General features: G+C 43.6%; 1 protein-coding gene, 1 long non-coding RNA gene and 1 pseudogene across 5 annotated transcripts; 1 reads left to right on the top strand and 2 right to left on the bottom strand.

Annotated features, from left to right (window-relative positions):
* The first annotated feature begins 1,460 nt into the window (after nt 1-1,460).
* zzef1 (zinc finger, ZZ-type with EF hand domain 1) lies at nt 1,461-213,542 on the top strand. 4 transcript variants are annotated; one of them, XM_068007936.1, is made up of 57 exons: nt 1,461-2,089; nt 17,682-17,826; nt 19,668-19,862; nt 32,968-33,151; nt 34,927-35,126; nt 39,117-39,327; nt 39,509-39,625; nt 43,342-43,520; nt 45,978-46,079; nt 46,442-46,533; nt 48,791-48,939; nt 50,150-50,261; nt 51,155-51,361; nt 53,300-53,400; nt 56,939-57,120; nt 57,414-57,547; nt 57,655-57,725; nt 61,861-61,975; nt 78,744-78,903; nt 83,116-83,237; nt 87,137-87,259; nt 87,402-87,571; nt 89,022-89,103; nt 90,689-90,890; nt 93,403-93,557; nt 94,963-95,206; nt 98,727-98,806; nt 100,855-100,939; nt 104,838-105,348; nt 106,850-107,014; nt 110,063-110,182; nt 117,040-117,201; nt 119,163-119,295; nt 119,761-119,899; nt 126,105-126,270; nt 127,106-127,368; nt 128,993-129,165; nt 129,945-130,046; nt 131,167-131,752; nt 132,220-132,392; nt 134,038-134,315; nt 134,971-135,142; nt 136,092-136,224; nt 144,598-144,794; nt 148,942-149,061; nt 149,526-149,717; nt 151,488-151,588; nt 154,990-155,125; nt 160,262-160,291; nt 163,220-163,579; nt 165,197-165,340; nt 166,671-166,839; nt 169,301-169,399; nt 170,170-170,335; nt 197,878-198,028; nt 202,627-202,698; nt 212,293-213,542. In XM_068007936.1, exons 1-57 carry the CDS (start codon nt 1,640-1,642, stop codon nt 212,392-212,394), a joined length of 9,684 nt encoding a protein of 3,227 aa, XP_067864037.1. In that variant the 5' UTR covers nt 1,461-1,639; the 3' UTR covers nt 212,395-213,542. The 4 variants fall into 4 exon arrangements, with proteins under 4 accessions (XP_067864037.1, XP_067864036.1, XP_067864038.1 ...); XM_068007935.1 differs by having other exon boundaries at nt 134,968-135,142; XM_068007937.1 differs by lacking the exon at nt 160,262-160,291 and having other exon boundaries at nt 134,968-135,142.
* Nucleotides 19,570-68,291, bottom strand: LOC137344786 (uncharacterized). The gene is made up of 3 exons (XR_010968460.1): nt 66,923-68,291; nt 50,698-50,816; nt 19,570-19,843 (listed from the first exon to the last, which is right to left on the bottom strand). It is a non-coding gene; the product is annotated as an uncharacterized lncRNA (long non-coding RNA).
* Nucleotides 150,380-150,551, bottom strand: LOC137299313 (U2 spliceosomal RNA; annotated as a pseudogene).
* Nucleotides 213,543-238,220: the final 24,678 nt, after the last annotated feature.

Genomic DNA, 238,220 nt, shown 5'->3' with positions numbered 1-238,220 from the left:
ACTTGGGTATAGAGGGTATAATTTCAAAGTTTGCAGATGACACACATCTCGGAAATGTAGCAAACAATATGGAAGATAGTAACGGACTTCAGGAGGACATAGACAGAGTGGTGAAATGGACAGACACATGGCAGATGAAATTTAATGCAGAGACGTGATACATTTTGGCAGGAAAAATGAGGAGAGGCAATATAAACAAAATGATACAATTTTAAAGGGGGTGCAGGAACAGAGGTGCACATACACAAATCTTTCAAGGTGGCAGGACAAGTTGAGAAGGCTGTTTAAAAAGCATACGGGATCCTGCGCTTTATAAACAGAGGCATAGAGTACAAAAGCAAGGAAGTTATGCTAAACCTTTATAAAACACTGGCTAAGCATCACGAACAAATGAAGCTTCTGGTCATTAACTTTTTTTTATTCGTTCATGGGACGTGGGTGTCGCTGACGAGGTCGGCATTTATTGCCCATCCCTAATTGCCCTTGAGAAGGTGGTGGTGAGCCGCCTTCTTGAACCGCTGCAGTCCGTGTGGTGAAGGTTCTCCCACAGTGCTGTTAGGAAGGGAGTTCCACGATTTTGACCCAGCGACGATGAAGGAACGGCGATATATTTACAAGTCGGGATGGTGTGTGACTTGGAGGGGAACGTGTAGGTGGTGGTGTTCCCATGCGCCTGCTGCTCTTGTCCTTCTAGGTGGTAGAGGTCGCGGGTTTGGGAGGTGCTGTCGAAGAAGCCTTGGCGAGTTGCTGCAGTGCATCCTGTGGATGGTACACACTGCAGCCATGGTGCGCCGGTGGTGAAGGGAGTGAATGTTTAGGGTGGTGGATGAGGTGCCAATCAAGCAGGCTGCTTTATCCTGGATGGTGTCGAGCTTGTTGAGTGTTGTTGGAGCTGCACTCATCCAGGCAAGTGGAGAGTATTCCATCACACTCCTGACTTGTGCCTTGTAGATGGTGGAAAGGCTTTGGGGAGTCAGGAGGTGAGTCACTCGCCGCAGAATACCCAGCCTCTGACCTGCTCTCGTAGCCACAGTATTTATGTGGCTGGTCCAGTTAAGTTTCTGGTCAATGGTGACCCCCAGGATGTTGATGGTGGGGGATTCGGCGATGGTAATGCCGTTGAATGTCAAGGGGAGGTGGTTAGACTCTCTCTTGTTGGAGATGGTCATTGCCTGGCACTTATCTGGCGCGGATGTTACTGCCACTTATGAGCCCAAGCCTGGATGTTGTCCAGGTCTTGCTGCATGCAGGCTCGGACTGCTTCATTATCTGAGGGGTTGTGAATAGAACTGAACACTGTGCAGTCATCAGCGAACTTCAACATGAGTGTCCCTTTAAGGAGCTCGGATTTTACCTTTTGGTGCCACGGCCCGTATTTCGTACTGTCGCAAAGCGAGAGCAACAGGATTGCGGCAGTGTGTCGAGCGGGGTCGTGAGGCGACACGGAAGCCGGCAGTGTGTCGAACCCGGTAGTGGTGGTGGTGGTGTTGGGTTTGCGGAGGGGGCACCGAGGCCGAGGCCGAGTCCGGGTCCGAGCGGCCGCACGTTTAATAAAGTCCCCGGGGCGGCGGTTGCTAAGGCCGAGAGAGCGCGAGCGGAGCGGCGAGGCGAAGGCTCAGGCCGGGTCGGTCAGGCCGGGATGGGCAACACCGACAGCGCCGGGGCCGAGCAGCCCGACTGCGCCGAGGAGGAGGACGAGGAGGAGGAGGAGGAGGAAGAAGAGGGCCAGGACACCGAGCGAGGCTCCGCCAAGGCCGGCTTTCCGGCTCCGGGCTCGGGTCCAGGGGCCGGCGGAGGCCCGGAGTGCGCGGAGGGAGGAGGCCCCGGGTCCGGGTCCGGCCCCGGCCTGAGCCTCAGCCTCAGCCTGAACTGCGGGCCGAGCCCCGAGGTCTTGTTCCAGCATCACCGGCTGCGGGAGGCGGCGGCCAAGGTGCGAGACGAGGTGGCGGAGAATGTGGTCCAGCAGCACCACAGCCACCTGATCCGCTGGCTGGAGGAGCGCCTGGCCCGCGGGGAGGAGACCATCAGGATGGCCCAGTTCTGCGACCTGCTCGCCACTAGGTTCGCCATCAAGGAGGAGTGCGAGGAGGTGAGGCGGCAGCGGGGGGAGAGGGTCACCCTCCCCGGGGGGCGGAAAGAGAGTGTCACCCCCTCCAGGGGGCGAGGGTGTGGGGGGGGGGAAGAGAGAGTCACCCCCAGGGGGGCGAGGGTGTGGGGGGGGAGAGAGAGTCACCCCCTCCAGGGGGCGAGGGTGTGGGGGGGGAGAGAGAGAGAGTCACCCCCAGGGGGGCGAGGGTGTGGGGGGGAGAGAGAGAGAGTCACCCCCAGGGGGGCGAGGGTGTGGGGGGGGAGAGAGAGAGAGTCACCCCCAGGGGGGCGAGGGTGTGGGGGGGGAGAGAGAGTCACCCCCAGGGGGGCGAGGGTGTGGGGGGGGGAGAGAGAGTCACCCCCAGGGGGGCGAGGGTGTGGGGGGGGGAGAGAGAGTCACCCCCAGGGGGGCGAGGGTGTGGGGGGGGGAGAGAGAGTCACCCCCAGGGGGGCGAGGGTGTGGGGGGGGAGAGAGAGTCACCCCCAGGGGGGCGAGGGTGTGGGGGGGGGGGGGAGAGAGTCACCCCCAGGGGGGCGAGGGGTGTGGGGGGGGGGGAGAGAGAGTCACCCCCAGGGGGGCGAGGGTGTGGGGGGGGGGGGGGGGAGAGAGTCACCCCCAGGGGGGTGAGGGTGTGGGGGGGGGGGGAAGAGAGTCACCCCCAGAAGGGCGTGGGGTGTGGGGGGGGGAGAGAGAGTCACCCCCAGGGGGGCGAGGGTGTGGGGGGGGGGGGGGAGGGAGAGTCACCCCCAGGGGGGCGAGGGTGTGGGGGGGGGGGGGGGGAGAGTCACCCCCAGGGGGGCGTGGGTGTGGGGGGGGGGCGGGGGGAGAGAGAGAGAGAGAGAGAGAGAGAGTCACCCCCAGGTGGGTGTGTGGGGGGGGAGAGAGAGTCACCCCCAGGGGGGCGAGGGTGTGGGGGGGGAGGGAGAGTCACCCCCAGGGGGGGGCGAGGGTGTGGGGGGGGGAGAGAGAGTCACCCCCAGGGGGGCGAGGGTATGGGGGGGGGAGGGAGAGTCACCCCCAGGGGGGCGAGGGTGTGGGGGGGGGGAGGGAGAGAGAGTCACCCCCAGGGGGGCGAGGGTGTGGGTGTGGGGGGGAGAAAGAGTCACCCCAGGGGGGCGAGGGTGTGGGGGGGGGAGAGAGAGTCACCCCCAGGGGGGCGAGGGTGTGGGGGGGGGAGAGAGAGTCACCCCCAGGGGGGGCGAGGGTGTGGGGGGGGGGAGAGTCACCCCCAGGGGGGGCGAGGGTGTGGGGGGGGAGAGAGAGTCACCCCCAGGGGGGCGAGGGTGTGGGGGGGGAGAGAGAGTCACCCCCAGGGGGGCGAGGGTGTGGGGGGGGAGAGAGAGAGTCACCCCCAGGGGGGGCGAGGGTGTGGGGGGGGGAGAGAGAGTCACCCCCAGGGGGGGCGAGGGTGTGGGGGGGGAGAGAGAGTCACCCCCCAGGGGGGGCGAGGGGTGTGGGGGGGGGGGGGGGGGAGAGAGTCACCCCCAGGGGGGCGAGGGTGTTGGGGGGGGGGGGAAAGAGAGTCACCCCCAGGGGGGCGAGGGTGTGGGGGGGGGGGGGAAGAGAGTCACCCCCAGGGGGGCGAGGGTGTGGGTGTGGGGGGGGGGGGAGAGAGAGAGAGAGAGAGAGTCACCCCCAGAAGGGCGTGGGTGTGGGGGGGGAGAGAGAGTCACCCCCAGGGGGGGCGAGGGTGTGGGGGGGGGAGAGAGAGTCACCCCCAGGGGGGCGTGGGTGTGGGGGGGGGGGGGGAGAGAGAGAGAGAGAGAGAGAGAGTCACCCCCAGGTGGGTGTGGGGGGGGGAGAGAGAGTCACCCCCCAGGGGGGCGCGAGGGTGTGGGGGGGGAGGGAGAGTCACCCCCAGGGGGGCGAGTGGTGGTGGGGGGGGAGAGAGAGTCACCCCCAGGGGGGGCGAGGGTGTGGGGGGGGGAGAGAGAGTCACCCCCAGGGGGGCGAGGGGTGTGGGGGGGGGAGGGAGAGTCACCCCCAGGGGGGGCGAGGGTGTGGGGGGGGAGGGAGAGTCACCCCCAGGGGGGGTGAGGGTGTGGGGGGGGAGGGAGAGTCACCCCCAGAAGGGCGTGGGTGTGGGGGGGGGGGAGAGAGAGTCACCCCCAGAAGGGCGTGGGTGTGGGGGGGGGGGGGGGGGGAGAGAGATTCACCCCCCCCGGGGGGCGAGGGTGGGGGGGGGGGGGGAGGGGAGCGAAGGGATGGAGAGTAACCCCCACCCCAGGGCAGGGCAGTGGAGGGCTGAGCACCAACATACTTTCAGCCAATACATTTAGAGACTGGATGATCCAACAAACCTTGGGACCAGCACACCCATAAAGTGGGACTGTACACCCACTACACCCTGATATCGCTGCAGGTGTCCTCAGTATTGTGTTTGAGTGCACTGAATTGGGAAACACTGCCCAGTTTCAACTTCCAGTGTGCTGTGAATGCAAAGTTGCTTAATTCAAATTAGTGGATGATTGAATATTTTTCTAGTTCAAAAAAATGACGTGCAATAATCAGGAGTAGAGAATCTTGATTAATTTATATCATAGCTAGCACAATGAAATCTAATGCCATTGCAAAACTGCTTCAAGTGCCCTACTTTGTACAAGTGGTCGGTACAACAGTGAAAACAACTGCAAGTGTGATGTTTTGGGATCTTTGCTGGTCATTGCTGCCTTTTCTCGGTTCTTGGAAATGTATCCATCCCCTCCTGGTGATAGCACAACCCCTTTACTTTTGCTCACCTGTCCTTATGTGGCTCAGTGTCAAAATTTGTTTGATAATGCTTCTGTGAAGCACTTTTAACGTAGTAAAACGACCAAAGGGTGCTATATAAATGCACGTTCTTGTTGTTAAGAGGCAAAATAACTTTTATTGTAGGTTTGGTACAATGCAGAACAAAAACACACTGTTAATTGGCCAGCAATCATTTAAAATGTGTTTGAGTTCCACAGTATAGAACCTGCTTATGTCCTGTTAAAGATTAGATACAGTCTGAGGTGCCATTTCGAAAGGCACTAGCACAGTCGAACATAAAAATGGAAGTGCAGGAAAGTTGCAACAGGTCAGTAGGCATTTGTAGAAAGACAAGTTATTGATATTGAGTATGCATCCCTTCATCAGTAACACTATTGAGTTCAGATGATCACTGTTTACTCCCACTGATCATTGATCCACAAGTCCTGGAACAGCCTTGATTCTCACTCCCACATATTTACCTATTTTGATACTTGGCAGTTTTCATAACGGTTAGTGCTAGAATTCTGCCACTGGGAGACTGTTGAGACTCCTGTCCAATTCTGGATTCAGGCAATAGAAATGGAGGAAAGCATTTGTGTATTTGCAATGACTTGTGATTGGGTGTTTAGAACTATGGTTGTGTTATTAAAGGCTGACTGAAAATATCCTGTACCTGAATGTCCATACAAGTACTGCACCAGTCTGTTGGTACCTTTTCTATAGTTGGAAGTACAACTGTTGAATGCTTGGTCCTGTAACTAGATTTTCGCAACATAAAATTTGTCAATTCAATAGGAAAATGTTTTTCATAAATTTTGATTTATTGTATTGGGTGAAAGGAAGATTTAGTGACCGTGCTGTCCGAATGTCTTTGATAAATTGTGAAGGAAGGCTACAATCAACAGGAATTCTAGTTGAAGTCTCCTGAGGACTTTGACCACCCTATTGTAGGTTGATTACAACGAAAAGAGCCAAAGTTCATTGGTGCCTTATTTTATTGCGGTTATTTTGCCCTCTGAGGCCCGGATAATTGTGAACTCTGGTCATTATCGGTGATTGACTGAAAAGAATTCCTCCGAGAACAAACTTTCCAGTTTCTTATTAAAGTTGTTATTCTTGCATGATATCATATCCTGTGGATAGACTGTCACTTGTACAATAGATCTATTATGTTACCAATTATTAGATTTCAGTTCTTAAGCTGGCATTATTTTGGCCAGTGGGTAAGATGAGATGATTAGAGTTGGGCAGCTGATCCACTGTTCCATGACACACTTCTGAATCTATAGGAATGGGAAGATGGTACATAATAAATATATACTCACCTTTACAAGTCTTGTTTTGATTAGCCTTTTAAAGCTGATTCAAGTCGGAGGAGTCAGTAATAGTGCCACTCTTTCTCTCCATTGGTACTTTACCACGTGTAATGATGTTTTAAGTTCTTTATAAAGTGACCTTAGTTCTTATTGAAAAAGGTATATGCTAAATTCAGATCAATAAAACTTTGACTTATGTAGTCCAGGTGAGAATTTTTCTTTACTTACAGTACTTTTTAAAAAGAAGTCTCGCTCAACATTTCCAGGATTACAACTTTGGATTCTGTATTTTTTTTAAATTTCATTCTGGGGATATGGGTGTCACTGGCAAGGCCGGCATTTATTGCCCATCCCCTAGTTGCTCTCCGAAGGCAGTGGTGGGCCTTTGCTGCTGGTAACGATTTCATACTGATTGACTTGCTAGGCCACTTCAGAGTGCCGTTATGAGTCAAGCACGTTACAATTAGTAAAGACTAAGTTTGCCAAAGTTATCATTCTAACGTGGTCTGTTTAATAAATTAAAGTTTTAGTGATCTGAGTTTCATATAGTCGAGAAGAACAAGATCACTTTGGAAAGGATTAAAATAACATTGCTAAACAACATTTTTCTGATCTGTATATCACTTGCACTATTGCCTATCTGCCACGTTTATTTACCAAGACACTCTGAACTGTCAACTTCATTCTTTGCTCCCTGTGTCACTTAGATGGCCCCATCATGATAGTATTAAATTTCCATGTATTGTTTTAATAAAATATCACTTACTACAGTGCTGGTGTACAATCTGATCCTAACATGCTGCTCTTAGGAGTCAGTCATTACTGTCTTGGCTGGTGATGGTTTTGAGAAAAGGGGAGGGACAAAGAAACATTCTTAAAAAAAAAACACACACAAAATATAAACCTTTCTTTAATTCTCTTGCTAAAAAGTACCACTGAGCATTTCAGTGCTCTCATTAGAGCCTAGTTTTGCCAGAGTCTTCACTCAAAGTTCCCCTGTCCTTTGGATGCTATTGGACCTGCTGTGTTTTTGCAGCAATTTCTGTATTTATTTAAGATGTTTCCATGTACTGTACAAAATATTTAAGCAGTTATAAAGCTGGTATTTCCCCCAGTGCTGGTATGATGTATATTATACAAGTATACAGACAGAATCCTGTTATAGGAAATTGAAGAATGTTTGTGGAGATATTGCACAAAAATTTTTTTATCTCAATTTTCTCCCTCTCTTTTGCTCCTGAAGACAGTTCCTTAGGTACAGTTCCACAGGTCCAGGAACTCAACAGTACCTTGTCTTCATGTGTGACCTTAGCTAGTGAGTGTTGCCAGGCAGTTCCCCATGGGAGCAAATTGTGAATTTTACATCTCTCTCCTCACTGTCTCTCGCTCCCCGAGACAATTAAACTTGACACACACAATTTACCTTTAATAAATCAATGCTGGATGTCTCTGGTTGTCCCGTGCAGTTCTAAATGCTGACTAATTTGATCATTGAATTATGGATTTGAAGAGTTTGCACACAACTGATGCTAGACTAACTGGTCTATAGGTTCCTCCTTTTATACTTCTCTCCTTTCTTGAACAGATTTCAGTGAAATAAAGGGTGTTGATTTTCCAGCACTTTGTCACTTCTTCTCCATAGTGCCTCCCACCCATCCTTCATACAGTTTACATGGTTTTGCAGAAGGTGTTTGATAAGGTGCTGCATAAGAGACGTGTTATGAAAATGAAGGCACTTGGAATGTAGCCATATGGATAGAGACCTGGTTAAGGGACAGAAAGGCAAGAATAGGGATAACTAAATGTTTTTCAGGTTGGCAGAATGTGGCTAGTGTTGCACCCTAAGGATCTTTGCTGGGACTTCTTTTGTTTTCCATTATCTAAATGACCTTGACATGGAAAGAACTTGCATTTATATAATGCCTTTCATGGTCTCAGAACGTCCCAAAGCACTTTACAGCTAACAAAGTACTTTTGAAGTGTAGTCACTATTGTAATGTCGGGAAACGCAGCAGCCAATTTGTACACAGCAAGATCCCACGAATGGAAATGAAATAAATTACCAGATAATCTGTTTTTGGTGATGTTGGCCAGAATACCAGGAGAACTCCCTGCTTTTCTTTGACTACTGCTTTTACATCCACCTGAGAGGGCAGACGGATCCTCGGTTTAACCCCTCATCGGAAAGGTGGCCCCTTCAACAGTGCAGCACTCCCTCGATACTGAACTGAAGTTGCAGCCTAGATTGTGTGCTCAAGTCCCTGGAGCAGCAGAAGAATAATAATATTGAAGTTTGCTGCTGATACCAAATTAAGAGGCTTGGAAGAATGCACAAGGTTGCAGATAGATGTAAACTGATTAGCGTGGGTAGAGAGATGGCAAACTCTGAGATATGGAGTAATATATTTTAGACAAAGAACGGAGAAAGGTAGTATGTCCTTAATGGTAAAGCTCTTGGTACAAGTGGAGGAACTTAGAGACCTAGGGTGCAGGTAGATATTTTTAAAGGTTATAAAAGTTATAAAGTAGAACAAAAATGACACATGGTTATTCTGGCTTATTTACACAGAAGCATTGAATATAAAAGCAAGGGAGTGATGTTGAATTTGTACAATCTATTGGTTAGGCCAGAGTTTGAAACTTACATGCAGTTCTGGGTATCCTATTGTGTCAAGAACCATGGAATGGGAATAGCAAAGATTCACTAGAATGATATCAGGAATGGGAGATTGTGATCAGGCTCAAAAAATTAGAGCATTTTCACTGTGCTGTAATTTCTGGGGCATAAATGGGAGACTGCTATTGACAAATGAGCTTCTAACACATGAACTACAGTACCAGTCGGATTGTGGTCCCCCCCCCACCCCCCTCCAAAAAAAGACTGTGGATGCCGGGTCAGTTGGAATTTTCAAAACTGAGATTGACCGATTTTTGTTTGCTAAGGGTATCAAGGGACAGGGAGAGAAAGTGAGTTATTTGAGTTGAGCTACTGATCAACCATGATCTATTGGAATGGAAGAACGTGCTCGAGGGACTGAATGGCCTACTCCTGTTGTGTTCAATTTATAACGGAATGCATATCCAATAATGGCTCAAAATGATTTCCATATAGAGCATTATCAGACTAACACCGAGTTATTCATAGGAACATATATCGTAGAAAGGTTACAGCACGGAAGGAGGCTATTTGGTCCATTCAGTCCATGCCGACTCTATGCAATAGTAGTCCAGCTAGCCCCACTCCCCTGCCCTATCCCTGTAGCCCTGCAGTTTTTTTCCTTTCAATTCCCTTTTGAAAGCCATGATTGAATCTGCCTCCACCATCCCCTCCAGCAGTGCATTCCAGATCCTAACTTTAAAAAAAAAAGTTTTTCTTCATGTCACCTTTGGTTCTTTTGCCAATCACCTTTATTCTATGTCTTCTGGTTCTTGACCCTTCCGCCAATGGGAACAGTTTCTCTCTATCTACTCTGTCTAGACCCTTCATGATTTTGAATACCTCTATCAAATTTCCTCTCAAGCTTCTCTGTTCCAAGGAGAACAACCCCAGCTTCTCCAGTCTATCCATGTCGTCCCTGGAATCATTCTAGTAAATCTTTTCTGCACCCTCCCTAAGGCCTTCACATCTTTCCTAAAGTGCGGTGCCCAGAACTGGACACAATACTCCAGTTGTGGCCGAACCAGTGTTTTATAAAGGTTCATCATGACTTCCTTGCTTTTGTACTCTATGCTTTCATTTATAAAGCCCAGGATCCTGTATGCTTTTTTTTAAACTGCTTTCTCAACCTGCCCTGCCACTTTCGATGATTTGTCCACATATACCCGCAGATCTCTGTTCTTGTACCCCTTTGAGAATTGCATCCTCTAGTTTATATTGCCTCTCCTCGTTCTTCCTACTGAAATGATCACTTCGCATTTTTCTGCGTTGAATTTCATCTGCCACGTGTCCGCCCATTTCACCAGCCTGTCTATATCCTCTTGAAGTCTATCACTATCCTCCTCACTGTTCACTACCCTTCCAAGTTTTGTGTCATCTGCAAATTTTGAAATTGTGCTCTGTACACCCAAGTCCATCATTACTTTATATCTAGAAATTACTTTATATCTAAAACAGTTGGACTATAACCTGGTGTTGTAAGATTCCTTACATTTGTCAACCCCAGTCCATCACCGGCATCTCCACATTATATCTAGAAAAGCAGTGGTCCCAGTACAGAGATAGATAGATAACTTGCATTTATATAGCACCTTTCACAACTTCGGGATGTCCCAAAGTGCTTTGCAGCCATTGAAGTAGATTTTGAAGTGCGGTCACTGTAATGTAGGAAACGCAGCAGCCAATTTGCACACAGCAACGTCCCAGAAACATCAATGTGATAATGACCAGATCATCTGTTTTTAGGTGTTGGTTGAGGAATAAATATTGGTCGGGACACCAGGACAACTCTCCTGCTCCTCTATTAGTGCCTTGGGTTCTTTTATGTCCACCTTACTGTTTAACGCCTCAGCTGAAAGACGACACCTTTGACAGTGCAGCACTCCCTCAGTACTGCACTTTTTTTTTATTATTCGTTCACGGGATGTGGGCGTCGCTGGCGAGGCCAGCATTTATTGCCCATCCCCAATTGCCCTCGAGAAGGTGGTGGTGAGCCGCCTTCTTGAACCGCTGCAGTCCGTGTGGTGACTGTTCTCCCACAGTGCTGTTAGGAAGGGAGTTCCAGGACTTTGACCGAAGTCTCAGCCTGGATTATGTGCTCAAGTCTCTGGAGTGGGGCTGGAGTCCAAGCCCTACTGACTCAGGTGAGTGCCACCCACTGAACCAAGGCTGATGCCAAAAAGATAAACGGCCAGGTATCTCTACGTTGACATACTATAAATAGAATTTCAGGTTTGGGCAGGTAATCGCTCAGCCTTTTGTATGTGGTGCAGTCCCTTCATTTTATTTTGAGCTCTTTGTCCTGCGACATTGCTTATGGACAGAGGAGGGGGTTGGGCTATGACTGGTGGGGTTGGCAGTGAGGGAGATAGTTCTGGGGGAGTCCAGCGCTTCGGGTCAAGGTAGATGCTGGTTTGAGGTTCGGCACGTGAGGGTAGCAGGGCAGGATGTTGGGGGTGGGTGGGGTGGGGGTTTACGGTGATTTACAAGCGATAAAGGTTTAAATACAAAGAAAGTTAACCTGGAGCCTGGGAGCGGAGCACTGATGGAGATGGGTGGGACGTGGGCCTGTGAACCCAGAGACATGTCGAGGCCCAGGTATCTCTATTTTGACATGTTATCAATAGAGTTGTGACACACTCACCTCAGAATTCACAGCATTTAAAGCAGCGCTCTTTTCAAAAGCTTTCCTTGGGGAGGGTCCTGTGGTGTCAGCTGTAACTCGAGGTGTGATTGGGTGGAATCTTTTTGGTGGTATCTGGGGAGGAAATGCTTTGTGTAATATGATTGGTGAATAATGAAAGTAGAGTGTGCATGTGTGTCTATAAAGTATATGTGTGTGTATGTATATATATATATATAAAGTGCCCCTGCCACAGCACTGAAATGGCCCTTATCAAAGTCACAAATGACATCCTATGTTACTGTTACCATGGTAAACTATCCCTCCTCATCCTTCTCGACTTGTCTGTAGCCTTTGATACGGTTGACCACACCATCCTCCTCCATCGCCTCTCCTCCGTCGTCCAGCTGGGTGGGCTGCTCTTGCCTGGTTCCATTCTTATTTATCCAGTTGCAGCCAGAGAATCACCTGCAATGGCTTCTCTTTCTGCTTCTGCACCGTTACCTCTGGAGTCCTCCAAGGATTGATCCTTGGCCTTCTTCTTTTTCTCATCTACATGCTGCCCCTCATCATCCGAAAACACAACATCAGATTCCACAGATAACACCCAGCTCTACCTCACCACCACATCTCCCGATCCCTCCACTTTCATTTGTCACACTGCTTGTCCGACATAGAGTGCTGGATGAGCAAAAATTTCCTCCAAGTATTGGGAAGATCGAAGCCATTGTCTTTGGTCCCCGCTGCAAACTCCGTTCCCTAGCCAACGACTCCATCCCTCTCCCTACCCACTGTCTGAGGCTGAACCGGACCGTTCGCAACCTTGGTGTCCCATTTGACCCTGAGATGAGCTTCCGACCACATATCCGCTCCATCACAAAGACCGCCTACTTCTACCTCCATAACATCACCCGTCTCAGCCCAATTGCTGCTGAAACCCTCATCCATGCCTTTGTTACCTCCAGACTTGACTTTTCTAATGCTCTCCTGGCCGGCCTCCCATCTTCCACCCTCCATAAACTTGAGCTCATCCAAAACTCTGCTGCCTGTGTCCTAACTCGCACCAATCACCCCTGTGCTCGCTGGCTTACGTTGGCTCCTAGCCCGGGAACGCCTCGATTTAAAAAAAAAAAAAAAAAAATTTCTCATCCTTGTTTTCAATTCCCTCCATGGTCTCGCCCCTCCCTATCTCTGTAACCTCTTACAACCCTCCGAGAACTCTGCGCTCCTCCAATTCTTGCCCCTTGCGCATCCCCAATTTTCATCGCTCTCCACCATTGGTGGCCGTGCCTTCAGCTGCCTAGGCCCTAAGCTCTGGAATTCCCTCCCTAAACCTCTCCGCCTTGCTACCTCTCTCCTGCTTTAAGGAGCTCCTTAAAACCTATCTCTTTGACCAAGCTTTTGGTTACCTGTTCTAATATCTCCTTATGTGTCTCGGTGTCAAATTTTGTTTTAATATTGTTCCTGTGAAGCTCCTTGGGACATTTTACTACATTAAAGACACATTATAAATGCAAGTTGTATTGTGTGTGTGTATAAAGCACGTACGTGTGTGGGGGAATCGAGCATGGAAGGACTCCAATAGGAAACATTGGAGTGTGGAAGAGGTCACAAATAAGAAATATCAGTCCTGCTGTGGCAGCTCTTTATGGGTGTCATATTCTGTGTCTGTTCTCAGGTCATGTGTGCCACCTCCTGGGGAGTGCACCCTGGGGTGTCAAACGGCAGAACCTGCCTCATTCAGCTGCACCTCCACTTTGCTAGGCTTGGAGGCTACACCACTTCATCACTTGTCCACAGACTCTCTGCCTCCACATTAACTTTGCCTCCCCTTCTGTTTTTGCTAGCCATTTCCTTTGTCCCATACAGCGCTTATTCTAGCCTTCAGACAGGTTGAAACAATCTTTTTAAACCTGAATGCGGTCATTTGCCTTTAAGTTTTGACTGTAGCAATAGTGTATATTCTTCAACTGAAGTTGAGCAGTGTTACAGCAGGTACACTGGTTTCTTACCCACAGTAGTGCATATACATGTTATGAACTAATATATCTTCTGCTGTTTCATCAGTGATCTTCCCTCCATCATAAGGTCAGAAGAGGGACTGTTTGCTGATTGCACAATGTTCAACTCCATTTCTAATTAGCAATCTACGCCCGCATGTAGCCAGACCTGGACAAATCCAGGCTTGGACTGATAAATGGCAAGTAACATTCTTGCCACTCTAGTGCCAGGCAATGACCATCTCCAATAAGAGAAGGCCTAACCACCTCCCCTTGATATTCAATTGCATTACCATCACCGTATCCCCCACTGTCAACGTTCTGGGGCTCATCATTGACTAGAAACTCAACTGGAGCCACATAAATGCCGTGGCTACTAGAGCAGGGGTCAGAGGCTGGGTATTCTGTGGCGAGTGGCTCACCTTCTGATCCCTAAAGTGTCTCCACCACCTACAAGGCACAAGTCAGGAGTGTGATGGAATACCCTCCACTTCTTGGATGGGTGCAGCTGCAACAACACTCAAGAAGCTCGACACCTTCCACTGGCTTAAACATCTATTCCCTCCACCACTGGCGCAGTGTGTACTATCCACAGGATGCACTGCAACACCTCCAAAACCCGTGACCTCCACCACCTAGAAGGACAGGGGCAGCAGGTGCATGGGACCACCATCCTGACTTAAACATATCATCGTTCCTTCATCATCGCTGGGTTAAAATCCTGGAACTCTGTACCTAACAATGTTGAAGGAGTACTGTCACCACACGGACTGCAACGATTCAAGGAGAAGGCCCACCGCCACTTTCTCAAGGACAGCTAGGGATGGGCAATAAATGTGCCCTTACCAGCAATGCCCATATCCTGACAATGACTAATAAAACACATTACAGGTTAATTCAGATTTTTTTCAAGCAAAAAAAGACTCAGGATAAGGGTTGGCCATTTGGGACTGAGATGAGAAATTTCTTCACTGAGGTTTGTGAATCTTTGGAATTCTCTACCCCAGAGGGCGGTGGATGCTCAGTCTTTGAGTATATTCAAGGCTTAGATCGATAGATTTTTGGACCCTAGGGAAATCTAGGCTTATGGGGATCAGACGGGAAAGTGGAGTTGAGGTTGAAGCTTGGCCATGATCTGATTGAATGGTGGAGCAGGCTAGAGGGGCCGTATGGCCTACTCCTCCTATTTCTTATGTTACGGGGTAGTACAGTGTTATTTTTGTACATTCACTCAAGTCCTTTTCTGTAAAAGATCAATGACATGAGATAACTTGAAAACTGAAGTGTGTTTAGTGATAGTGTGCAGTGCATGTAACCTACAATGAGGTCTGTTTCTCTGTGTTACACTTCAGAGAAAGAATTGCAGCGGTTGTGATTTGTTCAGCACCCACTTTCCTTGCTACATAATACAGTCGCTGTGCTTGATACCCCAGGTAGCATGACTACTGAATGTTAAATCCGCAAGAGTAAAGCTTGGGCACTTTATAAATGGAATTGTTTGATTGAATAGACTGGCTATTTATATTGTAGATGATTACTGAAAATATAATTGAGAAAGTGAGTTTGTTCTGCTTATAAACACAAGCTGAGTTAACTGGAAAGCTGTACTGTTTCTGATGTCGATGGGTGTTAATTATTTGAATAATGTATAGGATGTTCAAAATCTAAAATTGGTTGGCAAGGCTGTAACAGGTGAACAAACTGAGAATTATGTGGCATTCAGATTGGTTCAGTGTGTAATGCATCAGGAACATTTTGTACTCCTTCCTGTCAGCAATCCCGTTTACAGGAGCTTTGTAAAGTCTGTACAGTGAAACATAAAAGCATCTTTTTAAATAGTTTTTCAGACAGCTATCTTCTGTGTATCTATTTCCTGTCTCACTGCAGCCTCTATGATGATCTCCTGCAAATAAAATCAAATCATCTAAAGATCCATGTAATCAGCCCCTGTTGTCTGAATCTTTGATATGTGTACATTTGTGATTGATTTTTTTAATTTGCACGTTCAGAGAATTGAGAGTAACCTTGTATGGCTGCATACTGAAGTAGCCAGATACAGAATTCTTTTTTGTTCTAAACTGAATGAGCTGATGCAGTAAAATGTTCAGTGCATGTCCTGCGATGGACCTGTGGGAATCCATATTAAGCTTAGATACAAATGGAATGGGAACTAGGGAAGGTGTCTCAAGTAGCCATTTTGTGGTTATGCATCGAGAAACGCTATGAATGCACTTACCACTTCCTTGAGCCAGTACCTTGCCAAGCAAATAAACTGCCGTGTTCACGGCCAAGTATTAAGTGAACCAGGATTAATTAATGCCCAAGTAATGTGAAGCTGCAAGTGTCATATTTGTACTGTGTACGCTTTACATCTTCCTTTCATTGTTTTTTTTAAGGTGCTATATCACACTATTAAAAAGCTTTTATTAATTATTGAGTAGGCATATTAATGGTAATCATTGAAAGAGTTCCCGGCTGGTGTCAGTGCAGGATAGATGGAAATGGTGACTTCCCTCCCTCTTTCCTGCCACCCCCCCTCCCTCAAAATTGGAGAGAAACACTGGGGAAATCAATGTGAGCTCTGATTAAAACTATCCAAAGCAAATGGGTGATTTGATGTAAGTTTGCTTGTGTGCTTTTTTTTCCAATTTGTGCATAATATATAATTTCCTATTCAGAATTTGTGTATTTGCATTTTATTTTTTGTGCCATCTCTCAATTCCACTAAATTCCTTATTGGATAGGGGGTATCCTGTATAAAACAATACCACCACACCATTAAACTGGTTGTAGTTGTAAAGCATGCCTACTTTTGATGAAGCACCACCCAAAGTGCAAACTGTGAAATATCCTCAGTAATACACTAATGGTGCATTAGTCATTTATAATTGTATATTAGTTCCAACAGAAAGCCTTGTTTGTCATAAACCTGTGTACTACACCATCCTGAACTAAGAGATTAGTCCACTCTATGTTCTGAAGATACAAGTGATCTGTCTCTTTCTTTAAAAAAAGCTGTGAAACAGACTTTTATAGATCAGATGATCAACTATCTCAAAGTTGCTCACTTTCACTGCGTGCACTTTATATAATTTTAGGTATCACACCTTGCCATTCCCCACTTTAAGTTTAATTATCAATCCAAAAATCTCTTTATATTAATGAAGTGTAGTGTCAGAAATGAAGGAGAAGTAGAGAAAGGGAAATATAGGAACAAATGAATTGCTAGATGAAAAAAGACCAAGGTCCATCTAGTTCGCCTTCTACCACCCTGGTAGTCATATACAATGATAATGGAGTTGTTGACTAATCCACAGCAATCAATCTCTATCAATTAGCCTAAAACTGACCCAGACATGACTGAAGGAGAACCCCTGTGGTGGAAAGCTTTGGGAACCAAATGTCCAAAGTCACCTGTTCCTCCCAAGCAATCAAGAAGGTGGATGAAACTCCTACTTATTTTTAAGAGATTATCCACCCTTCTGGAGAAACTATTGTTTTAAGAAACCTTGAGAGATCTTATAAATGGAGTACAGCAAGTTTTAAATCAGATTTTAAGTGAAGAAAGAAAGAACTTGCATTTATATAGCGCCTTTCACGACCTCAGGATGTCCCAAAGCGCTTTACAGACAATGAAGTACTTTTGAAGTGTTGTCACTGTTGTAATGTAGGAAATGCGGCAGCCACTTTGCACACAGCAAGGTCCCACAAACAGCAATGAAATAAATGACCACACCATCTGTTTTTTAGGTGTGTGTTGAAGAAATATGTTGGCCAGGATACTGGAAGAACTCCCCTGCTCTTCGAATAGTGCTGAGGTATCTTTTGCGTCCACCTGAAATTGTAAACTTTGGTTAACGTCTCATCTGAAAGACAGCACTACTGACATTGCAGTACTCCCCTCGATACGGCACTGCAGTGTCAGCCTATGTTATGTGCTCAAGTCTATAGAGTGAGACTTGAAGCCACAACCTTCTGACTCAGATGAGAATGTTACCACTGAGACAAGACTGACACCTCAGTATTAGAATTCTGCATTTCTGTGCCTGCAGACTTGACTGGACCCTCTAATGCGATGGGTGTTCTGTGAGGAAATACCAATTCAGTGCTGCAAAAACAAACTTTATTTCTACAGTGGGCACAGTTGAGAGAATGCATAACCCAGTCCTGTTAGCAATTGCCACTTTTCAATATTTCTCCAGTCATTCCACTTGCAGCTTAGGGAATGTCCGTGCTGTATCACTTTTAACTGCTTTCTTGCCAGGCATTCGCTCAGTTTGACGCAGAGGGAGATGGCACAGTTGCTGTGGAGAACATGCTCGAGTCATTGAAAACTTCTGGTGGTGCCAATCTGCAGGGAGAATTGAGTCATGTGATTCGGCAACTGCAGGGATGCTCCCTAACTCCAGGTGACGAGATCCTGATTAATACTGAATTGCAATAATTACAAGCTGGTGAATTTTCTGATAATTCATAGTCATTAAAAATTAAAATTTCCTGATATTATTGCTGGCTAAGTGTCGTAAAGTTAGTTACCCCCCTGTGTCCTGTGGTTCCATCTTCATATCAATAGCTATTTATTTTTATTTTATTTTTCTCTCTGCTTGCTGAGGCATGGGTTCGTGAATGGTGGCAGGCATCACAACCAAACCTGATCCCTTCCACGCACACGTACTTGCCGTTAAAGGTCACTGGAATGCGGGAACTCTGGCTGGTTTTTGTTTTTCCTTAGCCCGGTGGCGTTTAGGCCCACTGTCCCAGCTAAGTTTAGCAACCCCAGCACAGACTGGGAACTCAATTCGGGGTTGAGATGAATGAGAGATTCATTCCAATGCTTTTAATAAAAAAAATACTGTTCTTAGTTTTGGAATTGCTCCATCTACCAGTTCTGTACTACAGAAGGCAGCGAACGGTTGTGTATGATGTGAGATTTACAGAGGGGGTTTGTGACATTGCTACAGATTTAATAATCTTTCAGTAGATTGCAAGGAAGTTCGAAGCTCAAACTATCATAAAGATGTGTGATCTAAGCATTATTCGTTCCATGATGATCTGTCCATCAATGTCGATGGTGACAGCCCATGATTCATCTCCAATTTAATACAGGTTGTGGGTTCTTGTACGACTGTGAGGTCTGATTTTGAGAGGAATGTTTTCCCACACAGGACATCGGATGTCAGATTGACCTGAGGACTGATCTTTCCTTGATTTCCCTTGGGCTCCCATCTCTTCGGCTACCTGGATCCGACTTGCTTCAAGCTTTGTTGTTACGTCGTGAATCACCTTTTGCCACTTTTCCTGTCGCAAGCATCATGCTCTCTTGTCAGATGCCACATTTTTTTAGATTGGTCTTGAGGCAATCCTTATATTTTTTGAACTAACTACGAGAGCGTTTACTAAACTTCAATTCTTCGTAGAATACCTTCTTGGGTAGTCTAGAATCAGGCATTCGGACTAGGTTACCAGCCCACCTTTGCTGCGCCTTTACTGTCATTGCCTCTATACCTGGCATATTTGTTCTTCTGAGGACCTCAGTGTCCAGATTCTTGTGCCACCATCAAATTTTCATGAGCTTTCCGAGGTAACCTAGGTGGAAATGATTGAGTTTTCGGATGTGATGACTGTAAGTGGTCCAGCTATTGCACACGTCCAGTAAGGATGTTATAATTATTCATTCCAAACCAGAAAGTTGAAATGAAAACCATTTTCAGTGAATACTGATTTTATTCTGCTATGTCTGATCTGTAGCTTCCGTTAACTAGATTCTGTTGTGAGTTATAAATGTCAACTAATGATCTTCAAAGCAAATGTAAAATATTGGAGACTGGCCTCTAATTTGAATGAGGCTAGCTAGGCAAAGCGGGCATCTCCACATGTGCTTGCTTGCGTGTACAGGGCTGTACTCTCTGGTCTCTAATTGTTACATTTTTAGCATTAGTGAAGAACTGACTGGGAGAGTTGGTTATTTGCTAATGTTTGAAAAAGTTAAAAATGAAGTTTAAAAACTTCCTAGATGATCTAACCGGTGACCTGTGAATTTAAAAAATGTTTTTTTTCGCTGCTTGGAATTGTACTACAGCTGTTGTGAGACTCTTTGTCAGCACTTGATCCAGCTAACTTTGTTCCCAAGTTATACTGTGCATTGATGGGAAGTGGTTTTTGGCTTCACAAATTGTGTAGCATAACTGTTCTTAATTAATTGCATGTTTGCTTTAATCCCTATTTATTTCTCTCTCATTTCTTCTTCTAGGGTTTGTTGACATCTTTTCAAAAAATAAGGATCGCATGGGTGTTCATGCTGCAAAAATCTTGCGTTTCCTCCACAGGAACCGGATTCCAAGTAATGCAATTCCATTCCCCATGATGGACAGTTATAATAATATATGTGCCATGCGTTCCTCAGTTCTGAAGGATTGCCTAAAGCAGCTGTTAGAAAAAAAGAATGGTAAGATGCTAGGTCTTTATGTGGAATGATACAGTATAAGTGGCACTAATAAGGTTTTTTACAATTATTAAACTGGTCAACATGATTTTTAAAAGAATAAGGATGGCAGACGTTTCAAACTTGTTTTTGTGTGATGCTGCTTGTGAGGATAAAACATGTGTGCCTGTTTAAGCATTAGTAGCCTTTTCCTTGCTCTTCTCTTTCAAAGGTGCCGGGGATCTGGCTCCATGGCTACTGGAAACTCGTTACCTTGCTTAAGTGGCAGTAAAGGTTAGCCCGACTGAGCATAGCATGGGCATTTAATTCTTATTTACAAAGTATCCAATGGCACTTAAGGGAGAGCTACAAGCAACTCGCACAACACGCTTGGAATAATAGAAATCTTTTAAAATCATTTTGTCCACATAGGGAACTCAAAGTAAATGTGTCATAATTCTTGAAGCTGGCCATTTTCTGCTGTAGACAGAGACAGTAAGGGGGCAGCAATTACCAGACTTAGTTGCACTGCTTTTAGTCCTGATTGGGTCACGTTTGTTAGGGAAACTATAAATGTCCACACAGGACTTGTTGAAATTGGATTTCGAAAAAGCTGCTTGTTGCTGTTTTAAGTGGAAGAGAAGTTTTGGTAACTTTGACCTGAAGGCTGATGAATAAAATTAACTTGAAAATACCCATAGTTGTGATATTTCCATGTAATACATCAAGCTGAGAGTTGACAAAACCTCTCTGCAACAATCAGTGGTTGTTGTCAGTGGAAAAAGATCTTGCTTTTCCTGTGTGCATTAAATAAGTTATTTAGAGGCTTTTTTTCCTTGTTAACATTGTATATTTTGGCATGGATTGCATTTTTCTAGCAGACTCTTGGGTGTTGCTGTAACTTAATGCAGTCATCCCTGCTAGAGAAACTTGTGGAGAACAATAGTCTGTCATTAAGTGCGTGATATCTGGTCACAGGTACTGTTTTTGGCTTAGCTGCCACTTGGGTATCAAATATCTACGGTCAAGTTTGTAATCTGGCTTAAGAGAATCTGTAATAATGAGACCATTTTCTATTTGTTTTAAATCTTTGCAGTGAAAAAACATGGTGATCCTTGCCTAATTTTACTGTCTGAACAATTTTCCCTTTTTTGAAATTTATATCCCAACAGTCTACATTATTTTGTGTTTCGGCTTTGTATGTTAGTGTTTTTCCATATTTGATTTATTTTTTTAAAAAAAGCCTAATCCACATTCTGAGACATTGTTTGGGGCTGAACGAACCAGGGTAAGTGAGTGCTTATATGCAGAAGGTGCCAACGGGCAAAATAATCGGAAATTTATACGGAGAAGGAAATGAAAGAACAGGCAAGGAAGAAAGGGATTTAAAAACAAATGTGAGCATTCATGTGCATAAGGTTGCGCTGAATTGTGCACATGTGACTGAGGCTGACCGTAAAGCAAAGAAATGGGGAGCGAGGCCAGGGGGAGAAATTAAGTTGCAGATAAAGAGGCAAAGTGAGTTCCAGGCCATTGAGACACAGCTTGGACTTTGAAAAGAAACGGGAATGTAGGAATACCACTGAGGCAAATGTAGGAATAACTCATGATTGTAGGGGAAATTATAACACTTCCATGGGTTCGCTAATCCAATAAATTGATCACACATTCAGCTGGGTCAGAAATCAAAGTGGTGCCAGGAATCACTTTTTAAAAAAAAATGCAGCTTTGTGATTGAAATTGCAACCTTCAAAGTGGTCAGTTTGTGGAATCTTTGATCCATATTTCAGCAAATCAGCATGCTTAAGCTGTTTATTTGAGCCTGAGGTGTGACTCTTGATTTCCTCCCTCCCCCCCCCCCCCCCCCCCCCCCCCCTCTAGAGACATAGCTAATTTGCCACCGTACAAATTTAATGTGTGGTATGCTATAAACGAAATGTAATTATAAAGCTAGGTGTGACAGGATCAGGCTTAGCTGTGATTCTCTATGTGGCTGAATAGCCAACTGACACACATTGTCCAGACTCGAGCATGTTGTATTATCAGTTGTCAAATTAGCACCTGATAGCTGCTCTACAAAAATATATTTCTGCTAAGGAAGTTGGGGGAAGTTGCTTTCAAGCCCAGTGATGTCTCTGAAATTAATTTTGTTAATTTCAACTTTTAACTAAGTGAGTTTAAAATTCATTCATGGCTGATGGTTTACATCTTGAAATTAACTGACCAAGGTGTACTTTTACATCCAAATGTAGTTCATAGGATCAGAGCCATGAATAGTGAAGAGTTTCTGATGTCTGCTAAAAGTATTAAAACTATATTTTGGTCAGTAAATATAGTACAGCTGTTCCAGTGCAGCTACAACACTGGCATCCACCCGACAATGTGGAAAATTGCCCAGGTATGTCCTGTTCACAAAAAGCAGGACAAATCCAATCCGGCCAATTACCGCCCCATCAGTCTACTCTCAATCATCAGCAAAGTGATGGAAGGTGTCGTCGACAGTGCTATCAAGTGGCACTTACTCACCAATGACCTGCTCACCGATGCTCAGTTTGGGTTCCGCCAGGACCACTTGGCTCCAGACCTCATTACAGCCTTGGTCCAAACATGGACAAAAGAGCTGAATTCCAGAGGTGAGGTGAGAGTGACTGCTCTTGACATCAAGGCAGCATTTGACCGAGTGTGGCACCAAGGAGCCCTAGTAAAATTGAAGTCAATGGGAATCAGGGGGAAAACTCTCCAGTGGCTGGAGTCATACCTAGCACAAAGGAAGATGGTAGTGGTTGTTGGAGGCCAATCATCTCAGCCCCAGGACATTGCTGCAGGAGTTCCTCAGGGCAGTGTCCTAGGCCCAACCATCTTCAGCTGCTTCACCAATGATCTTCCCTCCATCATAAGGTCAGAAATGGGGATGTTCGCTGATGATTACGCAGTGTTCAGTTCCATTTGCAACCCGTCAGATAATGAAGCAGTCTGAGCCTGCATGCAGCAAGACCTGGACAACATCCAGGCTTGGGCTGATAAGTGGCAAGTAACATTCGTGCCAGGCAATGATCATCTCCAACAAGACAGAGTCTAACCACCTCCCTTTGACATTCAATGGCATTACCATCGCCGAATCCTCCACCATCAACATCCTGGGGGTCACCATTGACCAGAAACTTAACTGGACCAGCCATATAAATACTGTGGCTACAAGAGCAGGTCAGAGGCTGGGTATTCTGCGGCGAGTGACTCACCTCCTGACTCCACAAAGCCTTTCAACCATCTACAAGGCTCAAGTCAGGAGTGTGATGGAATAGCCTCCACTTGCCTGGATGAGTACAGCTCCAACAACACTCAAGAAGCTCGACACCGTCCAGGACAAAGCGGCCCGCTTGATTGGCACCCCATCCGCCACCCTAAACATTCACTCCCTTTACCACCGGCGCACAGTGGCTGCAGTATGTACCATCCACAGGATGCACTGCAGCAACTCGCCAAGGCTTCGACAGCACCTCCCAAACCCGCGACCTCTACCACCTAGAAGGACAAGGGCAGCAGGCACATGGGAACAATACCACCTGCACGTTCTCCTCCAAGTCACACACCATCCCGACTTGGAAATATATCGCCGTTCCTTCATCGTTGCTGGGTCAAAATCCTGGAACTCCCTTCCTAACAGCACTGTGGGAGAACCTTCACCACATGGACTGCAGCGGTTCAAGGTGGCGGCTCACCACCACCTTCTCAAGGGCAATTAGGGATGGGCAATAAATGCTGGCCTCGCCAGCGACGCCCACATCCCATGAACGAATAAAAAAAAGAAATTGGTTTTATTATTTACCCTGTTACAGTTCTAAAAGTAGCAAGAAAAGTATTCCTTCTATCCTGTGATGTAATGGTACCCCTAGGGAAACTAGATAACTACATGAGGGAGAAAGAATATGCTGATAGGGTTAGATGAAGTAAGGTGGGCTAGATCTGGCATAGATCAGTTAGGCTTAATGGCCTGTTTCTGTGCTGTAAATTCCTTGGGTCAGATTTTGCTGTAGCAGGATATCTAATGGCATCTGCTGTTAGCTAGACTTGCCCCTGCACCCTCCAGCTCAAAACATTTTTGCCCACTAGGTTGCTGAAAGTGCGAGCTGATAACGGGGCAGCGAGGGAAACAGGGCATCTGGGACTTGAGTCAACAGGGCAAGCAACTGGGTATCTCCTTAAACAATCAGATGGAAAGATTGGAAAATAAAGAGCGCAAGGACTGAGAAGGAAACTAAAAGGGGTGAATTCATCGTTAAATCAGATGCGGAAAGAAATAGAGAGGGGGAAGAAAGATTGGATTGAGAGAGAAAAAAGAGATAAAGGAAAAGTTTAAAATAAAATTTAAATTTGACATTTTTAAAATCTCTATCAACAGTTAATACCTGAAGGAATGAGATTCCACACTTGTAATAGTTAATTTTCAGTGCCAGAGAGGTTGATTGGCATTAATTGACAATTATCATGTTAAAAGGGGACGCACACTTAACTTTCTGTGGTGAGTTTAGTTCATATGTACCACACAAATACAGCAACTTCACACCATTCAATGCATGTCAATGGTGAGGCAGACAGCAAAATGCCGTTTCGCGAAGCTAACGAGGGAGCAGTACATCTCGGGTATTGGCATTTAACCGTGCATCTGCTCCTTGCCTGAAGTTGCTGTACCATTTACGCATAAATAATGGCTAGCGCTATTAGCCTGCCGGTTATTTTGACCGCAAAATCTGGCCCAATGTAATTCTATGCTTTGTTATCTAGACCAGCACAAAACTTTTTAGTTTCTCCAAAATAAACTGTAGGGCCCAAACCATGTCAGCTTTGAACTTGCGGATAGTTGAAATGAGACGTGGTGGGATTGGTGAGATGTTCAGATAATTGAGATTGTTGGAAGGAAAAATAATCTCTGCTATTCTGTTTGAGCTGCTTCCGGGGAAGGAGCAGTGCTCGCTGGGGTATTTGTTTATTAGTGTGCTTTGTTTTCCTCCTCTTTCCTTCAGTTCCTTTTTCCACTAAGTTACTCAAGTTTCTTTCCTTCTCCCAACACCACTATATCTGTTACCCGTTAGATTCTTGGCCATGACTGTTTCGTGATGATGTGGAGATGCCGGTGATGGACTGGGGTTGACAATTGTAAACAATTTTACAACACCAAGTTATAGTCCAGCAATTTTATTTTAAATTCACAAGCTTTCGGAGATTTTCTCCTTCCTCAGGCAAATGTTTGAGATTTTCTCCTTCCTCATTTGCCTGAGGAAGGAGAAAATCTCCGAAAGCTTGTGAATTTAAAATAAAATTGCTGGACTATAACTTGGTGTTGTAAAATTGTTTACAATTGTTTCGTGATGTACATTGATGGTATTGTGTTTCTGCTTCTCCACATACTGTGATTTGGGTTTTCTTATTGGCTCACCTTTAACTCTATAAAACCAGCGTGTTGGCTCAGGATCTATTGTTATGTAATTAAATCAAGAGGGAGTTCAGATAAATGTCACCCTACTCTCGTGCGCTCCAACCATTAGCCAGTAGCAGTGTGTGTAGTGATGTTTGTAACATCAGTCTGCAATGATAGACATCATACTCTGAGCTCGTATAAACTTGCTAATGTAAATTGTTAGTACTATAAAAACTATATTAAAGACAATCGTAGAAGGCCTAAGACATTATTTTTCCAGTTCCAGGCTCAAAACCAGTATCCATGTCCTCGAACTATAGAAATTTGCAGCACGAAAGGCAGCCATTTGGCCCATCATGTTTGCGCCAGCTCTTTGTTAGAGCAATCCAAAACTAATCTCATCACCTGATGGTTTCCCATAGTACTGTATCTTTCTTTACTTCAAATATTTATTTATATTTTTTAACAGACATGATGGCTTTTGTCTCAACCATTCCCTGTGGCAAAGCATTCCATACTCCAACAACCCTCTGCGTAAAGAAATTTCTCCTAACCTTGCATCACTTTTCTCGTACAATGCCTAGAAGTAGCTGAATGTTTGTTTTGTTCCAGGCAAACAAATATCTCTAAGCTTTTTGTTTTAAAAGGTTTTGGAATAATTCGGTAAACTTTGATGCACATGTGTCAAATTCTGACATCATGGGCTCAATTTTCAAAGTGAAAAACGGGTGGATTGGGTGCAGGGGAGGTGGGGGGGGGGGCATTGAAAATTGCCACCATTTCAGACCCGCCTCCCACCCGCCCATTTCCGGTTTTCACTGGGGTGGGTGATCAACCCGCTCCCAGGAGGCGGTTGGGCCTTCAAACCTTTCAAGGAGGCTTCGGGCCTCCATTTTTCTGGACTTCCCGATTTCAACCCTGGGGGGCCAGGGTTCCGGGCTTTCTGTTTTACACCTCGTGAAAGGAGGCGAGAAGGCCCGAGACTAACAGGCAAGCGCCGAGAAAGGCACAGCTTGTGGGTCCAGAACAGCAGGAGCGCTTCGTCCAGGCTCAACAAGCCTACGTGTACCAACCCCCCCCCCCCCAACAATTTCTGATCCCCGATCCTTTCCTTCCCTCCCCCCCCCCCCCCCCCCCACTCCGATCCTCTGACCCCCAATCCTCCCCCTCACGATCACGACCCCCATATGACCCCTGATCCCGATGTTCCCCCCCCCGACTGACCCCCGATCTCATCCCCATGACTCATGACTACCGTGCCAATCTATGTAACCATTTTATGAGTGCATGCAATGAAGGACAGCGACTGAACTTGAGAGAATTTGATTTTTCTAACATAGCAGAGATTTGCAACAAATTTAGGTGTTTTTCTTTTTTTTCAAACCTTACCAGGTGCACTTTCAATAGCTGAAGCCCAAATTATTCACACAAAAATGGTGAATACAGTAAAGTTTGAGGGTCCTATAATCTGATGTTTTATTACAGAAAGGCTGCCTGTGATATTGAAATGCTGTTTTCCAAACAGTTCACCTTAATTCTAAAAACTTGCCAGTTCGTTAAAGTTGCTGAATAAATTTGTTTTTTTTTTGTCTTCATGAATCTCATCAATGGATAACTAACAATACTAGATAGATAGGAATAATGCAGAGAACGAAGCAAGGTAAATTCTACACACTGTCAAAAAAAAATTATGCAATTGAAAAGCTCTGGTTTTGGATGACGCCAGTAAAGAAATAAAAGACTGACTCGTATTTATATGTAAGGAATCTTACAACACCAGGTTATAGTCCAACAAATTTATTTTAAAATAAATTTGTTGGACTATAACCTGGTGTTGTAAGATTCCTTACATTTGTCCACCCCAGTCCATCATCTCCACATCATCGTATTTATATGGCATCTTTTAAGATCTTGGGACATCCCAAAGTACTTTGGAAGTGTAGTCACTGTTGTAATGTAGGACGTAGTGTGCTTTGGGGTTTCTTTATCCTTTTTTAGTTTCCTTGTTTCAGACTACCCCCAGAGAGAGTTTTTTTTAACTTGCTCCGATGTCTAGGCAAATCTGTAACTTATCCAGGGGATGAACAATGAACCACCTTCAGTTTATTTTAGCTGCTGGGTTTTATCACACACTTTATCACGTCTTTGGAAGGTGGTAGAATAATACTAGACTTGAACTGCCAAACAAATGTGTTTAACAGTAAAAGAGCAAGTGAGTAGTGACATTAATGCAACATATTTTATAGTAGCTAAGCTTGGTTAGCTCCTTGACTAGTAGAAAATAGTTTTCAATTGCTGTGTTAAACTATGATTTAAGTAATATTCTTATGTAGTGGTTCTTTTCCCTCACAGTCAATGGAAGCTATCCATTTCTATTTGATAGCTATAGACAGACTCCCTGATTTGAAAAAGACAGGCTGGTAAATACTTCCCAAAAAAAAGCGACAGGGTTGGGCCAAGCCATTCAATTCATTTAAGGGTTGTTCAAATATAGGTGTGTTTTGCAGTTCTTCTTTAAATTTAAGTGTTATTTAAATTGATGGCTTGGCCCCCTCCCTTGGACATCTGTCTCAGACAAACCAACTAATTGTTGCAACAATCGAATCCAAGTAAGCTGGGAAATGATTTCTGAGAGTTAAGATAGTTTTTTAACTCATACCATGTTGGAATTCAAGAAGTCAAAACCAAGGGAAGTAAGCATGAAAATTGCGGAGGTACTGGCCACAATCTTCCAATCCTCCTTAGATATAGGTAGTGCCGGAGGACTGGAGAATTGCAAATGTTATACCCTTGTACAAAAGATGTAAAGATAAACCCAGCAACTACAGGCCAGTCAGTTTAACCTCGGTGGCAGGGAAGCTTTTAGAAACAACAATCTGCGACAAAAATAATAGTCACTTGGACAAGTGTGGATTAATAAAGGAAAGCCAGCACGGATTTGTTAAAGGCAAATCGTGTTTGACTAACCTGATAGAGTTTTTTTGATGAGGTAACAGAGAGGTTGAATGAGGGCAATGCGGTTGATGTGGTATATATGAACTTCCAAAAGGCGTTTGATAAAGTGCCGCATAATAGGCTTGTCAATAAAATTGAAGCCCATGGAATAAAAGGGGCAGTGGTAACATGCATACAAAATTGGCTAAGTAATAGAAAGCAGTGGAGAACAGTTGTTTTTCAGACTGGAGGAAGGTATGCAGTGGTGTTCCCCAGGGGTCAGTACTGGGACCTTGGCTTTTCTTGATATATATTAATGACTTGGACTTGGGTGTACAGGGCGCAATTTCAAAATTTGCAGATGACACAAAACTTGGAAGGGTAGTGAACAGTGAGGAGGATAGTGACAGACTTCAAGAGGACATAGAATGGTGGAATGGGTGGACACGTGGCTGATGAAATTTAACGCTGAGAAGTGAGGTGATACATTTTGGTAGGAAGAATTAGGAGAGGCAAATAAACTAAAGGGGGTGCAGGAACAGAGAGACCTGGGGGCATATGTAAACAGGTCGTTGAAGGTGGCAGGGCAAGTTGAGAAAGCAGTTAAGAAAACATTCGGGATCCTGGGCTTTATAAATAGATGCATGGAGTACATAAGTGAGGATGTTATGTTGACCCTTCATAAAACACTGGTTCGGTCACAATTGGAGTATTGTATCCAATTCTGGGCATCCCACTTTAGGAAGGATGTGAAGGCCTTAGGGTGCAGAAAAGATTTACTAGAATGGTTCCAGGGGTGAGGGTCCTCAGTTATGTGGATAGACTGGAAAAGCTGGGATAGTTCTCCTTAGAGCAGAGAAGGTTAAGGGGAGATTTAATAGAAATGTTCAAAATCATGAAGGGTCTAGACAAAGTAAATAAAGAAAAACTGTTCCCATTGGTGGAAGGGTCAAGGACCAGAGGACACAGGTTTAAGGTGATTGGCAAAAGACGACATGAGGGAAAACTTTTTTACGCAGCTAGTGGTTAGGATCTGGACTGCACCGCTCGAGGGGGTGGTGGAAGCAGGCTTTCAAAAAGTAATTAGATACGTACCTGAAGGAGAAAAATTTGTAGGACTACAGGGAAAGATCAGGGGAGTGGGAATGGCTGGATTGCTCTTGCAGAGAGCTGACGCAGGCTCAACGGACCATTCTATGATTCTAAGTTAAATCTTAGATAAAGAAAGTCATAATCATAGAATCATAGAATCATAGAATCATAGAAGTTACAACATGGAAACAGGCCCTTCGGCCCAACATGTCCATGTCGCCCAGTTTATACCACTAAGCTAGTCCCAATTGCCTGCACTTGGCCCATATCCCTCGATACCCATCTTCCCCATGTAACTGTCCAAATGCTTTTTAAAAGACAAAATTGTACCCGCCTCTACTACTGCCTCTGGCAGCTCGTTCCAGACACTCACCACCCTTTGAGTGAAAAAATTGCCCCTCTGGATCCTTTTGTATCTCTCCCCTCTCACCTTAAATCTGTGCCCCCTCGTTATAGACTCCCCTACCTTTGGGAAAAGATTTTGACTATCGACCTTATCTATGCCCCTCATTATTTTATAGACTTCTATAAGATCACCCCTTAACCTCCTACTCTCCAGGGAATAAAGTCCCAGTCTGTCTAACCTCTCCCTGTAAGTCAAACCATCAAGTCCCGGTAGCATCCTAGTAAATCTTTTCTGCACTCTTTCTAGTTTAATAATATCCTTTCTATAATAGGGTGACCAGAACTGTACACAGTACTCCAAGTGTGGCCTCACCAATGCCCTGTACAACTTCAACAAGACATCCCAACTCCTGCATTCAATGTTCTGACCAATGAAACCAAGCATGCTGAATGCCTTCTTCACCACCCTATCCACCTGTGACTCCACTTTCAAGGAGCTATGAATCTGTACTCCTAGATCTCTTTGTTCTATAACTCTCCCCAACGCCCTACCATTAACGGAGTAGGTCCTGGCCCGATTCGATCTACCAAAATGCAGCACCTCACATTTATCTAAATTAAACTCCATCTGCCATTCATCGGCCCACTGGCCCAATTTATCAAGATCCCGTTGCAATCCTAGATAACCTTCTTCACTGTCCACAATGCCACCAATCTTGGTGTCATCTGCAAACTTACTAACCATGCCTCCTAAATTCTCATCCAAATCATTAATATAAATAACAAATAACAGCGGACCCAGCACCGATCCCTGAGGCACACCGCTGGACACAGGCATCCAGTTTGAAAAACAACCCTCGACAACCACCCTCTGTCTTCTGTCGTCAAGCCAATTTTGTATCCAATTGGCTACCTCACCTTGGATCCCATGAGATTTAACCTTATGTAACAACCTACCATGCGGTACCTTGTCAAATGCTTTGCTGAAGTCCATGTAGACCACGTCTACTGCACAGCCCTCATCTATCTTCTTGGTTACCCCTTCAAAAAACTCAATCAAATTCGTGAGACATGATTTTCCTCTCACAAAACCATGCTGACTGTTCCTAATTAGTCCCTGCCTCTCCAAATGCCTGTAGATCCTGTCCCTCAGAATACCCTCTAACAACTTACCCACTACAGATGTCAGGCTCACTGGTCTGTAGTTCCCAGGCTTTTCCCTGCCGCCCTTCTTAAACAAAGGCACAACATTTGCTACCCTCCAATCTTCAGGCACCTCACCTGTAGCGGTGGATGATTCAAATATCTCTGCTAGGGGACCCGCAATTTCCTCCCTAACCTCCCATAACGTCCTGGGATACATTTCATCAGGTCCCGGAGATTTATCTACCTTGATGCGCGTTAAGACTTCCAGCACCTCCCTCTCTGTAATATGTACACTCCTCAAGACATCACTATTTATTTCCCCAAGTTCCCTAACATCCATGCCTTTCTCAACCGTAAATACCGATGTGAAATATTCATTCAGGATCTCACCCATCTCTTGTGGTTCCGCACATAGATGACCTTGTTGATCCTTAAGAGGCCCTACTCTCTCCCTAGTTACCCTTTTGCCCTTTATGTATTTGTAGAAGCTCTTTGGATTCACCTTTGCCTGATCTGCCAAAGCAATCTCATATCCCCTTTTTGCCCTCCTGATTTCTCTCTTAACTCTACTCCGGCAATCTCTATACTCTTCAAGGGATCCACTTGATCCCAGCTGCCTATGCATGTCATATGCCTCCTTCTTCTTTTTGACGAGGGCCTCAATCTCCCGAGTCATCCAAGGTTCCCTACTTCTACCAGCCTTGCCCTTCACTTTATAAGGAATGTGCTTACACTGAACCCTGGTTAACACACTTTTGAAAGCCTCCCACTTACCAGACGTCCCTTTGCCTGCCAACAGACTCTCCCAATCAACTTCTGAAAGTTCCTGTCTAATACCATCAAAATTGGCCTTTCCCCAATTTAGAATTTTAACTTTTGGGCCAGACCTATCCTTCTCCATAGCTATCTTAAAACTAATGGAATTATGATCACTGGTCCCAAAGTGATCCCTCACTAACACTTCTGTCACCTGCCCTTCCTTATTTCCCAAGAGGAGGTCAAGTTTTGCCCCCTCTCTAGTCGGGCCATCCACATACTGAATGAGAAATTCCTCCTGAATACACTCAACAAATTTCTCTCCATCCAAGCCCCTAATGCTATGGCTGTCCCAGTCAATGTTGGGAAAGTTAAAGTCCCCTACTATTACCACCCTATTTTTCTTGCAGCTGTCTGTAATCTCCTTACATATTTGCTCCTCAATTTCCCGTTGACTATTTGGGGGTCTGTAGTACAATCCTATCAAAGTGATCTCTCCCTTCTTATTTTTCAGTTCTACCCATATGGACTCAGTGGGCGAACCCTCGGATATATCCCCTCTCACTACTGCCGTGATGTTCTCCCTAATCAAGAACGCAACTCCCCCTCCTCTCTTACCTCCTGCTCTATCTTTCCTATAGCATCTGTACCCTGGAACATTGAGCTGCCAGTCCTGCCCCTCCCTTAGCCATGTTTCAGTAATAGCTATAACATCCCAGTCCCATGTACCCATCCATGCCCTGAGTTCATCTGCCTTGCCCATCAGACTTCTTGCATTGAAATAAATGCAGTTTAATCTAGTCTTCTCTTGGTCTTTGCCCTGCTTTCTCAGACCATCTGTCCGGTCATGTTCTGTGCACTCTCCCTTACTGCCTTTTGTTTCTGTCACCACTTTATTTCCCACTGACTTCCTGCATCGGTTCCCATCCCCCTGCCACATTAGTTTAAACCCTCCCCAACAGCACTAGCAAACACTCCCCCTAGGACATTGGTTCCAGTCCTGCCCAGATGCAGACCGTCCAATTTGTACTGGTCCCACCTCCCCCAGAACCGGTTCCAATGGCCCAGGAATTTGAATCCCTCCCTCTTGCACCATCTCTCAAGCCACGTATTCATCTTAGCTATCCTGTCATTCCTACTCTGACTAGCCCGTGGCACTGGTAGCAATCCTGAGATTACTACCTTTGAGGTCCTACTCTTTAGTTTAACTCCTAACTCCCTAAATTCAGCTTGTAGGACCTCATCCTGTTTTTTACCTATATCGTTGGTGCCTATATGCACCACGACAACTGGCTGTTCACCCTCCCCCTCCAGAATGTCCTGCAGCCGCTCCGAGACATCCTTGACCCTTGCACCAGGGAGGCAATCGGTACCTTTTTTAGTTATTTGACCTGTGTGTACTATCATAATTTTAGTAATGTATATCTTAATTCCTTACAGAGCAAACTATTCAGTGTCCCACAGATATGAATAGTGATCGAGAGTTGGATAAGTTGAAGATAGTAACCAAGTGCTATACCACCATAGAAGCTTCCTCAAACTCTACCGATATCGACAAGATGACCAATGGAGAAACTACTTCCTACTGGCAATCAGACGGGAGTTCGTGCTCGCACTGGATCAGGTGAGAAGACTGGTGGTGACAGAAGTGTATATATATGCAACATAGAAAAGAAAATTTAGTTCTCAGACTAAATTGAGTTCAATTCACTAAGTTTGAAGCAACTTAATCATTTGCACCATTTTTGAGGAGAATGTACAAATAAAATTAGAAAGTTTTGTGAAATATGTAAGACACTAAATGAAATAAAAACAAGTTAATCTATAACTCGCTTTCGGGACCAGAGTTATAAGGAAGGCAAGAGCAACCTGGGCAGTATTTTGTCATACTGAGAAGATTTGAGGGTTCACTTGATAGATGGGATAGACAAGATAAACAATGACTCTTTCCATTGGTAAATAGATCATAGAATCTTACAGCACAGGAGGAGGCCATTCGGCCCATCATGGCTGTGCCAGCTTTCTGGAAGAGCTACCCGCTCATTCCCCTGCCTTTTCCCCATACTGTCAAACTTTTTTCTTATTGATCCGCTTCCCTTTAAAAAGCTGTTGTGGATTCTTCTTCTACTACTGTTTCTGTTGGGCATTCCACATTCTAACAACACCAAGTTAAAATAGAAAATTCTCTTACCTTCTTTTGATGACCTTAAGTTTATGTCCTCTAGTTACCGACTCACTGACCAGTGGAAATGTTCTTTTCCAGATTCAACTTTCTGAAACCTCTCAATTTCGAACTTCATCAGATCTCCTCTTAACCTTTTTTGCTCTAATGAAAAAGGCCCAGTTTCTCTCGTCTCTCCTCATAACCCAAGCCTCTCATCCCTGTTCTCACCTTAGTGAATCTCTACACCCTCTCCATCCTTCCTAAAGTAAGGTATCCAAAACCGGCCATAGTATTTTAGCTGCAGCCTAGCCAATGATTTCAATAGGTCTAGCATGACTTTAATGCTGTTATATTTTTATGGCCCTTTTTATATAACTGAGGATTAAATTGAAGTCAAGAGGCCATGTCATCAAGTTAAGCACTAAGTTATGAAGGGAGAGATTAGAAGAATCTTTTTCTTGCACAATGTTTTTGGAATATGGAATGCCATCCCACAATGCATTCAAAAAGGTCCTTTTATAATTGAGATTTAAGAAGAATCTAAGAGTATGGGGAGAAAGCAAGGAAATGGGATTAGTTTGGGGTGACAGCAGGAAAATGTGAGAGATCGGTCTCTGAGGGCCTGGGTTCAGTGCCTGCCTTGCTAAAATTGATTTCCTTGGTGCTGTGCATTTATAACTATTACTTATATCTATTTTATTTCCATCTTAATTGCATCATTCCTCAAGAGAAGGTTGGGTAGAATGTTTGCCAGTTCAACTGTATGACTATTGAGCTTTCACGAAGGGTCCACACCAGAAATGTTAAATTGTCTGTTCTCCCCACAGATACTGACTGACTTGAGCCTTTCCACCATTTTCTGATTTTGTTTGATTTCCAGCATCTGCACTTTTTGTTGCTCTTTGTTCACCTGTTGTCAAAGGATGTGTGAGTGTGGTCCACATTGATTCCTATCTTTTTCATTTCTCTCCCTCTCTCACTCCCCACACTGCTCAGAGAAAAAAAAAATTGCCCCAACTGAGATCAGGAGCTTCTTGATGAATTGTTAACTTCTGGGCTGAGGGGGAGGGGGAGAGGGAGAGGTGGAGGAAGAGGAAAGAAACTGCTATCCTGCCGCTGTGTGGCGTATGTGCTTTGTTCACCAGTGTGTGCTGTCATAGGGCTACTACATTTATTTTTGTCCATTTTTAAAAACAACTGGTTGAGGAATAATTGATTTGCTCTTTATTTTGCAGGTTACGGTTAAAGCCTGACGTCGTACTGAAGCACTTATCAGTGGCAGTGTCAGCTAGTGATCAAAGTTACATGCCACAGCAGGTGACTGTATCCTTGGGAAGGAATCCCAGTAATCTGCAGGAAATCCGTGATGTCCGTATTCCCAGTAACATGACTGGATATGTTACTCTACTGGAAAATGCAAGCATCAGCCACCCATGTAATTGTGCAGAGTTTTTTCTGTTTGGTTCAGATATGGATATAAGCTAATATCAGTTTAATCATACCTCACATTAAGCAAGCAGTTAATTAACTGATGACCCAGTACTTATATTTAAATGGTTCTCAGCATTGGTCCAGATCAGATTTCACTAACCTGAAGATTAATTTTTATGTGATTGGTGATGCAAACTGTATTATAAAATTCTAAATCACCATGTTTCGCTCATGCACAGGATTACATAGTAAGATGATTTTTTTTTGCAATTATGGATAACACATTCTGTTTAGTTGGACAAAGTTGTTTTCAAACCCAACTTGTAGCAGGATGAAGGAAAGTAGTGATCTTGGAGTTGATTACAGTGTCTGAGCGTTATTTAGATACCGTACTATCCATCTTTTTTGGTCTATTAATACAAACAGACTTAGAATAGATGTGGTCTATACTGAAACTCATGTGAAATCCTGCATTATCATCCTTTCAAAAGGGAATTTGATATATACGTAAAAAGGAAAAAGAGCAGGGGAGTGGGACTAATTGGATAGCTCTTTCAAAAAGCCGGCACAGGCCCAATCGGCAGAATAGCCTCCTTCTGTGCTGTATGACTGATTCTTTTAGCATATCTACACAACATACAAGATTAAAATCTTTGCTTTTCTGTGATGGGTCATTACTTTATAATCTGCACCAGAAATGTGTACAGCAATATATATACATTTTATATATCAATAAAAAAAATCATACGCCATGCACTTCCTATACACATTAACCTTACTTTCTGTGTAATGCTTTTCTAATGGACACCCCGCATGTTAACATGTCAGTGATAAAATCCAATGTTGACATTTTATAATGGGAAACCGTAGGTCAACTTTTCACCATGATGGTTTGTTGATGAACCAGTCAAATCACTCAATGCATTTTGTAGAACATTTCGGTGGTTATTTTTCTGAATGACTGAAACTTCTAATGTCCATAATTAGCCTGGGCTTTGAGTAGATATTTTTACCTCAAAAGTTGGAGATGCCATCTGTGCATCAACAAGAGTTGAAAGATGACATTTGTGACCCTATATCTTGTGAAGATCGAAGAGCATCTTTGTTTTTTCCAAACTATTTCGAAAGAGATTGGAGATTGAATACTCATTGCTTTATTTTAGGCAAGCCTGGTATTGAATTTGCTGTTTTCTGTTATGAACTGCTCAGTCAGATAGAACATGTGAACAGCAGCACTTGTGATGGTGGTTTCTTTGACTGAAAACTTTTTTTTAACCGTTTGCCTCTATTTTGGTTGCTTAAAACACACATCTCTCATGAACCATTTTAGAGGCTTAAAGAAACTTTTTGTAAACTTTAACAGCACATTGTGAGGTAGCATTTATTTATACGAACATGCAAAATTGACGGGCAGGAAAAGATCACCTGGTCCATCAAGTCTACCCCGCACCATAATGGCCGGACCACCATGAGTAAACACTTCATCTCTGCACCCAACCAGGCAGCGATAACACCTGGGAGATGCGAAAAAATCCAGGGCCAATAAGGGAAAAAATTCCTCTCCGACCCCCTCAGGCAATCGAAACCAGTCCAGGAGATGACGTGGACCAAGTGTAATCTATAAGAACACTTACCTTCTGTATGATGTGATTTCTGCCCCAGTCAGGAACCGGTCCAGCTCCCTCTTGAAGGCAGAAAGTCAGCACCCACCACACCAGCTGGCAACACATTCCAGAGGCGCTCAATTCTTTGGGAAAAGAACCACCGCCCAACATCCAGTCTATTCCTACTCTTCCATAGTTTAAACTCGCGTCCCCTGGTCCGCTTTAATCTGTTAAACTGGAATAATCTTTCGATAGGGACGCTATCCAGGCCTTTAATTATTTTATAGACCTCTATCAGGGCACCTCTAGGTCTACGCTGCTCTATAGACCAAGGTCCTTAAGCCAGTCTGAGTCGCTGAGGATCTTTAAGCTACGAATCATTCTTGTAGCTCTCTGGACCTTTTCGAAAGCCGCTATATCACCCACCATGTGGGAGGACCAAAGCTGGATTCAGTACTCTAGATGCATCTGACTAGCGACCTGTATAGTGTCGAAATGGTGTCCTTTGATTTATACAACCCAATACCTTGTTAGCTTTAGCTACAGTTTTCCTACGTTGGTCATGAATTTTTAGTGATCTGTGCATAATATCATCAAGATCTTTTACTTGCTCAACCTCTTTCAGTACTGTAAATTAAATGCCATTTGCCAATGTGTGGCCCACTCCCCTAGCACATCTAAATCGTTTTGGATTTGATTGCACTCCTCTACCATCTTAACCCTTGCACAGATTTTGGTGTCATCTGCATACTCACTGACCATATCCCAACACCACTGTCCAGATCATTACTAAAGACTGTGAAGAGTAGCGGGCCCAGGACCGATACCTGGGAGACACCACTAGTAACATGTCTCCAGGCTGAACCACATTCGTTAACTCCAACTTTTTGGCTGCAGGATTAGAGCCAATTCCGAATCCAGCTTGTCAAATTTCTACTGATACCACAAGATTTGATGGAAACTTGTGTTTCTTAAAGATTGAATTGTTATAGAATAGGTAAATGTTTGTGTTCTTGCTTCTGATTTATTCCTCCAATCAATAGGTTTTGCAACATTGAATGTCAGATATTACAGATTTATTAAGCATACAATGATTAAACATATACTTAACAGCAGTACTTATGACAAAAGCTTGCGCGTTTTAGCCGGAGAATTCAAACGCGTTACAGTTCTGAGCTCGGCATACAGGTTGATCAGACCTTAATCGAGTTCTAAAATATCTGTTCCAACACTCATTTTTTACACCATTTTCGTACCTCTTCTACATGACAATCTGCATGTTTCATAGTTGTATCTTCGATTATGTATCATTCAACACTGATTTAATTATGGTCCTGTCCTTGCAACTACAGATCTGTAAACATCTCCGTTTCTAATTCCCTTTCCTTGACCAGAAGAATCTCACTCCCTTATATTCTAGGCTATAGCCTAAATCTTTCTCAGGCAGGTGCTTATCAAGTAAGGCTTCAATGCCTCCCTTCTAATGATGTGGAGATGACGGTGATGGACTGGGGTTGACAATTGTAAACAATTTTACAACACCAAGTTATAGTCCAGCAATTTTATTTTAAATTCACAAGCTTTCGGAGGCTACCTCCTTCGTCAGGTGAACGATGTGGAAATCTAATGAATGAACAAAGGGAGCTTCTCTGCCTGTCCCCTGTCTGTGCTGCTGAAGTTAGAACCCTTTCCTACCCATGACTCCTATTAACTTTTCTTATTAAGCCCATGTTCTCGCCTTAGAATTGCTGTATACTTATAACTATTTTAAGATACTGTAATTTAAGAATCATACTTCTCTACTTAACAAACAAAGGCTAAAAGCTAACATTACTACAATATAAAGATTAGCACACTTAAAGTCAGTTTGATTAATCCTTTCCTTACAGTATAAATCAGGTGACTCTGCACTAAAGGAGATATCTCCCACTTGTATAAGCCAGGAAATTGCTCACTTCCAGTCCATGAGGTTCTGTCCATTAATTTTAAGAAAGGGAAAATTTATGCTTGAATAATTTAAGATAAGAACATGAAGACAAGAACATAAAGACAGACTGACCATAGGGAAAGTGGTGGGGGGTTGTCGAGGGTCTGGGAAGGAGCGCATGGGCATGAATATGGTGGGTGGTTGGGGCCTAAAGGGTCAGAAACGTGTACTCGCATTAGTCTTCCTACATGTTTGACGAAACATGATCGGCTTTAGCCCACATACTTAGAATGATGTGCAGGACACATTTTAATATGTAAAGTTAAGATTTCTTAATTTATTAGCCCATGCATTTCATAAAATTAAGAGTTTATAAGTTAGGTAAAAATTATTTTAAAATTAGTTATAACAAAGTAGGAACAAGGGCAACGAGACAGAGTGACACTTTTTTCTTTTTTCTAAGTTGTACAGATAAATATTAAACGTTGTCATGGTGATGGCTGTGACACAAGGATTCATGGACTTAAGACTATGGGATACCAGGTTGTGAAGAAACCCGGAGTATCGGTGTCTGACGCTTCAGCAATTTGGTACTTGACCTTATTAACAACATTGGTGACTGCTTCCATAGAAACTAACCCTGACCTGGCGCAAAACGTCCTACGAATCACACAGTGAGTAGCTTTAATTCCAACGTTCAAATTTCTCCAATTGAGTCAGGGATGGATGATTCCCAATCTCACTGCCAAGCAGTACGTGTTGATAGAGTAATTTTTTTTTCTCCCAGCGGTCAGTTGTTGGTGCCAATAGCACCGATTTCAGAAGAATAACTTGCTGCTCTTCCTTTTTTTTCAGAAAAGCACTGCAGCACATGCCACCCCTGTCCCTCACCGCAGGATCCACAGAGCTGCCCAGCTTCATGTCGTCAAACGTTCTAGAGAAAGTGGACACTTTCCTCATCAGGATTGCAGGGTAAATTTGGTGTCATAGTTTGAAGTGATGAATAGATCCTGGGGTGAGGGGGTTATCTTATGACGAACGGTTGGACAGGTTGGGCCTGTATACATTGGAGTTTAGATGAATGAGAGGTGACCTTATTGAAACGTATAAGATCCTGAGGGGTAGATGCTGAGAGGATGTTTCTCCTTGTGGGAGAGACTAGAACTAGGGGCCACAGTTTTAAAAATAAGGGGTCTCCCATTTAAGACGGAGATGAGAAATTTTTTCCTCTGAGGGTTGTGAGTCTATGGAACTCCCTTTCCCAGAGAGCGGTGGAGGCAGGGTCATTGAATATTTTTAAAGCTGAGTTAGATAAATTCCTGATTAACAAGGGAGTCAAAGGTTATAGTAGGTAGATGGGAAAGTAGGGTTGAGGTCACAATCAGATCAGCCACGATCGTATCAAATGGCAGAGCAGACTCGAGGGGCCGAATGGCCTACTCCTGCTCTTAATTCGTATGTTCGTATTTTGAATGCAATGCAATGCTAATAACTGCCATCTCTGTGTGATAGTACTGGTCCTTTTAAAAAGTAAAGTGTAGACCTCAGTGGATACCACATAGAAGATTTTTATTTGAGAATCTCAAGGCAGGTGCCCAATGGGTTTGTAGTTAAGAGCACCCAATGATGTGTTGCTGAGTCAGGAGGGTCCGAGGTTTGATCCCTGGTCTGTTATCTTACCGTGGGGAGGGAGGGTACAAAAATGTACCTCCATCTTTCTGGATTAGAGAGGGGAAAATTGACCATGTTCCTGATTGCAATCCAGTAACCCCCGCCCCCCCCCCCCCAACCTTGCTGGAAGAAGTCTGGCTCTGTCAAATAACCCTCTGACACTCCATGTCCAGGCTGAGCGTGAAGAATTGCTACAAGGGTGAGGACTGGTGGCAGGTGTAGAAACGTAGCCCAGAACAAGTCACTGCCTCCTGGAATGGTACCTTTTTTTTTATCAAGGTCTATGGAACAGTTGAAAAAAATACATAACATCATCTCTGCTTGTTTCTTTTAATACCTGGATTTATTGTACCAGCTGCTGCAGTAACTAATGCCGGGTGGGATGATGCAGGTTTGATATCTTAATTCTGCTCAGCTAATGAATTGAACCATATGGTACAAAAAGATGCCAAGTGGAAACCTATCATTTCACTGGAGGAGGAGGAAGGATGAGGAAGGGGTTCCTTCACTGGACCTCCCGGAAGGCCGAGTAGTGGTGGTGGTCGCCTAGAGCAGATTGGTTGTCCTGTTGGCAGGAGAGGGTTGTAGCATTGAAAGGATGTATGAAGGGAAGAATTTACCTGAGGAAGGAGGAAGCCTCCGAAAGCTTGTAGATTTCAAATAAAAATTGTTGGACTATAACTTGGTGTTGTAAAATTGTTTACAGAAGGGAAGAAGACAGTGTATGTGTCCTTGGAAGGGAAATGCTCTTCTCTAACCCCACCATTAAAATGTATCCAAGTCCATTGTTTTTTGTGTTTCTCTCATCTAACGTCGTAAGGTGCTGACTGCAGCATTTTTCCATATTTCTAGGGCACACTTTTGTGCGAAAAGGTAGCCCAGTAATAGCAACCATGTCTTACTGTTGGCTTCACACATGAAAACAAGATATCTCGACAAATTAAAAAGTTACTTTTATAGGAATATGTAACTGAGGAAATTAAGGACCTCTTTCCAGAACAATTTGGCACAACCTTTTCTAACTAAATGGATACCGTCTTTACACTCATTTGACAAAATCCATTAAAGAAAAATTGAACCAATTTAATATGTTTTGAGCTGGATACTAACTTTGATCCTAGAAGAAAATGCCACTAGATCTGGAGTCTTCCAATTGTACACTTAAATTAGCACTACACAGCAACCTAGCAATCTGAGAAAACAGGTTTAGTTTTCGATATAGTTCATACATTTGAAAGCAACACGCTTACTGTTTCTATTAAAGGTAACTAGTGTCCTGGAATTTATCGAATTGCCCCACTCTACTGGAGAGCAAGAGGTTGAAAATGAGAGTCATGATGTGGAGATGCCGGTGATGGACTGGGGTTGACAATTGTAAACAATTTTACAACACCAAGTTATAGTCCAGCAATTTTATTTTAAATTCACAAGCTTTCGGAGATTTCCTCAGGAAGGAGGAAATCTCCGAAAGCTTGTGAATTTAAAATAAAATTGCTGGACTATAACTTGGTGTTGTAAAATTGTTTACAATTGAAAATGAGAGACCTTGATTTAGGACCTGATTATTTTTTTCCTGGGCCTGCGTATACTATCATGTAAAATAATGGGATTACATGTAGCATATTATAATGCTGTGGTACCCATTTTCAGATACCGAAGAAACATCAGCATTTTCACCGCTTGCTTTCCACTTCTGCCCATTTTGCTGAGTAGGCTTGTGCTCATACAATGTTTTTATTTTCTGTAACCTCTTTTACAAAGTTATGTGAAAGATGACAGTAGTAGTTGGTGTTTATTGTGCCAACAAAAACTTGAATTATTCTGAAACTTTTCGCTCTGTTAAGGCTACATGTTTTTTGAGCTATGTACATTTTTAAAAATTATTCATTCTCTAGATATGGGCAGCACTGGCAAGGCTGATGTTTAGTGGTGGGCTGCCTTCTTGAACTACTTGAATAGCAGTTTGTATACAACTGGGTGGCAGTTAAGAGTTACATATAGCCCAGACCGGGTAAGGGCGGTAGGGTTCCTTCTCTAAAGGACATTAGTGAGCCAGTTGGGCTTTCACGACAATCTGACACTTTTACTGGTACCAGCTTTTTGTTTCCTGATTTTTTTTATATACTGAATTCAAATTTTCAAACTGCCATGGTGGGATTTGAACTCATGTTCTCTAGGTTGTTAGTCTCGGCCTTAGGATTACTAGTTCAGTAACGTAACCAGTACACTACCGCACCCTAATTGAATACCATATTGAATATTACAGTGCAGTTAGGATTTTATGATTGGGTTGAGGATGTGTTTGGAGTCGATTTATGGAGGGGTTGAAAGTATAAATAGCTGTGCCAAATGCTCTTGGATTAGCCATGAGTCAGCTGCCGTACAAAATGTCTCAGAAGAAGATGACCCCCTTTACACCAGTAAGGCAATTCCATTACCCAAACACAGAATATAAAATTAGTGCCTGATTCAGGAGAGTTTTGTACCATAGCAAATTGATCCAATTTTGATACATCATGGCCATTTGAGATAAATTGGACCTTTATTAGCTGAATCTAAATGCATATGATACAAGTGTATTAAAAGAATACCTCTCTCCCACTAGCACACTTGGGTTTTGTTCATTAATGTCATAGAATTTGTAAAAAGTGCATACAAAACTTTCTGAATATTTGAAGAGTGCAAAATGTTTTATTTTTATTAATGTAGAAATAATTGGTCGCATTGAGCAATCTGAAAAGTGGAGATGCATTTCATGGCTGTCATGTTTATGATGTTATCTGAAGTCCGTCATCCCCCTCCCACTCCACCATATCCTAAATTACTGTTAAGCCTTATGCGTAGGAACAGAAATAGGCCATTCAGCCCCTCAAGCTTGTTCTGCCATTCAGTTAGATCATGGCTGATCTGCACCTCAACTCAATTTTATTGCTCTTGCTCCATATCCCTTTATACCTTTGCCTAACACAAATCTATCAATCTCGGTCTTGAATGCTCCATTACATTTACCCTTTCAGTTGCTGCGCTAGTCCTGAAGCAGAGTTGACTCTCCTGGCTTTTGCTTTGGCCAGAGGAAGCATTGCCAAAGTGATGACGTTACTTTTGACGATCAGTGATCACCTAGACGTACAGTACGAGGCATCCCCACTCCTCACTGCAATGGCATCTGTACGACTAAGCCAGCTTCAGAAATATGGTAAGTGTTACTGTGCATTTTGTTCAATAAAATACTCTTCATACAGTGAAAAGGTATGGGGAGGGTCTTTCATTGAGATTGTCCCATTGAGCCTGCTACACTGAACTGATCATTAAAGCTGGCGTGCCCATCTCTCTCACTGCCATTCACATTATTCTTCGTATAGTATAGTGTTTGTTCCCTCCCGCGCATTTGAAAATATAATCTTTAGAAGCTGCCAGAACAGCTATTCTTACAGTAGTAATCACTGAATTGGTAAAGGTCTACCTTTTTTCATGTGTCAGCCGTGGGTCAGTGGGCAGCACTCTCGCCTCTGAGTCAGAAGGTTGTGGGTTCAAGCCCCACTCCAGGGTCTTGAGCACAAAATCTAGATTGACACTTTAGTGCAGTACTGAGGGAATGCTGCACTGTTGGAAGTGTCGTCTTTTGGATGAGACATTAAATCGAGGCCCTGTCTGCCCCCTCAGGCGGGTATAAAAGATCCCATGGCACTATTCGAAGCCGAATAGGGGAGTTCTCCCCGCGTCCTTGCTAATGTTTGTCCCTCAACCAATATCACTAAAACAGATTATCTGGTCTTATCTCACTGCTGTTTGTGAGACATTGCTGTGTGCAAATTGGCTGCTTTGTCTCCTACATTACAACAGTGACTGCACTTCAAAAGTACTTAATTGGCTGTGAAGCGCTTTGAGACGTCCTGAGGTCTTGAAAGGTGCTATAGAATGCCAGTGTGTGAATATGTGTGTGTGTGTATATATATATATATACATCTATCTCTGTAAAGGTGCTCAAATATAAAAGGTGCTTTGCTATCTCTACTAGTGGTTATAACATTGTGACCTGCGTCGGATTAATCACTGAGTGGAGAAAATACAGTGACCATATCCATCCTCGGTCGAGAAGTTGTTCGTGTTGCACAGGCCTGTGAATGTAATACTTAACCTTCATTTAGGAGATTTTCTTTTGAAGAGGATTGAGAGCCAGGAACATGTGGCTGGATGGTAATTGAAAAGCTTTTTATGATCTGCACTGAAGCTTTAATTAAAAGAAGGTACAATGTGTGAATTGAGTAATGTGAAATTGAAATATTTGTGATCGATTGTTCATTATTCATACTTCACTGTGTAATGTAAATTTCAATAGCTTTCTCCTTGTAACTACTGGTACCATCCATGGCCTTAATGCCATTCAAGTTCTGCTTTCTGCATTCATAGAATGGTTACAGCACGGAAGGAGGCCATTTGGCCTGTTGAGTCCATGATGCTCTCTACAAGAGCATTCCAGCTAGTCCCACTCCCCCGACCTTTCCCCGTAGCCCCTCCATGCATTATGGAAGTATGGTCTGGTTTAATAGATTTAGGGAAAACCATGTGCTTAACATGGAACTATCTTAATGTTGTAGACAGCAGTGTCATATTTGGTCTACTCCCACCCACATTGTATCCAGCCCCAGCACCTGAAGTCAACAGCCTGTGTAAATGAGCGAGCTAGATTATCAGGAGAATATTAGAGCATCAAAGCTTAATTTTAGATTATGGGCTCAAATCTCTGGAGTGGGACTTGAACCCACAACCTTCTGACTCAGAGGTGCGAGTGCTCCCACTGAGCCAAAGCTGACACCTGGATAGTCAAGACAAAGCGTAAATATTCACCTGAGGATCATTTGAGAAGCTTCACAAACTAGAACCCAACAAAGTATCGTTAAACTAGTTCAGTTTTTAATTCTCAGCCCTTCACTGTAGATGGATATGGCCATTTTCTTTGGGAGTTCGTTACTTTAAGGAGGGAGATCAGAGAAAACAGGATAATCCTTGCCATGGACAACAAGCTAGGGAATTTCAGCACGATGCATGACCAAATTTCAATTTGGCAAAGTTGATGAGTCATTAGTTATGACTGTCATTTTGCATATAGCAAGATCCCACATGAGATTTTTGACCATTTAATCTGTGTTTGTTTGGCAGTGTTGGCTGAGAGGAAGATGTTATATTATGAGGGAGTAAGAGATCACAATCAGCATCGCCTATCTTGTGTGTGTGCTCGATGTTTGGCTTCCCCAGAGCCTATTGAGCTAAGTACTTCCCCTTTAGCATGTGGAGGATGCATGTCACTTGAAGAATGAAGACAGCCCAATCAGATAGACAGTCTATCTTAGTGATCTCTAGAGGTGTGAAGGCTTTTAGTGAATTGACTTGCATATTTGGTGCTTTGGAAACCTTTGACAAAACTCTTGCTGGGACCAATTATTTTATTGAGCACTTATCAAACAGTTGGACAAAATCTGATTGATATTAGACGAATGCTATTACTCAGTTCACATTAAAGCAATCTCGACTGCAGAGTGGTTTGAGTCAAGTGGTTAGGAATTTCTCAGTAGCTCTGCTGGTGGCCCTCTTTTTGTTTGGGGTGTTTTTGAAGCATCCCGCTAAAGATTTGGTTTTGCATTTCTCTTTGCAGGGAAACCGCTGCAGTTGACTGTGGAGGCGTGTGACGCCAAAGAATTAAAAGAAAAGGGATTTGGTCCTGCTGCTGTGCTCTATGAATCGCTGCTGGGAGATGGTAAACTTTATAAATGTAGTTCCTCAGGGTGCTGATACAATGGAGGGGAAGGGACAAAAGGGAGGGAGGGTGACAGGGCAATGGGGGTCAACATTTGCCCCTCGGGATAGGGGCTTCTTTCCGTAAGGGATAGCGGGGATGGATTTTTATCTCGGCGGGAGGGTATCCATGGATTTTTTTTCTTGTTTGTGGGGGGTGGTGCAGAGTTGGAGAGGGTTTTTTATCTGCTGCTGGGGGATGCCTTTGGTGGATTTTAATGTCTGTGGGAGGGGGGCGGAGGTTGCTGGTGAATAGTTTCTAACTCATAGGAGGTATAGTTCTGATCAGCACTAATGTAACTTATTTCCCTTGATCTATTGCAGGATTTCTGTCAGAGGCTGGCCATACACGAGCCAGCTTCATTCTGTCAACAAGAACAAAATTAACCATCCAGGTGTCTCAGATTAGGGTTAAGGTAAGGATGTGTGTGGGCACAGATACAGGTTCAACTGCCTCCGATCCTGCCTAGCCATCACTGAAACTCTTATCCACATTTCCATCACCCAATTTCTAGCCGTCCTCACAGCCTTTAACCTCCAGAAACTCCAACTTGTCCAAAGGCCCTGCTGCTTGCATCCTGCCCTGCTCAAAGTCCCACTCATCCATCAACCTCCCCCCGCACCCCCCCCCCCACCCCACCCTGTCCTCACTGACTCACAGTCCCACCCCGTATCACAGTTCATTGAGTTTAAAATCCTCGGCATTCTCTTCGAATTCCTCCATAACTCTGCCCAACCCGACCTCTACAACCTCCGTCTGCCTTAAGTCAATTCCTGTGCCAATTGGTCCTATGACTTTTCTCAGCCTTAAAAAGACCTTCGTTTCAAACAAGATTTTTGCCATCTCTCCTCGTGGCCCCTCTCCCTCCCCCCTCGCTCTCTCTCTCCTTCCCTCCCCCTTTCTCATCTCTGTCCTCTCCTTTCTCTACCCCCCCCCCCCCCGTGTTCTCCCCCACCCCCCCCCCCGTGTTCTCCCCCACCCCCCCCCCCCCCGTGTTCTCCCCCACCCCCCCCCCCCGTGTTCTCCCCCACCCCCCCCCCCCCCGTGTTCTCCCCCACCCCCCCCCCCCGTGTTCTCCCCCACCCCCCCCCCCGTGTTCTCCCCAACCCCCCCCCCCCCCGTGTTCTCCCCCACCCCCCCCCCCGTGTTCTCCCCCCCCCCCCCCCGTGTTCTCCCCCTCCCCCCCCCCCCCCCCCGTGTTCTCCCCCTCCCCCCCCCCCCCCCCCGTGTTCTCCCCCTCCCCCCCCCCCCCCCCCCGTGTTCTCCCCCTCCCCCCCCCCCCCCGTGTTCTCCCCCCCCCCCCCCCGTGTTCTCCCCCCCCCCCCCCCCCCGTGTTCTCCCCCCCCCCCCCCGTGTTCTCCCCCCCCCCCGTGTTCTCCCCCTCCCCCCCCCCCGTGTTCTCCCCCCCCCCCCCCCGTGTTCTCCCCCCCCCCCCCCCCCGTGTTCTCCCCCCCCCCCCCCCCCGTGTTCTCCTCCCCCCCCCCCCCCCCCCCGTGTTCTCCTCCCCCCCCCCCCCCCCCCGTGTTCTCCCCCTCCCCCCCCCCCCCCGTGTTCTCCCCCCCCCCGTGTTCTCCTCCCCCCCCCCCCCCCCGTGTTCTCCTCCCCCCCCCCCCCCCCCCCCCGTGTTCTCCCCCCCCCCCCGTGTTCCCCCCCCCCCCCCCCCCCCCCCCCCCGCGTTCTCCCCCCCCCCCCCGCGTTCTCCCCCCCCCCCCCCGTGTTCTCCTCCCCCCCCCCCCGTGTTCTCCTCCCCCCCCCCCCCCCCCGTGTTCTCCCCCTCCCCCCCCCCCCCCCCCGTGTTCTCCCCCCCCCCCCCGCGTTCTCCCCCCCCCCCCCCGTGTTCTCCTCCCCCCCCCCCCGTGTTCTCCTCCCCCCCCCCCCCCCCCCGTGTTCTCCCCCTCCCCCCCCCCCCCCCGTGTTCTCCCCCCCCCCGTGTTCTCCTCCCCCCCCCCCCCCCCGTGTTCTCCTCCCCCCCCCCCCCCCCCCCCGTGTTCTCCCCCCCCCCCCCCCCGTGTTCTCCCCCACCCCCCCCCCCCGTGTTCTCTCCCCCCCCCCCCCCCCCCCCCCCCGTGTTCTCTCCCCCCCCCCCCGTGTTCTCTCCCCCCCCCCCGTGTTCTCTCCCCCCCCCCGTGTTCTCTCCCCCCCCCCCGTGTTCTTTCCCCCACCCCCCGTGTTCTTTCCCCCACCCCCCGTGTTCTCTCCCCCCACCCCCCCGTGTTCTCTCCCCCCACCCCCCCGTGTTCTCTCCCCCCACCCCCCCGTGTTCTCTCCCCCCACCCCCCCCCGTGTTCTCTCCCCCCACCCCCCCGTGTTCTCTCCCCCCACCCCCCCGTGTTCTCTCCCCCCACCCCCCCGTGTTCTCTCCCCCCACCCCCCCGTGTCCTCTCCCCCCACCCCCCCGTGTCCCCTTCCCCCGCCCCCCCCCGTGTCCCCTTCCCCCGCCCCCCCCCCGTGTCCCCTTCCCCCGCCCCCCCCCGTGTCCCCTTCCCCCGCCCCCCCCCCCTCACTCCTCTCTTGTCTTCCCCCCACCCCAATGCACCACTGGAGATTTTTCCATATTAAAGGCACGATATGTGACTCATCATTACCGGGTATGTGTCGGAAATCTTACTGATCAAGGAGAAGTATATTCAGCTGATCTGTTCATGTCAACTTTTCTGTGCTTTATCCCTTAGGTCCATAATGGTGCAAAAGGAGCCAAATGTGGCTTAATCTTTGCTTATAACGACGATTCAGAAACCTTTGATGCAGAAAAACATTTCAAGAGGTTTGAAAGGTACAATAAATGGAAGCTGCCAGAATTTCGACAGTTTGTGAAGGAAAGGTGAGACCAGCGTCAAATTCTACGTAACATTTTCCATTTGGCTAACTTGTACCAACTTTATGTTTTTATATAATTGTATCTGTTGTAATTTACTATTTGTCGGGGCCATTTTGTTTGTACAAACTAATTTAGATCATGGACTGTTTCCACAGTATGTAAAACTGAGTAGTTACAAGTACACATTGGATAAAAGGTACCAAAGTGATTGTATGTGGTGCACATCAGATACATCTACAGTATGTGTTTTGAGAGTGTCTGTACTGTTGCACAAACTAGGTACAGTAATGGAACTAATTGATTTAAAGGCTGTGTTGGTGATGGATGAGTCCGTAGTTGTCAGTCTGGAATCTCTGATGGCTAAAGCAATTGTACAGATAGAACAGGAACTGTGCACTTTGTTCGATATACTAGTGATGCTATATATGTGTACTCTAGATTATTTGAAGCAGTTCATTTTCAGTAGTTACTTTGTCTGCAGTGCACAATCTGCATCAAAGCCCAATTACAAAATTGGTGCCGAGAAAATGTCCTGTTATGTCTTGTATGTGGTGATTTAAACTTTGGAGCAGCAAGGCACTTAATCACGAGATTGTTATGGAATAGTTTAAATTGCTGCAGTGTTAGTTCTATGCTTGTACGCTAACGTGGATTAACGTGGAATGGGATGTCTAAAGTTGTTGTGAAGTGGATTAGCATGAATGGGTTCATGCCCATGATTCCCACATAACAAGTTCCTGATCCGGGCAGGATGGAGAGCAACTATTCCGCTCTTTTTGGTGTGACAGGGTGAGAGAGAAGAAGAGTTCTCCATTGAAACAATTTGGGGGCTTGTATGTGGTGTGAGGAGAGAGGCCTAAAAACAACTTTTTGTATAGAAAACCACCTCCATATCCAAATAGATTTTCATGTTGAATACAATTTCCTATGACCAGAATCTTTTAGAACTCATTGAATGTTTGATAATTCCCCCCCCCCCCCACCCCAAAATGCTCAGGAGCATAACATTTAGAAATTATGCTAGAAGCTCATTTATTTTTCAGTCAAATTTTTAGGTGAGAATTGATCAAAATCTTAGCATGTCTGTTAATGTAATTGATTATTATAAGAAAATGTTTGCCTCGTCATCTGGGAGCAACTACTATCGCTGTTGTCCTGCAAACGACACTTTATTTGGATGTAATTGATGGTTTCTCACCTCTCTCTAAAACAGACACAGCGGCCAGAATGCTGACTTGGATGGAGATGATCCTGTTGGCTGGTTTGAGCTGGAGGATGAATGGAATGAGACTGAAGTAAAATTACAGATCTGTCGAATCAGCAAGGTAAGAAAGCACCAATAATGTCACTTCCATCAGTGTCTGTCATTAGACAGGCAGCTTCCGATTGACTGGTGTTTCTTGTATAGTTTAGATTCATTGCTCGAGTTGTTGAGAGGCGAGTAACTGATCCAGTGAACCGAATTGTCATCTGCATGTTTGATACTGTTTTTTTATTTTCCTGATATATATTGCATAGCTTTATGACTTCCACTTGTGTCAAATAAAACTGGGTGAAAAGTCTGCTCTAAAGATGTTGAGAGTCCCTGCAATTGTTGAATATGGCAGTGGGTTTCTTGTGAACAATAAACCGCATTCAAGTAACCTGGTGAGATTTTTGATACTGGCACTGGTTGTTCCAGTTTGTGCCAGTAGGTGGTGCCTATGTATTGGTTATTTCCACATATTACATGCAGATTTGACTTGCTCTCAGTAACCTGACCTGATTGCTTGTTCTTCGTTTGCAAACGTCTTCCAGGTGATTAGGCAGTAGGGTTGGATTTCCAACTTCCATTCTGTGTCACAATGACCATTCAAATGCGGCTTGAATTTGAACAAATACTGTTGAGAGGAACGCACAATGGAATGTTTTAATAAATATGATCTAGCTTCTCCTCTTTCTTGTACACTGTCACATAGACTGAATGAGTGAAATGTTGCACTGGTGACACTCACTCAGTAAAAATAATCTATGTGGTACTGTTTGGGATATATGTTCACTTTGCATTAAATAGTTTAAACTTATTTGTTTTTCCATTTTTTTTGTTAATATGGCTGAAATGGGTTTATAGATTTGGTATCTTCATTTATTTATGGTTATTATACAACTGTGTAATGGGACCAGACTTCCGAGCTGCACTTGTGGGATGACTGAGCTCTAACTTGATTTGTCTCCCCAGTATCTGATGGTGAAGTTTCTTTGCCCCCGTCAAGAAGATGAGAATAACGTGCGTATTGGCATCAAGCATCTAACTATTCGTGGTTACTTGAGACCATCCAATCAAGAGTGTGTCTCTCTCTCTGATACAGCATCAAGTGGTCTTGTTACCGGGCAAACTCTCCTGTTGAAGACACTCTACTTTATCCAGCAACTGGCACAGGATGCAGTATGTTGAAAATTATTTTTTAAATCCATATATAAAATATTCAAGGATGCTGTACTTAAAATGAAACTTTTCCTCCAATTTTCTCCACTCTTGCCTAAGAGTGCCTTTTGCTGGGGTCCGTTTCCACAAGCATCAGCAGCCCTCTAGTACCTCATGCAAGTGACTTCTTTGCATGTTGGTCCTGATGGTGCCTGTCCATTTGGTTATAGCCTATTGCAGCCAAACTGATTCCTCTCTTAACCTGACATCCGCGCACACATGCTTTCCAGGATGGATCATTGGACAATGATCCAGAGCAGAGGCCCCGAGTATGGTCAGCTAACTCAGTATAGATCGTGGCTCAAACCTAGGACCTTCCTGGTCTTCATGGCTTGATATCTTGCCATGTGATGCAGTTACCCTCAAAGCCATTAGGATGAGGAACTTGAAACCAGTTTGCTGGGGCACAGATGGCCAGTGGAGCTTGGTGAGGTTGGTGGTGACAGGAGTGCAGGACATTTGAGTGGTTTATGAGCCTGAACTCTTGTAGAGCAGTTGTTCCCAATTATTTGCTTCGCCCTCTCTGGGGTATGTTCTCCAGCCGCACATTGCAACCTGTAACCTTCATTTGTCTGGGTTAGCTCCTCATCCAATTCCTCATTCAGTGCCACTTTGGGGGTGTGTGTGACTGATTTTTTTTCCAAGTTTTTGGAGTGGATCACTTGAAGAAACCTCTAGATATCCGAAGTTTTTAATTATCCGGAATAGTGGGACCTATTAGGGGCAAAGAGGGAAATCTTTTTGTGGAGGCAGAAGGCATGACTGAGGTACTGAATGAATACTTTACATCTGTCTTCACAAAAGAAGAGGATGAAGTTTAAGTCGCAGTAGAGGAGGAGGGAGTAGAGATATTGGATAGGATAAAAATAGATAAAAAGGAGGTGCTAAATAGGTTGGCATCACTCAAAGTTAACAAGTTACCCGGTCCAGATGGGATGCATCCTAAGTTGCTTAGGGAAGCACGGATGGAAATAGCAGAAGCTCTGACCACAATCTTTGGATATGGGAGTGGTGCAAGAGGACTGGAGGATTGCAAATGTTACACCCCTATTCAAAAAAGGGGAGAGGGATAAACCTGGTAAGTACAGGCCAATCAGTCTAATGTCAGTGTTGGGAAAACTACTAGAGACCATTTTCAAGGACAAAATTAATTCTCACTTCTGATAAAACTTGAGTACTGTGACTGAATTAAAGGAGCTTATTGGATCTGATAATATTCCTCAACGTAGGATGAATTGGTCTGATGGGGCCCATCATGGATTCCTCATGGAAATTCCATGCAGATGCTGAATGGGCAGCAATCTGTAAATAGAAAGAACTCTCAGCCTCCTAAATGGAAATAAGAGATTGAATGAGTATGTGAGGGTGGACTTTCAGGGCACTATATAATTGAGGATGGTGACAAACCAAGGCATACTGACTGAGTCATTATTTGCTGCCACAATTGTCCAAGTCCCTTTAAGATACACTTCTCTTGATGGTTAATGACTGCAGTGATTCAGTCTTCCCACTCGATGTGGGAGGTTGGCCTGCATGTACTGCTCTATCACTCCCAGGTATTTTCTTTCTATAAACTCACTGCCAGCAATTTGTTGGCTATGTAATTTAGTCTATCTTTTTATTTTTGAATTAGTTGTGAGCAGGCTGAACTGGACAATGACAGAATGACTTGGGTGAAAGGGTAATAAAGGTTGTGACTGAGGACTTTGACCTTGTGACTGGCACTGCATAATTTTTTGTTCATCAAAATAATAATAACAGCGTTCCCAACAAGGACCTATGTGAAACAACTACTACATAACAGGCCATAGTTGGCTCAGAGTGGTCTGTATTGTGTTTTTTAAAATTTGTGTTACCCGCTGGTATGATGATTAATCGATGTGCTTTCTTTACCTGTAGGCAGAATTGAGAGAGCGGAGGTTAAAGCAGAAACCTTTTCTGGACTTTTCAGACCTTAACCTACAGCTCTTCTGGAACTTCTACAAAAAATTCAGACAAAAGTAAGCCTGTATTTTGTTTTCTTCCCACTGACTTTATTCCCATTACTTGACTTCTGCTGGAGGCAGCAATTCATGTTGGTGTAGGTTCTTTAGGTGAAGATGCTGGCACCTGCATCTTACCCAAGTGGCCGTTCTTCATGTGTGATCCTGGACAGGAACTGGTGGAATGCTGTTTGCTCGAAGGTGGGTCAGAGTCTGTGTCCCAGCAGAAAGAAAGAAGAAAGACTTGCATGACCCCAGGACACCCCAAAGTGCTTTACAGCCATTGAAGTATTTTTGAAGCATAGTCACTGTTATAATGTAGGAAATGTGGCAGCCAATTTGTGCACAGCAACGTCTCTCAAACAGCAATGTGATAATGACCAGATAATGTGCTTTAGTGGTGTTGCTTGAGGGATAAATATTGACCAGGTCACCAGGGGATCTCCCCTCCTTTTCTTCGAAAGGTGCCATGGGATCTTTTACATCCACTTGATAGGGCAGACAGGGCCTCAGTTTAATGCCTTATCCGAAAGACGGCACCTCCGACTACAGCGCTCCCTTAGTATTGCACTGGAGGGTCAGCCTAGATTTTGTGCTGAAGTTTCTGGAGTGGGACTTGAACCCATGACCTTTTGACTCAGAGGCGAGAGTGCTACTGCCGAGCCATGGCTGACACAGCAGAGCCCAACTCTGTTGAGGGAGAGCTGTGTGTGAGAGAGTCTCCCCCTTCTTACTAGCCTAGGGGGACTGAGACCAAATGTGTACATTCTCTCCAGACTGGATATTGAATCTGGGACCGCCCTACTTTTCATGGCTCAGTGCAGCCCTGTGCATGATCCACACACTATTCTGATCCAGCATGCTGTGAAAACCAGGGCAATGGAATTAAAATCACTTGAAGCTGTTCTGATAAAATGTTCCCGTTTCTTTAAGGTGGGACATTTTTTAATAGTGTTTGGTTGTCTATGCTTCTGATTATTTTATATATTTTATGGGAATTTTGATAAACCAGCTTTTGGTGAAATGCTTTGTAGGAGTTGTAAGTTGTTTTTCAGGGGGTGGTGAATGAGTGTTCAATTTAGCATAAATGAAATAAATAGGTGTATAGAAAAGATTTGATTGGAAACAAAATACAAGCAGAATATTAAGCCATGAAATTCAATTGATTCTTGGCTCATTTAATTTGTAAACACGTCCACCTTAGCACAAGGAATGTGCAGGTCATTCTTCAGTGTAGTTGAAATCCTTAAAGTTGTGAAATATTTTAAACAGTAGTGTTGAGGATTTGCCATCAGTCTGTTTTCATTGGTTGCTATGGATACAGAAGGTTTAATAGTCTAGAGATGGCAGGCAGCATGGTGGCACAGGGGTGAGTTTTCCAACATGGTGTGAAACGGACTCCTGCTTGTGCACCCCCAGACTCAGGACTCTGTGGTAGTAGTGGGGGAAAGAGGAGGAAGCACTGATGGGAAAAGAAATCGATGGCTGAAATAGCCAGACTTTCCTCCTATGCTTCCTTGAAGGTTATTTGGTCATGCTAAGCTGCATATTAGGATGCATAATTGTTGTACCATGCTGTTAGCGATTAAGATTGAGAAATAGTTAAAACATCCATTTTACACGAAAGGAATCACTTACGTTGGGTTCCATTTTAATTCTGTTGTTAAAACTTAGAATGCAAGATTGCAAAAGCAACTAACAGTACAATGTCTGCACAAAGGGTAACAGCATCAAAAGGAAAATACTGCGAATGCTGGAAATCGGAAATAAAAACAGAAAATGCTGGGAATACTCAGCAAGTCAGGCAGCATCTGCCTGAAACAAAAGATGGGTCTAGAGGAGCTGTAAATGGGCAACAGCAGAACTATTACCAGCACCCGATGTCCGAAAAAATGGGAACGGTGATTATGATCTGAAATTATTGAAATCAGTGTTGAGTCTGGAAGGTTGTAAAGTGCCTAATCGAAAGATGAGGTGCTGTTCCTCGAGCTTCCGTTGAGCTTCATCGGAACAGTGTTGGAGGCCGAGGACAGGGAGGTCAGAGTGGGCCGGGGAATTAAAATGGCAAGTGACCGGCAGGTTAGGGTCACACTTGCGGACTGAGCGGAGGTGTTCAGCAAAGCGATCACCCAATCTGCGTTTGATCTCCCCACTGTAGAGGAGACTGCACTGTGAGCAGCAAATACGGTATACTAAATTGAAAGAATTACAAGTAAATCACTGCTTCACCTGGAAGGAGTGTTTGGAGCCCTGGATGGTGGGAAGGGAGGAGGTGAAAGTGCAGGTGTTGCATCTCCTGCAGGGAAGGTGCCCTGGGAAGGAGAGCGGATGTTGGGGGTGATGGAAGAGTGGACCTGCGTGTAGCGGAGGGAACGGTCCCTTTGGAATGCTGGGAGGGGAGGGGACGATGCGTTTGGTGGTGGGATGGTCACTGGAGGTGGCGGAAATGGCAGAGGCTGATATGTTGAATGTGGAGGCTGGTGAGGACAAGGGGGACTCTACCTTAATTCTGGGAATTGTAAACAATTTTACAACACCAAGTTATAGTCCAACAAATTTATTTTAAATTCCACAAGCTTTCGGAGGCTTCCTCCTTCGTCAGGTGAACGGTGTGGAAAGCCGTTCACCTGACGAAGGAGGAAGCCTCTGAAAACTTGTGGAATTTAAAATAAATTTGTTGGACTATAACTTGGTGTTGTAAAATTGTTTACAATTGTCAACCCCAGTCCATCACCGGCATCTCCACATCTTAATTCTGGGAGGGGAGGGAAGGGAAGGGGTGAGGGCAGAAGTGCGGGAAATGGGATGAACACGGTCGAAGGCCCTGTCGACTACAGTGGAGGGGAGTCCTTGGTTGAGGAAAAAGGAAGACATATCTGGTAACTGCAGCCTACTTCTGGGCCAGCTTTATCACAATCAGAGACTCCATTCTCTTTTCAGGCCTTCCTAACCCAAACAATAATATTTAACAGGCCTAGGAACATCTCGATAGGGACTGGTACCGAAAGTGGGTAGAGGATTGGGGAATGGAGTGGTGCAGCTAGAAACAGTATAAATGGGGTAACATCATAGCAATAGGTCGGCAGAAGAAGAATGGAGACATCTGGAGGGTTGAGCTGCAATGTGTGTATCTTCTGAGGCGAAGCATCTTTTGTGATCTCTGTGTCGGTCGTGGGTATTTAACGTTTAATCTTTAATAAACAGCAAGTGTTTGACTCCAAGAATTCATCCTTGGTTTGTAGGCACAGGACTGCAACAGTAGTCTATATTATAACAAAAATAGACATCCTAACAATATGACTACCAGGATGGTAGAAGACGAACTAGGTGGACCTTGGTCTTTTATTCACCTAATAACTCCTATGAGAGGTGATAACTCTGTCTCTTCCCCATGCCCTTAGCTATAAAAAGAAAAGGGAATTTGGAGGAAAAGAGCTCAAATAAAAATGGCAAAACATTAGCTCTCGTGATAGATTGTGTGCAAACTTTCAGGAAAACAATCTTAGCTCAGTAACGAGCAATATAGGAAATGTAACTTTTTTTTTTCTCCCTACAGCCGAGAATTAGATTGTCTCCTGGCACAGACTCTTTTATTGCAACTGCTTCAGAATTGCTTGGTATTACTGTCTGGATCTCATCAACCTGCAAAAGCACAGAGCACAGAACAGCCTGGCGCTGAGAGCAAGCAACCTATCGATGCAGAATCTGCTCGGGATCTCTACGTGTATCTTTGTAAAGGTAATGAGTGAGGATGATCTGGTGGCGTCATTAGGTGTTTGAGTTTCGTGTATTTCGCGTTGGGCTTAAAAGAAGTGTTTTGATAAGTGTAAGGTGAATGTCGGTGATGTATTTTCCTCTGTGTACACCTATTGGGGACATGAGAGGTTAACTTTCACTCCGTAGAGATGTACACGCAGTAGCATTCTGCTGTGCACATAGTGGGATATTGAAGCCCCAGTATTCGGCACTGCTGGGTTTGTAGAGTTGCTGCTAATCTGTGCACCTTTTAATATCGCCTCTTCTCCAAGCAGTGGTGGACGATGCGGAATATGACACAGTTTCCGGGACGATGCTGAGGAAGGAAGCTGTAAATACCATCCTTAGTGGAGCTGCCATCTTTTTTCCAGATGTACAGACCCGGCGCAATCAGCTTTTTAAAATGATGGTAAGATTCAGTGTCCCAGTCAGGCTTTCCTTTCTCTTGGTTAAAGTGAAACTTACGTAGCCGATTGTACGCCCGTTCCCCACCTTGTGTTCTTTTAACTTTTGCAGGAAACAATCACTGAACCGTCTCAACCTCAGTCTGCTACAATTACGTTCCAGTCCCTGTGTCATTACTTCAGGTGAGTCAGAGGTGCATGGGACTTTAAAAACAAGTAAGTATGGTGACTAGAAAGAAGAATGAAAGGACTTGAATTTATATCGCGCCTTTCATGACTCTAGGCCGTCCCAAAGCACTTCACAGCTAATGAAGTGTAGTCACTGTTGTGATGTAGGGAAACCAGGCAGTCATTGGCACACAGCATGGTTCCACAAACAGATTTAAGATATGACCATATAATGTTTTTAGTGATGGTTAAATATTGCCCAGACACCAGGAGAACTCCCGTGCTGTTCGAATAACGCCATGGGATTTTTTACATCCTGAAAGGGCAGGTGGGACCTCGGTTTAATGTCTCAGCTGAAAGCCGGCACTCCTGACAATGCAGCACTCCCTCAGTACTGCAGTGGGGTGTCAGCCTGGATTATGTCCTCAAGTCTCGAGGGGGCTTGAACTCACAACCATTTGACATAGAGGCATGAGTCCAAGGTTGACGGTGCAAAATGTGCAGAGTACAAAATGTAACAGTTCTGAAGTTTTATCTGTTAATAGTATATTGAAGGATCTACTGGTAAGTGAGAATAATGCTTAATTGCATTTTTGTAACATTGTAGTATGAAAGTGTCAGGAAACAAAATATGGGTTTGCATCCAGAGTTCCCAGAGAGAGTTCGAGTTCCTGATTTGAGCTGTGTTAATGCTGTTCATCTGCCTCGGGAAAATGTCTGAATTGGTTTACTTCCTCCTGTCGGCAGGTTATCGAAACTGTGAAGGCCAGAACTATTAGTGGGCTGAACTGGAGGAGGATTTGTAATTGTGGGAGGCTGCTGCTAGGGAACTAAATTAGGTTTGTGGTGGGGTGGGAAGTTGGGAGGGAATTTTGTTTATGTAAAGAAACGTTAGGGGAAAAAATTAAATTGTAATGCACCAAATACCGAAGGATGATTTTCGATAAATTGCCCCCCTGCTTATTTATCCAAAACCTAGCTGTTAGTTTATGCAGCTCCATAAGTTTAATTTAAATATTTGGGAAATAATTTATCAAGCATGGGTTACGGGCAGCGTCTCCTTCATTTTTCCAAAGCCTCCCTCCTGGGCTTTGCCTTTCAACATCAGCCCTGTTCAAACTGCAATGGTGACGTGGCCCTGATCTCCAAATCGCACCACGGCCTCTTCCCAACTCAGCCAGCATCATCTCCTCCTTTGCGCTGCTCTCCCTATTCCACTCTTCGTGTCCTTTATTTAATATCCTTGCCTCTTGTTGCCACATTTCCCCATCCTCCCTAAGCTGTCCATCTGCCGCTGCACTAAACAACTCCTCATCCTCGGTGACGTTAATCTTCACCTTAACTCCCCTCCTTTTGAATTCACCACCCTCCTGTCCTTTCTCAATCTCTTTCCTATAAACTCCTCTACCAATAATCCTTGGCCACCTTCCTGAACCTCGCCATATCATGTGGCCTCTCTGTACTCATGGTCTCAATCTCTGATGAGGCTTCCTCTGACAACTTCGTCATCTTCGCTCACCACACATGTTATGTCACCCTCCAACACACACTATTTTCATCATCTGCCCATCAAAAAAGAACTCTTCTGGAGCGCTCTCACTCTCAATTCCCAAATTCTCCGCCTCTGGTCCCCACTCATGGCAACCTCTTGGTTGCTGTCAGTTTGCTTAGCCCTCTCATCTCGAGTAAAACTATCACTGCCTCCTATCACTGCTGTTCTCCGATGCACCCCCCCCTGCCATTTTCGTTTCCAAGTCTGAGGGGCACAAATTCGCGTGTACCTGACGTACAACTGAATGAGCCATCCATTGCCAGATCTATTTTGATCCCAATAGGGGCACTATTTTTCTTGGCTCTCGTCATCCAACGCCACACACCATTCCAAGGTCACCCTGGAACAGGGATAATCCAAGGCTCCTATTCTCTACAATCAACTGTTTCCTTAAACCCCGTTTCTCCATCCCCTCCACCAGCACCAAGTACCGAGTGTGAGGAACCCGAGAAAGAGACTGTCAGTGCAGCTGTCTCTGCTGTGTCTTCCCTCGCGCCCCCGCGCCCCATCGATCAGAGTCCTCCAAATATCTATCTTTACCCCCTCTTGTTCATTAACAGGCAGCCCCTCGGTGACATCAGCCACAGACACGGGGTCAGCTTCCTTCTGTGCCGATGACATCTGGCTCTACTTCTTCTTCGCCACTTCCCTTGACTCCTCAACTGCGTACGTACTGTCAGACTTGTCCGATATCTGGTTTTGGAAGGTTTCCATCAGCTCAGCACTGGGAAGACTAAAGCTGTTGTCTTCGGCTCCCGCCACAAACTCTGATTCCTCGTCACCGATTCCTTCCCCCTCCCCGGCTGCTGTCTCGGGCTCAACCAGACTGAGTTTTGGTTCAGATTTCATATCTTCTTCACTACAAAAATAGTTTACTTCCACCTCCACAATATTGGCCACCTCTGCCTGTTCACTTCTGAAACGCTTGAGCATGCTTCGTCACCTCTAGACTGAACTACTCTAATGCCCTCCTTGATAACTCACTTCCACCCTCCATAAACTCCAAGTTGTGCAAATCACTGCTGCACATATCCTGTCCCACTCGCCCATTGCCCTGTACTCCATTTACAGAGTGTTCTAACTGCAATGCTGAATATATTAGAGTTGCTCTGTTGTTGATATGGGCTTGGACTGCTGTTGCTTAACTGGGGCTGGAGCAGGTTGCATAGATCTGGTGGGGTGAGGTCATTTAAAGTTTAGACTGAGGATTTTAAATTTAATGCAATGGAAGTAATTCCCTAAATCTCTCCACCTCTCCTCTTGTCAAAACCATCTCTTTGCCCAAGCCTTCTAATCTCCCCCTTGGCTTGGTGTCCACTTTCCTTATGCCTATCTGTGAAATGCCTTGGGGTGTTCTTTACGTCAATATAAATTGACGCTATATAAATTGTGTCGTCATTGCACAAGTTACTGACATTCATTTCATATTCAAGATGTAGATTCGTCCTCAATATCATACTGTGGCTTTGAGATGTTCAGGCACCACTTTGTCACATAAACATATTTCTGTGTAGCACTTCTTTTAAAAAAAAAACCAAAGCTAGCCAGTTCCTGCTGGTTTCTTCTGACCTTGGGAATAAGCAGGGCATTTGTGAGCATGTTCCAATCTGTAGAGAAACTTCTGCAGTAATAGAAAATACCCTCTAACTGACCTCAGAAGCTGCCTATAACCAGTTAGCTTCTAACTGACATCACATTTTTGCCCTTAATTGGACACACCAGTTACACCTCAGTCCACCATAGCAGAATAATACGCTGTATTATTGTATACATAGTATGATGCTCCCGTCCTTATAGGACAGCATATCCTCCAATTTACCATGAGCAATGCCATGAGAGATCTGCTAGTTAATCTAAAATAAAACCCCAAGCATATATTACTAATACATTTTTATCTATAAATGGATCCATAAAGAATTTTTCTAGAGCTCTTTCCTAATGGCTACGTAACACTTTTTTTATTGGCTGCCTTCCATTCCTGAAAAATGGAACATTACTCACTCTATCCAACATAATCCTTTTTAGGATTGTCGGTAATAAAACCTCATGCTCAGTTTTTAAATAAAAAATCCCAGAAACCACATTGTGATTTAATGTACTCCGGGGACAGTGTGTCCTGATCGCGATGCATTGGAGTTGGTCTGTTGTAGATATGGCCTTGAATTGCTATTGTTTAACTGCGGCTCCAGAATTCCAGTGGCGTTCTTCCTGTTCCACCCTTCTAAACCTGTTTTCCCCCCTCCCCCACCAACTCCTACTCAACATTGGAAAGTAATTAATTAATGTTCTGGTGGGATCCATGCAGGAACTGAGTCTCTTACATTATTTATCCATAATACTTAGCAGGAGAAAGATGCTATGGCAGCCTGGATGAGTCTTTGAGTCAGCAGAGTCCTTTGACCAAAGGCATAAGAAACAACTAAAACTGAGTGTGTACAGTGCCTCCAAATGGATTTTATTTTCTCCATTTTTTTTTTAGGTGTCCTATATAGTATTTTTTTGATGCCCATTTGTACATTATAATTACAGATTTAAGTTGTTTTGCAAGCCTAGACGAGTCCTACAGTTTTGATTATTGTTCTTTGTTTTCTGGTATAGCAATCGGGATCCAAGTGGGCTGCTTCAGTTGCCGCAGAAGGGGGTTCCTGCAGAGTTTGACATTAACCCAGTAATGATGGTCATGGATACCTTGCTGTTAGTAGCAACACGAGAGGTAAGAAGTTCATTGTCTGTGCTCCCAAACTGAGTGAACGAATGAATTATTTGCTGATTTTGATCACCTGGACCCAATAATAGAGTTTTAGGGAGAGGCTAGTAATTTATAACATGAAGCTGCCATCATTTTAGTCTGATTGTTGTATAGAAATGGTAATTGCTTTCCTAACTTGAGATCAGTCCTTAATGAAAGCAGAAATTTGCCTGTATTTAAAAAGTCTTATTAGTCAAGCTTAAAAAAAAATTGGAATAGGGCAAATAGTACATTGGCCTTTACTTATTTGTGTAATTTATAGTCTCTGTCTATGATCTTGATGTTCTACCTCTCCTCCTCCCCACCAAAATAGTAAATTGTTGATTGCGATAGTTGCATCATGCTCAAATAAGTAGTAACTGATATTGAAATAATCCCTTCATACTGTGGACCTGTTATCCTGCAGTCGCCATGTACTAATCGGGTATTTTGTGCTGCCCACTAATCACATCTGATGGCAGCTTATGTCTGTCGCGGCTGCACACTTACATTCCAAGCGACCGGGTATTGGTAACTGAAATGCAGTATGTTGCAGCGTAACTTACTGAGCGGTCCAACCCTCACCTTCTGAAGCAGATTTTAGAGTAACTCCTGATTTTACATGGATTCAATCTAATTTGGAGCAACCAGCCTGACCGGGATTCTATTTCCGTTGCCATCCTATGAGACAGCAATCTGGTTAGTGCATAATTTGTCTGATTGAGTGTAATTCCTCTGCTCCTGCAGTCTGGCTTAGTGATATCGGAGAGGCCTGGAATAGGTTCACATGCTCACAGCCCATCGACTGCAGATTAGAGTTCAAATTCCTAGCTAGCCTCCCGGTGTCCCCAGGCCAAGCATCATCTGTAGTCAAGAGTCGGCCAGTTATTGCGTTTAAGCCTTAAATCAGAAGACGTCAGAAACCAGATTCCATTCCACAGAATGTATTTGTCATCAATACATATATTCTCTTTTAACTACTCGTGAATTCCATTGGCTTCAACATTTGAAGTGCGACTTTTTCGTAGAAACTTTGAATTGTGCTGTAATCAGCTAGTTTAAGGACCCTAGTTAAGTGCCTCACGCATGATTGTTCATCTGGCCAGGGTGGTACAGATGAATGTCTTACTCTGCATGTTATCCACTGTCCAGAGAAACCGCCATAGACCAACATATCACCCTCCAATGATGGTGTTACTGTGCTAGTGTGTTAACTAGCCAGTGGAGATGACTACAGACACAGTCACTAGCTTTCATCTCCAGGATAGGGTGTGGGGTCCTCCATATGACTCAGCGTTGTGGTTAGCCTTGAGCCATTTCAAAGGCTGTATTCACAACAGTGCTACCAAGGTGTAGAGTGACAGAACCATGGAATTGGCATATCTGCCCAACATTGAAGGGTGTTGGGCAGGGAGGCATTAGGAACATAGGAACAGGAGTAGGCTATTCAGCCCCTCGTGCCTGTTCCGCCATTTGATAAGATCATGGCTAATCTGTGATCTAACTCCATGTACCTGCCTTTGGCCCATATCCCTTAATACCTTTGGTTGCCAAAAAGCTATCTATCTCAGATTTAAATTTAGCAATTGAGCTAGTATCAATTGCCGTTTGCGGAAGAGAGTTCCAAACTTCTACAACCCTTTGTGTGTAGAAATGTTTTCTAATCTCGCTCCTGAAAGGTCTGGCTCTAATTTTTAGACTCTGCCCCCTACTCCTAAAATCCCCAACCAGCGGAAATAGTTTCTCTCTATCCACCCTATCTGTTCCCCTTAATATCTTATAAACTTCAATCAGATCACCCCTTAACCTTCGAAACTCCAGAGAATACAACCCCAATTTGTGTAATCTCTCCTCGTAACTTAACCCTTGAAGTCCGGGTATCATTCTAGTAAACCTACGCTGCACTCCCTCCAAGGCCAATATGTCCTTCCGAAGGTGCGGTGCCCAGAACTGCTCACAGTACTCCAGGTGCGGTCTAACCAGGATTTTGTATAGCTGCAGCATAACTTCTGCCCCCTTGTACTCCAGTCCTCTAGATATAAAGGCCAACATTCCATTTGCCTTCTTGATTATTTTCTGCACCTGTTCATGACACTTCAACGATCTATGTACCTGAACCCCTAAGTCCCTTTGGACATCCACTGTTTTTAACTTTTTACCATTTAGAAAGTACCCTGTTCTATCCTTTTTTGATCCAAAGTGGATGACCTCACATTTGTCTACAATGAATTCCATTTGCCACAGTTTTGCCCATTCACCTAATCTATCAATATCCCATTGTAATTTTATGTTTTCATCTACACTGCTTACAATGCCACCAATCTTTGTGTCATCGGCAAACTTAGATATGAGACTTTCTATGCCTTCATCTAAGTCGTTAATAAATATTGTGAATAATTGAGGCCCCAAGACAGATCCCTGCGGGACTCCACTAGTCACATCCTGCCAATGTGAGTACCTTCCCATTATCCCTACTCTCTGTCGCCTTTCGCTCAGCCAACTTCCTAACCAAGTCTGTACTTTTCCCTCTATTCCATGGGCTTCTATCTTAGCTAACAGTCTCTTATGTGGGACCCTATCAAATGCCTTCTGGAAGTCCATATAAATAACATCCATTGACATTCCCTTGTCCACTACTTTAGTCACCTCTTCAAAAAATTCAATCAGGTTTGTCAGGCACGACCTACCTTTCACAAATCCATGCTGGCTCTCTCTGATTAACTGAAAATTCTCGAGGTGTTCAGTCACCCTATCCTTAATTATAGACTCCATTAGAATGAATGAGTCACACAAATGCGCTTCCACTTGTAGGCAATCAGTTCCTGCGGACAACAAATGGAACTATCTGGAGGCGGGGTTCGAGGGCACGATCTGAAGACCTGAGAGTCCACCTTGCTGCTATCTTTATCACCTGGCTGGGAATAACAGTGAGGGGGGTAGGTGGGGGTGGTGGGGTGAGGGGTTCCCCATGGTGTGTCCTGGTTTATGAAGGGCACCCGCAAATTGCATTCTTGCATTCCTGAGGCTGTTCATAGGTGACACTTGAATCTGCTTCTCTAAAAGGTTAATGTTAGAATCTTCAGAATTAATGTGTTGCTGGGAGCTTAGTTTTTTTTCACCTTGCTACCTCTCATCTCAGTGCAAAGAACTAGTGAACTGCATTGGTAATAGATGAAAGGCATTGGTATCTGATTTGATAGGGCAGTTCTTCCCTTATCCTTCCTTTTTGACTAAGATTGTTTGAAGTTTCACTTATCTTAGGAAATTATATCTGCCACCTTTGAAAAGAAGTGTCACTTAGTTGACGTGCATAGGGCACTAGGCTTTTACAGGATGAAAGAGTTTAGTCAATCTAGGCAAATTTGTGTAGTTTCCTTTGGGATTTCGACTTTGGTTAAATCCATTGCTTTTTTGAAGTTTGCATATTGAATGGTGAATCATGGAATTCACGAGTAGCTAATATAATCTATGTTAATAAATATATTCTGTAGTCATGCAGGAGTTCTGCACTGGAATGGAATCGGGTTTCTGATGTGTTATGTTTAAGTCTTCTGATTTTAGGCTTGAACCCAATAACTGGTCCACAAAAGATGGCCGACTCTGTACCTCTGCTAATCTCTGAACACATCAGGGAAAGTTAGAAACGATTGCACTAATGTAGTGAGCACCTCTTGGGTCAACATGTAGAGGATTGCTCGTGGCCATCTGCAAGCCATCCCGGACTGGTATGCATGCTATTGCCTTATCTTCGCCGCTCAGAATGGATACTTTTGGCATTGCTTTGCTGCAAACTTACTGTTCTCAGAATCTCCCAGTTTTTGTACCAATTTTGTTTTCTATTTGTGTGTGAGAGGTTCTTCCACGTGCATTCACCCAACATTTAGAGAACCTATGGGGAGTCTCTGCTATCACAGGATCTTCTGAGTAGATGGACTGAAATGGACTGTGGTTTCTGGCATTGAGGAACTGCACCTGATTTAATTTTAAAGTGACTTAAGGAAAATGTTCTTTTGAAAGGATATTGTAATCTTTTTCCAGAACGGTGTGTACTTGGCATGTTCCATGTTCCACTTCCAACGCCTCAATATTTTAGTCATGGTTTATTCTTGAAGATTTGTGTCATCACAGATATCGATAGAACTAGTTCACAATTACCACTTTTATTAATTATACTGATAGTTTTAAAAAAATACATTCCACTCGATCCCCAATTTGATGCAGGAATACAGATATCAAAAATTCCACTATATGAACAATACAGGAATACAGATCACAAAAAAACCACTAACTAAACAGTACATGACTTTTTAAATCTTCTAAAATATTCAAAGCTTGAACCCCGTTATTTATCCCAGTTCTCTAATAGAAGGTGCAAGGTTCCACTACAAAATGTAAAAGCAAATCAAAATTCCCAGGTTGTGTTATTGTGACGACCATCAATGATTCATTAGTTTGCAATGGCAAAATGTGTAATGAACCAAGTTACGAAACAGTTTATATAATGTGTGAAATCTGTCCTGACGTTTTTCGAGGAGGTGGTTGTGGTAGCAAAAAGGGGCGAGGATGAAGAAGTGAACTTCACGCCCACCAGAAGTGTGGGAAGTTGTGGGACAGCTTGGGTGAGTGCTGTGAAATCAGTGACTGATCGCTTCGCAGCGTGTAGTTTTTAAATCACTTTTTAACATAGTGAAATAATGAAAACTTCCAGTACCCAATTATTTTTTGCTCTAAGCTTATTTTTTTAATTACAAATATGTAAAATTATATTACCCAAGTACTTCAGAACTGAGATGGTAGGTAGTAGTGAAAAGAGAGGTGGCTGTCTCGTCCCTTTTGAAATATTTATAACCAGACGAGACGTGGAAAATATTCCTTTGTTTTCATTAAATTTTGCATTTTCACACACGGTATAAACTTAGAAACAAAGCCTACCTGTTAACCATTAGGGCACCCAGTTCAACGTCAGCACACAGTGAGTAAATGAGAAATTAAACAATTCTTTTGCTTCTTATTACACAATAGTTAAAGATTAATACAAATAGCTAACTTGACAGTATTCCAGATGTGCCAAAGTTAAACCTCTCCACTTTTACATTGTTATTAGTTGTGACTGAAAGAGGAGAAAATAGAGTTGAGTGGCCGCAGCCTCCTCTGTGTTTTTGGTACTGGAAGAGTGTTTTGCATGTTTGAAAATACGTCTAATGCCCACAATTAATTGACAACCTCCAGTTGGTAATTTCATTATCCTTCCCCCACCCCCACCCCCTGCCAATCCCGCAAGTTTCAATCCCACTGCTGTCAAAATCCATATTATGAGCAAGTCTGCTGGAAAATAATTCTGCTGAAAAGTAATCCAGTTGTGAATATCGAAGCTCATTCAGGAGAATATCTTGAGCTGTCTAATTTCCTTTACTTAAGGAATCCATGTGGATACAGATAAACAGTTTCCTTTATTTTCATCATAGGTTTAAGCTTTCTACGTGGTGTCTCCGTTCCTTGTGCATCTTGGTTTGAAGCTGCATTTGAGGGACCAGCCATGGCATACTTTAGGCCAAGTGTTTGTTGGCAGCTCCTTTGTTCATATTGCGAGTTAATGTGTTCCATTACTGCTTTAACTATCAATCTTTTACTCACTGACTTATTTGGTGCCACCTTTGCATCTATCAGATAATCATTCAAGATGCTAATGGTTACGAACTTCTTATTTAGGAGCCAGCTTACATGTGGAATCTGTCGCAATAAAGTCATTTTCACATCCATTTGATCCTTTGTTATATGTAAATCTGCGCATAGTTTTGAGATTGATTCTTTAGGAAGGAGCTCCAATATTTTTTTGCATTCTCTCCTTTCATGGTCCTGAAGTCTTGGTAATTCATTTGTCTGACTTGTAGCCCAATTTTTTTGTATGATGGTCACAAGTTCTTTTCTTTGCATTTTCCAATCAACAGTAACACCATTATTTCTCAAATACTTGTACAACAGATTTTTTGACAGAGCCTTGTAGGATAGCAATTGCTTGGTGGAGATGGTGTTCTCGATGATCTTGTTGATCAGCTCTATTTGGCTGTATTTCGGGCCGCCCTCTTTGTATTCCTTGTCTACTCTTTGACAGATCTTTCTCAGTTCCTGTTCACTGCATTTGATGAGAAGACTTTTCCAAGTGCTCATCCTCATACCGGTCCGGGGCATTGTCTCACTTGTATGGCGGAACCGTAGCTGCAGGTATTCAGTGCAGTTAATCTGAGGTTCTTAAGTGGAACTGCAGGTAAAAGACTTCAGTGTTCTATAATGTCACCAACAGAACTCTCAGAAAAATAAGGGATGGGTTTGTACTATCAGTAGAATGACTCATCCTTTCTGTTGAATTAATTCCAACCAGGTATTACAAAACCAAATGTTTAACCCGTGTCGATGATTATTATACTTAGTCACCCAAATTGCAAGGCCAACCTGTGTCAGTGTTTGTTTGGATTTCAGTGTGACTCAGAAACAGACGGTGACAGAATTTGTAATTCACCTAGTTTCTAAGTTTGTTCATTTTAATGAATTTAGCATAACATTGCATATGACCTTCCACTTGTTTTCCTCCGAGAACCTGTGTCCTTCCACCTGAAAGGTCTGGCGGCCTTTTTTAACCCCGATGATGGTGGGGGATTTGGTGATGGTGATGCTGTTGAATGTCATGGGTGGTGGTTAGACATAGAAACACAGAAAATAGGAGCAGGAGTAGGCCATTCGGCCCTTCGAGCCTGCTCCGCCATTCAATATGATCATGGCTGATCCTCTATCTTAACACCATATTCCCGCTTTCTCTTGTTGGAGATTGTCATTGCCTGACACTTGTGTGTCGTGAATGTTACTTCTCACATATCAGCCCAAGCCTGGATGTTGTCCAGGTCTTGCTGCATGCGGGCACGGACTGCTTCATTATCTGAGGGGTTGCGAATGGAGCTGAACACTGCAAACATTCCCACTTCTGACCTTATGATGGAGGGAAGGTCATTGATGAAACAGCTGAAGGAGATAGATATATTGAAGGATATTCAAGAAGGAGATGGATATATTTCTTAATGCTAAAGGGATCCAGGGATATGGGGAAAAAGCAGGAACAGGGTACTGAGTTAGACGATCAGCCATGATCATTTTGAATGGTGGAGCAGGGCCGAATGGCCTACTCTTGCTCCTATTTTCAATGTTTCTATGTTAAGATGGTTGGGCCTAGGACATTGCCCTGATGAACTCCTACTGTGATGTCCTGGGGCTGAGATGATTGGCCTCCAACAACCACTACCATCTTCCTTTGTGCTAGCTATGATTTCTGCCACTGGAGAGCTTTCCCCCTGATTCCCAATGACTTCAATTTTACTAGGGCTCCTTGATGCCACACTCGGTCAAATGCTGCCTTGATGTCAAGGGCAGTCACTCTCCCCTCTTTTGTCCATGTTTGTACCAAGGCTGTAATGAGGTCTGGAGCCGAGTGGTCTTGGCAGAACCCAAACTGAGCATTGGTGAGCAGGTTATTGGTGAGTAAGTGCCGCTTGGTAGCACTGTCGACATCTTCCATCACTTTGCTGATGATTGAGAGCAGACTGATGGGGCGGTAATTGGCTGGATTGGATTTGTCCTGCTTTTTGTGGACAGGACGTACGTGGGCAATTTTCCATTTTGTCGGGTAGATGACAGTGTTGTAGCTGTACTGAAACAGCTTGGCTAGAGGCGTGGCTAGTTCTGGAGCACAAGTCTTCACCACTGTTGTCGGGGCCCACAGCTTTTGCTGTATCCAGTGCACTCAGCATGTAATGGCTATTGCACAACATTTTGAGACAACTAAAACTTTGAATTGGATCCAGACCTTGTTTTTGGCAAACACACACAAGCTTGTATGGTTTGTAAAAATACAGTATGGTAAGATAATATTTTGAAGCTGTGTTTGCATTGGATATTGAAAAACTGAATGGGTAAACCAGTTTTGAGTCATTATGCAATCAACAGTTAGTGTTGTGGCATAGTGAGAATACAAACCTGCATAATTCTGCAGAAGAAATGTGAAATAAAAACAGAAATGTGAGTCGGCTGAGTCACGACTCAGAAATATATCTGTCTGAGCTTGTTTGGTACTGTCGTTATACCCTTTTCATAATAAAGCCAAATCAATGTTTGTTCCCTCCAATCTTTTGAGGGGATTGAACATTTTTTTAATGCACAAAAAAAATTCTCCTTCACTTTCTATAATCATCACTGTGTTCATCAGTCCGTGAAGTTGGTGAAGCCCAAAGTGAAAGCATATTTTGGATCAGTTTTAAATTTTCTTCTCTTAGACATAGCCATGAGTAATTCTACTGATACTTTATGATAAGCCCATCCCTTATGATGTCAAGAGTTTTATTTTTGTTGGTGTTAGTTTGATTCTCATTACAATGTTACAGGTAGAAACTGATGTTTCCCATTCCACAAGCTACCAGTTGAATAAATGTTAATAGCAAAGCGATGTCATTTCTTTTAGCATGCTCAGTCTAGGCGCTCTCAAATTGTGTTGACTATATATTTAAAAATCAAAATAGAACCAAGAGATTTTGATTATGCACTCCAGGAAATTGCAACACTGGACCAGGACATCTCTCCTCACTGCAGAGAGAGCCTGGCCCTTTCTGAAACCTTGACCATTGGGTCATTGCCTCTACCTAGCATTGGGTGAAGTGGGCGCTGACTGACTCTTCATAGGGCTTGCGAATTGTCCTCAAAGCCCAATTCTGCTTATTTTAAGGAAAAGCTTGTGCTCATAATATGGGAAGAGGAGTCTATCATTTAGTGGACGTGCTTCAGGTCATCTATACCTCTGCATCAGTGAAGATTCTGATTTATAGGGAATCAAGGGATATGGGGATCGGGTGGGAAAGTGGAGTTGAGGTCAAAGATCAGCCATGATCTGATTGAATGGCGGAGCAGGCACAAGGTGCCGTATGGCCTACTCCTGTTCCTATTTCTTATATCCACTGTTGAAAGTGTGCTCACAGTATACTGTCTAATGGCGGCAATGTGCAATTGTGTTGGCGGTTGAAGAACAAAGGAAATGGATATCCCTCACTTGCTTGATGTTGGTCATTGAAACAGGGTGGTTTTTCTTCTGCGAAAAGCCAGCGTGCTTTTTGAGCTGTCAGTAAAGCAAAGTAGGTCCAATTTAATGAAGCTCATCGTCCATTAAGGCTGTTTCAAATTGCTTTATTGATTTGTGTCGTTAGATCCCAGAAGTGGCAATGTTCAAAGAATTAAAAAGGGCTTCTGTCATTCTTTGGTACTCCCTGTACTATATTGGTAGGCATGAGCTAGCAGAGATGGAAATAAATCAGGAGAAGGAAGTCCACCAAAACCAGGTGCAAGACTGCTCCATCCTTCCTGATGACACAATGCTTAACTCAATGCATGAGTTAATGCATGTGGGGAGGCAAGGGAATAGGTTCTGAGTACAACGACTTCAAATAGGAAAAGTGTGTACTGTACTTCATTTTCAAGGGTTTCCTTTGATAGACATATGATTCTGGTTGACTTGAATATACTTCAGCAAGAGGCTTTATAAAGGAGGTAGTCATTTCATTACCAGATCCCAAACAGTTTACTAATGCACATTTGCCTTTCATTCCTGAATTAAGGCATTGCAATGCTCCAAAACAAGGTTAAGTTTAGACTCTTCAATCAGCGTCTGATGGGCCCTGAGGTAAAGCTAAACTTTTTGTGAGGAAAATTAGGCATGTTTGATAAATTTCTGATTACTATGTTCAATTTTATTTTAAATCTTAAAGCTTTGAAAGATGAGTTTTGAGTGCATGTGTGTAAACATAGTGTGGTAAATAAGGTTGGTGAGCTGCAGGCTCATGTCCCCAATTGGGACTATGATATAGTGGCAATAACAGAGACGTGGCTCAAAAAAGGGGAGGAATGGGTACTTAATATTCCTGGCTACCAGGTATTCAGGAAAGATAGGGAAGGAAAAAATGGAGGGTGGGGGGTGTGTTGCGGTGGTGGCAGTATTGATCAAAGAAACCATTTTAGCACTGCAAAGGGATGATGTAGTTGAGGGGTTAAAGATAGAATCTATTTGGTTAGAATTGAGGAACAATAGAGGAGCTATTGTGCTGCTGGGTGTGTACTATAGGTCACTAAATAGTGGGAAGGAGATAGAGGAGCAAATTTGCAGGCAAATTACAGAAAGATGCAAGAACTTTCGAGTAGTGATAATGGGGGACTTCGGTTATCCCTATGTAGGCTGGGACAGTAACAGTGTAAAAGGCAAAGAGGGGGAGGAATTCCTGAAATGTGTTTGAGAACTTTCTGGAACATTTATGTTTCCAGCCCAATGAGAAAGGAAACAGTGCTGGATCTAGTTCTGGGGAATGAAGTAGGGGCAAGTGGAGCATGTTTCAGTGGGGGAGTATTGGGGGAACAGTGATCAAAATATCATCAGGTTTAGAATAGTTATGGAAAAGGCCTAGGAACAATCAAATGTGAAAATACTTAACTGGAGGAGGGTTAATTTCAGTTGAGTTTAAAAAAGTGTCCTGCCCAGGTGGATTGGAATCAAAAATTGGTGGACAAAATAGTAATTGAACAATGGGAGGCCTTCAAGGAGGAGTTGGTTCGGGTACAGAGTAGACACATTCCTATGTGGGGGAAAAGGAAAGGCATCCAAAGCTGGAGCTTCCTGGATGACTAAGGGTATAAGAGAGTAAATTGAAACAGAAAAAGGAGGCATATAATGAATGTAAGGTTCATAATACAGTAGAGAACTGCCTGAATAAAGAAAATACAGAGGTGATCTTAAAAAAAAAAAGGAGTAAGAGGGGCAAAGGAAGAGTATGAGACTAGATTAGCAGCTAAAATAAAAGTCTTTTATTTCAAAGACCGATAAGGGACAAAAAAAAAATCATCTTGTGGAGACAGAGGGCATGGCTGAGGTACTAAATGATCACTTTGCATCCATCTTCACTGGAGAAGAGGATGCTGCCATTGTAGCAGTAAAGGAGGAGGTAGTAGCGATATTGGATAGGATAAAAATAGATAAAGAGGAGGTACTTAAAAGATTGGCAGTACTCAAAGTAGAAAAGTCACCCAGTCCGGATGGGATGCATCCTCGGTTACTGAGGGAAGTAAGGGTGGAAATTGCGGAGGCTCTGGCCACAATCTTCCAATCCTCCTTAGATATGGGGGTGGTGCCGGAGGACTAGAGGATTGCAAATGTTACACCCCTGTTCAAAAAAGGGGGAGAGGGATAAACCTGGCAATTACAGGCCAGTCAGCCTAATGGTGGTGGGGAAACTTTTAGAGACAATAATCTGGGACAAAATAAATTGGTACTTGGAAAATGATGGGCTAATAAATGAAAGTCAGCACGGATTTGTTAATGGAAAATTGTGTTTGACTAACTTGATTGAGTTCTTTGATGAAGTAACGGAGAGGGTGGATGAGGGTAGTGCGGTTGATATTGTGTATGTGGACTTTCAAAAGGCATTTGATAAGACTTGTTAGCAAAATTAAAACCCATGGGATTAAAGGGACAGTGGTAGCGTGGATACAAAATTGATTTAACGGACAGAAAGCAGAGAGTAGTGGTAAACGGTTGTTTTTCAGACTGGAGGGAAGTATACAGTGATGTTCCCCAGGGGTCAACATTAGGACACTGCTCTATTTGATATATAATAATTACCTGGACTTGGGTATAGAGGGTACAATTTCAAAGTTTGCAGATGACATGAAACTCTGAAATGTAGTAAACAATGTGGAGGATAGTAACAAACTTCAGAAGGACATAGACAGACTGGTGAAATGGGCGGACACATGGCAGATGAAATTTAATGCAGAGAAGTGTGAAGTGATACCTTTTGGTGGTAAGAATGAGGAGAGGCAATATAAACTAAAGGTACAATTTTAAAGAGTGTGCAGGAACAGAGAGACCTGGGGGTGTCTGTGCACAAATCTTTCAAGGTAGCTGGACAAGTTGAAAAGGCTTTTAAGAAAGCAGATGGGATCCTGCGCTTTATTAATAGAGGCATAAGAGTACAAAAGCAAGGAATTTATGCTAAACCTTTATAAAACACTGGTCTAAACCTCAGCTGGAGTATTGTGTTCAATTCTGGGCAACACAATTTAGGAAGGATGACAAGGCCTTAGAGAGGGTGCAGATGAGGGATGAGGGACTTCAGTTATGTGGAGAGACTGGAGAAGCTGAGGTTGGGGGCACTCGATAAAGTGCCACACAAGCAGTTGTTGCACAAGATTAAGGCTGATGGGATTGGGGATAATATATTTGCATGGATTGGGGATTTGTTAATAGATAGAAAAGAGAGAGTAGGAATAAACGGGCCGTTTTCAGGTTGGCAGGCTGTAACTAGTGGGGTGCCGCAAGGCTTGAGCCTCAGCTGTTTACAATCTATATTAATGACTTAGATGACGGGACCGAGTATAATGTATCTAAGTTTGCTGACGCTACAAAGCTAGGTGGGAAAATAAGCTGTGAGGAGGATGCAAAGAGGCTGTAAAGGGATATAGACAGGTTCAGTGAGTGAGTGAGAAGGTGGCAGATGGAGTATAATGTGGGGAAATGTGAAATTATCCACTTTGGTAGGAATAGAATAGAAAAGCAGAATTTTTTTTTTTAAAAAGGTGAGAGACTAAGAAATGTTGGTAGTCAGAGGGATTTGGCTGTCTTTGTATATGAATCACAGAAAGTTAACATGCAGGTACAGCAAGCAATTAGGAAGGCAAATGGTGTGCCCGCAAGGGGGTTGGTGTATAAGCCTAAGGAGGTCTTGCTGCAATTATATAGGGCTCTGGTGAGACCACACCTGGAGCACTGTGTACAGTTTTGGTCTCTTTACCTAAGGCAGGATATACTTGCCTTAGAGGGGTTGCAACAAAGCTTCACTAGATTGATTCCTGGAATATGAGAAGAGATTGAGTAGAATGGGTCTATATTCTCGAGTTTAGAAGAATGAGTGGTGATTTCATTGAAACGTATAAAATCCTTAGCAGGCTTGACAGGGGAGAGGCTGTTTCCCCGGGCTGGAGGGTCTAGAACTAGGGGACATCGTCTTAAGATAAGGGGTCGGCCATTTAGGACCGAGATGAGGAAAATTTTCTTCACTGAGGGTTGTGAATCTTTGGAATTCTCTACCCCGGAGGGTTGTGGATGCTCAGTGGCTGAGTATATTCAAGACAGATCGATAGATTTTTGGACACTAAGGGAATCAAGGGACATGGGGATAGGGCGGGAAAGTGGAATTGAGGTAGAAGATCGGCCATGATCTTATTGAATGGTGGAGCAGGCTCAAGGGGCTGTATGGCCTACTCCTGCTCCTATTTCTTATGTTATTATGGCCTCTTTAGAACAGAGAAGGGTTAAGGGGAAACTTGCGAGAGGTGTTCAAAATCATGAACGGTTTTGACAGGATAAATAAGGAGAAATTGTTTCCAGTGGCAGAAGGGTCGGCAACCAGAGGACACAGAATTAAGGTGATCGGCAGAGCCAGAGGCGACAAGAGGAAACGTTTATTTACGCAGCGAGTTGTAATGATCTGGAATGCGCTGCCTCAAAGGGTGGTGGAAGCAGATTCAGTAGTAAATTTCAAAAGGAAATTGGTAAAATACTTGATGGGGTTAACATTTACAGGGCCATGGGGAAAGAACAGGGGAATGGGACTAATTGGATCGCTCTTTCAAAGATCCAGCACAGGCATGATGGGCCGAATTGCCTCCTCTTGTGCTGTGCCTACTATGACACTATAAAATAAGGCTTTATTTTAAGAAGAACTCCCTAAAATAAAATTTTGCATGAAAGCTGCTTTAAAATGTGCAGTAATTAGTAGCAACAAAACTTTCTATTTAAATGCCAAACCTAATGTGCGATTGCAACATAAGCAGTTCTCTGGTAGGTGGTAGTATTTTTGGTACCCTGTGGATAAAACATTATTTAAAACATTTTTATTTGGAGAGATTATATTTTTTCATACAGCCCTTTTGAAAGGCAGGCTCCAGTGTATTAATTTGTTTAAATGGTTTTGTTGATTAGTACTGGATATTGACGGGGTCAGATTTTGCTGTCAGAGTAACGGTGAGGCTAATGATGCTCACCGTTATTCATACATAAACGGTACAGCAACTTCAGGCAAGGAGTAGATGCGTGGTTAAATGCCAATATCCAAAAGTTGCTGTCCGAATTGTGCCACTCCCTCGTTAGCGTCTCGAAAACGGCATCTTGCTGTCTGCCTCACCATTGACGGGCATGGAATGGTGTGAAGCTGCAGTATTTGCACAGTACATACGAATTAAACTGGCCACTGAAAGTTAAGACTTGTCATTTCAAGCGCAAGTGCCCTTTTAACGATGTGATGATTGTTAATTACTGCCAATCAACCTCTTTGGCACTGAAAATTAACTATTACAATTGTGGAGTCTCATTCTTTCAGGTTTTAATTGTTGGAGATTTAATAAATGTCAAATTTAAAATATTTACACCTTTTTTACTTCTGTCATTTTTTTCTCTCTTAATCCAATCTTTCTTTCCCTTTCTTTATTTCTCTTTCTGTACCTGATTTGACATTGAATTCACCCACTCTAATTTACACTTCCTTCTCAGTCCTTCTGCAGTTTATTTCCCAATCCTTCAATCTGATTGTTTAAGGAGATACCCAGTTGCTTGCCCCGTTCACTCAGGTCCCAGATGCCCTGTTTCCCTCGCTGCCCTATTATCAGCTCACACTTTCAGCAGCTTAGTGGGCAAAAATGTTTTGAGCTGAAGGGTGCGGGGGCAAGTCTAACTAACGGCAGATGCTGTTAAATGCCCTGCTAAAGCAAAATCTGGCTCATGGTGCATTCTCCTTTTGGGCAGGTTTTTCTTTGCGTTATTTCCGTATCTGATTTTGTATTGGATAGAGTTCAACTCTGAGTTTCTCCATAAAAGGAAAAATTGCTGCTCTGCCATAATTCCATCATGGGAAGATTTGCTGATGGGATCTGGGGTCGTATTCATAGAATCATAGAAGTTTACAACATGGAAACAGGCCCTTCGGCCCAACATGTCCATGTCGCCCAGTTTATACCACTAAGCTAGTCCCAGTTGCCTGCACTTGGCCCATATCCCTCTATACCCATCTTACCCATGTAACTGTCCAAATGTTTTTTAAAAGACAAAATTGTACCCGCCTCTACTACTGCCTCTGGCAGCTCGTTCCAGACACTCAACACCCTTCGAGTGAAAAAATTGCCCCTCTGGACCCTTTTGTATCTCTCCCCTCTCACCTTAAATCTATGCCCCCTCGTTATAGACTCCCCTACCTTTGGGAAAAGATTTTGACTATCTACCTTACCTATGCCCCTCATTATTTTATAGACTTCTATAAGATCACCCCTTAACCTCCTACTCTCCAGGGGAAAAAGCCTCAGTCTATCCAACCTCTCCCTATAAGTCAAACCATCAAGTCCCGGTAGCACCCTAGTAAATCTTTTCTGCACTCTTTCTAGTTTAATAATATCCTTTCTATAATAGGGTGACCAGAACTGTACACAGTACTCCAAGTGTGGCCTTACTAATGTCTTGTACAACTTCAATAAGACATCCCAACTCCTGTATTCAATGTTCTGACCAATGAAACCAAGCATGCTGAATGCCTTCTTCACCACCCTATTCACCTGTGACTCCACTTTCAAGGAGCTATGAACCTGTACTCCTAGATCTCTTTGTTCTATAACTCTCCCCAACGCCCTACCATTAACGGAGTAGGTCCTGGCCCGATTCGATCTACCAAAATGCATCACCTCACATTTATCTAAATTAAACTCCATCTGCCATTCATCGGCCCACTGGCCCAATTTATCAAGATCCCGTTGCAATCCTAGATAACCTTCTTCACTGTCCACAATGCCACCAACCTTGGTGTCATCTGCAAACTTACTAACCATGCCTCCTAAATTCTCATCCAAATCATTAATATAAATAACAAATAACAGCGGACCCAGCACCGATCCCTGAGGCACACCGCTGGTCACAGGCCTCCAGTTTGAAACACAACCCTACAACCACCCTCTATCTTCTGTCGTCAATCCAATTTTGTATTCAGGAAGATGAATGCACCATAATTTCATATGTAGTTTAATTTGTTTGTGTATGTGTACTCAAAAGGTGTACATTCACACTTGTAGCTGCATCATGAAAAAGTGTCTATAATTTCAGAAAAGCATCAGGCATGAAGAACTATCTGTAAAGCTGTAGTTGGTGCCATGCAAACCTGAATGATTGATTTAATGAGGAACAGGGTCATGTTGCTTTTTAAATTTGATTAGACTCCAGGCTCCTTTCAGAAATGGGGTGGGTTGCAAATATTATAGTGCAAATTGCTTTAATTATTTACAGAACACCTCTGAAGTTTATGAAAGTTTTGCATGAGTGGTCAGAATTTCTGTACTTTGTTTTGTTGTCCCACTCTTGCTGTTTTTATGAGACTAAGGCCCTTGCAATTGGCGCCTGCTCCCGGGGCCTTGCTGCCAGGAATTGCTCAGGCCAGCAACGGGGAAAACCCATTTCTACTGGGTCTCCCCGGCCACCAGCCTCAGCAAGTTCTGGTATGTTTACTTCCAGGTTGCAGTTGGCTGCTGAGACCCTTTCATCAGGAGTTGGTGCTACTGGGGTGAGTCTTGGTGCAATATGGAAGCAGCTTGGTTTAAAATGCACACGAGCTGAAGGTTTTTTTGTGCTTGTTGCTTTCAGTGCGAGTTGATGGTTGCAAACAGCTCGATTGGGAAGAATGAAGCAGTTCTCGTCAATCTGCTCTGGGCGTTGCAGGGGCACCTCCTTTCCTGGTGTTACCTGCAGCTGAAGGGGAACGATGTCTTGTCTCTCCGTCATGCAAGAGAAATACTCCTTAACTGTATGTACCACAGGTTTACTCTCTTAACTACTCTTTATCATTCACTTAGGCCTAAGTTGAAATGGAAATGGCATTAAAAAAACTATACAAGGACAAAGAGATCACCATCCAATTGATTGCCTACTGTAAATTTGAACTAGATATGTACATATTACAAGTTCTTTGAGCAGTGTTTGTGAAATTGCCTGTACATTGTGGCTATCTATGATATTTCTTGATTTGAATGTACTAGAGTTGATAGTTAACTTCAGATGCAGTGAAAAAGTTGGTCTTTGGTCCCAAATGTAGAGTAAAAATTTCAATTCAATAAACATCACTAAAATCATTAACTACTAGCATATTTTGATCAGTCAATCTGGGCTTACTTACAGTAACACTTTACCCTCACCACAAACCCTATCATAGCTCTTTTGTTAGATTTTACAATTGTAAACAATTTTACAACACCAAGTTATAGTCCAGCAATTTTATTTTAAATTCACAAGCTTTCGGAGGCTTCCTCCTTCCTCAGGTGAACGAAATGAAATCCTCGAAATGAAATCGCATTTATAATTCACAGAACAATGCTTGGTGATTACAGACAGTTTTTTCAACTGCCCGTTGCCAAGGCAATCAGTGTGCAGACAGACAGGTGTTACCTGCAAGGTCTCAGAATATACAAATCACCAAAAAAAAAACAACAAACAAAAAAAAAGAGATAGAGAGGTAGAAACATAGAAAAGACAGCAACTGACCCGTTATATTAAAAACAGATAACATTTGTTCGCTGGTGGGGTAACGTGTAGCGTGACATGAACCCAAGATCCCGGTTGAGGCCGTCCTCATGGGTGCGGAACTTGGCTATCAATTTCTGCTCGACGATTTTGCGTTGTCGTGTGTCTCGAAGGCCGCCTTGGAGTACGCTTACCCGAAGGTCGGTGGATGAATGTCCATGACTGCTGAAGTGTTCCCCGACTGGGAGGGAACCCTCCTGTTTGGCGATTGTTGCGCGGTGTCCGTTCATCCGTTGTCGCAGCGTCTGCATGGTCTCGCCAATGTACCATGCTCTGGGGCATCCTTTCCTGCAACGTATGAGGTAGACAACGTTGGCCGAGTCACAGGAGTATGAACCATGCACCTGGTGGGTGGTGTCCTCTCGTGTGATGGTGGTATCTGTGTCGATGATCTGGCATGTCTTGCAGAGGTTACCGTGGCAGGGTTGTGTGGTGTCGTGGACGCTGTTCTCTTGAAAGCTAGGTAATTTGCTGTGAACGATGGTCTGTTTGAGGTTGGGTGGCTGTTTAAAGGCGAGTAGTGGAGGTGTGGGGATGGCCATAGCGAGGTGTTCGTCGTCATTGATGACATGTTGAAGGCTGCGGAGAACATGGCGTAGTTTCTCCTCTCCGGGGAAGTACTGGACGACAAAGGATACTCTGTTGGTTGCGTCCCGTGTTAGTCTCCTGAGGAGGTCTATGCGATTTTTTGCTGTGGCCCGTCGGAACTGTCAATCGATGAGTCGAGCGTCATATCCCGTTCTTACTAGGGCGTCTTTCAGCGTCTGTAGGTGTCCATCACGTTCCTCCTCGTCTGAGCAGACCCTGTGTATTCGCAGGGCCTGTCCATAGGGGATGGCCTCTTTGACGTGGTTAGGGTGGAAGCTGGAAAAGTGGAGCATCGTGAGGTTGTCTGTGGGCTTGCGGTAGAGTGAGGTGCTGAGGTGCCAGTCTTTGATGGAGATTCGTGTGTCCAAGAAAGAAACTGATTCTGAGCTCACCATGGACTACTCCTCAGAATCAGACGCTGCGACAACGGATGAACGGACACCGCGCAACAATCGCCAAACAGGAGGGTTCCCTCCCAGTCGGGGAACACTTCAGCAGTCATGGACATTCATCCACCGACCTTCGGGTAAGCGTACTCCAAGGCGGCCTTCGAGACACACGACAACGCAAAATCGTCGAGCAGAAATTGATAGCCAAGTTCCGCACCCATGAGGACGGCCTCAACCGGGATCTTGGGTTCATGTCACGCTACACGTTACCCCACCAGCGAACAAATGTTATCTGTTTTTAATATAACGGGTCAGTTGTTGTCTTTTCTATGTTTCTACCTCTCTATCTCTTTTTTTGTTTGTTGTTTTTTTTTGGTGATTTGTATATTCTGAGACCTTGCAGGTAACACCTGTCTGTCTGCACACTGATTGCCTTGGCAACGGGCAGTTGAAAAAACTGTCTGTAATCACCAAGCATTGTTCTGTGAATTATAAATGCGATTTCATTTCGAGGATTTCATTTCGTTCACCTGAGGAAGGAGGAAGCCTCCGAAAGCTTGTGAATTTAAAATAAAATTGCTGGACTATAACTTGGTGTTGTAAAATTGTTTACAATTGTCAACCCCAGTCCATCACCGGCATCTCCACATCATGGTTAGATTTTACAGCAGAATCAACTTTCGTTAAGAAGAAAGAACGAGCTTGTATTATAAAGCACTTTTTCTGACCTCAGGATGTCCCAAAGTGGTTTACAGCCAAGTGTAGTCACTGTTGTAATGTAGGGAAACATGGCAGTCAATTTGTGCACAATATGGCCCCACAAACAGCAATGAGATAAATGACCAGATAATCTGTTGTAGTGATGTTGGTTGAGGTATAAATATTGGCCACAACACTGGGAGAACTCCCCTGTTTTTCTTCGAAATAGTGCCATGGGATCTTTTACGTTCACCTGAGAAGGCAGACGGGGCCTTGGTTTAACGTCTCATCTGAAAGACGGCACCTCTAACATTAAGAGAATTTTCAGTTGGATTCTAGCGTTCGAAGCTTCACTTAATTGAGTCTCTATTCAGATCTAGTGAATTGGTAAATTAATGTTGAAGACTCAACTTGGCTCAGTGAGTAGCACCCTTACCAGTAAGTCAGGAGGTTGTGGGTTCAAGCCCCACTCCAGGACTTGAGCAAGTAATCTAGGCTGGCACTTCAGTGCAGTACTGAGGGAGCGCTGCACTGTCAGAATTGCTAAATTTTGTATGAGCTCTTTTGGTGATTCTGGCAGATGTAAATTATCCCATGGCACTTCTTGAAGAAGAGTGGGGAGTTCCCCTGGGGCCCTGACCAACCAACTTCAGCAAAAATCGTTGAACTGGCCATTCACTTCATGCACACCCTGGAATCTGGCACTGTAACTGCACTTCAAAAATAATGAATTGATCTGAAGCACCTTGCAATGTCTCGAGGATATGACGAGGCCTGCCTTCCTTCCTTCCTTCCTTCCATAAATGCAAGTTCTTTCTAATTGAGAAAAGGAAATACTGTGTACTATGAATTTCAGCATTATTTAGATCCGTTGATTAAAACGTCCGGTAGCATCTACTTCTTACCTAATTTGCCATCTTTATTGGATTCAGTTGGGTGATTCACTCCTATTTACAGCTTTTTTATGGGTGGGATGAACATCTTTTTATTTGTAAATAATTATGTTGACTGTTCAGTGCTACTAAACTCTTCAGTGTAAGTACTAGTTATCAATAAATTACTCTATTTTCTGATTAGTAATGTAACTTTATTGATGTTATTTCAGCAAGAAGGAAAAAAATCTACCGACAAAGTGGACGGTTTTGAAGAATGAGCTGTGATGTTAATGTATGCAATGTTTTAAAGCAGTTCAGTGAATATTACTACGAATATAACCATTAACACATTTAATCATGGGATGTGTCGCTTTTCAGACTAATGTGCTAAGTAGTATTACATTACTCAGGCGTTCTGTATTGGACAGGTTAGGCTTTTACCAAGCTTGCATGATCTTCGTGGAACTGACTTTACTGCTGAAACTTTCACCTGCATTCTAGAGAATGCCCCAGACTGGAAGTGGATAGGGAGGACCTAACAGAGGGGTCAGTCACCAGGGGGCATAGATTTCAAGTAATTAGTGGAAGGATTAGAGGGGAGCTGAGGAGAAATTTTTTCACCCAGAGGGTGATGGGGTCTGGAACTCACTGCCCGAAACGGTGGTAGAGGCGGAAACTGTCAACTAATTTAAAAAGTACTTGGATGTACACTTGAAGTGCCGTAACCTACAGGGCTATGGACCAGGACTATGGAAAGTGGGATTAAGCTGGATAGTTCTTTTTCGGCCGGCACAGACACGATGGGCCGAATGGCGGCCTCCTGTGCCGTAACTTTCTATGATGACTGATTAGCATTTCTTTATTATTGACCATAATATTGCTCAACAGATGTCAAACGCCACATCTCCAGTGCGTCTAATGTCCTGGATTTCCTGTTGTTGAAATGTAGTGGGAATAAGATCATGGCAAGCCTGAATGACTCCTTTCTTGCGATGGCAACTAGACAACTGGTACGTAAGTCAAAGAACACAATGTTTGTTCCTTTTAAAAACACATTTTAATGAAATGCTTTTTTAACAATTTGAAAATACTGATATGCTAACACTACAAGAAAATATTTGTTGCAAAATTATTTCTGTACCACTTGTGTGAATTTATAAAGTGCAAAAGATGGATTAATGGACCTTCTGTGAGTTTCCAGCATTTTCTGTCTTTTTTTTTCCATTTCCAGCATTTGCAGTTTGTTTTTAACTGGACTGGAGTTATAGGTTAATTTATTTAACAGTGTACCATTGGTGGTTTTATATTGTACATGAAAGAAAAATTATTATGCGCACACAAGCTCGCTGATATCTACAATTCATTAGCAAAATGCATTAAGTCTCAACATTAAGATTAAATGAGAATTTGGTTAGATATATAAACATCAAGGAAAAATTTACAGGGCTATAGGGAAAGATCAGGAGAGTGGGACTATTTGGATCGCTCTTTCAAAGAGCCGGCACAGGCACGAGACACGCACAAGAAATAACTTCCAATTTTAGAATCAACCTATGGAATAGATTCTCACCTAGTATAGCAAAATACTGCCACTATATCATAGTCCCAATTGAGCCTGAGGCTCACCAACCTTATTTGCCACACTATGTGCATTTACACACATGCACTCAAAACTCATCTTTCAAAGCTTTAAGATTTAAAATAAAATTGAACATAGTAATCAGAAATTTATCAAACATGCCTAATTTTCCTCACAAAAAGTTTAGCTTTACCTCAGGGCCCATCAGACGCTGATTGAAGAGTCTAAACTTAACCTTGTTTTGGAGCATTGCAATGCCTTAATTCAGGAATGAAAGGCAAATGTGCATTGGTAAACTGTTTGGGATCTGGATATGTTGGAATACGTCTTCATATTCACATTACCACTCCCTTAATTATTTTAAATATTTCAATTGTTTCTGAACCCAATCACATTTCTTTTTTCTCCTAACATTGATGTTATTAAGTAGATGTGAAATTGTTAATAATAGTTATCATTGTATGCTTAATTTCTATGAAAGCCAATAAATGCCTTTGAATCCCATTATCTTGGGGAATTACATGTAAACTTATAAGTAAGAACAACAACAATAATTTGCATTTATATAGTGCCTTTAATGTGGTAAAATTGGCCACTGTCTAAGGCTGAACCAGACCGTTCGCAGTTGATGTTAGGACAGGTGACCAAAAGCTTGGTTGAAGAGGTAGATTTTAAGGAGCGTCTTAAAGGAGGAGACAGAGGTAGAGAGGAGGAGTGGTTTAGGGAGGGAATTCCAAAGCTTAGGGCCTAGCCAGCTGAATGCATGGCCCCCAGTGGTGGAGTGATAAAATTCAGGGATGTGTAAAAGGGCAGAATTGTAGGAGTACAGAGATCTCGGAGGTTGTTGGGCTGGATAAGGTTACAGAGAATGGGAGGGGTGAGGCCATGGAGAGATTTGAAAACAAGGTTGAGAATTTTAAAATCGAGGCGTTACCGGACTGGGAGCCAATGTAGGTCAGCGAGAACAGAGCTAAAGGGTGAACGGGATTCGGTGCGAGTTAGATACGGACAGCAGAGTTTTGGATGAGCTCAAGTTTATGGAGGGTACAAGGTGGGTGGCCAGCCAGGAGAGCATTGGAATAGTCAAGTCTAGAGGTGACAGATGTGTGGATGAGGGTTTTAGCAGCATATGAGCTGAGGCAGGGGCGGAGATGGGTGATGTCACGTAGGTGGAAGTAGGTGTTCACTGTGATGGAGAGGATGTGGGGTCGGAAGCTCAGCTCAGGGTCAAATAGGACACCAAGATTGCGTACGGTCTGGTTCAACCTTACAGTGGCCAGGGAGAGGGATGGAGTTGGTGGCTGGGGAACAGAGTTTTGGCCGGGGATGAAGACAATGGCTTCAGCCTTCCCAATATTTAGTTTGGGGAAATTTCTGCTCCTCCTATACTGGATGTCTGACCAGCAGTGTGACAAATTAGAGGCAGTTAAGGGATCGAGAGAGGTGGTGGTGAGATCGAGCTGGGTGTCAGCAGCGGACATGTAGAACCAGATGTGCTTTCGGATTATGTTGCCAAGGGGCAGCATGTAGCAGCCATGTAATCTCCTGGGAGAGGCAAAAAAACCAGGGCCAATAAGGGCACAAATACTCTGTAAAATTCCTCTCTGACCCCTTCAGGCGATCAAAACCAGTCCAGGAGATCACACAGACCGAGTATTATTTATAAAGACACTTACCTTCTATATGATGCGATCTCCGTCCCAGTCAGGAACTAATCCAGCTCACTCTTGAAGGCAGAGAGTCAGTACCCACCATACCTGCCGACAACACATTCCAGAGGCTCACTACTGTCTGGGAAAAGAAGAACCACCCAACATCCAGTCTATTCCTACTCTTCCATAGTTTAAACCCGTGTCCCCTGGTCCTCCCCAACCTGTAAACTGGAATAATCTATCGGTACGGACCCTATCCAGCCCTTTAATTATTTTATAGACCTCTATCAGCTCACTTCTAATTCTACACTGCTCTAAAGTAAATAGACCAATGTCCTTAAGCCAATCTGAGTAGCTGAGGATCTTTAAGCTGGGAATCATTCTTGTAGCTCTCCTCTGGAAGTTTTCCAAGGCTACTGAATCACCCACCATGTGGGAGGGCCAAAACGGGGCACAGTGTTCTAGATGTGGTCTGACCAGCGATTTGTACAGTGTCAAAATGGTGTCCTTTATTTTATACAATCCAATACCTTGTTATCTTTAGCTACCATTTCTCTACTTTGGTCATGAAGCTTTAGTAATCTGTGCACAATAACACCAAGATCTTTTTGTCGCTCAACCTCTTTTAATATTGTTCCCTGTAAATGATGCGTGTATTCTGTGTTAGTCCTACCAATATGCATGACACTACATTTATCTAAATTAAATGCCATTTGCCAATGTGTGGCCCACTCCCCAAGCACATCCTAAATCTTTTTGGATTTGATTGCACTCCTCTACCATCTTAACCCTTGATTACTTTGATTTGTATTTTATGGATCGGCTCATCCATCCCAATATTATATTTTTGGAACTGCTAATCATAGAATCATAGAAAATTTATGGCACAGCAGGAGGCCATTCGGCCCATCGTGTCCGCGCCGACTGAAAATGTGCCTAATCCCACTTTCCAGCACTTGGTCCATAGCCTTGTAGGTCACAGCACTTCAGGTACACATCCAGGTACTTCTTGAAGTATGTGCTGATTTGCACTCTGTTGATACTTTCAATGTTTAGGCAACTATTACATCTAGATTCTATGATTTTGGTCAAGATTTACCTTATGTTGTATACTTTTAGCTTTGTAATTTTACCTTTAGAAGCAATGCATGTGTTGCCTGACATCTTTCAGTATGAAATATAGTTTCTGATTCCTCTACCCAGTTGCTAGGAGTTCGGATTTTATTTGTCTTTTAAGGCACATTATTAAATGTGCCCTGAGAGTCCAGATATCTGACCCTCCATTATTTTACCCTGACTCTTATTGAACAAGTCCAATAAATGTTATTGGGTATGACCAAGCCTATGTTGCCTTTTGTTCTTAAATGGTCTTGAACAGCTACCTGTGTAATAGACTCTCCTGTTTCTCTTCACTGTGGGTCTTAAGCTGGCAGGTTAGGTGTTCCAGTATAATGCTCTGTCTTATTTTAAAAGCTGCAACATTTTCCCAGCGTTCAGTGAGCTCTAAACAATTCAAGCCACAGCTTCCCTTACTTTTAAAATTTCCTTTAATCGTCCTATTCCAGCAAATATAATGACTGTGGCCTGTGTCCTTTTAAATCTATTGTGTTCCAGCTCATGAATTTAGATTGCATATGCATCATCATTCAATAATGTTTCATCCAATTTTTTGTTGTAGGTAATCTTCCTTTTGGAGCTTTCTAGTTTGGACATCCCTCACTGTGCCCTGCTACAAGCCTTCGCTCCACTGGCTAAAACATTGAAGATCCTCTGTTGTGAAACTGGTGATGACTTTATCAAGGTAGTAGCCAGTATCTGATAAGTTTTTGAAACTTTCCAGTGTGTATCCGCATTTTGACCTGTCGGCTTATGCCACGTAGAGGTGCTTGTTGGGGTTGCGAAGAGCCCCTGCTTTAGTAAATTGTTTCAATTCTGATTAATAGCTTGATGGTGAGAACTTGGAGAAATCGGAGGAGCCAGTGTTTCTCAGGATGTGGAGCATGGAGTCTACACACAACTATGAAAACAATAGTCATGAGACGACGGTCTTTGTTTGTCCAGGTGCAACATTCTTTGAAGTGGAGTTTGATGAAAAATGTGAAACAGAAAAAAGGTATAGTCCAATTTCAAGCAAAAATCTCCTGGGAGATCTTAACTGTAATACAAACATACGTACATACATACGAACATATGAATTAAGAGCAGGAGTAGGCCATTCGGCCCCTCGAGCCTGATCTGCCATTTGATAAGATCATGGCTGATTTGATTGTGACCTCAACCCTACTTTCCTATCTACCTACTATAACCTTTGACTCCCTTGTTTATCAGGAATCTATCTAACTCAGCCTTAAAAATATTCAATGACCCTGCCTCCACCGCTCTCTGGGGAAGGGAGTTTCACAGACTCACGATCCTCTGAGAGAAAAAATTTCTCCTCATCTCCGTCTTAAATGGGAGACCCCTTATTTTTAAACTGTATCCCCTAGTTCTAGTCTCTCCCACAAGGGGAAACGTCCTCTCAGTATCTATCCCTTCAAATCCCCTCAGGATTTTATATGTTTCAATAAGATCACCTCTCATTCTTCTAAACTCCAGTGTATACAGGCCCAACTTGTCCAACCTTTCCTCAGAAGATAACCCCCTCATCCGAGGAATCAGTCCAGTGAACCTTCTCTGAACCGCCTCCAAAGCAATTATGTCCTTTCTTAAATAAGGAGACCAGATCTGCACACAATATTCTAGATGTGGTCTCACCAATGCCCTGTACAACTGTAGCAAAACATCTCTACTTTTATATTCCATTCCCCTTGCAATAAATGACCACATTCCATTTGCCTTCCTAATCACTTGCTGTACCTGCAGAATAGATCGAAGTGATTTATTTTGGGAGAAAAAGAGGAAAACTGGCACATAAGTGTCATTCAGTGTTCCTTCAATCCTCTTTTACAATAGAACAGAGAGGTTTTAGTAAGGGGAATAGAAAGACTATTAGGAAAAAGGCTGATTCCTTTCTGGTCTCCATTCTGCTTTACTTGCCTCCTCACCTCGTCCCTCAATCCCATCTCTCCCCAGAAATTTAGTTTCCTTTTGAACCCAGTTGTATCCTCTGCTTCAATGACCTTCTCTCTGTGTAATAATTATTCTGCCCGATTTACTCTCATTTTAATTTTTAACTGCATCCCCTTCTATTAACTGTTCACCACAATGAATTAATCTCTTAGGATCAACTTTGTCAATCGCCTTTATAATTTTGAAAGCCTCAGTTGGGGCACCTCAAAGTCTCCAGAGAGCCGAACTTCCTTGACTTTTCATCAGATCTTTGATTCCCGATTCTGGAATCATCATGGTCACTTGCCTCTGTCCTCTTAAGGGCAGTGATATCCGCCTTTTATCCTCATAATTTCCTTCTCATAATCCAAATCAGAAGTTTATTCAAATGAGTGGTATAAATTATGTGGAATGCCTGGATAATTATCGAATACCAAGCAGTACTATATATATAAAAAAAAATGATTTGAAGACTGCAGTTCCCAAAGAGCTCACTTGTTAATTTTTTTTCAAAGGTACGATTACTTGGAATTTACAGACTCTAGAGGAGTGAAAGTCCGTTACGATGGGAAGGTTGGGACAGAGAAATGGCCTACGGTAAGATATTTGGCAACAGGTTTTGTTTCTCTATAACCCTATTGTATATCTGCACTCTGTCCTCTGGGTCAGAACGTGGGACAGACTGGGACATTAGCACATAATCTAGAACGGGACTTTGTGTAGTAGTGAAAAAGTTCTTTATTGTCAGAGAAACCAATGGTTGGATGAGATGCTAAACCTGTGTCCTATCAGCCTGGTAAGGGTGGATGTTAAAGATCCCTTAGCACTTAGTTGGAAAAAGAGTATGGAGTGTTCTCGATGTTCTGCCTGACATTCATCTCTCAACCAACATCACCAAAAAAATAACTGGTGTTCATTTGTTGTTTGTGGGATACTGCTGGCACAGACTGGCTGCCACCTTTGCCTACACGAATGATTGCACATCAAAATGATTCATTGTTTGAAGAGCGTTGATGTGATAAGGTGCTATTATAAATGCGAGTTTTTAAATCTGGCAGAATGCTATAGAACGTAAAAAAATATTTCATAACACCGTGGGGTTTTTTTTTGTACGTTGAAGGTGCGACATAAATGCAAGTTGTTGACTTCCACATAATTCATGGGACCCATGTCAAACATGGGATCTTTGTATTCTGTACTCGCCATGTATTCTGATTGTGGCAGCTGGTTCAGATCCTTTCCCCGTCCCATCACTGAATTAAAGCAGTATCTAACAGTCTTGTGATTCAGGTAGATATCTGCCATTGCTATCATGGTTCAGTAGAGTCCAAGTATTCACTCAACGTTATTCGGCAATTTATTGTCTCTTGAGACTTCGAATATAAATGGTCCTGAGATTGCTTTCATCCATTAATATTTGGAGATGACGAAAGTTGATTGTTCAAGATCCTGGTGCTCTGTCATTCAGTGCTATAGCATACAGTCTGAGACTCTCATCACACACTGCCTGGGAGTGTAAATTCTCTGCATAACACATCCCCTACAAACCACTTGTAATTTCAAATTTATCTTCCTTCAATCCAGTTGGGTTCTCGCAATGTGTCACTTCAGCACTTGTATTAGGAAGGAGAAAGAAAGGGTTAAAAACTCAACATGATGCTTAGTTAGGATTTTTGTCTGGGAATCACAATGAGATTTGGGCATGTTTCAATACTGATGGGTGTTCTGGGGCTCTGAGCTGCACTGCTATGACTGAAGTTTGTTTTGGGCATTAGTGTAGGCGTAGGATGGAACTGCTAATAATAATCACAAATATGACTAGTACCTGAGGAAAGTAGCCTAAAGCAAGGCTGTTCCGTCAAAGCAGGAGTTCTTGCCAAACAGCTGTCCTGAGATGGATTCTAGATCACTCTTGGAACTTTTTATCACCAGGCCTATGCTTTTAAAAAATATAATATTTGGTTTGTTTAAAAAAAATATGGTTCATTCAGTTCAGATTTTTCATGACTGTAATTGATGGATTTCTTGGAATTTGCCATAAGAGCAAACTTTTCATTTGAAAATCCTACTCATTGCCAAGAATCAATCTGCCTTCAATAGTGAAAACAGGAGCTCCGTGATAGAGGTTAATGAAACTAGCACTGGTTGTGTGTAAAATTCTTGCTTACGTTTTTGTTTGCAGGTAGTGACATTTAAATCTGGTCCAAGGCTTCAGTTTCTCTTCCACTCTGACAACTGTAACAATGAGTGGGGATACAAGTTCATGGTCAAAGCATATGGCCTGCCTGATGTGAGAGTACCTTGGGTTGCAGACCTACAGCTTCTCGTGTCTCGACTAATGGGTTGCCTCGCCTCCCGGGCACTGTCTTTAAACTCGGCCTACGGTAAGATTCTTTTTTCCATTTATAGCAGCTGAGTGAGAATGATCTCAAAATTAGCATATTCACGAGAGCTTAGACGCCGCCTATGGATAGTTTTACACTGTTATTTGGTCACCCGGGAGTATGATGCAAGAAAACACATCCGGTAATTAAACTTTAAATTCTTCCTCAGTTAGGTGAGTTTTGTTGAGCTTTCGAAGGAACATTTTCCAATAATTTGCGGCAGGGGGAGGGTATGGGGAAGAAGAGAGGAAATGATGAGAAGGAAGATGGGAGAACTTCTCGAGGAAAAGGATATGTCTTCTCTACTGATGGGAGTAGAGTGGAGCAGGTGAGAAAGTCTGCATCTAACAGAGACCCTGATAATCTGCAGGCCGAGCGGGACACTCTGGGCATACGTCAGCCAAGGGTGGATTGGAATGGAGGGGGTGAGAAATCGGCCGGGACCCGATGACACGCTGCAAGACTTGGACAACATCCAGGCTTGGGCTGAGTGGCAAGTAACATTCGCGCCAGACAAGTGCCAGGCAATGACCATCTCCAACAAGAGAGAGTCTAACCACCTCCCCTTGACATTCAACGGCATTACCATCGCTGAATCCCCCACCACCAACATCCTGGGGGTCACCATTGACCAGAAACTTAACTGGACCAGCCTTATAAATACTGTGGCTACGAGAGCAGGTCAGAGGCTGGGTATTCTGCGGCGAGTGACTCACTTCCTCACTCCCCAAAGCCTTTCCACCATCTACAAGGCACAAGTCAGGAGTGTGATGGAATACTCTCCACTTGCCTGGATGAGTGCAGCTCCAACAACACTCAAGAAGCTCAACACCATCCAGGACAAAGCAGCCCGCTTGATTGGCACCCCAATCACCACCCTAAACATTCACTCCCTTCACCAACGGCGCACAGTGGCTGCAGTGTGTCCCATCCACAGGATGCACTGCAGCAACTCGCCAAGGCTTCTTCGACAGCCCCTCCCAAACCCGCGACCTCTACCACCTAGAAGGACAAGAGGAGCAGGCACATGGGAACAACACCACCTGCACGTTCCCCTCCAAGTCACATACCATCCTGGCTTGGAAATATATCGCCGTTCCTTCATCGTTGCTGGGTCAAAATCCTGAAACTCCCTTTCTAACAGCACTGTGGGAGAACCTTCACCACACAGACTGCAGCGGTTCAAGAAGGCAGCTCACCACCACCTTCTCAAGGGCAATTAGGAATGGGCAATAAATGCCGGCCTCGCCAGCAATGCCCACATCCCATGAACGAATTTAAAAAAAATCAGAGTGGGAGGGAATTTCCATCCTTGGAATTTCATTGCCCCACCCCACTTTTTTCTCAGCAACCTAGGTACTGGGATGAACCTAGCACACAGGTGGGGCCCACCTGGGGGTCCGGGCCGGAGCCCACCTAGGGGTCTGGGCCTGGACCCCCATTGAAACCTGGCAGCGGGTAGTCTCGGCTCCTTTATATGGAGGCCTGTGGGAGCAGTCAAATGACCGATTGTGCTGGCTGGCGAGTGGGCAGCTGGCCAGCGCCATTACCCTCACCCCCTTCCTCCGGTGGATGCCTGTGTTGCGTGCACAGTGCCGCAGATGTCCGCCATTGTGATTTAAATGAGGTGTCCTCCCCTGATCCCAGAGAATCCGGCAGGGTTAGGAGAAGAGGTCGACGGCACCCAGACTGCTGGACTCCTGCCGGCGGAGCGGGCCTGCGGATTTTCAGGGCCTTTGTGCCTTTCTGGCTCAAGCAGGAAACATAGCAAAGGATAGACGAAGCAATGAGGACTTTTTGGGGGGTGGGGGGAACAAGGATTAGAAGAATTGTAACTTTTTTTTCAACGGTGTAACAATGGTTATTAGAAATGATGCTCTACCTCTTTATAAGTCAGTCTGAATTATACATGGAAATCTTTTAGTAAGTTTTTTGATAAACTTCTGATAAACTTGTGCAGGAAGCTGTACAGGTGTCAGCCAAGGCTGAGTGGTAGCACTCTTGCATCCGAGACAGAAGGCTGTGGGTTCAAGTCCCACTTCACGCATTTGAGTGCATAATTTAGGCTGACACTTCAGTGCTGTACTGTCAGAGGTGCCGTCTTTCAGATGAGACGTTAAACCGAGGCCCCGTCCGGCCCTCTCAGGTGGACCTAAAAGATCCCACAGCACTGTTTAAAGAAGAACAGGGGAGTTCTTCCGGAGTCCTCACCAACATTTATCCCTCAGCCAGCACCTAAAACAGATGGCCAGCCAGTTATTTCATTGCTGTTTGTGGGACCTTGCTGTGCACAAATTGGCTGTCATGTTTCCTACATTACAACAGTGACTACACTTCAAAAGTATTTAATTGGCTGTAAAGTGCTTTGGGATGGCCTGAGGTTATGAAAGGCATTATATAAATGCAAGTCTTTCTTTCTTTACGTCCTTTGATAATTGAGTCACTTCACGTAGCAATTAAGTATTCAACGTTGATAAATATATTTTTATCTTTCAAATCTTTCTTTGTAAAGGATTGCTCCCTACTGTTGAATTACCCGTGGAGAAGGTTACTTCTGTTGTGGAATCTCAGCTCTGGAAACCCATCTTAAGACATGGAACCTGTGCGGGAATAAGTCCATGTCCAGCGGGTACATTTGACAGCACACCGCCACCAGACACTGAGCTGGTAAATTTATATTTAAAGTACTATAGCTGGTCTGCAAGTGAACAGGCATCTGGGCTGAAGTAGGGTTTTGTTGAAAGTGAGAATCTGAATTTTTAGCCGCAGTCCTACAAACAAATTTTAGACTGCTGCTCTTACTGAACTTGTCTTGATAGTTCAATATTTATACAACTTCTTGTCCTTTAATTATATTTTTTTCATTCTTGGATTTTGTCGACACTGGCAAGACAGTATTTATTGCCCATCCCTAATTGCTTTGAGGGCATTAAGAGTCAACCTCATTGTGTGGGACTGGAGTCACATAGGCCAGAACAAGTAGGGTTGGCATTCCACAAATTACTAGATTTATTGAGCTCAATTTGACAATTGCTATGGTGAGATTTCAATTTGCGTCCCTTGGGTTGCTTGTCCACTGCCATAACCATTAGTCTACTGTACCCCTTATTATGGAATACAGTGATTTAAATGTGCAGGTCACCCAGTTAACTAGTCTAATGAAACTGACATCTGTTGGAGATGTTTAGATAGAATCAGATGCACCTTTCCCTTCAAGCCCTGCTTAAAGGTCTATTTAGCAATGTTAATGACTGTAAAGAGGATGGGGGGAGTAATTGCCATTGCCACAGAGAATGTCTTTTGTGACTTTGGTTAGGGGTATCTCATCCCTCCCACAGGACTGGAACCACCTTGGAGAGATTCAAACAGTTGCAGGTGGGACGGGCATGGAGCTGATAGATGACAACATGTTGAAGAACATTGGAGAGGAAAGAGGGGTTGGAAACTCGGCTGTAGTTAGTGAGGACTTAGGAGTTGAGGTGTTTTCTGAAGAGGGGAATCTAGCGGCTTTGTAAGGGAGGAGTTGGTGCCTGAGGAGAGGGAACTGTTCCTCATGTCAGCTCGCATGAGGGTCAAGAAGGGAAGTTGGGTGGTTGTGAGTTTAGTAGGAAGTGGGTCGACGGAGCAGAAGGTAGGTTTCATGGCCGAAACGAGCTTGGAGAGGGTGGGGAGGAACAGAGAGAAACCAAACAGTGATGAGGGTTCAGGGTAGATTAGCAGCAAGTGGAAAGCAGTTAGCTTAGGCGGCAAGGCAAAGTGGGGTAGCAATGGAGATAGCTGAATCTATCTTGGTGATGAATGAATCCATGAGCTGCAGCACTTGTTAGAGGTGAGGGTGGAGTGGCAGTGGAGGAGGTGTTTAAGAAGCTGGTTGGTAGTGGAGAAAAGAAGCTCAAAGTTATTCTTCTGGTTAAATATTTTTGACTGAATGAAAACTTAATTTAGATTTCTTAAAGTAGGAAGTAATTTTAGTTTTTTTCCTGCAACCCACATCAGTCAAGGAAAGTGGTGTTTCTGTGATCAGAATATAAAGAAAATAACCCTTTTGCTCTTTGCCTATTGTGTGTTGCAGGACAAGAATGATGTTCATAAGTTCCTGATTCAGGTTGCTCTCTGGGATGCTTCACAAGAGGATTCTTCTGACTCTCAGTCCGAACTAATTAAGAAATTTATAAGCCTATGCAAGAAACAGTCGCCAAAGTCGGAAGCAGTTAGTGGATTTGGTCTTGGGTCAAAAATTGACCAAGCTGTGAACTCTGTCTTTGCTGCCATGATGTGCCACAGTCCTGATCTTCACAGTGCACTGAGAACTTACGGTAAATTATACTTTTTGGAGAACACAAATCCTTAGAAATAGTCATTATAAATTGTGCCCAGTACTTGAAGGAGAAGGGGAATCCAGCAGGTAGTACTTTCAGTTTAAACTGCTCCTCTTGTAACTTTCACACTTGTCACTAGGATTTCAGTGAAACATAATAACAGATGTCAACAAATTGCGAGAAATGCTTAGAAATTTTACAGTTATGCACAATTACGTTTCTCTTCCTGCCAAATTTGGGTTATGTCTGGAAGTAGTCTTTCCTTATGACTCAAACCCCTGACACTAGGAATCCACCTCATGATTCTTCTCTGCACTGCCTCCAAGACTTAAATGTCTCCCATGTTTTTTGGTGACACTGTTCTCGAGGTTTGATCTGACCGGAGCTCTGTCCAGTTTGCTCATGACTTCCTCTGACTTGTACTTTACTGTTTTGGCCATGTTGTTGAACATCCCATTGGCTTTGCAGATTGCTGCATTGTAATGATGGACATGTTGTCTACAAAGACCCCTATGTCTCTATCAACTTCATCCTTAGCTATTGCAACACCATTTGTGAAGTATATATGTTGCTCACTTTTCCTTCCCATGTGCAATAATTGACACAATTTCAACAATTTAATTGTTCTACCCAATTGCAAATTTTGTTCTGCTCATTCTGTAATTTCTGGGCTGCCTTCTTCGATCCCACTTCCCCTCTGAGTTTGGTATCGTCTACAAATTTGACTTAAATGAGTTTCTGAATCTAAATCAGAAAAATAATTAAAAACAGTTGTGGTCCCAACACTGAGCCCTGGGGCACCCATTCTGTTCTCCCTCTTTCTCCCCCCATTCTGATATTACCCCTCTAACCAGCACCTATTATTCTCTACCCTTCAACCCATTTCTTATCCGTAACCAAGTTTTCCTCAGAACCCTCACAGCTTTGAACATAATTAGTAACTTTTTTTGTGGAACTTTATTAAATGCCTTTTGGAAGTCTTGAGTACATAAGGTGTCATAAGCCTTGGCCCAGTGGCAACACTCTTGCCTCTGAGTCAGAAGGTCTTAGGTTCAATTCCAATTCCAGAGACTTGAGCTGACACTTTGGTGCATTGCTGAGGGAGTGCTGCACTGTTGGAGGTGCCGTCTTTCGGATGAGAATTTAAGCTGTGGCCCCATCTGCCCTCTCAGGTAGACGTAAAAGATCCCAGGGCATTATTCAAAGAGCAGGGGAGTTTTCTCAGTGTCCTGGCCAATATTTATCCCATCACCAACATCACTAAAACAGATAATCTGATCATTATCCCATTGCTGTTTGTGGGATCTTGCTGTGTGATTGTATGGCTGCCATGTTACCCTGCATTACAGCAGTGACTACGCTTCAAAAGTACTTCGTTGGCTGTAAAGCGCTTTGGGACGTCTGAGGATGCTGTTGTACAGATAAACAAGTTTACTTCCAATAATCAATTCCATTATTTTACATGTAAGGCAGATTCATGCTGATTCTCTTTGATCAGCTGTTACTTGTTCATACTTGGAACATAGAGCGCAGAGACCATTGCATCTTTTAATGGGAAAATTGGAAACTATCTGATGCAGGGCTATGGGGACAGAGCAGGGCAGTGCGATTAGTTTCGATTACTTTTGGCACAGACAAAGTGGGCCGAGAGGCCCTCCCTGTGTGCTGTAAACCTCTCTGGTTCTACAAGATCTCAAATGGCAGGTTTCTGAGGGTGAAATGAATTATAAAAACAAAGCTGACCGTCTCCCATGAGGTGGAAGATAGTAGATTTTGTTTTGTTATAACTACCCAAATGAAGAAGTTCTTTATACTATAAGAACTTTGATGTTGCCCTTTCACATTCCTTCTCTTTTCTAAAAAAAACAAAGGTGTGACAGAAAACTATGATGGCATTTGCTACTAATGGAGGTGCAGGTTTGTGCCTGCCTTGATGTGGGTAGTGCGTTTGATTTACATTGGCACAGGTTTCACATGCTGTGGAAAGTACAACAAATTTCCCCTTGAGGAAAACTCAAAAGCCAAACTTTTATTTATAAACTAAACGTACAACTTGAAGCCAACCAACTGGTCCTCTGGTATGTGACGTTCTTCCCTCTCGATGCCTCCAGTGACCTGCGGAATATTTCTTATTTTCCATTTGCTTTAACTGTGCTGTATAAAGGGAAGTTGAATTTTTTAAGAATCGGAACCATCGGATTGGGGAAGGAAATTTATTTACAGTATTTTTTAAAGTTGTTTTACTGTTAGTTGCAATCTTGATTCCTGTGCTCTTCCTGCTCATAATCCACTGAGCAGGTGCGAGGAAAGGCCTACTTTATAGAGCTGCTGCCTTTCTCCTCCCCTCATCCATTGAGTGTGGCAAACTGCAGAATCGATGATGCTCTATCATTTACTGGGATGCATGGGGTGAAATCCTATCCCAATTTTCACTCTTTTCTCGGGAAGTCCCGAGCCTTTGCTTGCCACCTAGTACCAGTGCCACAGTGAAGAGTAATCAATCTCCTCCATGCCAATATCTACCTTTTTGACAAAATTGAGTTATTTGGACCAGTTTTTATGCTTGCCACTTTTTTGACAAAGACTGGCTGACTCGTCAGTTGATCAATGTGTTCTAAACTAGGGTTCCATTAACCAGTCATGTCGAATTGGTGAATTATCTGGCCATCTAATCCATCAATGCCTGTGGGTTATGGTCAACTCCTTGTTTTCCTGTTGAATATCTTGCAGGTAATTGTAATTAGAATTGAAAAGATTGCAGAGCTGTTGGATGTTGCAATAGTTGAGAAACAATTCCTGTTTAATAATACAATTCAGTCTAATATTGACTCTGGATTTAGTGTTTATCATATACAAATCCTCAATCAAGCCCATGGCATTCAGCACTAACTCGGTTGCTAACAACAAATGTGGCTTTAATGAAGGCAGTGAGTGCTCATTGGTAAGCAGTTGATTTGGTTTGGGATTCTGATCTATTACATCTGATCTGGAAATCCAATATAGCCTCTACTCAGCTGGTCAGGCACATTACAGCACAGCTCTGTCCAGCCACATTACAGCACAGCCTCATCCAGCCACATTACAGACCTTGCTCGGCTGATCAGGCACATTACAGCACAGCCCCGTCTAGCTACATCACAGCCCTGCTCGGCTGGTCAGGCACATTATAGTACAGCCCCATCCAGCCACATTACAGCACAGCCCTGTCCAGCCCCGTTATAATTCCAACTCAGCTGGTCCAATGCGTTACAATTTAGAAGCATCAGAAGAGATTTAACATGGAAACTTAAAACTGGAATCAGCTGTAATCATCGGGAGCTCCAACACTGCAGCTACAGGTGATACTGCTAGTGTGCCACAGCTGGAAGACCCAGTCCAGTGATAAGTTTAACTATGTTCTTGAGGGATAAATGGGACAGCTGCTTAAATGGACGGAACACTTGTCCACATTTGTTATAAGTAACTGACAGTGTATCTTAGATTTGCGTCAATCTGTTCTGCTTCCCTGTTTCTGTAGTTACAAGTGGAGGTTCCACGGGTTTCAGTGAAGAGATGGTAGAGGTGTACACATTGGCTGAAGGAATGAAAACCTGGATAGTAAGTTTCACAAAGGGTAACATTTTCCTTCAAATGTCACATTTATTAATTTGTGTATCTCTCCTGCTCGTGCTGAAGGTAGAAGAGTAATATCACTCCAGAATGGCTAGACTGATTTTGACCATCGCGAGGACAGTCCCTGAAGGGCTGCTTCTCTCCTTTCTTGGTTGGGTTTTATACGTTGTAATTTTCCTTTTGCAATGAGAGACTGTAGCCAGATTTGAATTTCCGTTAATTCTCACCTCAAGGGACATCATCTTGCCTTCATTTAGGGAGTGGGGAGGGAGGTGGATTGAGTAAAATGTGGACTTGTCCAGCACTTTGCTGTTCTGCTCCCCGGTCACGTGCCTGTGAAGGGAGGTTATCATGGCCCAGAACTTGCTGCCAAAATAACAGCCAGTTTAAGGGCGCTCGCCATTAATGCATAAATGGTCCAGCAAGTTGTGGTGAGGAAGAGATACCCTGTGAATTGTGAACCGACACAAGTTGCTGGACGATTTACACTGCTCCGCCATTAGCTTCGCGAAAGTGGCATCTCACCCTCAACCTCCCGTGAGTTTCATGAAATTCCTGCCTCCCCGTTATCAGCTTGCAGTAATTTGCAGGGCAAAAATTTCTCGAGATGAAGGGTGAGGGAAACACACGGGGCAGGCCGTGAGATGCCCCACTCCAGGTAATACTGGGCCAATAGCTACACTATAGGGTCAACCAACAGGGGTTTTCCTGTTTTTAAATAGTGAATCTCCCATGGCATTGCTCACGGTTAGAGGGAGGAAACGCGATATGTTTTTGAGATGTGTTTGTTGTAACAGACTGAGTGGAGTTGCACTGCCACCTTTTGGAGCAAGCAAGAATCACGGGAATTCTTGTAATGGGTTTAGATGCAACAGCGCCATCCCGTGGAGGAGCAAAGAATAGCAGACTTTGCCAATACCGTTAGTTAACTTGCAGTGTTACTCACTCTATCAATCAGTTAAATGGACTTGTCAAGCCAAAAGGATTGATATGATACTGTACATTTTGGTTTCTAGTAGCGGAGAGCTAACATCTGTACTGTAACAGATCTTGAAATCCATTGTCTTAATTGTAGTTATTAATTTTGTGTTTAAGAAACAAATATAATCAAGTCAGTGTAAGGAGTTCAAAGGAGATCCCTGGTGACCCCATTATTTTGATGGTGGGAGACTCATCAGTGATAGTGCTGTTGAGGGTCAGGGGGAGGTGGTTGGGTTTTTGTTGTTGGAGATGGTCATTCCCTGGCATTTATTGACGTAAATGTTACCTGACACTCGGCACAAACCGAGATATTTTCCATGCACTGCTATACGCTGCTGCTTTGTTGAAAGAGTTGTGAATGGAGCTGAACACTTTCGAATCATCAGCGAATAGCCCCACTTCCAACCTTTAAGATGGAGGAAGGCCACTGATGAAGCAGCTGAAGATAGTTGAGCCAGGAACACTTCCCCGAGGAACTCCTGCAGAGATGACCTGGGGCTGCCAACAACTTTGTGTCAGGTTGACTGGAGAGTTTCCCCCTTGCCCCTAATTTTGTTAGGGCTCCTTCATGTCGTACTTGGCTGAATGCTGCCCCAATGCCGAGGGCAGCTACTCTCACCTCTCTGTGTCTATGCCAGGGCTATGACGAATTCTGGAGCTGAGTGTTTCTAGTGGAACCTAGAACTGAGCGTTGGTGCACAGCTTATTGATAAATAGGTGTTACTCATCGACACTATTGATGACTCCTTCCATCACTTTGCTGCTGATTGGGAGGTGGCTGATAGAGTTTAAAATTTAATTCATTAAACAAGTGAGCAAGGTAAGGAAAATGGGTAGATATAAATCTCTGGGCATTTTGCTAAAATTGGGTTGTGTTTCAGCAATATCGCTGAGTGTTTTGTAAACTTTATTACTGGGTAAAAGTGTTTGTTTTTCGTGAAAGTACCTGTGGGTAACTAGCCCCAGTCAGGGTGGTGGTTTGGGTATATATTGGTTGACTGGTCTTAATTGGATTTATTTTTATTTCCTTTGCCCCCCTCCACCTCCACCAGATGGAACGTAAACAAAAATATCTAATGATGATCAGTGATAAAGAAGAGGTGCAAGATGACAACAAGATGAACCCAGAAAACATCAGTGAGTAAAATCCATCCATCTCATTCCAACCATAGACTTTGGAACAAAAGGACTCCAGTGTGATAAACAGAGCTTCTAAATGGTACTATAATTGCATTGTATTCAAACAGGATCTGGATAAAGAGTCCTCAACATTGACTCTGGACCCCATGAAATCTCATGGCATCAGGTCAAACATGGGCAAGGAAACCTCCTGCTGATTACCACCTACCATCCTCCCTCAGCTGATGAATCAGTCCTCCTCCATGTTGAGCACCACTTGGAGCAAGCACTGAGGGTAGCAAGGGCACAGAATGTACTCTGGGTGGGGGACTTCAATGTCCATCACCAAGAGTGGCTCGGTAGCACCACGACTGACCGAGCTGGCCGAGTCCTGAAGGACATAGCTGCTAGACTGGGCCTGCGGCAGGTGGTGAGCGAACCAACACGAGGGAAAAACTTACTTGACCTCGTCCTCACCAATCTACCTGTCGCAAATGCATCTGTCCATGACAGTATTGGTAGGAGTGACCACCGCACAGTCCTCGTGGAGATGAAATCCCGTCTTCGCACTGAGGACACCATCCAACGTGTTGTGTGGCACTACCACCGTGCTAAATGGGATACACTCAGATCTAGCAGCTCAAAACTGGGCATCCATGAGGTGCTGTGGGCCATCAGCAGCAGCAGAATTGTATTCCAGCACAATCTGTAACCTCATGGCCCGGCATATTCCTCACTCTACCATTACCAACAAGCCAGGGGATCAACCCTGGTTCAATGAGGAGTGTAGAAGAGCATGCCAGGAACAGCACCAGGCGTACCTAAAAATGAGGTGCCAACCTGGTGAAGCGACAACTCAGGACTACATGCATGCTAAACAGCGGAAGCAACATGCTATAGACAGAGCTAAGCAGTCCTGCCACATCCAGTCGTGAATGGTGGTGGACAATTAAACAACTAATGGGAGGAGGAGGCTCTGCAAACATCCCCATTCTCAATGATGGCGGAGTCCAGCACGTGAGTGCAAAAGACAAGACTGAAGCGTTTGCAACCATCTTCAGCCAGAAGTGCCAAGTGGATGATCCATCTCTGCCTCCTCCCGATATCCCCACCATCACAGAAGCCAGTCTTCAGCCAATTCGATTCACTCCATGTGATATCAAGAAACGGTTGAGTGCACTGGATACAGCAAAGGCTATGGGCCCCGACAACGTCCCGGCTGTAGTGCTGAAGACTTGTGCTCCAGAACTAGCTGCGCCTCTAGCCAAGCTGTTCCAGTACAGCTACAACACTGGCATCTACCCGACAATGTGGAAAATTGCCCAGGTATGTCCTGTCCACAAAAAGCAGGACAAATCCAATCCGGCCAATTACCGCCCCATCTGTCTACTCTCAATCATCAGCAAAGTGATGGAAGGTGTCGTCGACAGTGCTATCAAGCGGCACTTACTCACCAATAACCTGCTCACCGATGCTCAGTTTGGGTTCCGCCAGGATCACTCGGCTCCAGACCTCATTACAGCCTTGGTCCAAACATGGACCAAAGAGCTGAATTCCAGAGGTGAGGTGAGAGTGACTGCCCTTGACATCAAGGCAGCATTTGACCGAGTGTGGCATCAAGGAGCCCTAGTAAAATTGAAGTCAATGGGAATCGGGGAAAACTCTCCAGTGGCTGGAGTAATACCTAGCACAAAGGAAGATGGTAGTGTTTGTTGGAGGCCAATAATCTCAGCCCCAGGGCATTGCTGCAGGAGTTCCTCAGGGCAGTGTCCTAGGCCCAACCATCTTCAGCTGCTTCATCAATGACCTTACCTCCATCATAAGGTCAGAAATGGGGATGTTCGCTGATGATTGCACAGTGTCCAGTTCCACTCGCAACCCCTCAGATAATGAAGCAGTCCGAGCCCGCATGCAGTAAGACCTGGACAACATCCAGGCTTGGGCTGATAAGTGGCAAGTAACATTTGTGCCAGACAAGTGCCAGGCAATGACCATCTCCAACAAGAGAGAGTCTAACCACCTCCCCTTGACATTCAACGGCGTTACCTTTGCCGAATCCCCTGCCATCAACATCCTGGGGGTCACCATTGAAAATTAACTGGACCAGCCATATAAATACTGTGGCTACAAGAGCAGGTCAGAGGCTGGGTATTCTGAGGCGAGTGACTCACCTCCTGACTCCCCAAAGCCTTTCCACCATTTACAAGGCACAAGTCAGGAGTGTGATGGAATACTCTCCACTTGCCTGGATGAGTGCAGCTCCAACAAACTCAAGAAGCTCGACACCACCCAGGACAAAGCAGCCCGCTTGATTGGCACCCCATCCACCACCCTAAACATTCACTCCCTTCACCACCGGCGCACAGTGGCTGCAGTGTGCACCATCCACAGGATGCACTGCAGCAACTCGCCAAGGCTTCCTCGACAGCACCTCCCAAACCCACGACCTCTACCACCTAAAGGCAGCAGGTACATGGGAACAACACCACCTGCACGTTCCCCTCCAAGTCACACACCATCCCGACTTGGAAATATATCGCTGTTCCTTCATCGTCGCTGGGTCAAAATCCTGGAACTCCCTTCCTAACAGCACTGTGGGAGAACCTTCACCACACGGACTGCAGCGGTTCAAGAAGGCGGCTCACCACCACCTTCTCGAGGGCAATTAGGGATGGGCAATAAATGCCGACCTCGCCAGCGACGCCCGCATCCCATGAACGAATAAAAAAAAATCTGGCATTTAACATCATGGGCTCAAATCATTTGGTTATTGTTAGATTTCCCCCCACCCCCACCCCCATCCCTAAAGAAAGCTTTCTTCTGTCTCCTATGTGCCTGTTGCAAGCTAACAATTTTTCAGGAATTTGTGGGGGGAAGGGGGAGTCCAAGCCACTTCCCTGGCCTGCACCCACCCCCTTCCTTAAGGTGGGGCCGACATGCGCCCTAGTGGACGCCAGTATACCTTATCTCAGCGGGCATGTCGGCCTCCAAACATATGCTGGGTCCTATTGGTGCTTGAGAAGTGGGAACACCTAGCGTTCCTCCCCTACCGTACAAAGCCAATTGGGATCTCCCAACATAAGCCGGGATCCAGCTTATTAAATTTGGGTGCTGGCCTGTCTCCATGCTGGACTCTGCCAGAGTTATAGAGGGAGTCTGCTGGAACAGCCGAGGCAGTTCGACCCCCATGGCTGAGGTGCTGTTAATTGGAGGTCAACGAACTGTAGGTTAAGGAGCCATCTGTCAATATCCATAGGTATCCCAAGAGGTAGTGGTCAGATCTTGCACTACCAAACAGGGTTGATATCTAATTATTAATCTGATATGGCAAATGTGAGAAGTCATTTTGAATACTGGTCTGTATCTTTTGGTTGACTGCATTCTCCATTAGTTTTCATGATACCCTCTCTTGCAGCTAATGGTGGGGTGGGAAGGGGGCCTCATTTTTAGCCATTTCTTAATTTCTAATTAAAATGGAGTCTACAATTTACTTTTAAGTACAGTGGCCTTCCAATAATCTTCGATCAGTGCAGAATGTTTAAATCATTTGACAAATGTGACCATTCGTGGCATGTATTCCAGTTGGGTGTGAAATGAGATATCAGCCCTCGTAATTTAGTGTGTTTGCTGCAGTCATTTTCTGAGTAAAACTGAACATTTAGTCCACTCTTGTAAATAGTATTTTGGTAAAATACAGTTTAGCCAATTTGTTTTTGGTCTGTACAATAAGTAGACCTTTATCTGTTACTGCACGAGGATGGTATTTGGGAACAGGTATTTGACAAAATATCTTTTAAAAGTTTGTCACCGATCTATTTTATGGAACAATTACTGTATTTGTATAAAATCTGTATTTTTGCTCTACTTGTCGCTGTAACTTTATAAATGTAAATAACTGGTTTTCATTTCTTTGCAGATGAAAACTGTATTGGAAAGAGCCTTTTGCTACTGAAATTCCCAACAAAAAACGGTGGCTCTTTGTCTGACGTGAAGAGAATGGATACTTTGCAAGAGCAGAAAGAGGTTTTGGCTAAGGCCGCCGATCCCCCAGCACAGCACGTTACTGCCCAGTCCACAGCATCGCAGGAGCAAATCGCACCATCGCAAAGCACATCGGCAGAGAAGCCCCAGCAAACAGTCCCCGCTGCTACAACTCCAAGGGACGACCGCGATACTGCTGGTCCACCCCATTGTGAGAGCCCAGCTTCTTCAGTGAGCACGACGCCCAGTGAGAACCTTGTATCTCCTTACGTTGACCTTCCCTCCCCTTTCAACTCCGCACCGAAGGCTGCGTTTGGTAAAGGCCGACTTAGGTTATTTTCACTCAGGTCCATGGAAGAGTTCAAAATGGTCCCGATCCAAGACAAATATCCATTTTTGAAGAGCATTTTAGATTTCATGAAGGATTCCAACATTACTTCTGAAAGGTAAGCTGGTTAGCACTTCATAATTCAAACCAAAGATAAAAACCTAGAATAAGTGGTTGAGTATTTGCATTTTAAGGAGAATGTGAGTAGGTAATTTAGTGGTTAAGGGTGGAAAAAGTGGAAGGAAATATAAATCGAAACTGATTTTTTTTTGTTTCAATTAAAATGTAATTTACCAACCCACAGGTGCGTCCTAATAATTCTGCTGTGAGGTTGTACTCAGCGTGTCCTTTCAGAAGGAGCCAGCACCGGGGGTGTGGGGAGAGAAGACAGATGGAAACAGGGGAGATAATTAGCAGTTTCAGGGTTATTTTGGTCACAAGGAAGGTTGAACCGCTGGTAGGAGATGTCTTGGATTTAATATGACCGTGCTCACTTTCAAAAATAAGCCAGATATTGAGGAAAGGAAATTGTGTTCAAGACTTGGTACAAACTGCCTACTGAGTTGCAAGGTTATTTTGGCCACAAACTTAATGCTGATAGCCAATAGTATCTGCAGCCATGAGTTGTTCAGTGATCGTGTTCAGTGTGATAATTGAAGCCAGTTTTCTGTTCAGAATGAGTTGGAACTGGACTGTGAAGCTTGTTGATTACGAGGAATCATAGAATGATACTGCACAGAAGAAGGCTATTCGGCCCATCGTGCCTGTGCCGCCTCTTTGAAAGAGCTATCCAATTAGTAGATCGATTGAACCTTTAAGTGCCAGCTGTAAATTTGATTGTCATTGGTTATTAATGTGACAAAAACTGATGGTCTAGAGAGGAGGCCAGAAGTCAGGTCACATGCGGCTGTTGATTTAAGTTGCTGACAATATGCTCTAGTGGTCACATGGGTTTTTATACACCAGCACCTCTTTGAGGAGTTTTCTCTGTGTTTTTCTCCCCCAGTGGCTTATAAAGTGCCATTGGAGTGGTGCAAATATAGTGCATTGTGGAGTGGGGAGATGTGATTCATGCCTGCAGTCTGCCACACCTGTGTGGTGCAACCTCAACTGCAGAAGCCAAGTGCCTGCTCACGGGCAGTAAGAGAAGGGGGCAATTTGAGGTGGGGGGGGGGGGGGGGTTTACATGAGCGACTCTCGCACTGCATCCAGCGGCCAATTCCAGAGTGGCACAGGCAGAGGCCTGGGAATAGGTTGACCACTTGGCCCACAGTTGGTTCCATGACTGGTGACACTTGTTTAAAAAAAAGAATTGTGGTGCTCACCATAATTATGTCACAGCTCAATCTGTTTGAGGAATGTGGTTTCACACTACATTCTCTAACCACCTCTAAATCTGACTTTTAAAAAAGAATTTGAAGTTCAAATTTGGCAAATTGCCATATATTTCTGTGCAGTCATATTGCACATTAAGATCACGATTCATCAGTAATTTGTTTTGGTGCTAAATGTTCTTTCAAATGTGTACGGTGTGAAAGTTTGTGCCTAGTGGATGGAAGTAGGAAAGCACATTGTTCTGACAGAAGGTTACTTATACTTTTTTTAAAAATCCCTTGTAGTGTTTTACAGGTTCTGTCTATGCGGAAGGCCCAAGCCAAGAGTATTATTGATGTCCTACGTGCAGTGAGCGAATGCCTACAGTCACTGGGACAACCTCATCTCTTCCAGTTCTCCTGCATTCTCTTTTTGCAGGAAATATTAGCCTGTCAGAAGGAATTGATCAGGTACGGGGCAGGGCTTGATCTTGTGAACCTTAGTAAGCGTATCCCATGGTGACTAAGCAGCTGAGCACCAGACTTCCAACCAAAAGGTTGGGCGTTTTGGTCACTGACTTGTCTGCTGATCTTGGTGGGTCCCATTGGATGACATGCTATTTAATAACATGTTATTTGTCTTGTATATCTGTGGGGGGTTTTCTGCTGTGGAGAAAATGTAGGCTTGGTGTGGCTTACCTCCGAGTCCTTATCGGAAACCCCAGTGGTAGATGTGGAGGGCCTGCACTGTACATTCTCTTGGCCTCTTTGCTCAGTAAAGTAACTTTTAACAGGAGTTTCAGATGATCAAAGGAGTTGATGGTATAGATTGAGAGAAACTATTTCCTCTGGTGGGGGAGTCCAGAACAAGGAGGCATAACCTTAAAATTAGAGCCATGCCGTTCACTGGTGATGTCAGGAAGCATTTCTTCACACAAAGAGCAGTGTAAATCTGGAACTCTTTTTCACCCCTCCCCCTCCCCCCTGTTGAGGCTGGGGGTCCATTGAAAATTTCAAAACTGAGACTGATAGATGTGTTAGGTAAGGGTATTAAGGGATATAGAGATAAGGCAGGTGAATGGAGTTGAGGCCCAGATCAGCCATGATCTAATTGAATGGCGGAACAGACTCGAGGGGCTGAATGGCCCACTCCTGTTCCCATGTTCCTAACTTCTTACATTGTTGCAACTGCTGGCAGAAAATGGTGCCACTTCGACAAAGCATCCATGCTTTTGACTATAAAGAAAATTCAGGATGGTTATGAGATCTTGAAGGAGATTTTTAAAAAGTTTTTCCCTGGTGACCCTGCTGAGGACTCGTGCAATTGTGGCTAATTTTCAGCATCACATAGCCCTGAGACGTCACTGTTTCCGGGTTTTTCAAGCCAATGATCTCCAGGCCGGCTTTGGATGTCTTTTGTTCCTGCGTATTGTCCACGTTGCAGCCTCCCCATTAACAAAGCCACACTGTGCCAACTCTTTGAATCTCCTGTGCCACCAAACATACTGTCGTTTGCGCTACATTAGGCATTAATTTGTCATATTTAAATTTGACAAGAAATTACTTGTATTATCTTTATAAATAACTTTCTGAGGAAGCTGAGGTGGTCTAGTTTGCGCAAGCAATTCTTTGTGTTCAAATATAGGCTAGCCAGGAAAAACAATCCCCATCATAGATTCCTCGCCTGACACAATTACGAGATGCTGGTACCTCACTCAAGCGCCTGCTTTTCATATGTGAACCTAGATAGTAAGTGTTGGCAGGCTAGTCAACTGTGTAGGCATCGTGTCTGAGCCCAGTCCTGTCCTCGACTGATGTACGCCCTTAGATTTTCCAGGAAGGTGGGGTGGGGGTTAAGGTGGTCAGGAGCAGGAACCCTGGCTGATTTTTCTCCTGCCACCTCCTCCAAGCTTGGGGTTGCTGAAACCCATGGGCAGTATCCTCACTGCACCCCAGTACGATCGAGTAACTCAATGCAGACTCGAGATTGTGTCTTCTGATTTCTTTGACCTATTTACATGCTGCTTTTATTAACTCCAGCCTGTAGCAAAACACATTGAGCCGTCTTTCGTTGGAAGTGATCTTTTTTTATAGCACAGTCTTCAAATAAATGCTTGTGACATCCGTTCTTTTGGCGAAGATGCCATTTTCTGATGAATTCATTTTATTTTGATTCAGAATGTTCCCTGAAGTATATAAAAAGAATGTTGCCAGTCTTTGAAAGTGGCGTATGATCTGCTCTCCCATGAAATTGGAGACCCAATGTATGTGTGGGACATGGCAGTCAGCTGTTAATGAAGTCAGCCTTTTCCACAAATTTTATCACAAACATATGGTTAACAACCAAAATAAAACTTTCCGTACATCATTTTTTAGCCAGATGTGAATGGGTAACGCCCCCCTTTCTGGTTTCCTACATTAAACAGATAATGCACGTCCAACAATGCAGCGTTGTGTACTGTTTTCTCGTGAGATACATGCCTTAGGGGACTTGGAAGTAGTCAGTGTACCATTTAAGTGTAATATAAACGGTTGGGGTGAGGGGAAGAGCAGAGAAGAAAATTTCAGGTGCACCTATTTTTGAAGATGGGTTAAAATCTTATTTATAAAATCATAAACTTTATGCCTGTTCATATATGGAAATTTATTTGAGAATTTGGACCTTGAAGTCCTGTGATATAATAAAATTCCTTTCGAATGAATTTCATTGCCAATAACTGCTTTAAAAACAATTACATTGTTTGCATTCTGGATTTCTTTTGTACAAAAAGAGAAGGAAGAGAAATAAGTGGATCACTAAAGAAAGAACTTGCATTAATGAATGCCTTATCACTGCACTCGGTGGCTCAAAGAGCTTCACATGCAATGAATTAGTTTTTGAAGTGTAGTCACAGTGGTTATGTGGGCTGTTTCGCTAACAGTAAGGTCTCCTGAACAGCATTGAGAAGAATGACAAGCTAATCCATTTCTGGCAATGTTGGATGAGAGTAATGTTGGCCTGGACACGGGGAGAACTCCCTTCAAATATTGCCATGGGATCATATCCATCTGAACAGGCGGACACTCTGTCGGTTGAACATCTCACCTCCAACAGTGCTGCACTGAAATGCCATCCTAGATTATATCCAGAAATCCTCAAGTGGGGTTTGAACCTACGTCCTTCTAACTCGGACAAATGTGCTCCCTACTGAGCCAGTTTGACAACATCGGTGGTGATATCTGAATTAACACAATATGATTGCAAAAGCTTGTCTTGTTAACAGTACTGGGGTGGAAGCTAACTCATCAGTTTAGCAACTCCTCCCAGCAACTCTTCCCCAAAGTTGAGGATAATACTGAATGCTGTAATTCATAATACAAAGCTAACTTTTGTACTAGACTAGGGTGGTGGTGGGCTCTTTTTATACTTAAGCGCTGCTTTACCTGGGTACAGGTGTTAGAGTATCGGCTTTATTAACGTCTGTTACGTTATGGTATGACAACTGAAAACTGTTTCTAACCCTGGTTTTGTGCCTCCAGCTATCATCAGCAGTTGGAGGGCTGTGGAAAGGAGCTCTGGAACGAACTCAGACAGGCTTACTACAGCCTTGTGCTGCTCCTGGTCAATGCTGTCCGGCAGTTTAACACCGAGAAAGATTGGTAGGTACACCTGTTAAATTGAATGGACTCGATCATGAATTTCAGCAACATTTTTTGCATTTCATTTAATTATTTCCTCATGTACTTTAGGGCAGGCCCATTGCCCTAAAATCAAAAAAAATCAGAGTGGAGGCTTCCCTTTAAGGGCTTTGACCTGTCAGTACATTTCTGCACAATACTTGTTCCTGAGCAGTCCTCCGTTCTTTCACTTGTGTTTTCTGTGTTGGAATCAGTTGTTGGAATCAGTTGTTGAACGCAGCTGTTGTCCCATTGTTGTTTTTGGTGTCCTCACTGTCTTGACTCCAAAGTTTTTCTACATTTGCAGTTTTTTGGCCTCCCACCCCCCAGATTTAGGATGTGTTCTGTATAAAAGTAGATATTAATTCCTGGCATTTGAAGTTTTATAAACCTTTTTTGTGGGGCTGTTCACCCATCTTCCTTGCTTTCCATCCAGACACGGCTTCAGTGTGTGAACTGGATCCAAGAGGTTCATGTGAGAGATTGGCTGTAGATCTGAACAGTATGTACTTGAACATAGCCGCAAGATCTTCACATCTAAGGTACCCAGAGACGTGTTGTGTAATGAATACATTACTAACCCAGGGTACTCCTGTCAGATGGTCATAATCTGAAACACATCTCACCATTTTCTTTACCATTAAATTCCTTCAGAACCTTTCAAAGAAAAATCTCCCATTCTAAGACACAGGTTTTAGCAGTGTGCTATATACAGATCCTAGACCTTGTGGAGGCCACTGTCATGGCCTTGTTTAAAGCTCTTACATAGAATTTACAGCACGAAACAGGCTGTTCAGCCCAACTGGTCTGTGCTGGTGTTTATGCACCACACGAGCTTCCTCCCACCGTACTTCATCGAACCTGATCTGCAGATCCTTCTATTCCTTTCTCCCTCATGTACTTGTCTATCTTCCCCTTTAAATGCAAGTGCTATTCGTCTCAACTACTCCTTGTGGTAGCGAGTTCCACATTCTCACCACTCTCTGGGTAAAGAAGTTTCTCCTGAATTCCTTATTGGATTTATTAGTGACTCTTCCATTTATGGCCCCTAGTTTTGGACTGCCCCACAAGTAAAAACATCTTCTCTACGCCTATCCTATCAAACCCTTTCATAATTTTAAAGACCTCCATTAGGTCATGCCCAGCCTGTTCAATCTTTCCGATAGGTATAACCTCTCAGTTCTGGTAACATCCTTGTAAATCTTTTTTGCATCTTCTCCAATGCTTCTATATCCTTTTTGTAACAAGGAGTCCAGAACTGTTCACAGTACTCTAAGAGTTGCCGAACCAAGGTTCTATACAAGTTTAATATAACTTCCCTGCTTTTCAATTCTATTCCTCTAGAAATGAACCTCAGTGCTTTGTTTGCATTTTTTATGGCCTTGTTCACTTGCGTCGCTACTTTTAGTGATTTGTGTATCTGTACCCCTGGATCCCTTTGCTCCTCTATCCCATTTAGACCCTTATTTTCCAAGCAGTATGTGACCTCCTTATTCTTCCTACCAAAAAGGAACCACCTCACACTTGTCTATATTGAAATTCATTTGCCATTCTGCAAGTTTATTAATGTGTTCTTGTATTTTGTCGCAGTCCTTCTCAGTATTAACTATACCCACCAATTTGGTGTCATCTACAAATTTTGAAATTGTACTTCCGATTCCCGAGTCCAAATCGTTTTGTGTAAATGGTGAACAGCAATGGTCCCAGCACCGATCCCTGTGGAATGCCACTTTCCACCTTGCGCCAGTCTGAGTAACTACCTTTAACCCCTACACTCTCTTTTCTGTTTTATAGCCAGGTTGCTATTCATTCTGCTACTTGTCCCCTGACTCCACATGCTCTGACCGTAGTCGTGAGTCTACTATGCGGTACCTTATCGAATGCCTTTTGAAAATCCAAGTACATTACATCTACTGCATTAGCATTGTCTACTCTTTCTGTTACTCCTTCAAAGAATTCACTAAGGTTGGTCAAGCATGACCATCCCTTTTGAAATTCGTGTTGACTATTCTTTATTATAGTTTCAGTTTCTAGATGTATTTTGTATAATATCTCGAACTACTCTCCACCACCTCAGAACAGTGAGCATTTAGGAGCCAGATGAGCTCAAGGGCGATAAGTTCAATTTGCTGAGGCAGATGAGACTGAGAGTTTGCATTCCCAAGAACTTTGGGTGGAGAAGGGTAAAATCCAGTCACAACTGGTGTAATGGACGCTGTTCTGAAATAATCTGGTAGTTCGTTTAGAACCAGATTTGAGGTCATTGAATCTTGGGCTGTGGCCCAACATGCTGACTAATTTGGAGAAAGGTTCTTTCCTGCTCTTTACCACAATGGTTGCAGAATTTAGCATCTTTTGTTTTTTTGTTCTGCAAATGGGGAATGCTATGTGATTTCTCCCCACCGCTCCCCACCGTCCCGGTTCTGGAAATTCTACAGACTTAAATCCCTTAATGATTGAAGACACATAACTTGGCTGTTGGGTCAACCAGAGCTGAGTGTCCGGTGATCAGTCAGTTCTTCCTGTTGGCCTAAAAATACTGTCTTGATGGGCAGTCCAATTCTTAATGGAGCCAATGACGCACTTGTTTTGGCTGTTGTGAGGATCAATCTGCTGGGTGAAACTTCTCCATTCTCAATGGCAAATGCTTTTGACACCCAGAAAAAGTTCCACTTGGAGGCATTATCCTGAATAGAAGAGATTATTCTGATTCTGCACAAGAAGCTTCTTTACACTACTAGACCATAATATTCCAGCAGTCCATGCAATTTTTATTTAATTCTGTCAGTTACCAGGCAGCTGTTATTGTGACTGACCAGTCTCCTTGTGGGTCACAGGTCTGCACAGGAGCAATCCCTGATTCTGTGCTTTACAAAGAGGTTCTGCAAGATCTGGCCTTTCATCCAGCCCCTCCCCCTATTGGACATGGCATCTTAGAGCTGTTTTTCCCCTCCTCTTTCCAAGTACCCCCTCCCCCAGAGTTCACTCCAACTGGTAAACCCTCTCTGCACCCAATTGTGCTGTCCCAGGCCATTAGGATTGCCCGGGGACACCACTGGTGCAAATCTACCCTTGAGAGCTCTTTAAACCAGGAACCGAGCCTGAGGGAAATGTAAGCACCTTCCTCTCCCGTTAAATTGACGACTTATACTTGGCTTACGGGCTCAATCTCCAAAGCAGGTGGCCAGGTTCTCCAGGATACCACCTTGCCTGAAGCCTCTGAAAATGGGAATGGGGAGGGGAGGGTTTCATTCAGTGGGGGGAGGGCAGCAGGTGTTGTTCAGTCGGCCGGAGTGTTGGGGCAGTGGCCGTCTTTCAGTTTTTGAGAGTGGGTGGCTGACGGGGGAGGTTATCATTGTGTAGCTGAGAGAATGCTGACTTCTTTGCGTGGGATGCTAATGTTTTGTTAGCCAGTGCTTGGGATTCAGCCAATCTGGGTGGAGATGGAGATGGTGAGTCAGCTGCGCAAAAACCTAATTTAGGATCTTCAGTAGGCAGCTCCGTTGGCATGTGTGGAGACGGTCGAGTTGTCCTTCCGCTGGCCCTGCTCTGGTCACCAGTGTTTTTTTCGCTGGTTTCTTAAATGAGCTTTTTAATATTTTTCCAGTTCAAGCAGTGCTTTTTTTTAAAAAGTTGCTCCATGTTTCCTTTTATTTACAACTTGATTTGGATTTTTTGAATACTTTTTCTTTAAAAACTTTATCCCCCTCGTGTGGTTCCAAATGTTAATTGTATCCATGTGATTTATATCAATCAGTGTTAATTGTATTCAGGTGGTGTGTGTCAATTGGGGACTCTTGTATCCTTTTTATAGGAGAGCTTATCTAGGGTGTGGGGTGTGTAAGGGGAATCTGTGAATAAAGGCTTGGGAGCAACTAAAGACCAGGCTCCAGTATTCTATCCTTGGCTATCCAATTTCTAACACCAAAGGTGGGCCACTTACCTTTGCTTTGGGAGGTGCTGTCACGTAAAGTGCCCACAGTGCCACCTACAGCTTGGAATGTTGCGACCATGCACCATTTTTAATATCTAATAGATATAGTAAAAGGAAAAGCAACCAAAACTCTCATTTCTATTGCAATTCCCACATACAGAGAAACATCTGACCCTTTACAAGGTAGCGGGTACCAAGGAGAAAGAAGCGAGGGGTTTGGGTAGTAGCGAAAGTACAGTCAAACAGGAGGGTTTTTAGAAAGCAGGAGAGGAGATGACAGTGTGGTTGTGCTGAAGGAAGCGGTTCCAGAGATATGGCATAGTGGCTGAAGGAGAGAGGAGTGGTGAACATACGAAGATGACGGGCAGGAAAAGACCAGCTGGTCCATCAAGCCTGCCCCATACCCTTGATGGCTGGAGCATCGTGTCTAGACACTTCCTCCCTCCCCCCCCCCCCCCCCCAAACCTCCAGCAGACATGTAATCTCGTGAAACCTCTCAAAATCAGGAAATTCCAATCGATGGGAAGTTGTTCAGCTGGCAGGAATGTTGGGGCCGCCTTTCAGTCTTTGAGAGTTGCTGATGGGGGAGTTTATCGTTGTGCAGCTGTGCGAATGTTGACTTCTCTGCGTTGGGCAAGTTGTAGGCTGGTGTTGCAGGAGATGCGTTGTATGTCGGAGCATACGATTGGAGCAGATCAGAAAGATGGGGAGCGGCAAAGCCATGGAGTAAGGAGAATCTTGAAGCCGATTCTCGGACACACAAGAATTCAACGGAGCCCAGTTAGGACTAGATAGATTAGTAGCAAAAAGGTCACGGTTTGTCATGTGTTACCAACATTTACCTTGTTGTACTCTTGGATTTACAAACCAAGTTGATGCAGTACTGAATCAGAGTGGTGCTACTGGAGGCTTAACCACTCAAAGCATCAGAGCTGTCCTGTTGGAATCCTGAAGGAGACGAGATCTGTTCATTATCTTGCAGAATTGTTTTCACCTGCAAAGCGTGATTTGAATTTCTGAAATAAAGTTCAGTGAGCCCTGCTTCTGTGTCTCTACTGGAGAGGAATAGGAGTTGCTTTCTCAGTCAAAAGATTCAAGTAAGCTTCATCCATATAATGCGAAAAGGGTTTCTCTCAGGACGGGGAGAGGTTTGTCCTGTATTGTGATAGAATGAGCATGAGAGTGTATAATGCTGAATATTCAGGCCCGTCTTACTAAGAGATGCAGTGAGGCTCATCATTAGATGATCAGGTTTCAGGGCACAGGGAGGTCTGTTTCCCATGTGTTTAGGAATGTGTCTGTGATGTACACAATTGTAGACACATTTATTTTGGCATCTTGGCAGGAGTAGGGAGATCACTCATTCAGTCTCATGCTGGTAGGGTGATAAATAGATTGATAGGCTGGTAAATAGCGAGGAGGATAGCCTCAGTCTGCAGGACGATATAGATGGGTTGCTCAGATGGGCGGAACAGTGGCAAATGGAATTTAACCCGGAAAAGTGCGAGGTGATGCACTTTGGAGGGACTAACAAGGCAAGGGAATACACAATGAATGGGAGGACCCTAGGCAAGACAGAGGGTCAGAGGGATCTTGGTGTGCAAGTTCACAGATCCCTGAAGGCGGCGGAACAGGTAGATAAGGTGGTAAAGAAGGCATATGGGATACTTGCCTTTATTAGCCGAGGCATAGAATACAAGAGCAAGGAGGTTATGATGGAGCTGTATAAAACACTGGTTAGGCCACAGCTGGAGTACTGTGTGCAGTTCTGGTCGCCACACTACAGGAAGGATGTGATCGCTTTGGAGAGGGTGCAGAGGAGATTCACCAGGATGTTACCAGGGCTGGAGCGCTTCAGCTATGAAGAGAGACTGGGAAGATTGGGTTTGTTTTCCTTGGAGCAGAGGAGGCTGAGGGGGGACATGATTGAGGTGTACAAAATTATGAGGGGCACAGATAGGATGGATACTAAGGAGCTTTTTCCCTTCGTTGAGGGTTCTATAACAAGGGGACATAGATTCAAGGTAAAAGGCGGGAGGTTTAGAGGGGATTTGAGAAATAACTTTTTCACCCAGAGGGTGGTTGGAGTCTGGAACTCACTGCCTGAAAGGGTTGTGGAGGCAGGAACCCTCACAACATTCAAGAAGCATTTGGATGAGCACTTGAAATGCCATAGCATACAAGGCTACGGACCAAATGCTGGAATATGGGATTAGAGTAGACAGGGCTGATGGCCGGCGCGGACACGATGGGCCGAAGGGCCTCTATCCGTGCTGTATAACTCTATGACTCTATGGTGCGTTTTCCTGTACTGATCTACAGGATAAGGGACTGGTATGATGGTGTCTAAAAGGTTGGCAAATGTGCTCAAATCCCAGTGACTGATAAAGGGAGAGGGTGGGTTTGATGGGTTTACACTGTTCAAATTTCGGATTGTAGTCGACACCTCTGCCTCTTTTAAATCCCCACCCCCATCATTGCCTGTAACATTTTCAGATACAGTCACTGTGGGAGTAGTGTTCATAATGAGGCTGAACCAAGGATAAGAGGATTGAAAAGCACAACAGGAAGAAGTGGAAAGCATTAAAACTTACCTGCAATCTGCAAGTCCTATACTTTTAAAAAAATTTAAGGAAATCTCTGCTCCAGGTTCAGCTGATAATGGGACACTTTTATTTCCTCTGCCTTTCTTGATTAGGTGGTTAGTTTAGAATTGCTAGTTAGAGGTAGTTGAGATGCAGATATCCTGTGTAGCTCACCCCCCTTGTGAAATTCTGCTCCAGTAATTTGATGAATGATTCTCATTTTAGATAATATGTGCCAAGTTTGCGACATGCCCCAGGGTTTAGTGCAGTTCATAGTGGACTAACTCCTTTCTTCATCCTGTATTTTCAATCTATTTTAGGTCTCTGCTCCCAGCACTCTCCTGTGTACAGACCTGCCTGCTGCATCTGCTTGATATGGGCTGGGAGCCACTAGACATGTCCTTCTTCAATGACATCAAGCTACCTGATCTCTTACTGGCAATGTCACAAGAAAATATCAGTATCCATGACAGCGCTATACAGTGAGTACAAACACGGTACAGTGTAAACCAGTTGTAATACATGTAATAGAAACAGTGCAGAGATTTCAGACACTGCAGTATGGTGTAAAAATGGCACTGTGTAAAGGTCGTTTAAATTTTCTACTAAAAATGCCCCGTAATTGTTGATTCCCTGAATATCCGCTTAATATTTGGTATGAGGAAGAAGGACTTTGTGTAAGACTTCTTATAACAACTTTTTAAAAAAAAAATTGTGAACTTGTTAAATTGTTTTTGAGTGGTTTTTACCAGCAGCAATTAATATATATTTCCCTGATAATTATAAAAGGATCTTCCATGACTTAGATTTGCTGTGAATTGCACAGGATTCACTATGGTCGGTCTCTGTTATACCCTTGTTTCTCCGGCTACCTATTTTTCTGTTACATGCAAGATTATCCAAACTCCCATTAACATGCTGCTGTTACTTGCACTTAATATATATCACTTTTAATGTAAAGAAACGCCCTGAGACACTCTGCCAAGATATACCATCATCAAACAGGAGTTGGGGGAGATGTTTGAGGATGTGGTTGAGGAGGGGCTGAGGAAGCTTTTGAAAGTGGGGAGCGATGTGGTAGCCTGGAAGGGTCTGGGAAGGGAGTTCCAGAATATGAGGACTGAAATTCCTGACACTGATTTGGTGGTTTGGAGGGGCAGAAGAGAACGGAAGGCCAGAGTCAGAAGACCAGAGGGCGTGAGATGGGACATAGGGCTGCAGAAGATTCTAGAGGTGGGGCGAGAAAGGCCCCTGAGGGATCTATGGGCAATGAGGAAAATTTTGAATTCAATGTACTGAGGGGGTGGGGAGCTTTTTGAGGTTGGTGAGGATGAGGTGATGAGTGAGCAGGATTTGTTATAGGATGGGGTGACAGGTGAGGGGGATTTGTTATAGGATGGGGTGATAGGTGAGGGGGATTTGTTATAGGATGGGGTGATAGGTGAGGGGGATTTGTTATAGGATGGGGGTGATAGGTGAGGGGGATTTGTTATAGGATGGGGGTGATAGGTGAGGGGGATTTGTTATAGGATGGGGTGACAGGTGAGGGGGATTAGTTATAAGATGGGGTGACAGGTGAGGGGGATTAGTTATAAGATGGGGTGACAGATGAGGGGGATTTGTTATAGGATGGGCTGATAGGTGAGGGGTATTTGTTATAGGATGGGGTGGTAGGTGAGGGGGATTTGTTATAGGATGGGGTGATAGGTGAGGGGGGATTTGTTATAGGATGGGGTGAGAGCTGAGGGGGATTTTTTATAGGATGGGGTGAGAGCTGAGGGGGATTAGTTATAGGATGGGGTGACAGGTGAGGGGGATTTGTTATAGGATGGGGTGACAGGTGAGGGGGATTTGTTATAGGATGGGGTGAGAGCGGAGGGGGATTAGTTATAGGATGGGGGTGAGAGGTGAGGGGGATTAGTTATAGGATAGGGTGAGAGCTGAGGGGGATTAGTTATAGGATGGGGTGATAGGTGAGGGGGATTTGTTATAGGATGGGGTTGATAGGTGAGGGGGATTTGTTATAGGATGGGGTTGATTGGTGAGAGGGATTAGTTATAGGATGGGGTGATAGGTGAGGGGGATTTGTTATAGGATGGGGTTGATAGGTGAGAGGGATTAGTTATAGGATGGGGTGAGAGCTGAGGGGGATTAGTTATAGGATGGGGTGAGAGCTGAGGGGGATTAGTTATAGGATGGGGTTGATAGGTGAGAGGGATTTTGTACAGGGTGGGCTGATAGGTGAGCGGGATTTTGTACAGGATGGGGTGCAGAATTTTGGAGGAGCCGAACTGTGTGTCGGTTGGAGCTCAGGAAGCAGACAAGGACCCTGCACAACCATCTGAAGATGGAGCTGATTTTGGCTCCAGAGATGAAGTATAGAGCTTCAAACTGTTGTTAAAACTTTATTGGACTCTGCTGATGGAGTCTTGAATTTATTTAGCCAGTGGAGTGAAGAAGATGAAATTGCAGATTATGAATGCAACAAAGAGTGGATGGAAGAATGTCAAGATGGAATACAGCTCCGTGTGTGGTACGAGAGGATGTCTAATGCTACAGCTGAAGAGAAGAGGCGGGTAAGTGGATGTTTAAGTTACATTAAATAACTCCTCAATCTATGGATTGCCTGATATTTGTAGTGGGCGTGTAACACTTTGCATTTAAATGTGAGAAACAAAAGCTCATGTTTGTGAAAATTCTTGGTCTCGTTGGTTTATATTGTTACTCACTGAATGTTGGAATAGAATAAACTGTTTAATGTGCTTTCTGCGGGAGAGGGAGAAATAATAGCACATTTTTCCCAAGAATACTTGGATACATTTTATTTGTTTCACGAAATGTATTTTGATAGTCCTGCACACATTTTTGCTTGGTCATTTTTTTTTTAATTATTGTGCTAAACAGATGAATCACCAGAGATGTCTATCTTCCTTCTGCTGGCCACTAATTTAATAGTGACTTCCACTGTGTCTGAAGGAAGAAGTTATGATGTTTTAAAGCCTAGAGCTTGTAATGACCGATTTTGTTGTGTTTTGTGACAGATGCACATGTTTGTTGCACGCTACTGTGACCTGTTGAACGTGGAGATATCCTGTGATGGGTGTCATAAAATAGCCCCCTGGCATCGCTACCGGTGTCTTCAGTGTCCGGACATGGACCTCTGCAAAACGTGCTTCCTTGGTAAGAATTTGGTCCTGATGTGAAGTGAAAATGACTCTCTTTCTGTTGGCTGTCGTTCGAGACCGTGGACAACTGGTGTCGAGCCATAACAACTCGTTATTTAACACAAGCACAGGGATTAACAGCAGTGGGAAAAGTATATTTAAAGTGGGCGCAACCTGTTATAAACCATTTCAAAGTACAAAAAAACACTCCTGGTCGCAGAGCAGCAGTTAACAGAGCAGCAGTTAACAAAGCAGGTGCGACACAGGGCTGAGTCAGCAGAGTACGAGGCAGTCATGCCCTGGCTGTATAGCTCATCGGACAGGCTGCATCTTGAGTACTGCGATCAGCTCTGGTCACCAAACCATGTGGGGAATGTCCAAGCTGTGCTGGTGCAGAGTCCCACCTCAGGCTGGTCCTTTGTGTCAGAGGAACTGGATTATGAGGCTAGGAACAGGAGTCGGCCATTCAGTTCCTCGAGCCTGTTTCTCCCCCCCCCCCCCCCATCCACCCCTTTAATTAGCTCGTGGTTGATCTGTACCTCAACTCCATTTCCCCACCTTTGATCCTTATCCCTTGATCCCCTTACCCAACAAAAGTCTATCGATCTCAGTCTTGAAAGCTCCAATTGATCCCCAGTATCCACAGCCTTTTGGGGGAGAGAGTTCCAGATTTCCACTACCCTTTGTGTGGAAAAAGTGCTTCCTGATTTCACTCCTGAACGGCCTAGCTCTAATTTTAAGATTGTGCCCCCTTGTTCTGGATTCACCCACCAGAGGAAATAGTCTCTCCATATCCACCCGATCGAATCCTTTTATAATTTTAATCACCTCGATTAGATCACCCCCCAATTTTCTATATTCAAGGGAATAGAAGCCAAGTTTATGCAACCTGTCCTTATTTAACCCTTTAAGCCCTGGTATCATTGTGGGACCCTGTGCCGTACCCACTCCAAGGCCAATATACCCTTCCTGAGGTTTGGTGCCCAGGACTGAATGCAGTACTCCAGATGGGGTCTGACCAAGGCTCTGTACAGCTGCAACTCCCTACCCCCTTGAGGTAAAGGCCAACATGCCATTAGCATTTTTGATTGCTTTTTGTACCTGCTCACGAGCTTTTAGTGATTTGTATACATGGACACCCAAATCTCTCTGCTCCTCAGACTCTATCTTCAAAAGGAGGTATATTGGGGGGAACCTTTTGGAAGTATGTAAAATACTAAGTGCAGTAGAAGAGGCTAATCTGCACCACTCTTTTGTTAACCATGACTCTGGGTCAATGGAACATAAGGGCAAAGCAGTAAAAGGCAAATTCAGTGCGGGTGTCAGCTCATGCAGAAAGTGAACCTGGAATAATGATCTTTCCACGTTAATGAAGTTTCAAAACTCCAGAATCATTTAAGGATGCTGTGATGGGAGGCTGTGGGGTTTTTAATGGAAGGCTTAAGTAGATGGGCTGCATGCTCTCCCTCTTGCCTCCTCCCATTTTATTTTTTTTAAAACAACTCATTCACTTAGATTTTCAAATCTCTGTAAAGTAAAAGTAATGCCCAAGCTCTGAGAGAAGCTTCCCCCTCCCCTACCTGTGGTAGCTATGGTGAGCAAGCTGCCTAACTCACCGCTAAGGAGAGTAAGTGCTGTACAGATCAATGTGCTGCTCCACATTCTCCATTTCTGAGAGATTTTACTTGTCTTGCATATTTCTTAAGAACTGAAATATGAACATCTCCTTGAAGTAGGACTTGAGCGATGAGAGTTCCCAGAAGAGGAGAGAGAACTGAGCCTCCTTAATAGAAGGAAGAGCAGGGTGGAGTGGCCAGCCAGTGAAAGTACATTCTAAGGAGACTGGGTGGTGCAGTGGGTTGAAGACAGGTCTTTCACTTCTCGGGCCAGTGTTCAAATCTAACCTAGACTAATGGGATGAAAATCTTCCGTGTCTGCTGGCTGGAAGGGTCCTATGTAGAATCATAGAAAATTTACGGCATAGAAGTAGGCCATTTGGCCCATTGTGTCCATGCTTGCCGAGACACGAGCCACCCAGCCTAATCCCAGTTTCCCGCATTTGGTCCGTAGCCATACAGGTCACGGCTCTTCAGGTGCACATCCAGGTATTTTTTAAATGAGATGAAGGTTTCTGCCTCTACCACCCTCTCAGGCAGTGAGTTCCAGACCCCTACCACCCTCTGGGTGAAAAAAAAAATCCTAATTTCTGCTCTAATCCTTCTACCAATCACTTTAAAACTATGCCCCCTGGTTATTGACCCCTCTGCTAAGGGAAATAGGTCCTTTCTATCCACTCTATCTAGGCCCTCATAATTTTGTACACTGCAATCAAATCACCCCTCAGCCTCCTTTTGTTCCAAGGAAAACAACCCCAGCTTATGCAATCTGTCATCATAGCTAGAATTCTCCAGTCCTGGCAACATCCTCGTAGATGATCTCTGTACGCTCCCTAGTGCAATTACAACCTTCCTGTAATGTGACCAGAACTGTGCGCAGTACTCAAGCTGTGGCCTAACCAGTGTTTTATACAGTTCCAGCTTAACATCCCTGCTTTTATATTCTATGCCTCGGCTAATAAAGGAAAGCATTCCAAATGCCTTCTTAACCACCTTATCTACCTGTCCTGCTACCTTCAGGGATCTGTGGACATGCACTCCAAGGTCCCTCATTTCCTCTACACCTTTCAGCATCCTCCCATTTATTGTGTATTCCCTTGCCTTGTTCACTCTCCCCAAATGCATTACCTCACACTTCTCTGGATTGAACTCCATTTGCCACTTTTCTGCCCATCTGACCAGTCCATTGATATCTTCCTGCAGTCTATAACTTTCCTCCTCACGATCAACCACACGACCTGTCTTTGTGTCCAAATCGTTAATGTATACCACAAAAAGCAAAGGACCTAGTACCGAGCCCTGCGGTACCCCACTGGAAACAGCCTTCCAGACGCAAAAACATCCGTCGACCATTACCCTTTGCTTCCTGCCACTGAGCCAATTTTGGATCCAATTTACCACATTCCCTTGGATCCCATGGGCCTTTACTTTTTTGACCAATCTGCAATGTGGGACCTTGTCAAAAGCCTTGCTAAAATCCATGTAGACTACATCAATTGTGCTATCGTCATCGATCCTTCTTGTCACCCCCTTGAAAAATTCAATCAAGTTAATCAGAGACGACCTACCCTTAACAAATCTGTGCTGACTGTCCTTGATTAGCCCGTGTCTTTCTAAAAGTGACAGTTTATCCTGTCCCTCAGATTTGATTCCAATAATTTGCCCACCACCGAGGTTAGGCTGCCCGGCCTGTAATTACTCTGTCTATCCTTCGCTCCCTTTTTAAACAACGGTACAACGTTAGCAGTCCTCCAATCGTCCGGCTGTACGCCTGCATCCAGTGGAATTTGGAAAATGATTGTTAAAACCTCCGCTATTTCCTCCCTGGCTTCTTTTAACAGCCTGGGATACATTTCATCCAGCCCTGGTGATTTATCCACTTTCAAAGATGCTAATCCCCTTAATACTTCCTCTCTTACTATGTTTATCCCATCCAATATTTCACACTCCTCCTCCTTAACTTCAATTCCTGTATTATCCCTCTCCTTTTATGAAGGCAGCTGCAAAGTATTCTTTAAGAACCATACCCACATCTTCCGCCTCCACACATAGTTTACCTTTTTGGTCTCTAATAGGCCCTACTCTTAATGTATTTATAAAACATCTTTGGTTTTCTTTGATTTTACCTGCTAATATTTTTTCATGCCCTCTCTTTGCTTTCCTAATTTCCTTTTTAACTTCACCCCTGTACTTTGTATACTCCTCCAAACTTTCCATAGTATTGAGTTCCCGGTGTCTATCATAGGCTTTCTTTTTCTGCCTTATCTTACCCTGAATGCTGCTGGTCATCCAGGGGGCTGTAGATTTGGCAGCCCCTCCCTTTTTCTTTGTGGGAACATGTTAACCCTGAACCCCTTGAATCACCCCTTTGAATGTGTGAAATCTGTCTGGCAAATCTCATTTAAATTCCCTGTGGGCATGAGTATGCAGTACATAAGTTCTCCTGATTTGGCCATCTGAGTCAGAGACTGGTGTGAGAGGAGTTACATTGCTTCATCGAATGATACAGCACAGAAAGGCCATTCTACCCATCATGTCTGTGCTGGCCCTTTTGAAAGAGCTATTCCAATTAGTCCCATTCGCCCGCCCTGCAAATTTTTCCCCTTCAAATATTTATCCAATTCCCTTTTGAAAGTTACTATTGAATCTGCTTCCACCGCCCTTTCAAGCAGTAAATTCCAGAACATAACAACTTGCTGCCTAAAAAAAAACGTTCTCCTCATCTCCCCGCCTCCTTTTGCCAATTACCTTAAATCTGTGTCCTCTGGTTACCAACCCTTCTACCACTGTAAACAGTTTCTGCTTATTTACTCTATCAAAACCCTTCATGATTTTGAACACCTTTATTAAATCTCCCCTTAACCTTCTCTGCTCTAAGGACCCCAGCTTCTCCAGTCTCTCCACGTAACTGAAGTCCTGCAACCCTGGAACCATTCTAGTAAATCTCCTCTGTACCGTTTCTAAGGCCTTGACATCCTTCCTAAAGTGTGGTGCCCAGAATTGGACACAATACTCCAGCTGCGGCCTAACCAGTGATTTATAAAGGTTTAGCATAGCTTCCTTGCTTTCGTACTCTGTGCCTCTATTTATAAAGCCCAGGATCCCATATGCTTTTTTAACAGCCTTCTCAACTTGTTCTATCACCTTGAAAGATTTGTGGATGTGAACCCCAAGGTCTCTCTGTTCCTAGACCCCCTTTAAAATTGTACCATTTAGTTTATATTGCCTCTCCTTATTCTTCCTACCAAAATACTTCACATTTTGCTGCATTAGATTGCATCTGCCATGTGTCTGCCCATTTCACGAGTCTATGTCCTCCTTAAGTCTGTTACTGTCCTCCTCAGTAGTGGAATGCTGTTGAGGGTAGAGCTGAGGCATGTGATGGATAGGGAGATCTATCCTATTTCAAATCTTATAAAGGCTCTGTTTTTAATATCTATGGGATTTTGATAGATTAATTCACTTACTGCTCTAGTTGGTTTAGCTAGAGTATAAAAGTATCACTAGCTAAAAACCAAGGTCTTTCACTCTTACTTGGGCTGGGAAATTCCGGTTGTGTGGGACCCACTTTACAGAGACTGAGCATTCCCGTGTGAATATTATTTTGATTGCAAACTCGGCGAGAATGGATGTAGCACAAGTAGAGACCACTTCACCCAATTGCTTGCTTTGTTGCACGATCGATCAATTGAGTGGAAAGGTTTTGCAACCAGATGAAAAATGGATTTGTGTTAATGTCTATTGTGTGGCTTGTACAAGGGCCGCCCTGGTCTTCAGAGCGTTTTACTAGGACAGATAGTGAAATGTTGAGTGTTTTATTATTTTATGAACAGAGAAAGATTAGGTTGAATAATGTAACTTAATGACATCTGCTTTGTTGGTCTCTTGCCACGGTTTAATTTCTGCTTACAATAAACCAATATTATAGCCCAAGTTGCATAATCTGATCGTGGTATTTCTTCTGTTATCCAAAGGATACGAGACACCTTGTGGCATTTCCAGCGATCAATTTACAGCAACAAAGGTCTCTGTTTGACCCTGGGTATTACATAATCACCAAATATCGCGCTTATAAGGACACACTTCGGTTTGTAGAGCGCGTGAGCTGGCTTATGGGAATTGTCCTGAACACTATTTGGTGACAGCCTGAAAATTGTTGCTGTTACGTGGGTGCAGTGTGGGGGTGGTGAAATTTGGGGCTGAGTGAAGGTGTCTTGCTCTGCACCTGACACTGCTTCATCTGGAAGTGCTGAATGTTGAAAACTGAAGTGGAAAGTATATCATTCCCCAGCACTGATAAACCCCGCCCCCCCCAACCATTGCAAAATTCACTTCTTTTTTATAAAATGGTATATTTGATGAATATAATGGGAATGAGCTGGTGTTTACTTCAGTGCATCATCAACATTTCTTTATGCAACACATCAGTTGTAGATTTTGCCAGAAGTTTGCCTGAATATTGAATTGCTAAAATCTAATGTATTTAATTGCCAAAGTAATTGGTTGGCACCAGCTTTAACCTCAATTTAAAAAAAACACTAAAATTGCAGAAGGCCGATTGTCGATTGGATCACTTTATTTTTTGATCGTGATTTTACTCTTCAGGTGGAGTGATGCCTGAACATCACGAAGATTATCACAAAATGGTTAACATGGAGTACGCATGTGATCACTGTCAGGGGCTGATCATAGGTCGCAGGATCAACTGTAATGTATGCGATGACTTTGATCTTTGCTACGGATGCTATTCTGCGAAGAAGTACCCTGACAGGTAGGACAGTGCTGTGTAACACCAAACTACACTTCCCACTCCTGCCTCTAGCATTAGAATTGAGGGCTGCACTGTTAAGAATGCAAACCTAGACCGTCAGCAAAGTTTATAAGTGACTCTCTTGTAGATTTGCTATTTTTTTTCCCCTGCAAACACTGTACACGCTTGCACCATCTGTGTGCCCTGTTGTAAACTTTTGAAACACCCCACTGAGTTTCCAGCAAATTTGATAAATGAGTTGGTTCCCTCTGCTTCTGGTGGGGAGGCTCGGGGAAAGAAATGAATGAAGGCATCGTTCCATCTGGCCACGCGTGTAGCTGCCAAAACTCTGCCCTTGAACATTACTTTCAGCACTTTAGTAACTTGGAAATCCGATCCTTGTTTCCTTTGACTAATTGACTTACTGGGAAATGCTTCCGACCGTTTCAAGCATAAGTTTCACTGTCAGGTTTTCCCACCTGTGATGCAACCTTGCGTGTATCGGTCAACATGTAACTGAACCTAGCAGACAACTGCTTGAATAAAAAGGTTATATTGGCCATGTTCTGTTTCTTGCCCAATAAATGTCTCTTATATCTCTATCCTGTTTACTCTTGCACTACAGTAACTCTAATAAAACAAGCTCAGCTGGTGGGGGAGGGAGGAAGTGTACACCAAAAGAATTCTTCCACTGAAATTCACCCATAAATCAGCACTGCCTTTCTTCATAGTATTTGTTGACTATATTAATATAGTTCTGGCTACTTTTACTCAATGTAATAAGTTGTATGGTGAATTGTATTGTTTCTTGTACTGAGACTGGTTTGAGGCTCTTTCTATTTTTATTTTCCTGCAGCCATTTGCCAACGCACAGTATTACTGTATTCCCCATGGTGACTATTCGGATCAGTGACCGTCACCGGCTCATCCAGCCGTACATCCACAACTATACCTGGCTGCTCTTCAGCGCACTGGCCCTCTACACAGCCGACGTCGTAACAGAACAAAAACCTGCCGAGGAGGAGCTGGACTCGCACGCACACACTCACGCTGAGACACTGGAAGCTCGCTGCACAGAGCTCATCACTGAGTATCTACTCAAAGCGCATCAAGGAAAAAGTCAGTCATGTGAATAATGCACGTTCTTTTTGTCCAAAAATGTATAGATATGTTCAAAATTTGCCTAAAGCACAAAATCTGTTTAAATCACTCATCTATTTTAAGGTTACTTGTTTGATGCATTATGTTATTCCTTTTGATACATTGACCTTTCACCTCCTGGACCCTGGATTTGAATCCAGCTCAGATTAAAGGGATGAAACCTCTTCTCCCTCTCTCTCAAGGGACCTATGTGAAATGATTTTGAACTTTCTTAAATAGAAACTTAAGATGCCTAAAAGGCAGGTCCACCGTAGAAAATATGTTAATATTTCAGCTGCAGACCCCTTGTCAGTCTTTAACCTTGGGTGCGTGGGCTTACACTGAAAAACATCCTCTAATTTGGCATTAAATTGTGAGTCTTGTTTAGAGACGTCACAGAGATTGTTATTTTGATAAATGGAAGTTTTAAATTTTGTGCAGTGGAGGGACGGCACTCCAAGGTGTGGAGGAAACTGGAGCAGAGCAGAGGGAGCAAGATATGAGTTGTGAGCCCTTAATACTGACACTGGACAGAGACCGTGTTCCATTTCCCAGCATTGCTGCCCCTGTTGGGTTTCACTTTTCTTTTGCACTGTGCCTTCCGCCCCCCCCCCCCCCTACCTTCCCCACAAATGGGGTGAATTATATTATGAATTATTATGTGTTTCACTCAATTGATGGCACCCTCGTCTGAGGCAAAAGTTTGGAGGTGTAAGTCCCACTGCCGGACATAAGCACGTAGTCTGACATTCCAGTGCAGTACTGAGGGAGTGCTGCATTGTCGGAGGTGCCGTCTTTCTGATGTGACATTAAAACGAGGGCCCCATCTGCCCGTTCCATTGGTTCAGTTGGTCACTGAGATCATGGAGATATAAAAGTGTGTGGGCTTCCGAGATGAAGGTGCATAAAGACAAACCGCTGTGCTGCATAGAGGTCTAATCAGTTGCAAAAAGAATAGAGATGTAACTAATTGAAACAGATGATTCCACTTGTAGGGGAGTCCAAGACTAGGGGCCATAAATATAAGATAGTCACGTATAAATCCAATAAAGGATTCTGGAGAAACTTCTTTACCTGGAGAGTGGAGAGAATGTGGAACTCGCTACCATATGGAGGAGTCATATAGATGCATTTAAGGGGAAGCTAGATAAGTACGTGAGGGAGAAAGGACTAGAAGGACACGTTGACAGGGTGAGATGAAGTAAGTTGGGAGGAGGCTAGTGTGGAGCATAAACATGGACATATACCAGTTGGGCCAAATCGCCTGTTTCTGTGCTGTAAAATTCTCTGTAATTCTGTGTAATGATGTAGAAACAAAGCAAGCCAGACAACCATCAATGGAGAGAACAGCCCAGTGAGCCTTTTGGGTTGGACCATTCGCAACTATTCAGGACTTCAGTTCTGAAGAAGGACTCATTGCGAAACGTCGAGGGGCTGAATGACCTCCTCCCGTTCCTGATGTCCCGATGTCAAATTGTCCTCTCCACAGATGCTGACCGACCCGTGTGTTTCCAACATTTGCAGTTTTTATTTGTTGATCCAATTGTTTTTAATAAGTAACTATTCGAAGCGCATAATGTTTCCTAATTTTATTTTGGCCCAGGTCTAAAGAATTCCGCAGTGCTTTCTTTGCTGTCCAATGTGTCGGTTAAAAGTGAGACGGACGTAGCTGGTACCTCAACAGACGCCACAGAAACAATACTTTCCACAACTGATCATAGCGCCAGTAACCAGCAGCAAGTCCAGTCCCGTTCTGCTCGTATGGATACATCTAATGTAAATAATCAAATTATTGCTGTAATTGGTTTCAGTTTGATGTGCTTCAGTCAAAGCTTCTGAGTGCTAGAACTAAAACACTTGTTTCGACCTTTCGAGGCCTCTTTCCTAAACTAGACCAGAGAGGTCAAATGAAAGTCTCTACCCTCTCTGATTGCTGTTTAGGCTCGTTAGTGGGATGACTATGGACACTTTCATTCCAGACGCTGCTGATGCAGATCCCTGACCCAAAGCTTGCATGTAGTTCATGCAGGTTGGGCAGTGCCATGGAGACCGTAGGACGGTTGCTATGGGTAGCTTGGTGATGCAGTTCTGGGGGTATCCTTCTCTAGCTGGGGTGAACACTTTCTTCAGGTAATCTAGTAGGAGCTCTGAATGACACCTCCACCTGTGCTGTATTTGATACTTGTAAACAATTTTACAACACCAAGTTATAGTCCAGCAATTTTATTTTAAATTCACAAGCTTTCGGAGGCTACCTCCTTCCTCAGGTGAACGATGTGGAAATGAAATCCTCGAAATGAAGTCGCATTTATACATTTGATACTGTCACTGGGTGTAAACAAGAACATAGTCTCATTCCCCAGGCCAGTGCCCCCTTGTTCATCAGTTTAAATCTCACCAAAACCATTGTATTTACTAACTTAAAAATGTTAAAATGTTTACAATCTGCGCATTAAAATTTGTGGACTTTCTAAAACTATCTTTCGGATGTTGCTTTTTGTAATGAAATAGCCACTGACCTTTGCTTATAATCTTTACTTTTTGTCCCTCTTCAGGAATCCACTCCTGCAGATGATCAGAGAGAAATATTGTCTGATACACATTCCAGAGATGGGGAGGGAGCTGTCCAGTGCAGCCGGGAGAAAATCCAAAAGAAGGTAGAGTCACCGGAGGCGATAGCTGGCCAGAATTAATGCATGGAAAGCAGATCACATTTACTTTGGACTACTTGAGCGGTTTAGATATCTATAACGTTTACTGGTTCTTGAGTTCATATTAAACAGTTGATCCTGATGATGATGATCCTTGATACAGTAGATGTCATTTTCTTAAGCTAGTCTAACTCAAGACAGATTCAGTAAGGAAAAATTATAAAATGCACTTCAAATGGCTAAAGTCAAATTTATAATGACGAGAAGCTGAATATTGGCGACGAATATCAAAGATTTATGTGGATCCTCTGAAGATGTTGGGGCTACGTTTAGAAATAGTGCATTTGTTTCTGGACATTCTGGGTTAGGGATAACTAGCTGAGTTGTTGCAATGTAATCTGGGATGGATTTATTACTTAAAGAAGAAGTCTGAATAAATATAAATGAGAATTATAGATAGGCAGAGGATTCCACCCCAGCACAATGCCTGCTTTTCCTTCGTGTAGTATCATCACAGTACAGTTTGTGAATTTTGACTGTACTGCACAATTCTTTTAGAAGCTGTTCATCTTTGTCCAAATAAACAAATCTCCCTCTGCTTCTCTTTGGACAGCTCTTTCTCGGGACAAAATTGGCTGCAGTTGAATAAAGAGAAGTTGTGTAACTATTGTGGGCGTTCTGTATGGAGCTTATTGAGATTTTGAGTTACAGGTTCTCACGTCACTATAAATTCCTTTAGCCCAGCTTTTTCAAGTAAAGATTTATGCACGTTTCACCAATATTTTACTAAGTTTTACATGTTTTACTCTGCATTCCTCCAATTCTGGCCTCTTGTGCATCCCCAATTTTCTTCACCCCACCATTGGTGTGCCTTCAGCTGTCAAGGCCCTAAGCTCTGGAATTCCCTCCCTAAACCTCTCTACCTCTCCTCCTTTAAGAAGTTCCTTAAAACCTACCTCTTTGACCAAGCTTTTGGTCACTTGCCCTAATATCTCCTCATGCGGTTCAGTATTAAAGTTTGTTGGATCTCTCCTGTGAAGCGCCTTGGGATGTTTTACTACGTTAAAGGTGCTGTAAAAATGCAAGTTGTTGTAAGTCACTGACTCCTTTTTGCATCTATTTCCAGTTAAAATCAAGTGCGAGTGATACCACCTTGGCAAGTATTGACAGCATTGAGTGGGAGAGCGTGCAGGTACTTGAGGTGTCTGGATCCAAAGTTGATACTTCGGACTTTGAGACCAGTAAGGACAATATGACCTTTGAGTCGGATTCATCCAATCATGGAGCAGTGACTTCATCTACTGCTAGCTCCTCAGCAATTTTTTCACCCAGTCAGTTAAATGTCCCGACAGCAGGTAGTGCATCAGAAGACGAGGTTAAACAAGGCAGTCCCATAATTAGCGCCGCTTCCTCGCAGCCATCATCCTCTGGAGTTTCCACTAAGAGGTCTACGGTTGGACAGCAGCTCAATGCTTCGCAGGCTGAGCAGACTGCACCATTGTCTGTAATGTCCATTTCATCAGGGGCAACCCAGCCCTCTTTCACCTCCAGCGTTGCATCTGACACAGTCCCAAAGTCATCATCTAGCGAAGCAGCGGAGTCGGCTGCAACTGAATCGGTGCCCCCAACCTCCGTATCAGGCGCACAACTGCTTGACTCCAGTATAGCTGAACAGCAAACGTCTGCAGCAGCTGTGGAGATGCTTACAACAGGTAATGCTGCATTATTGCTATTCACCGTGGCACATAAAGAACCAGATCTGTTCTTCTAACAAGCTTAGGAAGAAATGTGTTGTGTAATATTATCAAAATTGACAGAAATTTGTGGGCTAATGAACAAATTTCTTGATAAACAGGCTTCAGTAATGCAAGACTTAACTAAGTTTCTTTAAAAGTATTTCTTAAAGATGAGGTATCTATTTGCAAGTTTGACTGCCCCTGCTGTAAGGGTGTTAAGGGGTATGAAACCAAGGAATTCAGGTACAGATCAGCCATAATCTAATTGAATGGCAGAACAGGCTTGGGGGGCTGAATGGCCTACTCCTGTTCCAATGTTCCCTGCTCCTTACCGGGGGTGAGAAGGGAAGGGCAGGTATCTTGAGTGCAACCTTGACTTTGTGAAAAACTAAGAAACTTCCTTGTGTTTGTGCTGAAATATTGAAAATCATTTTAATTTCCAGGGCCAGAGTCTGCTGTAGAAATACCTATGGTTCACTCGCGTGGATCGAAAGCCTCCTTCAAGATGGACGCTGACAACAAAGAGTCCGTGCCCAGCCAAGACCAGGTCTTTGCTGAATGCTCGCAGGAGAGAATTCTGGGATTGCTGGCTGCCATGCTGCCTCCTGCAAAAACTGTAAGAACCTGAAGTAGTTTTGTTCAGAGACAATTTCCTATCTTTAACAATGGAACAAATAGGTTTCTGATGTACAACTGAAATTCTTCATTTTGGTTCCTTTTTAATTTTTTAGCTTTCTGATATTTTACATGTTTTGGAGTTGGTGTGAGAATGTGGCGCTGAGGTTTTATTGCAAGGTGTTGTTCCCAGAAGCTGGTTTGCAGAAGTTGAAAATGTACATAGTAAAACGTTGGAATGTTTAATTGGCCAGGTTTTTATAAACATAGCTTCACAAGATAAGATGAGGAAGTCCATTGAGCCCATTTTTGGTCATCTATTCCGAAAGATCCTACATTTCCCCCATTGCACTGTTACTTAAATGATTGGAAGCTTTTCACCACCCAATTCAGAAATCCGTTCCATGTGTCAATCACTCTATGTAGAGAAGTTTCCTAATGGTCCTAAATCTGCCTTGCAGCAGTTCAAACATGTGCCTCCATGTCCCATTGTCACGGTTTAGTTTGAGGTAGTGTTCTGAATTTACCTTTCCATATCTTTTAGTATCTTGTATACCTCTGTAGGATCACCTTTCAGTCACCTTTCCAGGCCCAAAAAACCGAGTTTCTCCAGTCTTTCCATATAACTCAGTCCTCTGACACTAAGGATCAGTTTGGGGCTCTCTCTGGTCACCAGACTGATACCGGGGCTTGAAAAGTTAAATTATGAGGACAGGTTGCATAAACCTGGATTTTATTCCCTTGAGTTTAGACGATTGAGGGGGTGATCTGATTGAGGTGTTTAAATTGATAACGGATTTTGATAGAATAGGTAGGGAGAAACCATTTCCTCTGGTGAGAGAATCCAGAATAAGGGGGCACAATCTTAAAATTAGGTTGGGCCATTTAGGAGTGAAATCAGAAAGCACTTTTTCACACAAAGGTTAGTGGAAATCTGGAACTCTTCCCCCCAAAAGGCTGTGGATACTGGGTCGATTGAAATTTTTAAGACTGAGATTGACAGATTTTTATTAGGTAAGGGATTATGGAACAAAAGGTGGGTAAATGGAGTTGAGGTACAGGTCAGTCATAATCTGAGTGTGGGAGAACAGGTTCGAAGGGCTGAGTGGCCTATATCTGTTCCTATGTCACTAGTGCATGAATGTCTCTCTTGTCTCCTGATGACCCGAATCGGATGCGATGTGATCTAACCAGACTCTGTGCAATTTGAGGAAGAATTCCTCTGACTTGCACTGCACTGTGTGACTCTATAGTTCAGCATTCTGTTGTTTACTGTGCGGTGATTGGACATGATGAACATTGAGCCTACTAAAACTCGGTGTCTTGATTTTATTTTGATATTCGTGGAGTGTATTCTTTATAAATTTAGTGGTAGAACTGTGGCAGTTCATTGCGCGTGTGTATATATATATATATATATATATAAAATTTAAGCCAAGCAGTTCACTTGCATATTGGCTGAAAAATGTGATGTTAGCTGGCTTTGTTCCATGCAATGTCAAACAGTTACTCAGCAACTGGCTGCACCCGGAGCTGGGAAATGCATCCTTGTATCTGCAGTAGCTGAGTAACTGTTTTAATAATGACCACTGGATGTTCTAAACTAATTTATTTGCAGACTTCTGATGCTATGGTCAATCCCACAGGATTCAACCATGTGCCTACCAAACCTGAGGCAGGTACTGAAGCTCCTGTTCCGAGTGGCAATGCAGAATCCTGGGCAACTGATTGAAACCTATCACCTCACACTGGGACTGCTTGGACAGCTGCTTATGAGGATCTCTCCAGCAGAAGCCGATGCAGCAGTAAAGGAGGTCCTATTTGCGTCTTGGACACTACTTAGCATAGCGGAAGGCAACCTGAAACATCCGGGCTGGATGACGACACAGGTTTTGTTCAGCCTTGGAGCAGTGTGCTTGGACTGGTACGGTTTAATAGTTTCTTTTGTTTTGGGGGAAAAAGCTACATTTTCTCGGAAACAGATTGAATAGAAAATTAATGAAAAGTAGCTATTTTTATTTAACCTTTCTTCTATATAGGTGTCAGCCGTGGCTCAGTGGTAGACATGTTGCCTCTCAGTCAGAAGGTTGTGGGTTTAAGTCACCTCCAGAGACTTGAGCACGAAATCTAGGCTGACCGTTCAGTGCAGTACTGAGGGAGTGCTCACTGTCAGAGGTGCCTTCTTTCGGATGAGACATTCTCAGGTGGACTAAAAGATCGTGTGACACTATTCGAAGAAGAGCAAGGGGGTTCTCCCCGATGTCCTAACCAATATTTATCCCTCAATCAACATCACTGTGTGTAAATTAGCTGCTGCGTTTCCTACATTGGAGCAGTGACTACATTTCAAAAATACTTAATTGGCTGTAAAGCGCTTTGGGAAGTCTTGAAATCATGAAAGGTGCTAAATAAAAGCAAGTTTTTTTATTATTTTAAGTACATAGTGCATGTTCAATGCAAGTGACAAGAACAATTACAAATTTCTCCAGCCTTGCCTAGAAAATCATAAATGTAGCAGCACTGCATGAAATCTCTTGTTTGTATTTCTTGAACTGTGGTTTTTCTCCTGATTGAAGCAGGATTAGCCTGGACTGGGCATCTTCAGTGGCAGACATCCTCAGAGACCTGAACTCTAGCCCGCAATGGCAGAAGGTGATCGCTGCCTTCACAGAGCGCTGCATCGAGGAGCTGCCGTTCCGTCTGAAACGCACCAACATCTTCACACTGTTGGTTCTGGTGGGATTTCCCGAGGTAAAAGCAAACATTTGAATATGATAGTTGAAGTGGAGTCTGTGTGGTGTTGCCCTATTAAAGTGTAATGAATTGCATTGGAATAAATGAAGGAGTACTGAGATGGGCACAGGACCAGCATTGAACGCAGACAAGTAATGACCAGATGGATCGCTCTGTTGTATCAGGCCCTTTGTATAAGTGGCTCAGGCCTAGATTAAATATCCTGCCATCCAGACAGTTTTCAGGATATTTGAACAATTGTATGGCTTGATGGACATTATAAACCAATCAGTGTTGAGTAATTGTTTGCATTGTGAAAGGGGTTATTGGAAATTTGGAATTATCACCAATGGTTTGGAACTATTACGTTCTAATTTTCGGTTCAGACTACATTACCGTTGTGCGGCCATGTACATTCAGGTGCTAGTTTCAAAACTTTTCAACACAATTCCTTGTGTTTTTAATTTTAATATTTGTAAAGCAGTGGAGTTGTGAAGTGGTGGTGTTAGACACGTCTCGTGTTGCATTTCGAAAACTTGATTGTATAAACTGATAGAAGTTAAGTTGCTTGCTGGTTACCTCTGCCTCTTACTCCAATCTGGTCATCGGTTTTGTTAGATCCTAGCTGTGCACATCCCAATGATAGAAGGGTCCATTAGTCACCATGTAGCATGTCGTCCCATCTACTTCAAGCATATGGTCAAGTTTTGGTTCAAATAGCTTTTGGACGCATACGGAAGCTGACATTTTGGGTTGAGTACGAGTAAAAAGCATTGAGAGAAGATCAGTCTGGTCGAAGGTGCTATCTTGCTATATGAGGTTGTGTTAGAATTGAGAGTTTATTGAGTTGTTCTGCCAGTCAAACAAAATTGCATTGCTTATTAAAGGGGACTAAGCACTGTGTGCTAAAACTGTTTGTACTCTGTGCCTGGATTGCTTTTAAGACATAAACTCTGTTCACACGCAGGTATTGTGCAGGGGCACTCATACTGTTTACGTAGACAACGCAAATGAGTCACATGATGTTATAGTCCTGAAGCATTTTACAGAGAAGATTCAAGCCGTGGTAATCGACATCAAGACTCGAAAGCGTAAAACAGGTGAGTACTCGTGACTGTTTACGAGAGCACTTCATTCACTGAACTACCTTTCACCTGGCGTGGAATGACGCGATAGGTACTTGTCTTCAAGACCCAACCTGCCAAGTTCTTGATCTCATGCATGTCGTTGGCAGGGGCATTAGTTGGTCTTGCGGTGTTTGCTAAAGGAGAGCAAGAGAAAGCCTAATTAGTGCTGTCATGTACCTCCTAGGAGTCAGTTGCAAAACAGATCTTGAAAGAGGCCTGGGAACAAGTCCAAGGCCTGTCCTATTGCTAGGTGCGGCATGGAGAGGTCTTGTCTCTGAGAGGGGTGGGGGGGGGCGAAGTAAGATAAACTGATCTTACAGTGCTCACTTTGATAAAGTAGAGGGATACAGGTTGCAATATTTTAATGCATTGCCCTTTCACTTCTGGCACAAGAAAAAAAATTACCATTTTACTTTCAGCTCTTTGATTCCTAAATTAAATTAGATTGGGGGAGGACCTTTTTAAATGGTGAGAAACTATTAAATGTTGATGTTCAGAGGGATTTTGGTGTCCTTGTACACGAAACACAAAGTTAATATGCAGGTACAGCAAGCAATTAGGAAAGCAAATGGTATGTTGGCCTTTATTGCAAGGGGGTTGGAGTACAAGCGTAAGGAAGTCTTGCTTCAATTGTACAGGGCTTTGGTGAGACTGCATGTGGAGTACTGCGTACAGTTTTGGTCATCTTATCTAAGGAAGGATATACTTGTCTTAGAGGCGGTGCAACGTAGGTTCACCAGATTGATTCCTGGGATGAGAGGGTTGTCTTATTAGGAGAGGTTGAGTAGAATGGGCCTATAGTCTCTGGAGTTTAGAAGAATGAGAGGTGATCGCATTGAAACATACAAGATTATGAGAGGGCTTGACAGCGTAAATGCTGAGGCTGTTTCCCCTGGCTGGAGAGTCTAAAACTAGGGAGCGTAGTCTCAGGATAAGGGACCAGCCATTTAGGACTGAGATGAGGAGGAATTTCTTCACTCACAGGGTTGCAAATCTTTGGAATTCTCTACCCCAGAGGGCTGTGGATGCTCAGTCATTGAGTATATTCAAGACTGAGATCGATAGATTTTTGGACTGTTAAGGGAATCGAGGGATATGGGGATCGGGCAGGAAAGTGGAGTTGAGGTTGAAGATCAGCCATGATCTTATTGAATGGCGGAGCAGGCTCAAGGGGCCATTTGGCCTACTCCTGCTCCTATTTCTTATGTTCTTATGCTCAGCGGACATTCCAAATCCCAGTAGATGTCGGTCCACTGCTTATAACTGGCCTCAAAACACAACATTGTTTGCCAATAGTTCAACTGCCCACCCTAATAAGACAATGAGAAAGTGTGGGAAAAGGAAATGGCATTGTTCAATGAATTATTGTTCTCTGAGGTTGGGCCATGTTGTAAAGAAAAGAATCCACTTGATAAAACATGGCTAGAATACCCTAGGTGTTAAAACCATTCACAATGAAGGATAAGAACAAAACTAAGCTCAGAACAAATTGGAAATGGAAATAGCTGCAAGAAAGAGCTTAAATTGAAATTGTGTATGATGTGATATTTATATGGGCGACTTCATGTTTCTTGTGGAATTAAATAGTCTTTTAGACTATGCTGTTGCAAGTTCAAAATAGGATTGCTTATTCCAGGATTACATCATGAGGTAAAGACTGCCACCAGGAGATGGCACTATATTATTTTATCGCTGCATCTTCCCACCTTTTGATTTAAGCTTTTCTAACTGGATGATCTTTGTAGTTCAGTGTCAATTATGACACCTCGAGTGCCCACTTGACATGTTTCTTTATGATTCTACATTTCAGTTCTTGAGCACTTTGACATTTATGTTGATACGGTTCAACATTCTGTTTTGTTTCCGAAGATTAACCTTAATCATGAATCCAACTATGTGTGGTCACTTTATCTTATATATATCTTTTTATTCCCTTTTAACCAACTAGCAAACTCTCTGAGCCAAACACTAGTGAGAGAAGAGGTTGCTAGCACTTAACTCTTGAGTTGACTCTGTACTACCTTGTATTCAATCAGCATGGTTCAAACACTACTTTCTTGACATCTCTTTAAATCTCAAACAGGATCTTCACCAACTGGTTGTTAAGTTTGAGAACTGGATTGGTTTCATTTTGGATGGCTTGTTATATTGTTTTCGTGCTTCTTCCACTATCTAGTTCCTTGTTTCATTGGTTTTCCCTGTGAATGACCTGATGTATTGCTGTGATCATTGTTCTTCCATCATCTGGTTCCTTGTTTCATTGGTTTTCCCTGTCAATGGCCTGATGTATTGCTGTGTTTGTTCGTCTTCCAGTGTCTGGGTCCTTGTTTCATTGGTTTTCCCTGTGAATGGCCTGTTGTATTGCTGTCTTTGTTTGTCTTCCAGTGTCTGGTTCCTTGCTTCCTTGGTTTTCCCTGTGGTTAACCAGCCCATAAACTAACTTGCACCAAGTCCCATTCACCCATCACCCCTGTGCTTACTGACCTACATTGGCTCCCAGTCCAGCAACGCCTCGATTTTAAGATTCTCATCCTTGTTTTCAAATCCCTCCCTGGCCTCACTCCTCCCTATCTCTGTAACCTCCTCTAGCCCTACAACCCACCGAGATCCCTGTGCTCCTTCAATTCTTGCCACCTGCGCATCCCCGATTTTAATCGCTCCACCATTGGTGGCCAAGCCCTCAGCTGCTTAGGCCTTAAGCTCTGGAATTCCTTCTCTAAACCTCTCTGCCTCTCTACCCCTCTTTCCTCCTTTAAGACGCTCCTTAAAACCTACCTCTTTGACCAAGCTTTTGGCCACCTGTCCTAATATCTCCTTATGTGGGTCGGTGTCAAATTTTGTTTGATAATCACTTCTATGAAGCAGCTTTGGTCGTTTTACTACGTTAAAGGCGCTATATAAATGCAAGTTGTTGTTGTGCTTCTTCCAGTGTCTGGCTCCTTGTTTGTCAGCTCACACCAGCCTCGTTGATTTTGGCGCCGTTGTTACCGTCCGTCTTTCCGGTGCACGGCCCAAGTGGAATTTCTTGTGTCTTCCATGGCCATTCTGCAGACGGACTTCATTGCCAGTTAGAAGTGGGAGTAAATCTTGAAATTTCTGCACCAGCTTCCTAGTGACTTCTGAATCCTCAGAGTAAAGGAAGTTTTCATTCATGGGCAACTTTGTACTCACCCTGTGGTTCTTGAGTTGTTTGGGTGATTTGCAGCACAGTGGCAATGTGCTCCTGTAAGTCAGAAGACGCTTGCACACACTGTGACTGTCGTGTTTTGCTTTCTTGATCAGATTTTCCATTAATTGATGAGGTGAGGGCTGACAATAACGTGTCTGAATACCCTGCGCTGTGCAAATATTGAGTTGTGGACTGGTATATAGAACTCCATCTGGTACTCATTGCCTTGTGAATATAGAGCTCATTGCACCTATCACAGCCTTGCTTGATGTAGGGTCACAACATCAGGATAGTTTTAGTAGTAATCTGTGATTCTACTGTACTCCTGTTAAATCCCCTCCTGCTTTTTGCCATGATCAGTGTATAGTTGAGTGGGGACTCTTTCAGCTTGTTATCTAGATTTGTACAAACTGCGTGATGTGCATATTGACCGTGTGGGTGATGTTTTGATTTGGTTTTGGATAGTACTGGCGAGCTGTTGACATTTTGTGATGCCTGAATGCCCTTCGTGTATCTTCGATCTAGTCAGTTTCCACATACTTATAGGATCGTTTATCTTCACCGCAGTTTGTGTTCAGAGAACAGACTTCTTATGCCAACTCCAGAATATCCCATTATATTGACTTTACTGTGTTCAGTTTTTTTTTTATAGATCTTTTCTAGTGGTAGGTTTCCCTGTGCTCCAAATCTGGTTTGAAGTTGACGATGGTTTTTATTGATATTCACATCCGTGGTCCATTCTCTCCCTTTAATTGTATCTACAAACAAGTTCTCTTTCTAATCCACTTTGCTCTCGACTGTGTCAATTTTCCACTTCTGACTCTGGCGGCGTTTGCAAAGTGTCTTATAGCGCTTGTGACCAGTTTTGCCGTTAGCCAAGCATGACCTAGGCTTGTACCTTTTCTTACACTTGAACTCGCCCTTGGCTGGCTTTTCTTTAGTAGCAGCCATCTCTTTAAAGTGTTGGTTGTTGTCTTTCTATCACTTACTCCTGTGATTTCCTTTATTTGGGTTTGTGTGTTTTTAGGAGCCTGATTCATGTTTACTACCCTATCTAGTCCTACGTCAAGGTCTCATCGCAGTGGTATCATCTGTTGGTTTTTTTTAACCCAAAGCAACGTTACCCCGAATGAGGGAGCCATTTAATGCTACATACTCACGAGTCTGCCAGTGTCTTTAATGCCAGCAGATAACTGCCTGCAGATTCTTTCAGATCTCTTACATTAAATATATATCTCACAGATGTGATCCTACAGGCCAGTCAGCCTAAAGTTGGTGGTGGGGAAACTTTTAGAGATAACAATCTGAGACAAAATTAATTGGCACTTGAATCGTAGAATCGTAGAAAATTTACAGCACAGAAGGCAGCCATTCGGCCCATCGTGTCCACGCTGGCTGATAAACGAACCATCCTGCCTAATCCCACTTTCCCACATTTGGTCCGTAGCCCTGCGGGTCACGACTCTTCAGGTGCACATCTAGGTATTTTTTAAATGAGTTGAGGGTTTCTGCCTCTACCACCCTTGCAGGCAGTGAGTTCCAGACCCCCACACCCTCTGGGTGAAAATTGTTTTCCTCATTTCTGCTCTAATTCTTCTACCAATCACTTTAAATCTATGCCCCCTGATTATTGACCCCTCCGCTAAGGGAAATAGGTCCTTCCTATCCACTCTATCTCGGCCCCTCAGAATTTTGTACACCTCAATCAAATCATCCCTCAGCCTTCTTTGTTCCAAGGAAAACAACCCCAGCCTATCCAATCTGTCATCATAGCTAGAATTCTCCAATTCTGGCAACATCCTCATAAATCTCCTCTGTACCCTCTCTAGTGCAATTACATCCTTCCTGTAATGTGGTGACCAGAACTGTACACAGTACTCAAGCTGTGACCTAACCAGTGTTTTGTACAGTTCCAGCATAACATCCCTGCTTTTATATTCTATGCTTCGGCTAATAAAGGAAAGCATTCCATATGCCGCCTTAACCACCTTATCTACCTGACTTACCTTCAGGGATCTGTGGACGTGCACTCCAAGGTCCTTCACTTCCTCTACACCTCTGAGAATCCTCCCATTTATTGTGTACTCCCTTGCCTTGTTCGCTCTCCCCAAATGCATCACCTCACACTTCTCCGGATTGAATTCCATTTGCCACTTTTCTGTCCATCTGATCAATCCATTGATATCTTCCTGCAGTCTACAGCTTTCCTCCCCACTATCAACCACACAGCCTATCTTTGTGTCATTCTCAAATTTCTTAATCATGCCCCCTACGTTTAAGTCCAAATCGTTAATGTATGCCACAAAAAGCAAAGGACCTAGTACCGAGCCCGGCGGCACCCCACTGGAAACAGCCTTCCAGTCGCAAAAACATCCGTCGACCATTACACTTTGCTTCCTGCCACTGAGCCAATTTTAGATCCAATGTGCCACATTCCCTTAGATCCCATGGACCTTTACTTTTTTGACCAATCTGCCATGTGGGACCTTGTCAAAAGCCTTTCTAAAATCCATGTAGACTACATCAATTGTGCTACCCTCATCGATCCTCCTTGTCACCCCCTTGAAAAATTCAATCAAGTTAGTCAGACACGACCTACCCTTAACACATCCGTGCTGACTGTCCTTGATTAGTCCATGTCTTTCTAAGTGACAGTTTATCCTGTCCCTCAAATTTGATTCCAATAATTTGCCCACCACCGAGGTTAGACTGACTGGCCTGTAATTACTCTGTCTATCCTTCGCTCCCTTTTTAAACAACGGTACAACATTAGCAGTCCTCCAATCATCCGGCTCTACGCCTGTATCCAGTGAAGTTTGGAAAATGATTGTTAAAACCTCCGCTATTTCCTCCCTGGCTTCTTTTAACAGCCTGGGATACATTTTATCCACTTTCAAAGATGCTAATCCCCTTAATACTTCCTCTCTCACTATGTTTATCCCATCCAATATTTCACACTCCTCCTCCTTGACTTCAATCCCTGCATCGTCCCTCTCCTTTGTGAAGACAGATGCAAAGTATTCATTAAGAACCATACCCACATCTTCTGCCTCCACATATAGGTTACCTTTTTGGTCTCTAATAGACCCTATTCTTTCCTTAGTTATCCTCTTGCTCTTAATGTATTTATAAAACATCTTTGGGTTTTCTTTGATTTTACCTGCTATATATTTTAAAAATATTATTACTTGGAAAAGTATGGGCTAATAAATGAAAGTCAGCACGGATTTGTTAAAGGAAAATCGTGTTTGGCTAATTTGATTGAGTTCTTTGAATTAATGGAGAGGGTTGATGAGGGTAGTGCATGTGAACTTTCAAAAGACACTTGATAAAGTACCACATAATAGACTTGTTAGCAAAATTAAAGCCCATGGGATTAAAGGGACAGTGGCAGCATGGAAACAAAATTGGCTAAGGGCCAGAAAGCAGAGAGTAGCGGTGAATGGTTGTTTTTCAGACTGGAGGGAAGTAAACAGTGGTGTTCCCCAGGGGTCAGTATTAGGACCACTGCTCTTTTTGATATATATTAATGACCTGGACTTGGGTATAGAGGGTATAATTTCAAAGTTTGCAGATGACACTAAACTCAGAAATATAGTAAAACAATGTGGAGGATAGTAACAGACTTCAGGAGGACATAGACAGACTGGTGAAATGGGCAGACACGTGGCAGATAAAATTTAATGCAGAGACGTGTGAAGTGATGCATTTTGGAAGGAAGAGTTAGGAGAGGCAATATAAACTAAATGGTACAATTTTAAAGAGGGTGCAGGAACAGAGAGACCTGGGGGTGCACATACACAAATCTTTCAAGGTGGTAGGACAAGTTGAGAAGGCTGTTAAAAAAGCATATGCGATCCAGGGCTGTATTAAGAGGCACAGAGTACAAAAGCAAGGAAGTTACGTTAAACCTTAATAAAACACTGGTTAGACCTCAGTTGGAGTAGTGTGTTCAATTCTGGGCACCGCACTTTAGGAAGGATGTCAAGGCCCGAGAGTGGGTGCAGAGGAGATTTACTAGAATGGTACCAGGGATGAGGGACTTCAGTTATGTGGAGAGACTGGAGAAGCTGGGGATGTTCTCCTTAGAGCAGAGAAGGTTAAGAAGAGATTTGACACAGGTGTTCAAAATCATGAACGGTTTTGACAGAGTAAATAAAGAGAAACAATTACCAGTGGCAAAAGGGTCAGTAACCAGAGGACGCAGATTTAAGGTGATCGGCAAAAGAACCCGAGGCGACGTGAGGAAACATTTTTTACTCGGCGAGTTGTTATGATCTGCAATCCAAGCAGATTCAATAATAACTTGCAAAAGGGAATTGAGCAAATACTTGAAGGGGAAAAGGTTGTGGGGAAAGAACAGAGGAGTGGGACAAATTGGATAGCTCTTTCAAAGAGCCAGCACAGGCTCGATGGGCCAAATGGCCTTCTCCTGTGCTGCACCCACAATGACACTGTGGAAGACAATGTTTCTCAAACGGCTATATTACTTTGCCTATTTTTTGCTTATCTGCATTATACTCCTAGATGAAGATGTTTATGTCCCAAGTGCTTAATTTATTACTGTAAGCAATACTCAGATTTGTCACACTTTCATTCTCATGGCTCCTTATATTGTCTCACCATGTTTAAACTTCTTCCAATTTCTGGTACTATTCTTTAGACGTGGTTCCCATGATAGACGGCCATTGTGTATTCACCTGCACAGGCTTTGGCCTATTTCATCCTGTTTCCCGGAATGCATGCACTGCCATATTCACATCTCTAACAACAGCAGCAATACTTCTGACACCATGTAGTACTATTTATATGGATGACTTTCTATCTGTCAAATAATTAGATTATCTTTAAGACAGCTAGTGATGCAGCTTCAAAGCAGGATATTTATTCAGGATATCCTCATGAGGTGACAACTGCTGCCAATCAATGTATTACTTTGTTATCAAATTCTTTTTGCCAGCTTTACTGATGTGAGGATTTACATTTCATATGTACTGCTAGAGCCCGAAGGAAACTGTTGTGGAATAAAAGAATTAGAAACAAGCCAAGGAAGCAAGATGAACAAAAGGAATGGTTGAAACGCAGAAGAAAACCAGAGAATATAGGAAGATGGGGTGGGGCGATTGGGACGTTTACATTAATCATTCTCTTTTAATATTCGCTTTTGTTTTTAACAGTGAGGGATTATCGGTTGATGCAGGTTTGTGAGCCTGAATGCACAGCAGCTCAACCTCAACTCATCCAGTTCCTACCGCACTTTATGTTAATTTACAGTCATCTACTGCAGACCAATATAGACAGCAGCTTCCCGGATGCAGTGGAGGCAACTTGGCTCCAATCATTAGCTCTGAAGGGGCTCTACAAAACACTGCAGGTAATCACTTGTGTAAATGAACTTGATAGTAACTGCTTTAGAATTTTAGTTTGACTTCTGCAACCACTTCCATCCCTGTTTTTCTTGCCCTGTGGGGTTTACTTTCTGGATCTCTTCTGCTCTCTCTGTCTCTGTCTCACATTCTCAGTCTCTCTTACACACTTTTTTGTGTTCTCGTGTGCTCAACATTGTCTTGCTCTTGCACTCTTTGCCTCCCTCCCTTTGGCACACTCTGTCTCGCTCTTGCACCCTCTTTCTCTACCTCCCTTTGGCACACTCTGTCTTGTGTTCTTTACCTATGACTGCTCTCACACTTGCACTATCACTCGCATTCTCTTATTTTGTCTGCGCTTGCTCTCCACGCACATGTGTGCGCTTGTGCGCTTTCTCGTGCTCACTCTCTGCAAGCGGAAGCAATGCATACTGGTGAGAAAATACAAACAAAATTAACTATGATCCCTAAAATACTGATGCATCTTTCAAAAATATCAGAGCAAGAGATGAGAGAGGGAACAAAAGATGGGGGTTGGGGGGGTTGATGAGTCTGATTCATGAGTAGCATGAACATAGTTTATAATGTCAAACAACTCTTAAATTGTGATTTTTATTTTTGGAAATAAAAAGTTTATTCTAGTGACATGGAGCATTAGGACAGGGGCTTGTTCCTGCAGGTTTCAATGTCGGCTGGATGGACAGAGGGCACTGAGTGGATGTTTGGTGCTTCCCTAAGGGGAGAGGAAATTGAAGGGTGAGCCCAATCAGGCCACGCTTATAGGTTCCCAAGTAGTATTTTATGGATTGCAAGAGCCGTTGTGGCTTTTTAAAAAAAAATATTGAGAGTATGTGATATACCCCGCCATGGCAGCTGAGGAATTTAAATTAAATTAATTAAATAAAATCGGGAATAAAAAAAAACTAGTATCAGTAATGGTGGCCATGAAACTACCGGATTATCATAAAAACCCATCTGGTTCACTAATGTCCTTCAGGGAAGGAAACCTGCCGTCTTTACCCGGTCTGGCCTATATGTGACTCCAGACCCACAGCAATGTGGTTGATTCTTAATTGCCCTCTGAAATGGCCTAGCAAGCCACTCAGTTGTACAATCTCACTACGAAAAGTCATAAGTATAAAACCGGACGGACCACTAGGCACCGGACACAACAAAGGCAAACCAAGCCCAGTTGACCCTGCAAAGTCCTCCTCACTAACAACAGCCTGACATAGCCATACTCTCAGAATCATACCTTTCAGTCAACGTCCCGGACTCTTCCAACACCATCCCTGGGTTTGTCCTGTCCCACTGGCAGGGCAGACCCACCAGAGGTGGCGGTACAGTGATATACAGTCAGGAGGGAGTGGCCCTGGGAGTCCTCATTGACTCTGGACCTCGTGAAATCTCATGGCATCAAGTCAAACATGGGCAAGGAAACCTCCTGCTGATTACCACCTACCGTCCTCCCTCAGCTGATGAATCAGTCCTCCTCCATGTTGAGCACCACTTGGAGGAAGCACTGAGGGTAGCAAGGGCACAAAATGTACTCTGGGTGGGAGACTTCAATGTCCATTACCAAGAGTGGCTCGGTAGCACCACTACTGACCGATCTGGCTGAGTTCTGAAGGGTATAACTGCCAGACTGGGCCTGCGACAGGTGGTGAGCGAACCAACACAAGGGAAAAACCTACTTGACCTCGTCCTCACCAATTTACCTGTCGCAGATGCATCTGTCCATGACAGTATTGGTAGGAGTGACCACCGCACGGTCCTCGTGGAGACGAAGTCCCGTCTTCACACTGAGGACACCATCCAACGTGTCTACCATCGTGCTAAATGGGATACATTCAGAACAGATCTGGCAGCTCAAAACTGGGCATCCATGAGGCGCTGTGGGCCATCAGCAGCAGCAGAATTGTATTCCAGCACAATCTGTAACCTCATGGCCCGGCATATTCCTCACTCTACCATTACCAACAAGCCAGGGGGATCAACCCCGTTCAATGAGGAGTGTAGAAGAGCATGCCAGGAGCAGCACCAGGCGTACCTAAAAATGAGGTGCCAACCTGGTACAGCTCCAACACAGAACTACATGCATGCTAAACAGCGGAAGCAACATGCTATAGACAGAGCTAAGCGATTCCACAACCAACGGATAAGATCAAAGCTCTGCAGTCCTGCCACATCCAGTCGTGAATTGGTGGACAATTAAACAACTAACACGAGGAGGAAGCTCTGTAAACATCCCCATCCTCAATGATGGCAGAGTCCAGCACGTGAGAGCAAAAGACAAGGCTGAAGCGTTTGCAACCATCTTCAGCCAGAAGTGCCGAGTGGATGATCCATCTTGGCCTCCTCCCGATATCCCCACCATCACAGAAGCCAGTGTTCAGCCAATTCGATTCACTCCACGTGATATCAAGAAATGGCTGAGTGCACTGGATACAGCAAAGGCTATGGGCCCCGACACCATCCCGGCTGTAGTGCTGAAGACTTGTGCTCCAGAACTAGCTGCGCCTCTAGCCAAACTGTTCCAGTACAGCTACAACACTGGCATCCACCCGACAATGTGGAAAATTGTCCATGTTTGTCCTATCCATAAAAAGCAGGACAAATCCAATACGGCTAATTACCGCCCCCATCAGTCTACTCTCAATCATCAGCAAAGTGATGGAAGGTGTCGTCGACAGTGCTATCAAGCGGCACTTACTCACCAATAATCTGCTCACTGATGCTCAGTTTGGGTTCCGCCAGGACCACTCGGCTCCAGACCTCATTACAGCCTTGGTCCAAACATGGACAAAAGAGCTGAATTCCAGAGGTGAGGTGAGAGTGACTGCCCTTGACATCAAGGCAGCATTTGACCGAGTGTGGCACCAAGGAGCCCTAATAAAATTGAAGACTGTGGGAATCGGGGGAAAACTCTCCGGTGGCTGGAGTCATACCTAGCACAAAGGAAGATGGTAGTGGTTGTTGGAGGCCAATCATCTCAGCCCCAGGGCATTGCTGCAGGAGTTCCTCAGGGCAGTGTCCAAGGCCCAACCATCTTCAGCTGCTTCATCAATGACCTTCCCTCCATCATAAGGTCAGAAATGGGGATGTTCGCTGATGATTGCACAGTGATCAGTTCCATTCGCAACCCCTCAGATAGTGAAGCAGTCCGTGCCCACATGCAGCAAGACCTGGACAACATCGAGGCTTGGGGTGATAAGTGGCAAGTAACATTCGCGCCAGACAAGTGCCAGGCAATGACCATCTCCAACAAGAGAGAGTCTAACCACTTCCCCATGACATTCAACGGCATTACCATTGCCGAATCCCCCACCATCAACATCCTGGGAGCCACCATTGACCATAATCTTAACTGGACCAGCCACATAAATACTGTGGCTACAAGAGCAGGTCAGAGGCTGGGTATTCTGTGGCGAGTGACTCACCTCCTGACTCCCCAAAGCCTTTCCACCATCTCCAAGGCACAAGTCGGGAGTGTGATGGAATACTCTCCACTTGCCTGGATGAGTGCAGCTCCAACAATACTCAAGAAGCTCAACACCATCCAGGTCAAAGCAGCCCACATGATTGGCACCCCATCCACCGCCCTAAACATTCACTCCCTTCACCACCGGTTGCAGAGTGTACCATCCACAGGATACACTGCAGCAACTCGCCAAGGCTTCTTCGACAGCACCTCCCAAACCCATGACCTCTACCACCTAGAAGGACAAGTGCAGCAGGCACATGGGAACACTAACACCACCTGCACGTTCCCCTCCAAGTCACACACCATCCTGACTTGAAAATATATCGCCGTTCCTTCATCATTGCTGGGTCAAAATCCTGGAACTCCACGCCTAACAGCACTGCGGAAGAACCTTCACCAGACGGACTGCAGTGGTTCAAGAAGGCGGCTCACCACCGCCTTCTCGAGGGCAATTAGGGATGGGCAATAAATGCTGGCCTTGCCTGCAACGCCCACATCCCATGAACGAATTTAAAAAAACCGAACCATGCTATAAGCCTGAATGATTTGGTCCTATAGCAGCAATCATGTCCTGTTTACCACCGGATCATCGGGACTTTGTTATTTTGCTGGCTGCTAATGAGATTTGCCTCAACAGTTGTAAGTTGCTAACTTCTGCTTCCATGTTGCAGAAACACAGTGTTGAAGAGATCCATCCAATCATTCTACAATCTGGTTTGATCAAACTGCTGGAGAAGAAATGCACCAAGGGAACAGGGTTTAGTAAGCTGTGGCTGCTTTGTGACCTGGAGGTAAGAACACCACATTTATACAGTGTTGGATTTCTAAATACCTGGGTAATGTTTCTGTGATCATTTAATAGTCAACATTGTGCAATTAACTCCTAACTAAATTACCTGAATTTGACATGCTGTGAACAGATCTGTACTCTGGTGTCACTTGGCCTGCCCTGGCTTCATACTTTAAACTGGTCAGAAACTTGTATCTGCAAACTTCCCTTCAAGTGACAGTGAAATGGGATGTGCTGTTAATCTTTGAGTGATAAATTTATAAATGCAGCCTAAATTTAATTCTGCAAGAAATCTAAGGAAAATGTAGCATTTGGCATAAGATACTGAAACCAGCCAGATTTTCGAGTCTAGAATGCAACAGATTGACGAAAAATCTTTACTGAGAGTTTTTACTGCCTGCTCATCCTTACTTGATAGTGTTAGACTTCAAACTTAATCTCACTTTGTTCTTTGTTGTACACAAGACCCTGTCGATCATGATGTATTCGTCCAAGAAGGAGATCAGTACCACTGCCGAAGGGGCAGACTCTGAGACAGAGGAGAAGGAACAGGTTCCAGATCATGAGTCCAAGAGCAGTAGCTCTGTGTTTGATCTAGATGAAACCAAACCTGATCCTTTGGAAGGTCTTGATGAAGCTACAAAAATTTGTTTCCAGGTATGCAAACTTATTTAAAAAATTCTATGTTCATTTATTATCTTGAAGGTAAAGGTCAGAAGCTCTGGCATAAAATAACATAACTATTCCAGTGGGTTAGCACTCTGGGCATTTAATCAGGCTTTTAAAGTTATTTGGATATTTTTACTTACTGAGAGATGAGAAACAGTGGTGTAACTGAATCTTGTTGAAAGACCATTTGGTGAGGTTAGTTTGTTTCATTCATTGAGATTGATATGGGCCGATCCGTACAATAGATCACTGCCACATCTATTTGTCTCACCATATTTCTCCCTGAAGATGTTGGCCACTTGCTGGGCATTGTTTCCATGGGTGTTGGACGCCCGGTGTTGCCTCACTTGATACCCATTATTCATACGGCACTTCATTTAACAATGAGTGTTGGAAGGCTATTTGACCTCATGAGACATTGGCACTGAGCTGCTAAACCTGCCCTAGGTGTATGTGTGTGTGCTCGTTTTCTTTCAACACAGGTCATCAGATATCCATTAGGAGTAAGGATTCTGGCTAATTTCTGTCTCCTTAACTTGGGAATTTTTTTTTGTAAGTGCAATATATCAGCTTTATTCTCAGTAATAATACATACACACGTACAGAGACGCTGGGAAAGAGCTGTTTTTCCTTTTGAATATCTCCCCACAGGGACGTGTACCGTTCCCAGAGACACTGCAATACTGAGTCGATGTGTGGAGTGGACGGAGCAAGCCCCGATTCCATCCCCCTGTTCCAAAAATCAATTTAATATATGGTCCCCAAATAGGGGACGTATCAGATATTAAACTGATGAGAACAGATTTTTTTCAAAAAATATATTTTATTCATAAAATTTGCAGCAATACATACAATACAGTTGTCATATCTCATTCCAAATGTACACAATACAGATTGTACAATTTTCAGGTTACATCAAGTACAGTTCAATGAACACATTGGACATAATTACGGTTCATGACACTCCAGGGTGCCTCATTGCATCACAATCAATACAGGTGATTCATTACAGATTCATTACAGGTACATTACATTTCATTACATCAATTTGAATTTTACATTCTGCCTGTTGTATCCAATTGTAGCACCATGTCACCGTTCTGACTGAAATCGGCAAACTCAGTACAGATTGGAGATCGAACCTAGGCCTTTCTTAGTCTGTATGGCTTACTACTCGCTAGATAATCTCATTGAGCCATAGGGGGAACCTCATATGTTGCCGTTTCCTAGAAAGTGCATAGTAGTGGAGGCAAATTTAGAATTCAGCTTATAAAGCACTTTCCGTGCTTGAACCAGAAATGTACTAAATTAAAAAGCATTATTAGACCTGGCCCAATGGGATAATAGCGGATGTTTTACTTCCTAACCCTGTGGTCCCAGGTTTGAGACTCGATTCTATTTGCTCTTTGCATCAGCCTCCTATCTTGTTCTCAGATGACCTGACAGGTTAGTTGTGATTCTCTCCTGGCAGGAGAGACTTAAGGTGCTCATCTCTCAAAACTGAATGTTGTAGTGGTATTGGTGACAAAATTGTGGAGAGATTTTGACTTGTTCACTTATTCTTTCTCACTTGGTGAAAACTGTATTGAGGCAAGGACCCATCTAAGAGAAGATTTCAGCAAGCACCAAGGTTCACACTGAGATCTCTGGATCCTTGTATTCATGTTGGTTATCTCTGCGCTCTGCTGTTCCACCCAATGGAGGGAGGTAGCAATTGGAATGTTTATTTCTGTTATAAGGGAGATATGTTTCCTCCAGATAACCCACGATGCTCTAAATGCACCTTTGCACATTCTACGAGCCATGTATGAACTTCAGATGAGAAAAACGGACTCCTTTTTCCTGGAAGTTCAGAAACGGTGAGTATAGAATATTAAAATCGTATAAAGTCCTATCGCCATTTTGCTACCAAAGCCCTGTGAGGTGTTCTATGGTTTAAGAGCAAGCATTGCTTTGGTTGGAGAATGTTTCTGAAGATTTTAATAAAAACGTTTATAATTTATCTACCTGAGATTTGACCATCGTCAACATTGCAGAAAAGGTTTGAACTTGAAATGTAAGCATTAAATCTTTGTTAGCCAACTTTGGATTGTGCATATTTTCCAAAGCTTGCAAACAGAAAGTGTGTGTGTGTGTGTGTGTGTGTGTGTGTGTTGTGTGTGCATGTGTATGCAGACACACCCATTGACACTCTCACTCATAGCCAGTTAGCTCTTTGGATATAGTGATGTAATGTTGAAAGCATCGCCTGTACTGGGACAATCACCCATGAGTGTCAGCTTGGCTCAGTGGTAGAAATGTTACTTCTAAGTCAGAAGATCATGGGTTCAAGCCCCACTTCAGGCCTTGAACCTGAATCACATAGAATCATAGAATGGTTACAGCACAGAAGGAGGCCATTTGGCCAATCGAGTCCGCGCTGGCTCTTTGTTAGAGCAATCCAGTTAGCCCCTTTCCTCTTCTTTCCCCGTAGCCCTGCAAATTTTTTCCCTTCAAATATTTATCCCAATTCCTTTTTGAAAGCCACGATTGAATCTGCTTCCACCGCCCTTTCAGGCAGCGCATAACAGATCATAACAACTCGCTGCGTAAAAAAGTTTTTCCTCATGTCATCTTTGGTTCTTTTGCCAATCACCTTAAATCTGTGTCCTCTGGTTCTCAACCCTTCTAACAATGGGAACAGTTTCTCTTTATTTACTTTATCTAAGCCCTTCATGATTTTGAACACTTCAATCAAATCTCTCTTAACCTTCTCTCCTCCAAGGAGAACAACCCTAGCGTTTCCAGTCTATTTATATCTAGGCTGACACTTCATCGCAGTGCTGTGCGAGCACTTAATTTTTGGATGAGACGTTAAACCTAGGCCCCTTCTGCCTGGCCAGGTGAATGTAAAAGATCCCATGGCAATCTTTTAAGAAGAGCAGGGGAGTTCTCCAAGTGTTCTGGTCAATATTTATCCAACTCATTATCTTAGTGATGTTTGCAATGATTGCACTTCTAAAGTAATTCATTTGCTTTGGGACATGCTGAGGACATGAAATGTGCTTTATAAATGCAAATTTTGTTCTTTCTAACAGTTCCTGGACAGTAGCATTGCATTGGCAAACTTGTCTAAGAACAGACTGAACCTAGATTCTGTCAGTATTTGTTGGATTCACTGCTGTAATGAATCTGTTATCTGTGCAAGACAGAAGCATGTGAAACAGCTCTTTTTGTTGGGGCTTGAATTCACAGCAGCTGACGAGAAAAATTCAAAGTACTAAAGGAACCTAGAATCTCACCCTATACTCAAAGTAAATGCCCCGCATATTAGTTTATACAACCTTTTGCATGTTGGGTAATACAACAACAACTTGCATTTATGTACACCTTTAATGTAGTAAAACTTTCTAAGGCGCTTCATGGGAGTGTTATCGAACAAAATTTGACGCCAAGCCACATAAGGAGTTATTAGGAGAGTTAGGTTTTAAGGAGCGTCTTAAAGGAGGAAAGAGAGGTGGAGAGGTTTAGGGAGGGAATTCCAGAGCTTAGGGCCTTGGCAGCTGAAGATCTCGGAGGGTTGTAGGGATGGAGGAGGCCGCAGAGATAGGGAGGGGCGAGGCCATGGAGGGATTTGAAAACAAGGATGAGAATTTTAAAGTTGAGGCGTTGTCAGCCCTGGAGCCAATGTAGGTCAGCAAGCACAGGGGTGATGGGTGAATGAGACTTGGTGTGAGTTAGAATATGGGCAGCAGAGTTTTGGATGAGCTCAAGTTTACGGAGGGTGGAAGATGGGAGGCTGGCCAGGAGAGCATTGGAAAGGTCGAGTCTAAAGGTAACACAGGCATGGATGAGGGTTTCAGCAACAGATGAGCAGAGGCAGGGGCAGAGAGGAATGATGTTGTGGATTTAGGCTGTCTTGGTGATGGAGAGAAATGGGGTCAGAAGCAGCTCAGGGTCAATTAGGAAGCCAAGGTTGCGAGTGTTCTGGTTCAGCCTCAGACAGTGCCAGGGAGAGCAATGGAATCGGTGTCTAGTGTGTGGAGTTTGTGGCGGGGACTGAAGACATTGTCTTCGGTCTTTCGAATATTTAATTGGAGGAAATTTCTCTTCATCCATTACTGGATGTCGGACAAGCAGTGTGACAAATCAGAGACAGTGGAAGGGTCAAGAGAGGTGGTGGTGAGGTAGAGCTGGGTGTCATCACTGTACATGTGGAACATGACGTTGTGCTTTCGGATGATGTCGCCGAGGGGCAGCATGTAAATGAGAAATAGGAGGGGGCCAAGGATAGATCCTGGGGGGACTCCAGAGGTAACGGTGTGGGAGCGGGAAAAGAAGACATTGAAGGTGATTCTCTGGCTACGACTGGAGAGATGAGAATGGAACCAGGGAGGGCAGTCCCACCCAGCTGGACGACAGAGGAGAGGTGTTGGAGGACGATGGTGTGGTTAACCCTGTCAAAGGCTGCAGACAGGTCGAGAAGGATGAGGAGGGATAGTTTACCACAATCACAGTCACATAGGATGTCATTTGTGACTTTGATGAGGGCTGTTTCAGTACTGTGGCAGGGGCAGAAAACCGATTTGGAGGGAATCAAACATGCAGTTGTGGGAATGATGGGCACGGATTTGGGAGGCGACAACACGTTTCAGGACTTTGGAGAGGAAAGGGAGGTTGGAGATGGGGCGGTAGTTTGCAAGGACAGAAGAGTCAAAGGTGGGTTTTTTGAGGAGGGTATTGATGACGGCAGATTTGGTGGGGACAGTACCTGAGGAGAGGGAACCGCTAACAATATCAGCCAAAATGGGGGCCAGGAAGGGAAGTTGGGTGGTCAGCAGTTTGGCGGGAATAGGGTCGAGGGAGCAGGAGGTGGGTCTCATGGACAAGATGTGCTCGGAAAGGGCATGAAGGGAGAGAAATTAAAGAAAGATGCTAAGGCGGGGGGACCTTGGGGGAAGTTTGGCTTGGTGGACTGGGGGAAGTTTGGCTCGGTGGACTAGGGGAAGGGAGGGAAGCAGCAGAGGCAGCTGAACAGATGGTCTCAATCTTAGTGACAAAGAAGTCCATGAACTCCTCGCACTTGTTGGAGGTGAGGGTGGAGGGGGCAGGAGAGAGGGATTTAAGATGACAGTTTGTAGCCTCTGTGCAAGAGAAAAGTTTTTAACTTTTTGAAATGCATCGTTAATGAAGCCAATTTGCTAAGACTGACTTGAAGCATTGCAGTATTTCTGCCTTTTTGTTGAAGTGCGACCTATTTGAACTGTGTTTTTTCCCCCAGGTTTGATGGACATGTAATTACTACAGATGAGACAATCCAGTCCATGTCTTTAAAGTGGCAGCCTAGCAAAGCCTCACGTACAGAAGACCACAACACGAAAGCTGTCGACACTGACATGATGATTGTACCATGTGTGGTGTGTCTTTTTCCTTAGTTAAATTCTGCGTTTAGCCTTAAAAATTCTAATTTGATGTTTATAGTGTACCAAAATACTAAATCCTCCTTAGGCCTGTCTGCCAGGTTTACGATCAAATCATATCTAAATTTCTAAATATCTAGAATTTCAGGGTACGGAGTTATGCTGTGTGTGGAGGAGTGGGGGAGGAAAGCCCCTTTTAGAAATTTTGAAGTGGGGGAGAAACAATTTCGGGATCTGCACATGGTGTGGCAGGCTTCTGAGCATGTGGTAGCTGCAGTAGAAAATCACTGTGTTGAAGATTTCATTTGCAATTCATGAAAACCCTAGTCACAGTAATTTCATTGTTAAGTTATTGTGCTGTGGGAAGGCACTCGTGGAATTCGATCAATGCTGTGAACTAAAATATTTCATCCACGTGGGAGTTAGATCAGGTGTTGGTCTTAATTTTGAGGTTCATTTAAAGTGCCTAAATCCCAATAGTATGACCAGATTTTTGAAGTATGTCTGGACACAATGCCCTGCCCCAGTGTAAGGGGTTCCAGCAGCAATATAAGGCACCCCTGGTACTGCACTACTAACGCAGTCTACACTTCAAAACACTCTGCACCTGAATCCAGTATCACTTAATTCCTCAGCATTTTCTTTTCAGGTGACTGGAATGTAACTTATAAGATCAGGGTTATTTGGTTTTTCTGTAGATGATTCCTTGTGGATCTAATTGAAGCTACTGGATTCTCAAAAGACTGCTCTTGGGCATGATTTAAACCTAGGTCCAGAAGTAAACTGTAGTATCTGAACAACCATTCCTCAGGATTGTACCAGCTCTCTAACATGCTAAAGTCTTGTTGCTGTCAAATAATATCTGTGGGCATTCCTAATAGAGAATGTAGTATTGAATAATGCTGTATTGCACACAGAGTAAATCTGGTAAAAAGAAAAACTTAGAATGCTGGAAATCTGAAATGAAGCAGAAAATGCTGGAAATAGACTTTGTCCTGGTAAATCCCGCAATTCAATTTATTAACCTGGTTTTCTTCTATGGATCACATCCTTCCCTTCTCACACTGCTGGATGGACCTGTCTAGGGGCTAGCTCTGTAAAGACCACATGAAGCAGCAGTGATTGCTTGGGACCTACAGGAGCTTCTCTGCAGCATATTACCATTGGGTACGCTGTACCTCAGGGTTTGGATGAACTGCACAGTTTTGGACCTTTAAAACTTTTTGAGTCCGGAGCTGAGCTCCAAACCCTATCTCTCACCTATCACCAAGGTTCCACTCACTTCCAACTCTTTTACATCAGTTGTTTTTGCCCTTGCAGCTGCTGAAACCCCTAATGCATACTTTTATCATCTCTGGATTTGACTTCAACTTCCTCCTGAGTTCCACTTTACACAAGCTACAACTTGTCCAAAACTCTGCTGCCCATATCCTGCTCTGTGCTAAGTCCCCCTCACCCATCACCCTCATCCTCACTCAACTCCATTGATTCATTGTCCCCCAATGCATCAAATTCAAAATCCTTGTTTACAAGTCCCTCTATGGACTCTTCCCACTCTACCTTCTGCAATCTCCTCCAGCCTTAGACCCCAGCCCTTTGCTTTCAGTCTTCTGATTCTGAATTCCTGTGCATCATCTGTCTGCTCTGCTCTCTTCTCCCGCACTCTAACGTCAGTGGCAGAGCCTTCAGTCTCATCGCTTTTCTCCAACTTCTCCCTGAAACCCATCTGCCTTGCTACTTCTCGCTCTGCCTTTTAAACAAATCTCCTCAAAATCTATCTTTTCAAACCTGCTTTTAGTCATCTCCCTTACTGCGCAGTGTCTGTTTCTCCTTTGTTGAAGCGGTTCATGCTATATAAATGCAAGTTTGTTGTCGTCCTGCCCTGACTCCTTTTCTCCCCAGCCCACAAAGGACCCGGGTAGGCAGTCGTTTTGATAAACTTCACGGCTATTTGGGAGAGGGTCACAACTGATATTCAAGTCTGAGAGATCATCATTGTAGTTTCCCCTGTACATTTTTGAAGTATGGTCCTGTCGATCATTTGAGACACACTCGACTGGTGGTTGAGATATAGTCTTTCATCTGCTGCAATTGAATTCAATCATCAATAACGATATGGCTTTTAACTCTTAATATTTCATGGTGCCCAAAATGTCTGGAGGATACCACCCCATCCTTTGAGCACTAAACAAGTTCCCTTGCAAGGAACGAGATAACACTTCAGATCACCCAGACAATGTCCAGGAGACTGGCTGCAATAGATCTAAAGTTTGCTGGTTTTCATATCACATTTGGCATCAAAGTATCTCGGGGTGACTCTTTAGTGTCACTTCTACAGCGTACATTCATCTCTTTAGCCTTTCTTCAGTCTCCAGTGTCTCCGCGAAATGCCTATCTACCATTTCCACATCAGTACTTAGATTGATTCCTGACAGCTCTTCGCCAAGAGACTGGTATGTTCCAGACCATGGGCTAATCAACTATGATTGTGGAACTAAAGCAAGACATGAAGTTTGTTGACACATACGAGCATACAAAATTGAAGGGCAAGAAAAGACCAGCTGATCCATCAAGCCTGCCCATTTAGCTTCATATGGCCTTGGGTGAAGGTATCTTACCCCCAAACCAGTTTCTTGAGGGAATGTTTTTTATCCAGCGAGTTATTATGATCTGGAATGCACTGCCTGAAAGGGTGGTGGAAGCAGATTCAATAATAACTTTCAAAAGGGAATCGGATAAATACTTGATGGGGAAAAAATTGCAGAGCTATAGGGAAAGAGATGGGGGGTGGGACTAATTCGATAGCTCTTTCAAAGAGCCGGCAGAGGCACGATGGGCCGAACGATGGCCTCTTGTGTTGCATCATTCTATGATTCTTCCCAACAAGGGTAATGGATGACAGCAGAATGCTGCTTTGGTGCTCTCTGTCCCATAGTGCCAGCCAAATTTGTTTTTTTTTTCCAAAATGTTCCACTGCTCATGAGCAGTTACAGTCGAACTTGCTTTGCCAGTGATCTCCTTGCAAACTAACTTTGTGGCAGTCAGTAAAGGTAGCTGGAGCTAGACCCAGATTTGAGCTGGTGGTTTTAGGAGTACAATGTAGACCAGAGGGTCATGGTACAGCCATCACCTGCTCAACTGATGGTAATTGTTACTTCCCTCCTTGGGTGGGGGAATCACCTACCAGGCGAATGGGACCAGGGAAGATGGACTGCAAATGAGTTAACCTGGCATATCAGCTTGAATTACAAGTGGAACACCTTCTGGTGCAGGCCATCTGTATCTCTCTGCATAGACCATGTGACAGTCATCCTTTTTGTAGCAGACATTTTGATTTATGAATGATAGGTGGAGGCAGAAGTCACTTGTGTTATCAGTTATTGTAATCTAGAGCTTGCTTGAACGCACCAACCCCTCCACCATTCTTGGCAGTTACTTGTTTTATATGTGCCTAAGGTAATTGGTCACTCGGTCATTATAACAGCTCCTTCAGAGCATTGCTTAGTGGATTGTACATCTCCATCTCATTGTCCTCGGCTCTCCTTGTGGTGGAGAAGGTCCCCATATCCTGAGACTTGAGGTCAGCTGTCGTGGTCGAAAGCTGGGTGCTTCTTGGCCTTCCAGGGGGACGTTTCCAGGTCTCCGGTGGGCAGGCTCCGAGTGTCTTGGAGGTGTTGTGTGACCAGTCAGGCCTAGCCAAACAGTGACACTTAGAGGGGAGGTTGGGAGGTCACCTTGCTGCCCTGACTATCGGTGATATGGTCATACCACTGTATATGGGAGATGCGGTGAAGACATCATTGGTGCGCTGTGTCAATTTTTGTCTGGTCTGCATGTGAGACAGTCCGAGTCTCTGATGCATGCAGGAGAATTGGAGTGATGCAAGTAAATTGGTCAGGCTCATTCAGTCCATCTTCACTGACCCCATGCTCTTTCAAAAGGGAATTGGATATATACTTGAAAAGGAGATATTTGCAGGGCTATGGGGAAAGAGCAGGTGAGTGGGACTAATTGGATAGCTCTTTCAAAGAGCTGGCTCAAACACGATGGGCCGAATGGCCTCCTTCTGCGCTGTATGATTCTGTGATGCCAAATTGCAGTTTGCCAGATGGCTTGTTGAATTTAAAATATATTATTACTATCTACCTGTTGGAAAACCCGAAAGATCATTAAAATCTCAGTTCAATAGTTTCATTGCTGCCTCCTGGGCATCCCTGAAACAGGTGTCCATATCCAACATATATGGCAGATACACCGAGTAATATACATTCCTCCAACAAATGTCATTTCTGTTGGGACCTGTGGAAAATACTTCATTTAGGAGCACTGTACCTGCTCGTGGAGTTCCTATTCCCCCCCGCCCCCACCCCCCCCTCCTAGTCCTGACTGCTGCATGGTTCCTTTCTAGAATTGTGAACAGGGAGCTATCTCAACAAGAAAGAAAGACTACTTTACCTTGCAGGGTCATCTTCATTCTGCTAGAGTATCTTGCACATTTAAAAAAAAAATTAATTCTTAAGATTTGGGTGTTGCTGGCAGGGCCGGCATTTATTACTCATCCCTAATGGCCCATGAGAAGGTGGTGGTGGTGAGCCGTCTTCTTGAATCGCTGCAGTCCGTGTGGTGAAGGTGCTGCCACAGTACTGTGAGGTGGGGAGTTCCAGGATTTTGACCCATGCCACTCTTCTATCTGGGCGTCCCCTCAGGTACTGCAGGGAGTGTAAATAATGTCTTTCAGGAAATGCTTTGAGCAAGTTGTACAGATGCAGCCGGGCAGGCCTTTACTTACTGTGTATGGATGTGACTGGTTTACACTGGGGATGTCTCAGGATGTAACAAAAGGGAGGTTGTCCCTTTTGAGAATTTTCTTCCCCTTGACCCCCAGCAAAGTGTGTTCCGGTGGCTAACCCACTCCAGCGGTGTCTAGAGGATGCTGTTCAGACAAACAAAGATGCTACAAGTTAGGTAAACTGGTAAACCTACTCATCCAATCATGATGGACCGGCTATGCATTTCCAGCATTTTCTGTTTTTATTTCAAGTAACCGATTAATATCTTCTTGTACTAGTTCTGTGATAAAATTGCAGCGCAACCCTTGTAACTTGCACTCACCAACATCACCCCTTTCCACAGCACAAGATCATGGGAAAGCCCTGCACACTGGTAAGTGGCCAGTAATTTGCACATTGAAGAAATCAAATCTACCTCACCTAGCGCATGCATTGAAATCTAATTGCATATTTAACTGATCGATGCAGAATCGGTTTACATGCAGCTTTTTAAAAAAATCCTAATGTTCCCCTTTTCATTTTTCTGTATTCTGTTTATATGCAACTGTCTGTGCACATTAAAGTAGGTTGAAATAGACAAAACTTTGCAAACAGTCTTCTATGTCACCAGTATGGGTGTGAACCAGTTCTAACCATGTTGGTCTATTTGGGATAGCCTGAAAATCGTAGCTTATGGCAGTGATTTGCTTATAGCAGACTTGCATATAAACGGATTGGGTCATAACTGAATTTAAGTTTTCTGTGCAAACATCGTCCCCTTACTGTGCTCCTGGAATGAGGTGTGAAAACTACGATAGTCCTGCTGGCATGAGATTGGTTATTTGGGTAGTGGAATGCGGGGTTGAATCTCTGAGTCTTCTATCATCCCATCCTTAAAAATGGGAAGGGAAGTAAGATGCCGACCGTTCAGCAGTTTACTTCTATATAAGGTACGGAACTCGCCCTGGAGTAAAGAATACAAGTCTTCAGGAGATGCAGTTATCTGTTTTATTTATTCCTAGTTTGTGTTGGTTAATACAGTGCTATGTTAGATTTCTCAGCATTGGTAAAACCAGTGTAGTTATGCAAGTCTCTCCTCCTCTTCCCCCTTCCCGATCTGGCCCAGTGCATATCAGCAAGAATCTACTGTTAATTTTTAATTCTTCTCGCCTTGCCCCTCCCCTCAAGCAGATGGTGACATAAGGTGGGATGCAGGTCTGTGGATGTTGCCAGCTGTTTGTCCAAGTGGCTATACTCATTATGTCAGCCTAGACAGTGAAAGCTGACAAGCTCTTGTTTGGGGGTGACATTGCAGCTGGAGTCACTTACTCTTGGCCAACATCTGCGCCCATCAGCACGAGTCACTGGATAGCAGTTTTTTTTATTTGCCCTTTCCTCACTCTGCCCAGATGCGGTCAGCCCTATTGTAGCCCCTGTTGTCACCCTGACTAATAACTCAGCACTGGACCAAGAATCAAACTTGGACTTTCCTGGTTCAGCCAGTGCACTTACCCGCTCACCCACCAAAAAGCTTGTTCTTGTATTCATCAAAATGGGTGATGTTTGGTGCTGGAGTTTAGCACCCTCATCATTTCAGGCACCTTACGTTAACATCAGGTACTCCCAGGTCAGGTAAAGTGCAGCTAGATTAAAGCTTCCTCAACTGTGCACCAACGATATAACTCTGTTAGATTTTTAGATTGGGTAAGGGTATTAAGGGTTACAGAGCCAAGGCAGGTAGATGGAATTAAGAAAGAGATCAGCCATGATCTAATTGAATGGCGGAATAGGATCGAGGGGCTGAATGGCCTATCATATGGCCACTAGGAACTGGATTGAAACTGCCCAACTTGAATTTCACATAGGACCCTTACAGCCAGCAGACAGAGGAGACTTTGGTCCTCTCAGGGCCGGATTTGAACTTGGGTCCCAGAGCTGAATACCCACTGCACCACCTGGTTTTTTTTAAAAACTAAATTTGCTTATTAAATTGTGGCGATTATTATCGTAAAGCACATCGGAAAGACCTGCAATTGAATACGGTGTACATGTTATTCAGCAATTGGCTACTTTTCCTGCAACTCTTAGCATATCCATGCTTTTCACTATTTGTTAAACACGTTAGCGTAATACATTAAGAGCGTCAACACACGGTGAACAGCGGCCCATTGAGGTCCTGGTTTAGTGTTCGTCCCTGTGCCTGAGTTGTGTACCTCTCCCATGCTGCTGGGGCAGGCTTGAGATCAGGGGATAGTTCTCTTGCAGTTGGTGCAGTGAGCTGGTTCATACCCTCGGAGGTGTTACCCCGTGCCCCCAAAACAATCAAAATTGCTGAATTAAAATGACAGAAATAGGAGTAAATTATAATAAAAGCATTGAGAAAATTAAACTCGTCATTCATCTCAGAAGGATTCCATTGTATTTTTTTTTAAAGCATCAACATCTTGAGAGGCTTATATTTCATTCATTTTAAGTTAGCTCCTCCAAAGTTGAAGAGGCCTACTCCTGGGATACAGTTCCATAACTCTGGTCACCTCCAGTACCTCATGCAGGTGACCATTCCTGTGTAAACTTAGCCCACGAGCAATGGCAATCCGTTCACCCATTAGGAGTGTCCCGTAACAGCCTGTTCCTCACCTCACCCAAAGCCTATACGTGCACCTCCAGCAGGGGTGACTGGTTAGTCATCAAGAGTGGAAATGCTGGCTGATTTTCCTGGGCAAGGGTGCTGAGGTCAATTGCTGCTGCCTGACTGGCCTGTATGGCCCAGCCTTTACCATGAAGCCATCAGAGCGCAGAAACCTCCACTTGTTCATGCAGCAACAGGGACCTTTTGATTTCTCTACATCCTTATACTATTGTCCACTAGCATTACTTCTTTACTGAATAAACTGAAATATTTCGATAATTGAGTTTTAATTTTTGTGCAGAAATATTACAATCCTGAAAAAGTTCATTCACAAACAGCAGTCATTTTTCTTGCAGAAATTACAGTGTCACTATCAATTGTTTTCTTGGATCTTTTACTCATAATTAAGCTTCGTCAATGGCTGAAAATAACGTCTTAAATGTTAGTGAATGGTCAGCCGATGGGGAATATTTGAGTTCCTTTGTTTTGTTTCACCCCTGACCTGAAAATCTTTAGGTGCTAAGGTTTTCTGATTGCAAATTCTTTAAAGCATCATAGACTAAACATGAGCACACAAACACATGCAGGGCAATGACTCGGCCAAGGTTTACTTGAAATAATCTCCATATTGTACTGTCATAATTTTGTTTATTTAGATATCGATAAGTGAATTTAATCTGTCTTTTTTAACAGTCCAAGCCCCTGTGTTGTGAGAAGGCAACAGAAGAGACCAATCCTGTGACACAGAAACTCATAACCAATACAGAAAGTGACCTGCAGCTCAGCTTTGCAAAACAACGGCGCACAAAAAGCTCCATGCTGCTGCATAAAGAGCTGGACACACGCAGCAAGAGGACGGTGCGCGACTACCTGTATAAGGTCAACGAGGCCATCTCCATATTGTATGCCAGGCATGTGCTCGCATCTCTGTTAGCTGACTGGCCAAGCGGAGTGCCGATCACAGAGGAAGTGCTGGGGCTGAGCTGCCCATCTCACATGGCCTACATACTTGACTTGCTTATGCAGCTGGAGGAGAAACAGCTTTGGGAAAAGGTTGGTGATGAGCGTTTGGTACAAAGTGCTAGTGAAAGCAGCACTTCAATATTCAGTATTAAAGAAAGAAAGCCTTGCATTTATATAGTGCCTTTCACGACCTCAGGACATCTCAAAGCGCTTTACAGCCGATGAAGTACATTTGAAGCATAGCCACTGTTGTAATATAGGAAACGTGGCAGACAATTTGTGCACAGCAAGGATCTACAAACAGCAATGTGATAATGACCAGATAGTCTGTTTTAGTGATGTTGATTGAGGGACACCTGGTGTAATTCCCCTGCTCTTCTTCAAAATAGTGCCGTGGAATCTTTTACGTCCACCTGTGGGGGCAGGCGGGGCCTCGATTTAACATCTCATCCAAAAGACGGTACCACCAACAGCGCAGCACTCCCTCTGTACTGCACAGAAGTGTCAGCCTAGATTTTTGTGCTAAAGTCTCTGGCGTGGGATTCGAACTCACAACCTTCTGACTCAGAGGCACTTGCTAGTATTTAGTAAAATATTTGCAAGCTGAGAGCGCTGGCTTTATTGCACATAAAAAGTAGTCAATGGGGAATACCTAGTTTAGAGAGAACTAAGGTAGTCAAGGTGATAGGGATGCAAAGCTGTGCTGCGAGATTTCTACTGCACTCTATTTTACCGGAATTCCAAACAGATTAAGTACATATCGCTTTCTCATTAAAAAGGGAATCCCTGTACAGATATAAATGGCAAACAAAGTCTTGGAATTAATCTACAAATGAAGAAATCCCTAAATGTAATGGAGATAGAAATTAAGATTCTAATTGGCTAAAAGTTAATTAGATTTTTTAAAATCCATACAAAAAGATTACAGCTTTGAATTAGCCAGAATAGTGAGTTTGAATTTATGTTAGAGAGATAAACTCCAGTGTAAGAGCTCTCTGTTTTTAGAATGTGTGATCCCAGTCATGTCAGTACAAGAGACTGGAACATGTCTTTTTAGTAAGGATTGAAGTAATTACAATGCATTACATGAGATCTCTGACCATTCTGTGCTCAAACAGGAAAGTGCTGTTTTTAAAAAAAATATATTTAGCGCACTTTCTCCCTATCCGCCTTTCCCTCCCACTCCCACTCCCTCTCTCTTTCCCTCCCTACCCTCTCTTCCCCCTCCCACTCTATCTTTACACATCTCTCTTCTCCACCCACCCGATCTCTCTCCCTATCTCCCTCCCAATCCCCGATCTCTCCCTCCTGCCCTTAATTCTCCCCACCCCAACTCCCCCTCTCTCTCTAACCCCACCAGATCTCTCTCAACAGTCGCCCCCTCCCCTTCGCGCGCGCGCCCCCCCAACTGCCGTTGCCTCAGACACATTCAAACGTTTGTACAGCAAAAAAAAATCTGTGAACGGCTTATCTCTTACCGGTCTGATTAAGCACAAACAAATTAAAAGTGCTAATGAGGAAGGAGCAACCTGCAGAAAACCAAGTAATTAAATCCCTCAATTTTTTCCCCTTCCTAATATTATCACTATTTGGAGCTTAATTGACCGCCGCTAGGAGTTTTCCCATTGTGTATTCCACACATTGTTAACTGTACAATTTATTTTCTGTTTCATATGTTTACTGTTTTCTTTTCACTGTTTGCATCAGATCCTGCAGAAGGTGCTGCTCGGTTGCAGCGAGAACATGCTAGGATCTCTGGCGGTGACTGCTTGTCAGTTTATGGAGGAGCCAGGAATGGATGTCCAGGTCAGGGAGTCCAAGCATCCCTATGACAACAATACTACCATTGAGGTACTGCAGTAGCTTTCATGCATATTGTGGTTTAATTTGAATATGGTATCGGGTTACTATAGATAGAGACTTTGGTGTAAGCAATGACATGACACCTGTAACAGAGCAAAACCACACAGTATTCAAGAAAGAAAGAACATACATTTATACACCACCATTCACAACCTCGGGATGCCTCAAAGCGCTCTGCAGCCAATGCAGTACTTTTGAAGTGTAGTCACTGTTGCAATGTAATGTAGGAAACACAACAGCCGGTTGGCGCACAGCAAGATCCCACAAACAGCAATGAATGAATTAAATTGTTTTTAATGACATTGGTTGAGCGACAAATATTGGCCAGGACACCAGGGAGAACTCCCCTATTCTTCTTCGAATAATGCCATGCGATCCTATACATCCACCTGAAAGGGCAGATGGGGCCTTGGTTTAATGTCTCATCTGAAAGATGGCACCTCCGACAGTGCAGCACTCCCTCAGTACTGCACTGGAGCGTCAGACTAGATTTTGTGCTCAAGTCTCTGTAGTGGGGCTTGAACCCACAATCTTCTCATTCAGAGGTGAGAGTGCTACCACAGCTGACACCCCGTGCCACAGAAAGTCCGCTGATAATAATAGATGAAGTGAAATGGGCATTGAGTGGGTCATTCCCTCCCAGTAAGAAGACACACAGGCAGCCTTACATTCTGAGCAATCTTAATTATAACCGTGACACAAAAAAAAATTGCGATACAAAATAAGAATGTGCAGGCCTACAGAGTGACATCTCTGTGCACAAGGAAGAGACTTTACGGAGCACAGGGAAAAGGTGGACATGGAGCAGGGCGGAAGAAGGGAAAGTTAGTAAGCTGCAGATGGGTAAAGGTTTTATTCTGAAGCCAGGAAGGAGAAGAAAGAACGCATTAAAAGTATAGAGATAAATGAATTTGATTAGCAAGATACAGGGTCCAACTACCATTTTTCAGCCAGTTGAATGGTAAGGATAAAAAGATTGACGCAGTCATACCGTAACCATGACCACATTGATCTTTGACACACGAATCTAGAAATGGGAAAGGACGGTGTCCCAACAGAGCATACCTGGATATGTAAACTTACTACAGCGCACTGAGTGTTAAAACATTAAACGTCCAGCAAGTAGCCACTAGGGCAGCATATCAAAAGATGTACAAGCTTGGTAAACATCAATTATGGCACTTAGCCATAAATCCGATATGGTTTATAAGTTCCAATGAAGTGCTTTGCATATTTCTGCACCCAATATTTGGCAAGCTATTAGAAGAATCTTCTATGGGAATAGTGACAAAGCACTCAATTTTTTTTTAACCCTTAGGAGAAAGTTCACATCCCTGGTGCTATTTACTTGTCTGTGAAATTTGATCCTCATTGTGTGTCTGAGGATGGCTGTGATGAGTTGTTGATGTCCAGCAGTAGTGACTACAAGCAAGATCGGCATACGTTCAGTGGGTCATCACACAAATGGATTGACTTTGACATTCCAGGTAGAATTTTCATACAATCTGTCAGTCATTGTTTCAAGTCTGTGTGCCCTCATCACGGTACAGATTGGAATATTTTATTAACGTCTTGCACCCAAGGATGAACCAGATGAAGTGTATGCTACAGATGTCCTGACCAGTATTTTTCAATCCCAATTGCAGCACAGTAACCCTCTAATTTCAGATAAGGCTCGTATTCCATGTACAATCAGAATGACTCTGCAAAAGGAGTAATTTTGAACATTGTGATTCAAAAAAAAAGCAAATTTATAATTTTCCTGCAATGCGGATTGGATAAACAATTTTAGAGCTTGGACAGTCTTTCATTACAATGGTGCAAATACCACTATCAGCACCTGGAAATTGTTAATCCCGACAGATGAGTAAAATGTTACTGAATGAGAATGCACTAGTCCAATGGGATCTTTCTATCAGAGCAAGCAGAGAGGATCTTGGTGAAATCACTTGTCCAAAGGATGATGATTTTTCAGTAATGCAGTGGAGAGTCCCCTTGCCACTTCAATGAGTCACATACACTTGATGGTTGCAGTATACCGTCAGACTATATTTAGTGTGGCTGGGCGATCAAAGCTCGAGCCCCGGCTGGGCGATCAAAGCTTGAGCCCCCAGTGCTTACTGGCATTTCCATACTGGTGTCCTCTGGAAGGAGAGTGCTTTGTTAGAGCTGGGTTGTCTGAGAGAACACTACTGATAATGGGTAAGTCCTTTCCTGTACTACTCGTGTACTTTGGTCAGTCAACAATGCCTCTACTAATGGTGCCCATATAGTTGCCTTTGAGCTGGATCAACCTGTCCTCCTAACTCTGTGGGAGAGCAAGAGTAGGGCATAGGTAATGACTAGAGGAAAATATAAATTTGGGGGGGTGGGGTGGGAGTTGTGAGGGGAGGGGGATAATTGTCAACATGGACCACTGAATTTAAAATAGTACTTAGGATAACTGATGTTACAAATTCAGGGTTAGTTGTCAGCCGTTTCATTACGTGGCCTGAATGTCTACTTTTTATGGAAGTTGACTTCCACTGCTCTTTCTCTACTGGTGCATTAGTGGGACTCGGGAGTGTGACAGTGAAACTCCCTTGTGATCTGGACTGGATCTCAGTGCCTGTGAAGGTGGACTGAGTTAACACTGGGAGAGGTGAAGTTTGGATTGAATTGTAAGCTGCTTTTATTTTACAGTAGGTTAAAAAAAACACAGTAATGAGAACGATGCAAGTTGTTTGATATAATCATTACCATTTCCGTCTGCATATTGTTAGAAAAATAAAAAGTGTGAACGCTAGCCCACTCCATGGGTCTCACTCAACTTAAAAGCCTCTTAACCTTGTCCTACTGATCAGGACAGCAGTTTGCTCAATCGCAACCTTTACTGCTCAACTGACTCTTGGGACATGATTTTTGAAAGCCTCCACAGCCCCCACAGATTTTTTTTTAAAAAAGTTTCCATCACCCGGCTGTGAAACCTATCCCATTCTGTACCTCCAAAATCTCACTCCTGGAACTGGACAGAGGTTGGAAGTGTCATGGTTCAGGTGTCTCTTCTAGCAGTTCTTTCACCGATAGGATTTGGAGCTATGTGAAGATTTGTTTTTAACAAAAGGAGCTAGCTTCTCAAGATAGCCTCATGCTGAGTTGTATAACGAATTGTCCATTATTTGTTTCTTTTTTCTAATTCATTCTCGGGATGTGGATGTCACTGACATGGCCAGCATTTATTGCCCATCCCTAGAGATACATCTGAGTGGCTTGCCTAGGCCACTTCAGAGGGCAGTTAAGAGTCAACCACCTTGGATTGGAGTCACATATAGGCCAGACCGGGTAAGGAACTAGTTGGGTTTTTACGACAATCCGATAACTTCAAGGTCACTTTTACAGATTTTTATTTCCAGAATTTTAAAGAAAAATCTGTATTCAAATTCTCATACTACCAGGGTGGGATGTGAATTCACGTTCTCTGGATTACTAGTTCAGTAACATCACCACTATACTACCGATCCCATCTCAGTGGGTAGTTACCATTTTTCTATCTACTTATCCACAACTCAGCATGAGGCTATCTTGAGAAGCTAGCTCCTTTTGCTAAAAACAAATCTTTACATAGGTCCAAATCCTATCTGTGAAAGAACTGCTAGAAGAGACACCTGAACCATGACACTTCCAACCACTGTACAGTTCCAGGAGTGAGATTTTAGAGGTACAGAGTGGGATAGGTTCCATATTTCATATTCAGCCACATTTTTCACCAAAGAATGGTGATGCTTGATTGTCAATTACATGTTTATTTCTTAAATCCAAAAATTAAATGTCCCTGGAGCGCAAATTGATGGGTCTGCAGGTAGCATTTATTTTTTGCCTCTTGATTTTCCACAACAACATTGAGCTCCTTTTTTAGTGTTAAGTTTCTCAATTGTCATATGGACACTAGTATATTTTTATTTCTTCTAGGCGATACACTGTATTACAGGTTTACATCCGACCTGGACACCAATGATTGGGGTTATAAGTTCACAGTGACCGGAGGCCACCGTGGGAGGTTCCTGACTGGTGAGTATATTGGTACATGGGGGGAAATAACCAATTTCTCTTACTTCATTATCTCCTCTCATTCATTTTCTATTTTTTCACTCTCTGCTAACTCTGCTCTATTCTCTCCTGTCCCCTCCATTCTCAGCCCGCCTTCCTCTCCTATTCTATCTGCATTCCCTCTCTTTCTATTCTCTTTATTTTCTGTTCTGTACTTTTTCTCCTGCATTCTCAAATCCGGCAAGTGGCTTACACTTGATTTTGTTAAAAGCAGCAATGCCCTGTGCATAGAATTCAGAACTTCAGTATCTTGCTCATTTTTGGTAGTGGGGTGAAGTAAATGATAGTGATGAATTAACATTCCTAATTTTTTTTTAAAGTTGATAATATAACCGAAGTTTCTCTTTAATTTAAACGTGGTATTTGTTTTTAAGGCATCTTCACTAAGTGAAGCGGGTGGCTGGACCTACCAAAGTGATTTGTGTATAATGCTGTACCAAGTCACTGAGGTTCGTCATTGTGTTAAAACATTCAGCCCATTTGTCATCTCCTTAAGTAGCCTAATTGCAGTTCGTAAACAATTTTACAACACCAAGTTATAGTCCAGCAATTTTATTTCATAATTGCAGTTCCACAGCGTACATGGTATGTTTATACTGCATTATTGGTTAAATAGTGCAGCTGAACTTTTGACTCTGAGGTAAGTTCTTGTAGTTATTTCATTTCCTTTTGGCTCCTGTTCAGACTCTGATGATGTGTTTTTCTCTCTCTCTCTCTCTCTCTCTCTCTAGGGTTTGAGATACTCAAGCAAATGCTATCAGAGGAGAGGATTCTCCCACACCTTCCACTAGCTGAAATTTGGGAGTGGCAAGTGGGTGTAGCCTGTCAGCAGATGGGACATCAACGATTAAAGGCAGTTCATCTGCTTTTGAAGATATTACAGTGCGCTTCTAACAGGTACAGCAGCAGTCCTGAAAAGGAAAGAGCTCAATTCATATATATGTGTGTTTATTTATTACTTTTTAAAATTACTGCGTACCATTTCAAAATGCATTAAAAATGTCTGTCATACTATCTGGGGCTGCAGATGCGGGTCTGTTGGAGGGGGGCCAGCAAGTAATCTCAGTTGCGAGGGGAGGGGCAGGCCTTTGCCCAGGCCCTTAAGAGTCCATCAGTTAGTTACTCTCCTCTGCCTTATGGCACATGGGGCAAACAATTTCTTCCACTGCTATCTGTCCCGAATATGATATTTGACTCAGAATATCATCTTGCCTTACATCCAGCATATGGTGGATCTCCACAGTTGATGTTTATATTTGCCGGTGTGTAACAGACCCGTCTTGTCTCTGGATTGTTTCTGTTTGCTGGTCTGTAACAGACCCGTCTTGTCTCTGGATTGTTTCTGTAATGGAAGGCATTGGACAGGTTGTCAGCCTGACTCTCAACCCCCTACCAAGAGGGCGGTGCACTGCCTTTAGTCTGGCTCCAACCTTTCGACCCGTCTGGCTTAGGTGATCCTATCAAGAGTAATAGTCCCACCAGCATAGCTCCCAGGGTCACGGGAGCACACAAGCCCCAAATACTCGTGGGATGGGTGGTGAAGAGCAGGCCTCAAATTGTCTGGCTGGGATGCAGGGACCTCATACGTTCTCTAAGAGAGGGGGTTCAAAGAGCCTTTTGATCTATCTGTCTGGGAGAGCTCACTTGCTGTTATTGGGGGGTGTAGGGTGTCTCAAAAACTCTCCACGGAGAGGGAGGTCTAGTGCGTTAAATCCTCTTATGTGGGGGTGGTCTATACTCCTGATGCCTTGAGGAGAGACTTTTCTCTACACATCCAGTGGAATTGTAAAGGAGCTGTTGCTAACACAGATTTTGACTTTTCCTGGGGTAAATACAGTTACAGTGCGGGGTTTAGAGCTAACGTTACATTACATTATAAAATGCCGATCACAGCACCAGCTGCAGGTGTAAAAGTTTCTGTAAATAAATGCTAAACCTTTTAAAATGGGTTTTCCCATTGGTAAAACCTAGTTGTTTCAATGTATTTTGAGACAGAATGATGCAACCCACTCAGGAATATATGTGTGCGAGTGTATGCAGATAGATTAGTGATAGAGAGAGTTCTCTCTCAAAAATAGCATTTAATTTCCTAGCATTAATTTAAATTACTGGATATTTTTTAATGCAAAAACTGATTTTTTGAATCATGAGTAGTAAACGCTACATCCTTCAGAATTGTAACACCTGAAAAAGTCTAGCTGTTATACTTCATTAGGATAAAATATCATGATTGACTCAAATAACCACTTAATTACAAATAAAATGTCTGAGTTTGCAAATAAATCAAAAGTTCCAATGAATAATCAGAAAGCATGCTACCCATTTACTTTCAAAACTTTCATTCACAAACCTGACCTATCAAATCACTCATTATTTCTTCCTCCTGTTTTCAGTTGATATTTTCCTTGTTCAATCACATACAGTTAAAAATGACAATTAGAACTAACATTTTTTTTAAAAGCCCAACTCTGGTGAAGAAGAGCACTTATTTTACCATAAATTTGGCCATTTAATCACCTGCACAAAGTTTCTCCAGCATCCTCCTGCCTGGGTCTTGAGGCTAGAATCGGAAATTTCACCTGGGCTTTGAGTGCTGGGAATTTCCAGTTGCTGGGGACAAATTGTTTGTGACAGAGATGCATTGTGGCCGTCATACTTTTCTGCTTTGTGGAACCAGAGTGCGCTATGACAACCCATGTCACATGACAATCCTACAGAAAAAGACCGGGGAGCTATATCTACTGTGAACAAATAAGTGGACATTTTCTGATTGACATTACTTTAATACTGATGGTAATACATTGATTTTAAATGGGTGTCTTCCAATGTTAAAATAATGCTGATCAGAGAATAGCGTTTATGTGAGATGTACCATGGGTGTTGGTTTTGTACTCTGCTCCTGTGGAACTGCAATGCCATGTGTGTATTGTGACAGCCTAGGATTGATTGAGGTGCTTCGATGCTGATCTCAGACATTACCTGGATTATGAATGAATAGAATGACCACTTTATTCAGGGGCTGGTCTCTGCAAACTCCACAGTTAGAAAATTTGCTGTATTGCTGTCATGTTTAGTCTGTAGCAGTTCTGCAGTAAACATCAAAAACCGCGCTAGCTGTAATGCCACTGGAGATCTATCGTATCTTATACGTACCTACAACTCACTGCTGAGGATATTGCTTATCATTAACATTGTCAACAGAAAAATATTTTAAAATTGAAATCAAAATTATATTAGTAATGGGGCTGAGTATTTGATTTTGGGGAGGGAGAAGAATATTTGAAAAGTGCCCACTGCCCCTCTCTCTGTCTCTCCCAAACACCCCCACCCACCCCCCCCAAAAAGTGAAAGTCAACTACATGCTTATAAATTAAATACAGCTGAAGCAGTGAATGACCAACCAACCACCTGTAAGATGTACTTTCACCCACCTTTTGGTGCTAGTAATTATCCATGATGCTGAACGGTTCTAATCCTTAATTTCAATGCTATGTTTGGGACTATTGTTCTCACCCAATGTGCACGTCACCTGTATGAGTTGAGTTTGAATGCAGTCCTTGCTGATGACGCACAAGTAGCTCTCGCTCTGCTGACTGGAACAGTCTAATGTGAAGCGGGTTTGAACACTCTAAATCCAGTGCTTAGTGGGCCTTGGTCCACAACACAAAACACTGTGTTGCGAACCCATGCCCACTATAAGCTGGATTTAGAGCGTTCAAACTCTGGCAGGCCAGAAGAGAGGTCAGTGTGTGAAAAGTAAATGCTGCACGAGTGTAGTAGCCTGGGTTTTTCTCGGCTTAGTACTTTGTGCTGGTGCTGGGTACCAAAATTGAAAAATGGTCCATGCTCCAGCATTGATATCTGTTGCTTGACTTTAAAATGACTTCCTTGCCCAAAAAAGGTTTTGGATAAATTGGTATGTTTTAGGGCTGTATATATATATATAGACCCGTCCATGGTAGGAAAGCCACTTTTAGTCTGCAATTGCCATCAGAACTTTATGAATGCATTTAGAATGTTTCTATCCCATGTTGTCAAAAAACATCTTACCTCATTATAATGATGCCCTCTTAATATTAGTTTCACTGTCTGGTCATGATGGAAAATTCTGGTCTGAGAAGAATATACTGTCATTACCTGTACAAATTGTATAAAACTCCATGTTCAGCTGTACAGGTTTGATCGCCACGTCTTGCTGAGTTAGCTGATCTCAATCACAGTGGTGTAGAGATGACAGAATTTGTCTCAGTGCACCTGGGTTAGACAGAGGAAAATCGGAGTGGGTTTCCATTCCTGACCCTGATCAGGCTCAGCTGTGTTGTGCTCATGGGCAAACAGCCCCCTGTCTAGGTCATTTGGGTGAGGTACCGGAGGGCAGTCGGTGCCCATGAGAACTTACAACAGCAAGGAATCAACAGCATCATGGGGGCGGAACAATTACCAGGATATAATAGTTTAATTGATTACATAATCCAGAGGCCTGGACCTGTAACCCAGAGAGCATGAGTTCAAATCCCATCGTGGCAGTTTGAGAATCTGAAGTCAGTTTAAAAAGGATCTGGAAATAAAAAGCTGGTACCAGTAAAAAAAAAATGACCATGAAGCTGTCAGATTGTGGTAGAAACCCAATTTGTTCACAAATGTCCTTTAGGGAAGGAAACCTGCCGTCTATATGTGACTCCAGTACCATGCCAGTGTGATTGACTCCCAACTGCCCTCTGAAGTGGTCTAGCAAACCACTCGGTTTTTTCAAACAGCTACCAGCGGTTCAAGAAGGCGGCCCACCACCACCTTAGGGCAACTAGGGATGGGCAATAAATGCCCGCCTTGTTAGAGATGCCCACATTCCCAGTGTCTACAGTTCTCTTGATAATCCTAATTATGATTCATGAAATCAAATGAAATGTTTGAAACCAGTTTTTTTTCAGTCACCCAAGGTACTGCTGCAGTTTGCTCCTATTTGCCACTAGTCTGCGCTATTGGATTAGGCTCTTCTGAGTAACGTCAGCTTGTTTTCAAGGTTCACTGCCAAAATCGTATATTTCATAGCCCAAACATACTTTCATAAAAGTTTTATTTGAAAAGTCAAATAAAGGTTGTTACGATGCTAGTGCTGAATGTGACTCCCAGATTTGGAGACTAGGACCTGAAATAAAAGGGGCGGAGACACTTGAAATGTCCCACTTTGTATCAAAAGTATAAACATTTTTATTCCAATATTTGTGTCTCCATAAATTTTTAATCTTTTTAAAATAGTTTTGTGTTATATCCTGCCATGCTGAAATAAACACAGCTGCACGCAATTCCACAGCTGTGTAGACAGGTTGGTGCAGCTGGTTGGAGATAGGTGTGGGTGTATGCTAGTATTTCCCACGAGTTCCCAATCTCAGTCCCGTGACAGCAGGTGCTTCCCCTCACAGAAGAAGAGTTGTGCTGAACTCTCGCGTCTCCACTTTGGCGTTTGACCCCTTGGCTGGGCAACAGGAGTGAGGAATATAGTTCTTGATAATCCTTCTATATGTCAGCATGTTTATAATGTGCCCTGTGGTAATTAGTTTGTATATTTGCAATGCAAATTTAATTTTTTTTCTTTGTTCCATTTATATAAATGTAGCTGCTATAAACATAGAATCATAGAAGTTAACAACGTGGAAACAGGCCCTTCGGCCCAACATGTCCATGTCGCCCAGTTTATACCACTAAGCTAGTCCCAATTGCCTGCACTTGGCCCATATCCCTCTATACCCATGTAACTGTCCAAATGCTTTTTAAAAGACAAAATTGTACCCGCCTCTACTACTGCCTCTGGCAGCTCGTTCCAGACACTCACCACCCTTTGAGTGAAAAAATTGCCCCTCTGGACCCCTTTGTATCTCTCCCCTCTCACCTTAAATCTATGCCCCCTCGTTATAGACTCTCCTACCTTTGGGAAAAGATTTTGACTATCGACCTTATCTATGCCCCTCATTATTTTATAGACTTCTATAAGATCACCCCTAAACCTCCTACTCTCCAGGGAAAAAAGTCTCAGTCTATCCAACCTCTCCCTATAAGTCAAACCATCAAGTCCCGGTAGCATCCTAGTAAATCTTTTCTGCACACTTTCCAGTTGAATAATATCCTTTCTATAATAGGGTGACCAGAACTGTACACAGTATTCCAAGTGTGGCCTTACTAATGTCTTGTACAACTTTAACAAGACATCCCAACTCCTGCATTCAATGTTCTGACCAATGAAACCAAGCATGCTGAATGCCTTCTTCACCACCCTATCCACCTGTGACTCCACTTTCAAGGAGCTATGAATCTGTACTCCTAGATCTCTTTGTTCTATAACTCTCCCCAACGCCCTACCATTAACGGAGTAGGTCCTGGCCCGATTCGATCTACCAAAATGCATCACCTCACATTTATCTAAATTAAACTCCATCTGCCATTCATCGGCCCACTGGCCCAATTTATCAAGATCCCGTTGCAATCCTAGATAACCTTCTTCACTGTCCACAATGCCACCAATCTTGGTGTCATCTGCAAACTTACTAACCATGCCTCCTAAATTCTCATCCAAATCATTAATATAAACAACAAATAACAGCGGACCCAGCACCGATCCCTGAGGCACACCGCTGGTCACAGGCCTCCAGTTTGAAAAACAACCCTCTACAACCACCCTCTGTCTTCTGTCAATCCAATTTTGTATCCAATTGGCTACCTCACCTTGGATCCCGTGAGATTTAACCTTATGTAACAACCTACCATGCGGTACCTTGTCAAAGGCTTTGCTAAAGTCCATGTAGACCACGTCTACTGCACTGCCCTCATCTACATAGTCCAAATATAGCTGGTATTCAGTGAGTCCTATATCTTTTGGAAACAAACGATGTATTTAAACGGAGCGTGATATTTGGAAATGGGCCCCATTCTCTCCAAACCTTTTTTAACGAATATCATAAATAATTGTCACCATGTTGATGGAAATCAATTGCCTTTACCCCTTGCTTCACCCACCCCCCACCTCAATATTTACATGGCTTTCTGATTGGACCAATCAGCCCACTAACTCATGGCCTAAATCTCAATTCCTCTATCTATTGACCTGTTGTCTCAGCTGCAATGACTGAACAAAATGAATGGCATGTTTTCACCACTGCCATATATCAAAAGGATATGTTGCCACAGGACGTGAAATGTAATTTGTGATTTTGATGGGGTGACTAACATACCTGCCAGATATTCTACACTGGACCGTGGTTGCCATTAGCAAATTTGGCAGATGCTGAGACAGCTGCACTCTTCTCATCCTATTCCCTCTCCTCTTCTCCCCCCCCCCCCCCCCACCCCCCACACCTTGCAAAACTCTTACCCTAAATGTGGAGTTATACTGCACTGTTACACGCGAGTGTGGAAAACCAGTTTCTAACGGTTGCTACCAGTCCCTGATTCTGGAGCTGGTTTCCAGTTCTACTCCTGTTACAAGTTATCAATGTCAGCACCATCTGTGTGACATGCGGTGAAGTCCTGGAATTTAAAGTTACGTTGTCATTTGGCCGATACATTTATACAGAAGCAGCCTTTTCCAAATCCTTGTATCATTGCAGCATAATATGGCAATTTTTAATAGAAATATAACTGAGTTCCATGAAATGTAATTTCCCCATTGCTAGCAACAGTAGGTGCTGTCGATAAATGATTACATGAAGAAAGAACCTGCATATAAATAGCGCCTTTCATGACCTCGGAACGTCCCAAAGCACTTTACAGCCAATTAAGAACTTATTGAAGTCACTATTGTAATGTACCTATATGCAATACAGATCAGAGGCGTGCGACGATCAGAGAGCTTAGATGCAGCATGGCAGAAAGTTTGTTATCCCAAAATGCTCCAGTCATAGATTTGAATCAGAAACAACTCAATATCTTGTTACCATGCAACAGATACTGGCAAACAGACCATCACTAGCAGTATCTTGTGAAAAAGCAATTTTGAGAGGAAAGTATGATGAAGGCAGTTACACCTGGAGCTCCATGCAGCATTGCTCTGAGTAGGGAAACTTTCTTTTTCATTTTAGCAGAACTGTGCAGTCACTGCTTTTCATCATTCTGTTCCAGCAGAGGCTGGGTGGTCCTGACTGTGTGGAGACTGGTGACATCCTGACTTGTGTGTGCTTGCACATTTCTTCAGTCTGATGCTTTACCATATGTGTAATTGTGCATGACGTTTACATAACAATAGTTGAAGTTCTCCCATTGTGGGGTTCATTAAGGTGCCATGGGGGGAACTAGCTCAGATTGTGACAGTTTTTTAAATGAAAACAGGTTTCCCTTAAACAGCTGTTGCAGTAGTTAGAACTCGTGTTCCAATATTGCCACTACAGCAAGATCCCATGAATTTCTGTAATCGCAGAGGTTGGTATTCAAAGATTTTGCAGTTGCTGCCCCCATTTACTTTTCTGGAATACAAGTGTTGAATGCCTAGGAAAAGCCATGATGCACACATGTTGGCAAGCTCTCCATTATATACCAAGGGTGCAAATGGAACATTGTTCAATGCAACCATTGTAGAGCTCTGGTTAGACCCCATCTGGCGTACTGCATTTAGTTCTGTGCACTGCACCTTGGAAGGATATATTGGCCTTGGAGGGGGTGCAGTGCAGATTCACCACAATATGATACTGGGGCTAAAGGGGTTTCATAGACGAGGCTTGTATTCCCTTGCGTATAGAAGATTAAGGGGTGATCTAATTGAGTTATTTAAGATGATTAAAGATATGATAGGATAAATAGGGACCAATTATTTCCTCTGGTGGGGGGAGTCCAAAACAAGGAGGCATAACCATAAAATTAGAGCTAGGCTGTTCAGGGGTGATGTCAGGAAGCACTTCTTCACACAAAGGGTAGTGGAAATCTGAAACACTCCCCAAAAAAACTGTTGAGGCTGGGGGTCAATTGAAAATTTCAAAACTGAGATTGATAGATTTTTGTTGGGTAAGAGTATCAAGGGAAATGGAATGAAGACGGATAGATGGAATTAAGATACAGATCAACCATGATCTAATTGAATGGCGGAACAGGCCCGAGGGGCTGAATGGCCTACTTCTGTTCCTACGTTGTGTGTATGAATGGCTTTGATGTGCTGATTATGCATGCATGCCTTCTGAAAACAATTGCTAATAACCATCTTTACTTCAAGTTGCCACGTGCAAGAATGGTGATTGAGTGAATTTCTGACATGCTGAAAGAAGATGTCTTTTGTGGTTGTAATATTTGTCCCACAATGGTTGCATCTGCATAATATGTGTGAGATGCAAAGAGAAGTTGTTTTACTTGGGTGGTTTGATGAAGTAATGGAAAAAACTGCTCAGCAGCTAGCCACAGCACAAGCGGCTAGTGTAGATGTACCGGGATTTGTTGTATTGCGGTACCTTAATACTTCTAGAAGAAGCCAGTGATTTCCAATATATCTGTAACCCTCCCCAAGTCAGCAAACAAAAAGATCCTTTTTGTTTACTTTTTAATGACTTCAGAGGCTATAAAGTTATCCTATGATCTGGTGGCTGCCTGTCAGATTCCAAGACAACAACAACTTGCATTTGCCAGATTTGCTGCTTAATTGGTGAGATTTTGTAACTTTTATTAGTAGCAATTCGTCTGCCACTCCTGTTACAATTCAGGATCTCTCGCAACTCCTTCAGCTTGGATTCACAGCATAAAAGGCAGCTCCCATAAGGAGACCCAATCTTCCATCAACTGTACTTGCAATGTTATGCATGTTGTGATGGACTAGCATGTCACCGGGCTAACATAATGATCACACTTTCACTGTATTGTTATGTAACGATGCGCACATGGGCTGCCTACCACGCTTACCTGTCTGCTCCAAGAAGAGGTAAATATCACTGCCAGGCCATAATATTTAGGCTAAAACTAATAGATTTATTTACAAGTAAGATATTTACACAGAAGCACAATGCAGCGAGTGTAGCATTACAATACTTAGATTATAAACAAACTGTTCTGAAGCAACTCAATGCCTGAAATCTTAGCAATTTATTTCAGTAGCTTTTGACTGGGAGTCTGTAATGAAACATTACAAGAGCAGTGACCCCTGTGAAGCCCCTCTGGCTGCCTCTGGTGGCAGAGGTGGTGAGAAGCAAGGAACTGAAGATTGCAGGAAAAATCCTTCCTTCGACAAGGGGGAGGAAAGAACAAAAGGGAAGGTCTGTGATAGGGTGGAGGGCTGGAGTGATTAAATGACAAAAGGGATGATGGTGCAAGGCATGGAGGGTGGTAATGGGACAAGTTAAGAAACAAAAGATGGTCTAGATGAGCTGTAAATGGCAACAGCATTACTTTCTGATTTTTTTTAGATAACTGGGGAAAGTTGTTAAAATAATTGAGATAATGAGAGCAGCCAAGCAGTAGCCAGTCTAGAGAAACTTCCAACAAGAACTAGTCTGTAACTGGCCTCATGACCCATTGAGACCACATACCCCCAAGGACTTTCTGAGCAGAGGCCTTAAAGGGACAGGCCAGTTTGGAAGCTGAACTTCACAATGGTGCTCCAGACCACATGTGAGCATCCCAGGGGGTGATCAGCTATTTTTTGTAATAAATTCAAAGCAGCGACATGCAATATAAAAGGGGGGAGTAAATAGCCAACCTACTGGAATTGCTGGCAACATACTCTGCAAATCCATTCTAATTTGTAGGGAAATCACAATTGCTGTAAACCATCTGGTGAGAGGAAGGAAAACCTTCACTTGGTGAGTTGAACTTATGTCTCCAACACTACATGTTTCAGGAAGTTTTTACTGGGAGCCTGAACTCCTGAAGATAGCATTTACAATGCATGGAGGGGTTTCTGCTTCTGGTTCACTTCAGGTTCCCAAAAGAGGAGTCTGACTGCTGATCTGATTCAGCATTTGTACAGAAACTGCTTCACTTCAACACCAAATTTGGAGTATAGGCACACCCAAAGGGTTCTTGCCAGATAGAAGCAATAAATCTGAGATTGGGAGATTTTTTTCCACAGGCTCTGCTTTCTTTCAATCTTCCTGCAATGCATATCGTGTGATACACCAAGCCTGGGAATGTTTGAGATGGCTGCAATAACCTGTAGAGCTGGAGGAGGTTAAAGAGATGGAAAGGGGGTGAGGCCATGAAGGGAATTAAACACAAGGACAAGAATTTTACATTTGAAGCATTGGGGAACAGGGAGCCAGTGTTGGGGCAATTGGGACTTGGTGCAGGAATAGGATTTGGCAGCAGAGTTTTGGATAAGCTGTAGTATATGGAGGGTGAAGGATGGGGAATGGGAGACTGAAGAGTAATCAAGTCTGGAGGTGACGAGGGCACATATGAGGGTTTTAGTGGATGATAGGCTACCGTAGGAGCAGAGATGGAACTGGGCAATCTTTATGATGGAGAAGATGTGGGATTTCAAACTCAGCTCAAGTCAAACAGGATACCAAGGTGCAAACATTCTGGTTCAGCTTTAGTTGGTGGCAAGGGACTGGAGTTTGTGGTTAGAGCAAAAATGATGGCTTTGGTCTTCCCAATATTTAGCCGGAGGAAATTAAAGTTCATCTAAAACTGGATGTCAGACACGCAGTCTGACAGTACAGAGACAGTGGAAGGGTTGAGAGAGATGGTAGAGAAGTAGAGCTGCATATCATCAGCATACGTGTGGAAGCTGACCGTATGTCTGCGGATGATACCAATGGCCAGTGCTTAAATGAGGAAGAGAAGCCTGAGACAGGGGTGGGAAGAGAACTCATTGCTACAGATGCTCTGGCTATGATTGGATAAGAGTGGAACCAAGTGTGGGCAGGTCCCACGGTGGAGGAAAGGCATTGGAGGAAGATGGTGTGGTTCACCAAGTCGAAAACTGCATAGAGGATTAGGAGGGCTAATGTGGTCATGGAGAATGTCATTCAGTGCTGTAGAAGGGATGGAAGCCTACTTGAAAAATTGCAGGAGAGATGGGAATGGATTTAGGAGGTGACAATGTTGTTCGAGAACTTTGGATTGGAAAAGGAGGTTGGAGATTGGGATTGTGGTTAGTAAGGACCAAGGGTTCAAGGGTGGGTTTTTTGAGGAGGGAGTGATTACAGTGGTAAGAACATAAGAAATAGGAGCAGGAGTAGGCCTTACGGCCCCTTGAGCCTGCTCCGCCATTCATTCAGATCATGGCTGATCTTTGACATCGACTCCACTTTCCCCCCCCCCGATCCCCATATCCCTTGATTCCCCTAGAGTCCAAAAATCTATCCATCTCAGCCTTGAATATACTCAACGAATCAGTATCAACAGCCCTCGGGGGTAGAGAATTCCAAAGATTCACAAACCTCTGAGTAAAGAAATTCTTCCTCATCTCAGTCTTGATTGGCCGACCCTTTATCCTGCGTCTGTGACCCCTAGTTCTAGACTCTCTAGCCAGGGGAAACAATCTCTCAGCATCTACCCTGTCAAGCCCCCTCAGAATCTTGTATATTTGAATGAGATTACCTCTCATTCTTCTAAACTCCAGAGAGTATAGGCCCGTTTTACTCAACCTCTCTTCATAGGACAACCCTCTCAACCCAGGAATTAATCTCGTGAACCTTCGTTGCACCGCCTCTAAGGCAAGTATATCACTTCTTAGATAAGGAGACCAAAACTGTACGCAGTACTCCAGGTGAGGTCTCACTAAAGCCCTGTACAACTGTAGTAAGACTTCCCTACTATTATACTCCAACCCCCTTGCAATAAAGGCCAACATGCCATTTGCTTTCCTAATTGCCTGCTGTACCTGCATGCTAACTTTTTGTGTTTCTTATACAAGGGCACTCAAGTCTCTCTGAACACCAACATTTAACAGTTTCTCACCATTTAAAAAATATTCTGTTTTTCTTTTCTTCCTACCAAAGTGAATCACCTCACAATTCCCCACATTATACTCCATCTGCCACCTTCTTGCCCAATCACTCAATCTTTCTATATCCCTTTGAAGACTCTTTGTATCTTCCTCACAGCTTACTTTCCCACCTAGCTTTGTATCATCAGCAAACTTGGATCCATCACACACGGTCCCTTCATCCAAGTCATTAATATAGATTGTAAATAGCTGAGGCCCAAGCACTGATCTTTGCGGTACCCCACTAGTTACAGCCTACCAACCTGAGAATGACCTGTTTATCCCTACTCTCTGTTTTTGGTCTTTTAACTAATTCTCTATCCATGCTAATATATTACCCTAATATATTGGTTTTGAAAGGGAACAGGGTAGTGCCTGTGGAGATGGAACCATTCACTATATCAGCTGGCATGACGATCAGGCGGGGAAGTACCATTTATGAAAACATAGAGAATAGGGCTTAGTACAAATCTAACCAGGGAACGCTTCCCTTTAGAGAGATTGAAAGTTTTTTTTTTAACAAGTTAATTTTAAAGAGCTCATAATCTGAAATGGGGGGCAGTAACTATGGAATTTTAAGGACCAAATATAGATATAATAGCGTGAAAAGGACTGATAGTTCCAACTAGTATTGGCATGCAAATTCACGCCGGATCTTGAAATTTGCAAAATGAAACCATTTAGAAGAAAATTTACCCCAATGTGCCAGCCACAACAGTTGGTTTTCTTCTCGAAAATCTTTTATTTTTGGTAGCATTGTCTCTGAGAATGCAGTGGGGTGCCTGATGGCCCATTATCACCAGCAAAGAATAGCTAGCGATCACCAGTAGTTAACCTTCGTGGTTACAACTGCAACAGTGGACGGAACAAAGCCAAGTCACAGAAGTTGTGATCAAACTGTACAACACTCTGGTCAGACCGCACCATGAGTACTGTGTCCAGAGATATAAGGGAGACCTTCAAGAGCTGGAGACAGTTCAGATAAGAGCCACGAGGTTGATCCCTAGTATCGGGGCTGAGTTATAAGGAAAGACTGGAGAGAGTTGGGCTTTTCAGCCTGGAAAGGAGGAATCTTGTGAGGTGATCTTAGAGTGGTGTATAGGATAGTAAATAGCATGGAAAAGGTTAATCTTGAATACTACTTTAAAATAAACAGTGGGAGTAGGACAATGGGATACAGGTTCAAAGTAGTAAAAAGTAACTTTAGGACTGCTATTAGGAGGTAGTCCTTCACGCAGTGACCAACTTGGAATGGACTCCAGGCAGAGTGGTGGTGAAAATCCTAAAATCATTTAAACAATTAGACGCAGCAATGGAGGGCGCATAGGATTGTTGGATGAATTAAGATGGGCCGAATGGCCTTCCCCATCTATAAGGACCTTGTGGAATGAAAGATGTCTTCAATCAGGCTACAGTCAAGAAAACTGGGAAGTGCTAGAATGATTAGTGTGAACTATAAATCCACGTGGAGCTATAGCCCTATTTGTGTTAAGACAGAGAGACAGACCTTTAACGACAGACCTTTAACAACCTCAGGACATCCCAGAGCACTACAGCCAATGAAGTACTTTTGAAGTGTATTCACTTTTATTGCTGAGAAATGCAGCATTTCCGAAGCGTGTCACAGGGAAATTGCGCACAGCAAATAACATGAAGATTAATTGCTAAAGAAATCAAATTTTGTGTTTTTAAAAATATTGCTATTTTATTGGCTTCATTTTGTAATGATCCAGGGTTCAACCAATTTGAAATCATAAATTCTACATCTTATCTTTCTATAAAAGTCAACATGGGCAAATCTAAATTGGTTTGTGTAACCTGATAGCTGACGGGTTTGCTACAGTTTTTCTGTGTGTGTATGACAGCACACTGCTCCATCTGAAGTCATTACAGTGGTAAATTGCATCAGGAATTCATTGCTGGCTTTGGATCTCCACAGAAGTCCTTTGAACATAGGGAAAAACTGTTTCCAATGACATGTGGGTCGATAACCAGAGATTTAAGATAAATGGTAAAAGAATCAGAGGGGAGATGAGGACTTTTTTTACCCAGCGAGTTGTAATGATCTGGAATGCAGTGGCTGAAAGGCTGGTGGAAGCAGATTCAATAGTAACTTTCAAAAGGAAAAATTTGCAGAGCAGAGTGAAACTAACTGGATCGCTCTTTCAAAGAGCCAGCACAGACATGATGCCTCCTTCTGTGCTGCAAAATTCTATGATTTTATAACCATAGCTAATCAAATTATACATCATCTAAAGGACAATTGATGGGTTAATTTGTATTTTCCTGACAGACGTATGGTTACTTAGGACTAAGCTATTTGTTTGCCTAACAGGTGTTAAGAAAATGCAAATCTCCAACTAGGTGATAGAATGATGTGGAGATGCCGGTGATGGACTGGGGTTGACAATTGTAAACAATTTTACAACACCAAGTTATAGTCCAGCAATTTTATTTTAAATTCACAAGCTTTCGGAGATTTTCTCCTTCCTCAGGCAAAGGTGATAGAAGATTTTGATATGGATCACCAGCCTGTCATTTGCCTCTGGTTAGTCCATTGTATTCACAATTATTCCAGGCCTCTGCAAATCTCTTGTCGATCAGTACCTGCAGTCAGTTTGGAAAAAAAACATGCCACTCTCTTTAATAGTGGTCTGCGAGCAAGACTCTGATTTGCTTTGTCTTGAAGGTGTGCCAGTAGCTTGAGATGGCAACCCTTATACCGTTCAAATTTATCTTGATTGACAGTTCTATAACCAGGAGCTGTCTGAATCTGGGCATACATGGGACCAGCTCTCCCTAGTTCTTTAGTTCAGTTCCATTACCTATACAGGTCACTGCAATGAGGCAAGACTTAGTTAGTTTAGTCGTGTGCACCTACCCAAAAAGTCCCTTCAAAGATTGTTATTTTGGTTCAAGAAAAAAACATTTAAAATAAGTGAAAATTAACAACTTTTTTTATACCTGGTAATTTCATCTTCTGTGTTTTTCTGCTTTTTAAATAAACACAAATTGGTGGTTTTGCCTGAGCTAGAACATAAGAAATAGGAGCAGGGGTAGGCCGTACGGCCCCTCGATCCTGCACCACCATTCAATAAGATCATGGCTGATCTTTGCTCTCAATTCCACTTTCTCGCCCTATCCCCGTATCCCTTGATTCCCTTAGAGTCCAAAAATCTATCGATCTCAGACTTGAATATACTCAACGACTGAGTATCCACAGCCCTCTGGGGTAGATTCACCACCCTCTGAGTGAAGAAATTCGTCCTCATCTCAGTCCTAAATCGCCCACCCCTTATCCTGAGACTACGCCTCCTAGTTCTAGACTCTCCAGCCAGGAGCAACAGCCTCTCCACATTTACCCTGTCAAGCCCTCTCAGATCTTATATGTTTCAATGAGATCACCTCTCATTCTTCTAAACTCCAGAGAGTATAGGCCCATTCTACTCAATCTTTCCTCATAGGACAACCCTCTCAACCCAGGAATCAATCTAGTGAAGCTTCGTTGCATCGCCTCTAAGGCAAGTATATCCTTCCTTAGATAAGGAAACCAAAACCGTGCACAGTACTCCAGGTGTGGTCTCACCAAAGCCCTGTACAATTGTAGCAAGGCTTTCTTACTCTTGGTCTTTTATTGCGAGGGGGTTGGAGTACAACATACCATTTGCCTTCGTAATTGCTTGCTGTACCTGCAGGTTAACCTTCTGTGATTAGTGTACAAGGACACCCAAATCTCTGATCACCAACATTTAATAGTTTCACACCATTTAAAAAATATTCTTATTTTTATTCTTCCTACCAAATTGAATAACCTCACATTTCCCCACATTATACTCTATCTGCCACCTTCTTGCCCACTCACTTAACCTGTCCATATCCCTTTGGAGACTCTGTGTTCTCCTCACAGCTTACTTTCCCACCTAGCTTTGTATCATCAGCAAACTTGGATACATTACACTTGGTCCCTTCATCTAAGTCATTAATATAGATTGTAAATAGCTGAGGCCCAAGCACCGATCCTTGCGGCACCCCACTAGTTACAGCCTGCCAACCCAAAAATGACCCGTTTATTCCTACTCTGTTTTCTGTCCGTTAACCAATCCTCTATCCATGCTAATAGATTACTCCCAACTCCATGAGCCCTTATCTTATGTAACAACCATTTGTGTGGCACATTATTGAATGCCTTTTTAAAATCCAAATATACTACATCCACTGGTTCCCCTTTATCTGCCCTGCTAGTTACGTCCTCAAAAAACTCTAACAGATTTGTCAAACACTATTTCCCTTTCATAAAACCATGTTGACTCTGCCTAATCGTATTATGATTTTCATAGAATCATAGAAAATTTACAGCACAGAAGGAGGCCTTTCGGCCCATCGTCTCCGCGCCAGCCGAAAATGAGCCACCCAGCTTAATCCCACTTTCCAGCACTTGGTCCGTAGCCTTGAAGGTCACGGCACTTCAGGTGCACATCCAGGTACTTTTTAAATGAGTTGAGGGTTTCTGCCTCTACCACCCTTTCAGGCAGTCAGTTCCAGACCCCCAACACCCTCTGGGTGAAAACATTTTTCCTCAGCTTCCCTCTAATCCTTCTACCAATCAATTTAAATCTATTCCCCTGGTTATTGACCTCCCTGCTAAGGTAAATAGATCCTTCCTATCCACTCTATCTAGGCCCCTCATAATTTTGTACACCTCAATTAAATCACCCCTCAGCCTCCCCTGTTCCAAAGAGAACAACCCCAGCCTATTCAATCTTCCTCATAGCTAAAATTTTCCAGTCCCGGCAACATCCTCATAAATCGCGTCTGTACCCTCTCTAGTGCAATTACATCCTTCCTGTAATGTGGTGACCAGAACTGTACACAGTACTCAAGCTGTGGCCTAACCAGTGTTTTATACAGTTCCAGCATAACCTCCCTGCTCTCTTATTCTGTGCCTCGGCTAATAAAGGAAATTATTCCATATGCCTTCTTAACCACCTTATCTACCTGTCCTGCTACCTTCAGGGATCTGTGGACATGCACTCCAAGGTCCCTCATTTCCTCTACACCTTTCAGTATCCTTCCATTTATTGTGTACCCCCTTGCCTTGTTTGCCCTCCCCAAATGTATTACCCCACACTTCTCCGGATTGAATTCCATTTGCCATTTTACTGCCCACCTGACCAGTCCATTGATATCTTCCTGCAGTCTACAGCTTTCTTCCTCACTATCAACCACACGGCCAATTTTTGTATCATCTGCAAACTTCTTAATCGTGCCCCCTACATTTAAGTCCAACTCATTAATATATATCACAAAAAGCAAGGAACATAGTACTGAGCCCTGTGGAACCCCACTGGAAACAGCCTTCCAGTCACAAAACGCCTGTCGGCCATTACCCTTTGCTTCCTGGCACTGAGCCAGTTTTGGATCCACCTTGCCACTCTCCCTTGGATCCCATGGGCTTGTACTTTTTTGACCAGTCTGCCATGTGGGACCTTGTCAAAAGCCTTGCTAAAATCCAAATTTACTACCTCAAATGCACTACCCTCATCGACCCTTCTTGTTACCTCCTGAAAAAATTCAATTAAGTTAGTCAGACATGACCTTCCCTTAACAAATCCACGCTGACTCCTTGATTACTCCGTGCCTTTCTAAGTGACTGTTTATCCTGTCCCTCAGAATTGATTCCAATAATTTGCCCATCACCGAGGTTAGACTGACTGGCCTGTAATCACTCAGTCTATCCCTCGCTCTCTTTTTAAACAATGGCACAACGTTAGCAGTCCTCCAATCCTCTGGCAGCACGCCTGTATCCAGAGAGGATTGGAAAATAGTGGGTCAATGATGATTTTCTAAGTGCCCTGTTAGCACTTCCTTAATGATGGATTTCAGCATTTTCCTGACGACTGATGTCAGGCTAACTGACCTGTCGTTCCCTGTTTTCTCTCTCTCCTTTTTTAAATAGCGGGGTTACATTTGCTACCTTCCAATCCACTGGGACCGTTCTAGAATCTAGAGAATTTTGGAAGATCACAACCATTGCATCCACTATCTCTGCAGCCACTTCTTTTGGAACCCTAGGATGTAAGCCATCAGTTCCAGGGGAATTGTCGGCTTTTAGTTGCCTTAATTTCTCCTGGAGAGCTGTGGTCTGTCAGCACAGTGCTTTTTACTGGTGGATTGAAACTGAGAGAACATTGTTCACCCTGCCCCAATGCTATTTCTAATATGGTCAAATTTTGGTTCATACGAAGTGAGGACATCTTACTTATTAAGGCTAATTTTTCAGTGAGCACAAACAAAAAGTAATAAGAAGTAACCCTAATCATAACACCAAATACATATCACCTAACTAATTTATGCTGCATGTGTCTATGGTATTGTATTATTTGTCCCAACAACTTGCAGTTCCCAAGTGCAGAAGTGGGATGTAGAATCATAGGAACATAGGAATTGCTGGATGAAAAAAGACCAATATCCAACAAGGTCACCTTCTATCATCCTGGTAGTTGCATGATGCAACGATAATGGAGTTGTTGACTAATCATGGCAGTCAGTCTCTATCAGTTAGTCTACAACAGACTCAGACATGAGGTGAGGAAAACCACAGTGGTGGAGAGCTTTGGGAACCATCGGTCCAAAGTCACCCGTTCCTCCCAAGCCTGTTACACATACCACATGTCATGTCTCAAATCACTTGTATACTGTATCCCACCAGGATACGGTAGCATAGTGGTTATGTTACTGGACTAGTAATCCAGAGGCCTGGACTAAAATCCAGAATCATGAGTTCAAATCCCGCCACGGCAGCTGGCGAATTTAAATTCAATTAATTAATTAAATTCAATTAAATAAAAAAAAATCTGGAATTAAAATACCAGCATCAGTAATGATGGCCATGAAACTACCGGATTGTCGTAAAAACCCATCTGGTTCACTAATGTCCTTTAGGGAAGGAAACCTGCCGTCCTTACCCGGTCTGACCTATATGTGACTCCAGACCCACAGCAATGTGGTTGATTCTTAATTGCCCTCTGAAATGGCCTAGCAAGCCACTCAGTTGTAAAATCTCGCTACGAAAAGTCATAATAAGAATAAAACTGGACGGACCACCCGGCATCGGACCACTCTGCACCGGACACGACAACGGCAAAACACCAAGCCCAGTCGACCCTGCAAGGTCCTCCTTACTAACATCTGGGGACTTGTGCCAAAATTGGGAGAGCTGTCCCACAGACTAGTCAAGCAACAGCCTGACATAGCCATACTCACAGAATCATACCTTTCAGCTAACGTCCCAGACTCTTCCATCACCATCCCTGGGTATGTCCTGTCCCACCGGCAGGACAGAACCACCAGAGGTGGTGGAACAGTGATATACAGTCAGTAGGGAGTGGCCCTGGGAGTCCTCAACATTGACTCCGGACCCCATGAAATCTCATGGCATCAGGTCAAACATGGGCAAGGAAACCTCCTGCTGATTACCATCTTCAGTCCTCCTCCATGTTGAGCACCATTTGGAGGAAGCACTGAGGGTAGCAAGGGCACAAAATGTACTCTGGGTGGGGGACTTCAATGTCCATCACCAAGAGTGGCTCGGTAGCACCACCACTGACCGAGCTGGCCGAGTCCTGAAGGACATAGCTGCCAGACTGGGCCTGCGGCAGGTGGTGAGCGAACCAACACGAGGGAAAAACTTACTTGACCTCGTCCTCACCAATCTACCTGTCGCAAATGCATCTGTCCATGACAGTATTGGTAGCAGTGACCACCGCACAGTCCTCGTGGAGATGAAGTCCCGTCTTCGCACTGAGGACACCATCCAACGTGTTGTGTGGCACTACCACCGTGCTAAATGGGATAGATTCAGAACAGATCTAGCAGCTCAAAACTGGGCATCCATGAGGCGCTGTGGGCCATCAGCAGCAGCAGAATTGTATTCCAGCACAATCTGTAACCTCATGGCCCGGCATATTCCTCACTCTACCATTACCAACAAGCCAGGGGATCAACCCTGGTTCAATGAGGAGTGTAGAAGAGCATGCCAGGAGCAGCACCAGGCGTACCTAAAAATGAGGTGCCAACCTGGTGAAGCTACAACTCAGGACTACATGCATGCTAAACAGCGAAAGCAACATGCTATAGACAGAGCTAAGCGATTCCACAACCAACGGATCAGATCAAAGCTCTGCAGTCCTGCCACATCCAGTCGTGAATGGTGGTGGACAATTAAACAACTAACGGGAGGAGGAGGCTCTGCAAACATCCCCATCCTCAATGATGGCTGATTCCAGCATATGAGTGCAAAAGACAAGGCTGAAGCGTTTGCAACCATCTTCAGCCAGAAGTGCCGAGTGGATAATCCATCTCAGCCTCCTCCCGATATCCCCACCATCATGGAAGCCAGTCTTCGGCCAATTCGATTCACTCCACGTGATATCAAGAAACGGCTGAGTGCACTGGATACAGCAAAGGCTATGGGCCCCGACAACATCCCAGCTGTAGTGCTGAAGACTTGTGCTCCAGAACTAGCTGCGCCTCTAGCCAAGCTTTTCCAGTACAGCTACAACACTGGCATCTATCCGACAATGTGGAAAATTGCCCAGGTGTGTCCTGTCCACAAAAAGCAGGACAAATCCAATCCGGCCAATTACCGCCCCATCAGTCTACTCTCAGTCATCAGTAAAGTGATGGAAGGTGTCGTCGACAGTGCTATCAAGCGGCACTTACTCACCAATAACCTGCTCACCGATGCTCAGTTTGGGTTCCGCCAGGACCACTCGGCTCCAGACCTCATTACAGCCCTGGTCCAAACATGGACAAAAGAGCTGAATTCCAGAGGTGAGATGAGAGTGACTGCCCTTGACATCAAGGCAGCATTTGACCGAGTGTGGCACCAAAGAGCCCTAGTAAAATTGAAGTCAATGGGAATCAGGGGGAAAACTCTCCAGTGGCTGGAGTCATACCTAGCACAAAGGAAGATGGTTGTGTTTGTTGGAGGCCAATCATCTCAGCCCCAGGACATTGCTGCAGGAGTTCCTCAGGGCAGTGTCCTAGGCCCAACCATCTTCAGCTGCTTCATCAATGACCTTCCCTCCATCATAAGGTCAGAAATGGGGATGTTCGCTGATGACTGCGCAGTGTTCAGTTCCATTCGCATCCCCTCAAATAATGAAGCAGTCCGAGCCCGCATGCAGCAAGACCTGGACAACATCCAGGCTTGGGCTCATAAGTGGCAAGTAACATTCGTGCCAGATAAGTGCCAGGCAATGACCATCTCCAACAAGAGAGAGTCTAACCACCTTCCCTTGATATTCAACGGCATTACCATTGCCGAATCCCCCACCATCAACATCCTGGAGGTCACCATTGACCAGAACCTTAACTGGACCAGCCATATGAATACTGTGGCTACTAGAGCAGGTCAGAGGCTGGATATTCTGCGGCGAGTGACTCACCTCCTGACTCCCCAAAGCCTTTCCACCATCTACAAGGCACAAGTCAGGAGTGTGATGGAATACTCTCCACTTGCCTGGATGAGTGCAGCTCCAACAACACTCAAGAAGCTCGACACCATCCAAGATAAAGCAGCCCGCTTGATTGGCACCCCATCCACCACCCTAAACATTCACTCCCTTCACCACCGGCGCACTGTGGCTGCAGTGTGTACCATCCACAGGATGCACTGCAGCAACTCGCCAAGGCTTCTTCGACAGCACCTCCCAAACCCGCGACCTCTCCCACCTAGAAGGACAAGAGCAGCAGGTACATGGGAACAACATCACCTGCACGTTCCCCTCCAAGTCACACACCATCCCGACTTGGAAATATATCGCCGTTCCTTCATTGTCGCTGGGTCAAAATCCTGGAACTCCCTTCCTAACAGCACTGTGGGAGAACCGTCACCACACGGACTGCAGCGGTTCAAGAAGGCGGCTCACCACCACCTTCTCAAGGGCAATTAGGGATGGGCAATAAATGCTGGCCTCGCCAGCGACGCCCACATCCCGTGAACGAATAAAAATAAGAGAGACAGAATTAGGGGAGGTGGCCAAAAGAAGGATAGAAGAGGCAACTAGCAAGGTGGAGGGTTTTAGGAAGAAATTTTCAGAGTGCAGGGCAGGAGGAATGAAGTGCAATCACTGTAATTATCTGGGTAAATGTGCCAGCCAATTTTACATGCATCATTATTCCATGAACTGAATGACCAGTTAATCTGGTTTATGTTGGCATTGGTTTGGGGAGAAATGTTGAGCAGGACATTGGGAGAACTCCCTGCTTTTCTTAGAGTAGTGCCATGTGATCTTTTACGTCCACTTACACAGGCAGGTGGGGCCTTGAGTTAACATCTCATCTGACTATGCAGCACTCCCTCAGTACTGCACTAAAGTATCAACCTAGATTATAACCTCAAATGCTGGAGCGAGGCTTAAACCTCCACAACCTTCTGGCTCAAGGGCAAACATGCTTGCACTGAGCCAAGTTTATTGTGGAATTGTCGAGCGTATTTAACATTGCTGATTGGATTTTAGTGTCACGTGGCAAACAGAGCAAAAGTGGGACTTGATAGCTCCAAGCTGACTAAGTGACTCTGGCCACCAATCAAACAATTGGGAGGAAAAATTCAACCCATTTTTGGCCACCAAGATAGTTTCCATGCACCCTCCATCAATCCTGTACCATGAGCATTTTACCCGTCTGCTGTCTGTATAACCGTGTACTTGAATTGCCAAGTCTTCAAAACAACTGAGTCGGTACATAATCTCTAAATCAGGAGAGGGTACTACCATTGTAAAATGCACTCTGCAAGAAAATGTTGTTTTGATGCAAAGAAAATTGTCCACTTCCTATTTCATGTTTCGCACGGACCGGCAGTGGTGAAGAGATAACTCAGTACTGCACCATGTAATTTCGTCTTATTGGACCTGGCCGTGAAGGCTTTGTGTCTAAATTGTTATTTCTCCTCATCTAGAAACAGATCTGATGAGCAGGCATTTGTAATTCTCCCCAATGGTCTTTCTTTAACTCAATATATTTAAGTGAATTCCAAATCCAGAGAGGGTTGTAAAAAGCTACTTTTGAGTCACCCACAAGTGTGTTTCTGGTCAATCATCAACGCTGAATCCATTTATGTGAAGGGGGAGGAAAAAAAATGTGATTCATGTGCCATCCAGTCCACACAAAGGGAGATGTGCACCTATCCCTCAGATGTTGTTTTTGTGTTGCTAAGACCCCTGCTCCTCCCATGCCCACTGTTTTCACCTCTATCTCTTCACATGGCATCTGACTTGTGTATTGTCTGCAAGATTAACACACCCACTGCACAATGTACTTGCTGTAGTTCTTTTATTTACACTTTTTTAAATGTAATGTTAACCCAAACTATAACAGTTGTGGCTAAAGTAAAAAAAAAAATTCAAAGTCACTTTTGAAATATATGTCACAAAGTGGGAATTGTATGGTAGACTTCCCATTGCCCAAGCAGGCACCCATAATTAGTGCCTCAGCAGCCTAGTTTGGATTTGCCTTTGTAAATTAGGTTAAAGATGTGAGGGGCAGCATGTTTTAGCTGATGCCTGATCGTGTTATAGTTAAGTAGTTGGTAAAAGACTGTTTGCCATTTCAAGTCTCTCTCATGGAAGCCGTTTGAGTTCCACCATCTGTGTATGTGAAGGGTTTTGATTGTCTACGTAGAGCTGTTCACTGGCATAAAAGATGATTCCTGTCAACTATGGGCACAGAGTGAGGAGATCATACACGCTGTCCGCCTCAGATAATTCTATTCTGGCACTCAGATTGCAGCATTGTGTTTGCATTAATTAAATGCTGACCTTTTCTAGACCATGACAATTACTAAAATATGGCTGCATCAAATTTAATCATTAGCAATTTTTGGACGCATCTGATTAGTGAGAGATTTTCTGAATATTGCAGGTGTTTTAATTCACTGTTAATCTGTAGGTTGCAAATAGTGTTGATTGTTTCAGGCACAAAAGTGCAGAGGTGTCTTTGTGTTTAACTAAAAGGGTTAGAACAGTAAATGATGCGTTTTGATATGAAAGTGTCACTTGATTCTGCATGAGTTCTGAAGCACATTTTCGTAATATGATCTTGCTTTTGGGTGCATGCAGAATAAAGTACCGAGGTGATATGTTTTTATCTGCATCCTATTGCCTTGATTACAACCATGGGTTGTTCAGGGGTGTCTCCGTACCTTTCACGATACAGGCTGCGTACTTTGCTATAGAGATTTTTTAAGGGATTGAGAGCTCTGGATCACTGGTAAAGTTTCTTAACACTTAGGAGGAGGTCACCTATCTTCATACCCAGGAATGGGCAGAGAGGTTTCGGTTGGGGTGAGGAAGGGACAGAAGTTACTCCAAAAAAAAAGGGACATTTATTCTCTGTAAAAGATTAGTTCATCCAATGAGCATTTTAATGTATATACTCCACATCTAGAAATTGAATGTCCACTATGTGTTGCAGAATGAATTCAAACTAATAGCGAGTGGGTCTTTATTTTATTTGGTGGCTTTCCAAGTTTTGTAAATAAACCCATAGTCTGCTCTCCTGGCTACATGTTCATCTATGTTTCACGCACGAATCTATTTTTAGATCTTATGTACAGATCAGTTTTATAGGTGTGTTAGCTGTTTTCACACTGTTCTCCTTATGGTTCTACCGCAACTTTTGCCCTGCAGCTTCCAGATTATAATTTACTGTCAAAGTGAGGGTCTCTAAATGGTCAAACACATAGGTAACTGGGCCGCCATTATTTGAAACGTATTATACCAATTTGTTTTTTTTTTGTCACCTCGAGCCTCTAATTTGTGTTGAATTAAGTGATGGGGTCAGAAATTGTGGGACTGTTGGATTCTGTCAAAAAAAAAATGGAAACATAGTCGAGTAGAAGGACACACCGCAAAAGAAGGTAACACATGGTCCATGTGATCTTCTGTATTGGTTTTGATCGCCTGAGGGAGGTCGGAGATGAATTTTCCAGAATATTTTTTCCCTATTTGACGCTGGGTTTTTCTTCTTTTGACTCTCCCTGCAGATTACATGGCGGGGGAGAGATAGGAAGAGTCTAGTCACGATGCTCCAGCCATCATGAGTGTTGGGCATGCTTGATAGACCAGCTGGTCTTTTCATGCCTGTCATTTTTGTATGATCGTAAGCATTTGATCCTTTTTTTAAATTGAAAAGCTTAGTTTATTCAAGGCCCATAGTGTAGGACAAGGCCAAGGTTGAAAGGAGTAGGAAAGAAGCTGAGGGTACATCAGGAAGTAGTGATTAGGTGATGTCAGTTTTGGATTTTACAGTCTGTACATTGTTGAAATGTGGAAATGCTGAGGGAGGTAACGAGATCTGTAATTTCGAGGACTTTGGTAAGAATGAATTCTAGTAGGAGACTCTCTGGTCTTGATTTCAACACTATGGATACAGAACAGAGGAAGAATGTGTAAGATGACCAATTTGCAGCTTGGGAGGAAACAGAAAGGAGAGTTCAGAAAAGCATTGACCATAATAGTATTAATAAAATAAAGGTTGTGGCAGAGAGAGGTTGGAAACTAGAGATGAGAAAAGGAATGCTCGTCACATGACTAGCTTTTTTTCTCGTAGCCTGTTGAGGAATGTGGAGAAGTGTTCAAGTTGAGAGTTATTGAGGGGAAAAGTCTTTGGCATGGAAGAGGAAACAAAGTTTCTTGGAGATAGACTTAGTAATGGAGGAGATGTGAGGGTTCCATCTGGGATCAGAGAGCGTAGGCCAAAATTGTCAATAGATTAAAAAAGATTACGGGTGGAACCACCACAGATAAGATGAGCTACCCAAAGGGCACTTGACCGTAAGTAAAAACAAATCAATCTAACCTTGTTTAGATCGCAGGTACGGTTCTGGGCACCGTATCTTTAGAAGGGCTTTAATGCATTGTAGAGGGTTCATCGAAGACTGTGATAATTTGGGATCTTAAACCTCTAATTTATGAGAAGGGACTTGGACTTGTCGTTGGAGGAAAGATTGAGGGAGGACGCTGACCGGACTTTTAACATCCTGAGGAGTCTAGACGAAATGAATGTTGATTTATTTGATTTTGACCAGAGCTGGAGGGCACATGTTTAAAGTTAACTAGGCTCATGAGACCAAAGATGGGAAGGATTCATCCATCTCCACAGAGCAGTGGATATGTGCAACAGATTACAGGCATTTTTAAAAATGCAAATAAAACCAGCCTTCAAAAACATAATCTGGTGCTGCATACTCATACGAGCAGTTCACATCACAGTAATGCACTGTTGTACAATTATAAGTAAGGGAATCCCAGTAATTTTTTATATGAAGAAAAACTCAACACAACTCCAATCTTGCTCATTTCTTTCAATTTTGCACGGCTAGGGACAGAAATTTTCAAAGCCAGTTAATGCATTCACATCACGGAACAACCTCCCCATCACTTAAACAAAACACTTCAACTAGTCCTAAACCTTCACATAGACCACAGGTGGCCAGTGCCCAGAAAACTACAATGAGGCAAGATTTTAAAAGCTACAATTTAACAGCTGTTAAATATATGTGTTACGCATATTGGGGGACAAACACAAAGTAAAGGCCTGCAAGTGCGACTCTCCAAACCATCAACTCATTTTAAAAGCTTTTCTGCTTTCAGTATACACGTGACCAGAAATTAGAGTCAGTAATGGGATTGGGTTTTAATGGGTGCCAACTGCCGATTTAGTTCCAGCGGCCTTCAGTCTCGCCTTCTGATTAATTTGACATTCACCAATCCCAATAGAAAAGCTGTCTTTCCTTGTGAAGTGCTAACAAGCTACACATGGGGTTGAAACTCTAACGGTTGGCATATATGTATAAATCTTCAGCTATATTAAGGAGTGTCTTATTTGGGAAAACTCTAGGCGTAATGTGTTCGATTGAATTAAATGATACGTTGACTTATTCCCCTCTGCTATGAATAGTTTAATATTCAAAGCTTTCTGTTGCGACTGCATCTTTAGTCATATGAACTACATTACACAAGGTGTAATATTCCCTCCAACCACCATGTTGCACTGCACTTAAAAGATTGTCTATCAAGAAATTACATTTTTCTTAGTGTCACAGAAAGCAGTGCTGCACAGAATCATTGTTTCATGGTCTTGTTTAATGTCTTTGCATTGGCTATAGAGGCGAAATCACAGCGTTAGGGGATAAAATACCACAGTTGGCAAATCTATCGTATTATTTAAAAAGTCAATGCAAATAAACCATGGGCTTGTGGGATAAATAAAGCTTAAGCAGTAAATTTGGAACTCCCAAATGATAATAAGAAATTCACCTTCAACCTTTTGATGTAGGATGGAAAGTTGAGTGTTTAGATGTACACAGGTGTCCCACCATATATTTTTATGATTCATTAATCTTTGTTGGAGACAGTTCAGATATGTTGGTTCCTACCCTGGCTGTAGATCTGAATTAAAGGACATCTTGAGTAGGCTATTATCTATCAAGGAGTAAGCCATGTTATATTTTCAATTCTGTTTTATTTTCCTTTCCCAGTGGCTGTGACCTCACCATGCTGAGGCCACTCTGGCAGCTTTTCACCAAGATGGAGAATAGTGCACGCCAAGACCAGGCTGGAGTTTTTATCCTTCCACCTCTGCATCGAGCCCTGACTGAAGTGTTCTTCATCGCAGAAAACAAGGCAGCGGTAAGACAGAATACTTCTAGTAATGTGCACTGGAAACACTCTCCATACCATTGTGATGTTAATTAGTGCAGCCCGCTTCTGTTTTGTACAGCTACCATGGTGTGTCCTAAACCCGAAATATAATGGAGCCCACCCCCCAATGAGTGCTTTATTAAAAGACGGAAACTCTGACAGAATCCTCATTAAGTAGATCTGGAGCAGTCCTGATTGGCTTCCAAAAAGTCACTAGATAATCAACATCCCTAACAAGATCAATTCCCTTAATAAAAGTCATTTTTCTCATAATGCCTAACTTTAAATTTAGACCTTATCATAAGCTAACATTTTTAAAGACTGATGAGAAAGCAAACACCATGTAAAATGTGTTTTATATATATATACTTTTTAAAAGGTATATTAGTGGAGAGTTCATCTTGTGGAAATACTCCAATTTAAAACACAAAGTTAGATTGGACTATTAGTTCTTTCACTCTCCTGAATAGTTAGAATCAGTGCAAACACAGATTTAGTATTGGATTGATCAGAACTTTAAATCTCTAAAAGAATCATTGCAGTCCTAGTCACAGTGTAATATTTACCAGTTAAAGAGTTTCAGTGCTAGTTGATGGAGCACAAAATAATATGCTTTAATTCAGTCGCTTTAGTCTCCTGGCTGTGTGTTTTTCTCTCAAGTTCTCATCCCCATTCCACCTTTCTCCCTCATTTTTCTCCTTCCATTGCTTCATTTCATGTCATGTTGAATAATTATGCTTTAATATATACAGTGCGAACTGGCCTGAAAATATTTGGTAAAATAGTACTTGGAAGATTTCAGTGTAATTAAACTTGGAGTTGTCATTGCTGTCAAAATATTAATTCTATAGAGAATTGCCAGAGATTGTGCAATATATGTAGCAGTCGGTCAGAGTTTCTGAACAGTCACAAGCCCCTTTTGAGAGAGAAGAAGGACAATATCTTTTTTTCCCAGTTCATCATGAGTGGGGCGGCAAGAAAGATCATTGATCCTTCAAGCTTGAGAAAATTGAGGGACTTCAGAAAAGGAAGAACAAAGTTTGCAAAAGCTCAAGTAAGATGAAATGTTCAGCAGTCCAAGGAGAAGGCAAGAGTGCCAGCAGCAGCTTTCATTCTCCTTTCTTCCCTTGTATCCATTAACCATGCTAGGGATGGAGACAGTCAGCCAACTGGGCTAGTCTGTATATGAGCAAGGATTTCAGATATGAATACAAGGTGCATGAGTGTAGTGTTAGTGTATGAGTGGAGACTGCTGTATCTTTTACACCTGCAACTTTGTTTCTTTTTAAGCCCCAAACCATGCCCAAAATATGTTTGAGCATCAGTCCAACTTATCACATTGAGCGTTGCCAACCAATACAGGAAGCTGTAAAATTAATAAACTTGAGAAAAGCTTTAAACAATTTTCACCTAACAGTGTTATTTGTTTTTTACCCTATCAAAAATTAAATTTCAAATAAACCTGTGCAATTTGAAAGCCTCCGAGAATAATTTTTACCAGTTCCTCTTCAACTTTCATACACTTGTGAGTTAATAAGCATCATTCTTACTGAATGATTTCACCACTGTGAGAACAGTACCACAGTACACGCCTTTGGGTGCTGCAACCAGTATGGTGTATTTACTGTAGTGCATCCACCCATGAAGTTGTGTGATTAAGTTAATAAACTCTGATAATTCACCCCATTATGAGTGATATTCAGTAAACTGATGAATACAAACAATAGGGAGTTCAAATTTCAAGAGAATATTTTTTGTTGTAACAGTCAAACTAAATTTGATTTGTTGGGAAAGTACACTGGCAGCCTCCTCCTCTGGAGAGATCCTGGGTTCAAAGAAGTGTGGATGAAGATCACAGAATTGACTGGTGTTGCTCACCCCTAATTCTTTTACCACTGGTACCAAATTATATCTTCCCTTTCAAAACAAAGCAGCTTTTATCATTTACAGTTGTTGTGCTGGTATTCTCGTCCTGATAGCCGGTTCCCTCTTTCTTTTGGTTCTTGGTTTTTGCCCTTTTATTGATTTCTCCCCCGGTGATCCATACCATTCTCTGCCAGCTACAGTGGGCTTGACGATTCGCAGACGGGGCCCCAGCAATGCCCATCTGTGACTGACAACTGGCAGGTGGTGCATGGCAGCTGCCTGGGGGCTGTATTTATTCTGTCTTCCACTGGGGGAAACTGCCCAGTCTATTGGCTGGACCCTGCCTGGCAACCTGATTAGGAACTCACGGATCGGGGAATCACGGGCAAAATGCTGCTTCCCGCTGTTACGTACGAGAGTGTACACCCACACGTCGCACAGCTGGACTTTCCAGGCGACAAACATTTAATCGTTCCAGTATTATAATCCTTCAGTAATGTGTCCTGCATCGCATTCATTTCTCAGGGAGGGGAGCCATTCCTTTGCTCTTCATAGACTTTTACAGTACAGAAAACGATTTGGCCAGCTCTTTGGAAGAGTTACCCACTTAATCCCATTCTCCTGCCATTTCACCATGCTATTTTTTTTCTTTTTGAAATACTTATCCATTTCTGTTTGTGGGTGGGCATTCCATATCCTAAAACACTCTGTATATAACATATTCCTCTGACTCACCAACCAGTGGAAATAATTTTTCCCTGTTTACCTTATCGAAACCCTGCATAATTTTGAACCACTATCTATCTCATATATTTTTCCCCCTGTTCGCAGCTGCTCCTTGCTGCTTCACTAAGGAATGCGAATCTTAGCCCTCCCACTCTGACAATGCATGTGAACAAGCTAGCTCCACTTTGCTACTGGACTGCCTCCATGTGACAGCATAACCAATTCAAAGAGGAAGAAACCTTTATAACATCAGCTTAGCAACCATGAGCAACCTACGCACTAGCAACGGGGCTAGTACAGCCTGCGTTCTCTCATTTACGTTCCCATACCAACAGTTATTTATTGTTAAAGTTTGAATACTGACACGAGTAAGATAACCATTCTCTCTCTAGGTTTCCCAGATAAAAGCTTCCTGCCGAATTTGTTTTCAGTTTGTATTTAAAATCCCATTGGAGAGAGGGAATTAAATTGAATAAGGATTGACTAAAAGGGATGGATTACTGCCTTTTTGTTACGACGACAGTTTTGGAGCTCATTGGTGGCTGTGCGAAGGAAGTGTATGCAAACCACAGCATCTTGTAAAGCTCTGTTTTGAGTGTAGCAGAGAGCTTTCTTTATCACAATCTACCACAAAGGAGGTACAGACTGATCAAGGGCAATCGTCACAACAGAATACCCAGGCAGCTGGTTTTAATGGCAGATATGTAATTTTATTAAATTGGTTATATTGACAACTTCAGATCAAAACATCTTTTAATCAGACCATTTTTAAAAAAAAAATTGGCTGGACTTTGGTTTCACATTTTAGTTGGGCTTAACTTAATACTCCAGTTGGTGGAATTTTACTCTTAATTCATAAATCGCATCGAAGTATAACATCAAATAATGCACCTGTCGGTCTTTCTGCTCAAATGTGAATATTGATTTGCACCAGTAAACGATTTAAAACTGTTCCCAGTTCCAACCGACTGGGACTAATTGGATAGCTCTTTCAAAGAGCTGGCATAGGCATGATGGGCCGAATGGCCTCCATCTGTGCTGTATGATTCTATAAGTGCTTTTACTTCCTGCTGTTTTGGGTGCCTTTTGAACGCTGGATTTCCTTTGTAGCTTGTGACGTGTGAGCTCGCAATTTGTGTCTTAAAGACAACCTTCTGGGGAAGGCGACATTGAAGTGCAAAGTACGCAGTACTTCAGCAAGTGTCTGAGTAACTAGGAAAAACTGATGCCATGGTCAGTGTGACTTTGGATTACCTAGATCTGCATAAAGCAAATCCCTGTTTTAGTTGAAATAAAGCTTTCGATGTTGAATGCAGAACTTAAAATAAATCACTCGTGCACTTTCCCTGCCTTTATTCCTGTACTTCACTCCACGCCTCACCAATAGGTGAGCACATTAGCTCCTTGTCCTCTCTCCTTTGTCCCACATCCACCGTACTTGCTGTTAGCAAACTACAAAGCATGGTGGTAAAAGTTGACCACCATTATGGAGGCTGAAGAGGAACTGGAGAAATTTTGGATTAATGTTAAAAGTAGTATTGTCACGAATTACATAGAATTTTACAGCACAGAAACAGGCCATTCGGCCCAATAGGTCTATGCCGGTGTTTATGCCCCACAGAAGCCTCCTCCCACCTTACTACATCTCACCCTGTCAGCATATCCGTCTATTCCTCCCTCCCTCATGTGTTTATGTAGCTTCCCCTTAAAGGCATCTCTGCTATTCGCCTCAACTACTTCATGTGGGAGTGAGTTCCACATTCTAACCACTCTGAGTAAAGAAGTTTCTCCTGAATTCCCTATTGGATTTATTAGTGACTATCTTATATTTATGGCCCCTAGTTTTTGGACTCCCGCATAAGTGGTAACATCTTCTCTACATCTATCCTATCGAACCCTTTCATAATTTAGTTCACTGCTTAAGCGTTGACTTGTCTTTGTATAGCTATTGATCTTCACTGTGGCAGATTAACAAGGTTTCCGATTGGTTGCAGGAACTTGGTGTGCTGCAAGACTACTTTTTGGCCTTAACCACGGAAGATCACATCCACCACTGTGTCGTGCAGGTGAGAATCATGTATAACTCTTGCAAAGTGAAAGCAGCTCAGTTGTGAACCAGAAAGGGTAAAACATTACTAAAGTCTGACCTGACTGAGTTACTCCTAATTAACTTTTCTTTGTTTCTTTTGAAGATGCTTCCTTAAAAGTACTTGCTGCAATGGCTTAACACTTTGTCCTTTCCCCTCTGGGACCCACATTTGAATCCAGATGAGATTGAAGTGTCTCTCCCCTGGGTCACATGTCAAATAAGTTCAAGGCTGTCTGACTTCAAAGGTCCCAGGTTGCAAATTGTCAACACAAATCTCCCGGTCATTCTGAGAAAATTGGCAGTCTCACTCGAGTCACAAAATGACTCTGTGGGATATGGAAAACTACATGGGTGTAGCCAGGGATGCTCATCTAAGTTTGGGAAAATGTATTGTTAGCAGAGTAGAGGGAGTTGCACTCTGCACCCAACCCATGTTATACCTGACTGGTGAGTGCTTTGTACTGGCTGGCAAAAGAGTAAAGCACTTTCATTCCCTATTTTGAAGGGAATATAAATTTACTTTAAAAAGAAAAGAGCCTGTGAGCTATGAAGCTCCTGTATTTTTGAAAGAGGTATTTTCATTTGGTGTAACAGTCTTGAGGGTGGGGGGAACAAGCACACACAGGATTCATGAAAGTGACTGAATCCGTAGTTTTGGGTGCAATACCATGCCAGTGTCTGGAAAAAAGTTTGAATAAAAGATTTAGAACTTTTTTCTTAACCTATCCCTGTACTGTTAAAAGTTACAATGTGTATAAAACATGTCTGTATGTAAATTAGACAGAGCCCTTGCTGATCACAGCTCCTTCCCTGCTTTCCCAAAATGAGTACTTATTGTACTCTGCTGAAATGGTGCCAGTTACAAATGGCCCCTTCGTGATAAAGATCTTTGTTCTAAAACAGTCCAGTAATGAGATCATGCTGTGATTCTTATTCTTTTTAAGCCCTGTACACTAGGATTGCTCTTAAAATATGAAAGCAATTTATTTAAACATATTATTTTAGTGAGGGTGTGAATCTATTTTTTTTCCCCCTGAGAACGCTCTGATTTTCACACTTCCCCTATAGTTAAGCACCTGGCCTGCACCCTGGCTCACCCTGCAGCAGCTTGGGAACTGAACGGGAGAGAAGAATGGACCTGTATCTGCCCCTACTGAGACACAGTGTCTTGTTCAATAGGTTATACCATTGCACAACCAGTTCAACCTTTCCTCTTAATTTAAGCATCCTTCACATGCTGTAGAACTTATTTCTGACTTGATTGGTTATGGGGAACTCCATGCATTGTATTTAGACAGTGTCACACGCAATCTCTTATTCTGGTGTCATAAAAAGCTCCAGCACCTGCTGCAACCTCAAAATTTGCTGATTGAAGAAAGAACTTGTATTTATATAGCACCTTTCACATCCTCAGGATATCCCAAATTGTTTCTCAGCCAATGAAGTACTGTTGTTATCATAGAAAGGTTACTGCAGGGAAGGAGGCCATTCGGCCCATCGAGTCTGTGCCGGCTCTATGCAAGAGCAACCCAGCTAGTCCCACACCCCTGCCCTATCCCTGTAGCCCTGCAAATTTTTTCCTTTCAAGTACTTATCCAGTTCCCTTTTGAAGGCCATGATTGAATCTGTCTCCACCACCTCCTCTGGCAGTGCATTCCAGATCCTAACCACTCGCTGTGTTAAAAAAAAAGTTTTTCCTCCTATCACCTTTTGGTTCTTTTGCCAATCACCTTAAATCTATGTCCTCTGGTTCTTAACCCTCCCGCCAGTGGGAACAGTTTCTCTCTATCTACTCTGTCCAGACCCTTCATGATTTTGAATACCTCTATCAAATCTCCTCTCAACCTTCTTTGTTCCAAGGAGAACAACCCCAGCTTCTCCAGATTATCCACGTAATCAAAGTCCCTCATCCCTGGAATCATTCTAGTCAATCTCTTCTGCACTCTGTCACGTGGCAGCCAACTTATGCACAGCAAGGTCCCACAAACAGCAATGAGATACATGGCCAGATAAACTGATTTGCTGATATTGGTTGAGGGATAAATGTTTTGGCCAGGACATAAAAGTAGTGGGTTTGGCAAACAGTGAGGAGAACTGTGAAAGAGATAGACAGGTTAGCGGAATGGGGAGACAGGTGGAATGGGCAGTTTAATGTGGATAATTGAATGGTAATACATTCTAGGAAGAAAAAACAAGGAATGAGAGTACATGCTCACCAGAAACATGCTGAAGGGCATTGATGAGCAGTGACACCTAGGATGTATTATGTATTTGAAAATGCTAGTGCAGCTAAATAAAGCCATAAAAAAGGCCAACAGCATTTGGGTTTTATAAACAGCGGCATAGAGTATAAAAGCAAAGAAGCAATAAATTTATACAAAGCATTGGTTAGGCCATAGGTAGAGTGTTCTCTGTGAAATTTTGGATGCCCTATAATGGAAATGACATAAAAGCCACATAGAGCATTCAGAGTAGATTAATCAGGATGATGTCAGAGATGGGAAACTATCATTACGAGGAGAGACTAGAGATACTGGGACTGTTTCTACTGGAGCAGAGAAGGATAAGAAGTTTAATAGATTTTTTTTTAAATGTAAGAGTTGGTTTGATGCATATATGAGGGAGAAGGGAACAGAGGGATGTGGGGCAGGGTGGAAATAGGTAATTAGAGGCAAATGTGGAGTATAAACACCAGTTTAGACCAGTAGGGCTGAATGGCCTGTTTCTGTGCTGTAAATTCTATGTAAGAATTACGGGGTTTGAAAGGATGAATACACTCCGGTGAGGCACCTTGGGATGTTTACTACGTTAGAGGTACTATATAAATGCAAGTTGTTGATGATGATGATGAATAGGGAAAGACTATTTCCTCTAGTTGAGGGGGTCATCAATTTAAAACTGTCGCTGAGAGTGAGGACAGAGATTAGGAGACACTTCTTTACACAGAGTGTTGTTGGAGGATGGAATGCTTTGCTACAGGGAATGATTGAGGCAGAGACCATTGCATCTTTTAAGGAAAAATTAGGCATATTTTTCATAGGAAAAGATACAGGCCTGTGGGGAGAGCCCAGGGCAGTAAGATTATTTTGGATTGTTCTACTTAGAGCCAGCACAGACATGATGAGCCGAATGGCCTCCTTGTGTCCGGTAGACTTTTACGGTTCTACATTTACGATAGTTTGTTGACACAAACTTCCAGGAAAGGCTTTAATCACAATAGCCCGTTCATGATTGCTGAATTAATTGTGAATGTGATACTGTATTTTTCACAATTAATGATTCTAACCTTTGTCACCAAAACACAACTAGACCACCTGCCACATGTGTCTCGGGTCATTAAAAACACACCCAAAATGAACAACTAAAATTGTGGGGTAAATTTTAACCCCCAAGAACGGGTGGGTTGGGGACGGGTGTGAGGTTAAAATAACAGCTTTTTGGAGTGGGACCACATCCCACTTCTGGGTTTAACCTGGGCAGGTTTGTCTGCATGTACACAGCAGACACCAGGAAGTCCCGCCCCCCCTTAAAGCCGGCAGGTTGATACTTAATTGTACCTCATTGGAATACTTGAGGTACTTAATATTTTGTGTAAAATGAATTTAATCTCACCTGTTCGGGTTTCCCATCACTTCCGAATCACGTCAGGTGAAAGCAGGCGGGAAGGGCTGGATCCATGAGATGCCTTTATTGCACTGCTTGTGGGCCTGGAGGAGCGGGAGCACTTCATCCAGGCCCAACAAGCTCAGCTGGCCGACAGGAACCCCGAGATCGGCCGACACCACCCCGATGCTGGCTAACCCTCCCCCCACCTTGATTCCCGATCTCGTCCATGTCATACACCATCCTGACTTGGAAATATATCGCCGTTCCTTCGTCATCGCTGGGTCAAAATCCTGGAACTCCCTTCCTAACAGCACTGTGGGAGAACCTTCACCACACGGACTGCAGCGGTTCAAGGCGGCAGCTCACCACCACCTTCTCAAGGGCAATTAGGGATGGGCAATAAATGCCGGCCTTGCCAGCGATGCCCACATCCCATGAACGAATAAAAAAAAAACACTTGGCTAATACATCTTTAGTTACCCACTCAGGAACCCAGGCTGGCAATCAATTGAGACCAATATTTACCTGTGTAAGGGTGGAGTGGGAGGAAGATAGTGATGAACCTACCCAAGGACAGTTTGCTGAATCAAATTCAGAAGCTTTCAGTGTGCTGCCTTCAATGTCTACGACCCAATGTACAACCTTTAGATTTCCCACAGACTACAAGCATCTTCTCTCACAGGGGTTCTTAATTCTGCGAATGATACCTATTCTCCGGATACCACAGCCCCACCCAACCATCCTGTTAGAACATGTAAGTTTGTTTTTTCTATCAGGTTGAGTTTTGTAGTCAGTTTAGCTTCAGTTCAAAACAAATTGGTGCAATGGTGCAGTTCCTGGAGCTTTCCGGGATGCTGGAGTAGGAGGTCATGTGCAGCACTGCCTGTCTACAACATCCAGACAATATTTAATGCATACGCTCAGCTCATGGTTTCTCTGGAACCAGCCTGTCAAGCTGGCCTTATTTTTACATAGAATTTACAGCACAGAAACAGGCCATTCAGCCCAACAGGTCTATGTCAGTGTTTATGCTCCACACGAGCCTCCTCCCGCCGAACTAAACCTATCAGCATATCCTTCTATCCCTTTCTCCCTTGTGTTTATCTAGCTTCCCCTTAAATGCATCTTTGCTATTCGCCTCAGTAACTACTTGTGGTAGCGAGTTCCACATTCCCACCACTCTGAGTACTTCCTCCTGAATTCCCTATTGGATTTATTGGTAACTATCTTATATTTATAGTCCCTAGTTTTGGTCACCTCCGCAATTGGAAACATTTTCTCTCCGAGTACCCTATCAAACCCTTTCATAATCTTAAAGACCTCTATCAGGTCACCTCTCAGCCTTCTCTTTTCTAGAGAAAAGAGCCCCAGTCTATTCAATCTTTCTATAGTGTATGGAGGATGCATAACCTTTGAAGAAAGTAGAAGCCTGTACTAGATGGGTAACCTTGTTCGCGTCTGCCCTTGCGTGTAAAGTTATAGTTGCTTTGCATGTATCTGTAGGCAACAAAATATGTAAACTTTTGAAGTATTTGAGATCTGTCCTTATGCAAAATCTACCTTGGCGCATATTGTTATGAAACATACTGCAGAGTATTAGAATGGCTCGCAACAGAACCTTTCTCTCCCTAGACTGGGGCATTGTAGCAAGTATAATCTGCCAGTCAGTTGTCTGATCCCATGAATTTGCCTTAATTGATGGTGCATTGTGAAGGAGTGCTGAATTGAAACTGTGCAGGTTAAAGGAAAAAGTGGTCATTTTAAATCATTCCACTCCTTATTTGAAAGTGCTTTGAAGTATTTGTTGTAATTGGTGATCTGCTTGGATAAAACTGGGCTTCTAAAGGGGCTTTTTGCTTTCTCGGGTTCCCTCTGATATTCTTTCCTTTCTGCCCCCTACCCTCTCCTATTGGTACCAAGTCATGCTGGGTTTGGCTCTGCCGGTGCCTCACTCCCAGCAGTATCTCACCCCAGTGGCCATTCTTCATACTAGTCAAACAGTGAGTGTGAGCAGGCTAGCTGCCTGAGCCCCACCTTGTCCTCATTCGATTTCACTTTTCAGCAGCAGTCACTGCAAAGACCTGAATATACTTGGGTCCTTCAAAATTCAGAACTTGTGTTCTAATTTAAGATTGCATCTGAAATATCCTGTCCATTCCTACCATGTTGAATAAACTATAGAGAAGGTTTAGGTATCAATCCAGATTTGATGAACCCTCCCCCCTTAAAGGCCTTTACTTTGTGGTTTCCTTGGTCACTTTCTTGCCAAAACACATCCCTGTGGTTTGGTAGTCTGTTGTACTTCTTTCAAACTTCATTGCTTGGAAGTAAATTTTAAAAATGTAAGGAAATGAAAATATTAATGGAAGTATGACTAAGAAAAGACCATATTCAGGATGGTGTTGAGATACACAGATCAGACCAGGCCCAATCCCAGGTCTGTGTTGAGTTATAATTGGCTTTGGTTCTCTTGGGCTATGAAGGTGAAAGAAATCAATAAAAAAAAGAAAAACTTGGATTTATATAGTGTCTTTCACAACCTCAGGGATGTCCAATGAAGTACTTCTGAAGTGTAGTCACTGTTGTAATGTAGGAAACGCAGCAGCCAATTTGTGCACAGCAAGGCCCCACAAACAGCAATGCAATGATGACCAGATAATCTGTTTCAGTGATGTTGGTTGAAAGATAAATATTCTCCCCTGCTCTTCTTTGACTAGTGCCATGGATTTTTTTTCGTCCTCCTGAGAGGGCAGGCAGGACCTCGATTTAACTGCATTGGAGTGTTAGCCTAGATTATGTGCTCAGGTTTCTGGTGTGGGGCTTGAACCCACAGCCATCTGACTCCGAGGCGAGAGTGCTGCCCACTGAGCCACGGCCTATACTCATCAGCTAGCGTGACTGCCCCTGATCACTTTTCAACAGCAGTCACTGGAAAGCTGACATCAAATGAGGATAAGATCAGGCTCGGGTGACTAGCCTGCTCACACTCGCTGTTTTGAGTTGAAGTTCAAATCCCCCCATGGCCTCGCCCCTCCCTATCTCTGTAACCTCCTCCAGCCCTACAACCCTCCCAGATCTCTGTGCTCCTCCAATTCTGGCCTCTTGCACATTCCTGATTTTCATCGCTCCACTATTGGCGGCCGTGCCTTCAGCTGCCTAGGCCCTAAGCTCTGGAATTCCCTCCCTAAACCTCTCCACCCTCTCTCCTTTAAGAAGCTGCTTAAAACCTACCTTTTGGTCACCTGTCCTAATATCTCCATATGTGGCTCGGTGTCAAATTTTGTTTGATAATCGCTCCTGTGAAGTGCCTTGGGACATTTTACAATGTTAAAGGTGCTATATAAATGCAAGTTGTTATTATTCTATGAAGAATGGCCACTGGCGCAAGATACTGCTGGGAGCCAGGCACCGGCCGAGCCAAACTCAGCATAACTTGGTACCAGTAGGAAAGGGTGGAGGCAGAAAGGAAAGGAGAATATCAGAGGGAACCCGACAAAGCTGTGGCTACAAGAGCAGGTATTTGTTCTTGTATTTGCTCAGCCTGGGTATTCTGCGGCGAGTGACTCACCTCCTGACTCCCCAAAGCCTTTTTACCATCTACAAGGCACAAGTCAGGAGTGTGATGGAATACTCTCCACTTGCCTGGATGAGTGCAGCTCCAACAACACTCAAGAAGTTTGACACCATCTAGGACAAAGCAGCCCATTTGATTAGCACCCCATCCACCACCCTAAACATTCACTCCCTTCACCACCGGCGCACTGTGGCTGCAGTGTGTACCATCCACAGGATGCACTGCAGCAACTCGCCAAGGCTTCATCGACAGCACCTTCCAAACCCGCGATCTCTCCCACCTAGAAGGACAAGAGCAGCAGGCACATGGGAACAACACCACCTGCACATTCCCCTCCAAGTCACACAGCATCCCGACTTGGAAATATATCGCTGTTCCTTCATTGTCGCTGGGTCAAAATCCTGGAACTCCCTACCTAACAGCACTGTGGGAGAACCTTCACCACACGGACTGCAGCAGTTCATGAAGACGGCTCACCACCACCTTCTCGAGGGCAATTAGGGATGGGCAATAAATGCTGGCCTCGCCAACGACGTCCACATCCCATGAACGAGTTTTTTTTTTAAAAGCGAAAAGCCCTTTTAAAAGCCCAGTTTTACCCAAGCAGATCACCAATTACAACAAATACTTCAAAATGCTTTCGAATAAGGAGTGGAGTGAATTAAAATGACCAGCATTTCCTTTAACCTGCATAAACCAACAGAGCGTCTGGGTTAACCAGCCGAACCTGTTGCAACATTCAGCTGAAAATGGCTGAGCAGCAATTAGTGCTTTTGCAGGTTAGAATTTGCTCACCCATCACCCGTGTCTTTTCTGACCTACATTGGCTCCCGTTCCCCCAATGCCTCCAATTTAAAATTCTCATCCTGATGTTTAAATCCCCTCATAGCATGTCTTCCTCTGTAACTTCCTCCAGCCCTTCAACAGCACCCACCTCCAGCAACTCTCTGCTCCTCCTCTTGTGAGCCCCCTCTCCCCGGCCCACCATTTCCACCCATGCTTTCAGCCGTCTCAGCCCCGACGCTGTGGAAATCTCTCTGCCTCTCCACCTCCCACTCCTCCTTTAAGATCCTCCTTAAAATCCATTTCTTTAACCAGACTTTTGGTCACCCCCTCCTAATATCTCCTCCTTTGGCTCGGTGTCTATTTTTTGTCCAATTATGCCTCTGTGAAGCACCTCGGGAGTTTTTTTTATGTTAAAGGCGCTATACAAATGCAAGTTTTTTTTTCCTCTGGCATTTGATAAAGTACAGAATTTCACCATTTGCACTTTTTTTGAAGATTGGTCAAAAAGAATTATTCACTATGCTTGTGTTTGCATTCTTTCATTAAATATTTTTATTTAAAAGCGAGCACTGATGATATCAAGGCAACTGCCTTGGAAGGCTGACTTACATCAGAAGAGCTGTAGCCATTAATCAAAGGTGCTTCCTTGTTTAAACTGGGTTTGTTAAATTTAATTTCCTCCAATAAAGTAGGTCATTTATGGTTGCTGTTTAAACAAGTATCAGAAAATCAATAAAACTGATCAGACAGGATGGCAGAATAATTTTTTTTATGGCAGTTTGTTTTCTCCAAGGGTGAGACTCCCTGTGACTTGATTTATACAAAGAAGAATGAAGTTGACCTCCTTTATAAATAAGATGTTTTGTCATTTCTTTACTAATGAGCTACCAATTTATTACTCAGAGGAGAAAATGGAACATGTTAACTTCTAAGAGCAGTAATACTGGTAACAAATGCATTTATAGTTCAGCTGTAAAATTAAGTATTATAAATTCATAGGTAAAATCAAATGTGGCTTGAGGTCAACTTTAGACCATTTGAGTCACACTGAATTGCTGCTTTTTCTCATTCCATATAATTGCAGACAGGTCTTCCCTCTATTGGAAATCTAATGATAACGTTAGCCACCCAAACAGTGGGTAGTGTGTTATAGATAGAGCTAATGTAACGGTGTTACATTACAATACCCTAGAAAGTAAAAGAAAGACTTGCATTTATATAGTGCCTTTCACAACCTCAGGACATCCCAAAGCGCTTTACAGCCAATGAAATACTTTTAAAGTGTAGGCACTGTTGTAATGTAGGAAACACGGCAGCCAATTTGTGCACAGCAATGTGATAATGACCAGATGTGTTTGTGATGTTAGTTGAGGGATAAATACTGGCCAGGTCACTCGCATACTGATTTTATTTAGTGCATTCTCTGTTCTGCATGCCCAAGTTATTGTACACAAAGAGCAGTACACAACGTATTTGCTGCCCCTTCTCCAGTATACATGCTAATAGTTGGGGAATTTATCATGCTGCTGGCTTCAGAGATGTATGCGTGGGTTTGACTGCACTGGTAAAGGTGTTCCAAATTGAAAATGTTTGATTTTCTTTCAGGGACTGAAGAATATTGCTGCCATCAGTCTCGCAATTAACTATCAGAATAAAGCTACCAAGCTCTTGAGTGAACAGTCAACGTCTCAGACCAAGCCTGCTTAATGAAGTTTGTGACAACTTCAGACCGCTGAGAGTCAGAATTCAGACGAGCACAGTCACCTGGGAATTACATCACACAGCAACTGACTGTTCAGATGTTCTCAAACCTGCACTTTCTGAAGTGTGATGCTCTCATTCTCCCTCACTTTTTCTTCTCTCTCTCTCTCTCCTCTTCCATGCACTGTGACGAGACTCCCTCATGAGTGCTCCCTGAAAACCCCAGGGTTCCGCGTTTACTGAAATTCAGACTTGAATTCCTCTTACTCGCCACTGATGATTAAAGATCCCTTTCCGTCGATCAGCAGCTTCTGTTGCAAATGCTTCTTCCACATTGTTAATTACCTGTGTTCAAGACCTGGCAGTAACTGGCCGCAAAGTAAAGATAAACTCAACTTGTCTGCACCCACCCTTAGCACTAATAGTAGGTTACCTAGAACTGAAGTTTCACGTGGAATTGATAATTTATTTCTGGCACTGAAGTTGTGGATCTTGCTGCTGGCAGGTTGGATTTTATAGTAGTAGGAAGGTAATTATTCTTTTATGAAGGTAATCTTTTTTTTTCATGTGTACCGAAGTAGAAATCCTTACCAGCTGGTAAGTGGTTACTTAATTCATCATTTGAGTGTATGGCAGAGATAAATCGCGGGTTGGAATGGTCATGTATTCACCTAATAAAATAGTCTGTATTCCATTTTAACAATCCTCAAGTTCCTGGCTGTCCCCACCCTTCCCCCTCCCAACCCGGCAGCACTGTAAAAGCCCTAAAAAGAAATGTATCAAAAGAACACGTGCCTGACATCTGTTGTCTGTCATAGAGGATGTGTAATTTTCATTTACTTATTAGAGCTTATTTTGTATTTAAGTTAGTTCTAGCTTATAGTGCCATTTCTAACTTTGTACTGTTTTTGAAGCAAAAGGATTTTTTTTTTTTTGCTTCCATCTTTTTCCCCCTCTACGACCCACCCCCAATTCCAATGCTGCATAGAATTTTGAATGTATAGGGGTGCTGTCAATATTATGTGATGCGGGTATCAATTATGCAGTTGAAAATAATGGACAAGTTTAAAATATTCACTCAGTTGTAATATTTGCTGAGCTCTTTTAAATAATATGCCAACTTGGTAATGTTCAATAAAATAGAAACTAAGAAATGTGCAATTCATCTGTTTTGTTTTTTATTACATGGAAATTGGAAGTTTGAAGACCGCTTGAGGCACTAAACAATACAGTGGGCTTACTCTGCATCTTAGGAGGCATGAGTTTAAAGCTAACCTAGCAATATCTGTCAAAGATGGAGAGGTGTATTGTAGGGAAGATGGGAGAGATTAAAGAAAAGGATATTGAAAGAAAGGATACAAATAAGGGAAGTATAAATGTGGCAGGTTAATGTATTTTATAGGCGAATGTGTAAACCGTTAAAAAGAAAGTGGGGCAACCTAATTAGAATGGAGGGGTATGATGTAGTCTTGATGGAAACTTGGCTTTAGCCAGGGCAAGTCTGAGAACTAAGTATTCCAGACTATAAATTTTTTTTAGGAGAGTTAGAGAAGATAAAAGGGAGAAGGGGTGGTCTTAATTAATGACCTGATTACAGCCAAAGGAAGGACAATTTTTATTGATGGTGTGATGCTCAGATGGAGTCTGTCTGGGTTGAATTAGGAAATAATAAAGGGATCTGTTGGGAGTACTTTATAGGCCACTGAATAGTGGGAAATCAAGACTCTGGATTACTACCGGAGGCACACATTTTTTCACAGGTTTGTAGGAGGGTGGGCTGCTTTTCAACAGGTGCTATTGAGACAAAGCCGGCAAAATCATTTGAAAGGGAATTAGATAATTGCTTGAAAATGAAGAATATATAAGGATACGGAGAAAGGAGTAGAGTAAATCGGCACGAGGGGCCTCCTGTGTTTTAATTTCTGTGAACTTTCTGTTACCATCTCTAGCTGTCACACTGTTAATGTCGCTTGTACTTATGAGTTTTCTCAATTTACAGCTATGAATCAAACCACATAGTCCAATGAGTAAATTAAGTAGCCAATATAACATACTTTTCAAATGCATAATAGTTAATGGATCCCCTTCTTTAAAAGCTCACTGTTCAAATTCCTCAGTATTACAGTGCGGTAACTGTGGGTTCGCTTGTGCATTTTCTCCTGTTAGTTTGGGGAAGGGGGTTTGAACTGCTTACGCCCAGACCAGATCTTGATGACGACCACTTTGAGTAGCAGGCTTCCTCCCTTTCCCTCTGAATGGAAAATACTGCACAGCTTGATAGGGAAGGAGGCAAAAAAAAAATGGGAGAGCTCCTTTTTAAAGTTTAAATTCCCGATTCTTTAATTGCCAAGATTATCTCCCAGTGAATAGTGTTGTTCAGGTATCTACATTTGTGTCACTGTTAGACACTTACTCAATCACAAAGGGCCTGTTAGTCAGTTTTTAATAATTCACCCTCTAACCTTCAATATCTCTGAAGCTAAAGCAGTGTTTTTCTCTCACTCGGAGCTGATTCTCCAATGTGTCTGAATCCCTGTTGCAGGAGGGTTTATTCCATCAATTAGGCTCACTTTTTCTTTTCTCATGCCTCCTATTGTTGGCATGGAGAGCTATTCCACACCAGGAGAGAAGTTTGTGTCATAAAGACCACAGTTTTTTGATGTTAGGAAAAATTTCAAACCTAAAAATGAGATTGCAATCTTTATCTACAATTGTGCATTTTTAAAAAAATCTATGCTCCTATCCATCACTCAGATATCTCTGGCTTCAAATACTGAACTACAGTTTTTGTAGTCATGGCTTTTCAAGCTACGAGATTAAAGGTGAAGTGGAAATTTTGCCCCTGGAGTAAATTGTAAACTGTATGTCTAATGTGCATTTTCTCCCTATGCAAATACCTTTATGTAAATTTCTTTGCGTCACATTTCAAAAAGAAATTAAGAAAGCCAATGGTACGCAGTGTACAAAGGAAAAGGGTACTACCTTATTGCCATGGGAATCAGTGGCTGGTATTTCTTCGGTTCTCACCAGCCCATGATTTTCACATCGAGTGTTCATGAGAGAGTTAGGAGAGGTGACCGAAAGCTCAGCGAAAAGAATAAGTTTTAAGAAGGCTTTTGGGGTGGGAGGGAGCTCCAGAGAGGAGGGCTGAAGGCTTTGCTGCCAATGGGTCCAGTGGTGAGGAGATACAAAGGAGGACCGAGCCCAAGGACTGGATGGTGCATAAAGCTGGAGGTTGCAAGGATAGGGTGGGGTGAGGCAAGGCCAGGTAGGATTTGTAGATGACGATTTGATACGTCGGTGACAGAGCCAAAGTTGGTCAGTGAGGATGGGGAGGTGGGGGTAAGGGGTGAATGGGGCAGCAGTTATGATCTGGAATGCACTGCCTAAGGCAGTGGAAGCAGATTAGACAGTAACTTTCAAAAGGGAATTGGATAAATACTTGAAAGGGAAAAATTTGCAAGGCTATGGGGGAGAAAGCAGTGGAATGGGAATAATCGGACAGCTCTTTCGAAGAGCTGGCACAGGCTCGATGGGCCAAATGACCTTCAGTGCTGTAAGATCCTAGGATACTGTGGGATGAGGATGGGGCAGAGGAAGGCAATGTTGAGAAGGCAGTCTTGATGATAAGTAGGGTATAAGGCTTGATGTTCAGCTCTGGGTCAAACAGGACGCCAAGATTGAATTCACCATTCCTACCTCGTAACATGGCTCGGCAGTCCGTTCTTTTTGTCAACTGTTTCTTCTTTTCCTCCGCCCCCCCATTTAAAGTACAGTATATTGGGATGTTTTCTACATTAAAGATGCTATAATCTGTTTAAAGGTGCAAACTGCAGTAATAGTAGAAGGAAGCGAGAGGGATAGAAGAGGGTGAAGTGCTCGAATCGTGATTAATGCCCAAGGAATAAGTGGGGAGCCTGAGGTGGGACTGGGTGATATCCATGTCGTCACCTCGGTGGTTCACCTGGGGTACAAATGGAACATCGAGCCAGGTGGAGATGCTTTGGTGAGGGAGAATCGATCACCGCTTGTAAGCCAGGTTCCTGTCGGGGTCAGGGTGTCAATAGAGTCATATATGATAAGGTCGTGGACAGTGAGGGCCTTACTTGCGATGGAGCAAATCTTCTGGAGGGCAATTTAGGGTGGGCTAAGAGAAGGAGCCAGGGAAGAGGTTAGTGAGGTTAACCCCTGGTGAATGAGCTGAGTGGAACGGTTGCAAGAAGTGAATGAGGCAGTTTGAGTAATCTGAGGTGGGGCAGCAATGGGTGCCACAATGGGTAATGCACAGGATAGAAAGGGTGCAGCAGAAGCTAGGCTGTGGTATTGTCCAAAAGAGAGTCAAGCCTGTGATGGCAACAGGGCATGATGTTGGTTGGGGTGTAGGATTGGATGGGGAAAGAGGCATGCTGATGAAAGGGGCAGTAATGAGCTGCAGAAGCAGGAAGTTGTAGAGAAAGAGAAAGTGCAGCAGGACTGTGAGGTGGCCAGTAGAGGGGTGGGAGGTCCAGGGCAGCAGCACTTGAGTGGACACAAGTAAACCTTAAATTACATCGTCAAGCAATAGAGGCTTAAGCATAGCCTTAGGGTTGGTGCTTGATGATTGGAAGCAACCAGTCCAGTGGTCGATCCAGCCATGGTTTGTGAAGAGGTTGGAGGAACTGTGGGCAGCTGGGAGAGCCAGGGAACAGATGCAGTGGAGACACCTGGACAAGCAGGAGCGACAACAGAGACCGATAACAGTGGGCTGCTAAACCAGTTAAGAGCTGCACAAGTTGCAGAAGAAACTTAGAAGGGGAGACGTATCTTGTCTACCGATTGCAACCTCAATGATGGGTCACATTTGCTGGTGAGGAGCATCACTGCGATTAGTTGGGTGCAGGAAGTGCTGTTCTATTTATAATCTATTTATAATGATACTTGGGACAGTACAGAGCTGGGATACGTATGTAGAATATCAACAGAGATCACTAAATTCGAAATGTACTTGTCAAGTTCACAGACCAAACAAAAACTAAATCAGAAGCAAAATACTGCAGATGCTGGAAATACTCAGCAAGTCAGGCAGCATCTGTGGGGAAAGAAAGAGTTAACATTTCAGGTCGCTGACCCTTCATCAGCATTTCGTCAGTATTTCCAGCATTGTCTGTTTTTAAACAAAAACTAAACTCTTATTGACCGAACCTGTCTTTACAATTGGACATTGTGTCCCTAAAGGAACACAACTCCACCTTATCAGCAGAATAATACATTGTCCACTATGTGGCAATCACTTGTCCTTATGCTGCACTGAGTAGTGCCACAAGAGACCAGCTGGTTTGTATGTGTGCAGATACCTATATCCACCATGTATCAATTACGATTAGTTACAGATGCAAAACACTTTTTTTCCAAAAAAATACTCTTTTTTTCAAAAAATTGCCCTGGAGCCTGAAATTTACAAGCACCTAACGATCCTCTGATGGACCAATATGGCTAAAATGAGCAACTTTTTGCCTATTTAGACCACATTTCTGTGGGGATTCATTGAGTACTGGTCTTAAAGGGTCAGGCCAAATATCTAAACAACATAGAAAATGTAAAAGTAAAACTGCAAATGCTGGAAATCCGAAATAAATACACAGCCAGTATTTGTAAGGTGAAAAGACAGGTCATGGCGTTTTGGGTGTTTAGTCTTCATCACAAATGTAGTTTTAAATAAACAGAAAGCAAAATCTGGAGTCTCAAGTCTCCAGAGAGAGCAATCTAGAACAGATTGCTTCTCACCTCTGCTACAAATGTAAGAAAGACACTTTGGATAGCTTAATCTGCCAATCAACTGCATTTATATGCTCAGTGCATTTTGATAACCTGAGAGTAAGGAAACAGGCTGCCCACTTCTCCCACTCGCTGCCCACTTTGCCCGTTCAGATGGGAAGCAGCTGTATCTGGTTGGCTGTAGCTGCCGTTTTTTTACTGTCTATTTTGTTGCTTCAAAATTGATGATAACCTTGTGCTAGTTCTGTGCGTGGGAGTTGTATTACAGTCGGTTTTAAAACCAGTGATGTAAAACGAACCCAAAGATTCCAATAAAAATGGCGATTTTCGTTGATAATTGCTAGATTGTTTTTCTAGTCTCTTGTCAGCTGTCTTAAACATCAATGCAGTACCTTTGATCATTTTTCCTTCACATTTCACCAAATCTAAAACAGCACAAGTCAGGCCATAGTATCAAATTATTCGTCTAGGTATTGTTCAATTGGAACTGATGCATTTTGAGGGTCCCGATGGTCATATGTTTGGGTTCTAGGACGTCTGTTACTCGACCGGTCACACGACACCTCCAGGGCACTCGGAGCCTCTCCTCTGAAGACCTGGAAATGGCCCCCTCCCCTCCCCTCCCCCTCTCCCCTCAAGACCAAGAAGCACCTGACTCTCGATCGTGACATCTGATCTCGGGTCCCAGAATGTAGGGATCTTCTCCACTGTGAGGAGAGCCAAGAACCATGAGAGATGGAGAGCTGTGATCTATCAAGCAACACTTTGAAGGAGCCAGCTGCATTGGCTTGATCTGTTACTCCAGTTGCCAGTGTTGGGATGGGTTTTATTGATCTCGGTCAGGTTGCTAGGGTAGATGGCTTTTTGAAAGAATGGGAGGGATAGAGGAGGAGGATTAAAATTGCATGACTCATTTTAATATACAAGGTCTCAGCCTGAACTATAATTCCCTCCCAGCTGAAGAATGATGCCTGGAGGTGAGTGGCCTCTTCAGAGGGGGAAGAATCTTTGGGTAAAGTTTGAGAATGCAGTTTTGGGGCTATTGTAAAAGTTCTATGCAGTAGTGTCAGCTTGTACGAGGGGCTGAATTCCTGCAAGCCAGATGTTTGTTATAGCCCCTCCCCACTCAGCACGATTACTTATTCCCAGTGGGCACTGGTACTGTGTAGAATTTCTCTAACCAAACACAGAGTAAATAAAGAAACTTTCTGCAGAGCTGACTGAGCCAGCAGATGGGATGACTGAGTCAGGGTATAAATGTATCTGCTTAATATTGTCCCACCCAAGTACAATTGTACTTCTATCATGCAATTATGCAACAGAGTTGATAAGCATCATCGGGAGCTTAGAGGCAAACTAAAAGCCACATTCCTGTAGTTTCTCATTAGTCCCCACCCAGATTATCAACCAGAAACTTTGGTTTCCAAGAGTTGACACATTCTTTAACTTTGTTCCATATGACCCTTTGACAACTAGGCAAATAAAATGTTGCTGGACAATGTTTTGCAGACTGGAAATTCTTGTTCACAAAATGCTATCAATTAAAACAGTCATTTTTCTGATTCCAGCTTTCTCCCAGTGCCTATTTGTTACAAAAGGCAGATTCCACAGGCAAGGTCACACTTTCTATGGTCTAAAATCTGCCCTTATGTGTGTGTGGGATATTGAGGAAATGATCCTCCCTTATACTCCAAACTTTCTACTTGATAGCACGTAGGATTCCACCACACCTCACAGCACTTTCATAACATTCCAAACTATTAAACAGGTAGAATTAGGAACAGGCCATTCAGCCCCTCAAACCTGCTCTGCTATTCAATTAGATCATGACTGATCTGCACCTCAACTCCATTTACCTGCCGTTACTCCATATCCCTTGGTACCCTTACCTAACAAAAATCTATCGTTCTCAGTCTTGAAAGCTCCAATTGATCCTTTTTGGGGAGAGAGTTCCAGATTTCCACTACCCTTTGTGTGAAAAAGTGCTTCCTGATTTCCCTCCAAAATGACCTAGGTCTAATTTTAACATTGTGCGTCCTGGTTCTTGGTTCCCCCACTGGAGGATCTACCCTATCAAATCCTTTTAATATTTTAAACACCTCTGTCCGATCAGCCCTCAATCTCCTATACCCGAGAATACAAGCCAAGTTTATGCAACGTTACAGAATTATTTAATGAAGTGAGATATCGAACAGTGCAGTGAAAGGGCTTAGAGACAAGTTGCAAGGGGTTAATCAAATATTCAGTCTTATTCCTCAGCACAAACATTGTTTGGACGAATTATGTAAACACAAGGATAAAGAGCTTAATTCCTCCATTGCAAAATGCTAATTTTTCTACACTCAAAATGTATTTGAAACATGCTGATTTTGAAGATTTAACTTTTTTTGTGCAGCGTTGAAATAGCTGTTCAAAATTAAGCATTAACAAGAGAAAAATCATCGACAAAATATTCCACTTTTGTCCACTTGTCCTGAGCGAGGACAAGTGTTTGGAATAGGGAGATGATCTGGTTTGTGTACAGGAGGGATAGTAACCGAATGCAGTTTACTATAGTTCCCCTGATAGCTTAGTGAGGAAATGAACTGTGTGGTGCTGAGTGATCAGGATCAAGAAGGTCACCCTCCTCCATGGATTGTTTTTGCAGCATTATTTCCATTCCTACCTGTCTGAACATGGCCATTACATCTCCTTCAACAACATTTCCTCCTAGACCTGTATGGTTGCCTCTACTGTGCCTCAGGGCTTCACCCTCAGTCCCCTCTTACTTACCATCTACGTGGTACAAGCATCTCGTAGTGATGTTGTGCCACCAAGTTCTACCTCACCACCATTGACTGACTTCAAGACTGCTGCTGTGCTATTCAACTGCCTGTCGAACATCGATGAGCCACAATCACCTCAGCTCAACGTCTGCAAAACTGAAACCGCCATCTTCGGTTCACGTCAGCACCTGTGTTACCTCCAGCTCCATCAAACTCCCCAGCGACATGTTCGAGCCAAACCAGCTGCCGCACAATCTTGTCTTTTAGCCCCATGCCACGACTGCATTTTCCTATTTGTACTCCCACCTTTCCCTCCACTGCCGAAATCCCAATCCCAGCCTTCTTCACGAGGATCGATTTCTCAAATGTTCTCTTTGTTGTCCTCCTCATCTTCCATCCCTCACAAACTTCAGGTAATCCAGAACTCTGCAGCCCAGGTCCCGCACACCCATCAACCTTACCGTCCAAGGCCAATAATTCGGAAACTTCCTCCAGCTCTTTGAAACACTCTCCCCAAACCACTTTGCTTTGCTATCTCCCTCCTGCTTAAAACCTAATTCTTCCGCTATATTTCTGTGCCTCTCTCTTGCTCTCCCTTTATTCCTTCCCATCTCTTCTCAGTGTTATCTCTCTATTTTTCCATGTGAGGGATATTATATAAATGCTCATTGTCATTGAATCACATGATGTTACAGCACATAAACAGGCCATTTGACTCATCAACTCTGTGCAGGTATTTTCACCACCTAGTCTGAATTGCACTCTCCTACTCACTTCCCTCAGCTTTTAACATTCCTCTGTTTCAAGAAACTATCTGATTTACTGGTAATCTCACCGTGGTTAACCTTCCTCCCCTGTAACCTCTACCACAAGAAGGACAAGAGCAGTAATGTTGTGGGAACACCACCTGCATGTTCCCCTCCAAGGGGAACTTGGACATATATCGGCCGTTCCTTCATCATTGCTGGGTCAGAATCCTGGAATTCCCTCCCTAACAGCACTGTGGGAGAACCTTCACCAGACAGACTGCAGCGGTTCAAGAAGAAGGCCCACCACCACCTTCTCAAGGGCAGCTAGGGATGGGCAATAAATGCCGGCCTTGCCAGCGACGTTCATAGTATTGTATAGGTACAGCACAGGAGAAGGCTGTTCGGCCCATCGTGCCTGTGCCAGCTCTTTGAAAGAGCTATCCAATTAGTCCCACTCCCCTGCTCTTTCCCCATAGCCCTGTAAATTTTTTCCCTTCAAGTATTTACCCAATTCCCTTTTGAAAGTTACTATTGAATCTGCTTCCACCACCCTTTCAGGCAGCGCATTCCAGATCATAACTTGTGCATAAAATAATGTTTCCTCATGTCCCCTCTGGCTCTTATGTTAATCACCTTGAATCTGTGTCCTCTGGTTACCAAGCCTCTGCCACTGGAAACAGTTTCTCCTTATTCTATCAAAACCATTCATGATTTTGAGCACCTCTATTAAATCTCCTCCTAACTTTCCCTGTTCTAAGCAGAACAGCCCCAGCTTTTCCAGTCTCTCCACATACCCAAGTCCAGGTCATTAATATATACCAAAAAGAGCAGTGGTTCTAATACCGACCCCTGTATACTTCCCTCCAGTCTGAAAAACAACCGTTCACCAATACTCTCTGCTTTCTGTCCTTTAGCCAATTTTGTATCCGTGCTGCCACTTTCCCTTTAATCCCATGGGTTTTAATTTTGCTAACAAGTCGGTTATGTGGTACTTTATTAAATGCTTTTTGAAAGTCTATATACACATCAACCGCACTACTCTCATCAACCCTCTCCATTACTTCATCAAAGAACTCAAATCAAGTTAGTCAAACACAAATTTCCTTTAACAAATCCGTGCTGACTTTCATTTATTAGCCCAGACTTTTCCAAGTGCCAATTTATTTTGTCCCAGATTATTGTCTCTAAAAGTTTCCCCACCACCGACATTAGGCTGACTGGCCTGTAATTGCTGGGTTTATCCCTCTCCCCTTTTTTGACCAGGGGGTGTAACATTTACAATCCTCCAGTCCTCTGGCACCATCCCCATATCTAAGGAGGATTGGAAGATTGTGGCCAGAGCCTCTGCAATTTCCACCCTTACTTCCCTCAGTAACCGAGGATGCATCCCATCTGGATCAGTTTTCTACTTTGAGTACTGCTGATCTTTTAAGTACCTCCTCTTTATCTATTTTTATCCTATCCAATATCACTATTACCTCCTCCTTTACTGCTACAATGGCAGCATCCTCTTTCGTGAAGACAGATGCGAAGTATTCATTTAGTGCCTCAGCCATGTCCTCTGCCTCCACAAGAAGATCTTTTTTGTCCCTAATCAGTCCCATGCTTCCTTTGACTACCCTTTTTCTATTTATATGTTTATAAAAGACATTTGGGTTCCCTTTTATGTTAGCCACTAATCTATTCTCATACTCCCCCGTTGCCCCTGTTATTCCCTTTTTTAGATCTCCTCTGTACTTTCAGTAATTAGCCTAGTTCACTACTGTATTACGAACCTTACATTCGTCATAAGCCTCCTTTTTCATTTTAATCTCTATATCTTTTATCATCCAGGGAGCTCTAGCTTTGGATGCCCTTCCTTTCCCCCTCGTACCCAAACCATCTCCTTCTTGAAGGTCTCCCATTGTTCAATTACTGTTTTGCCCACCAATTTTTGATTCCAATCCACATGGCCAAGATCCCTTTTTAATTCACTGAAATTAGCCCTCCTCCAGTTAAGCATTTCACATTTGATTGTTCCTTGTCCTTTTCCATAACTATTCTAAACCTGATGATATTATGATCACTGTTCCCCAAATGCTCCCCCACTGAAATATGCTCCACCTGCCCCACTTCATTCCCCAGAACTAGATCCAGCACTGCTTCCTTCCTGGTTGGGCTGGAAACATACTATTCCAGAAAGTTCTCTTGAACACATTTCAGAATTCCTCCCCCTCTTTGCCCTTTACACTCTTTCTGTCCCAGTCTATATTGGGATAATTGAAGTCCCCCATTATTACTGCTCTATAGTTCTTACATCTTTCCGTAATTTGCCTGCAAATTTGCTCCTTCCCACCATTTGGTGGCCTATAGTACACACCCAGTAGTGTAATAGCTCCTCTATTGTTCCTTAATTCTAGCTCTAATCCCAAAACAGATATAAAAGAAAAGGCATTTATGGAATCTGCTTCAACTATTGCCATTGCCATTCTGTGCTGTGTTGAGTTAGACCAGCTCAGCTGTGGTGGGAATGCTGCAGTTGGGTAAGGAGATGAAAAATCAATCAATTCCTGCACCTAATCATCAGCTAATGACCACTGATGTACTATTGGTGGATCCAGGATTGAGCTGGTTTGTGACTCCCTCCATTGGTAAATAACGTGTTAACACACACTCCAGGCTTCAGGCGCCAGAGGGCAGCTGGCTATAAAGCTATACTCCAGATTGGACACTATCCTGAGGAGCTGAGGGGAGTGAATTGACAATGATTTTTTTACAATTCAGTAATGCGCAGGGTTTGAGTGTCTCATCTTGGCCCCCTCCAAGCTCCACACTTAGTAGTCATGTAATGTTAAACAGCCTCAAAAGTAGGATGTTGATGAAAGATGTTTCCATGGAGATCCTACTTTGGAAATGGTCCAGGACCATGGTTAATATGAAAATCAGCCTTGTACCTGCTTTTCAGACATTCGCAGCACGAGTGTTACTTACACACGCCGTGTATTTGTCACAGGATTGAAGTGTGCGAAATTCAGCTCATGTGCAGAGAACACGCAATTAACTTCCCTCAATCAGAATCATTTGATGTAAATTTTGGGATGATAATGTAGATGCCAAAGACCCAACCGTTCCCATTAGTCCCTCCTCCATCACCAGCGAAGCTGAAACTGTTTTATAACTTAAGAAGCAAATTATGCTTTTCAATAGGATGAGAGACTGTGGTAGGAATGCCAGGGAGTCAACTGTAGTTTTTAATAAATATTATTAAATATCTTTTTAGAAATAGCTAGCATTAATTTTAATCTTGTTCTTATATTCCTGTTTTTTCAAAGATATATTTCTAAGCGGTGAATGCAGATAGTGCCAGAAGAGCTTGAAAGAGTTACTGAACCCAGTACTGTGAGGGAGTTGTATTATCATTGGTACACATGCTGCATTAACTCAGTGAGAGGACCTCAGTGTTTGTGTGGTCTCAACCACATGGGAGCTGAATTCAACTCCCTCGCATTGCTCCACAAAGCAGTACCTCTGATGGCATCAGCACTGACAATATGAATCAGTCTCTTTAAAATAAGATGCAGGAGGAAACTGATGGTTAATGACAATTTGTACCTGCGTTATTTTACAAAGAATACAGATGGCAAGACTCTCGTTTTGTTTTAGTTTCATCCTAGATTAAAGAAACTTATCTGATCAATGAGTTATTCTACTCATAACAATGTCCCACTTACCCATTAACAGAACGTACAAATGATGGCGCTTTTAATGCAGCAAGTGGTGCATTAAACAAAAATCAAAGCAATGATTTTGTACCTATGGGTCTAAACCTAGGTAATCCCATTGTGTTTGAGAATGAACAGGGCCTCTAGACCAGGAACACTGTCAAAGGTCTGCTGATTGAAAAAGATCCCTAATATACCAGTAGTACAGTAATGTTTTTATTCCAAGTGCTGCTATTTGGACAGTCCTGCAGTGTGTGACATGGTGCAGGTCACCATAACCAATGTGTACCAGTGTGATGTGGCATGTTTCAATGCAGTAGTGAGGGAGTTGCATTCTCAGAGGTGCTTTCCTTCGGATGGGATATTAAACAGAGGTCCTGTCCCAATTCTTCCAGGTGGACATTTAAGATCCCATGGCACAGTCTGAAGAAGAGCAGGGGAGTTCTGCTGATGTCCTGGCCAACATTCCTTCCTCAATCAACCCCACCAAAAACACATTACCCCCTGCTCATTCATCTCATTGCTGTTTGGGGAATTTTGTATTTGTCTACATAAAAATCGTTACTGCACTTCAAAGTAATTCAGTATATGTGAAGTCTTTTCAGACATTTCTGAGACATACTACAAAATATAACATAAATAAAAGTCCTTGCCTTCTTAGTTTGCAAGTGCTTGTTCACTTGTTAAAGGTTTGGAAAAGTTACATATTCCTCAGACATCAAGCAACAGAACCTTCACTGATCTTCATTATGGATTATTTATTTCAGATAGAATTGAGCTGTTTAACATTTTGCATCCAAATTGCTCTTGTGTTATGGTCGGTGTTGCTGCTGCGAATAATCAGACATTGGGATAACTAATTGGTCTCCCATCAAATTCAGGCCAAGCTGAACCACTTTGAATCATTGTCTCATCCTATAAGCCAATAGCAAAAGGGAAAATGTGATTCTGCTCTAGGTTTCAGCTCAGTAATTGAAACTCACCATCGCCACATTACTATATTTCAGGTATCAGAGGCTTACTTGATTAGGTTTTAGCCAGGTGGCAACTATAACTGTTCCAGTCTCCACATTATTGAAATACATTGTGGTTAACACATGTAGTTCAATGCATACTTCCCAGTGACAGTGATAAAACATGGCGCATTAGTGCTATACTAAGATTAGTATATTTTTAAATGTGATGATTGTCACTTCTTCTGTTTAAAACACCAGTTGGTTTTGTGGCGATAGGGTATGTGCATTGGGTGTTGTGCTAGGGTGCTTCTGATCACTGGTTTCTAAATCCATGTTATTTGGCTTGGCCAATACAGTGTTAGTTGTTCATGACGTAGATTTTGTATGGGGGAGGGGTTACGTAATAGTCATTGTCCCGCCTGGAGGTCCCCACTAATTTGGAAGACTGATGGTTTAGTTTTATAAAGAAGTGTAAAGCCAGAGTAAGCAGGACCATCGGATAGAATTATTAATGGTGACATAGTTTTAAGGAGGGACCGTATCGTATGGGTAAGCAGCTTGTCTGGCTACTAGTTTAGAAACAAATGATTTTCTGCCTTTGCTATTTTGTCATTGGAAAACCATGCTGAAGTTTAGCCAAGGTTGTTTGGATTTGTACTTCACATGAGCCAGTCACATCTGGACAGGCCTGCATCACATTCTGTGCAGTCCAGGTTAAATTCTAGATAGCATGGAAAGGTGTCACTGATAGTTGTGCTGAGGTTCTTTTTGGGTTTATCGGGGTAATGCTTTCGGTACAGCACAAGGAAGTCAATAGGTACCTTGTTAATGGACATGTCTACTGGAACACCAATTCATTCTCAATGTTTTGAAGTGTTTGTTGAACAGAAGCAACCAGATAAAGAGGTCCTTGTGGTGTTACAGTGCATCAGTGTATCAGCATACTGTTCCCTGCAATGATAGGATGTTATGGAGGATGGTGATGTATCAGGGTCAGTAATGTATTTCTGTACAAGGAGGGGAATGAGAATTAGATTTAAAATCCCAGCAATATACTATGGCACAGCACCTAGCAATTAGTTCAAGAGAGGAAGTAACTATTGATTAATGTATTTGTTGTAAAATTGAGATCATTTTGCTTCTCATGCGATGTCCCTTAAACACCATTCCCCACATTCTCCCTCCTCCCTGGTTTCTCAATATAATAATAAAAATTGCAAGGGGGTTGGGGTATAAGAGTGAGGAGGCCTTGCTGCAATTATATAGGGCTCTAGTGAGACCGCACCTGGAGTACTGTGTACAGTTTTGGTCTCCTTACCCAAGGAAAGATATACTTGCCTTAGAGGGGGTGCAACGGAGGTTCACTAAGTTGATTCCTGGGATGAGAGGGTTCTGTGAGGAGAGATTGAGTAAAATAGGTCCAAATTCTCTGGAGTTCAGAAGAATGAGAAGTGATCTCATTGAAATGTATAAAATTCTTAGTGGGCTTCACAGGGTAGATGCTGAGAGGCTGTTTCCTCTTGCTGGAGAGTCTAGAACTACTTACAACTTACAGGTACTATGTTCTCTCAATTGAAAGAACAAACTTTTATAAAACGCCTTTCATGACCTCAGGACATCCCAAAGTGCTTTACAGCCAATGAAGTACTTTTGAAGTGTAATCACTGTTGTAATGTGGGGAAACGCGGCAGCCAATTTGGACACAGCAAGATCCCACAAACAGCAACGAGATAAATGATCAGATAATCTGTGTTGGTGATGTTGGTTGAGGGATTAATGTTGACCAGGACACTGGGAGAACTCCCCTGCTCTTACTTGTGCCCAAAATAGAAGGCCTTTCAGCATCATTGTCCATTGGCCACAAAGACAACTGGAGTAAGTGACGTTGTAGCTCACTCTTAGCAATAAGTCAGTACTGTGAGACCCTGGCACTAAATACCTGCCATTCTTCCACAAGTACAAACGACGATTAACTCATGACGCATAGCCACAAGTGAGTTACGACGGATTTTTACTTGAGTCCACATCACAATTATGTTGTCATTATTCCTTGCTTGTGTAAGTTATCGCTCTACTGGTCAGCAAAAGCATCATTCACTTCCAAACAACCATTTAACTTTGGCTGCCTTTTAAACACCATGCATGTGACAGCAGTAAGGGGGATAAAACTCAGGCAGCAGCTTTGAGTTGAATTCCCTGTTTAAATTAAAAATAATTTTTACAGTTGTCATTTTGCGGCCACTTTCATGCATATCAAATTGTTAGGGATTGCAACTTTTCACTCCTTTTTTTATCTCCATCAAGCACCCCCTTGTCAGGTGTTTAAATGCAGTAAAAATCCTCAATAATTTCACCTTCCAGTGTATTTTATTGGGTCGTCATCTCATTCAATCATTTTTATGACTTCAGAGCACCTTCAAATCCAATGCATTAAAACCATAAAGTCGACATTAAAAAAAAAACCCTCAGAAAATCATGCCTCCTGCATGTAAGACCATAAGAAATAGGAGCAGGAGTAGGCCATACGGCCCCTCGAGCCTGCTCCGCCATTCAATAAGATCATGGCTGACTTTCTACCTCAACTCCACTTTCCCGCCCGATCCCCATATCCCTTGATTCCCTTAGTGTCCAAAAATCTATCAATCTCAGCCTTGAATATACTCAATGACTCAGCATCCTGGGGTAGAGAATTGCAAAGATTCACAAGTGTAGAAATTTTTCCTCATCTTGGTCCTAAATCAGCGACCCCTTATCTTGAGACTATGACCCCCAGTTCTAGACTCTCCAGCCAGGGGAAACATCCTCTCAGCATCAACCCTGTCAAGCCCTCTAAGAATTTTATACATTCAATGAGATCACCTCTCATTCTTCTAAACTCCAGAGAATTTGGGCCCATTCTACTCAATCTTTCCTCATAGGACAACTCTCTCATCCCAATCAATCTAATGAACCTTTGTTGCACCCCCTCTAAGGCAAGTATATCCTTCCTTAGGTAAGGAGTCCAAAGCTGTACACAGTACTCCAGGTGAGGTTTCACCAGAGCCCTATATAATTGCAGCAAGACCTCTTATATTCTTATACTCCAACCCCCTTGCAACATAGGCTAACACACCATTTTCCATTTCTCGCACGAGCCATCCTGAATGAGGTCCCCTGTAAGTGTTAAACTGGCGGTTTTGTGCTGTTCACTTGCACTCGCTGAAAACCATCATCGACTCAAGACGTTCATTTCATCAGTCGGAGCCGAGTTTAAGCACAAATCTCAGCGGGGAGTCTCAGAGGGGAGAATTCAATATATATTTCTATTAGACTATTTTTGTTGAAATAGTGAGTGATGGTTGGGTAGAGTTATGTTGGAAAGGTCATACAGCTTGACAGTTGTATGAGGATCTGAGTTGGTATTTATAGAACTAGTAATTAACCCAAGGTGCCTCAATGCAATCGCAAGTGTTGATTCAATTTCATGACATCAACCCGTCCAATACCTTTTGGTACAATTTCTCTAAGGCTCCCTGTGCAGCCAATAAGGAGCAGCTAGAAATGGAGAATCCTGGCTGTCATTTTTTAAATTCCAGTTTAAATTTAAACTCCAATGGTAGTTACCCCAAGGTGTCAGTCTTGGCCCAATGGTAGCACTCTTGTCGTTGAGTCAGAAGGTTGAGGTTCAAGTCCCACTCTAGAGAGTTGGGCCCATAGTCTAGGCTCAGGGAATGCTGCACTATTGGAGGTGTGGTCTTTCGTATGTCCCATCTGCCCTCTCATATGGATGTAGACGTTCCCAAGGCACTATTTCAAAGAAGAGCAGGAGAGTTCTCCCAGTGTCCTGGCCAACAGAATGTATGGCCATTTATTTTTTTGCTGTTTATGGGACCTTGCTGTGTACAAATTGCCTGCTGTGTTTCCCTATATTACAACAGTGGTTACACTTTAAAAGTACTTCATTGGTTGCGAAACGTTTTGGGATGTTCTGAGGTTGCAAAAGGTGCTATATAAATGCAAGTTCCTTCTTTCCTCATTCCTATCCCCCCTTCTCTCTTCCCACCCCTTTGCAATATATAATACAGTACTGTTAATTAAATTTCATTTAAATGTCATTTTAATTTCTCTTCATGCTCTTTTCTATAACAATTTGGTAAGTTATTTTCTCACCTTGAGAATCCCTGAATGCCCACCCATCGTACCTTGGCCGAGAGCAGAAAGCCTTGTTCCCAAGTCTTACCTTACCCCCTCTCCTCACAGCACGAATACCGTTCTTAACATTTTGTGCTGTTGTCCCACTTACACTAGTAACTAGGCTGAGGATGTTCACTCTTTGACTTCGATCCTCTATCACAATCAGAAAGGAGACTTTGATCCAATTAATTGGGATTGGTGTGAAAATGGGGCCTATTGTGGCAAACCAGACCTTCTCAAGAGAGAAAACAAGAGAAAAGACCCCAGCCCGCACAGTCCTGGGATCATATGGAACTGAAAACCATCGAACACAACTTGTGATATCTCAGTGAAGCACATGATTTCCCCACCTTCTAGCCAAATCATTTCTTCTTTATTTAAAAAATAAAACATTTACTCACAAGTGTTATAAACAAAATATGTCCTGTTTGATTTTTTACATTTCTGTTAGAGGTTCACAGTGATGGTTGTTCTTGGTTTACATTGCTCCCTCACAGTCGGAATAAATACCATATCGTTTGGTTCAACCCCACCGCCACCCTTCCTCTCATCCCCTTACCCTGGGTAAGTCTTCTATTCCACTGTGTCTATTCACATGCAAAGCTTGTTTGTGAGGTTATTGTGCACCTACTTTTATGGGGAAATTATACATCACAGAAACCAGCTAAGGTCTGTGCCTTCACTTTGACAGCAGAGCCGGAATTATTTTTCAAACCGAAAAGTGACTCAGCTCATCAGAATGTCATCGACTCCACTCAAGTGAACATTCCTTGATCAAGCATTATAGTGTCAAAAATAAATCTGCCTTATTCATGCCTCTGGCGCACAAATCAGATTTTTTGCTAAACGTGTATTCTTACAGAAAGTGTGGTTACTGTGATGTGCACTACGCAGAACGTGTTTAGGCACCAAAAGTAGTGAAATTAGGGCAGGCAGAAATCAAACATATACCTGATAGTGTTTGGTTTTACATGTGAGTTTATACAAGGATGTCAAGGCCTTGGAGAGGGTGCAGAGGGGATTTACCAGAATGGGACCAGGGATGAGGGACTTCAGTTACGTGGAGAGACTAGAGAAGCTGGGATTGTTCACCTTAGAGCAGAGATGGTTAAGGGGAGATTTAACAGAGGTATTCAAAATGATGAGGGATTTTGATAGAGTAACTAAGGTTTCCAGTCGCAGGAGGGTCGGTAACCAGCGGACACAGATTTAAGGTAATTGGCAAAAGAATCAGGTGGGAGATGAGGAGAAATGTTTTTTATGCAGCGAGTTGTTATGATCTGGAATGCACTGCCTGAAAGGGAAGCAGATTCAATAATAACTTTCAAAAGATAATTTTTAAAAAAACATTCTCAGGTTGTGCCTTTTATTGCCTATCCCTAGTTGCCCTGAATGACTTCAGAGGGAAGTTAAGAATCAACCATGTTGGTATGGGACTAAAGTCACATAAAGGCCAGACCGGGTAAGGACGGCTAATTGGATATATACTTGAAAAGGAAAACGTTGCAGGGCTACAGGGAAAGAGCAGGGGAGCGGGTCTAATTGGATAGCTTTTTCAGAGAGCTGGCACATGCACGATGGGCTGAATGGCCTCCTCCTGTGCTGTATGATTCTAATTGACATGGAGTTTATTTTGTGCTCCAGGAGTGACATGCTAATATAAGGGAATGGAACACTTACCATTTCAGGGATTACATTACATTCATCCATATTAAGTCCCTTCTGGCATTCCTTTACACGTCTAAATAATTTATGCACACCCTTTTCCTGTTTGGGTGTGATTCCTCAGTGCAATGACTGGAATTTCCTGTGTTCCCAATGGGAACTGGTGATGTGTAGAATTCATTTATGCCCTTGATCTCCACATTCAGGGGATAGTAGTGAATAGGATCAATTCTAGTTTAACTGCAGTGTGCTTCATAACATCAGGCTGAACTTTTCAAAGCTGCAGAAATGAACTTTTAAAAAATTCATTGTTGGGATGTGTCCATTGTTGGCAAGACCAGCATTTATTGCTCATTCCTATTTGCCCTGGGAAGGTGGTGGTGAGCCTTCTTCTGGCTCCACGCCCCAGATCCTTCATTCTTATTCTGAATCTTATCTCTTCAAGCTGTGCTGTCTCTCTCTCCCTTTGGTTTAGGCCTGCTCGCTTTTGCCTGGGTCTTCTCCTCATTGGCTCTGTCCCAAGGACTTAGGTAGCATTACCTCATTACTCCTTTTCTAAATAAGGACTTGTGTCTTATCACATCTCCTTTGTCTTTCACAAAACTTAGCTAATTCAAACCGGTTCCAGCCAGCCTCAGGCCAGCGACTGAACTCAGGTTACTTTCTGCAGCCCCTGGCCAACGTTCTTGAATTGCTGCCGCCCATATGGTGAAGGTGCTCCCATAATGTAGGGAGTTCCAGGATTTTGACCCAGTGACGATGAAGGAACGGCCGATATATGTCCATGTCGGGATGGTGTGACTCGGAGGGGAATTTGAATGTCCCCATGCACCTACTGCCATTGTCCTTCCAGTTGGTGGGGGCCGCGGGTTTGGGAGGTGCTGCCGCAAAAGAACTGACCGAGTGTATGTAGTGAGCACTGGTCAAGGCAGCACTTCAATATCATGACTGAGTTGGCATCCTATCACCCTGATCTGAAACACAATCTCAACTATAACACGTTCCGCGTTAGTCAAGAAGCGGAAATTCAATTTATTTTTTGCATTGATGCACAAAGTCTAATTCGAATCAACCCTCACAAGTACTAACAGTATATTCATAACATAAATTGCTCAGACAAAAAGTATATTGCACAACATTTCCCGGTGATGTCTCATATTTATCATAGTGAGTCATGAAATGAGATGAGAAGGCTGTATAATTTTGTCATAACATTTGTGCAATACTTTGCCTTTGAGGCTACAACTATAATTTTAACACAAAAAGCTACTTGAGGTGCTGAAGAGATTTAGTGGTGGCTTCAATTAAAAGGGAAATCAATGTAATTAAATAGAGGAATTCTGGGAATGTAGCCAGCCCTGAGATTAACAGGTGTTAATGATAATTTAAGATCTACAGTAGTTGAGACAGAGAATGGTGTTCAGTGTAACTCAGTCCTGATGAGGCTTGGGGGAGGGGGAATAATCTTTCCATCATACTCCTGCTTCTCAAGAACCCAATTTTGCATGTTAGCTGGAAAGGGCCAGTTTAAATAGATTTCAACAAACATGGGGCGAAGCAGAGCAAACACTTTTACCTTTCTGCATCTGCCATACAATGTCCTGGTCCTGGACAGTGAAAGCCAACTTCAGGGGCAAATTACCAAATCACTGATTTAATTTTGGTGCAGAGCATAAAGTGTAGGCAGTTTGCCCATTTTTCCATCTGAAATAAAAATGTTGCTGTAACTTAAGATAGGTGTCATGATCATTATGTAACACCCTGCGCATTAATCCCGAGTGGTATAGATTGGTGGGTGCAGGTGTGTTTTTTTGCCTCTCCCCCATTGTTACTTCCAGTGTAGCGAGTTTCTGATTTCAGGCAGGTAGAAACACTGAACTGCCTTGGAAGGAAACAGTCGAAAGTGCCATGAGAGGGCGGACGAGGCCTCGGTTTAACGCCTCGTCTGTAAGACGGCACCTCCGACATTGCAGCACTCCCTCAGTAGTGCAATGGAGTGTCATCTTGGATTATATAAATAAAGATCATTAAAGGCAGTTTTTATTGCCAATTTAAAAACCAGGTGTTTTTTCAGGTTTTATTTTTAATGTAAAAACAGAACAAATTTGGAAAACAACAATTAGGTAAATTTGGAGAAAATCAATTATAAAAATGAAAAGCTTTTATTTTGAACTTTACTAAAAGTGGAGATAACAAATAAGAGGTCAGATAAGCTAAATTACAACTCATAATTATTTACACAATTCAGAGACACCAGCAGACTCTTACTTAATCCCTCAATAGCTTAAAAAAATTAACAGTAAAATTGAAGAAACAGTTTATGATCGTGCACTATGATGGTGGGATAATAAAAATGATTAAAAGTCTATCAGTGCGATAGCACAGCACATACAGCAAACAATAGTATTGCTGATGGAACCAATGCAATGAGCATGGGTCCCAATTTTTAAATGAAAGAACTTGCATTTATATAGCGCCTTTCACAACCAATAAAGCACTTTTTACTGTAGTAAACACAGCACCCAATTTGCACACAGCAAGGCCCCACAAACAGCAATGATCAGGTAATCTGTTTTTTTAGTGCTGTCAGTTGAGGGATACATAGTGGCTAGGACACCAAGGAGAACTCCCCTGCTCTTCTTCAAATAGGGTTGTGGGATTTTTTTACACCCACCTGAAAGGGTGGACGGAGCCTTGGTATAATGTCTCATGGACTCAAGACTCTTGTGTGGGGAGTCGGACTTGAACCCACAACCTTTTGACTCAGGTGAGAGTGCTATCACTGAGCCACGGCTGGCACCTTCTGTGAATAAGAAAACATAAGGAATTTTTTAGAAAATCATTTACCACTTGAAATAAAATTGAGAATTTATTGTTAGAACTTGTAAAAAAAAAACTATTTCAGCATAAGAACATAAGAAATAGGAGCAGAAGTAGGCCATACGGCCCCTCGAGCCTGCTCCGTCATTCAATCAGATCATGGCTGATCTTCAACCTCAACTCCACTTTCCTGCCCAATCCCCATATCCCTTGATTCCCCTAGAGTCCAAAAATCTATCGATCTCAGTCTTGAACATACTCAATGACTGAGCATCCACAGCCCTCTGGGCTAGAGAATTCCAAAGATTCACAACCCTCTGAGTGAAGAAATTCCTCCTCATCTCAGTCTTAAATGGCCGACCCCTTATCCTGAGACTATGCTCCCTGGTTCTAGACTCTCCAGCCAGGGGAAACAACCTCTCAGCATCTACCCTGTCAAGCCCACTCAGAATCTTGTATATTTGAATAAGATCACCTCTCATTCTTCTAAACTCCAGAGAATATAGGCCCATTCTACTCAATCTCTCCTCATAGGACAACCCTCTCAACCCAGGAATCAATCTGGTGAACCTTTGTTGCAACCCCTCTAAAGCAAGTATATCCTTCCTTAGATAAGGAGACCAAAACTGTACACAGTACTCCAGATGAGGTCTCACCAAAGCCCTGTACAATTGTAGCAAGACTTCCTTACTCCGACCCACTTGCAATAAAGGCCAACATGCCATTTGCCTTCCTAATTGCTTGCTGCACCTGCTTGCTAACTTTTTGTGTTTCTTGTACGAGGACACCCAGATCTCCCCGAACACCAACATTTAGTGGTTTCCCACCATTTAAAAAATATTCTGTTTTTCTATTCTTCCTACCAAAGTGAATAACCTCACATTTCCCCACATTATACTCCATCTGCCACCTTCTTGCCCACTCACCTAACCTGTCTATATCTCTTTGCAGACTCTTTGTGTCCTCCTCACTGTTTACTTTCCCACCTAGCTTTGTATTGTCAGCAAACTATCTGTAGGCATGAGGTCATTGAAATAAATGGGAGGAGAACTGAGAATGTTGTAAAGTAAACTTGTAGACAAACGTTTGCAAAGGAGTTAACTTGAATATCAGCAAACACTGCCATGAGTGATAGCGGTTAGCAAAGCAGCTCATCATGAACATTTATTCAGCAAGAGTATGCGTAGTTTTTATGATGTTTGCTTCTCAGCTCAATAACTTTACTGCCTGTTGGTTTCTAATGCAGAAACACAAGTCCATCACTCAGGCTTTCTGAAGCAAATTTTTGCAGCTGGCTTGTTCATAGTTAATCATGGCTCAGGGGTAGCACTCTCGCCTCTGAGTCAGACGGTTGAGGGTTCAAGTCCCACTCCAGAGACTTGAGCACATAATCTAGGCTGGCAGTACTGAGGGAGTGCTGCACTGTCGGAGAGTGCCGTCTTTCACATTGGAAGTTAAACCCAAGGCCCCATCTGCCCTCTCAGGTGGACATAAAAGATCCCATGGCACTATTTGAAGAAGAGCAGGGGAGTTCTCCCTGATATTCTAACCAACATTTGCCCTCAACCAACATCACTAAAATCAGATTATCTGGTTATTATCTCATTGCTGTTTGTGGGGCCTTGCTGTGTGCAAATTGCTGTCCCATTTCCTACATTAGTGACTACACTTCAAAAGTACTTCCCATCCGGCCAATTACTGCCTCATCAGTCTACTCTCGATCATCAGCAAAGTGATGGAAGGTGTCGTCGACAGTGCTATCAAGCGGCACTTACTCACCAATAACCTGCTCACCGATGCTCAGTTTGGGTTCCGCCAGGACCACTCTTCTCCAGACCACATTACAGCCTTGGTCCAAACATGGACAAAAGAGCTGAATTCCAGAGGTGAGAGTGACTGCCCTTGACATCAAGGCAGCATTTGACCGAGTGTGGCATGAAAGGAGCCCTAGTAAAATTGAAGTCAATGGGAATCAGGGGGAAAACTCTCCAGTGGCTGGAGTCATACCTAGCACAAAGGAAGATGGTAGTGGTTGTTGGAAGCCAATCAGCTCAGCCCCGGGACATTGCTGCAGGAATTCCTCAGGGCAGTGTCCTAGGCCCAATCATCTTCAGCTGCTTCATCAATGACCTTCCCTCCATCATAAGGTCAGAAGTGGGGATGTTTGCTTATGATTGCACAGTGTTCAGTTCCATTTGCAACCCCTCAGATAATGAAGCAGTCTGTGCCCACATTCTGCAAGACCTGGACAACATCCAGGCTTGGGCTGATAAGTGGCAAGTAACATTCGCTCCAGACAAGTGCCAGGCAATGACCATCTCCAACAAGAGAGAGTCTAACCACCTCCCCTTGACATTCAACAGCATTACCACCGCCAAATCCCCCACCATCAACATCCTGGGGGTCACCATTGACCAGAAACTTAACTGGACCAGCCACATAATTATTGTGGCTACAAGAGCAGGTCAGAGGCTGGTATTCTGCGGCGAGTGACTCACCTCCTGACTCCCCAAAGCCTTTCCACCATATACAAGGCACAAGTCAGGAGTGTGATGGAATACTCTCCACTTGCCTGGATGAGTGCAGCTCCAACAACACTCAAGAAGCTCAACACCATCCAGGACAAAGCAGCCCGCTTAATTGGCACCCCATCCACCACCCTAAATATTCACTCCCTTCACCACCGGCGCACCGTGGCTGCAGTGTGTACCATCCATAGGATGCACTGCAGCAACTCGCCAAGACTTCTTCGACAGCACCTCCCAAACCCGCGACCTCTACCACCTAGAAGGACAAGAGCAGCGGGTACATGGGAACAACACCACCTGCACGTTCCCCTCCAAGTCACACACCATCCCGACTTGGAAATATATCGCCGTTCCTTCATCGTCGCTGGGTCAAAATCCTGGAACTCCCTTCCTAACAGCACTGTGGGAGAACCTTCACCACAAGGACTACAGCGGTTCAAGAAGGCGGCTCACCACCACCCTCTCAAGGGCAATTAGGGATGGGCAATAAATGCTGGCCTCGCCAGTGATGCCTACATCCCATGAATGAATAAAAAAAAATTGGCTATAAAGTGTTTTGGGATGTCGTGAGAGATGCTATATAAATGCAGGTTCTTTCTTTTATTTACTGAATATGTCTGGTATCTGGTTATGATTTTTACGTGTTCATAGTATCATAGTAGCACTGGAGGAGGCCATCGTGCCTGTGCCAGTCCTGTGACGGAGCTATCCAATTAGTCCC

Source organism: Heptranchias perlo, chromosome 28 (genome assembly GCF_035084215.1).
Source record: "Heptranchias perlo isolate sHepPer1 chromosome 28, sHepPer1.hap1, whole genome shotgun sequence".
NCBI lineage: Eukaryota > Metazoa > Chordata > Chondrichthyes > Hexanchiformes > Hexanchidae > Heptranchias > Heptranchias perlo.
This window is presented reverse-complemented; position numbering and strand designations above follow the sequence as displayed.

Coding starts and splice junctions, on each gene's coding strand:
- zzef1 (XM_068007935.1), top strand. CDS start 1,640: ATGGGCAACACCGACAGCGCCGGGGCCGAGCAGCCCGACTGCGCCGAG. Junction 2,090..17,681: donor TCAAGGAGGAGTGCGAGGAG/GTGAGGCGGCAG, acceptor CTTTCTTGCCAG/GCATTCGCTCAGTTTGACGC. Junction 100,940..104,837: donor GATGAACCCAGAAAACATCA/GTGAGTAAAATC, acceptor ATTTCTTTGCAG/ATGAAAACTGTATTGGAAAG.